This window comes from Sitophilus oryzae, unplaced genomic scaffold, assembly GCF_002938485.1.
Source record: "Sitophilus oryzae breed Bouriz unplaced genomic scaffold, Soryzae_2.0 scaffold_111_pilon_pilon, whole genome shotgun sequence".
NCBI classification, from domain to species: domain Eukaryota; kingdom Metazoa; phylum Arthropoda; class Insecta; order Coleoptera; family Curculionidae; genus Sitophilus; species Sitophilus oryzae.
This window is the reverse complement of record NW_022145749.1, coordinates 10,223,965-10,512,322: the sequence shown is the minus strand read 5'-3', so window position 1 is coordinate 10,512,322 and position 288,358 is coordinate 10,223,965. Positions and strand designations below refer to the sequence as shown.

The following is a 288,358-nucleotide window of genomic DNA, read 5'->3' as shown; positions in this document are numbered from 1 at the left end:
TCAATAATTATTTTTTGGCATATGCAGAATGTACAAAGCTTTTTGTACCATTTAGGGCCATACGTATGACTAAAAATGCATATATTTCGAAAAAAACGTCGTATTTTCCTTAAAACCAAAAAAAAATAAAAAACCGATCAAATTGTTTTTTCTAATTTCAATACAGATTTGTCGTACTTGGTAAAAATTTCGATTTTTTAAAAATTGTAAATTTGCGGTAAAAAAGATACTTGACCAAATTTTCACACTCTCATAAAACACCCTGTATACGAGAATTCGCTAAATATATTTTTGAAAACCACATAGCATCTTAATCACAATAGATGCATCTAAAACCTGGTCCAAACCGCATCTCAAAATCTTTTTTAGTCCAAGAGATATTCAACTTTAAATTTACCCTAAAATTGTGCTTGTCCCGATAATTATGTCAGGCAATTTATTTGACGAAAGTGTCCACAAGTACTAGTTAAACGCTTTTCTTCACTTACGCACATACGCCAGAAAGAAATCTAACAACTAACCTGTTTGTTTCACTTATTTTTAATGACCAAGTCGTAAGGGGAACCCCCCGGGTTCCGAGCGTCGACGCATCGGCCCGGAACGAAGCGGTTGGATCTTAATCGAGATTGATTCGGTTACCCAGTAATAATGTGTCGATGCCGCGGATCCCGCACGGTAAATCTCGCCACTTTGATCCCGCAGAACCTCAGAGGGATCCCGCATTTGCGGGATCCAGCATTTGCAGGATTGCATTCCCTACTTACAGCCCAGTGCATTCTAACATAGTGCTAAACAGAACCGACAGAACCAAAAAAACCATCATAGGATTAGTGTTTTGTATTTTAACCGTAATAAATTTAGTCAAAAACAAATAACGTATTAGTGAAATTTTAGTAGATTGCTATACTAAATTGCGCAAGGGTGATTTAAAAAAATCATAGATAGATTTTTAAAAAAATAAAGAAATTTTTGTTTATTTATCCCCCACACTATCTTCCAGCAAATAGTGATTTACAATAGCCGTGAACAATAAGTCATATTCGTATAAAAGCTTTTTTCTTGGTCTTGATTTGGCATTTGCTCATCATCAGAAGTGGGATATCTAGACACTAAGAAACGATTCGAACATTCGCTAAATTAGTAGGCTTGATATGGCTGAGAATCAATGTTCAGATTCGGCATAAACAAAATAGGTCCCGTCCAGCCTTTACGGAAAAATGGACATTAACCTGGCTAACGGATAACACAGTGAGGTGTATCAAAATGTTAGTATGTAGAAAAATTAGATGCAATTTTGCGAAATGTAAACATGCTTAAATGAAGAGATGAATCAGTAAACAAGCTATCGAGATAAGATGTAACTAGATGACAAAATAATTTTAAAATTACTTGCACTGGTAACAAATTCCACAAAGCGTTTCAAACTTTCAGCAAAATATCAACATTTTGTTTTCCCTCATATAATTGACAGAAGGAAACTTCAGTTTTAATTTAGAAAGAAACACTAAAAAGTTAAATAGCTTAGCTATAAATTGCTTAAAAACATCAAAATCGGCCAACTAGAACAAAATATATTAAACTTTGAAATATATCAAAATTTTAGGGTGCCTGTTTTTCGTACCAGTAAGTGTATATAAATCTAATATAAATAAACAAAAAAATTTCTATTTTTGTGGCATTCTCTGTTTCATTCTCCTTCTTTATATATCGTTCCACATCATAAAACACGATCGAAACACGATTTTAATTTCCTCGTGGACATCGGCCGCCGTCCTCACATACCGCTCCTCGAACGTATAAAACCGTTCGCCGGCAGCTCTTGTGAAAAGCCGGGAAAATGCGAAAAGTCGTAGTCGTTGCCTGGGAAAGGCCTCGCCACCCGGATAAGCCGCACATTCGCATGTATGAATTCAGCACATCAAACTTAAGAAGGTCCCCCCACGTTCTGGTGGTTATCGCCGTTGGAGAGGAGTAAGATGGCCCCCCTCCCCACAGACAGGAAGCGCGGCTGTTAAGGCCCCCTTCGACCAGATATAATGGAATATTTTATAGACTGAGAGGAAAACAGATGAAAAGAAGGAAAAGTTGTCCGGGATACGTATACAGAGTGAGTTAAGAAGAAGCTGGATCAAAATTTCGTCTGCGGCAAAAATTCACTTAAACTTTACAAATTATATTTCAATATTATTGGTTTGACGGAACGATGAACAACAAACCGACTCCGATGCGTATAAACTCGACTTAAGATTTTTAAGGTTTGTCAACTCTTGCCTAATTATAGGTTATAATTTTGTGTCAAATTATCTCAAATAGAAATGATAAATATTTTGCATTTTGGACTGTATTATTACGTGTGTTTCGTGTTTTTTAAAATTATGTGGAGGAAAACTCGAGTGAAAATTAAGTGTTGACCCAGACCATAGTTTACATTACAGTTAATATTCTGTACCCAGAAACCGCCAGAGATTCAGTTTGCCAGAGACTATGGTCAGAGATCAGAGACTTGTATTAGTCACAAATAAAGTTTGTATATGGTACCAAAAACTGGAGTATCTGTTATCTGTAAAATAACATCACACGATAGCTAAATAACAAATTTTAGTACTGCAGAGAGATAATAATGTCACAACGTACTGGTTTAAAAAAAATTAATATTAAAATTAATTAACCGACTTTTAAGGCATAAAGTTCAGTAAGTGTTATTACTAATAAAATAATTTATTTTTTTTATTTGTATTTTATTAGATAAGTTATATTGATAAAATAACAATAAATGCAGGAAGTTGCTTGAGCTTTAAAGTAAGATATCATTTTTATATTTTTTTTAGCATGTGGTGTTTTATTTAAAATACACCCTTGCTTGTTTTGTATTAACACATACTGTATTTTTTTCAATAAAATAACTGGATTAGGTTTTTTCAGTTTTATATAGTTTTTTTTCACAATATTTTGAAGTTAATCACTTGTCACTCAAATTTTAAATATATTATTTTCTGCTATGCATTCCAGTTGTACCAACTTATTTCTTTGTAATATAAAATAAATTACTTTGAAATTAGAATGACATATACATCTATCACTGTCAACGATTTTGTCGTTGGGCAGACTATAATTTATTTTAAGATTTTGATATAATTGTGGAATAATTATTGTCATTTTGTTATGTTCATTGTTACCTTATTGTAATATTCTTTATTATGCAATTGCTATTTTCTTTATATCTTTACATGCAATTATCTCATTCCGTGTTTGTAAAGAAGACGAAATACAATGACATGAAGAGAACAGTAAAATACCGGGTGTCCCAATATTCCGGAGACACAGTACTACTAAGTATTTTTGGAATCAAAATAAGTGCATTGGACACAATTTACCTCTATACGAAAGTGCTTCATTTAGCCACTAGAGGGCATCAAACTTTAAAAAATTGGCGCCGGGAGGCACGTATAGCCGCCCATACTAAAATAGAAAATAAAAGGTTTGTTTAAAATATATTTCCGTACATAAAAGTGAAAACCGCGTTTTGCTAGCTGGTTTGTTTCTGAGTTAAAATTTTTTAAACAATATTTCATACTTTTTTTTGTCTCAGAAACTGCGACTTTGACTGATTTTGATGTTATTACAAATTTTGTTGCAAATATTATTCCTAATCTTAAATTGAAAACCGCGTTTCGCTAGCTACTGTAATTTTGGAGTTACAGTTTTTTAAAATTTTTAACCCCCTCCCATACCCCCTTACCAACCCCCCAACCCCATCAAAAACTAATGGCCAAATTCTCGGGTGCCACAGTATTTTTGTGCCAAATTTGGTTAAAATCGGTTTAGCGGTTTTTGAGTTATCAACGTATAACAGACAGACGGACGGACAGACAGACAGACACCATGAAAATATTTTGTATTTAGGTCATTTATGACCCAAATAACTCATTTTGAGTGAAATTAAAAAAACTTTTTTTTGTCGATCTTAATAGCCTACATTTTTTCAATTATTTTAAGAACTGTTATTCCGATTTGTATGAGATTTTAGGTGTCTATGTTTTGCTTAAGTGCTTTAACATTTAACGTTCACAAAAATCAAGAAAAAAACGGGAAGGGTGAAAACGACCCCCACTCCTATATAAATTTTAGTATAAATATTTTCCAACTCGATCGACAACAGATTTTTTTTTCTTCATAAAATGGTCCCTCTAAAATGGTATTTACTACATTTTTTTCTCTTGTAAAAAAACGTCGCATCGCATAGTTTTAGTGTAAAAAATTTTAGAAAAATTTATTTTTCCGAAGCAGACATACAAAATATACAGGGAGTTTCAATATTTCGTGAACATAGAACAACTACGTATTTTTTAATCAAAATAAGTTAATTGCACATAATTTTCCTTTATACAAAAGTGCTTCGCTTGTCCGTTAGAGATAGGGAATGCAATCCCGCACCAAAATCTCAATCCCGCAAACCCGCGGGATTAAAGCAGTCAATCCCGCGGATCCGCAAAATTGCGGGACTGTAAACAATAGTCATACATTTGGTCCTAAATGGTATAAAAGGCATTGAACATTTTGCATAGGCCCACAATACATTGATATAGCGTGTATCTTAAACTGGCCGTACAGAAATTTGGACCGAAGTATACAGGGTGTTCAAAAAATATATTTAATATTAAATAAACTCAAATTTTATTATAATTTACCTACTTATTTTATAAATAAAAATATTATTCAGATTTTGAAGCTTTTTTAAACTTGTGTTAGTTATCTGCTTTTAGATACACTCTATATCAATATTTTTGGCACATGCACAATGTACAAAGCTTTTTGTACCATTTAGGGCCATACGCATGACTAAAAATTCATATTTTTCGAAAAAACGTGGTATTTTCCTTAAAACAAAAAAAAATTAAAAACCGATCAAATTGTTTCTTCTAATTTCAATACAGATTAGTCGTACTTGGTAAAAATTCGATTTTTTAAAAATTGTAAATTTGTGGTAAAAAGGATTCTTGACCAAATTTTCACACTCTCATAAAACACCCTGTATACGAGAATTCCAATGTACAAAGCTTTTTGTACCATTTAGGGCCATACGCATGACTAAAAATTCATATTTTTCGAAAAAACGTGGTATTTTCCTTAAAACAAAAAAAAAATTAAAAACCGATCAAATTGTTTCTTCTAATTTCAATACAGATTAGTCGTACTTGGTAAAAATTCGATTTTTTAAAAATTGTAAATTTGTGGTAAAAAGGATTCTTGACCAAATTTTCACACTCTCATAAAACACCCTGTATACGAGAATTCGCTAAATATTTTTTCGAAAACCACATAGCATTTTAATAACAATGGTCCAAACCGCATCCCAAAATCTTTTGTAGTTCAAGGGATGTTCATGCAACTTTAAATTTATCCTAAAATTTTGCTTGTCCCGATAATTATGTCCGGCAATTTATTTGACAAAATTGTCCACAAGTACTAGTTAAACGCTTTTCTTCACTTACGCACATACGCCAGAAAGAAATCTAACAACTAACCTGTTTATTTCACTTATTTTTAATGGCTAAGCCGTAAGGGGAATTCCCCGCGTTCCGAGCGTCCACGCATCGGCCCGGAACGAAGCGGTTTGAGCTTAATCGAGATCGGTTCGGTTACCCAGTAGTAATGTGTCGATCCCGCGGATCCCGCACGGTAAATCCCGCAACTTTGATCCCGCGGAATCTCAGAGGGATCCCGCATTTGCGGGATTGCATTCCCTAGTTAGAGAGCATCAATCAAAGATAAACCCGAACGTTAATTAATTTAAAAATTATTAATTTTTTAAGCTTTTTATGAAGCTTATCGTCAAATGTAATTTGTGATTAGATTATTATAGCATAATAGATTTTACGCGCCTCCGTAACTTAATGTGACAAAAAACATTTTCTTGGAAGTCAGCTTTGGAAAAATAATGTTTTTCTTCAAAAAGGATGCACGGTGGCGAGACAAAAAAATGTAGTAAATACTAGAGGGTTGGAAACTATTTATACTAAAATTTATGTAGGGGTGGGGGTAGTTTTCACCCTTCCCGTACTTTTTCTTAAATTTTGTAAAAATCAAATGATAGAACACTTAGCAAAACATAGACATCCAAAATTTCATTGTAATCGGGATAACGGTATTAAAATATCTATAAACAAACGTGTTTATTTTTTAAAGTTTCATGCCCTCTAGCGGACAAACGAGGCACAAGAAGCAGCAAGAGGCAAATTGTGTCCAATGAAATTATTTTGATTCCAAAAATACGCAGTAGTTCTATGTCCACGGAATATTGGAACACCCTGTATTTTAAAATTGTGTAGAATTATAAAGAGTGTCAATAAAAATGACAAAAAATACAATTTATCCCTAAATTAGAATGACAGACAACAACGATCATTGTATTCTCTCGTTCGACAGACTCTACTCTGTCCAACGGGAAGATCTCTGACAGTGACCGTTGTGTCCGTCATTTTAATTTACACATGCAAATGGTAATTTCTGTCATTTTTTGGATGCCGCCTGTCGAAATCCATCCCTGGCGCATCAACAGACTATATCATACGTATATGACGGATGAATATTTGAAATACTTAGTATAAAAAATGTTTCCTTCACATTTTCTGTAAAATTTAATAAAAAGCAGAAACAACTTTTCTACCAATAAAATAGGATTATTTGCTTTTGACTGTCTCTGATATATGTCTTTATATGAATGCACCCTCACTGTTTTGCCTTCCGGAGCGCTTAAGTCCCGAAAAAATCCTGGATAACATTGAGTCCTTTTTATATCGAATAAAAAAGCCTAATATTTTTCTCTCGTATTTTTCTACAGATTTTTCTTTTCTGAAGTAAGAAAATCTTCTGTTATAAACTCATATGTAATCGAATAAGATAAAAAGTAATCTTTTAAATTTAAAACTTCCCAAAGGAAACTTTCATATATTTTATTCTAATTCACTTATATAGGATGTATTCAATAAATCGAAATCAGTAATGTCTTTTTACATTATATATTTATATCAAAATATAAAATTAATATAACAAATTGAGGTTATTAATAGCTGTATGTCTTCATAAAACCAGGTTTAAACAAATCCTACGATGTACCACCTCCTTTAGTAAGGGTCGGGAGCTTTACCTGTCCACAACAGAGAAAACCAATGTCGTCCCATTTTCTTAAGCACTCACGAAACGTACGCACTTACTAACCGAAGAACGATGAGATATTCTTTAAGATATTGTACCTTTCTTATGCAGGTATATGATATGGGAAGGAATTTGCTTTTGTTGGCTTATTATTCTAAAGACACTTGACTCTTGATGATATATCTAATTGGGAAGCCAATCTTCATGTGCTGGGTGTTTTTTTTCTTTAAATTATAAGTAAAAATGAATTGTATCAACTTAAAAGCAGTTTGAAACTAGCAAACACATTCATTTCGAATTATAAAACTGTTTCAAATGTTTTATGGGTTTCACCTTTACTACGGTAGCAAGGCGTGCTTAATAGTTCTTTTCAACTAATTCGGACAAACTAGCTTCGGAGATAAACTCCTAGTTTATATCTGCTAGTTCATTTAGTTTTCACCAGAGACAATCCCACTAAATAATCGTTCTAATAGGTCATTCGCAAACTACATATCTCTACGCAATTAATATAGTCTTAAATAGCGATGGGAACTATCGAATGAATTAGACTATCGAATGGTTACGGAATGAATAATTTCAACTATCGAATGGTTTTATTCGAATAAAATCATTCATTCATTTGTATACTAAAGCATATGTGACAACCTCGCCGTGCAACTAAATGGTTATCGTTGAGCCACGACTATCGAATGCTTTTGATAAATGAAATTTAGTATTAGTTTGATTTTTGTGTGCGTCAGGCGACAGTGCATTATTAGTTCTTCCAAATTTTTATAACTTCACCTTATAAATACTGTGCTAGTTTTGCGTTTATTAAAATATTTAAAATACTAAAATAGTAGTTTTTTTAATTGGCGATTGTGTGCGTATGCAGGTGTCAAAATTTTCCCGAAAATTTGTATGATTTTCCGTAGCCCGATCTTTCAATTATTTTATTTTATATGGTATATATGGTCTATATTTTAATGGGAAATTTTGAGAAGTAGCAATTTTTAAGAGAGATGAGATGAACTTAGAATTAATTTTAAAAATACATATTTGTATTTTAGATGTTTTAATAATATGAATTAGTTGAACTTAATAATCATATTTAAGTAATGTGATTAAGTAAATGGTTATCGAACTCAAACTATGGGGTGAGAAAATTAAATTGAAAGTTTTACACGTGCCAATTTAAAAAAAAATTAACGATGTTCGTATTTTGTTTATGCTAATTCTCTTACATGTAGTTTTTTGCGAAGAAATATTTCATTTATTTTTTAAAGTAAATGCCAGTAAAAGTAAATATTATTTTTAAATAGTAATATAAAAGTACCTAAAATAAATAATTTTGATTTCTAATTTTTTATTTATATTTTCCTTCCATTACACTGCATGCTTAGAAAATTAATAAATGTTTATATTTCATGATTTTAAAGTTTGTTGTTAATATAACAAATTAGTTCTTTAATTATTATTATTTAATAAACCAACGTTGCCAAAAAATTTAAAGACTATATTATTTTTAAATAGGATCTAATATAAATAATTTTGACATCTAATTTGTTGTTTATATTTTGCTACTACGTAAAAAAAATATTTGTATTAAATTATTTTAAATTTTGTTGTTAATAGGTATAACAAATTATTACTGTTATTATTATTTTTATTAAACCAGTCTGCTTAAAAACATTAAAAATCAATCATTTTCCTACATCCAAAATAACAAGTATTATTGCAGTATAACAACAGAATATTAATAAAAAAATGCAAAATATATAGACATACTATCCCTAACTAACTAAAGCCAAACAATAATATTCTTTGCTAATATCAACTAATACCAATATATGGCAACAGCGCCCTTCATAATGTATTTTCTGTGTAAATACTAGCACCTCAAGAAAAAAAGTAATGTGTCCTTATCTTTATATGACTCCGCAAAAAATCAAAGATGCCGGCTTCTTTCATAGCATTGCCACGGGCCGCCGTCGGGTTTCTCGGAAAGAAACCTACGTCGCCGGGCGACAACTAAAATCCAGTTAATATTTTATTATAATCGATTCTGACGAATAAATGAATTTCATAAATGAATGAATTTTATAAATGAATGGTTTTTGCTGCCGAATTACTAGAATACAATATTTCAAGGCAGATGACGCATCTATTCGATAATTTTTATTCGAATAGTTTTCAACGAATGTTTTTTTACTAGCTATCGAATTATTCGAATGAATTGCAACTATTGAATGTTTCGATTGTATTCATTCGATAGTTCCCACTACTAGTCTTAAATGATCTTAAACGTTCGCCGCGAAATAGTTCATTTTATATCTGCATAAGGATGCCCCTCCCTAATAAGATTGTAACGTTTTTAGTTCGTTACATGTCTTTTTTATATATAATATATGATGTCTGGCCTATCATCACCGGATTCCCTCTCGTTCAGGCTTGATAATTTATTTGACGCGTAATTTTTACGTTCCCTAGTCGCCAACCCTGTTATCGTTCGACACAACCCTGTTATTGCTCTGAGGAGGCGTTGTCAACATCGCTTCTGTCAACTGTCTCCGTGCTTAACCTCACTTTGTTTTGACGCTCTGTTGTATCCCAGCTTTTGGAAATGGTGATTATTTAAGTCTTGCTGTATAATTTGAATCAGCTGCTATTTCGAGGCTACAGGTAAAGATGAGTTATTATCTTTTATAGATTCGATATTATTATTGAATATTTTTAGGGTAGAGTTACGGATGTCCCAACTTGTATTTGTGTTTTGCTGGCACGTTGGCGTCCCTTTTCTTTGGTCCTCCAGAATGTCACATGGAAGAAAGGACATGTTGTTTATTATTTATTGAGCCCTCGGAAGTATTTCGAGGTAGGTTTATTTTGTTTATTAGACCTTGTTTGGTTTTAAACAAGAGTTTCATATTTTTAGGGTCCAAGGTACGGACTGTGTCCAAGGTACGGACTGTGTCCAAGGTACGGACTGTGTCCAAGGTACGGACCGTGTCCAAGGTACGGACCGTGTCCAAGGTACGGACTGTGTCCAAGGTACGGACTGTGTCCAAGGTACGGGTAGTGTCTTATGTACGGACATTATTTTATGTACGGATGTCCTGTGGACGAGTGTCCCCAGTAAGAACGATTTTTTCTTACATATAAGTGCCACAGCGTGGATGTAGTTTGAGTCCCATGCTGCTTCGTTCCCAGCTGTAAGCTAGTTAGTTACGGCTGTACCAATTTATGGTGTCTCATTCTGGCCCCTTTGGTTGTGTTGGATGGCTGAGTACAGAGATGCGAGACCACCTCACGCTGCTACTGTTTGAAGCAAGATTACATAAAGAACAGCTAAGTGTAGATTTACGTTCTAGTTTTTATGTTTTAGATTTTCTATATTTTCAGTCTTAAACAGTAACGTACATTTTAAATAATATCATACAGACTATATTTAGTGGTTAGATTATTAAGAACATTTATGTCGATGCAGTAGTTACAATGTGATTTAGATTTTAGGTTTTATTATATTACGCCTTGTAATAGTATTACTTTCTATAGATATTATTATTGCGCTATATTAACAGATGAATAACGAGACATAGATTCTAGAATCTACAGGTTGCAACACATCAGATTTAACACCGCATAAAATTTAACAATTTAAATAAAGTAATGCTACTTTTCTTATATTTTCTATAACGTTACACGCATTGTATTTTTTCATAGTCTTTTCATAGAACATATTTAATATTATTTACATACATAGTTTTACTCAACAAATAACCACTATAATAATTATTAAAATTGTACACTGGCTATTTACCATCAGAGTTCATCATGAATAAATATAGTCATTAGTTTTAAGTATTATACAACTGTGTTTTCTTTCTCTGTACATGCCTGGCGCCCAATATCTATATATCTTTTGTTAATTATTACTGATTAATTTTCTCTAGTGAAATACCTTATCCACGACTGCTCTCCGATGAAAAGCTGCCGTTCGCAGTGGTAGTGGTTTAAAAAACGCTACAAGATATTACGCCAAAACTGTCAACGACACAGCAATGTTAACTATTTTAATTATAAAATGAACGAGGAATCGTTTTTAATTGTGTTAATTAAGCTCATTATTTTCTTATTTGAAAAATTGCAATGTCACAAAGAGATAGACAGAAAAAATGTTTTACGTGTAATTTGTATGAATTGGGAAAAAGTGTTTTGTATTTCAAATCAAATCATTTCATATTTATAAATTAGGAGTGCAAAGGTATAGTGGTTTGGTGTATTGTGGTAAATTAGTGTTTTCTTTTGCTGTTGTAAGACCAAAGGTTCCAACCCTCAACTGTAATATTAATTAGGTACAAAAGGTAAGACACTTAAAATCGAGTAAAAACATTTTATTACACTCAGAGCACACGCTTTATGTATTCGTTATTAGAGGTAGAGATGTAATAATGTATGCTAGTACCGAAAGGTGCAATTGTAAAAGATTTAGTTTTCGTAATTTCTAATTAAACTTAAAACGGTTAAAGGGGTGTGTTTTTATACTGAAATAGAAAAATTAATCATAATGGCGTAACTACTATCTCTGCACTTAACAATACAGGGTATTTTGTTGATACTTTTACTGAATTTTTCACCCTTTTTCAGCAATTTTTTACTTGTTAGTGGCAATTTCTCGTATGAATACTTAGAAATATAGGTCATGTAGGAAATGGCAATATTGCATTCCTTTTAGTGCTGTAAAAATTACATCGTGTGAAAATTTGCCGTAAACAGGCAGTCCTAAAAAGTTTTCTAAAAAAGGGAAATTTAAAAGTAAATGCACTTTTGCAATAAATTTAAAAATAAATGCAATTTTCAACATCTTTTTTTGCAAAAAAAACCTCATAGATGTGTTCCTGCGGTCGAAATATAACACCCCTGAAAATATTTGCACTTATTTAAGGCTCACCCTGTATATACGGGACAACACCGGTATCATGTCTAAGGAGAAACCAAAATGGAGACAGGTCCTCAAGCCTGCACCTCACTGGTTCCTCAGCCGGAGATCTTCCTCGACTGTGAAGGACACGGATGACTAAACTCCAACCATGGAAGGTACACCCTTCCATGGTCGTAGGAGGTAAGTAGATGTTGGCTCCTCGGAAAATGAACGTCTGTTGTCAGAGGAGGATGGAAAATATCCCGTCCCCTCTGCAACAGTAAGATCCCTATGTATGATGAGTTATAACTCAAGAAAGGGGGACACAATTGATCTTTAAGGTCGCGGTGAGTAACCCCCCTTCCACTCACTCTACATTCTAGTATAATACGGAAATACTTATTTAATATTTGCATTATTTCAGTATGTATCTGTTAAAATACCTCGACAACAAAGAAATATCGTTTCCTTAAAGCCGAACGGTTCGGTTGTCTCTCCGTGCTTTCGTGCTACACAGGCATAAATCAAACGATGGATTTCGGAAATGACTATAATTTTCATCTAAAAGTGGATTCACGATTTTCCGCCGACCCGGTAACTCTTAATACAGTCAGCCTGCTGATCATCTGCCCCCTTGTCGTGACGGTTTATCCACGGTAATTAGCTAGGAAGATGGTATCCTTTGGCCCGATAACCGCCGAATAATATGGGAAACAACAGAGCGAATCAGGTTTTTGTAAATTTAATTAGCAACAAGGGGTACTGTGTGTATTTTTGTATTCGTGCAGATAAGGTAACTGACCTAATTACTTCTATTGTCCTAATTATCGTCATATTTCTATATTTTTACAGAATTTGAGAAATTCTACAAAAGAATTCCATAATAGATATTTTAATATATTTTTTGTTTATCTGGACATGTTCTTATAAGGACAACTTTTTTCTAAATTACGCTCTAAATTTACATGGAATAACGACTCTTTTAGTTGGAAGTTAGATGCAGTCATAAGCGAGACTGGTCTTATAGAATGTAGAATGAGTGGAAGGGGGGCACGATAATCACCGCGACCTTTCAGACCTATTGTGTGCTGCTTTGTTGAGTTATAACTCATCATACAGTCTATAGCTCATCATACATGGAGATCTTCCTGAAAATACAGAAATTTAGGCAAAAAATTATTTTTTATTACTCATGCGGGGAAAGTAGTATCTTTTCGCATTTCTTGGAGTCGAAAAGACACTAATTGCCCACTTCACAATTACCACATTAGTTTTGAGCAAATTTAATGTCGATTTGAGTGCGACAAGTAAACTTCTCGCACCCAAATTTTCATTGTCACACCTAAATTAACAAGCAAAAAAGACAGTCTCGAAGTGTCAATATTAAAGAAGTGAGGTTGACATTTAAATATTTTTATCTCTTTTATTATATGTCTTTATTTCTTTATTTTGTCTCTTTTATTATATTTCATCATGTACACAAATTATTAAACACCATTATGAAGAAACAACGTTAAAATTCCTTCATTTTCTACTCTAAAATTCGATTTAAAAATTTGAAGTTTTTAATGTCATCTTTTGCATTCATCTATGGGGTGTTCCAAAGGCATTTTTTCCTTTTTAATAAGTCTCTTTTGTTTACATGATGAAATATATCAAAAGACACATTAAAAAGCAACGTAATAAAAATAGTACCTATGTGCAACTCGTACGAAGTTGTCGATTGCCCACTCGAGCGAATGAGCGCACTCGCTTCGCTTGTGCGCTCAACTTCGCTCTCATGGGCAATCGATACCATACATTACTTTCCCGTTTGCACCCGCCAATCAAATCGTTTCAGCACAAATGGGGCAGAGCAAATTTCCCGCGTTCTTTGAAAATGAGGAGATTATTTATATCATAGCTTTATACACTTTTGCGCAATTTAGAAAATAGATTCTGAAATTTAAAATGTATTTATTTTAATGTTAATTAAAAAAATGGACAAATTTCCCATGAAAATACGTTTGACGTAGAATTGTTGTTTTTCAAAAGATAACTATATATTTTATTTCATTAAAATACAGAAAAATGGGAGGGTGCAATTTAAAAAAGCTATACCTATAGGTAATCATTATTTTATTCGTTTACATATAATTAATATGTTGGTTTATGTAGAGATCAGGAGTGTGTTATATTTACTTTTAGATATACCCATAGGAGATACTACAGCCATTTTTCAAATAATTTGTGTCAATATTTGAGCTGCCTTTCTTTGATTCTGCAGTACCTTTATAATTTTTAAAACAAATTCCTGTAAATTTTAAGATCTATATTAGAAGTTTTTTCTTTCTAAATTTTAAAATATGTAGCAGAACCTAGATTAATAATGATACCGAACAGACTCTATTTACCTACATTTATTGCAAAATTTTTGTAATGTTTCATTTTGGTTAAAGAACTTTACATTATTTATTTTGTGGTCCATAATGTATTAACAAAAATGTTAACATACATAAATAGGCTTAGCATGAATGAGGGTGAAAAACATAAGATTAGAATTTGTTGATAAAATTTATTTCTGTTAGTAATAAAGACATGAATACAAACTACAGTGATATTTATACAACTAAATTATTTCAAACATATATTTATAAACCAAACCTTGTCAGCCCAAAATATAATAAGTACAGAGATATGACAAATAATATTTAAGAAAATATATTGAAGCAAAACCGTAACCAATAAAATATCAATATACCTAACACAGATAACAACAGTAGTGGTAGTTATATGAGAAAAGACTATTTTAAATACATAATTAAAAACTATATCAAATTTTAGTCATAATCTGTTTTTCCAAAATCCTAAAAACTTAACAAGCAGATTACCATCACCCATTCTAAAAATAATAAAAACTTATATGCATAAAAAACAATTAAAGAGTATAATAATAGTTACTCATAATAGTGAAAAATAATACATATATTTTCTTCTCTGAATAATATGTTTGCTTCTGATTGTTCCTCTCTATGCAGCGTTTACACTGATTAATGTTATTTTTAAATTTACTACATTCTGAGCCATGAACCTCTCAAAACAATTTTTTAATAATAATAACCACAACCATTTACTAATAATTATATAACCATCACCCGTTCTAAAAATAAAAACTTAATATATACATAAAAACAAAATTATATAAAACTTATTAAAAATGGTGAAGGTGAAACACAAAACATATATTTTCTCCCCTGGATAATGTTTGCCTCTGAATGTTCCTCTTTTTGCTCTGTCTACACTGATTAATGTTATTTTTAAATTTACTATATTACAACCTAACGTAACAACCATTTACTAATAATTATATAACCATCACCCCCATAATATTTCGGGTCATTGTCGCTCATAATATATTCTGCATCAATTGGTTTACCTAGGTTTGTTAAAAGAGCCCTAAAAAAAATTTCTTGAATTATCTGATCCAACCTGTTGGAAAGCAAAAACGCCATTGGAAATCCTAAATTATTTTCATCCTTAATTCAAATAACAGTTAAATTAAAATTTTTCCTGTTTGTTCCATGGGTGCCGTCAATACATATGATGCGACTAAAATCCAGCAGCTTTTTTTCCATAACAGCATTCATATTCCCCACTGCAAAATCTTCATCTTTTAAACCTGGATAATTTTCACCTGAAATTAAATAAACATCTTATAATAATATAACCTTCTTTTAAAACTTTTAGTTAACACTAATCAACATTTGATTTAATTACCAATTTTCTTAAATAAAAATACATGGTTATTTCCTTGTTTATTCCATTCTTCAATTTTTAGGGCTGGAGCTGTCATATCATCATTGTCTATCTTCTTATCAATGTTGTACTTGCGAATCAAATATGTCAAATCTCCTCTTGTTACTAAATTTATCCTCTCAACTTTATTATTTTGAATGTTTTTTCTCGCATCTAGAATTATTCTGTCATTTGATACCCCTGCTGATAATTGTCTCACAATAATACTTTGTTCCACCTTCGACAATTGCTTTGTTCTCAACTCATCTGTATGGCCCACATGTTTCAAAAAATTTGGCTTGAATTTGACCTGTATTTTTTAATCATTAGGTAGGTATTAGACACAAAAAATATCATGATTACCATCTGTAGTTATTTTCACTAAAATTCGTGAAGGGCAGGTCCCATTTATACGAATACTACCTCCAGTTTTCATATTACGTTTGCTGCATGAACTAACAAATCCTAAGAATGAATTTTATTAACAATGAAATATTTGTATAACATAAATAAGTCTACAACCTTTAGAATTGCTTCTGTTACAGTTATATAATATAGTCTCTTCTCCACTAGCATGTTTTTGTCTATCATGACGAGCATAGTTTACTTCTTTATTATCCAGCGACATCCAAGCTGTAAACTCTTCAAGATTTCTAAAATAAAAAACAGATTGTTGAATATTCAGATTATGTATGGTACTTAAATGTTTAATTAAACAATTATGGAACGAGAAATTCTCTTCATTTGGACATATAGGACATTTGATGTGCTTCTTCCTTGTTGTTGTTGTTTCTTCTTCTGGATGGAACTTACTTACATGTCTATTCTTTGTGAATGTATTGGCAAACACCATTTTGCATAAGGGCAAGTTAATTTGTTAATGCTACAAAATACAATAAATGTACTAATCCTAACCCTAACTGCACAAATAACATACCTTGGCGAATCCATATTTAATTAATCCCTTAAGGCAATATAGGTACTTTTTTGCTCAGTGATAAATTCTAATTCCAAGATAAATTCACAAACTATGTACCTACACTTATAATATGATAAAATAAAGATGAATAGCACCAAAATCACAACAAATTAGTTATTAAAAAGATATTAAACCACACTAATATCCTTGAATAAGTATAATAATATATAAAAACAAGACTAATATCTTTGAATGAAACACAAATTGACGGGAAAATAGTAGTGACCCTATATATAAAATCGTTCAAACACCCAGAAAGGCTAGCAAACGATTAAATATGGATTAAATATTAAATTAAACGAATTAACCAACTTGAACGGTAAAATTTCCCAGTCAGCTGATCGAAAACGGCGCGGACCTTTTCAAATACAATGTTACACGAAGGCTCTTTTCGGTCGAAATCGGGCACTGGAAATTAAACGGATTTTGATTGGCGGGTGCAAACGGGAAAGTAATGTATGGTGCAATCGACAACTTTTCGTACTAGTTGCACAATATACTATTTTCTACAAACGTTAAAAAATGGCAAGGTTCACGAATTGATAGCAATGTGCGAAGTGACACTTTTTTTAATTTTCCTACGTTACCATGACACGGTGCGCAAAGTAATGCGCGAAATGCCTATTTCGCACACTGCATGTAAATTATATGGGATTTTGGAATTTTGATTTTTGGAAAATGAAGAACTAAATCATAACTAATTATTTATTTGGAAATATTCAAGAATAAACAAATAACAAATATCAAACTTAACACTAATGCATATTCTAGTTATTATTTACAATATTAACGTTAATAGTACAACCAGTACACGAACCAATATTTAATCCCAAACTAGATAGTTCTGATTTTGCTTTAGATATGGGGGTTTTGGGACTTGAGACACTATCCAATTTTGATGTAGAGGTACTTGATCCCGATATTTGATACTCTAAAATTTTATTTGATATTTGAATTTTATTGTTGATAGAATCATCGACGTATCTCACTGTCGAAGATATCCATCCTCCGTGACGCTTCAAACTAAATATATCACCCCCTGCATTAAAAAGGAGTGTGACTGAAGTTCTCCGGAAACAGTGCCCAGTGTAGGCCTCATAATGACAGCTTCAAGTGTTTTGCTATCATGCTAGACATCTTACCAATAGAATTTATGCCGTCCTCTTGGTTAATACATCTTTTATTTTGATATTTTAGAAATAATCTGCGACTGGTAGCATTTCTTGGAGGAAGAGCTGCGTGTTTTCGATAAATCTCAATATAATTTTATTCAAATTTGACACTGTAAAGACTCGGTCTATGTTTGTTTTTGTATCGGGTACTTTAACAATCAAAATTGAATCTTTCTATGTTATCGACCGTCATTTTAGTAAGTTCCCCACGGCCCGCGGCGACAAACACCAGAGATACCAAGTATTAAAACAACCTAAAAGGAAATCGATGACGATGTTCAGTAATAAAAAAACATACCTACATACATGCCAAGCTCACGCATTTTTTTCGAAACAATAATATAATAATAATAATTTTTAGGGATATCCCGATTTTAATGTTTGTAGAAAAAATGTTGTTTGCAACTCGTGCGCGAACTACTTTGGTGATCTCGACTAATTTTTCAACTAGGCTACGCCTCGTTAAAAATTCAAGTATCAATCACCAAAATAGGCACTTCGCGCACTAGATACAAAAATAACTATTTTTTGGAAATTTTCAAAGCAAAATAACTCGGTTATTTTGAACTTATTTGATAAAGGGTAAAGAGAAAATATGTTTCATTTATCGAAATCTACCATCTGTGAAAATATATATTTGCACTTATTTACGTATTACGTTTGACATACGACAAACAGCCGAGGCACAAAAGGTCATTTTTCCTCCGAATAGAACGTGCTATTTTTTTTCAAACACCACAATTTCAAACGTTCCAAACAATATAAAAAGAGATAAAAGTCATACCTTGTATGTAATATGGAATACGTAATTAAATATCGAGAAACTATGGGTACGTTCATTGAATTTGAGACTTTATGTCAGTTTAATAGTATATTTTCGTACTTTTACGCTTAAGCGTAAAAGTGCTTCACTTTTACGCCTAGGCGTTAAAATGACTTTTCTATATTGCCAATCACGTCGCAAAAATTAATATTTTTGTGACGTTTGAAAAAAAATTATAGTTTCTTTTTTGCGACGCACGCGACTTTCGGATTTTGTCTGGATTTTAGAGTTAATTTATTCGGATATTGTCCGGTTTTCTGAGTTCACTTGTATTGTCCGGAATTTCCAAAAGCTTTTATGGAAACCCTAAACTTAGAGAAAATTATTTTTGGCTTTTGACACTGTTTCATTCAATGGTAACATAACATTTTGCTGAAATAGATAGTTTGAGTAGAAAAAATTACATTTTTAAAAATTAGATACAGACTATCCTCAACAATGAAAAACACGACGGCCCTTATGCACCCATCCATCCCCTATTTCACACCACCGCAAACAGAATTTCTCTCCGCTATCCATGATTTAGACGTAATCGTGGGCCGTCACCTCCACGCCACGATAAGATCGCGGATGGCGATCAGTCAGGCGAGAAATGACGGTGTCAAACGGGACAATGCGGCCGAGACGGCTTTCATACGCAAATCGGGGGTTTACCGCACTTCCAGCCCCTGCGAAGCTGTCGACTCTCCGGTGGAGTTGACGAGATAATTTCAAGAACAATGCGGGGCAGATCGTCGCGGTGCCGTGTGAGACAAAGCACCTGATGCGTTTATAATTTTCAATTACAGTCGTCCGTGGAAGAATTTTGATTGAAAGATTAGTCATTCTAGGAACAAATAAAGTGGCGAGGGATAAATCAACGCCATAAGTTTAGCATTAAAAAATATGTCTCCAACATCAAGACATGCCATTTTCAAACCTTCTTTATTGCACTGATGAAACGTTCAATAGGTTTGTTTTTCTCGAAGACCAATCCAAATTTATAGTATCTAAATCACAGGTAGATGAAGTATCCTCACATATAAGATATTTCTGTACTTTATTTTCTAATATGTTACTTTTTCGCGTTGTTACTGTTCTTTTTGTTGGTATGAGGGGTTCGGATGTTAATAGTTACCCCTTTAATAGACCATATCCATAAATTATTTTTTCCTTTTCTTGGGTATGAGGTTTTATAATAAATTGAAAGATGGAAACTTTTTTATGCGACGTTTCGCTCCAACATAGTGGACTTTTTCAGGCACAAGTGGTGTCTCATTTGACTGGAAGGTTCATCAATATCTAATAAAGAACACATTTTTTGAAATACAAATAATTTTGAGTTCTTGTCCTTATGATCAAGCCAAGTATTAACCAGATAGGCATTGCTTATCAATTTTACTCCATCTGAAAAGTATTATAAAATAAAGTTCGTCGCAAGCAGACGCAGGTGAACTATACAAAAATTAAAAGTGTATGAATATGACAACACAAATATTCAATAAATACGATATATTTTGATATGTTTTTTTTAAATGCCTTTTTGAAATTTGAAAAAATTTTTATACCCATTTAGAAATCATCTTAAAAAATAAATAAAAACTAAACAATCACGAACTTGTTTAGAAATAAATTTAAAGTACATACCTTGTTTAACAATATCCATAATGGCTTTCAATTATGTACGTACCGTTTAGCTCCATAATGTACAGAACTACTATGAATGTTATTCTTTTCACTGATAAGATAATGATCGCAAAATTTATTTTTAGTGAAAATATTTGCTAACAAAAATCGCTGTTTATGAAAAATATTATACAGGATGGTTGAACATTGCTATAAGTATAAAATTACATATTCAGATATTGCAAAAACATTCAAATTTTGTTATCACTGCTTTGGATGAACACATTTTTATCATTTCGATTTTTCCAATATTCATGATATTTTAGGAAACCTTTTAGACGGTGGGGATTATGCAGAAATAAATGGGGTATTAGTGAAGTTATTGAAATAAGAATTAATTTTGAAAGTCAGTTATTTCAATATTTCCTAAAACTTATTCAGGGTGCTACAAATTCGGGGTAGGAGCATTGGTATCTCGGAAACCGTGATAGATACGAAGATGGTTAATATGGGACAAAGTTGCGCCTTGAGAAGTTCACGAAAATGCCATCAAAAAAGTATTAAAAATTTCAAGGATTGCTGCCAAACCAAATCAATTTTATTTTTTCCTTCCGTTACTTTTTACAAAATCAAAAAAACTAATAGCACATTCTCATAGCCACTTTATTAGAGCTATCTGAGAGTATTTTTCGATTTTCAAATTAACTGATAATTTGTGAGATACAGAGGCCAACTTCATTTTTTAAATACGGACCAGCATTTTTTTTAGGTTTTGAAAGAACTCAGTCTCCTGAGTACAATGATACGTCACACTTTATACTTTTTTTTTGTTTTGGGTACCTTAACAACAACAAAACTATTTAATTATTATTTAAAATTATTTCAAGTCAGACTCTGTTTTTCTAAATTATTTAATCTGATTATATTCATCGCAAGAATATTGACCAGCGCTAATTAATATTGAATAAGGAAAATCGAGCCATTTGAAATAAACTGCCCGTCAAATTAAATACCACAGCGAATTTTTTACTCATTTTCAACGAGTTGCAACTTTGAAAAAAATGAACCAATTTTGTTGATTTTTTTAGCATATTAAAGATCGTTTTTCGTAGATTGATCTAATTTTTCTAAATTTTGTATGAGATTTAGTTTTCTATGATATACAGGGTGTAAAAAAAAGGAATGTAATTTTTGTGTTGCTATCATTTTGCTAAAAAACAAAATTTAACTAGAATTATTAGTTCTGGGTATAGCTAAGACTAATATCTCCGATAAGTTTGATTTCAAATCCTATAGAAGTAAAGCAATTATGTATCAATCACCATTATCGTTTTCTGCTTATTCAACCATTTCCAATTATGGTGTAGCCTCCCACACATATTTAGATATTCTCTTTGTAGTTGGGCCCATTGTTGTCTATTATTGGCAATGCGGGCCCAAGTTATCCCTGCGAATTTCCTTATGTCATGGTCCCATCTCAAGTTTGGTATTCCTCTAAGTCTCTTGATTCCTCGTGGGTACCATGCTGTAATTTTTGTGGTCCATCTGTTGTCTGTCCTTCTTGCCAGGTATCCTGCCCATTACCACTTAAGTGATTTGATTCTGTGGATTAATCTATTACCTGGGTCTTTTGTCGTATCCACTCTATTCTTTTACGGTCTCTCTTGGTTATTCCCAGCATAATTTTGTTCCATTAACCGTTGTGCGACCTGCAGTTTCCTTATCATGTCCGTTTAAAGAGTCTAGGTTTCGCATGCATAGGTTGTGACTGGTAGTACACATTGGTCGAATGTTCTCTTCTTTAGATAAAGTGGCATTCTAAAAATTTGAATATGATTGAGTTTCTTCCATAAGTACTCCAGTAGGTACTTAAATCTTCTGTTAATTTCTGGTAGAAGAGATCCCGAGCTGTGTATTAGTTGCCCCAAATATATATATTCTTCCACTATTTCTAGTGTTGTGTTATTTACTAGAATGTCTTTTTATTCCACTAGTTCGTGTTGTACATTACTTTAGTTTTTGCTAAATTCATTTTGAGACCCATTTTATTGCTGGCTGTATTTAGTTCGTTAATTTATGTTTGTAGTTCTTCAGGACTATTGGCTATTAGCACTATGTCATCAGCAAATGTATCAAAAAATATCCCCAAAAAGCGGTCATATGGTTACCTTATTATTTCCATCGTATCCCCTTTTTCTTATTTTCACACGTTCTAATACACCACGGTCACTAGCCGGCATCGACGGCGGCAGTTGCCAAAGAAAAAAGAGGAGGGTGTGGCCGTTCCGGAAATATGATGGATGGTCGTTTGGGCCCCACGGCCCGTCACCCTCCGACCTCTCGGGACCGCTAAATACACCCCCGGAGAAATGGGGGTGCAGGGGTCGCGACGGTCGTGTCATCAATACAATTAGCGAAAGTATTGAAAATGTATTGCCGGAGCTAATGGTAGGTCGTTAGCATAATTTGGTACAGTTGGTCTTTTGGAATTAATACTAGATATGTGTAAATGTAATGTTTAAAATTTGTTAAAACAGACCAATGCCAGAAGCCCATTTTGCTCACTTAAAAGATTCACTAAGCTTCGTCAAAAGCAGTAAATCCGAATGATAAATAGAGAACTAATAAGTAAACGATCCAGGATCCACAAAGAACAACAGATCTCTTGACAGGACATATCCAATCACGTGTTACCTAAGGAAACTCAGCCTATATCATAGAAGTATTTGCTTTTGACGCTGCGATGGCTAACTAAATGAATACCTACTTAATAGTCTATTACGCTGTACTTTCGGGTCGTTCTCAGGGGCCGGGTAAAGCGGGTGTGTGCGTGTGCATGGCCGAAAGAAATATACAAGGTGGTCCGAACTGTATTCCGGAAACTTCGGCAGCATGTTCTGTAGATAAAAATAAGTAAAAAAAATCCTATAAATGTATATCCTAAAATGCTTAGTTTCGGAAATACAGGGTGTAGAAGTTTCATTTTTATTTGGATTTTTTCCAAATAATTTCTGAAGTAACGTCAATATTCGGATGAAAATTGGCGTCTGGGAGTTTTTTGACATGAGAAATTTGATTTTGATGTCAATATGACTCCTATTTGTAGAGGGCGCCACCTACATATGTTTTAACTGTTTTGGAGAGTAATAACTTTTCCTCCGTACCTGTATAAAACTAATGAGTGAAAAAATATACATTTCCCTGATTTTTTAATTAAAAAATGTCTTGGTAAAAGTCGCTACGAACAACCGTCCACAAGATATTTAGAATGGAAATAGTCAATACATGTCATTATGGACAAAAAATAAGTACGTTGATAGAGAGATATTTGACTGAAGTGATAAATTTCGGAACTTTTTTTTTTTAAATTAATCTTAAATTTTTCTGAGAAAAAATGATGATAAGGAACTTTTAGCACAAAAACATTTCAAATTTATGATTTCAGCCTAATAACTATTTAGTCAACATGCTTAATTTATGACAAAGAAGACAGGTTTTGATAATTTTGATTCCAAATATCTCGAGAACCATTACTCGTAGCGATTTTTACTAAGAGACATTTTTTACGTAAAAAACGTTGTAAATGTATATTTTTTTACTCAGTAGTTTTATACAGGTACGGACGAAAAGTTATTACTCTTCGAACCAGTTAAAAAATATGTAGGTGGCGCCCTCTACAAGTAGGAGTCTTTGAATAAGAAGACTAAGGAAGGAGCATATCAAAAATCTTAGGTACACCGCGATGGGCCTCAAATATGGCCGACTTAAATTCCGGTTTATCAGTGTCGTTCTAATTTTATTTAAAAAATGTAAAACTATGATGTAGGGTAGACGTGGGGTAGACTCAATAATTTGTTGTTTTATTTTACGTTGTGAATAAATGTTGGTAGTTATTAAAATTGTTATAAAAATATATAATTCTAATAAAAATAGATAAGTTATAATAAGTATTTATTAACACAAACATCCGATACGCTACTGAAGCAGGTAAGTCAAATTAACGTATCTAAATTCTTTGACATCTAATCTTTGACAAGTAATAAATAAAAGCTAAAATGCAAGAAAAATATATAATTTAGTTAATTTAAGTGAATTTTATAAATGATCGGTTTACTAAACGTATGTATATTATATAGTCACTTACTAGCGAAAAGTTGTTCCATTATTTCACTCAATTTTTGCCGAGATCTACCGCACGCTACACAACCAACTATTTTAGAGTCTTTTTCGATAAATCGCGATAGTGTCACTGTTAATTTAAGTTCTGCCACAATTTCCATCTAGATTTACTACCTTTATACAACTATCAGTAATAGAATAAATAATAAATAACATAAAATCAGCTCCGTAAAGACTAACAAATCCACAAAATTTCAAATCAAATTCAAATGTGTCAAATGAATCGTCAAACAGAACTGTCAAGAATCCCCACCCTAGAGAGCTTTTATGGTGCCTTTTCCGCCCACTATGCATGAATACATGGATAGCATTATGCTCCTTCCTTAGTCTTCTTATTCAAAGGTAGGAGTCATATTGACATCAAAATCAAATTTCTCATGTCAAAAAACTCCCAGACACCAATTTTTATTCAAATATTGACGCTACTTCAGAAATTATTTGGAAAAAATTAAAATAAAAATGGAACTTCTACACCCTGTATCTCCGAAACTAAGCATTTTAGGACATACATTTATACGAACTTTTTTACTTATTTTTATCTGCAAAATATGCTGCCGAAGTTTCCGGAATACAATTCGGACCACCCTGTATATTGTATTTCAGAAATCTGCCTAAGGCTTAGCCTAATCCTGTAGTGTTGTCACACCAAAATTCCAAACACGCGTGCTTTGATTAAGGCTTGATTAATGTTTGCAGAGCTTCAGCATTTGATATAAAATAGCGAGTAATTTGTTACAGAACCATATAAATTATATATTCACTGGAATCACAAAACTTCAATCTATTTCCGTATTGAACCGGAATTTTAAATTATGTCTGTATTTTCGAGAAAATTTAGTCCAAACAATGAATATTTTGTTGATGTTTGGCCATCAAAATCTTAAAAATAAAGAAGTTGTCTAAAAATGTTTTACAATACGGATATATTTAGTATAATCATTTATCTTTATTTCCTTCTTCATTTGTGTAAAAATACCTAGCCAGTTTTACATAAAACGTTAAATGCCGAACGCTTATTTTGGTACTTTTTCGGACTAGTTAAATGGACTCTTAAGGTGAATTTGTGTATTCACTTTTACATCATAGATAAGTCAGATAATAATTAAGTTTCTTTTTTACTGAACAATTTCATTCGAATTGAGTGATCTAAGATAAGTTACGTATTAAGGCAATAAAAACGATAGAGTCAATTAAATGCCGACTGTCTATCTCCTGGCCGGCCTTCTAGCTTCAATTTCCGCAAATAAAAAGGACAAAAAGACAGGAAAAAAAACGAGAAAATCGTCCGCCGGACGAAAACCTCCTTCTGGGAGTGTCGCGAGGACGTCGCGCTCCAATGGCGCGTCCGCGACCGGAGCCCCATTGGCTTGGGGTCCAGCGCCGTCGTCGTCGTGGCTTACCGATACCGAGAGGAATCCGGACAGCGCTTTTTCCTTTTCTTCTTCTTGTTTTTCTTCGGACGGCGTGGAGGACGCTTCTGGACCGCTTGGAGAGGACGGGAATGCGAGATTGCGTTCGCTTTACGATCTTTCGGAGGAGCACTTTTTGTGAAATTAATAGAAAAAACTAACAGATTGAGAAACAATGCTTCAAGTACCATTGTCATTTATAAATAAATATAAATAGCTAGATAAGAATATTCTCCCATTTTATTCTCATAAATATAAAAAAACACTAATTCACCACAACCAAAACACTTTTGCACTGGACGCGCGTTTTACTAACCATGTTAGCATCATCAGCAGATGATCTATACAGGGTGAGTCTTGAATAAGTGCAAATATTTTTAGACATTGTATATTTCGATCCCAGAAACACGTCTAGATATGAGTTTTTTTTGAGAAATTTTTCTTTGGAAAATTTGACATTTTATACCAATTTAGTATATTAGTATTTTTGATATTATGGCAACATAGGTAGTAGATTAAATTTACTAAAAAGAAAACCCAGAAAAAGCCCAATGGTTCTCAAAATATGAGCAAACATTATTTATTTTTTAAATTTTCAAATTAAAATAACTCCTTTATTTTGGAGTTAATTCAAAAACGGTAAAAAAATATGTTTCTGTTATTTAGATCTACCAGCCCTGAAATAATTGCAAATATTTTATTACATTTTTTTTTAATTTTTAGATAAAAAACATAATATCTTGATATTATGGCAACATAGGTAGTAAATTAAATTTACAAAAAATAAACCCCAGAAAAAGCTGAATGGTCCTCAAAATATGTGTAAAGAATAATTATTTTTTTAAATTTTCAAATTAAAATATCTCGGATATTTTGAACTTATTTAAAAAACGTTAAAGAGAAAACATGTTTCTTTTATCGAGATCCCCCAGACCTGAAAATATTAGCACTTATTTAAGACACTCTGTATAATCTTAATCTTAATCATGTGCTGATGATGCTAACATGGTTAGCAAAACGCGCGTCCAGTGCAAAAGTAAAGTGTTTTGGTGTATTGTATTAAATTAGAGTTTTATTTTGCTAATACCAAAGGTTCCAAACACTTAAGTGTAATTGTCAAATATAATATAAAGCCTGTATAGCAATAATATTATTTTATTAACCTTTTCTAGAGTTCTTTTTTGTAAAATGAAATAAAAATTATATAAGAGTTTTTTTTCATACCCACTTCTAATTCAATGTAGAATATATTTTTTTCAAATTAATTAATTAATTATTTTATAGATTTACCTCTAGTGGCGGAAACCTTTGAATTTTTTTCAAGAGAGACTACTTTTCATCCTCAGTTCGTTAATAGTATACAGGGTGGCGCACCTCATTCGCCTCCGTTGATTATACGAAAACGGAAAGATGTAGAAACAAAATATTTCATGGGTATATGTGGGGAGGTAATGTGCACAATTTAAAATTATTTTGAAATGTACAGGGTGTTTCAGAACTAAGATCCATACCAAAGTTATATTTTTTCTTATGGAACACCCGGTATTTTATTTAATTTTTGGATTCTTCGGCCGAAATAAAGGTATTTATTATAAGGGTTAAATATGTTTAAAATCTTTGGTTTTTGAGATATTTAAAGATATTTAAATTGCTACAATAGAATAGATTATTAACACCCTGTACATTACTTTTCAGAATTAGTTCTTTATTGAGTTTAAAGGTAGAGAAATAAAATTTACAGAAAAGTGATATTCCTTCCTTAAATGTATACAGGGGTATCAAAAATTGCTGGTCTATTTTAAATATTTATTTTACATAAAAACTTACGTTATTTCAAATGCAACATTATGTATTTTTTTAAATAAGTGGAAGCAGATTTAAATGCTCTTTCAAACTATATTAGGGTTTCCTATACCTATCTGGCTCAGATTTTGAATAAAAAGCGATTTTTCAATAAAATCGTAATCAAGATGGCTAGTGTTGTCATGGCAAGTTTCTAGTGACAGTTTGTAGCTATTTTCAAAATCGAAATTAGTTTATGGACTTATTTAAATTTATACCAGTTGACTTTTATTTAATTTACCTACAATAGTTTAATAAATAATATTTTTTAAATATGTGTATATTATTCTATCAAGAAAAATGAAGAAGTAGTTCTTTGAATTATTTTACGATGACTTGTAGATATATGAATTTTCTATAAAACAGCCAATTACGGTAAATTCATTTTATTCACTTCTAACGACAGGTTTCTGCCTAATAGGTTTTTTATAAACCACACTACCAGCTCTGCGAAATAGGACAAGAAGTTTTTCAAAGAAACGCTTATCAGGAAGATTCCTATTTGGATATCTTTGAGGCCAAGAAGCAATTTTCCTCACAAAATAATATCACTAGTAACATATCTATTCGTTCCGCCAGCAGATACTGCTTTATTTTTCTTGATAAAATAATGAATACTTACTTATTAAACTATTGTAGGTAAATTTAAGTAAACTGTTATAAATTATAAATAATAATGTCCATAAACTAATGTCGACTTTGAAAATAGTTACTAACTGTCACTAGAAAATTGCCACTAGAAAATATATCCTTAAAATAGATCAGCAACTTTTGATAGCCCTGTATAAATTTAAGGAACCAATACCATTTTTCAGTAAAGTTTATTTCTCTACCTTTAAACTCTAAAAGAATTAATTCTGAAAAGTAATGTACAGGGTCTTAATAGTCGATTCTATTGTAGCAATTTAAATATCTTTAATTATCTCAAAAACTAAAGATTTTAAACATATTTAACCCTTATAATAAATGCCTTTTTTTGGGCCCAAGAATCCAAAAATGAAATAAAATACTTGGTGTTCCATAAGAAAAAATATAACCTTGGTATGGATCTTAGTTATAAAACACCCTGTATATTTTAAAATAATTTTACATTATTTTAAATTTCCCCACATATACCCATAAAATATTTTGTTTCTACATCTTTCCGTTTTCGTATAATCAAACGAGGCGAATGAGGTGCGCCACCCTGTATATAGTTTTATTAGGAGTAAAAATGACACTCTTCACGTTTCTCACGTTGCACGTTTGACGTGCTACAAAAAGTAATTTTTACTCCGAATAAAACATGCTATTTTTTTCAAACGCCACAAATAATTTTTTAAACAATTTCAACCTTCCAAATAATATAAAAATATTTAAAAGTAATACCTTTGTAATACTTTGTATGTAATTATACAGGGTGTCCGCAAATTAATGCAACAAAATTTGGTCATAGATTCTTGAAAAAAAAATATAGGTGACCCGTATTTTTTATTTTTGACCAGTGGCCCCCGTTTTCGGATTTACAGCACCCTGAATTTCGCCCCTAAAGAGAGTTTTTTTTTTAATATCTCAGGGCCCTGTTGGACGAAAATCACTAAATTTGGTAAGACACTTAACTAACGCTTTAATAAGACACTTTTTCGTGGGCCCCCTTGCCTTTGGAGCCCCAAAACTTCGGTCGCGTATTTAAATTTCTTAAAAATTATTAGCTTGTTAGAAAGCCCATTGAATTTAGAATTTTTTTGTTCCTCGGAATTTTTTCGTAAAACGCACAGTTTTCGAAAAAATGACAAAATGTCATTGAATGGCAGATCGAAATTCATATGAAATTTTATTCTACCACAATTAGGTTACAAACAACTTTAGACTTTGGGCTGTAAATCCGAAAAGGGGGGCCAATGGCCAAAAATAAAAAATACGGGTCACCTTTTTTTTCAAGAATCTATGACCAAATTTTGTTGCATTAATTTCCGGACACCCTGTATATCGAGAAACTATGGTTACGCTCGTTGAATTTGACACTTCATGTCAGTTAAAACGACTTTTTTCTACGATCGTGCAAAAGTAGCTATTTTTACACTATCTATTATATTAAAAGTCAAATTTTTTACACTAGTGCAAAAAGTAACTTATTTTTTAGCACTAGTGCAAAAAACACCTTGACATTATTAATGACGACTTTAAAGAGAAAAAATCTGTAAATTTTTGTAAAAATATGTCTAATCCTGGCAGATAAAACCAAGTACCAGTACTGGACACGTCGCAGCAACATTCCGGAAAAGAATTTTAAGTGAAAAACAGGAACCCGAGACCTCCACGAGCAGAAATGAAAATAAAATTAATATTCAGCATGATTAAACTCATACGTCGTGCAACAAATATGTCCTTTTTGCACTAGTTGCACAAATAATTATTTTATATTTTCAATCACGTCGCAAAAATTGATACTTTTGTGAAGTTTGAAAAAAAAATTTGACCAGCTAATTTTGTTAGAAAATCTTATTGGAATAGGTCCTAGAAATTAAGAAAAAAATACCTAATATTATTAGAAAGTGAGATAGGATGAAAAATATAAATAGATAAAACCTTGTCAAACTGTATTAATGTGCCTATTTAACATTTTTATAATCTATCTACTTAACTTTTTTAATGGAGGCACATAATAAGCTAATAGCACTTTCAATATCACACTCCTGTTAATAACTAATATCCCATTTTAAAAGAGCGCATTAATCTGTTATAAAAATTGACACTAATAACCTCTAATACGCAGCCAAAAAACCGTAATTCCAACTACCTACCGGAACTGCTAGTCCATATGGCGTCTTTTTTTCCAGCCGCACTTTGCGCTCTCGAAAATTAGGGCCTCCCGACGTGTGTTAATAGCTAAATGGCTTTAAATAAGAGTTATTCAGACCCTTCGGACACTCCGGGATTGATTTAATGTGACAGTATTTTACGGTAGCATGCACAGCATTAAGGGGAAACGCGAATAAATTAACTAGTAGTTCGAAAAATGTACGTTAGACACCTGTTTCATTTTGAGATATCGTTATTAGGGATCTTTACAGAGATCAAAATTATTAGTTTTATATTCTATGGTGCAACTGTAAAATAAATATAAATATTGTCCAACTTATTTCTTTGTAAAAGAAAATAAACTACTTTGAAATTAAAATGACAGACACATGTATCACTGTCAAGGATTTTGTCATTGCACAGACTATGTTATGTTGGCATTACATGAAGTCAAACTATAAATTAACAATTACTACCTGATCAAGACTCTCTAATGTTTTTCTTTAAGTTTCTGTATATGATTTTTTATTTTTTGTTTGCATTCAATTTTTAGTTCTTTTGTTTAGTTTTTAAATGCGGTGCTCTAGATAAATAAATAATGAAAGGAGCGATAGACATGCATTACTAACCTCTACAGATGCCTGAGCAATACATTTATTTATATTAAATTGGATTAAAACTGCTCCTTTTATTTTTCGTTTAGATACCATCGGTGTCCTGTGTCCCATGAATGCTGACAAATTTTAAATTTGCGAAAATCGCACTATTTTAAATAATCTTTATGTTCAAATTAAAGAAGTTTGAACATCTAACGGTTTAGATGTTTTACCAATATAAAGTTTTTCATATTGACAAGATTAAAAATAATTAAATATAATATAAGTAAAAATTAGAATCAAACAAAAAATCATATACTGCAGTAAATTTGAGCTTTTTGGTTTTATATCAATAGGAAACTTTAATCAGGTACTAATTGCTAATTTCAAGTTTAACTTCATTTAATGCAATTTTAACAGAACGTCAACGATTTATAATAGACACGTGTCTGTATAAACTAAAGTGTTCTCTGAATAGTTATATTTAGATTTTAAAGAGTTTCTTTTTTTGTTTTTTCTTTCTTTCTGACGACGTTAACGTTAACTATTTTTTCGGTTAGTTAAGTACTTTTTTCGGTTGTTTTACTAAAAAAAGACCACTGACAAGCTGGTTTCCGTGGTTTTTACAAAAAAAAACACGTTTTTATTTCGTAGATTTCTTTTCTAGTAGCGAAAAACCCCTGCCACAATGGTATAGACATTAAAAAAAGCTGGATTTCGTTTGGATTTTAATATAGTGGCAATTACAATTTTTTTTCCTTATTACATCTCTATTGTAATGGCGAAATAGAGGTACCCAGTTACTTTCCAGGAAAAAAGACGCCACAAACTTATAGCCATTATTTATAAATGAACTTATTGTTGAGAAGAATACACTAAAATCCTTATTATTTATTTGTATCGATATTCTATACCATTCCTATTACCACATTACTATAGAGAGTTGACAGATAGATTTTGTGACTGCATGTACGCTTCAAGTAATGCATAAATAAATAGTTAATAGTTGTTAAACCACTGCGTATTTCTTAAAAGGACAATTAAAGTCGGGTTAATCGAACGGAGCGAAAACCCCTTCGCACGAGAGCGGTCGGGGGTAGTTAGGGCTTCTTTATTGTCCTTTTTTTACTTTGCCAAAATCCACCAGCAGGGGCGTAGGTCGATTTCTCTTCCTATGAGAAAGACATGGAAAAATCCAGAACCGTCACAATTCCGCTACTCGCGTAGACATTATTTGGACATTTACATTGGTCTAGTTGAGAGATACTAGACCACAAAATAGCGTTAATTGATTTTTGAAGTCCGACAATCTGTCAACTCACTCTTAAAGTAAATTTTTGTTTCTGTATTTTCGGTTTTATTGGTTTTCAGTTAGGTAATTTGATAGGTTTAGTTAAATTAATACTTATATGTATATACAAAAGAGCAAGTAACATATTGAAGTAGTAATTCTGGATTCCTTCCCGTAACATTTAAAATAAGTGAGCCAGAAGAGCAATTGTAATGGAAAAACAGCACAGCGGTGTTGTTCCATTACAGTTGCTCTTCTGGTTGTGCAGAGTTTTCAGATGGATGTGCAGAGTTTCCAGATGTTCTACCGTTGCTTAACTTCTATGATCTACACCCTTGTTTTGACGTAGCTGGGCTATTGCCCATAGCTTCTTCTCTAAGAAAATAGAGACATACGGTAACGCTATTAGCGCATAAACGCTTATTATGTCACTTTAACTGTGAAAGTTGTCAAAATAAAGATTTCCTTAATACCGTACATCAATTGCCATATGCCTCGAATACCTGTTATCATTTTGTCTGTTCTATCATATTTAAACTCTATTTTGCATAATCTAATTTTTAATATCCAATTTTGTAAACTGTGTTAACAAGCAACCTTCCAAAATGGAAGCCAGTGGTAACTGACACTTATATGTTTCAGAAATTTACTACAATGAAATTCCATATTCGTCCATTCCATTCATCATCATTATTACCATCATATGCCATTAATTATCATGAGGACATTCGACCATATTATACCGTATGATCGAATAAAAACGTCGTGCAGCGTGCAGTTGGCTTGGAAATGAACATCGATGATATTTCCCATATAATTTTACATATGAAACGACAGCAATCTTCATTTCATAGCCCTCGCTGACGCCGTTTTTTTTCGATCATATTGTACTTTTATCGTATTTCTTATCTTTTTTGTATTTCAATCATTTGCGCTCATCGGTTTCATCATTATGCTGTTTGATACTACACTGACCAGCCACGAAAATTGAATACATCAAAATTTTCATGTAATTTAAAGTTTAATATATTTTGTTCTAGTTGCCTATTTTTACGACTTTTTAAGCAATTTCTCCCTAAATTATTTCAATTTTTAGGGTCTTTTCAAATTAAAAATTAAATTCCTCATCTCTCATAAAAAGGAATACAAAAGAAGAAGGTTTGATTTAAAAAACCAGTATACCATCAACATGCATCTTCTCTCGATAAGTCATGTTTGACTATAAAAATTAATAACAAATAAATTTGGCACTGAAATCGTGTCTTTGTATCGGTCCTCATCAACGCATCTATAAAATAGTGTTTTTTTACTTAAATCGTTTTAATGACTTAAACCATTTGATTTTAAGTCATATTTCGAAAGCTGACTTAAGTCTAACTATAGTCTTTTAAAATATTTAAGTCTTTTTAGAAGAGATTTTATTTTACAAAAGATTTAAGTCTGTTATGAGATTTGAGTCATTTTAGAAAATATTTAAGTCTTTTTTTAGAAAGATTTTAGAAATGACTTAAGACTTAAATCTTTTTAAAACTGACTTATTGCAGCTCTGCGTCACTGTCATTAACAAGTCATATGGTTGGCAGTTACTCTAGTCACAATCTTAAACTATGCTCTAGGTAGAGATGGTCTTCAATCCACGAGTTATATCGACTAATTTAGCCTTATTTGAATATGGTGGAGATCAAGTTCTGGAATTAAAACCATCTCTACTAGAGTAACTGCCAACAAACAATAATTATATGACTTTTAGATGATAGTAACCTTAGAAAAACAATAAACACTATTTCAAAAATGCGTTGATGAGGACCAAAACAAAGGCATGCTTAATGCTAATGCTAAAATAATATAATCAATACCGTCTTCTTCAAAAGTGAATATCTCCAATAAAAATAAAGTTATTGTCATGAACCAAAAACAAAATATCGAGAAAAATACACTTTGATGATTAAGTGGTTTATAAAATCCTTACTTTGTTAAACCATTCCACATTTTATACTTTCTAATAACCTTACTATATGCAACAGAGGCAACGTGCCAACGTTTGCAAATAAAATTAGGCAGGAAGTTTTAGATCTAACCTTGACCACGGAGGGACGGGGTTTGATAGTCGAGGATTGGAGGGTTGATCTGGAGAGATCCTTCTCCGACCATAGGAGAATACTCTTTAGGATTAAACGAGAAGTCCCGCTTGTTAAACCCTATAGGAATCCTAGAAAGACGGACTGGAGTAAATATGAAAAACTCGTGAATAGGTATTCTAGCGAAGGGGAACTAACCCATATGCCGGAGAAATCGAATCGCGACTATATAGACAATACGGTTGAGAATTAGGAGAAGTGCTTATTAGAGCTTTTAAAAAATTCATGCCCTGTTAGCCGACCCCGTAAAAACACCAAACCGTGGTGGAACGCGGAGTTACGGCAGACTAGGACAGGAATAAAGAAGTTATACAATAAAGCACAAAAGGAGAAAACGGAAGAAAGTTGGGACGTTTATAGAAAGTGTTTCAACGAATATAAAAAGAAAATAAGAGAGGCTAAATGGGTATCGGTAAAGGGAATTCAGTGAGTCCATCAGGGACACCAACGAGGCGGCCAGACTGAGGAAGGTACTGTCCAAAGAACCGATGGTACCAAGCAACATCAGGAGACCAGACGATTCGTGGACTGAATCCAACGCCGAGACCCTCAATCTTCTAATGGAGACCCACTTCCTGGCTGCAAGGACCCTGAACCAAACGAAATCGATCGGCAAGAGCCGAGAGACGACAATGGATCAGGGGACGAAGCAGAGAAGAGGGAGAAGATCAGCAGGACCATCACAGAGGAGAGGGTAGCATGGGCAATTCGTTCATTTAGCCCATACAAGTCGGCAGGAGTGGACGAAATAACACCAATCATGCTGCAAAAAGCTCCAAGGAGCATCAATACCCTACTAACCAGGATCTTCCGGGAATGCCTATATTTGGGGCATATTCCAAAGAAGTGGAGAGAGGTAAAAGTGGTCTTCATACCTAAGGCGGGTAAACCAAGCCACTCTTTACCCAAGGACTTCAGACCTATTAGCCTATCATCGTTTCTACTGAAAACACTAGAGAGGCTGATAGATCTACATATTAAGGAGACTACAGATATTGAGAAGCAATGTGCTGCGCAACACGCATACCTTAAAGGTAAGTCAGTCGAAAGTGCTCTGCATTCGGTAGTAGGTACAATTGAAAAATCCCTCAGGGATAAGGAATACACATTAGTGGCTTTCTTAGACATAGAGGGTGCTTTCAATAATGTAAAGACAGAGGCGATCAAAAAGCCATGGAGGAACTAAAGGTAGAGCAATTAACCATCAACTGGGTGTTAGAAATGCTAGAGAACAGGACTATCACATCGGAGATGGGAAACAGCTCAGCCAAAAAAGTGTGCAACAAGAGGCACGCCACAAGGAGGGGTATTATCACCTCTGCTGTGGCTGATTGTAATGAACCCGATCCTGACCTCTGACAATGAAGGGAATTAGGATAAAGGCATATGCAGACGACGTGGTAATATTGATCGTTGGCAAAGACTTGCAGACGATCAGTGACATCATGGAATCTGCTCTGAAGAAGTTAACGGAATGGGCAAAAAGGAATGGTTTGGGCATCAACCCAGACAAAAACCGAGCTCATTCTGTTTACAAGAAAATACAAGATACCCAAGTTCACGCTACCAAAGCTGGAAGGGAAGACACTTGTACTTGCTAAGGAGACAAAATATTTAGGAATCATTCTGGACTCGAAGCTTTCCTGGAAAAGGAACACGGAGGAAAGGATGATAAAGGGAATAAATGCATTCTATGCATGTAAAAACTATTTGGAAAGAGATGGGGTCTGCAACCGTACATTATACACTGGATGTACACTGCTATAGTTCGACCAATCATCACTTATGGAGCACTAGTATGGTGGGAAGCGGTACTTAAAGAGACTAATAGAAAAAGCCTCACAAAAGTACAGCGATTAGCAGCTCTAGGTACAACTGGAGCAAGGGAACAACACAGCGCAAGCTGCGCTAGAAGCAATTCTGGACTTGCAATCAATCGACTGGCTCGTAAAGGATCTGGCCGCTAAGGGTGCCCTAAGATTAAGGGAATCCAATCTGTGGAACCAGACCAACTACGGTCACTCGAGGATATTGCCAGTGATAGGGGAAAATCATGGTGAACCGAGTCCACATCTGCTAGACCAGAAAACGGACTATATGCTCACCAAACATGATTTTGGAGAAAAGATAAGAATTCGCATTCCGACAAGAGAAGAATGGGAAAGCAACCGAGTAATGAACACTCAAGAGATAGCAGTCTACACAGATGCTTCCGCAAATTCAGGGGGCACAGGTGTGGGCATCTTCTCAGAGAAACTAGACATCCGACGATCTTTGAGGCTATCGGATGGCTGTAATGTTCTACAAGCAGAGGTTTACGCCATAAAGGAAGCGGCTAGTTGTATACGAGAGAAAATTGCTGATAGACCAATAGGGGATATAGTGATATACTCTGACAGCTTGCCCGCATTAAGAAGCATCACCATGCAATCAGTGAGATCGAAAACTGTGATGGAATGCCGAGAAGCACTGTCCTGGCTGCGTCGGGGTGGGGCTACTCTGTGCTGGGTGCCAGGCCACAGCAATGTGGTGGGCAATCAGGAAGCAGACAGACTCGCCAAAGACGGGGCCAGGGGAGAGGCCGTGGCAGATGACCCACCACTTTTGACGATCAACACACTGAAGGAGGCTATAGGAACTGCCATCAAGGCCAAGCAGCAAGAGACGTGGCAACACCGTGAGGACTGTGCTACAGCTCGAAGACTATGGCCAGTGGTAGATAGCAAAAAGACAAAACAGCTACTAGAGCATAAAAAGGACCTAGTACGCATAATTGTAGGTGTCGTCACTGGAAACTGTTCCACGGGGGTAAACCTCGTAAGATGGAAAGTTTCCGACGACGACTACTGCAGAGAATGCGGAGAGGAAGAAGAAACCATAGAGCACCTGCTGTGCCACTGTCCGGCACTGGAATACCGACGCATTAAAACTTTAGGGCAAGGTTTTTTGGAGGGACTAGAGGAAGCAGCAGAAGCCAACATCAGCGACATCGGGAACTTTGCAAAGAGCTGGAAGTGCTTTAACGCAAAGAAAGAATGAGAGGAAGGTTTGGTAAAACAATACAGGGGTATCGCAATGGGCCCAAGGCCTCCGAGTGAGGGATCAAATATGATCCCAAACCCCAGCAACCTAACCTAACCTAACCTAACCTAAACCATTCCACAGAATGTTTTATAATTTCGGTATAACAACAACCTTTGGTTTTTCCTTGTATAATAGGCAAATTTGGAATTAATTAATATTTAAATAGTGATTTAATCATGTTTCCTTCCGTTAGTAATTTATATTAATTTTTTAATTAATTAATTAATTAATAAAAGGAAATGTTGATTTGTGTGGCCGACAAGATATATTATGATCGATTTCTTATACTAAATAACAAAATTATATTTCGTCGCCACTGTACCCTAATACCCCCCTAAAACCGGCACCGTAGCCCGTCGGCCTGACCGCCACGCTTTATTTTATTTTTAACCCCCGCACCCCATTGTTAGGTCCCCGCTAAATAGACAGCTTGGGGTGCGGGCCAAGCAACCCCTCTCGGCTCATTGTTGGCGGATTTGTTCCTTTTGTATGATTTATTTTTTCGAGCGTCATTGCCCGTCACGCCGAAAACACTATCGAATTGATGACGGTTTTTGGAGCGGGGACAAAAAATAACCAACTCCCAATTGTACTCTGGTCCAAAATATGTTCTGTAATGTTGATTTTTATCAGGCATTTTAGAGTTTAATATAAAACTTTGTATGAAATAAAATATCCTCTTTGACTTCCGCCCAATTTTTATTATTTCTTATTTATTTATTTATTTAGCGTATGGCTTTCAGAGATATAATTATAACCATCAAATTGTACATATTCACATACAATACAACATATAAACCGATTGTCACAAATTGTAAAAATGAAAATAGAAATTTATATATAAAACACATAACAAAAAGTACTGTAGCTTCATCACTCGTTTCTCCTCCATATGTATGCTGTAAGAAGGCATTGAGTTACATTGTGACGAACATTTTGGCGTGGTTCTCCTCAGGCATAAGTCAGTGATCAGTCAGTCCCCATTTATAAAAAGAATCACGACATATGCCATGAGACGTTCTTACCCTATTGGGTACCTTTCACTCGTCCATCCCTGGTAGAGCTGTTGTAGGATCGATGGCATAGGCTGCTTGATCTGATTTTGAAGAGTCTCAGTACTGCCTTCATTTATCATTTATATTGTTTAATATTTCTCCCAAAAGTCGTTCTGCAAACAGCAATGGGGGATCTAGACTTCAGTCTCCGCAGACAAGAATCTGACAAATTTTGTTGTAGAGTGGAAGATGGGGATTTGATAATATTTTGTAATATTCTCTGACTAGTCTTTCCTGTTTTCGGATAGTGGGTGGTGCAATATATATCCCATTGACTTTGCTTTCAATTATTTTTACGTGGCACCTGTTTAGCCAAACTGGAGCGCAATATTCAGCAACTGAAAAAGTTAGGCTGAGAACTGATGTTTTAAAGGTAGATGCATTATATTATTTCTAGAGTTTATTTTCTTTATTTCTTAATCTATGAAGGCTACAAAGCAACACAGTACAAAATCAAAACAGTTTTTATAGCTTGCACAACATTCTTACTTACTTACTGCCATTACTCGCTGACGAGTATTTGACACGCATCAAAAGATGGTTACGCAAGGCGTTTCCTTTTATGAGCTTTTCTGTGACTGAAAAACCCGATACGTGATGTTATCTCTATTCCGCACTTCGGGCATTCAAAAATATCATTACTTTGTTGCCTCTTTACTTTTTGGTTGTCGTTGTTACTGAGTTTACAATTCTCCTCCATTGCGTTCTATTGTGCGCTGTTTCCTCCCACTGATGCCGCATACTTATCCCCTTTAAGTTTTCATGGAAAACACCCTTGTATCTTTTGGTTGTCCCCCCGGTTTTCTCTTACCCTCTACAAGTTCACCGTAAAGAAGAGATTTCGGTAGGCGGTTTTCTTGCATCCTGCATACGTGGCCAGCCCATCTTAAGCGAGATTTAGTAATCATGACTTCAGCGCTCTCGCAACTTGCTTTTTCAAGGACTGATACGTTTGAGACATGGTGGTACCATTTGATTCTTAACAGTTGTCTAAGGTATCTCTCTTGCAACTTGTTTAATGCGCTCGTTTACCGGCTGTATGACACCCAGTAGTGTTTTAAGCAACAGTAGTAGCAACATCCAGTAGTGTCATCCAACTAAACATAAAAATACCACAAACAGAACAACTGCAACGACAAAATTTCATGTGAATATGAAACAGCCTATATCGGCAAAAAAATGACGGAACTGCATCAACAGGTGAAACTACAAAGTTCGATCAACACAAAATCAGTGGTCTGAAACCAGAATAATTATTATATAAAATTATATATAATTTTATATATAAAATTATTATAAATTTATATATAAAATTATATGGGAAATGGCATCGATGTTCATTTCCAAGGCAATTGGACGCCGTTTTTTTAGTTTATTAGGTTAGGTTATTAAACATTTAAATCTATCGTTTTTTGCAAAGTTTCAATGAAAAGTATTTTTACCATAAAGAACTTATCTGAATAAGCTCTTCTATTGTTTTCTTTCGAGCATTGTAGAATGGTGAAGATTTCCCAAGAAAAAGGATATGCTCGTCCTTGGTCTTTCCGCAGATACTTCAGCTCCTGTTCCGTGAGCAGTTTTTGACCCGTCTGTATACTTGGTTCCTGAAAGAATATTGTATCTGATTCTGTCCACATATCTTGGTCCATATTGGTCACTCCAATGGTTTGTGATAGTGATAAAGGAGGGGTCATTTGGTCTGATCTCTTTAGGAGTAGATGTTCCCCGATGAAATTCCCCTTTTGTGAGTGTCCTGTTTCCCCGAGACACTGCATTTTGTTGTCGATAGCGTCCTGTTATTGCCACCGCCTGGATCGCTTTTTTGAAGAGGCAGATTGCACTTTGCCGAAGCTGATCATTGTTGCTTTAAAAAATTAAATCAATAATTATTAATCAAATTAAATCAATATATATACTCGAAATAATATTAGGTATGTTATGCATTCCATTTACTGAGAATTGTGCTACGAAGAGAAAAGTTAAAATTTCATTACGCCCCTGACAAAGAAATAAAAATATTCAAATACGGGCGACCGGGAACTCCAGAGACGTAAAAATGCCGAATATCAACGGTTGATTGACTAACTTTCCGGGGGCATATAAAAATTAATGATATGCAAATGTGGCTCAAAGAAAACGAAACCTTCGTTTCGATTCGATCTCTAACTTTTTTATTGGGATTCGTTAGTGGAAAGATGAATCGAATGAAAGAAGTATCTACATAAATAAAATGCAGATTTTCTTATGATGTTTTTAAGTTAAGAGAAGCGTAATTGCTCGTTATATGTTATTTGGTTTAAGAAAAATATTAATTCAAACATAATTACTGAAACTCCAATTTCAAAAAGTCTACAAACACATACCATGATAGGTACGAAAAATGGACACCTTAAAATTCTCATGTATTTTAAAGTTCCGCAAAATAAAACACTAATTTACCACAATACTTTACTTTTGCGTTTGTTACTTTACGTTTCGCTAACCATGTTATCATCATTTTAGCAGATGATTGAAATTGTTTAAATTAGTTTTAATCATCTGCGGACGATGCTAACAAAAGTAAAGTGTTTTGGTGTATTATGGTGAATTAGTGTTTTGTTTTGATGTTGTAACACCAAAGGTTCCAACATAATGACAAACTGTAATTTTAAAGCTCAACATATTTTTTCCAGTAGGCCTGTTTTCATGATTTTTTAAGTAATATACTTTTTTTATAATTATGTTTGGACCGAAAAAAACTCAACAGAAGTCCTTTCTTTTAAATTTGTCAACGTTTCGCAAAATTTATTTGCATCATCAGAACAATTTAAAAATCGACTTTCTTTGTCATTGATATAATTATACGGGTGGTATAGAGGGGAGCGGATATTCCTCTTCTATTTGACACATAACACCAATTTGTACATCAAACTCGCAAAAAAATCAAATCAATGCAGCAATACAGATATGTCATACACTAACGGTATTCAAAGAGCAACTCAACAGATATTAAACATTGTTATTTTGACCAAATTTTGAAACATCCTGTGCAAAGGTTTGAGAAAGTAAGGAGTTTAGAATCCACTTTATTATCAAGGTGTGTCTTTTCTTGATAGTTTGTTTTCTCACTCATCTCGATAGATTTATTTTTATTAGAAATATTCACTTTTAAAGAAAACAGTAACGATTTACATCAACTTTAGCATTAAAACACTGTCTCTGCCTTTGATCCTCATCAACTGACAGTTTTTGTAATATCACTCTCATTAAAAAATAATATTATTGTTTATTGGCAGTTACTCTAGCAGAAATGGTTGTAAGTCCAGAAGTTGATCTCTACCATGTTCAATTAAAGCAACAATTGTCAATAAAACTTTTCAATACAAAACCCGGGTCATGGAGAATATGGAGTCAAAATTTTATTACTACCTTTCCATCGAGCTACAGTTGAGAATCTTGAAAATGGGAAATAAATGTACAATCTCTTAGAAGTATTATTATAAAAAAATAATAGTAATCTATATATTCACATTCTGATCATAATATTTAATGTTTGATATATATTATTTATAATAAATAAACATAAACCACAGTAGGTACAATGTATGACAAAAAGTTCGACACAAATATGAAAATGAAATAACTCAATAATGTTTTCCATTTATAGTAAACTTTTTGGTATACTCTGTATAAAAGACTATCCACAAAATATTTTTTTTCTAATCCAACTCCAAATTCTATTCCAAAACTTTTCTGTCGATTTGATTGTCTCAATTACAGCAAATTCTTCAGATGGTAAATGTACTTTTGTAACTATATCTAAAAAAATTGTGGATGCTTAACATGTAATAGCTGTTATTTTAATGATCTATTCCAATATAATACAAAGAAAAAGTAGCATACCTTCAATGTACACATGTTCCGTAGAAGATTGATCTGAGATCTTACTTTTTACGATTTTTGCAAACATATTGTGATACCCTTGAATTAGGTTTTGATTTTTTCCAGCTGATGAATATTCATCATCAACATCATCTTCAAACAATGAAACAGAAGGTGGCTGATCCAAAAAATCATTGTTAACATATAGGTATGTTACATCGCCTGCTTGAACAGATGTTAAGCTCAATATTCTAAGAAATCGACCCTACAAAACGTACTTCTCATAAATGCACTTGTCTGCAAACACACTGTCAAAAAAAAATATCGAGCCCTGGCACCATTTCTGCTGATATTTATGTAAAAAATGACCTCCCTACTAATCCAAATATAATTCCCGTTTTCTTCTACCACCTACCATTTTAGGGGGAACCCCATCTCTATTTTTATCACTTTTCAATAATAATAATAATTTTACGGGCATGAATTTAATTTGAAGAGGTGAAAAGAGAATTCCTTAACTGTAAACAATAATGAATAAAGAAATATCTACCTTTATTTGGTGCTTGGTTCCATTTCCCTGAAAATCTCTTTTGAGCTTAGCGATGTCTTGGTTGAAACATTGCTGGTGTTTATCCGAGACTGCTCCTATATTTTCAGAGAAAAAGTCCAGGTGCGAATGAAAGAAATACACAATTTTTGTTTGGTCACAAGATTGCCAAAATTCTTTTGAAAAGTTAAAAACTGCACTGATTCAACCTCAAATATTGCAATACCCAGATTTTAACAAACAGTTTATAATAACAACGGATGCATCAAAAGATGCGTGTGGAGCTGTGTTATCACAAGCCTTTAATGGTAAAGACTTACCTATAGCATTTGCATCAAAACCATTCACAAAAGGCGAATCCAATAAGGCAACCATTGAACAAGAATTGCTGACTATCCACTGGGCAATAAATTATTTTAGACCTTATTTGTATGGTGTAAAATTTTTGGTTAAATCTGATCATCAGCCGCTAGTATATTTATTTTTGATAAAAAATCCTTTATCGAAAAGTTAACTCGCATGAGACTCGACCTAGAGGAATATGATTTTGAAGTCGAGTATAGAGAAAAACAATGTAGGTGCGGACGCACTGTCAAGAATAACAACATCTGATTTAAAAGAAATTTCTAATGAATCGGCTAAAACACTAGCTGTAACAAAATCAATGACTAAAAAACAGGAAAATAAAAATTCTGACACATATGACTCTTCGCAAAATAAAATACTTATTCTAACTAAAATTTACGCAGTATACTTAATTTACCTTTAGTAAGTTTTGAAATTAAGTCATTATATCTTAGGATAATAATGAGATTAAAAGGAAGATTCAGCGCTGAATCAAACATTCCGATCATTAATGGTAATTTTTCTCTAGACGAAGTATTGCCTAAGCTTGAATCAATGGCTAATGATCATAATATTAAAAGTTTAAGGTTAAAATTAAATGGCCAAATTTTTCAAATGTGCACAATAAATGACTTAAAAGAAATTGGTCAAGATTATTATATATTGGAAAAATTAAAAAAGGTAAACATTTTGTTTTGTTTAAGGAACCACAAGTTATTAAAAATAAAGATGAGAAACTCGCTTTAATACAAAAATACCACGATGATCCATTAATTGGTGGACACTGTAGACAGAAAAAACTACTTAAAAAGTTAAGAGTCAATTATTGATGGAAAGGTATGTTGAAAGAAGTTGCTGTATACATTAAAAACTGCCATAAGTGCCAATTAAACAAAAGCAGAGTGAAAACCCAAGAGTCAATGGTAATAACCCCTACTCCTCAAAAAGCATTTGGCATCACATGGCAACTCAACCAAACCAAAACCAAAAAAACCTAACCAAAGTGACATGAGCCTTGATCATTGTCTGGAAACTTATATGGTGAAATTTTGACAAAATAATTTAGTACACACTGAAAACACGGTATGTCGCTAGTGGTAGGAAAAATAATTTTTAGAGGTTACTAGTTTATTTGGTTGCCTGTGATATGCATATACAGGATGTTTCCTAATTAATCTAGAAAATAAAAAATCGTTAGAGAACGAATTAAGGCGGGCTCTTAATAAGTATATTTATTTTAATTTTGTTGAAAAAGGATGGCCAGCCAAGAAAAAAATATATTTTCTTTAAAAAAGCAGTAGTGTACCATTTATGTTAAGCAAAAAAATCGATTTTTTTTAATTTTTAACACCCTGTAGATCAGAAAGGAAGTACTTTAGACCCAATGATTATAAAAAAATTGTTTTAAAAACACATGAGGAATCACACCATAATTTTTTTAGACTAATTCGAAAACACCCTTTATATTGTCAACTTGACAATGACTGCTGATAAATCAAAAAATACCTTTTCAGTGAAAAAAGCCTGATTTTCGCAAGAAAAATGTTGATTTTTATTGAATTTGGGCCTGCGTTTGCAAATACTCGTTTGTTTTTTAATTTTCTATCTATCTAAATTTTAAATATCATAGTCAGAAATAGTTTTATTATTTATTAACTGTAAAAATGGTATTTTCTTGTTGTGTTGCATCTTGCAAAGAAACTAACGAGACTGCAAAAATGTACGTGTTTCCAAAAGACGATAAGGTATGTATCTTAAAAGATAAATGATAAAAGAAAATATATGGTATGTATTCGTTGTTTGATTTTTTTTCGTTCGCTTTAAAATCTATAAATCCCAATCTATTCATTAGACAGCCAGTCGACTTACGATCATTTACATGAAACTCTGTAAAATAAATTGTAAAATATATATATTCTTATGTTTTATTAAAGTTACTCTGATATACTAATATATCAGTGTAGCTTTAAAAATAAATCCTTTGAATTCTAATATAAACATAAAAAACATTTACAGCAGAAAAGGCGAAGGCGCTGGGTTACACGTAGTCTCCACTAAAAACACGGAGGGGCGCTTTGACCCAAAATTTTACTATTAAGTTTCATATCTATCTTAATAGTAGATTATTTTCTTTTATCTATGGCCTTTATCCTAAGTGTTGCGCTAACAACAATTCCTCGACCTGGACGACATAATCATCACGAAAGTTAAAAAAAAGATCTTGGAGAAATTGGAGATCATATTTGGATTCAAGAGGTCCTTTTACATAAGAATCGGCCAAAATGGTATCAGGGCCGATTTCCATACAGACCCATTTGTCCTAATCACTTCTACCCTTTGAATAAGAAGACTAAGGAAGGAGCATATCAAAAATCTTAGGTACATCGCGATGGGCCTCAAATATGGCCGACTTAAATTCCGGTTTATCAGTCTCGTTCTAATTTTATTTAAAAAATGTAAAACTATGATATAGGGTAGACGTGGGGTAGACTCAATAATTTGTTGTTTTATTTTACGTTGTGAATAAATGTTGGTAGTTATTAAAATTGTTATAAAAATATATAATTCTAATAAAAATAGATAAGTTATAATAAGTATTTATTAACACAAACATCCGATACGTTACTGAAGCAGGTAAGTCAAATTAAAATGCAAGAAAAATATATACATAATTTAGTTAATTTAAGAGAATTTCATAAATGATCGGTTTACTACACGTATGTATATTATAGTCACTTACTAGCGAAAAGTTGTTCCATTATTCCACTCGATTTTTCCGAGATCTACCGCACGCTACACAACCAACTATTTTAGAGTCTTTTTCGATAAATCGCGATAGTGTCACTGTTAATTTAAGTTCTGCCACAATTTCTCTCTAGATTTACTACCTTTATACAACTATCAGTAGTAGAATAAATAATAAATAACATAAAATAAGCTCCGTAAAGACTGACAAATCCACAAAATTTCAAATCAAATTCAAATGTGTCAAATGAATCGTCAAACAGAACTGTCAAGGATCCCCACCCTAGAGTGCTTTTTCCGCCCACCATGCATGAATATATGGATAGCATTATGCTCCTTCCTTAGTCTTCTTATTCAAAGCTTTTACCTAATATATTAGTTAGTTATTAATTATTTAATTTTTAGTACCTATAATATTAGATACTAAAAATTAAATAAAGTGTTTTCATGTATTGTAGTGAATTAGCGTTTCATATTGCCGTCGTGACATCAAAGGTTCCAACTCGCAACTGTAATAACTAAAAATAGTTAGGTACTTGAATACCTGTAACTGTCTTTCTTCATGATTAGCATCGCCGATGGGTTCTAAATTAGTATTATTATTGTATTGCATCGTTATATCAGCAGTGCCCAATGTCTTGCGTAAAAGTAAAATTTGCGAGCCATTATTTGAAAATTCTTCGCTGTCTACACTTTTTTTCCTACAGCACATCACAAACCATAATCAGGACATATATCTTTGTCAAACAAATAATTGGATGTTATAAATAAAATTATATTGTCTTGAAAAATATAGTTAATAAAATTAGAAAAATTTTGTGACAATGACTGACAGTCAGAGTACAATAATCTTTCAGTTTTTGATATAGTATACAGGATATTTGAAGTGCACAGAATATGTAACGTCATGTCCCATATTGGTTGTAGTTATTTTGTTTTTCGCGATTTTTGCAAATCTGTCTATTTAGGGAAACCAAAGATACCGTAAACACAATTGTAATAACCGTCTTTGTTTGTTTGCTAATAGCAATAATAGGAATCAAAATTATAAAACGAAAATCTTATACCTCTTATGTCTCAAAAGTGGCTAACCCCTATAACTTTATTACTTTTTTAGTTAAAAAAAACGAGATTTGGTATGTTAGTAGGTATATGACATAAACTAGGATTAATTGACGTATTTAGTTGTTTTCGGTAACTTCCTGTTTCACCGGTAATGACTAAAATTTTTGATTTTTAAATAGCATCCTCGGTATTTTTTTACTTTATTCTATAAAAAATAATACTCTGAATAGAATGACATATCATATGTCAACTTTTGACATTTTTGCATATGTTTTATTTGAAATTATTGCGGTTCGTCACGAAAATTTGACTTGAAATACCAAGTATGTGGTATCAAATTATTCGTAAAAAAATTCTTTTTCCAAATATGCTAATGACCCACCCTAGTTCCATTTGAAAAAATTGAGATATGATTAAAAATACGATTTGGGCATTTTTAACCGGCTAGGACAAGAAACTAAAACATAAGACGATCAAATCTATTTTTCCAAGACTCCTTAATTAAGAATTAGTGTTTTTAACATAGCCATGGCACTCTAGAATGAAATTTAAAATACAATTTTTTATTAAGCGAGAATGTCAATAGTTGAATGTCATTTTATTCAGAATGTCATTTTCTATCGAATAAAGTAAAAAAATACCGAGGGTGCCATTTAAAAATCAAAAGTTGTAGTAATTTCCAGTGAAACAGGAAGTGACCAAAAACAATTAATTGAACACATCAATCAATCCGAATTTATGTCATATACTAACATACCAAATCTCGTTTATTTATCTGAGAAAGTAAAAAAGTTATAGGGGTGACCCACTTTTGGGACGCACCCGGTATATCGATCGATACAGTATCTGAATAAAAAGTTGTGACAGGGGATATTCATTATTCCCCATTTTCTTGTTAACTCTCACATAAATCCAACATTTCTCAAAAATCGCCTTATTGATCATCATCGTTTCACACACAAACACAGATTACACGTGCCGAGGACGAAACAAAAACGTAACGATAACAGTTGAAGGAAACGGTCAAACAAAAGAATGCCATTGGGCTATTGTTGACGCGATCTAGATTGCGATTTGAGTATGACGAATGACCCGGGCAGATCTCTTATTTATCGGCCGAATACGTCAACCCTTGAAGCCTGCACGTCAGATTTTTCCTATTAAATTGCTATTAAATCATCTATATTTTCGCGCAGTCCAATTGTTCATCGTTATATTTTTCTTTTCATTGAAATATATTAATGTGTTTGTTGTTTATTTTATTTGTGAAATAGTCTATTATTCAATGTAATTCAATGTACAGGGTGTATCTCGGAAACTAAAAGAGATACAAGGTTTGTTAAAATGTGGCCAAGATGCGTAAGATTACTGATCAAAATGCCACCTTAAAAGTTAAAAAATTACTTCCTTTTTGGAAAAAACGAATGATATTTGCAATTTTATTTTTATTTTTCTATGACTCTATTTATTAAACTTAACACAATAAATTTCACATTTTCATCGGTACATTTTTCGTTCTACAAGGTGGTGTTTTCAGATTTTCAAATCCACGTTTTGTCTTTGCTACCATCATCAACACAAATATTAGTTTTTTTTTCTATAAATCTTCGGAAACATTTTTGCTTCCTTCACAATTTTTGAACTTGTTAAGATAACATTTTGATCTTTGATCTGCATCAAATTGCTCAACTTGGTCTCCATTTACATGAAAAATAAATACTTTCATAATAATGGTTTATTTTCGGTCGGACATTCATTCATGGTTAGAAATTGAAAATAGTTGAGGGTTGGAACCTTTGGTGTTACAACAGCAAAATAAAACACTAATTAACCACAACATACCAAGCCAATTTTCTTTTACACTGGACGCGCGTTTTTCTAACTATGTTAGCATCATCAACAGATTATTAAAACGAATAAGTTACTTTTAATCATCTGCTGATGATACTAACATGGTTAGTGAGACGCGCTTCCAGTGCAGAAGAGAAGGGTTTTGGTGTATTATGGTGAAATTGAAAGTAATTGGCGAAATGAATTTAACCGTTAACCAGGAAATGACACAAGAGGATGGAAATTATGGAAAGTCCTGATAAAGATACATTTAGTTTTTTAAATTTATAAAGTAGGGACCTTTTTGCTACTAATTTTTAATGTATCAAATTGTATATTGGATACGTATTAACAAACATTTGTTGGAATAAAACTAGTTTAATATACGATCAATTATCAAAAATTATTTCGATCACAAAACCTATAGATCAAATCCAAACCAAATCTAACCTACAGAAAGTTTTATTTATTTTGAGATTATTACATATTCAATAAATAAACTAGAAAACTTTCGAAAAAAATTATTTAAAATTAAACGAATAACATCAACGGTTTATAATAGACTCATTTGCTAAAAAGTTGCTAAAGTGTTAAACATTTTTAAGTAAATATTCTAAATATTTTTTTTCAAACGTCACAAAAGTACCGGCTATGAAATGAAGATCGCTGTCATTTTATATGCAAAATTATATGGGAAATGTCATCGATCGTCATTTCATAGCCATCGCTGACGCCGTTTTTATTCGATCATACGGTATTAGTTTTTGCGACGTGATTGACAATATAAAAAGTCATTTTTTCCATAGCAACTGTTAAAATTGCCTTATAGGTATCTATCAAAAATAGTAGATACTTTAATCGCAAGGGTAGATTAAATAATACTTTAACAGCGAGGATACGTTAAAAACTTTATTTCTTTTCGCACGTTTTTTAATGGCTTCCATTTTTGAAAATTTTTGTATTCCTTTTCATAAGTTATTCGGGATTTAAATGGAAGTAATTAGTATATGGCGTTTGGCGCCTCAGCCTGAATATCTGTTGATAATTTACTTATTTCATTTTGAGCCATTTCTGGATCCAATTCAATCAGCAATCGACACGAAAGAGAATTATAAAATATTTACTCAAAACTGACAACTAAATAGACAGCTTTATGTATTTGTCAAATTACATAGAAACCAACGCGCAACGCCGCGCCGGTAGGCTATTAAGATCGGCAAAAAAAAGTTTTTTTTAATTTCACTCAAAATGAGTTATTTGGGTCATAAATGACCTAAATACAAAATATTTTCATGGTGTCTGTCTGTCTGCCCGTCTGTAACACGATAACTCAAAAACTGCTAAACCGATTTTAACCAAATTTAGCACAATAATACTGTGGCACTCGAGAATCTGGCCACTAATTTTTCGTGGGGGTAGGGGTTGGTAACGGGGTATGGGTGGGGGTTAAAAACTTTAAAAAATCGTAAATCCAAAATTACAGTAGCTAGCGAAACGTGGTTTTCATTTTAAGATTAGGAATAACATTCGCAACAAACTATTGTAATAACCATTCAAATAAAGCAATACAAAGTGCGCTCGTTTGAGATTAAAAAACCACACCTCAGATACCAACTTTTGAAATTACATATTTTAGTATGGGCGCGGCTATACGTGCTCCCGGCGCATTTTATCTCTACTAAATTAAAATTCCTTGAAATAAATAATTTTTTTTTCCTGAATATTTTATAAAAAAAAAAAAAAAAAAAATATTGTAATTTTTGCAAATTTTTTGTTAGGACAAAATGTAGTTTTACAAGTAAAAAAGCCAACTGAGCAACTTCGGGTTTCCGCTAGATTCAAAGCAGCGGTGTTTACAAAATATTACTATTTTGTAGAGTCATTTTATTTTTGTAAGATTTCTTTTTAACTAGTGGCAAAGACACAAACTTTTTCAAGATAATAGTTCGAAGTCATAAATAAATCAGTTCAGCCTAACAAGTTTCCTTGTCGATTTTAGCGAGGAGGGGTGTTGAGAAGAATACACTAAAATCCTTATTATTTATTTGTATCGATATTCTATACCATTCCTATTACCACATTACTATAGAGAGTTGACAGATAGATTTTGTGACTGCATGTACGCTTCAAGTAATGCATAAATAAATAGTTAATAGTTGTTAAACCACTGCGTATTTCTTAAAACTTATTGTATTTCTTCATATCAAATAGTCATATTAAACTATATTTAATAAAGAATACGAGGTTTTTTCAATCTCCCCCGGATTATTTCGGCGAGCAAACAGAGCCGGGCGACGAACAAAACGAAACCCAAACAGAGTCACGTGGCGTGGCGAAAGTGTGTACACTTCCCGACAATTAAAGTCGGGTTAATCGAACGGAGCGAAAACCCCTTCGCACGAGAGCGGTCGGGGGTAGTTAGGGCTTCTTTATTGTCCTTTTTTTACTTTGCCAAAATCCACCATCAGAGGCGTAGTTCGATTTCTCTCCTAATACCCATTTCCATTTTGTCTTATTTATCTGTCATAGAAAAAGTATAAACTGTATTTCATAGGTGTATTGATGAGGTCCAGAAGTAAATCGTTACTATAGTCTGTCCAACGATAAGATCCTTGACAGTGATAGATGTGTCTGTCATTTTAATTGTAATTAGTAGTAAGTTGTTCATTTTATTTTACAAAGAAATAAGTTGGTACAACTGGAACGCATAGCAGAAAATTAATATAATTAAAATATGAGTGACAAATGATTACTTTGTGTGTTAAAATATTGTGAAAAAACTGTATAAAACTGAAAAAATCTAATAGAGTCATTTTATTAAAAAAAAACGGTATATGTTAATACAAAACAAGCAAGGGTGTATTTTAAACAAAACACCACATACAAAAAAAATATTTCTTACTTTCAAGCTTAAGCAACTTCCTGCATTTATTATTACATTTATTAACATAACTTATGTACAAATAAAAAAATAATAATATTGCAAACGAATATATAAAACACAATATAAATAAATGAACATATTTTATTAAGAATAATACTTTCTGAATTTTATACTTTAAAAGTTGGATAATTAAATTTAGTCTTAATTTTTTAAACCAGTACCTTCTGACATTATCTCTCTGCAATAGGTACTAAAATTTATCGTGTGATGTTATTGGAAAATAATTTGAGTAATAATTGAGAAATAATTGGAGTATTGTAAAGATACTCCAATTTTTGGTACCATATACGAGATGGTATACAAATTTTACTTGTAGCTAATACAACTCTCTGGCATTCTGGCAAATTGTCTCTGAATGTCTCTGGGCACCGAATATTAACTGTAAACTATGGTCTGGGTCAACACTTAATTTTCCCTCGTGGTTTTCCTCCACTTAATTTTAAAAAACACGAAACACACGTAATAACACGAAAAAGAAAGAAAAATTAAAAGAATTTGACACACAATTATACTCTATTAAGCTTCGTTCAGAACCTTGCAATTAGTGGAATAAATTAGTGGTTTCAATTAGCGTAGAAGGTTGTTCCTTTAATTTCAATGTAAGCATTCAGAACGTCAAAATTAGTGGTAGACATTTCCAATTAGTAGAAAAAGTTATCAAAGTTATCCTTGAATATTTACGAGAAATGTCATTTTGGCCTTTGATTATCTTCCGTCAAGAGAAATTGTGGTTAGTAATTTAAAGTTGATTAGTGGAATAAATTAGTGGTTTCAATAGCTTAGAAATTTGTTCATCAAATTTGAATGTAAGCATTCAGAACGTAACAATTAGTGGTAGGAATTTTCAATTAGTGGAAAAAGTGGTAATTATGCAGTATAGGTGTTTTTCGTATTTTTAGAGGTTTCTTAAAAATTCTTTTTTTAAGTGATTCTAGACACCAAATACAACACAAATCCGGGTGCGCACGTTGAAAATTAGATAATTTATAATTTACATAATATTTATTATAAAAAAATTGATACTTACGGGACGGGGGAGAAAAAAGGGGTGTTTGGGCGAGGTACTGCAGAAGGCCACCAGGAGACACTGAAAAGAGGATTTCACTAAGGACACGACACATTAAAATATGGCATATTTGAAAGTAATAAACATAGATAAATGAAACAAGTTTAGATTGGAAAGTGCCCATAAGGACAATGTAAACACTATTTGGCGCTATTCTTGTAACGGTCGCGACCCAAAACTTTTGAAAATTTCGGATCGGTTCGGCTTTTTCCGGAATTATATCGCCAAATATTGTTTATTCAAATTTATTATTATTTTCTTTTAATTTTATAAATAAAATACAGTGTGTTGCATACAAGAAACTTTATTTTATATAAGGACATAAGGACATGTATGAAATACCTATGAAACATTGGAAACCGACGTTATGCCACAATCCACGATGGTTTTTGCAGTTCACAGTTCACAGCACAGCTTTTTAAATTTTTAATGCCACTTTTTCACAATTATCACCGGTTGGAGTAAATAAAACTTGAATTAAACTCACAAGATAGCAATCATTACTTTGAAAATGGACGCTATGAACACTTTTCGGAATTTCTTTAATGAGAGCGGTTTATATTTTGAAAGATTTTATGATTTTTGAAGACTCTGACTTTGACAAGGGAAAATTATTTCTGTTTTTGTTTGCCGTTGTTCTTAGCGACCGCTATAGCAGCGCCAGATCGCATATAACGGTCGCGACCCAAAATAATTTCGCGACCTAAAATTTTTACGGGCTGTCCAATCTAAACTTGTTGTATTTATCTATGGTAATAAATTCAAAACAACATTTCGTCCGCCATCAACAGTCAATTGACATTTGACTGTGACATTTGATACTTTGACACCGTCTCACAACTGAAAACCAATGTTGCCAAACGTTGATCTATCCCGTAAAATATAAAGAAGGGAGCATAAAAAAATATTATAATGCATTGGTTTCGCTCTTTGCTATTGACATGAACTAAGCTATTATGAACTTGCTATTTGCTATTTCATTCAAGCTATTGACATGAACCAAGAAACAAAAACTATTTAGAAAAGTGGCACCTTAATGTTTTAGTGGTTTATAAAATCCTTACTTTGTTAGACAATAATTCTACAGGATATTTCAAACTTTTGCTAAAATAAGAACATTTTTTTTCTAATATAATAGACAGATGATGATTCTAATATAATAGACTATAACTCATAATTTAGATGTGATTTTATCATGTTTCCTTTTACTAGAAATTTATATTAATTAATTAATTACACAAGAAAAGAAAATGTTGATTTCATGACTTTAGTTGTAAACCGACTAGTAAAAATATGACCGTATTCCTAAACTAGATCAGAAAACTATATTCGCCGCTACTGTACCCTAATACCCCCCTAAAACCGGCACCGTAGCCCGTCGGCCTGACCGCCACGCTTTATTTTATTTTTAACCCCCGCACCCCATTGTTAGGTCCCCGCTAAATAGACAGCTTAGGGTGCGGGCCAAGCAACCCCTCTCGGCTCATTGTTGGCGGATTTGCTCCTTTTGTATGATTTATTTTTTCGAGCGTCATTGCCCGTCACGCCGAAAACACTATCGAATTGATGACGGTTTTTGGAGCGGGGACAAAAAATAACCAACTTTCAATTGTACTCTAGTCCAAAGTATGCTCTGTAATATTATTTTTTATCAGGAATTTTATGGTTTGCAATATATAGGATCCGGCAATAGTGCGTCGGGCATCTGTAGCTCCTAGAATAAACAAAATGAAAATTTTGTTTAAGTGCAAACCTAAAGTATGTACAAGGGTGTATTTCCGGAAAATATTGTAACTTCTATAGGGTGGCTCAAAAAAGTGTGAGTGGATCTGGATAATTTTTTTTTAAATGGAACACCCTGTATATTATTGCATTTTTGGCTTCCTTTCAGATCACTTTACATAATTCTAAGATATGAGTAAATCTATTTCGAAAGTTTCAGAGATATTAAAAAATAAATCAAAAATTTATATTTTTCAACCCTTCTTAAAAAAAATATTAAAAATACAAGAATTGTTCTGAAATCAAAACTATATTAGATATTTACTTCAGATGGTCTGTTCTTACTTTGCTATAAATATGGCAATCGTAAATCATACAGGATGTTCAATATTTTACGCCAAACTTTCAAAAATATAAAATAATTTTTCTTCGTTTTTTTAAATGGAACACCCTGTATATTATTTTTTTAATAGATTGAGAATTAAAAAATTAACATTTTTTGTATTTTAAGTATTTCAAAATTTTTAATAGTTTTCCGGATACACGCAGTATTATTTCATATGGTGCTTCCAATGGTAAAATACGAGAGAAAAATCATTAGGTGGCTTGGGTGAAAATTTACTGTGGAAAATGCCATATGGAAATACAAAACCGGGAATATCTGCGAAACCGTTAAAATTTTTGAAATACTCTAAATATAAAAAATGTTCATTTTTTAATTCTTCATCTACTGAAAAAATAATATACAGGATGTTCCATTTAAAAAAACGAAAAAAAAATTATTTTATATTTTAGATAGTTTGGGGTAGAATTTTGAACATCCTGTATGATTCACAATTTCCATATTTATAACAAAGTAAGAACAGACCATCTGAAGTAAATATCTAATATAGTTTTGATTTCAGAACAGTTCTTGTATTATTAATAATTTTTTTAAGAAAGTCTGAAAAATATATAATTTTTAATTATTTATTAATATCTCTGAAATTATCGAAATATATTTACTCATGTCTTAGGATTACGTAAAGTGATCTGAAAGGAAGCCAAAAATGCAATAATATACAGGGTGTTCCATTTAAAAAAAACATCCCGATCCACTCCCACTTTTTTGAGCCACCCTATAAAAGTTAAAATATTTTCCTGAAATACATCCTAGTACATAATTTAGGTCTGCAGTTAAACAAAATTTCCAAGTTTTTTATTCTAGGAGCTACAGATGCCCGACGCACTATTGCCGGACCCTGTATAACTTTGTATGAAGTAAAATATCCTCTTTGACTTCCGCCCAATTTTTGTTATTTCTTATTTATCTATTTATTTAGCGTATAGTTACAATAAAAATAGAAATATAAAAATTTATATATAAAACACATTACAAAAAGTACTGTGGCTTCATCACTCGTTTCTCCTTCATATTTATGCTTTAATAAGGCATTGAGTTACAATGTCACGAACAGTTTGGCGTGATTTGGTGTTGAGATTTTCTGTGACTGAAAAGCCTGATACGTGATGTTATCTCTATTCCGCACTCCGGACATTGAAAAATCTCATTACTTTGTTGCCTCTTTACTTTTTGGTTGTCGTTGCTACTGAGTTTACAATTCTCCTCCATTGCGTTCTATTGTGCGCTGCTTCCTCCCACTGATGCTGCATACTTATCCCCTTTAAGTTTTCATGGAAAACACCCTTGTATCTTTTGAGTTGTTCACCCGGTTTCCTCTAACCCTCTACAAGTTCACCGTAAAGAAGAGATTTTGGTAGGCGGTTTTCTTGCATCCTGCATACGTGGCCAGCCCATCTTAAGCGAGATTTAGTAATCATGACTTCAGCGCTCTCGCAACTTGCTTTTTCAAGCACTGATACGTTTGAGACATGGTGGTTCCATTTGATTCATAACAGTTGTCTAAGGTGTCTCTGTTGCAACTTATTTAATGCGCTCGTGTGCCGGCGGTACGACACCCAGTAGTGTTTTAAGCAACAGTAGTAGCAACATCCAGTAGTGTCATCCAACCAAACCTAAATAGACCACAAACAGAACAACTGCATCGACAAAATTTCATGTGAGTATGAAGCAGCCTATATCGGCAAAATCAAGAGGTCCTCACCAATAAAGAGTTATCAATAAGAAAATGAAGGAAATGCATCAACAGGTGAAACTACAAAGTCCGATCAACACAAAATACAGTGGTCTGAAACCAGAATAATTAATAGGGGATTTATTCAATGTTGTTTTATATGTAAAATTATATTGGAAATGACATCGATGTTCATTTCCAACGCAATTGGACGCCGTTTTTTTTAGTTTATTAGGTTAGGTTATTAAACATCTATCGTTTTTTTTGCAAAGTTTCAATGAAAAGTATGTTTAGCTTAGAGAACTTATCTGAATAAGCTCTTCTATTGTTTTCTCTCGAGCATTGTAGAATGGTGAAGATTTCCACTTGGGATGCGGTTGAGTATGTAAGTATGTAGAAAAAGGATAGGCTCGTCCTTGGTCTTTCCGCAAATACTTCAGCTCCTGTTCCGTGAGCAGTTTTTGACCCGTCTGTATACTTGGTTAATCCATCGTGAAAGAATATTGTATCTGTCCACATATCTTGGTCCATATTGGTCACTCGAATGGTTTGTGATAGTGATAAAGGAGGGGTCATTTGGTCTGATCTCTTTAGTGGTAGATGTTCCCCGATGAAATTCCCCTTTTGTGAGTGTCCTGTTTCCCTGAGACAGTGCATTTTGTTGTCGATAGCGTCCTGTTATTGCCTCCGCCTGGATCGCTTTTTTGAAGAGACAGATTGCACTTTGCTGAGGCTGATCATTGTTGCTTGTTGTAGTACCTATAACGAAAATGTTAATATGCAAATTAAATCAATAATATAACGACGAAAATACTCGAAATAATATTAGGTATGTTATGCATTCCATTTACTGAGAATTGTGTTACGAAGAGAAAAGTTAAAATTTCATTACGCCCCTGACAAAGAAATAAAAATATTCAAAAACGGGCGACCGGGAACTCCAGAGACGTAAAAATGCCGAATATCAACGGTTGATTGACTAACTTTCCGGGGGCATATAAAAATTAATGATATGCAAATGTGGCTCAAAGAAAACGAAACCTTCGTTTCGATTCGATCTCTAACTTTTTTATTGGGATTCGTTAGTGGAAAGATGAATCGAATGAAAGAAGTATCTACATAAATAAAATGCAGATTTTCTTATGATGTTTTTAAGTTAAGAGAAGCGTATTTGCTCATTATATGTTATTTGGTTTTAGAAAAATATTAATTCAAACATAATTACTGAAACTCCAATTTCAAAAGATCTACATTAATATTAAATTTTAGAATAATAAAAACTAACACATACCATGACAGGTACGAAAAATGGACACCTTAAAATTCTCATGTATTTTAAAGTTCAGCAAAATAAAGCACCACAATACTTTACTTTTGCGTTTGTTATATACTTTACTGTTGCGTTATTTTAAAGTTCAGCAAAATAAGTACCACAATACTTTACTTTTGCGTTTGTTACTTTACGTTTCGCTAACCATGTTAGCATCATTTTAGCAGATGATTGAAATTGTTTAAATTAGTTTTAATCATCTGCTGACTATGCTAACAAAAGTAAAGTGTTTTGGTGTATTATGGTGAATTAGTGTTTTGTTTTGATGTTGTAACACTAAAGGTTCCAACATAATGACCAACTGTAATTTTAAAGCTAAACATATTTTTTCCAGTAGGCCTGTTTTCATGATTTTTTTAGTAATATACTTTTTTTATAATTATGTTAGGACCAAAAAAAAACTCAACAGAAGTCCTTTCTTTTAAATTTGTCAACGTTTCGCAAAATTTATTTGCATCAACAGAACAATTTAAATATCGACTTTCTTTGTCATTGATATAATTATACGGGTGGTATAGAGGGGAGTGGATATGCCTCTTTTATTTGACACATAACACCAATTTGTACATCGAACTTGCAAAAAAATCAAATCAATGCAGCAATACAGATATGTCATACACTGACGATTTTGAAAGAGCAACTCAACAGATATTAAACATTGTTATTTTGACCAAACTTTGAAACATCCTGTGCAAAGGTTTGAGAAAGTAAGGAGTTTAGAATCCACTTTGTTATCAAGGTGTGTCTTTTCTTGATAGTTTGTTCTCTCACTCATCTCGATAGATTTATTTTTGTTAGAGATATTCACTTTTAAAGAAGACAGTAACGATTTACAGCAACTTTATTATTAAAACACTGTCTCTGCTTTTGATCCTCATCAACCGACAGTTTTTATAATATCACTCTCATTAAAAAATAAAATTATTGTTTGTTGGCAGTTACTCTAGCAGAGATGGTTGTAAGTTCAGAAGTTGATCTCTGCCATATTCAATTAAAGCAACAATTGTCAATAAAACTTTTCAATACAAAACCCGGGTCATGGAGAATATGGAGACAAAATTTTATTACTACCTGATCATCAAGCTACAGTTGAGAATCTTAAAAATAAAAATACAATCTCTTAGAAGTATTATTAAAAAAGAATAGTAATCTATATATTTACGTTCTGATCATAATATTTAATGTTTGATATATATTATTTATAATAAATAAACATAAACCACAGTAGGTACAATGTATGACAAAAAGTTCGACACAAATATGAAAATGAAATAACTCAATAATGTTTTCCATTTATAGTAAACTTTTTGGTATACTCTGTATAAAAGACTATCCACAAAATATTTTTTTTCTAATCCAACTCCAAATTCTATTCCAAAACTTTTCTGTCGATTTGATTGTCTCAATTACAGCAAATTCTTCAGATGGTAAATGTACTTTTGTAACTATATCTAAAAAAATTGCGGATGCTTAACATGTAATAGCTGTTATTTTAATGATCTATTCCAATATATAATACAAAGAAAAAATAGCATACCTTCAATGTACACATGTTCCGTAGAAGATTGATCTGAGATCTTACTTTTTACGATTTTCGGAAACATATTGTGATACCCTTGAATTAGGTTTTGATTTTTTCCAGCTGATGAATATTCATCATCAACATCATCTTCAAACAATGAAACAGAAGGTGGCTGATCCGAAAAATCATTGTTAACATATAGGTATGTTACATCGCCTGCTTGAACAGATGTTAAGCTCAATATTCTAAGAAATCGACCCTACAAAACGTACTTCGCATAAATACACTTGTCTGGAAAAAAATGCTCGCTCTCTACGACTATTCCTGCTGATTCGTATGTATAATGACGTCCTGATGAATTCAAATATAACTCCCGTCTTCTTCAACTACCCACCATTTTCGAGGAAACCCCCGCCTTATCTATTTTTACCACTTTTCAATAATAGTAATTTTTTAGGCATAAAATTTAATTTGAATAGGTGAAAATAATTATTGAGTCTAAGTAACCTTTTGTATTTAACAGAAAAATTTTCTTATTACAATTGCTCATGTTTTCAGAACACTTAATATCTTTAGTACCCCAGAGAAGTAGGTACGAGCATTGGTATCTCGGAAACCGTAATAGATACGAACACGGTTAAATTGCGGGGTAAAGTTACTCCTTGGGGTGTTCACGAAGATGCCATCATTTTAAAAATTTCAAGGATTACTGAGTTTTTTGAAAAAAATGGATTTTTTTGAAAATCAATTTAATTTGTTTTTTTACACTTTCAAATTAGCAGATAATTTATGAAATACTGAGATCAAGATTTTTGATTAATTTAATCTGATTATATTTATCGCAACAATATTTAGTAATTTTAATATTTATCATTTAAAAATATTATTTTTAACTTTTTTTATTGTAAATTTAAAATGTCAGTGTACAATCTAATAATATGCATAATATTAATCGTAGTTATTATAAATAAATCAACTTTACAAACTAGTTTCTAATGTTCTACATGTTCGAAAGGGTTACCACCCTCCCTAATGCACAAATTTATTTTTCGTTCAATCTTATTTATAGCCCTTTGAACATATCTTCTCAATAAAGAGTTGTGTTCAAATGTCCGAAACAAAAAAAATAAAGTGTGGCATATCGTTTTACCCAGAGGACCAAGTTCTTTCAAAACCTGAAATAAAAAATGCAGGTCCGTATTTGAAAAAACTAAGTTGGTCTCTGTATCTCACAAATTATTAGCTAATTTGAAAATCTAAAAATACTATTAGATAGCCCTTATAAAGTGACTATGAGAATGGGCAATTAGTTTTTTGATTTCCTAAAAAGTAACGACAGGAAAAAATAAAATTGATTTTCAAAAAAATCTGTTTTTTCTAAAAAACTCAGTAATCCTTGAAATTTTTAAAACTTTTTTCTTGGCATCTTGGTGAACATCCTAAAGCCAACTTTGCCCCAATTTAACCATGTTCTAACTATTACGGTTACCGAGATACCAATGCTCGTACCTCGAATTTGTAGCACCCTGTATATTTCGCAGGCATATAGAACAATTCAGCATTTTCCAAAAAGACAAGTTTTCCAAAATGCCTAATAAGAATTAGACGTATTAAACAATGATAATATTTGCTGTACATTTCTGCAAAAAGACCGCTTGTTTTAGTCAATCTTCAAAATTACAGTTGAGGGTTGGAACCTTTGGTGTTACACAGCAAAATAAAACACTAAATTACCCTAAATCAATTATAAACTGATTTCAATTTATACATGGTCAGCGAAACTCGCGTCCAGTGTAAAAGTAAAAGTGTTTTGGTGTATTGTGGTGATTTAGTGTTTTATTTTGCAATCTTCAAAATACCTAATGAAGGCTATTCAGATTACATAAAACATTTTACGCGAGATTGGTAAACCTAGCCTAAATTTATCGAATGACATTTGATAAACTTCTCTCACAAAATTACGAAATAATAGCACAAAATAGTGGTGATTCTGTTAATGAGAATGTGGTCAAGGATGATTATTATAAAGAACGAAAATAATTTTATTCTAAAAGACAGCAACGTTCAACAAAGAAGCAACCCTGGACACAGAATCAAATTACAGAGTAACATACTTAAATTTGTATTTGATATATTTTGTATTTAAAATTATGTTACTTATATAACGATTATAATTTATGAAATATGGTGCAAGTTATTTTCGTCGAAACAAAATAAAATTTTGACATAAATTATTGTTTTTCTATCGTAAAAATGTAGTATTTTTATTAAACCGCAAATTATCCAATATGCTTATTACAGATCATAGCTGACTAAACTTTGATCATTTTTTAATCTGCCTGGCCTCCATTTGGCATTTTGTAACATGACTGAAAACAGGCAGTCTTTTTGCAGAAGTGAACAGAAAATATCGTCATTGTTTAATATGCGTAATTCTAATTAGGCTCTTTGCGAAGCGACTGAAAATAGGTAGGCTTTTTGTAAAAATATAATAATATATGTCTAGTCTTTTTGCAGAAAGCCGGATTATTCTATTCACCTGCGACATATACTCCAAAATAATCCTATTCGTACAAACAAACTATCCGAAAGCAGTAAAAATAGGTAGGGTCATCTCCCCCGAAAACGGGTGCTGCTGATAGAAATCGGAGGTCATATTTGGATTCAGGAGGTCATTTTGCATAAGAATCGGCTAGAATGGTGTCATGGTGGATTTTCGTGATGACCAGTGATATTAGGTAGGTACTAAATAGGTATAGGTACCCACACTAAAAATTGTTATTTGAACAAATCTACCTGTAACTGTCTTTCTTCATGATTAGCATCGCCGATGGGTTCTAAATTAGCATTATTATTGTATTGCATCGTTATATCAGCAGTGCCTAATGTCTTGCGTAAAAGTAAAATTTGCGAGCCATTATTTGAAAACTCTTCGCTGTCTAAACTTTTTTTCCTACAGCACATCACAAACCATAATCAGGACATATATCTTTGTCAAATAAATAATTGGATGTTATAAATAAAATTATATTGTCTTGAAAAATATAGTTAATAAAATTAGAAAAATTTTGTGACAATGACTGACAGTCAGAGTACAATAATCTTTCAGTTTTTGATATAGTATACTGGGTATTTGAAGTGCACAGAATATAAACGTCATGTCCCATATTGGTTGTAGTTATTTTGTTTTTCGCAATTTTTGCAGAACTGACTACCTATTTAATGAAACCAAAGATACCGTAAACACAATTGTAATAACCCTCTTTGTTTTTTTGCTAATAGCAGTAATAGGAATCAAAATTATAAAACGAAAATCTTATACCGCGTGCGTCTCAAAAGTGGCTCACCCCTATAACTTTATTATTTTTTCAGTTAAAAAAACGAGATTTAGTATGTTAGTATATGACATAAATTAGGATTAATTCACGTATTCGGTTGTTTTCGGTTACTTCCTGTTTCACCGGTAATGACTACAACTTTTGATTTTTAAATGGCATCCTCGGTATTTTTTTACTTTATTTTATAGAAAATAATACTCTGAATAGAATGACATATCATATGTCAACTTTTGACATTTTTGCATATGGTTTATTCAATTTGACTTGAAATACCAAGTATGTGGTATCAAATTATTCGTAAAAAAATTCTTTTTCCAAATATGCTAATGAGCCACCCTCGTTCCATTTGAAAAAATTGAGATATGATTAAAAATACGATTTGGGCATTTTTAACCGGCTAGGACAAGAAACTAAAACATTAGACGATCAAATCTATTTTTCCAAGACCCCTTGAATAAGAATTAATGTTTTTAGCATAGCCATGGCACTCTAGAATGAAATTTAAAATACAATTTTTTATTAAGCGAGAATGTCAATAGTTGAGTGTCATTTTATTCAGAATGTCATTTTCTATCGAATAAAGTAAAAAAATACCGATGGTGCCATTTAAAAATCAAAAGTTGTAGTAATTTCCAGTGAAACAGGAAGTGACCAAAAACAATTAATTGAACACGTCAATCAATCCTAATTTATGTCATATACTGACATACCAAATCTCGTTTATTTATCTGAAAAAGTAAAAAAGTTATAGGGGTGAGCCACTTTTGAGACGCACCCGGTATATCGATCGATACAGTACCTGAATAAAAACGTGATAAGAGATATTCATTATTTCCCATTTTCTTGTTAACTCTCACACAAATCCCACATTTCTCAAAAATCGCCTTATTGATCATCATCGTTTCACACACAAACACAGATTACACGTGCCGAGGACGAAACAAAAACGTAACGATAACAGTTGAAGGAAACGGTCAAACAAAAGAATGCCATTGGGCTATTGTTGACGCGATCTAGATTGCGATTTGAGTATGACGAATGACCCGGGCAGATCTCTTATTTATCGGCCGAATACGTCAACCCTTGAAGGCTGCACGTCAGATTTTTCCTATTAAATTGCTATTAAATCATCTATATTTTCGCGCAGTCCAATTGTTCATCGTTATATTTTTCTTTTCATTGAAATAGATTAATGTGTGCTTGTTTATTTTATTTGTGAAATAGTCTATTCTTCAATGTAATTCAATGTACAGGGTGTATCTCGGAAACTAAAAGAGATACAAGGTTTTTTAAAATGTGGCCAAGATGCGTAAGATTACTGATCAAAATGCCACCTTAAAAGTTAAAAAATTACTTCCTTTTTGGAAAAAACGAATGATATTCGCAATTTTATTTTTATTTTTCTATGACTCTATTTATTAAACTTAACACTATAAATTTCACATTTTCATCGGTACATTTTTCGTTCTACAAGGTGGTGTTTTCAGATTTTCAAATCCACGTTTTGTCTTTGCTACCATCATCAACAGAAATATTAGTTTTTTTTCTATAAATCTTCGGAAACATTCACAATTTTTGAACTTGTTAAGATAACATTTTGATCTGCATCAAATTGCTCAACTTGATCTCCATTTACATGGAAAATAAATACTTTCATAATAATGGTTTATTTTCCGTCGGACATTCAGAACAAGGTTAGAAATTGAAACTATTACAGTTGAGGGTTGGAATCTTTGATGTTACAACAGCAAAATAAAACACTAATTAACCACAACATACCAAGCCACTTTTCTTTTACACTGAACGCGCGTTTTTCTAACTATGTTAGCATCATCAACAGATTATTAAAACTAATAAGTTACTTTTAATCATCTGCTGATGATACTAACATGGTTAGTGAGACGCGCTTCCAGTGCAGAAGAGAAGGGTTTTGGTGTATTATGGTGAAATTGAAAGTAATTGGCGAAATGAATTTAACCGTTAACCAGGAAATGACACAAGAGGATGGAAAATATGGAAAGTCCTGATAAAGATACATTTAGTTTTTTAAATTTATAAAGTAGAGACCTTTTTGCTACTAATTTTAAATGTATCAAATTGTATATGGGATACGTATTAACAAACATTTGTTGGAATAAAACTAGTTTAATATACGATCCATTATCAAAATTTATTTCGATCACAAAACCTATAGATCAAATCCAAACCAAATCTAACCTACAGAAAGTTTTATTTATTTTGATATTATTACATATTCAATAAATAAACTAGAAAACCTTCTAAAAAAATTATTTCAAATTAAATCAATAACGTCAACGGTTTATAATAGACTCATTTGCTAAAATCTAAAGTGTTAGTGAACATTTTTAAGTAAATATTCTAAATATTTTTTTTCAAACGTCACAAAAGTACCGTATGATCGAATAAAAATGGCGTCAGCGATGGCTATGAAATGAAGATCGCTGTCATTTTATATGCAAAATTATATGGGAAATGTCATCGATCGTCATTTCATAGCCATCGCTGACGCCGTTTTTATTCGATCATTTAGAATTACAATAAGTGGGAGGGGGGTTAATCTCTGCGACCTTAGAGATCTATTGTGTCCCCCTTTCTTGAGTTATAACTCATCATACAGTCCCAGGACTTCCTACGGAGACCCGTGTCCCTCACAGTCGAGGAGCTACGACCCAGGCCGGGTAGACGAAACGGTAGCTTGTGTCGCCTGTTGGGTTTAGGGGTAGGAGGTAGGCTCCCGACCCTTGGAGGAAGTGGTAGCTTGTATGCCACTTGCGAAGGATGGTCTCACGCAAGTGTCAGCCACCTCTCCTGTAGTTCTCTTTGGTTTGGCCCCTTGGAACTTTCATTGTTACTGTTCCCAGTGTCGCTAGGGGGTTTCCCCACAGCTTCACCGGTGATGTTTTTATTACTATTATTACCAGATCTCATAGTGTTCCTATGAGTCGCTAGGGACAGTCGGTCCACTTCTACAGAGCCCCGCATGTAGAAGTAAGGGGTAAAATACAATGGGGTGCCCCCCGGTGCCCCAAGGTTGAGGCTGTCCGTAGCCCCGCCCGGTATCGTTATATGTCTTGGTGCAATTCCCTGGCCACGACACTACAGTCAGGGACAAGACGATGAGTGAGATGCTTCTTAGACCAAGCCAAGTGCTAGAGGGGATTCCCCCCAGCACCTGACCAGGAGCTTCCCCACCAACGACAAGGTCTTGCATCTCCTAGGGGAAGTTTATTCGATCATACGATATTAGTTTTTGCGACGTGATTGACAATATAAAAAGTCATTTTTTCCATAGCAACTGTTAAAATGGCCTTATAGATATCTATCAAAAATAGTAGATAAAATAGTACTTTAACCGCAAGGGTAGATTAAATAATACTTTAACAGCGAGGATACGTTAAAAACTTATTTCTTCTCGCACGTTTTTTAATGGCTTCCATTTTTGAAAATTTTTGTATTCCTTTTCATAAGTTATTCGGGATTTAAATGGAAGTAGTTAGGATATGGCGTTTGGCGCCTCAGCCTGAATATCTGTTGATAATTTACTTATTTCGTTTAGAGCGATTTCTGGCTCCAATTCAATCAGCAATCGACACAAAAGAGAATTAAAAAATATTGACTCAAAACTGACAACTAAAGAGACAGCTTTATTTATTTGTGAAATTACATAGAAACCAACGCCAACCCAGCACAATATTTTTAGCCGACCATACGAATAAGTATGGTAGCCTCTCGGGTAGGCTAACCGACATTTTCTTTTTTTTTAATTTCACTCAAAATGAGTTATTTGGGTCATAAATGACCTAAATACAAAATATTTTCTTCTGATTGGAGTCTGTCTGTCTGTTTGTCTGTCTACCCATCTGTCCGTCTGTCCGTCTGTCCGTCTGTAACACGATAACTCAAAAAACGCTAAACCGATTTTAACCAAATTTGGCATAAAAATACTGCGGCACCCGAGAATCTGGCTATTAGTTTTTGGTGGGGGTGGGGGGTTTTAAAGGGGGTATGGAAAGGGGTTAAAAATTTAAAAAAATTGTAACTCCAAAATTTCAGTAGCTAGCGAAACTCGGTTTTCAATTTAAGATTAGAAATAATATTTGCAACAAAATTTGTAATAACATCAAAAAATCATTATTAACATATTTTAGTATGGGCGGCTATTATACGTGCCTGCCGACGCCAATTTTTTCTTCTCCTAATAAATTCCTTGAAATAATAATTTCTGAATATTTTTTAAAACGTCTCGCTATGGAAAAAAATATTGTTTTTTTTTCAATTTTTGCCGATAAGGCAAATGTGTTTTACAAGTAAAAAGCCAATGAGAACTTGGTTTCCGCTAGATTCAACGTAGCGGTGTTTACAAAATATTACTATTTTGTAGAGTATTTTATTTTGTAGATTTCTTTTCCAGTGGCAAAAGACACAAACTTTTTCAAGATAATAGTTCGAAGTCATAAATAAATCAGTTCAGCCTAACAAGTTTCCTTGTCCTCGCCAAAGCAGTAGACAGTTCCTGTTTATTTATCTCGGCGTTGTTCTTAAATTAGATCTAATTATCGGCTAGCCTCACCGTCCGCACAATGGCTGGGGTCAATTCGGTAAACCTCAACGCACACACAGATGTCGATACCCGTGCCAAACGGGCCATATGGCATCCACCGCACCGTTTCATTTCGGAGATTGGACTTGACTTAGCGAACGTTCGATTTGTCACACTCACTTTTCCAATCTGTTGCCAAAGTGGATGCTATAGGGTTAGATACAGGACCGCACTATCAATATTTGGTGAACATATTTTTCTTCTTTACGTGCCGTCTCTTTCGTGGAGGTTGGGGATCACATTGGCAAATTCTTCGAGATTGTCGGCTTTTTTATGAGTACTTCAAAAGTAAGGTGAGTCCAATTTCTAATGTTTCTCAACCAAGATATTTTTTTTCCTACCGAGAGCTTTTTTTCCTTCAATTTTCCCCTAACTATTAATTATTATAGGACGTGATATTTTTGGTTTGTCAATAATATTATATGCTTGAAATACGATGTTTTTCTTATTTAGTTCCCTTCTCTACCTACTTTGTTGTGTAATCTTCGGTATTTGTGATATGGGCTGTCTATGGAGTCTTAAGTATTCTTCGATAATACCATGTATCCAACGATTCGAGGCGATTCAGCTCTTATACTTTCATCTTTATACTTTATACTGTATTATAGTATAAATTTCAGCCAAAACATCGTAAACAAACTTCCAATCAACTCTAAGCGGAAAAAATTAAAATGCCAGATCCATCGGCAGCTGACACACAGACTAATGAAGAGGACGCTGACGTGCATAAAAATATTCCGCAAAATTCTAAATTTAACAGAAATAATATCTATATATAGATAGAAACAATCAGATCTTTGTTTAGGAAGCCATGCTTTCTGCCTGGTTAGGACTGTTTTCAATTTTCCCGTTCACTGTCACCCCCTGTCTCTGCTCTGAACTTTTTCGCCAGTCTCTGTCCTTCTAAATGATCTCTACCATTCTAAAGATTTGTTGGCAACCCATCGTTTTGTGACCATTTTCGTGACTGCTTTTACACCGCCGCAGAAGGGTTCTGGGCCTATGAATGACATTGGTAAGTTTTGTTTGGCCATTTCATATACCTTTTCGTTACTCTTGTGACCCCCGTGTCCTGGTACTAAGGAACTAAGGAACCGAGTGTCTTAGCTATCTGTAAAGCGCTTAGCTATCTGTAAAGATGGCCACCGAATGATGTGCTCTTTGCCTTATTATTTCTTCTGGGACTGGTTGCAGTGAAAGGAGAAAACATTCCAAAGGGGGCGAACATTACGGTCTATCTACCGAGGATTAAGGAAAAAGACACCACCTATCTGCTAAGCCTTATCCAGGCTTTAAACTCCAATGTTGGGGTCAAGGAAGGGCCATGGTGAGGTCCTCACGATAGGAATTGACCTCAAATCAAAGGAGAAAATAGAGAAAGAGGGATAGGACTAAGGAGAGGCCAAGTTAAAGACGTGGAGAAAATGGAGACAGATCCCCCAGCCTCCACCTCACGGGAGCCTCAGCCGGAGACAAGCTCCTCGACTGTGAAGGGCACGAAAGGCCAAACCTCAACCGCGGAAGGGTGTATACCCTCGGAGGGAGACACTCATTATGAATATAATAATTGTCATTATTTCCGCTTGGAATTTCGTGATATGGTTGTAAGACCTCTATCACCTTACAAGTACAACTCGAGGGAACGGCGCTCATTTTTCACTGAGTACTGAGGTTTTCTACATCAATTTGCCATAATTAATCAACAACCATAAACTTACGCATTTACAAGTATCCAATGATTCCTCATCAACATCACCAGAACTCAAAATGCATGTAACCACAAAACACACTTCTCAAGTTTAAAAATATAAATCAAATATATATAATCAAAAATAATATATAAATCAAATATTTTTGAAAGCAATGAAAAATTTTACTATAATAATGGATAATAAAAGTAACACTCTAAGTATATTTGATATCAATTAAACTTTTAGTACGTAATCGAGTGCGCGCTTTTTAAATTCATTGTTGCCATCCATGAACATATTCTGCGCCGGGCTGACTAAAGGTGCGATTTCCTAGCGACGCGACGTTTGGCGTACTCGTATTATCGTATTATAAATTCGCTTAAAAATGTTTACTAGCAGACCTTGCAGTCGAACATTGTTCTTTTTAGAACCTCTTTTAGTGTACAAGATAGCTTAATAGCTGTAAAAACTCATCACAACTTTATTAGAATATTTTGAACGGGAAAGCGGTAATAATGACCCTTTATGTCCCTTAAGTGCTATTAAAAAGGTGAGTTTTGTTGATTGATGGTGTGATAACTGTTTATATATTTATAATTAATTTATTTTTGTTTCCTAAAATATTTGATTAAAAGAAAATACATAAAGTGGGCAACGCTGTGCCGGTCATGTGACAAAAATCACGTGACAGAAAGTTTATTTCATATGAAGTATAACTTATTATCCAGTGTGTTTTCCAATACTATTATGGTGTAGGTATTTGGATCATGCTTTTGAAACAAAATTTGATATTATATAGAGATAAGTTAATTTCTTTAGTATCTTTGAATATGGTAAACATATAAACAATGATCATGTGATTCAGAAGAGATACCAAAATACTTCAAAGTTCCATAGTCTTCAATTAATGTAATTTTTAGGTTTACTAATGCTATATTTTTAAGGCAAAAATTAAGTACGCAACCGAGTACGGTCCTGCAAAAATAGCTATATTTTCCGGGGGGTAGATTTTCCCGTGTGTGCATATAGACTAAACGGTGGTAATTTTGTAATTCGTTTAATGAAATTGAGTCTATTGTTGTTTCGGGGGAGATTTAAGACGCGCACAGAGGCTCCGGCCGAACAGACTCCAAATGGAAAACGGGAACAAGGGGTAATAATGATAAATAGCGGTTATGTGCGTTACATTGAAGAGGGTGGTATAGTGAATCGAACTTTGTTGAAGTTTATAATGTTTTAAACAATTTTTTTAGTCAAGTTAATTCTTTAAAAGAATTTTAGTAAAATCATAAAATTCTTATTATCTTTTCTCTGTTACTATCATGACATGAAAATTGTTTCCCCGTTACATAAGTGCACATTAAGTTTTGTTAAGCTTAAGTTCTATTTTTGAAGTGAAACTTCTTTAGTCGCGATGGGAGTAAGTAAATTGAAGATACCCTGTATATTAACCGGGCCCAGCTACGTCGAAATACCGGTTCCCATTAGAAAACCGAAGTTAAGCGACGTAAGGCGATACTAGTGGATAGACGGGTGACCGGTTCGAAACTCTGTATCGTGCTGTTGTCCAATAAAGGCAACAGTGTAAAATCTATTGACACACACTGCTCATTCACGCCGGTTCGAGGCCCGATGAGATCGGATATCTCGTGAGTAAGAGTTGATTTAGACACTTGCCAAGTCGGTAGGCCATTGACCATGATATGGCCGAGGACCGCGGTTCGGATTCCGCGTAATCAAAGTAGGCCCCGTCCAGATTAGCCCTGGCAGCAAAAAGGAGACGCTAACTGAAATCTATACTTTTTACTTTTTATATATTAACCAATATTATTATAATATTATTATATTGCCCAAAGCCACTTAATGATTTTTCTCTCGTATTTTACCGTTGAGAGAGCCATATGAGAGCCTTTTTTTCAAATATCAATATATTGAATGATGTAGATTTTTTGAGTTACCGATAGTTACCAAAACGTACTAAGCAATTTTGATACTAGAATGTTTGTAGTTTCCATCCCATATTTATTTTTACCGGCCATAGGCATCACCAGACCACTAAAAAAAGCATAATTTTTAGGAGTCTCGCACCGGTTCATCCGCCATGAATTTTTTGAAGCTTTTTGAAGAAAAAAGATGTTTTAAAACTAAAATCTAAGATCAGTTTGACCGTTTTGTGAGATGTTGTAATGCAATTCTTGGATCTCAACTGTTTTAGTGACGATGAAAAGAAAGGTGTTGAGACCCACCTGCGATCATTTTTTATTACTTTATATCGAAAGTGGAAAAAAGTTGCTTTTCCTTAAACAAGTTTGGCAAATATAATAAATTGTAGCTAGAAGGCATTTTATTAATCACAGGGAGTTCAAGTTTTACCACCAAAAGTTTCATTTCAATCAGCTAGTATTAAAAAAAACAAAGACTCGTTAAAGGGTTAATAGACGCTATAGAAGAGCATTCAAAAGAACAATTGGGTTTTGCAACTACTGTGAGCTTTAGGGCTAGTGGGAGTAAGGATGCTCTTGTAATCTTTGAAACCTTAACTGAGACTCTATCGAAAGGCAGTGAGTTCAAAAAATTAATGACACCAATATTCAATTCGGCAATTTTTATGAGGATGAATCTCTGGCTGTATTTACGGATTTGAAATTAGCGCAAGGTCAATACCAACTTCTTGAGAATTCGTTAAAATTGGGTCAAAAAAAATTATGTCAAATTAAGTCACACCTCAAGAAGATTGATAGAGTCTCAAAAATCTTCTTTTACATCAAATAGCGATGGTTCTCCTATCAAACTTAACCTGTATATTAAATGGGGTCCTGATGGTAGTGGTGGTAAAAATTATTTTAAGCAACATTCTGGAGTTTGAAGTTTTTGATCATAGATATAATATATTAATAACTTGCATTGTTCCATTACGTCTAACTCTTGATAAAAATCAACAAACAGTTTTCTGGAAAAATCCAAAAATGTAATCTACTAAATTAACTATATGGTTGCTATATATTAGACCATTTGCTACCTTCTTAGATTTTATTTAATCCAAGACATCGCTTCTGAGGTTTTGTCCCACTAGAATTACCATCCGCCGCACCGTGCGCCGCGCGCCGCCCTGAGGAAATTTTTACTCAAGAACAGTTAACCTAATAGGACTGCTTATTCAGCCAAAAGTGTCCGCCAGGTGCATGCGAAAAATACTCGCTTTGTGACGTCATTGTAGCCCTTGTCATGGTTATTAGTCCTTATCCGGCAACCAATAATACATACACGTGCATTATTGGTTACGGAATGCAAAACGTTCATTATTTAATTTATTTATTTAAACACCTTATATGAATGCAACGGAATATAGAAAATTAACTGTATAAATCCTATTTAATACTCGGATAATGCATTTTTAAGAACAGCAGTTCCCACCATCACCTTTTGCAAGCATTCTTTTTAGAGTACTTCCATATTTTGCTTTAAAATAATTAATAAACAAAATCGTGGGCACTTAGTATGCACTTTGTCACAATCCACAACACAAAATGAACGTATTTATACACTCTATAGCTCTAAAAACTTTAAAGACACCTTTTTCACATTTAAAATTGACAAAATAATTAACTCAAAATTTCTCAGCTGTCATTTTTCTAAGTTTACCATAGGCAACTAATAATACACACTATCATGACAAGGCCACGAAGGCGTTGACAAGGGCTACAATGACGTCACAACTGTCAGCTGAAGCGCGGGAAGAGGCGAACGTACGTCTTATGAGGATGAGCAATCCTATTAGTTTACCGTTCTTGCTTTTTACTAGTAAAAAGCCACTGACAAGCTAGCTTCCGTTTGGGTTCAAGGCACTAGTGTTTACAAAATATAACTTTTTATTTTGTTGATTTCTCTTTCATTGTCAAAAAAAATATTTAAGAAATACATACATTCTATGAACCCTACTAATTCCATTGAATTCTTAGTTTAGCTCTGTTTTCTCTTGCTTTCTTTTTGTCTTCTTCGAATAACATTGCATATTTTAGCTTAGAGTCCCCTTATTTCTCAATAATATTTAAATTCGTCCTCCTGCCGAGCATTTTCTGTTCTCGTTGGAAAAAGCTGCAAACAATCCGACTTTCCTCTAATCCCCCGACTCCCCGTTCATCCCTTCTTGGATCTTCCTTTCGGTTCTAGAAAGGACACGCTGGTGGAAGGGGGCAACATGCAAATCAACCGGGGGCGCCCTGGTTGTCTTTCGCACGGGGCTTTGCCAAAGTCCAATAAGTGTCTTCGTAACGGGGAAATGAGGTGCTTGTAATGTCGTGTTTCGAGGTGTACTGATTGGGGGAAGTCTTAATTCTAGAAAATTGTCTTTATTTTATAGAGATTTTAAAGTCTTTAAATAACGTGTAATACAAGCAAACTAACCAAGGTCAATTTTTTTAGCTCTTGTTTATCTACACTCACCGGCATGAAAAAAGGGCACCTTAAAATGTTGATGTATTTTAAAGATATTTTATTCTAGTGGGCCGATTTTCATGATTGTTTAAGCAATTTGTAGATAAGTTATTTGACCTTTTTCTATCTCTTTATAAATTAAAAATGAAACTTTCCATCTATCAATTTTGCGGGGGGAAACAAAATGTTGATATTTTGGTGAAAGTTCGAAACACCCTATGGAATATGTTAACAAAGCAATGAATTTAAAGTTCATTTGAATCGCTTATTTGTGAAGGGATATAAGTCACCATTTTTGGAAAAATTAATATACTATGAAATTTTGTTTTTTAAACAGCGATTAATCGTTCAATAATGATTTGATATAAGTCCCGGCTATCTATTAATAGCCTTCTATTAATATTTCAAAGAAGTAGACGGCAGAACTATGTTGAAAAGATGACACCGTGCTCGGAATTTGCTTTGATTATTATACAAAACATTTCTTTGACATCCATTCCCGTGCAAGACATTTTACTTACGCCAGTTTTCTGTATTTTCATTCAGTATTCACAATTTGAAGAATAAAACAGCACAGTTCTTTCTTTATCATGAGGGTATTGCTAAAAAGGGCCAAATGAAACACGCTCTTTCACCCTTAAGTACATAAAGCAAAATGTTCCGGCTACAGTGAAGGAACTTCATCTTTATAGCGACGCGCGACGGTTGCGAGGCCAGAACAAAAACAATGTAATGATCAGATTCTGCCTCGCCCTCACCGATACAGGCATGTTTGAAAAAATTGTTGTACAAATGTTTCCCATTCGTGGTCACTCATTTCTACCTTGTAACCGAGATTTTGGGTTGATCAAACGAAAAATGAAGCGTACAGACGTAATGGAAATTTGTGAAGTTATATGCAATTCCAAAACAGAGAGGAAATTTACTTGTGGAAATGTATTGTTTATCGTTGGAAAGTGGTGGAAAAACTACACCAAGGTCACAAAAAGAATCATGGTGTCATGAAGTTCCGATACGATCACACGAAAAAAAACAGTGTTGAGACCTTAAAATGCATCAATGGAATACAGAAAAGTACCTTTTTGCTTAGAATTACAAACAATCAAGTTGTGAGAATTCGGGATCAAAAAGCCTATGCAGAAAAAAAGGTCCCAATTAATATTAAAAAAATTAACGATCTTCGAAAAGCACTTAATAATTATATTTTATTAATATATTTCTAAAAGAAAGATTTCTACGACCAGATAATGGATTGGCCAACTACGGAAGGAAAAACTGAAATGATTAAATTTTTAGGTTCATATTTTATTGTAAATCATGCTTTTTTTCAAGTTTAAAGTTTCAGTTCTTTTGTTCTATATAGCTGTAAAATAGCTCTTATTTATTTGCTCAAGCTACTTAAATAAAAAAGGGAATTTCTACAGTTTAGTGTGTCTTCTCATCAATTCGTGAATGGATATAAGTCAGCAAAATTCAAATCGGAATTGAAGTATCGGCTATTGCTGCTTTAACTGATCATGGTAGAGATCAACTTTTGGACATAAAACCATATCGGCTAGAGTAACTTCCCAACAGACAATAATAATATGATTTTTCAAAGACAGTAACATTACATAAGTCATAAACACTATTTTTTGGCTGTGTTGACTAGAACCAAAAGCAAAGACATGTTTCAATGTAAAAAAATCTCAAAATTGGTCTACTAGATCATAATATATAAAACTTTAAGATACATGAAAATTTTAAGGTGCCCGTTTTTCGTGCCGCCGGTGTACTTGAAAATATACAAGTTTTGACTTTGTGATTTGTAAAATTGGCATATTTTTCAATGTAACCATTACTATTTTTCATTTGCATGCCGACAATTTTTTTTGCATTAAAATATGTCGCTCTTATTGTAACTTTTACCCTCAAAATTTCATTAGAATTGCTAAAAGGACTTGGAAGAAAATTATAATAAATCGAAAAAAATGGAGACTTTAACCCCCCCGTAGCCACGAAACAAAGCAGAATCGGACATACGTTGATATCAAAAATAAATCCTATTTTTACGTGAAGAATCTTCTCACGAGAGATGGCACATGTTTTTGAAACATCCTGTATATGACATAAGGAATACATTAACAATATACTAACAATATTGCCAACAAGAGAAAAAAAGTCAGTGGGGCACAAGTTTTTTAAAAAAAATATTCCAGTGATAACCCATATGCACATCCCTCATGAATATGTAGAGGCTTTTTTAGCATTAAAATTTGTCGCAATAGGCTTGATGCATTCTCCGCCGGTGCTGCCACCATCGGAGAAAATCGTAAACAACTACAAATATACTACAATAGACAAACTACTTAATATACTTACAAATATACGGAATTCAAATAGCGAGTATACGAAAAATGTATTATATAATTATTCTAAAAGTGTTAGGGTACACAAGTGTCTATTGATACACACTGCTCATTCACGCCGCACCGGTTCGAGGCCGGATGAGATCGGATATCTCGTGAGTAATAGTTGATTTAGACACTTCCTAAGTCGGTAGGCCATTGAGCATGATATGGCCGAGGACCGCGGTTCGGATTCCGCGTAAACAAAGTAGGCCCCGTCCAGATTAGCCCTGGCAGCAAAAAGGAGACGTTAACTGAAATCTTTACTTTACTTTACTTTATAAAATGTTGTTTCGGGAGAGTTGAATATCCTGGAAAGTTGAGTTATCGAATGATATTGCACCCATCGACGCCTAAATTACGCTTTCCTTTACGCGTTAACATTTTTTCGGTAATTTTATTAACATTTAAAATTGTCACGACATAACACGTTGTGACAATTTTAAATGTTACGTCTAGTTCGAATTCTTTTTCGCTTATATTTTACTACCCGAAACAGCGTTACATCACACAAACCTCGTACCGTTTTATAATCTCAATAACTGCACTAGCAAAAAACTAAAATTCTTAAATATTTTGAGAAAGCCAAGATTTCAATATTATTTTAATGCTATCACCATGAACTGTAATCGAGACGGCGCGGCGCGCGGCGGCGGCGGCGCGGCGTGATATACATAGCGACTATTTCTGATTTCTGCCCTATACAGCGCCGCCGTCGGAATTTTTTTAAATCAATTGAAATGTACCAAGCCTATAGTAACTTTTACCATCAAAATTTCATTCGAATCGCTACCCACTGAGCAAAGTTTTGTCACATTTAGTCACAAGGCCTGATGGTACATGGGGAATCTCCCCACAAGTGATAGCACATGTTTTTTGAAACACCCTATATAACTATTCATAGTCATTTTCAAAGGTGTTTAGCTATACTTAATAAATATAAGAATTTATGTATATATTATATCATAAAATATACCTCTCGGACCATATTTTCTCTCTATATTTTTAATTATTAAAAACAGTAAACTGAATCACTGAAAACTTTGCAGAACATAACGCCTGTCTTTTTCGAGGTGTCTACCCCAAAAATTACCCATTCTAAATAAGAGTTTTAATTAAAAACGGTCTTCCCGAGTTAATTAAGAACTTCATTAAGTTCTGGATAGCAATATGGCGCATAAAAACGATAAGGCCGAAGAGATTTAAGACGGAATGGGATAATTTTGAAATTTACACAATGAAAAGTAAAACTAATTACAATAATAAACATAATCATTTTTGTTAAACGACTTGGCGTGTACGAAAAATCTTCTACTTTAATCGTAGCTGTAATTTTATATTATATACAGGGTGAAAGGAATTATAATCATACACCAGGATTTTAATAGTTACTAAACTAGTAAAATTTAAAACTACGGTACCGGGTGCGTCTCAAAAGTGGCTCACCCCCATACTTTTTTTATTTTTTTAGATAAAAAGAAACGATATTTGGTATGACATACTATATGGCATAAATTAGGAATAATTGATGTATTCAAATGTTTTTTGTCACTTCCTGTTTCACCGGAAATGACTACAACTTTTGATTTTTAAATGACACCCTTGGTATATTTCTACTTTATTCGATAGAAAATGACACTCTGAATAGAATGACATATCATATGTCAACTTTTGACATTTTCTCATATGGTTTATTTGAAATTGTAACATGCGGTTCATAGCGCAATTTGACTCGAAATACCAGGTGTGGTACCAAATTATTTGTAAAAAAATACTTTTCCCAAATATACTAATGAGCCACCCTTGTTCCAATTGAAAAAAATTAAATATGATTAAACAAACGTTATTACGAAAAACATTAGACGATCAAATCAACAAGGTTCCTTGATTAAAAATTAGTGTTTTTAACACAGCCACGGCACTCTAGATTGAAATTTAAAATACGATTTTTTCTTAAGCAAAAATGTTAACAGTTGTCATTCTACTCAAATATATAAATAACTGATCAGCAGAATCAGTGGGAAGAAACAGCTCACAATAGAACGCAATGGAGAAGAATAGTAAAGAGGCAACAAAGCAATGAGATTTTTGAATATGCGGAGTGCGGTAGACAGATACATATCACATATCGGGCGTTTCAGTCGCAGGAAAGCTCACGTAAGAAAACGCCTGGCGTGACCATCTTCTAATGCGTGTCAAATACTCGTCAGCGTGTAATGGCAGTATGCATAAATAACTAATGAGTGTCATTTTCTATAGAATAAAGTGAAAATATACTAAGGGTGCCATTTAAAAATCAAAAGTTGTAGTTATTTCCGGTGAAACAGGAAGTGAACAAAGTCACTCCACTAACTGGGCCAAAACCGTTCTGCTTCCCAAGTGGAAACCAAGTTAAAGCGAAACTCAAGAATCTAAAACACTCCGTCATAACATAACGGCTTAAAATACTGAAAGAAATTTCTCAGAACTTAAGAACAAGTAAAATCAAAGAATTTTCTTGATTTAAAAAGAACAATCTTTGTATTGTGATGAGGTTTATAACAGAACACTCTCCCCCCCGATAAACCCCTTGCTAGATGCAAGCTAAGAAACAACGGAGAATGCAGATTCTGTATGGAAAATGGGGGAACACCAGAACACCCCATCACTGAGTGCGCTACCCGAGGCGACAACCATTCGTACCATAAACTTTGGTACGACTGATATTGGAAATGGACAACTAACCTCTGTAAAACCGTCTCAGGTACTGGCTTTTGTCAAAGCCCAGAGAATGTATCATGAGCTATAACTGAAGAAAGGGGGACACAATACATCTATAAGTTCATCTAGTCATCGCTGACAATCGGTAATTATGTAACAGTTTACAATATAATTCCATTACCGATGCCCGCGATCAACTTCGCCTTGAATTTCATCATATCGTCAATCATGTCGACTCGACTATTAGTTTTGTGAATTTTTCCACAGCAACTGTTAAAATTGCCTTATATCTATCAAAAATAGTAGATAAATTAGTACTTTAACCGCAAGGGTAGATTAAATGATACTTTAACAGCGAGGATAGGTTAAAAACTTTATTTCTTCCCGCACGTTTTTTAATTGCTTCCGTTTTTAAAAATTTTTGTATTCCTTTTCATAAGTTATTCGGGATTTAAATGGAAGTAGTTTGGATATGGCGTTTGTCGCCTCAGCCTGAATATCTGTTGGTAATTTACTTATTTCGTTTTGAGCCATTTCTGGCTCCAATTCAATCAGCAATCGACAAGAAAGAGAATTAAAAAACACTCTGAAACTGACAACTAAAGAGACAGCTTTATTTATTTGTCAAATTACATAGAAACCAACGCCAACCCAGCACAATATTTTTTCTACTCGTAATAAATTCCATGAAATAATAATATCTGAATATTTTTTAAAACGTAACTCGCTATGGAAAAAAATATTGTTTTATACACGACGATAAAATTGAATTATCGTCTCCCGAAATTAATTCACTCGCGATTTCATCGCTCTTGGGGGTTGATCTTTTCAGTCGACGATAAAATACCATTTCATCGTCTTGTATAAAAAATAGCTATTAATTAATAATGTTTATTTAACATTTAAGAACATGTCTCGGTCGACGTTAAGTGAGCAACTGATATTCTTTGGGGTTTATATCAAATTGGCGTGCTGAAAATATATTTTACATTATTTTTTCCCAAATTGATATAAAAGCAAAACGGCTTAAATAATAATCTTGAGAATATCACAATATTACTTTATTTACATTACTTAATATCAACCGAAATTTCATAATTGAAAAAAGGCGACTACTCGCCCCAAAGGAGGCATTTTTCAAGATCCTATTCAATTTGCGGCGTTTTTCAGCTTCCTCCCTTCACCAATTCCTTCGCTTATCTTTCGGTCAGTTGCTCCGCTCCATTTACATATCTCATAAGAGCTTTCAAATTGGTTTTGCGTTCGAACGGACGGCCACTATATTTTTATCGACGCAAATAACAATAAATATTTATCGCTCTATTTCTTTGTTATTTACAGAGCGAGGCTCCATTAAACTCTATTTGTTTGTATTTTATACAAATGGTGTCGAAGTGAACGGACACTTGCAAATAATGAACAGTTTTTATCAGCTATATCGCAGCGAATAAAAGCTGCGCAATTTTGTAATGATCAATTAGAAAAAAGTTAATAAGTACCATACGATAAAAAAAAAACGACGTCAAAGACGGCTGGGGAATGACAATCGATGATAATTTTGGCGAGATCAAGCCTTAAGGTAAGTGTCCATTTGAGAGTAATTCGTGCGAGTGGCTCTCGATGGTCACTCCAAAAAGAGTATCCATTTGAGAGCGATTTAAAGAATTTTTGCTATCGGCTAGATAACTAAAAACTCTCCAAATGCTTACTCTCATACATATCTGTCAGGAGGGTATCCATTTGAGATTTCTGTTTCATCAACTGCCTTTCTTTGTGTATTAACGTGTTTTGTGTTTTTTTTTTCATTTTCATCAATTTAGTTATTCCCTCATATAAAACATATATACAACACATAAATAATGTACAGTATATATATATCATAGAAGATCTTCTTCATCTGTCGCATCAGTGACCTGTTGGTACCAGATCCTGGCCAGATGGTATCGAAGGCATTCTTTTCATAATTATTTCTGTCGTCGATTTCTGGATTTAGTGTATGGTTCTATTTAATATTAACCATTTAATAAATAACCTCTTTTTGAATTGTATAAATTTCATTTTTTTTACCTTCTCTGCTAAACTATTGAATGTTTGAATTGTTTTTGCTGTTAGTCTCTGTGTTAATGTCTTATTTTTTACTTTTTGTCATCTAATATGTGACTTTTTCCTTGTTTGGTAATTCTGAACTTCCTTGTTTGTATTTAATTTAGTATTTAGCAAGCTATTAAAAAGTATTAACTGTTTTATATCTATAGTTCCTGCCTGTATCAAATAATATTTATGTGTGTTGGTGTTCTTTTGTGTAATTTATATATTAATTTTAAAATTTTATTTTGTTGACGTTGCAATGCATTTAAATTCTTTTCAGTCGTATTACTCCATATATTCATTAAATAGTTCATCCTGGAGTTAAACAGTGCATGATATAAGGTTTCCTCGTGTTATTTGGTATCAATTTTTGAATTTTTATTAAAGCTGCAATTGTGCGCATATTTTCATTTTTCAGCTTTACTACATGAACATCCCATTTCAAATTATTTTGTGTTTTTAACCCTAAATAGTTGATTGTTGATGTTTCTCGTAGAATATGGTTTTGTAGTTTTATTTGTAAGTTTAATTTTTGTTTTGTGGTTTTAAATATCATATATTCTGTTTTTAGCTCGTTTATGATTAGGAGATTGTTGTAGCACCATGTTTGCACTTTTTGCAGATCTTTGTTGATGTTTGTTTCAAGGATGTTCTGATCTGTTCCTGTATATACTAAACAACTGTATATACTAAACATCGCCATATCCATATATGATGCCATTTAATGATTTAATGCTAGTTCGCAGAGATCGTTTGTATAAAGGATATACAGGAGAGGTGGTAGACTTCCTCCTTGCGGTATCTCATATGGCGCCATTTGATGATTCAGTTTGTATATTCGTAATTTTTCATTTAATTTGTTAGTGAATGAATAAATGAATAAATAATATGTGTAGTGTGAAAGAAACATAGAAGTGCAGATAGTTAATCCTATGGTATCCCACAAAACTGTATTTTCCTCATATATACTTATTAAAGTTGACCACTCTTTGCGAGTAGCTGCCATTTTAAATTAATAATTCTCTGCTAGAACTATCACAATACGAAACGTAATCGTATTTCAGAAGTAACTATCCGCTATTAAAAATAATATGTATACACTTGAGAGCAAATCGTTGCTAGTAAACTATTGATAGTAAAATGAATTTTCTCCGATAGGTAGTCGCAGACGTGTATCGACATGCGAGAACTACTATCGAGAGTTTCTCGCGCGAGTAATACTCTCAAATGGACACTTACCTTTAGACGTCATATACTTGACTTGAACTCTTCTTTACGTTTCTTTCTTTTAATCTTCTCTATAGTTTTTATACGTTTTGTCATCGCTGGTCCATCGGCGGTTACATAATTATAAACAAAAAAAAAACGATAAAATTTGTACCCCCTTGGACATTGCGGGGGCGTTTGACAACATACCTCACAGGGTGGTCAAGCGATCTAAAGAAACAAGAGGGGTGAACAGAACAAAAATTACCGGTGGAGTAACCGTGGAGTACTGTGGAGCTTGCTAGTGGATGAACTACTAGAGAGATTAATTTTAGCGGTAATACAGTGCATAAACTAGAATACACTGCATAGACGTAGAATACACTGCAGAAGACATAGTCAAGATCGGAGGAAATATGAAGGTACCCTGTATGATATTTTCCAAAGAGGACTCTGTATCAGAGATGATGCAGTACTGTTGGGCTGTATGTTGGGGGGAGTATCAACTCAAAAAACTCACCAGAAAGCAAAGTCTGAAAAACTTTTAGATGGAATCCATCTAGATGGAAAAGAAATACTGCCATCACAATAAGTCAAATATTTGGTTACAACCGCGGACAATAAACTTCTATATAAGAGGCATATTAAGACAGCACATTACAAGCAAAGCCTCTAGGGCTCTTATAATATGCAGAAGACTGACAGGAAGTAGATGGGGCTCTGTCCCTAACAGTTTGCGCTGGAGCTGGAGCAACTACACTAGAGCAACGTAGAGCAAGGCAAAACCAGGGCAAAGTACAGAGACTGGCATGCATCTGCATCACAGGTGCCATGAAAACATGCCCAACAGCATCAATGGAGATCATTTTAGACGATAAATAATGATAATTGACGGAAAAAGTACTAGAAGAATTGTCAACTCAAGGCTTAGGCTTCCCTCAAAAGCAAAATTCCACTCCTCCAACTCCCAGTGGATGGCATACCAAGAATGTACACCTCACTGTAGTATTGAGCAATAAAAGGGATTGGAAAAGAGAAACGTTTGCTCAGCCCGTAAAAGACCATACCATAACGTGATATGGTGCAGCTTCTAAAACCAAAGCAGGGACAGGTATAGGAGTATTTGGGTCAAAAACTAAATATTCCGAACCAATGGACACCTACCCCAGCAGCCATCTGGCAGAAATCTACGCTATCGAAAGATGCATACAGGTTATCTTAACCATCTTATCCGATAGCAATGTAGCTCTAACAGCGACAATGCCTGATAGTTTTAGGAATTTTTGTTATCGCAATGAGCCTAAGGTCTCCGAGTGAGAGATCAAACAGGATCCCAAACCCCAGCAACCTAACCTAACCTTAACCTAGAAATTCTCTACAATGTCGGATTTCAAACTTTGCATTTATAATTAAAATGTTACGATTTTGCGATTATACGACTCCCGTTATTTATACGCAAAATTTGATCGACGTCAAGCGTAATTAAATTAATAAAATCAAAACCGTCGATATATACGTCGACGATTGAATATTTCATACAAATCAACCGGGTTTTCAACTGAAACGAGCTTCTGTCGTGTCGGCGTTGTGCGTATACATACCGGCATAACTTCGGGCCAAAATTTCGTTCGGTTTGGTTCAGCAACGGCCCCGCTATTTTTCCAATTCCGCACGACAAATCACGCCATCTGTCCGTTCTCAGCTCATCCGTTGGCCCGAATTAACGAGTCGCTTTTGTTTCGCCGCCGCCGCCAACTCGACCGAAAAATCACCGCCATCGCCGTCGATAATATTCTCTCCTCCTGTTTGTTTACGCAATAATAATATTATCCTGCGGTGGACTATCTGTTGTTGAATGGTAGGAGATATATGGGTGGCTGGCTATTTTTTTTATTTAAAAATTCAGGGATTATTCATATCTGTACATAATTTGTCTTTAAAAAACTAAAATACAATAAAATTATATGAGAGTTGTCTTTTACATTTTGAATTTACAAACATAGTAGGCACTTGTCAACATATATTAAATGTTATGTTTAGTTAACTGAACGTCAAAATTTTAGACCTCTTCGTTTAAAGCTTTTGAAATTAGCGAGTCAGTCGAAAAATAGAATTAAGCCGAGAAAATTTTCGCAAATAATTTTTTTAATCCAGGAAATTAGATAAAAAAATTAGAGACAAAAGTATTAACTATTGCGACATGATTAACAATATAAAAACGTCATTTTAACGCCTAGGCATAATAGTGAAGCGCTTTTACACCTAAACCCAAAAGTACTAAAATCGAGACTAAAATATATTTTTAAACTGACAAAAAGTGTCAAATTCAACGAGCGTAACCATAGTTTGTTGAAGAAGGGTTGTTTTTTACCTTAATTTTATAACACCCAATAACACAAATAATTTCGTGAGTAACTTTTCCTAAAGCATTATTTTTTGATCAGAACCATGTCTCTAGAGCATTTTGTTTTTTGACTCATGTCAACATATGCCTTGGGTAATTTTTAAGAATGAAATGAGGTTCCCACCAACAATTTGCAATTTTGTCAACTTTCAATACTTTAAGATGATGTTTTTCAATATCATGGAGTGGCTTTGATGACTATTGTCGTAATGTCATATCGATACTGATTAGAACTCTATATTAAGATTTAAAAAACGTTAAAAAGTAACGAGACAGGCTTGGTTTTAATAAATATTAGTAACACTAACAGAACTAAGGATATTTAATAAGTTACTGTAATAATTAAAAGTATACAAACAAGCAAAAAACTTAGTAAAATATACTCTAATACTTTGTCTTGCTTCCCCCAGCTGCTATAACTGTCTATAGACCATCTTCAACAAGATCAATGACTTTTGCACAAGCTTGGACACTAAAAACCATATTCAATCGTACACAACAATTATCACCAAAGCCACCTCGTCATTATGAAGAATAAGATCAAAACGATAAGGTAACAATAATTCAGAAAATTGCGAACTGTATGTGGCAAGTTCATTTTGCTCTTAAAAATTGACCAAGTCGTGTTGAAATGAGTCAAAAACAAAATATTCAGGAATCATGTTTCTAACCGAAAAATAATATTTTAGGAAAAGATAAAAACAGGTAAAAAACAACTCTTCGATTAACCCTGTATAATAAGTCAAATACTAAAGTTTATAATAAACTGAGTTTACGAATTAAAGTTGATATATTTATATACAGTTTGCTAAAAAAATCATGGAAATATTGCTAAAAATAAAAAAAATATATAAAATTAAAAAAAAACTTGACCAAAATTTTTTCCGTTGCGTTTTTTTGCAGCAGAATGTATAATATCTTACAAGGTATTACTTTTAAATATTTTTTTTTATATAATTTGCAACTTTTGAAATTGTTTATATTATAATTTGTGACTTTTGAAAAAAAAATTGCATGTTCTATTCAGCGTAAAAATAACTTTTTGTGCATCGCCTGTAATGTCAAGCGTACAGCCTCGCCACAGAAAGTATGATTTTTCACTCCTAATAAATTAATATACTATTTTATTTGGTAAATTTTCTTCCAGTCAAGTCCAGAATTTCTTTCAAGGCCCAAAAGATATAATTAGCATATTCTTTTTTGCGACTGGAACGCATACATCCTCATCTACTCACAGACCCAAGCTAAAGCAAACCAAATCAATCCATCCTACTCGTTTTAATTAAAACGGAACATAATTCGCAGCTCCTCACCCTCGATCATTTGCATATTTTTAATACACAACATACTTAATGCCAGCGACTATAGCCTCTCATCCTTTTGCCTTTTAATAAAAGCAAAAAGTAATATAATTACCTAGAAAGTTTTCGCTAAACTCGGAGAGCTTCGCCGGTCAGACCGGGGGCGGGTAATTCCCCGAATCCCAACGCGAAAAAGGGTTTGCGGAGAGTTTGGAAACGAACGAGAATGGCAAAAGCATGCAGATGTTGCTTGATGCTCGAAAGATCGCATAATTAAAATCGTCCCGTAAATTCTGAAGTTTGTTATTAACAGAATACTTTGCCTAGTATTGCCAATAAATACACTTTTAATAAAATGAGGGTATAGAGAAAACCGATAGTTTGTTCGGCTGACTTCCACTAGCCATAGCCTTTATACACTTTAAGAAGGCTTTCGACTCGATATATCCTAAGGCAATAACAGAAACCTAAGCGAATCAAGGTACTGACAGGCCTTACATAGAAAGGCTCGCCAATATATGCAAAGAAATCAAAGCAAGAGTAATAATATATAAAACAACCCCAGAGTTCCCAACTTGCAAAAGAGTACGACAGGGAGACTCGGTATCCCCAAAGCTGTTTACAGCAACACTAATAAAGAAGAAGTCTTCCGTCAACTAGACTGGGCCAACAAAGGATTACAAATAGATGGAGAATATCTTAACCATCTAAGATTCGCTAATCACATAGTCCTAAAGCCGGCTACAGACGGCATGGCAAGCCATGGCCAGCGTTTCAGCTTGCCAACGTGCTTGATATTCGCGCACCGACAACCGTACACACTACATGTTTTATCTTTGCCAGTCTTTTCGAGGCAAGTGAAGGCGAACGTTGTACAAGGGTACAAATAACACAAGAAATGGAGTTCGACTCCGATGATGAACTCCGACTGTACATGTAACGGACATTTCATCGGCAATTGCAGCCCATGCATCGGAAACCAAATTTCTGTTTTTATGGTTAACATGTTGCGGATCCCAAATAATGGAATACTTTTCATATAAATTAAGGAATTCCATAATGGTTTCATTGCTCCAGTTTTCAGTCATTTCTGCAAAGTTGACAACATAAAATTAAAACGAATTAGAATTTTATTGTCATTTAAACTTAAGCTCTCTTGGACTAACATATGTCGTGTGTACGGCGATCAAGCCCACTGGTGAGTTTCAACAAGTCCCTTTGATGTGTGTTGAAAATACCGCTTCATAGGCGAACCCTGGCCAGCGCCAACCTTGCCTTTGCTTTGCCATATGTTTTGCATACACACGATGCGCCAACGTTGAAACGAGCGGACACTGGCCAAGGCTTGCCATGCCGATGCCGTCTGTAGCCGCCTTAAGAGCCAATAGTCCTAAAGAACTGCAAACACAAATTCCCAAAATGAATTTAGCAAAAACTAAAGGAATGTACAACAGACTAGTAGACAGAAAAGACATTCTAATAAATAACACTGGAAATAATAGAAAACTGAAAATAATAGAAAAATACAAACTGGGAATAATAGAAAAATACATGTATTTGGGATAACTAATACACAGCTCGGTATATCTACTACCAGAATCAACCGAAGAATTAAGTTAGCATGGAGTACTTATGGAAGAAACTCAATCATATTCAAATCTAGAATGCCACTTTATCTAAAAAAGAAAACATTCGACCAATGGGTACTACCAGTCATGACCTATGCATGCCAAACCTGAACTCTTAAAACGGACATTATAAGGAAACTGCAGGTCGCACAACGAAAAAAGAGAAAATATGCTGGGAATAACTAAGAAAGACTCAAGTGGCAATGGACAGGACACCTGGCAGGAAGGTCAGAGACAAAAGATGGACCACAAAAATTACAGCATGGTACCCACAAGGAATTAAGAGACCTCAAAGAAGACCAAACCTGAGATCGGACCATGTTATTAGGAAATTAGCAGGGATAACTTGGGTCCGCATAGCCAACAATAGACAACAATTAACCCACCTACAAAAGCATATCTAAATATGTGAGGGAGACTACACCATAATTGGAAGCGGTTGAATAAGCTGAGAATGATGATGATGATGATGATGATGATGATAGAGAAAGCCACAAAATTTATATTCATGGTAAAAGTAAAACTGAGTTTTAGCATTACTCTTGTTTATATGATACGCATTTTCTTAATTTTCTATTATGTCGTCATAAATCTCAGCACTTATTAGGTACTCGTAATATATAGGGTATAGGGGATATAAAATGTGTCGTTTTTCTTCATATTGACAAAATCTGCACATGTCCGTCAATCCCATCTGACAATACCCTGTTAATAAACTCACAACTGTAGCTGTCTTTCTGTCTTTGCTTATCAGGTAGGCCGCGAATTTTGGCGAATATTCTACTATAAACTTTTCCGTCTGTTTCTGTCCTTGTAAATGTCTTTACAATTCTAGAGATTATCACTTACTATTTTATAGTCATTCTAGTGACTGTTTTTACAGCATTGCAGAAGGAATGGCATTGATGACCATGACTGGCATTGATGACCTTTGTTTGGCAATTTCATCTGCCTTTTCGTTACCCTTATGACTCTCGTACTTCTGTACCCAGATAACATTACTATGTTCACCCATTGTAGTTAAAGCACGTGTACAGTCCCTCACTAGTCTAATATTAGCCTCCGTGGAATGGAGGTCCTTTAGCACGTTATTAGTAGTAAGTTTTGCCTATATTATTAGTAATAAATTAGAAATAACGCTTGAATAAAAAAACAACATTAATGTCCCTAGAAATTTGTTTAGCTTATAATAAAAAATTATATAACAACAATGTACCGTAAGATTTTTCTACTACCTTAGATGCATCCATCATAATTATACTTCAATCCTAATCCTATCCACGGAGGGACCCGAGTTAAAGCAAACCAAACCAAATCGTCTCTCTTTAATTAAAACGGAACATAATTCGCAGCTTCTCGCCCTCGGTCATTTGCATATTTTTAATACACAACATACTTAGAGGTGGGACTGGCCTTCCATCCTTTCGGCTTTTAATAAAAGCAAAAAGTAATATGACTACCTAGAAAGTTTTCGTGAAATTCGGAAAGCTTCGACGGCCAGACCGAGAGCGTCTAATTCCATGGGAAAAAAGTTTACGGAAAGCTTGGAAAAAACTGGAACAGTAAGCATGGAGTGGTTGCCTGATGCTTCAAAGAGCATAATTACTTAAATTCTACATTACAGTTGAGGGTTGGAACCTTTGGTGTTACACAGCAAAATAAAATTACACTAAATCACCACAATACGCCAAAACACTTTTACTTTTACATTGGATGCGCGTTTCGCTAACAATGTTAGCATTATCAGCAGATGATTATAAACTTAAATTACACTAAATCACCACAATACACCAAAACACTTTTACTTTTACACTGGACGCGCGTTTCGCTAACAATGTTAGCATCATCAGCAGATGATTATAAACTAAAGTACAATCTACAAGTTGAGCGTTTATATACTCGTCCAGTAGGTACCGAGTGGGCGTGGCAAAATGTAGCCAACCGAGTCAGAGCCCACTGAGCGTAACAGTTAATTTCCGCCACTAGAGTAATAGGAACAAAGAACTTGAAGGAATTGGACCGTTGACTCTGTTCATAATATCTTTACATTTATTAATTCTGATGCTTTCATATGCATCTGATTGCCTGTAATTTGAGACTTGTTTAATTAATTTTAAATTATTAAGATCTATACAATGTTCTTTATCAACAATATGTTCGGCAACGCAAGATTTATCCGGTCTACCATATCTTATCTGAGCTAAATATTCTTTAAATCTAGTTAATATTGATCTTCTAGTTTGCCCAACATATTTCTAATTACAATCTTTACAAGAAATTTCATAAATACCTGACTTAGTTTATAATCATCTGCTGATGATGCTAACATTGTTAGCGAAACGCGCGTCCAGTGTAAAAGTAAAAGTGTTTTGGTGTATTGTGGTGATTTAGTGTAATTTTATTTTGTTTAAATTCTACAGTTTGTTATTAATAGGATTCTTTGCAAATTTTGACAATAATAAGCATAAAATAGTGTCGCAAACTAGATTTGGGATAGAAGGCAATGAAAAAGCAAACGGTCTAACTAGAAAAGGGGCGCAAAAACACTCCACAAACTGGACCAGAACCGTTCTGCTTTCCAAGTGAAAACCAACTGGAATGGGAATCCTCCAACGGTTTGGTTTGAACACTCGAAGAAATTTCTCAGAACTTACGACTGAGAAAAATGAAAAATTTCTTTGATTTAAGTAAGAACAATCTTTTGTTGTCACGGGGTTTTTAAAAGGACACTGTCTCCTCAACGAATACTTCAGTAGATTGAAGCTAAGAAATAACGGCAAATGGGGACTCAAGAAAGGGGGACACACAACAGATCTGTAAGGCTGCGGCGATTAATCCCCTTCTATCTAGACTTGAATATTTTTGGCTAAGGCCGCTATAGATGTTCTTTCGATTAAAACAGCATAAGTGTGCCCCAGAAGTGCTTGATAAATACTTCAATGCGGGAAAGTGTATTTTGGTTGGTGATGTGAATATTGACTTTGATAACGATGATGGTTTTTATACAATGAAAATTAAGAATATGTTAAATTCATTTGGTATTGATCAATTAGTAACAACTAAAACAAAACTAACAAAGGACTCAGGATCTTTAATTGATTATGTTATTAGTAATTATGAAAATATTAATGTAGGGGTAATTTTCCAAAAATTACGGATCACTTGATAATTTCGATAAATCTCTTTAATTGCTACAAACCTAGAATAGATAGGTATGCGTATGTCCGTCATTTGAATAATGATGTTTACCAAGATAATAATTTACTGTTACTTTCATTAAATTGGAATTTAAACACTATGGAGGTTAATATTATTGCTACTGAAATTTTGGAAAATTGTTCGTCTATTGTTGATCAAGTTGCACCACTTAAAAAAATTAAATGTAATTTAAATCAGGTACCTTATTATGATGATGTGTTAAAAAATTTGTCCAAAGAAAAAGATAAAGCTTATAAAGAATTTATAACTAGTAGTGTTCGGGAGAGGGATAAAAAATGGGAGCAATATAAGATCTGTCGTAACAGATATACAAATCTGCTTAAGAATAAAGAAAAGCTTTATTTTGAAAATAAAATCGACCAAAATAACCTAAATCCAAGAGAAATGTGGAAGTACTTAAAACAACTAATTAATCCAACTAGAAATAATTTATTTAGCAATATAGAATTTTGTATTGACAACCAGAAAAAAATTGAAACTGATCCAGTGAACATTGCTGACTCTTTCAATCGGTATTTTGTAAATAGTATTGTAGAAATTTGTATGGGTATTCCCACTGCCCCACAGTGGTCTTGCGCGGACTATCAACCGATTTTGTGTACCTTGGATAGGTTTAGAGAAATATAATTTTCTGATTTGAAGAGAATTGTTCTTTCTTTGGATAAAAATAATAGGTTTGAAGAAGTAAGCAGTGAGTTTCTAAAACAATCTTTATACTCCAGAGGTCATATTATTCTGAATTCCATTAATACTTTTATAAGTTCTGGTGTATGTCCTGATCAGCTGAAGATCAGTACGGTTACTCCCATACCTAAAGTTGCAAACACTGATAAAGCTGAAAATTTTAGACCAATAAACATGCTACCATGTCTGGAAAGAAAAAGTATTAGAATTGGTAATTTATGAGCAAATGGTTGACTATTTCAATGAAAATCATCTTTTTCTTGACTATCAATCCGGATTCCGCAAAAACCATTCATGTGAAACATCACTACAATTCATTGTCTCAGAATGGAAAAAGGCTTTAGATAACAATCAATATATTGTGGCTGTCTTTTTAGATTTCAAAAGAGCTTTCGAGACAATAAATAGAGAGACTTTAATGAATAGCATATATGGAGTGACCGGGCTGGCATTGAGCTGGTTAGGATCTTATTTATGTGATCGATCTCAAAGAACTAGTGTGCGATTCTGTATCAGATTCTTTGTTATATGATGAAGGTGTCCCACAGGGTAGTGTTTTGGGCCCTCTATTATTTATAATATATTTAAATGATATGAATTATATTCCCGGTACACATGCAATCAACTTGTTTGCGGATGATGCACTGATTTATATTGTAGATGGTGACTTAGGAAGTGCACAGGAAAGAACTAATGAATCCCTAAAAAATGTAGAAGCATACTTAAATATTAGTAAATTGAAACTGAACGCATCAAAAACTAAAGCTATGATTATTACAACTGAGGCTAAACATAGAAATATAAATATTGATTCAATAAATATTCAAATTGAAAATTGTAAGATCGAAATTGAAAGTCAAATTAAATATTTAGGATACATTCTGGATAACAAAATTAGACTAGATAAACATGCTGAGTATATTATTTCAAAACTTTCCAGGAAAATGTATTTTTTTATTAGAATCTCAAAGTCACTTTCTATAAACGCAAGAATCACATGTTATAACTGTATTGTCAGATCTCACTTTCACTATTGTGCTACACTTTTGTTCTTATTTAATCAAAACTTTACTTCACAATTGCAAAAATTGCAAAATAGGGGAATAAGATGTATTCTGAAATGTAATAGATACACGCCAATTAGCACTATGTTGAAAACAATGGCAATCAGTATGCGATAGGATTTTTTACCTGAGTATGTTATTTATATTTAAGGTTACAGGACAAAATAAAGAACCAATTTATTTTGAAAATTTTCTGATTCGTAATAATGCAGTACATAATTACGCTACTAGATCACGAAATCATTTTCACATTGCTAGAACAAATTTTAAAAGTAGTATGAACAGCTTATTTCAAATGAGAGTACTGTCAAAATTTAGTGCGTGTCAAAAATTGTTTGGAATTAAATGATAAGCCTAAATACAAAGTCACAGCCTTATGCAAAAATTAGGTGACGCGTCCCAACAATAAAAAATCGACAAATTTGCAAGTAGCCAATGAAATGAGTGGGCGGAGTGTTTTGCGGTGACATACTCGTCAATTGTACGTGGACTCTCTGCCGCTTCTGTATAGGTAGCAATTTAAAAAATATATTGCTGTTTATTTAAATGTTTTCTGTCCGCATTCTTCAAATTCCATGCATAGACACAGATCCAGTAGACGTTATTTACATCAAATTGGTTGACTGAAATTGTATTTTACATTTTTTTTTCTAAATTGATATAAACTCAAATCGGTCTAAATGTTGATCTTAATAATAGAATGGGGGTATAGATAAAGTGATGAAATTTATAATAATAATGAGTAATTTATACTACAAATGGTCTTACAAATGGTTGTAAAATACTCACTGGTACAGAATACACTCTAAGACATGACTTTGTTGCGCGTATTATACATCAAGAAATAGCAAAAACATATAAATTGATACAAGAAAAACAGCCCTATTACAAGTACACGCCACAATCTATCCTTGAAAACGACACTACAAAACTCTACTGGGACCGAGGAGTGTCTCACTGTTGGAATTACATGCACATTTTCTTGGCAGTGATTGGCAGTCTTATGGCAGTCGCCTATAATAATTACATGGCAGTCGTAGGCAGTCTTCTACGCAGTCATTGGCAGTCGCTTGGAAATAGAATGATATTTTGGCAGTACATGTACATTTTTTGCCCAAGTGAGACACCCCTCGACTGGGACAGAACGATCCATACTGACAAGACAGTAACATGCAATCGACCTGATGTAACGTTACAACACTAAAAAAAGAGAAAGTAACATATACCTAATAGAAATCAGTGTTCCGATAATGACAACAAGATAACAAAGAAATATGAAGAAAAAAGTAGCAAATATATTCAACTAACACAGGAAGTAGAACAAATATGGCAACAAAAAGAAGTTAAAATCCTACCATTTATTATATCAAGCATAGACTTCACACACAGAAAATTTAAAGAAAACCTCGATATTTTAAATTTAAAAGCACATATTCACACACTTGCTCAAAAAGCAGTAATTATTAAAACCACAAACATAACCCGCTTCTGCTTAAAACGATAGAAACAAAACAATAGAAACTCTGACAGTACTTGGTAATGAACACCCGTCTGTTAGAATATTCCACCTAGAGTAAAAAAAATGAATAATTAATTAAAAAATATATATTTTAGCATAACTAGGCTGTGTATGATACATCTTTGTTTTATTATTTAAATGTAATTTTGAGAAATTTAGCCCTGTTTTGGTACAGTAAAAATATTTAATTGTTGCTCTAATCAGCTGATGGAGATGACAACAAAAACCATTAGACGACCAACACTATTTCGCCATAGCTCAATGATAAAAAATTTATGTTTTTTAAAACAGCCGTCACACTAGATTGAAATTTAAATGCTATTTTTTTAATTGATAATGTCAAACTTGATGCCATATGTCATTCTATTGAGAATGTCATTTCCTATCACATAAATTAAAAAAATACCCAAGATATCATTAAAAATCAAAAGGTGATAAATACTTCAAGCAATCCTGATTTATATCTTATACTAATACACCAAATTTAGTAAGTACGAAATTACTTTAATTTCAGTATTGTAATATAAGAAAATCACCCCGTATAGTTTACTAAGTGACTCTAATATACATTTTTTGTATTGTTATTCCATATGTAAAAAAACGACACCCCCACAGCTCCAATAACAATATGAAAATAATTTAATAAAAAGGCCTTCGGGTCCTGGAGGAAAAATACCGTTTTCGGAAAAGCACCGGTCAGTGTAATAAAGCTGAATTTTTACGAGGGCTCTTTGCATTTTATTGCACCTTTGATCGCGGCAATTTTTCAGAAACGGTGCAATTGCACGCATATATTTCGGATGTTTGTTATTCAATTATTCAAATATCATTCGGGAACAGCTCAATTTCATCGAGTGAAAATAACGAGAGAATAACGCGCCATGTTTCTTACTTTATGTTATTTTTTTCTAAACGTCGACTGGTTTTTTCGTTTACTGTTTTTTTTTCACTACTACTTAAAATACATATTTCACAAACTACACATCCCTCGAATATTATCATTGGTCAAAAATTAAAACAACTGAGATTTCCGATTGTTTACAAAATGTTATTTGGATTGTGGTGTGTTCAACAGAAATAATGAACAAGTTTAGAGCGCAAATAATCCTGGACACTTTAGAAAAGTTCAGCCGAAATGTGTGGGAAGGCATTTACGGTGATCAATTATTAGGACCTCATTTCTTCAAGAAACATTTACCTGGAACACTGTTCTGTAGTTCTCTCTGGATCTGTAGTTTTTGGTAACCCAATTTAAAGAATACCTTGACGATTTCCTACTAGCTCATTTTAATAGGTACTGGTTCTAGCACGACTGTGCTCATCCACACAACACTGAATGTAGAATGTTTAGGAGGGGAGTTAATCACCGCGATCTTACAGATGTATTTGGTGTTTCCCTTTCTTGAGTTATAGCGGATTATAACTTATCATACAGTGTCAGGGCTTTGACAAAAGCCAATATCTGAGACGGCTCCACAGAGATCAGTTCTCGATCTTCGACATCAACCATACCAAAGTTTATGGCACGAACAGTTGTCGTCTCGGCGCACTCAGTGATAAAGTGTTCTGGTATTTTCTCACATAATCCGCATTTGCCGTTGTTTGTCAGCTTCAATCTACTGAGGTGTTCGTTGAAGTGACAGTGTCCTGTTAGAAATCCCATGACAATCCGAAGAGTGTTCTTACTTAAGTCAAAAAAAATATTTGATGATTTTTCTCGGTCGTTAAGTTCTGATAAACTTTTTCGAGTGTCTTAGACCGTTGGAGTATTTCCATTCCAGGTTACGGATGGAGTGCTCCAGGTTCTTCAGTTCCGCTTTAAGCTGGTTTTCGCTTGCAAAGCAGAACAGTTCTGGTCCAGTTAGTGGACTGTTCGCTTTTTTTTCTCGGTCGCAAGTCCTGAGAAATTTCTTCGAGTGTCTTAGACCGTTGGATGATTCGCATTCCAGGTTACGGATAGAGTCTTGCAGGTTCTTGGAGTTCCGCTTTAAGTTGGTTACCATTGGGGAAGCAGAACGGTTCTGGTCCAGTTAGTGGGGAGTCTTCGCTACTTTTTTAGCTAGACTGTTTGTTTTTTTTATTGCCTTCTATCTCTTGGTGGGCTGAACACAAAGTGGGGGGACTTTATTACGTTTGCCTAATTTTTTCAACTTCTTCAGGCATTCTTTGACGAAGTTCGAATTGATGGTTACTGAGTTGATGACTTTTAATTTAACTCTCTGTAAATTCTGATTTAAAGTAATTAAACAAATTTATTAGCCTCTTTTTAAACCTTCCTACCATGTCTTTAATAAAACCCATCAAGAAAAAAAAACAACGCTTCAACAACTCGCCCGAAATCATCGTCGCATTCATTTTTTTCATTTAATTACGATATTACCATATCAAAGTCGTGTTTCTTCGCCATCAACCCCCGCTATTAAAAAAGATTAAAAACAACGAAAAATTAAAAACTTACGGGATAAAAGCTTGGAACGAGTTTTTAAAAAGGCCCTTAACCGGCTTCGTCTCCCTTTCCTTAAGCGCCGGCCGTCCCTTTGATGGGGACCGGCGGAGCTCACGACTCCAGCGTGCCGCTATATAAACTATGCATGCAAATCCATGCAAATTGCGAGACGACGAGGGGACCGTGAATCAGCGTCCGCGGGTATTAGGACACCTTTAAAAGTGATTAAGACCCGGCCGTTTCTCCTAATGCTATTACGACTGGAAAAATTAGGTTTTGGACCTGAATTTTTTATGTGATGCCTTTCTGGGTATCCCTGTGAACAGACCTTGTAGATTGTAGATTGTATGAGAGGAAGCAAGTTAATCACCGCGACCTAATACAGGGTATTTTGAAAAACATGTGCCATCTCTCGTAGGGAGATTCCTCTTATAAAAATAAGATTTATTTTTCATATTAACATTGGCCCGATTCTGCTTTGTTTCGTAGCTACAGGGGGTTGAAGCCTTCATCTTCTTTTGATTTATTATAATTTTCTTCCAAGTACTTTTAGCAATTCGAATGAAATTTTGAGGGTAAAAGTTACTATAAGTGTAACATATTTTAATAGTAAAAAAGTGTCGACATATTCACCAGGGGCGTGCATATGGGTTATCACTTAAATACTTTTGTAAAATTGTGTGCAACTGATTTTTTTTCTTTTTTTGGCAAAATTGTGTAGACCGTTAAATGCTGATTAAAAGTTGTCTCATAATATTTTGTCAATTTCGGTCTCCTTAATGAGTTAAACGCAATTTAATTAATTTGCCTTAATCGAATTCTAATAGCAACCTTTAAAAAATGTTAATGTTATTAACTTGCCAAAGTATTAAATAATTATGCATTGATTCCTTATCAGAAAATATAAAAAAATGTTCCTATAAACATGGGTGCGGAAATGCATAATTTTAAAAAATTACAGGATATTAAAACTTTTATAAAGGAGACTTTTTGTAATTATCTTAAATACCATTATTTTTGGGGGGAATTTGATGTAGGTAGCAATGTACATTAGTGTTTTATATGTTGTACTGTACGTCAGTGTAAATTATATTAAATAAATAATTTATTAATTTTATTTTTATTTTAATTTTATTAATTATTGTCATTAATAAAATTGCGTTTATCTCGTCGAGGAGATCGAAATGGACAAAATATCAAGATACAACTTTCAATCGACATTAAATGGGCTATACACTTTTGCTAATAAGAGGAAAAAAGTCAGTGGCGCACATTGTTTTTTAGAAAAATATTCCAGTAATAACCCATATGCACGTCCCTGGTGAATCTGTCGACACTTTTTTAGCATTAAAATATGTCGCATTCATAGTAACTTTTTCCCTCCAAATTTCATTCGAATCGCTAAAAGCACTTGGAAGGAATTTATAATAAATCGAAAAAAATAAAGTTTTTAACCTCCTGTAGCTACAAAACAAGGCAAAATTGGACCCATATTGATATGAAAAATAAATCATATTTTTACGTGAGGAATCTCCCCACGAGAGATGGCACTTGTTTTATGAAACACCTATCAAGATCTATTGTGGAACTCTTTCTTCACATAGTCATCATCATAGCCCAACTAGCAAATATAGTTCCCAGTCAGTCCTTTTTAAAATGTCACTGCCCCTAAATTAAATTAAAATGTTACTCTATAAGGAATAGTCACTTTGAAGTATATTTCGAAAGTGACCGGTTAGTCCCTACCTACCATAAAAGTGGAAAATAAACACCCCGATTGCAAGTCGCAAACGTAATTTAAAGAAGTGGCTGGAACTACCCGAATCTTCGAATATGACACCATAAAAGACCAAAAACTTTGTAGTAACTTTTCAAAGTAGGGGTTACCAACAAGTGCTACCATAATGCCTCCATTAAGTTTTTGTTACTTTATAGTAACAATTTAAGTTACGGGGTAGTCGCAACACCTAGTTACTTCTAATTTATAGTAGCATTGAAAGTAGCAAAATGGTTACTGCTACCTTCCTAGGTCACTATAAAGTAGCCGTCGCTCATCCATTGCCACTAAAAAGTCACGGGGGTCAAAAACGGCTACTTTATAGTGACCGTAACTTAATATACCCTACCCAGGTTACGGATAGAGTCTTCCAGGTTGTTGAGTTCTGTTTTAAGTTGGTTACCACTTGGGAATCAGAACGGTTCTGGTCCAGTTAGTGGAGTGTTCGCTCCTTTTCTAGCTAGATTGTTTGCTTTTTCTTTACCTTCTATCCCTTGGGTGGCTGGTACTCAGAATGGGAAGACTTTATTTTCTTTCTCCTAATTTGTTCAGCTTCTCTAGGCGTTCTTTGACCAAGTGCAAATTAATGGCTACTGAGTAAATCAACTCTTAAGGCTACTTAACTATCTGATAAGATGGGTATTTATTGTTTCTGATAGTTCCTATCTAAAGATAAGTTGACATTGGACAGACCTTATACGAATTCCTGAAACTGGTAATCGAAGGCAAATTTGAAGGAAAAGGATCTATGGAGAAACGCCAAAACTCAGAAGATGGTTTGGATGCACATCAATAGATATCTTTAAAGCTGCAGAATCCGAAAGTGAAATTAGCTTTTGAACCTGCATGTTTTATATGATGCCATTTCGGTAATCCGGAGTGTGAACAGACCATGTATACCGGATGTTTTTCAAAACTGGCTCACCCCTATTGTTTCGAATAAAAAAAACGAAATTTGATATATTTAATATATGACATAAATCAGGATTGATTAACGTATTAATTTTTTATCACTTTGTAAAATCGCTATTTTTGGGGCTTACTCAACCGGGTCTCATAATGCAAATTCACCTCAAATATCAATTTAGTTGGTCATAGGCAAGCATTCTCTCATTGTACATGAAAATAACAAATCACACATTTACTGATCTGGATAAAATTGATAGTTAAATAGTAAGACGCACCCGGGGTACTCCGCCCCCTAGCCACTGACATCACTGATATTCTATTCAATATATCACATTTCATATCTTCCAACTAATTCAAATATTATTCGGATCTGTTGGTTAATAATCTTCAACAACTAGCTAGTGTCACCTGAAATAGTATAGGGGCTTCCCCCGAACGCAAATCTGCCGCTAAACAGATTCGCGTCCCAATCGAATAGGCTAATTGGGGTACCTCACTACCCCAACGCCGCATCGTGTCAATCGGGAAGACAAGGGAGACCTCAAACTCTCAAGACCAACCTCGAAGACAAGACGTCACAAGAGGTTTTCTTCTGGTCAAACGACCCGTTGCCTTACAGTACATGCAAGTTCGACGAAACAAATGAGTAAACAAAGTGCTCGTTACATAATAATTTGCAAAATTAATAGTATACTTTTTTTAATTAACTAGTGATTAAATGTTTTATGGACATCTACTAAAATTATAATTATATACCATTAAAAAAATTCGTTATTGCCGAAATAGCCCCAATAATGCCCCACTAGCAAAACCGGTGATTAAAACTATGCTCGCTATCGTAGTTGAACTCATCTAAAAAGTTTTTTTAACTGATATAATAAATTGTAATACAAATTAGACCGTTTGAAGATATCAAAATATTTATTCCCTAACACTTTTAGAATAATTAAATAATACATTTTTCGAATACTCGCTATTTAAACCGGTAAATTTGTATATACTAGTCGTTTACGATATTCTCCGATGGTGGCAGCACAGGCAAAGAATCCACCAAACCTATATTTGATAGAAAATCATACTTTTTTTCAAATCCTCTAATTTTCTTGTATATTAATTAAATTTGCTGACTAAACATTGTCTCCTGCCTATAAACAACACAATTATAGCAATACTAAAAGTTTCTTTTTATCTTCTACTTCGCCAAAAAGAATTGCATCGCGTCCGACACTAGTTCCGTTCGCCAAGTACACAGGGTCATCTTATAAATAATGCATGAACAAGAGGGACCTACGAGAGGAAAGAGGGAGAGCCTTCTTTTCCTCGGTCAAGCAAAAGCACGAGGCATAATTTTTAGCTAAAACCTAGTGGACCGGAAAGCAAGAAATATGTTAGTGTCTTTCGTTGACGACAAGCGAGTTGAGGGGGCGCTTGAGGGTGTCGATATTAATGCAAATGGTTTTTCCTTGCTCGGTGCTGGAGTGCAGACCACGCTTAGATTTGAAAGTCAACCGAAGGACTTGTTTAGTTTTCTGTGCTAAACGGTTCTACAGCTTTGTCCTAGTTTTTTTAATAGAACTCTTTGGTCAAGACTTCAAGACAATCAATACGGTTACACTAAAAATATAAAAATGTTTTTTAAAATATTTCTTTAATTTTTAAGTTTTGTTTCAGATTAAAATTTTGCATTTATTAGGATACCAGCAATAAAATGGCCAAATAAGGTTCATCAATGTCATTCATAGTAGTCACAAAAATGGCCTCAAAATGGTGGGTTGCCAACAAGGCGAAAAAGTTATAATAATAATAATAAATAAAATAACGCTTTATTGTACAAAAAGCCAAAATAGCTTCATCGACAAAGCATTTACAGAACAAACAAAAGCACAAAAAATATACAAATAATAAAAATATACAATACAAATCACAATTCAAAAAAATTTAAGTCATTAAAATCACAAATAGAACATACATGGAACACATTGAAGAACACAAAAAAAGCAGTATCAATAAAATTTTACAATAGGAAAATGGTAAATGGATATAATTTTAAGAGTTATGAAATATTAAATACTAGACTTTTAACCAGTGTGTGAGATGATCAAAATTTTAAAATTCAAAATTGTTTATGATTAAACATCAACAAAAAAGCCCTTTACCGCATATAGGGCTCTCTCCAGTAAGTATGATTTCAGAGCTTTATGAAACGCGGGAAAGAATGAAAGCGACTTGATATTCAAAGACAGATGATTGTACATGTTTTTGACATTGTACAGTATTGAGCATTTAACTAGTTCTGAGCTCGGGGTTGGCAGATAAAGATCGTGCTCCGCATTCCTAAGTGGATAGTTGTGAGATGACCTTGATTATGAAGAAGGAAGAGTCAGTATTTTGAAATTTTTAAAGAAATTCTGACAGTGAGTTCTACTGTTCAGCCCCAATAAATATCGAACTGCTCTCTTTTGAAGTTTGAAAATACGATCAAATTTTGTTGCGCAACAAGTACCCCGGAATGGAAGGGCATAACGAAGACGTGACCCAAAATGGGCATAATAGGCTATTCTAGAGGTTGATAAGTTAAGTTCCCTATAAGAAACTGATCTTAGCGCAAAACAGGCAGCGCTTAGTTTCTTTGATAAAGTTTCGATGTGCAAGTCCCATTTTGACGAGTTGTCTACAACAAGTCCTAAAAATTTCACAGAGTCCACGACGTCAATAGTGGTGTTATTAAGTACAAAAGGTTGTATAGACTTTTATTTTAGAACTTTAGTTTTTGATAGGTTGAGGCATAGGAGATTAGAATCGCACCAAGATTTAATGATGGATATAGTATAATAGAACGCCGTAACATCTGGGCCGCTCCAAGTGAAACTAGTATCGTCCGCAAAGCGGCAGATTTTACCGCTAATGTTTAGATTTACAATGTCGTTGATAAACACCAGAAACAAAATAGGGTCAAGTACTGAACCCTGAGGTACACCATATTCTATAGGCTTACAAGAAAACATAGACGTATCAGTCCTCACAAGCTGGCTTCTATTGCCAAGATATTGGCATAAGCCATTCGAGCGGCACTCCCCTGAATCCATAGTATTGTAATTTGCAAGTTCATAGTAGAGCATTCGCCAAAATTTACGGCAGGTTTGACGGTCGAAGTCATGTGCAGGTTTTGTCAATCTGAAGAAAAAACTACAGAACACACTTTATGTCGGTGCGACATCCTCGCAAATATGGGGTTCTTTGCTCTAGGCAATGATAGGCTATTGACAAAGAGCTGTATTAAGGGTTCAATCTCCGTCAGTCTCCAAGTTGCTAGACGCTTTGAAAAGATAGGACCGGAGAATGTTACCTAAGAATCATAAGATGACTAGAATAGAACTGAAAAGGTCGTAGTGCATAGATCCGAACACGCCAATAGCCACCTAAAATATCTAATCAAAAATACCAGCTTATATCTGCCCACTTCGCTGTACACAAACATTTGGAACAATATATTTCTTTTTATATTTTATAATATTGATATACAGTGCGAGTTTCTAAAGTGGAATGAATTTATTATTCCAAACACTGAAGCGACCCCGACTGAGCGACCCAAAAAAGGAAACGTAAGGTCATCGAAATTTTTTCCAAATGGCAATCCTAACTTTTTATTGGATGTTTTAAAGAACTTTAAATGTTTTATAGATTTATCGCTTTCCGTTTAACTATTCTTAACTGTTTTGAACATTACTTTAAAAATGATGAAATATATCTTAAATAACATCTTTTTTGTTAAAGTGTTGCTGATTTACCTGCTGGCAACCTTCTTGTTGGAATCAGATATTTTGATTCAAGATATCTGCTTCAAGAGGAGTGGGAAATAACATTTCCAGATTTGGTATAAGCTCTTAGATTATCGTTAAAGAATATTGGACCTATCACTTGGTCGCCAATAATATCGGCGTAAACGTTGTCTGGCCATTAAGCCAGATGGTCCTCCCTCATCCAGTGTGAGATTTCATCTACCCAGTAACGACAGTTCTGTCGATTTTTCTGGAGATTTAATGTGAAATTTGACTCGTCAGAAGTTTTTATTGGATGTTTTAAAGAACTTTAAATGTTTTATAGATTTATCGCTTTCCGCTTAACTATTCTTAACTGTTTTGAACATTACTTTAAAAATGATGAAATATATCTTAAATAACATCTTTTTTGTTAAAGTGTTGCTGATTGATCTGCTGGCAACCTTCTTGTTGGAATCAGATATTCTGATTCAAGATATCTGCTTCAAGAGGAGTGGGAAATAACATTTCCAGATTTGGTATAAGCTCTTAGATTATCGTTAAAGAATATTGGACCTATCACTTGGTCGCCAATAATATCGGCGTAAACGTTGTCTGGCCATTAAGCCAGATGGTCCTCCCTCATCCAGTGTGAGATTTCATCTACCCAGTAACAGCAGTTCTGTCGATTTTCCTTGAGATTTAATGTGAAATTTGACTCGTCAGAAAAATATATGTTCCTCAGGTTCATATTACTGTTATAGGTTGGTATATTGGTATTGGCTCAGGTTCATATTACTGTTGTTTTCAAGTAGATGCATCATTTATTCACAAAACTGCATTATCCTATAGGTATCACGTTCATTTAATTCCTGTAGAATTTATTGCTTATTGGGATGAAAATGTTGATGTTTAAGTATCCATGTTACCGAAGACTGTCTAGTTTTATTTTCTATTGCAATTTGTCGGTTCTGGAGATTCGGATTTTCCTGAACAACACATTAAATTTAACATCTTCGATTAATTCATTTGTTACTAGTTTTTGTACATGACTATTTTCTCGAAATTTCTATTTCGTTTTGCTGGGAGCTAAATCTAAATATTTCTCTTCATATCAAATGATCAACTTCATTTTGGGTTGTCTCTATCCCTGTATCCTAGCATAATTAAGATTCATTAGGGTTTCAAGCATCATTAGGATTTCAGGGTTTTGGTTAGGTAAGCCATTAGCCCCGCATACATCAGCAGATAAGTTGACCGATTTGGTTTCGCCGATTAAAACTCCCGTCATAAGGCCTAATCTGACTTGCTGATTTAGTATTGCGATTAGATTTGCTCTATTAAATCCTCACGTTTAAAACAAAACTGGACGTTTTACAGTAGTTTTTATATAGATAAATGTTTATCGGAATTAAAACTGCTGTATTTCTGCTTAGACAGAATGAGCGTTACAAATCCGCAGACTTTATCCTTCGATCGTTTTTAGGGTTCCGTACTTCACAAGGAAAAAACGTAACCTTTAGAGGATTACTATGTTCGCTGTACGTTCGTCCCGCGTTTCGCACATGAATGGCCACTGTACACACTCCTCTCCGCCATATACTACGCTACCCTCTACGCCACGAGCTTTATGTGAGGCTTCACACTCAGAATTGGCCCGCTACATAGACAAAACGTCGGCTTTATGACGAAAAGGCGTATCTCGATTTTTGCTACATTTTAATTACTTTTAATTTTTTAATAAAGAAAATTAAAGACTTTACATTTATTTACTAAATAAAGTAAGCGATTTTCTTTAAATTGCTCTCCTGAAAAGTAGCAAAAATCGAGATCGTGTTTTTGTATTAACATTTAAACGGAGACCTTTAGGAAACGTTCTGAAGATTAATTGAGCGTAAATTCTAATAAATACTTTATATTTAGTTGTTTAATAGAGATAGGCATTTTTGTTATAATAATAATAAATTTATTTCCGAATGAATAGTATACATACGCTGATGTAAAATAAATTTAAAAATGATGGTAAAGTGTTCTTAAAAGGAAAACAAATAATACAATATTCACATTATGGAATACATACAAGAAAATACAATACATACATACATACAAGGAAAAATCTGGAAATCACCAAAAAATCAGAAACAAATATTTTTAAATAGATTTATTCCCGTTGGATTAGATCAACTGAAAACAAAGAAAATGTTCATTCCAGAAGCAAAGACAATAATAAAATAAAATACTCTTATCTAGCTTATTTTAATAATATTGTTTTTTATACAAAAAATACATTTTTTAACTAATATATTCTTAGAAATTATTTAGTTAATTGAGTTGAATGACCAGTGCAAAGGGGTTGTAGATCTTGATATTTTCCTAATATTATTATAGGTTTTGGCCCTGAGTTTTGTTTAGAATGTTGAAAAAATTAGCTACAGTTTTAAGGTTACTGTTCTATAAATATCATGAATTACCGGTAACAGCTGGTTGGGCATAAATTCTTCGCCTGTTTTTTATTGCATGAGCAATCTTATATTGCTCATTGGATTTAGTTATCTTGCCCGAAAACACTTCATCGAAGGAGAATTTCCCGAGAACGATTGATCGAAAAGAAAGTTAACCAAAAAGATATTTTCCCGAACAGAAAAACCATCGAATTACAATATAACATATTTAATTAATAATAATGTTTATTTCTATTGTAATTATTAATAATTACAATACAACAGAAATAAAAATTACCCAAAATGTCAATTTTTTGTAAAAGATTGTTCTAATACAGGGCATTTAAACTAGTAGTGGGAACTATCGAATGAATACTATCGAAACATTCGATAGTTGCAATTCATTCGAATAATTCGATAGTTAGTAAGAAAACATTCGTTGAAAACTATTCGAATAAAAATTATCGAATAGATCCGTCATCTGCCTTGAAATATTGTATTCTAGTAATTCGGCAGCAAAAACCATTCATTTATAAAATTCATTCATTTATGAAATTCATTTATTCGTTAGGATCGATTATAATAAAATATTAACTGAATTTTAGTTGTCGCCCGGCGACGTAGGTTTTTTTCCGAGAAAGCGGTCGGTGGCAATGCTATGAAAGAAGCCGGCAACTTTGATTTTTTGCGGAGTCAGATATAGATAAGGACACATTATTTTTTTTATTGAGGTCCTAGTATTTACACAGAAAATACATTATGAAGGGCGCTGTTGCCATATTTTTGTATTAGTTGATATTAGCAAAGAATATTATTGTTTGGCTTTAGTTAGTTAGGGATAGTATGTCTATATATTCTGCATTTTTTTATTAATATTCTGTTGTTACACTGCAATAATACTTGTTATTTTGGATGTAGGAAAATTATTTTTCATGTTTTTAAGCAAAGACTGGTTTAATAAATAATAATAACAGTAATAATTTGTTATACCTATTAACAACAAAATTTAAAATCATTTAATATAAATATTTTTTTTTAAGTAGTAGCAAAATATAAACAACAAATTAGATGTCAAAATTATTTATATTAGATCCTATTTAAAAATAATATAGTCTCTAATTTTTTTGGCAACGTTGGTTTATTAAATAATAATAATTACAGAACTAATTTGTCATATTAACAACAAATTTTAAAATCATGAAATATAAACATTTATTAATTTTCTAAGCAAGCGGTATAATGGAAGGAAAATATAAATAAAAAATTAGAAATCAAAATTATTTATATTAGGTGCTTTATATTACTATTTAAAAATTATATTTACTTTTACTGGCATTTACTTTAAAAATAAATGAAATATTTCTTCGCAAAAAACTACATGTAAGAGAATTAGCATAAACAAAATACAAACATCGTTAACTTTTTTAAATTGGCACGTGTAAAATTTTCATTTTAATTTTCTCACCCCATAGTTTCAGTTCGATAACCATTTATTTAACCACATTACTTAAATATAATTATTAAGTTCCAACTAATTCATAGGTATTATTAAAACATCTAAAATACAAATATGTATTTTTAAAATTAATTTTAAAATTAAGTTCATCTCATCTCTCTTAAAAATTGCTACTTCTCAAAATTTCCCATTAAAAATAGACCATATACCATATAAAATGAAATAATTGAAAGATCGGACTACGGAAAACCACACAAATTATCGGAAAAATTTTGACCACCTGCACATGCACACAATCGTCAATAAATAAAATTAAAAAATAACTACTATTTTAGTATTTTAACAATTTTAATAAACGCAAAAATAGCACAGTATTTATACGGCGAAGTTATAAAAATTTGGAAGAACCAATAATGCACTGACGCATACAAAATTCAAACGAATACTAAATTTCATTTATCAAAAGCATTCGATAGTCGTGGCTCAACGATAACCATTTAGTCGCACGGCGAGGTTGTCACATATGCTTTAGTATACAAATGAATGAATGATTTTATTCGAATAAAACCATTCGATAGTTGAAATCATTCATTCATTAACCATTCGATAGTCTAATTCATTCGATAGTTCCCATCGCTAATTTAAACACACGGTCCATTTAATAAGAACCAAACTAAACAAAAACAAAATATGTTTCTTCGTCCGTGCCTTTTTGATACAAATAATAGAGTAAGAGTTTCTGTTTTCCCTGTTCACTGATAACAAATTCGACTTCCATTCTACGTGTTTATACTGGATGTTTGGAGATGAAAATTATTGTATTCTTCGGGCAACTTTTTGGTTCGCTAAAATGTTCTTAGGGAAATTATGATTTCGGGAAAATTTCCATATGGCAATTTTCGTTTTGTTTGTTTTGCTTTCGGTTTTTTTTGGAATTTTCCTTCGGCCATTTATTCTCGGACAATTTTTTGGATACCCAATACAGCTATGTGCAGAGTCTAGCTCATTCTAACAATGGATTTTGGCAAAAAAGCAGTCTCAAAATCACACTGTAAAAGAGAGCTGCTGCCATAATAGAAGTTTTATTTTGTCTCAAGCAACCATCAGAAAATAATTGGCAGAATGGTGTGATTTTCTCTCGCATGCATTTTCATAATTTAAAACAAAAGGCCCTATCTCAAATTCCATCTTTCTTGTAGTATAACAAATGGTATAACAATTGATATAACAAAGAGCCCTATCTCAACATACGTCTCTTCGTCATAACCAGGGCAAATTTTTAAACGAATATAAAATGAAAAGGGTATAATATTGAGATGCGCAAATTAGCTATGTTAAAATATGACCCAATGGGCATGTCATGACGTTCATATCTCAAAATCGCCAAAAATCGAGATACGCCTTTTCGTCATAAAGCCGACGACAAGGTTTTATCTGTGGATTTGGCTAGTGCCATATCGAGACTATACCTATACTAATGATAGTGTTACCGTATAATCGAAAAGAATCGGAGTCAAAATATCTTAATAATACGATGTATATTCTCCTAGAGATACTAACGTAACTACGTAATTTTATATCTTATTTTAAATATATACGTGTTATTATACCTTTTCTCGATAACGCACTTTATTAAAAACGACTTCGCACGAAATTAACATAAACTTAATTTCATATACACCTATCATCTATATACAGGCATTATAATTCACCGCTCGATCACGGCGCCTAATAAAATATTAAAATAAGATACTTTACATTCACAGCCACCAATTCCAATCGATAACTTCCTCATTTCTGCCCGCTAAATAAACAAACAACTTTTCGATTACCGTGGCTTTTGATCTTCTCTTCTTATACAAGACCGATTCTTGATTTTTATCGCTTTTTATTTTCGTACTTCCTTCAGTTCTTAGATAGGAAACTTGTTGGGGAAATTGAATAAAACTCTATTAAACCAGGAAAAATTGAACTAAAACTTATTATTTATTAACTTCTTATGTAATATTAACATTTACCATTTTGTAGTCTATTTTTTTAATTTCATCTTTTTATCCTTTATTTCATTTTATCCTTTATATTTCATTTTCTTGTTTCTATTTTTCTCTTATCTTATTTTGGTTACATTTACTTATTTATATCGTCATACAAGTATATATGTAGAATGTAGAATGTATAGGAGGGGGTTAATAACCGCTACCTTACAGACAGGGTTTTTAAGTAGTTTATGAAGCAAAAACTACGCCAAAAACTACGCGTAGTTTTTTGTATTAACTACGTTCTAAAATTTTAAAAACTACCTTCAAAAACTACACAAAAACTACACAAAAACTACGTTAAAAACTACCTACAAAAATATAGTAAAACATAAACAATTTAGACTTTAAACACAAATCAAGCCAAATTCTTATCATGGAAGTATGAAGTTATTGTATTTTTATATTGTATATTTGTATAAGTTAAACAACATCAGAAAAAAAGACAATTTTTTTTCAACAAAAGTGTATTTTCTACGAAATACAAAGTAACATTGAACACAAAATAAACTATAAATTCTTATGGAGAAATTCTCCATAGACATTCTCCAGGAGAATATTTGATTTTTTACATCTAAAGGCACAACTTCATAATTCCCCTCTTCCCAGAAGGTATGGAGCAAGGTATGGAGACATCCACGTCTTCCAAGCATTTTTAACTACTAAGTATCAAAAATATCATATAATAAGGAACAAATTCTCAAAATATAAGTTTTTTATTTCTTTAAATTGATCAACAAACAAAGTTTTTAGGTTATGTTTTCACTGTTATTTAAAAAAACTACATTAGTTACATAAACTACACATTTACTACTCGACATTTAAAAAACTACTTGCGACATGTAAACGTAGTAGCGACATGTAGACAGTAAATGTAGTTTATTAATTACTACGTGTAGTTTAACAACTCTGCTTACAGATCTATTGTGTCACCTTTTTCAACCCCAGAAACACGCCTATGAGTTTTTTTTTGAAAATTTGTAATTTTTTGAAAAAAAATTTGGATTTTTTTTGAGTTTTTAGTTAAAAAATATATTTTTTTTCATAATATGGCAACATAGGTAGTAGATTAAATTTACAAGAAAGAAAATCCAGAAAAGATCCAGTGGTTTTCAAAATTTGAGCAAAAAATCATTTTTTTTGGAAATTTTCAAAGTAAAATAACTCCGTTAGGTTGGATTTATTTGAAGAACGATGAAGAGAAAAAATGTTTCTTTTATCGAGATCTACCACCCCTTAAAATACTTGCACTTATTTCTGGGACACCCAAGGTTATAACATACAGTTTATTTTGAGTTATATCCAAAGACATTATAAAGATAGACCGAACATCTCATTCATTAATACTCGTTGGTAGTGTATCAAACATTCCAATGTGTCAAACAAAGACAGAAGAGACAGAAAAGTCTAAAATTTCCGACCCCGGCAACCGAGCCGGCAACTAGGCGCATTTGGATTGTTCTAATGGCCAGTGGCGTATCGTTTTTTGGAACGAATTTAATTAGTAAAGTAAAAGTAAAGTAATTAGTAAAATTTTTACTCCATATTAATATACTACATTAACACTTTTTCGTTAGATGAGTTTTGTTATAAGGTCTAATATAATAATATAATTAATATCCCACATATACTTATGTTGAAACGTTAGTAGGTAGTTTTCGAAAATCGCTCCAACGTCGATATTCAATTTAAACTTTCAGTTACTTCTATATTATGTTCTCAGGCTTCCGAAACAGTTCTATATTAGGTTTATGGTTGGTGACTTTTCTTTCAATTTTTTTTAGAATATGGAGGCGATGGTAAAGCACATTTTAGACATTTTTGTAATCATAGGTGGCCGGAACATATTTTCAAACTAAAGTTGTAGATTTGCCATTAAATTTCCATTCCAGAAATACCTAGGGTTCCACCTGTCCTTTTTTGAAAAGGACAGTCCTTTTTTGGAATAACTTGTCCTTTTGACTTTTTTTGACTTAAAAAATCATTTTTATTTACGTATTTTCCCTGGGAGAAGCAGAGAACTAAGAACTTCCCGTTTAATCTCTGAGAAAATTACCTACAGCAAACAGAAATATTCTTTTCGTCCAAATTTAATTAGAGGTGTTATAAAACTTATAAATAAATTTTTCTTGTTTAGAATAGGCAACATTATTTAGAACTTCCCGTTTAATCTCAAATGATAGTTTAGGTTTTAGTTTTACCTTTTTTTATCTTAAAAAGAACTTTTCAAAATTAGTAATTAGTAACGATTTAGTTAGTTCGCAATCGATAGCTTCCTGTGAAGTACTGTGTAATAGTTGTTTAATCTTGTATTATTAATAACTTCCTATACCTAAAATCAATATTTATTTTAATGAGAAAATTGTGTTTTTTTGAAAATATAAGACAAGATTTGACTTTCGGTCTTCTTCTCGTATTATGATGGTTCTGATACGAGGCAATTACCTTTTAGTCTCTCAATAGAGGGCATTTATCATTAAAAGTATCAAATCTGTGTGCTACAGTATGGGATTTCTGTCGCAGAATAATGAATATTACGTTTATTTACAAATCCATTACTTAGGTAGCTTAATCAGACAATAAAATTTTAGTTAAACGTCCCAATCTTCATGAACTGTATTAAGCATATGTATTGCGGTTTGAATCACCCTGTATGTTGACAAAAATATTTTGAAAATGTGCGTTACAATGGCCCCGATCTTATGTAAAGATTGAAATAAAAATCACAAACCAAAAACGTAATAAGTAAAAAGCTTTTTTGGAGGCCTGGGTTACTCTGTATATAGGTATGTATAAAACTGGTAGGTAGCCTAAAAATTATTTACAGTTCGTCTCATTCTAAAAAAAGATAAACACACCGTACAAATAACTCTAGGAAGAGGTATTTGTATTGTACGGTGGTAAAAACTTGTCTAAACAAGACCGAAGGGGGAGATATAAGATATAATGCAATAAAATGTAAAAAAGGACGGGTAAACGCCTTTGTTTATTTGTTGAGCAAAATCCTTTAGAATATCGTATATAATGACCAAAATTATGACGCAATTAAAAAAAAAATGTCACTTTCTGGCATATAACAAAGTTTCAAATATATGCAACGTTTATATTCAAATTTGTTATGATCTACAACAGTTAGGTAGTAATTGAGACGAATTATAATTCAATTACCGTCTACTACGTTCTTGTTTTAATAGATCAAAATTCAACAAATATAATTAGAAATTATTTTAATTGTGAGAGGCTCCCTTGTGGGACGCCTATGTACGATTACGGCGGTAACAATACCTACCTGTGAAAAGACAAATTCGGGTAATTTGAGCTTATTTTTCCACACATTTGACACTGTCCTACCATATTGAAAATTCGCAGATTCAAAAGTATGTTAAACAAAATCAAAAACTACTGAAAAGTTCACTTCGGACTTGATTCCGACTTCAAACACACCGTAAGCTAAACGTAGTACGCTATAAAGGACCAAGGGCCGTCGCGAGGGGTGGTGGGACGGACGGCTCATTTCATTCTGGAAGACTAGCAGCGACGTTGCCAATAGTTCTAGACGTTTCAGCACATTAAACAGTAAACACGTCTTTAATAGTAACGGATATATCCTCTGGTTAATAACATATTATTACGCATGCTTCTTTAAAAATAAAGTATTAATTTTATTAAGAAATTAAGATTTATTGATATCCGGTAAAGGTTTTCAAGTCACCTTTTCTGCAAATCAAACTAAGTAGATAGGCGCAAATTTGAGATGTGGCAATGTCGCCTTCTCTATCTCAGTTGGTTTTTACAGTACGTAGTCAACCTCCGATTGTTTGATCGGGTTCAAATGCACAATGTGATATCTGTTCTTATTAAATCTATGGTTATATCATACAGTTTCAGGGCCAAAGGCGTGAAAAACAAAGACCAGAATCTGAGGCGGTTTTACAGAGGTTAGTTCTCCATATCCGATATCAGTCGTACCAAAGTTCATGGCACGAATAGTTGCCGTCTCGGCACACTTAGTAATGAGGTGTTCAGATGTTTCTTCATTTATGTCTCCTGTTGCCCGTGATGAAAATCCGAAGATTATTGTTTCTTAAATCACGGAAAATATTTGATTTTTCTCGATCGTAAGTTTTGAGAAATTCCTTCGAGTGTCTTAGACCGTTGGACGATTCCCATTCCAGGTTACGAATGGAGCGAAGGGTGCCTCACTTGGGTAATAAATGTACATATTACATATACTGCCAAACGACTGCTAATGAATGCAAAAAGACTGCCTATTACTAATTATATAATTATAGTCGACTGATGCCAACGACTGCCAAGAAAATGTACATGTAATTCCAACAGTGAGACCCCCCTCAGCATGGAGTCTTCCAGGTCCTTGAGTTCCGCCCCAGTTAGTGGATTGTTAGCTCCTTTTCTAGCTAGATTGTTTTTTCAATACCTTGGTGGGCTGGCACTCAGAAAATTTTATTTTATTAGTCTAATTTGTTCAGCTTCTCCAGGTATTCTTTAACCAACTTCAAATTGATGGAACTGGATTGATCGACTTGGATCACTGAATTGATCGCTGTAAAAGCGCTGTTTCGCTGTTTAACTATCGGATAAGATGGCTACTTCTTGTTTACGATAGTTTCTATCTAAGAATTGTATAAATACTCCTATTCCTGTTCCTGTTTTGGTTTTGGAAGCATCAGTATATCACGTTATAGTATGTTTTTTACCTGCCGATTAAATATTTCTCTCATCAATCCTTTTTAATGCTTAATATCGAATGCTTTTGATAAATGAAATTTAGTATTCGTTTGATTTTTGTGTGCGTCAGTGCATTATTAGTTCTTCCAAATTTTTATAACTTCGCCTTGTAAATACTATGCTATTTTTGCGTTCATTAAAATATTTAAAATACTAAAATAGTAGTTTTTTAATTGACGATTGTGTGCGAAGTGGTCAAAATTTTTCCGAAAATTTGTGTGATTTTCCGTAGCCCTATCTTTCAATTATGGTATATTATGGTTAGGTTAGATTGCATTTTTTTAATGGGAAATTTTGAGAAGTAACAATTTTTAAGAGAGATGAAATGAACTTACAATTAATTTTAAAAATACATATTTGTATTTTAGATGTTTTAATAATATGAATTAGTTGAACTTAATAATCATATTTAAGTAATGTGGTTAAGTAAATGGTTATCGAACTCAAATTTTGGGGTGAGAAAATTAAATTGAAAGTTTTACACGTGCCAATTTAAAAAAAAAGTTAACAATGTTTGTATTTTGTTTATGCTAATTCTCTTACATGTAGTTTTTTGCGAAGAAATATTTCATTTATTTTTTAAAGTAAATGCCAGCAAAAGTAAATATTATTTTTAAATAGTAATATAAAGTAATAAAAAGTAATATAAATAATTTTGAAATTTTTTATTTATATTTTCCTTCCATTGCATGCCTAGAAAATTAATAAATGTTTATATTTCATGATTTTAAAATTTGTTGTTAATATAACAAATTAGTTCTGAAATTATTATTATTTAATAAACCAACGTTGCCACATTTAGAGACTATATTATTTTTAAATAGGATCTAATATAAATACTTTTGACTTCTATTTGTTGTTTATATTTTGCTACTACTTAAAAAAAATGTTTATATTATTAAATGATTGTAAATTTTGTTGTTAATAGGTATAACAAATTATTACTGTTATTATTATTTATTAAACCAGTCTTTGCTTAAAAACAATAAAACTAATTTTCCTACATCCAAAATAAAAAAGTATTATTACAGTGTAACAACAGAATATTAATAAAAAAATGCAAAACATATAGACATGCTATCCCTAACTAACTAATGCTAAAGAATAATATTCTATGCTAATACCAACTAATATGAATATATGGCAACAGCGCCCTTCATAATATATTTTCTGTGTAAATACTAGCACCCCAATAAAAAAAATAATGTGTCCTTATCTTTATTTGACTCCGCAAAAAATCAAAGATGCCGGCTTTTTTCATACCGACCGCTGTCGGGTTTCTCGGAAAGAAACCTACGTCGCCGGGCGACAACTAAAATCCAGTTAATATTTTATTATAATCGATCCTGACGAATAAATGAATTTGATAAATGAATGAATTTTATACATGAATGGTTTTTGCTGCCGAATTACTAGAATACAATATTTCAAGGCAGATGACGCATCTATTCGATAATTTTTATTCGAATAGTTTTCGACGAATGTTTTTTTACTAGCTATCGAATTATTCGATTGAATTGCAACTATCGAATGTTTCGATAGTATTCATTCGATAGTTCCCACTACTACTTAATACTACAGTGAGGTGTTTTTTAAACTTGTACATTCTTGGTATGTTTTTTAAACTTATACATTCACTGGGAGTTGGAGGAATGAAATTTTCCTTTTAGTGGTGTTCCAAGCCCCTGGCCTGACAATTCTCTCAGTACTGTTTCCGTTAGTGACTATGCTAATCATTGTCATATGCATTGGCATATCTATCGATGACATGTGCAGTGGTGTTAGGTCTAGAATGACCTCAATTGCTGCTCTTTTAATAGGAGTTAGTGTGGGTTTATATTTATCCGTATCGATCACAAAGAAATACGATAATTTAAACGAATCTAAGAATAGCATAAAAACGATGAGAAACAATACATGACATGTATTACACGTTATACATGTCAACATATAGTATACATGCGAACTCGACTTAAAACACTGTATTATTTATGTAATTAAAATAAGACTGGATGCCCATTTTACCAGGAACCGGAATAAGTTATTTAATGTCCAGTAATATTCCTAACTTAAAGAAATATCCATATAAAGAACAACATTATACGATAAAAGATTTGAAAAGTTCTCAGGTAAGTCATATATCACCCCACACCTCCTCCTCTACAGGATATACCTACACCGAAAGACACAAAGCTTTCCAGAAAAGAAAAAGAGGCAAAACAATTCGAGAATTTATTACGTTTTCCATAAAATACGTTCCTTTGTCAGCAGCAGCAGGCGGCGGAGTGTAATAAAACAGTGTTGCCACCCGCAGCGGATCTCCTTACATAAATCACTTCGCTTATTAAGTCAAGTGGTTGAGCTTGGTAAGACTGCCGGTAATGTAATGCCCGTTATGGAGTTTTACTCTATCTGATGGCTTTCGGAAATGACTGCGAGCTTTTTTGCCACGTATCTTCCAGATAATGGATGAGAGTGTGTGTGCGAGTGTAAATGTAAAGTGACGTTTCATAATTTCGGTTAGAAAGAAAGAACAAACAGAAATAATACGTAAGAGGAAAATATTTTTACACCCACTGTTTAGAATTTTCATGTGAATGAGGTTTGGGGTGTCTATGTTTTGCTAGACGCTTTAAATTTTGTCTTTCACAAAAAGAAACAGAAAAGTATGTTTGCTAACCGTCCTCTATCCCAGAGGACAGTCCTATTTTTGATATCACTGTCCTCTTTTCTCTCACATATTGAAAAAGTTCTCTTTTTTACATACTAAACTGAAAATCTAAAAAATATTCGTCTATCGCGACAATAATTTAAAAAATTGTTATCATTTGTGTTTTTCGCTAATCCCACTCGTTTATACGGAAAAGAAAATAAAGAAATATTTATGTCCAAGAAATATGTGTGGAAAAAGTTTTGTTGAAAATGGTTTGTTTTATTTTAACAAATTTGAAATGAGGCGTCAAGTTGCAAAACCAGACTTATCCATTTAAAAAAAAATGGCCTAATAACAGTGGCCCCTGAAATCTACATAAACATAGTCTAAAACTGCAGCAAAAGTCGCCTATCCGTCTTATCCACTTGTACTTTCTTTTTATTTTTATTATTGTTTCAAAACACTTGCTTATTGTACACACCAGTTTAATATTACTTACGTAAAAAGTCTACTTACTCTTATCCCTTTCAAATCCTTACCTAATTTTATTAAAATAGCATATCTAATAAATCCAATTTAGGATGCAAATATCTTGCTGTAGCAAAACCCTTAATATGCATCATACTGCAACAAAACCCTCTTTATCCGAAATATTTTTGTGTTTCTTATCTTTAAAAATTAAATATTAATTTTTATTTCTAGAAGAAACGCTACATTGCGTAGTTTTTAGTAAAAAAATTTTTGGAGAATTTAATTTTCCAAAGCAGACCTACAAAATCAACAGGGAGTTCCAATATTCCGTGAACATAGAACAATTTCGCATTTTTTGGATCAAAATAAATTAATTGCACATAATTTACCTTATGAAAGATCGGAGAAGATCGTTTTTGAGAAAAAAAATGTAGATTTTTTTTCTCCATAGCGGACCTACAAAATTTACAGAGTTCTAATATTAAACAAAATACGGTAATTGAAGGCAATATATCCATATATACAAGAGTGCTTTATTGTTGGTCCGTTAGAGGGAATAAACGAAAAATAAACACGAACGTTAATTAATTTAAATTTTATAGAGCTTATTGTCAAAGATCAATTGTGATACTAACATAACATTCCATATATTCGCCAATTAGATTATTAGCGCATAGTAATTTTGTAATAAATGCTTCTAGAATTTATGTACGGGTGTGGATAGTTTTCACACTTCCAGTATCTTGTGTGTAAACTAATTCCTTTTGTATAGAAGTAAATAGTATCCAATGCTCTTATTTTGATTTCAAAAATACCTAGTGCTTCTATGTCCATGAAATATAGGGACACTCTGCATAAATGTTTTAGAGGTATTTTAACCACGCAAGTATACTTAATCTTTAACGTTTTGTCAAGCAAAGACATATATCGTATAATCGAAAAAAAACGGCGTCCAGTTGGCTTGTAAATTAACATATCGATGACATTTCCTATATAATTTTACATATAAATTGACAGCGATCTTCATTTCATAGCTATCGCTGACGCCGTTTTTTTTATTATATATATTGTATGATCGATAGCGACTCCAATTTCTTTCAGTTCGCGCATATCACCTGTGACATCATTACGCCATACAAAAAATCCATATTGTTCAAATGCCACTAATAAAAAAATCTAAAATAGGGAAGTATTAAGACATAACCTAAAAGTTATGTCAAATCATTGAGTTTGGAACTCCATAGTCTAGACATTGGAAAAGTTTGGGAAAAGTAATTTTCACATTTTTTATTATATGTCATCAGTTTGACGATTTGAAATTGGCGCGCAGAGTGTGCCGACCAATGGTATCGATATCATCTGTGACGCTGTGACCAACCTACGCAATATCATACCTTGTTTTCTTTGTATCATTATTTAGTATTGATATAAACAAAAATTTGACAAAAGTAGAATTCGAAGTTAGTGTCAAAGAATTTGCAAAGGTTTTTTAAAAACCATGAAAAATGAAAGAAGATGATGATGGTATTATACCTGCAACAATTTTTGCGGAAGCTCAAGAAGCAATAGGTAACTCCCCATTTTACTGCCTGGAAAGTCTGCAGAAAAAATGTTAGTCGAATATAACGAATGAAGAGAAAAACGGAGCATGATATGTCGCCGTATTTTTTAAGCATGAAGTATGTAATTTCGTAATTTTTGAGATAAAATAAATAAAATAAAAATATAATATGTTGTATTTTTAATTTCAGTATAAATTGCATATTATGTTTTTTTTTATATGTGTATCCCAAACCTTCAATTTCTTCAGTTTTATTTATTCTATTCTTTTAGCTGACTTTTATTATAGATAGGTAAAGAAAATTTGATATCAAAACGTTTCAAATATTCCAGAAAAACCTATAATTTATAAGGGGGGAGCTATATGAAATATGAGAATTGTTGTCGACTTGGGTATTTTCTAAACTACCACCTACCCTTGAAAAAATAATCAAGAGATTTTGTTATGAGATATAAATGAGCAAAAAGCTATACTATAGACTATTACCGTTCTATTTCTATCCAAAGTCCTCTACTCATACTCCAAGATCAATACTCATACTCATACTCATGATAAAAAGCGGCGTCCGTAGTTAAAAAACATAGTTTCTTAATAATATGGCAAAATAGGTAGTAGATTAAAGAAAAGAACCAGTGGTTCTCAAAATTTAAGCAAAAATTTTTATTTTTTTATTTTAAAACAAAATAACTCGGTTATTTTGGACTTAATTGAAAAACCACAAAAAGAAAATATTTGTATTTTAACGAGATCTACCAGCCCTTATTTTAAATTCACTTTTTACAGGGTAGATGATATTCAAAATTAAGAAGTTGGTTGGGTAACGATAAGACGACAAATCATATTTCGATTTTCAGGGTACTTAATGGTAGCTCATTAGACACCTCCACAAAATCAAATTAAGTGGCACATCACTCTATAGAGTATGTAAACAATGTATTGTGGTGAATCTGTAATTTATCCAAAAGTAAACATGACTTGATGTTAAACAAAATGTTTAAAACATAACAACCTTGTTTAAAATAATTATCTTATTTTGAAATGGAATGTTTTGCATACATTACCTACCTCTGATTACTTTCTCAATTTCCCATAAATGTATATGTTTTTTTTTTTCTTATATATGTTCCAAAACCCTCCATCTCCTCAGTTTTATTTAAAAATAAATCGAAAGATTTATCTTTCCACATTGTTTCACGTTCATTATTTTCCTCTCTTTAATTCGATCTAAAACCCCGCTCGGCTACATCTCCAAACGATATTTCCAGAGGTTTTCCAGGCTTAATTTTTTATCTACCCTCCCCTCTTACCTCCCGCATCCTTTCCGACCGCTCCACTTTAACAACATACATTATTTATAAACAAAAATTTCTCGGTTGCGTCATTAAAAAATCGCCCCGCGATTGGTCAGCGTCTCGCAATTGACCCGGCGACGCGGCGACTCCATTGGCCCGATGCTGGAAAAGTCCGGGCGTGGGCGGGGCCTTTTTGCCAAGTTTTCTTACTCTTGGAATCGTATTGCTCCAGTTTTCTCCACTTAGGGATGAGGCTTTGCCACCGACCGGGCTGTCAAGGATCTGGAGCCGGTTTTTTTTTTTCCGGGTTTATTTCTATTCCGGACGGTCTGGAGAGTACCTGAGAGGAGGTCTGGAAGGAGCTGATCGTGAGATGACTTCGATTTATTGCCTTTGGAGTGTCCGGGAGGTTGGGGGAGAGAAAAAGATTTTAAGGATGATTGGAATTAAAACTAAGGCTAATATAGAAAAATGTTGTTCTGATTATGATCGTTTTGTTGGTAAGACATTTAAGAAATTTGAATACTTATCGGTTGTTATAACTCGCACCAAACAAATCAGAAATATATAATTATGTATATAAAAACTTAGAAGAAAATTCTTGGGGATAGCGGTCTGAAAGCAAAAATTAAACAATTTTTTTACATATGCCAAGGTTTCGGAAATTTTATTTCCTTTTTCAAGGGTGTAAATAGTTTAATTCGAAAAATAGACAAATATATCAATTTCCATTTCGAAGAAAGACATTAAAATTTTGTAAAAAAGTTAAAAAACCTTCTAAACCTTCATGATCATTGCCATTTCTAGAAAAAAAATATTAAATTAATTTATTGAGTAATTTAATAAATTACTAATTATTAATTTTCTTAATAAATTTTCTTATTTTTTTATTTTTTTTTCTAGAAATGTCAATAATCATGAAGGTTTAGGAGGTTTTTTAACTTTTTTACAAAATTTTAATGCCTTTCTTCGAAATGGAAATTGATATATTTGTCTATTTTTCGAATTAACCTATTTTATAAAATTGTTTAATTTTTGCCTTCAGACCGTTATCCCCAAGAATTTTTTTCTAAGTTTTGTTATAATTGATCTGTCAAAACACTTCCTCTTTGTATAATTATTATGCATATAGAAATTTATACGGGGTCAGGCAATAGTGCTTCGGACATCTGTAAATCCTAGAATAAAAAAACTTGAGAATTTTGTTTAAGTGCATATCTAAACTATGCACTAGGATGTATTTCGGGAAAATATTTTAACTTCTATAGGATGGCTCCAAAAAGTTTGAGTGGATCGGGATGATTTTTTTAATAGAACACCCTGTATATTATTGCACTTTTGGCTTCCTGTCTGATCACTTTACATAATCCTAAGATATGAGTAAATATTTTTAAATAGAGAGATATTAATAAATAAATAAAAATATACAGGGTGGCGCATCTCATTCGCCTTGGTTTATTGTACGAAAACAGAAAGATGTAGAAACAAAATATTTTACGGGTATATATGGGGAGGCATTGTGCACCATTTAAAATTATTTTAAAATATACAGGGTGTTTCAGAACTAAGATCCATACCAAAGTTATATTTTTTCTTATGGAACACCCGGTATTTTATTTAATTTTTAGATTCTTTGGCCATTAGCATTAATTATAAGGGTTAAATATGTTTAAAATCTTTGGTTTTTGAGATATTTAGAGATATTTAAATTTGCATGCTATAATAGTATAGATTATTAACACCCTGTACATTACTTTTCAGAATTAATTCTTGTGCTGAGTTTAAAGGTAGAGAAATAAACTTTACTGAAAAATGGTTTTGCCTTCTTACATTTATACAGGGGTATCAAAAATTGCTGATCTATTTTAAGGATTTATTTTATATAAAAACTTCGTTATTTCAAATGCAATACCTTGTATTTTTGAAAATCAATCGAAGCAGATTTAAATGCCCTTTTAAACTATATCAGGGTTTCCTATACCTATCTAGCTCAGATTTTGAATAAAAAGCGATTTTTAAATAAAATTGCAATCAAGGTGGCTGGTGGCGCCATGGCAATTTTCTAGTGACAGTTAGTAACTATTTTCAAAGTCGCCGTTGGTTTATGAATATTATTATTTATATTTATAACAGTTTACTTAAATTATAATAGTTTAATAAGTAAGTATTCACTATTCTATCAAGAAAAATAAAGCAGTATCTGCTGGCGGAACGAATGGATACGTTACTAGTGATTTTATTTTGTGAGGACAATTGCTGGTTGGCCTGAATTGTTTATGCTTAAAGATATCCGAATAGGAATTTTCTTGACAAGCGTTCCTTTAAAAAACTACTTTTCCTATTTCGCAGAGCTGATAGTGTGGTACATGAAAAACCTGTCAGTCAGAAATCTGTCGTTGGAAGTGACGGAAATGAATTTGCCGTAATTAGCAAAAAATCCATATAAATCTACAAGTCATTGTAAAATAAATCAAAAACTTCTACTTCTTCGTTTTCTTGGTAGAATAATAAATACATACTTAACAAATATTATTAACTAAATTAAACTATTGTAGGTAAATTAAATAAAAGTAAACTGCTATAAATTTAAATAATAAATTCCATAAACTAATGTCGACTTTGAAAATAGTTAACTGTCACTAGAAAATTACCATGGCGACACCAGCCACCTTGATTGCAATTTTATTTAAAAATCGCTTTTTATTCAAAATCTGAGCTAGATAGGTATAGGAAACCCTAATATAGTTTGAAAGAGCATTTGAATCTGCTTCGATTTGTTTTAAAAAATACAGGGTGTTGTATTTGAAATAACGAAGTTTTTATGTAAAATAAATCCTTAAAATAGATCAGCAATTTTTGATACCCCTGTATAAATTTAAAGAAACAATAACAATTTTCGGTAAAGTTTATTTCTCTACCTTTAAACTTAGCACAAGAATTAATTCTGAAATGCAATGTACAGGGTGTTAATAATCTATTCTATTGTAGCATGCAAATTTAAATATCCTTAAATATCTCAAAAACCAAAGATTTTAAACATATTTAACTCTTATAATAAATGTCTTTTTTTGGGCCCAAAAATCCAAAAATGAAATAAAATACCGGGTGTTCCATAAGAAAAAATATAACTTTGGTATGGATCTTAGTTCTGAAACACCCTGTACATTTCAAAATAATTTTAAATTATGCACATTGCCTCTCTACATATACCCATAAATAATTTGTTTCTACATCTTTTCGTTTTCGTATAATCAACCGAGGCGAATGAGGTGCGCCACCCTGTATATATTTTTCGGCCTTTCTTATTAAAAATTATTAAAAAAAAATTGTCCTGAAATCAAAACTATATTAGGTATTTACTTTAGATGGTCTGTACTTACTTTGCTATAAATATCGTAATCTTAAATCATACAGGCTGGTCAAAATTCTACACCAAACTTTCTAAAATATAAAATAAATTTTCTTTACTTTTTTAAATAGAACACCCTGTATATTATTTTTTTATTAGATGTAGAGTTAAAAAATGAACATTTTTGAATTTAAAGTATTTCAAGTTTTTAAGGGTTTAGCAGGTACATGCAGTATTATTTCATATGGCGCTTTCAACGGTAAAATACGAGAGAAAAATCAATGAGTGGTTTTGATAAATATGAGATATAAAACCATAATTATCTGCGAAACCATTAACAATTTTGAATTACTCTAAATACAAAAAATGTTTATTTTTTAATGCTCCATCTAATAAAAAAATATACAGGTTGTTCCCATGAAAAACGAAGAAAAATTATTTTATATTTTAGAAAGTTTGGCGTATAGAATTTTGAACATCCTGTATGATTTACGATTATCATATTTATAGCAAAGTAAATACAGACTATCTAAAGTAAATACCAAATATAGTTTTGATTTCACGACAGTTCTTGTATTTTTAATAATTTTTTTAAGAAAGGCTGAAAAAAATTTTTTTTTTTATTTATTTATTGATATCTGTGAAACTATCGATATATATTTACTCATATCATAGGATTATGTAAAGTGATCTGAAAGGAAACCAAAAATGAATAATACACAGGGTGTTCCATTTTAAAAAAATTATCCCGATCCATTCAGACTTTTTTGAATCACCATGTAGAAGTTAAAATATTTTTCTGAAATACATCCTAGTACATTATTTAGGTTTGCACTTAAACAAAATTTCTAAGTTTTTTATTCTAGGACCTACAGATACCCGACGCACTATTGCCGGACCTTGTATAACCTATGTATCAGGACGGGGCTGGCTGTGTCTCTGGTGAGAATTTTTTCAATACAATTTAATAGCTGTGGTATTTAGCGCTTTATATATGTTATTGTTTATGGAAGTTTACAATAAAACATGAAAAACCGATTTGGCACTTAGAACATTATTTACTTCAAGTCTTCATATGTTGATTTCAAAAATAACAAGATCGAAACTTGTAGATTTTCAAGAAGATAAAAAAAAGCCAAAAAAATTGACGGCGATGAATTGACATAACTTGCTAAAAATTATAAAATGTAATTTAATATATTTTTAAGTTATTCTAGCCCACAAACATTTATTTATTTTATCACTGTAAAAAAAAATTTTTCCTATGAAAAAATTTTAATTCGCCATTTTGTCAAGTAATAAAATACATTGAATTCAATTTTGTAACTTGGCAATGCAGTAGGCAGTAGTACAATACGATCGAAAAAAAAACACGGCGCGGCGTCAAATATGGTTTTGAAATAAACATCGTATAATATTATACAGGGTGTTAAAAAACATGTGCCATCTCTCGGAGATTCCTCACTTAAAAATAAGATTTATCTTAAATCTCTCTCTCTCTCTCTCCCTCTCTCTCTCTCCCTCTCTCCCTCTCTCCCTCTCTCTCCCTCCCTCCCTCCCTCCCTCCCTCTCTCCCTCCCTAAGAAATTTCAAGATTTCTTGAATCAAGACAAGAAATCAACTCTCAAGAAATGGTCAAGACAAGGTTGTTTTTAATTCTTGAAAATATTTCAAGACAAGGCAAGAAATTGCTTGTCAAGACAAGATTTCTTGTCTTGCCGATCCCTAATTTCGTATATTTTTCATTTTATTGATTTTATGGAAAGCACTGTTCATTAAAATGTTGCATCCTATGTTATAGGGCTTGTTTCTCTCTACAATTTTCTGTCTCACAATGTACCGTTTGTGTCCAGGAAGAGTTCATAGTTTCATAGTTGTCGATTTTCGAAAGAAATCAGTACATGCATATTATTTCGTATATTTTTCATTTTATTGATTTTATGGAAAGCACTGTTCATTAAAATGTTGTATCCTATGTTATAGGGCTTGTTTCTCTCTACAATTTCCTGTCTCACAGTGTACCGTTTGTATCCAGGAAGAGTTCATAGTTTCATAGTTGTCGATTTTCGAAAGAAATCAGTACATGCATATTATTTCGTATATTTTTCATTTTATTGATTTTATGGAAAGCACTGTTCATTAAAATGTTGTATCCTATGTTATAGGGCTTGTTTCTCTCTACAAGTTCCTGTCTCACAGTGTGCCGTTTGTATCCAGGAAGAGTTCATAGTTTCATAGTTGTCGATTTTCGAAAGAAATCAGTACATGCATATTATTTCGTATATTTTTCATTTTATTGATTTATTATTATTCCATTAATTAATATTATATTATAACCGGGGTATGTGAGCAAATAGTACAGAAATTAACAAAAACACAGTTGAAACACGCATATTCCAACATAAAAATCATTCCTAATGCAAAACTTTCTTTCAAATCTTGAGACCGATTTCCGAAACACCACCAATCAACAACGGCCCCATGATTAATATCGAATTATATCTTAATCCAAGGAAAACTTGTTCGATTTGCATTTTAATAACGGCGCCGTTTTGTTATCTCACTCTCACCCCAACAACCTCCCCATCTCACCGGCACTCTCCATCCTCGTCTCCGTTATTCGTCGGGGGGTGATTATCAATTTTCCACCAATTTGGATGGGATTGTGGCCCGTGTTTTCATACACAGCCATTAAAGCGGATAACAAGCCATCATCGTCGGTGTGTCTGTCAGGCGTCGAGCTACCGCCGCTCGCATGTCGCTTTCGGGATGCAAATCGAAGAGGAGGATTGATTGTGCGACGACGTGTCGACAAGTCTGCATGTGATCTGTCGGATTGTAAGGAGAGATGACCGGATATCATAAATATATATTACAATATGTGTTTGGCAATATAGACAGAAAAAAACAAGAATTGGTTCATAATTATAATGATGTAAACTAAGAATTATAACTTTTGATATAAAATAAAACCAAAATTTAAAAGTCAAATATTTATAACGTGAATATACAGGGTGGTCCGAATTTTATTCCGGAAATTTCGGCAGCATATTCTGCAGATAAAAATAAGTAAAAATGTTCATATAAATGTTTTAGTTCGTATATAAATGTTAAATGCTTAGTTTCGGAGATACAGGGTGTAGAAGTTTCATTTTTATTTCGATTTTTTATCCGACCATATCAACAGGTATGATAGGCTATTAAGATCGTCTAAAAAAAGTTTTTTTTCACTCAAAATGAGTTATTTGGGTCACAAATGACCTAAATACAAAATATTTTCATGGTGTCTGTCCGTCCGTCTGTCGGTCTGTCTGTAACACGATAACTCAAAAACCGGTAAACCGATTTTAACCAAATTTGGCACAAAAATACTGTTGCACCCGAGAATCTGGCCATTAGTTTTTGGTGGAGGTGGGGGTATGGGGGTGGTTAAAAATTTAAAAAAATCCTCCAAAATTACAGTAGCTAGGGAAACGCGGTTTTCAATTTAAGATTGGGAATAATATTTGCAACAAAATTTGTAATAACATCAAAATCAGTGAAAGTCGCAGTTTTTGAGATAAAAAAAATTGGAAAAGTTCCTTTACTTTGAAACTAAAAGAACTGCCTACCAACTTTTTAGTAACATATTATTTTAGTATGGGCGGCTATACGTGCCTCCCTGCGCCAATTTTTTCAAATAATTTCTGAAGTAGCGTTAATATTTGGATGAAATTTGATTTGGAGTTTTTTGACATGAGAAATTTTATTTTAATGTCAATATAACTCTTATTTGTAGGGGGCGTCATCTACATGTGTTTTAACTTTTTTGAAGATTAATAACTTTTTGTCCGTACCTGTATAAAACAACTGAGTGAAAAAATATACATTTCCGTGATTTTTTACGTAAAAAATGCCTCTTGCTCAAAATCTCTACGAGAAACCGTTCTCAAGATATTTAGAATGGAAATAGTCAATGCAAGTCATTATTGACAAAAAATAAATATGTCGAGTAGATAGTTATTTGATTGAGTTACTGAACTGATAAATTTGGGGACTTTCTATTTTCTTAAATTAAATATAATTTTTTTTCGAAAAAATGATGATAAAACAGTTTCTGCTGAACTTTTAGCACTAAAACATTACAAATTTATGATTTCAGTCTAATAACTATTTAGTCAACATATTTAATTTATGTCAATACAACAGGTATTGATAATTTCGATTCCAAATATACCGAGAACGATTACTCGTAGCGATTTTTACTAAGATACCTTTTTTAAAAAAAAATTAAAGACAAAAATTTATTTCACCAAAAAAAAGTTACTAATCTTCAAAACAGTTAAAACACATGTAGGTGGCGCCCCTACAAATAAGAGTCAAATTTCTGAAGTCAAAAAACTCCCAGACACCAATTTTCATCCAAATATTGACGTTACTTCAGAAATTATTTGAGAAAAATCGAAATATAAATAAAAATTCTACACCCTGAATATCTCCGAAACTAAACATTTTAGGACATTTTTACTTGTTTTTATCTGCAGAATATGCGGCCGAAGTTTCCGGAATACAGTTCGGACCACCCTGTATATCGGAACGCGGGACAGAAATTCCCATGTAAATTTTGAAAAGCTCAAATATTATCTCCCCAGATGATTTTATGCATATATACCACATGCATCCACAATAATTTAACAAATAAAATAAATATTTGTAACTAAAGGAACTTGATTAAACTAGACTAATTAAAGATATGTTTACATATTCTCTTATTCACAGATCACACAGCCTCACAATATAATAGAAAAATGTTAAGGTCTAAAGAATCTTTAGAACTCCACGGTGTCGTTTTCAGTCTATCTAGATTTCTGTATTTAATACAACCATAAAAACGGTTTTTGGAGTGCGCTCCACAGGAAGTCGTTCGGCGAAAGATCCTGTGGTCTTTTCAAGTCATTGTTGCTTTCTTCCTGTTCAATTATTTGTGTCTTCACACTTCCATGTGCTTAATACCTTAGTGCCTCTAGTTTCAAACCTCTGGTTTATTCCGAGGTTTATTCTTTAAAGTGTTGACTTATTTGGCATAGGCTTTCCAGAGACTAAGCTGCGAACATATCTAATATAGCGGGAATACTATTTCCAGCCGTTTAACCACCGTAACTTTTGCAGAAGTTGCAAAAATCTTAATTATTTAAATATACCTTCAAATTTTTGAAATATAATAATATATATAATATAAACCTTCAAATTTTTGAAAACAAAATGTGACATCAAATTTGGCAATGACATAATCACATTTTTGCTGGTATTTTAATAATTGTAGCTTTCTCTGGGCCGTATTATAAATTTTACTAAAGAAAAAGAAGGTAGATTTTCGTAATAATAACTTTTAAATTACTACTTCAAATGTAACGAAATTCTAGACAACAGTACAACTTTAACCCCTCTTCAAAAAAGTCTAATACAACTTTTGCATAAAATATTTTGCGTAAAATTTTCTGGGGAGATATTTGACTTTTTCAAAATTTACATGGGATTTCCTATGTCCCGTGTTCCGATGCACCACATGGTATACTTCTCTAAAAGTAATTAGGAGAAATTTTTTGTTTAGCCAGAAATTAGAATCCAAAATAATTTTTTGGGGGTTTTCGTTTGAAAACGCTACCTTCAACGTCTAAAAAAACTCAAAACAATCAGGGAATGTTATAACGATCCTCAGTTCGAATGAATATCGTAATCCGCAAAGGTCACTTGCAGTACCCTAACGACCGTCATTGATTTCATGAAGGTTGCATACACATTGTGGGAATGAATGCAATTTATCTCGTAAACAGTAAAACGCAAAAAAAATTACACATCAATTTGATAGGTTTTTTGATAGATGACAGAAAAAAAAACGGTTTCACCCGGAAAATACAAAAACTGCTTTTGAGTGACTTTGGCGCCCTCTAACTTTATCCCAGTAGGTTTTTGAGGTTTGTTACTTGAAAATGTAGAGAATTTAATTCTCTTCATTTTTCGTTCAGTAAAATTTTCTGTAGTATTTACGGTTCAGTCAGAAAATCGAATCCAATTTTTTTAAGTTTCTCTAAAACGGTGGGGTGGGGGGATACGAATTGTCGAATTTAAGCTGTTCCAGTGGGCCGCTTACGATTGGCAAAGTATGAGAACGGGGGTAATTTGATGGGAGTCTAGACATTTTTTGATGCCAGATTGACTGTACTAAAATATGTTAAGTGCATTTAGATAATTTAACTATTCAATAAAATATTTTTCCATCATAACAGTGAAAAAAATCAGTAGTTAGTGTTAATAGTGTAAATTTTAATACTTCCCAAGTAAGAGCATAATTTGGTATATCGTAAAACAACACATTACTTTTTCTAATTGCATGTTCTTTGTCAACTTTAAATCTCAGACGACAGAAACAACCTGACCTACTCCCGTCGACAAGTTCAATCTTAACTCCACATCGTCTTACCCCCTATCCCTCCCGTATCGTGCCACGAGGCAAAATATTTCTTTAATTAGTTTCGACACGCCAAATTAATAGCGTAAAATTGTTCGGCACGAAACGCTCGCCTATACGTGGCACGAACGTTCCGGGATCCGGGCCCCGGAAAGGAAGGAACCGTAAAGTGGCCAGCCGGGCCGGAAGGTCGGTCACGGTTGCCAACTTGGACTGGAGGATTTACGAGGGTGGTGCGGGGGTATATGCACGCATGCAACTGTCGTTAATAAGGGAAAGGTGACTTGGAATTTGTGACGCAATCAATGCGAAGGTTTTTGCTGTGATTAAATTTGTTGAGGATTTTGCTCTTTAAATGTTTAGATTCTGATTGGTGCATCCGTTGCGGCAATGATGTATATAAGGAATTTACGATAATACCTGGATAAATACCCAATTTTATTGGATAATATCGTTATAGTCCTGACATACAAAAATGTCTATGAATACACTTTACATAAAATCAATTAAGAAATAAAAAAAAATATAATAACAAACTCAACACAGAAATTTCAAACCCAAAAGTTCAAATTTTTTAGGAACTGTCAAAAAAGGTCAAACAAAACTGTCAAAAAAGGTGTTGCTCTGAGTAACTTCAGTCTCTAAGAATAAATATAAAAATAATATTTGACTTCTTTCTTATTCTCTCTATTTTCCGAAGACGACTACTGCAGAGAATGCGGAGAGGAAGAAGAAACCATAGAGCACCTGCTGTACCACTGTCCGGCACTGAAATACCGACGCTTTAAAACTTTAGAGCAAGGTTTTTTGGAGGGACTAGAGGAAGCAGCAGAACTTATTCTCTCTATTTAATGTTTTTAAATGAATGTCTATGTTTTAAATGTACAATAAAATTGTTACGCTTATTAACAGAATGAATTAATAAAATTTCACTTTATATGCAGTGTACCTATTAAACAAGTTGTTTATTGTAAACTCAAAAGCTTTTATACTTCGCACAACTTAACAGTCTATGACACACCGTCGCGTCGGCGTCGTTACAAATTCAAGTTTAAAACTATAATTCGCGTCCGATTTGTATATCAAAGAAAGTCTCTATCCTAAAATTAAAACGCTTGGCGTTTGAGCACAAGCACTCTCATACAACACTCTTCAGAGAAAAAAAGTTTCGTCTCCACACTTCGACGCTTTTCCCCTTGATTTAATGTATGCCATCGGAGTTTTCCATTTTCCATCCGAAAGTAAGCATGTTTCGTCTCGTAACGAACCCACTTTTTAATTAAAGAAAGCATTGAATAATTCATTTTTGCGGTGCGGCTGGGCACAAAAGCAACTTTGGCGCCTCCTAATGAACCGGGAAAAAACCTCGGAAAAAACTTAACGCATATCCCGATGAACAGAATTTAATTACTCGACCGAAATCCTTAATTAAATGAAAACTTTACGACGTTTTTTCCGCCTATTTATAATGGATAAATCTGATTTTTTTTCACTCTCCTATTGACTAAATTAGGTACTCTAAAACTTTTTCCCCTCTAATTACAATATAATTAATGTTCAATCGCTACTGTGTAAATTTTGAGTCGACAAATTTCTTAACCAACAATGTAATACACTTATATTTAAAAAAAAATCTTGGATACTTCGCCACTAAAAGAGAGAAATCTAAAAAACAAAAAAGGTATTTTTTACATATCACTGCGTAAAGTTCTAGCCGAAGCTAGCTTGTCAGTCGTTTTTTACTAGTAAAACAAACTTGCTTATCCGACAAAATTCTTAACATTTCAGGGGGTGTATGTCCTTGCAGGGTTAGAAACAAAAAACCAATAGAAAACATTAAACACTCTGTTGAAGATATCGAAATGTAACTACTCAGAGAACACTAGTTTTTTAGCAGAGCTATCTGTTAACAATTGTTGGCGTTCTGTTAAAATTACATTTTACAAAATAAAAATATTTTTAATACATTTTAGATTCCGTTTTATTTGTAAAATACCCATCCTTTTTTTTCAAGAGATAAAAATAGTATTTGGTTCCTTTCTTAGTTTTTTTTGAATATTTTAGATTAACGTCTATGTTTTAATGTACCTACAATAAAATTGTTACGCTTATCAACAGAATGAATTAATAAAATTTCACTTTATATGTAGTGTACTTATTAAAGAAGTTGTTTAGTATAAACACAAAAGCTTTTATACTTCGCATAACTTAACAGTCTATGACACACCGTCGGCGTCGTTACAAATTCAAGTTTAAAACTATAATTCGCGTCCCATTTGTATATCAAAGAAATTCTCTGTCCTACAATTAAAACGTTTGGCGTTTGTGCACAAGCACTCTCATAAAACACTCTTCAGAGAAAAAAAGTCTCGTCTTCACACTTCCACGCTTTTCCCCTTTCCTTAATGTATGCCATCGGAGTTTTCCATTTTCCGGCCGAAAGTAAGCATGTTTCGTTCCGTAACGAACCCACTTTTTAATTAAAGAAAGCACTGAATAATTCATTTTTGCGGTGCGGCCGGGCACAAAAGCAAATTTGGCGGCTCCTAATGAACCGGGAAAAAACTTAACGCATATCCCGATGAACAGAATTTAATTATTCGACCGAAATTCTTAATTAAATGAAAACTTTACGACGTTTTTTCCGTCTATTTTTAATGGATAAATCTGATTTTTTTTTCACTCTCCGATTGATTAAAATAGGCACTCTAAAACTTTTACCCCTCTGATTAAATATAATTAATTTTCAATCGCTACTGTGTAAATTTTGAGTTGCCAAATTTCTTTCTTCGCAACCAACAATGTAATACACTTATATATTTTTTTTTAAAGTTTGGACACTTCGCCACTGGAAGAGAGAAATCTAAAAAACAAAAAGGGTTTTTTTTTACATATCACTGCGTAGAGTTCTAGCCGAAACTAGCTTGTCAGTCGCTAGTAAAACAAACTTGCTTATCCGACAAAATTCTTAACATTTTAGGGAGTATATGTCCTTGCAGCGTAAGAAACAAAAAACCAATAGAAAACATTAAACACTCTGTTGAAGATATCTAAATGTAACTACTCAGAGAACACAGGATTCCGTTTTAATTGTAAAATACCCATCCTTTTTTTTTTCAAGAGATAAAAATAGTATTTGGTTCCTTTCTTAGTTTTTTTTTTTAATATTTTAGTTTCGTTCCGTAACGAACCCACTTTTTAATTAAAGAAAGCATTGAATAATTCATTTTTGCGGTGCGGCCGGGCACAAAAGCAACTTTGGCGGCTCCTAATGAACCGGGAAAAAACAAAATTCTTAACATTTTATGGAGTATATGTTCTTGCAGCGTAAGAAACAAAAAACCAATAGAAAACATTAAACACTCTGTTGAAGATATCTAAATGCAACTACTGAGGGAACACTAGTTTTTTTTAGCAGAGACATCTGTTAACAATTGTTGGCGTTCTGTTAAAATTACACTTTACAAAAAAAAATTAATACATTTTAGATTTCGTTTTAATTGTAAAATACCCATCCTTTTTTTTCAAGAGATAAAAATAGTATTTGGTTCCTTTCTTAGTTTTTTTGAATATTTTAGATTAACGTCTATGTTTTAATGTACCTACAATAAAATTGTTACGCTTATCAACAAAACGAATTAATAAAATTTTACTTTATATGCAGTGTACCTATTAAACAAGTTGTTTAGTATAAACTGAAAAGCTTTTATACTTCGCATAACTTAACAGTCTATGATACACCGTCGCATCGTTGCAAATTCAAGTTTAAAACTATAATTCGCGTCTGATTTGTATATCAAAGAAACTCTCTGTCCTACAATTAAAACGTTTGGCGTTTGTGCACAAGCACTATCATACAACACTCTTCACAGAAAAAAAGTCTCGTCTCCACACTTCCACGCTTTTCCCCTTACCTTAATGTATGCCATCGGAGTTTTCCATTTTCCATCCGAAAGTAAGCATGTTTCGTCTCGTAACAAACCCACTTTTTAATTAAAGAAAGCATTGAATAATTCATTTTTGCGGTGCGGTCGGGCACAAAAGCAACTTTGGCGGCTCCTAATGAACCGGGAAAAAACTTAACGCATATCCCGATGAACAGAATTTAATTACTCGACCGAAATCCTTAATTAAATGAAAACTTTACCGCTTTTTTTCCGTCTGTTTAATGGATAAATCTGATTTTTTTTCACTTTCCGATTGACTAAATTAGGCACTCTAAAACTTTTCCCCCTCTGATTGCAAAATAATTTATTTTCTATCTCTACTTGAATTCTGTGTGGAGATTTCATTGAATAATGAAAAAAAATACATTAGCTAAGATTGTTATAGTAATGGTTGCATTCCAATGTAACTGACCTGAATATATTTTGAATATATTGGATTCTAATTTCATATTCAAATATTTTTTTTTGGAAGACAATATCCAAAAACGACAAAAATTAAATTTGCCTGCGAATTAAAATGACAGACAAGTGCCAACAGACTATAGTTTTACATGATTGTTAAAATATTTCAAATATACAGGTCGCAAATAAGTGTACATATTTTTAGGAGTGGCATATTTCGATCCCAAGAACACTATGTCTATAGTGTTCTTATCTAGTAGAGTGGGTATCATGTGTTTGAGTATAAAGACAAAGAATAAAAATTAGTACCTAGTTGTATATATATAAAAGACACGCAATAACTAATAGATTAGATCTATTTAACAATAATTACAGAGAGATATAAATCAATCATTACCATTTAAAACTGATAGTCCGGTCAATTTAACTATAAAAATAGTGATCAAATGATCAAAATTTTGACAAAACTGAATTTTGGTAGGGACCTTGGGTTTACTATTATAAAGAAGTAAAAATTACCCATCAATCCCACGTCTGCTAAAAAAGTTATTCAGAGTCAAAGTCAAAAAGTTTTCGGTTTTTTGGATTTTTCTCGTAAACGGTAAGTTTTTTCAAAAAATAGCTCAGACCCCCAAAATTATAGTTTATAAAATTATCTACACAATCTCCTTGATAATATAAACGCAATTTTATTAATCACAATTAATAAAATTAAAATAAAATTAATAAATTATATATTTTACCTAATTTATTATTAAATATTATTACTGTTAGTCCAACCTACAGCAATTTCAAATAAAAAATAATGGTATTTAAAATAATTTCAAAAAACCTAATTTTAATAAGTTACTCTGATTTGCATTCTGTAACTCTACTACAGTACTCTTAAACTATGCATTTCCATACCCATGATATTGCGATTGAAAACAGCCGATCGAGTTATGTTTTATACATTATACACACATTTCCACGCCACCCATGAGGTAGTGTACTCGGCACGTTTTTTTAACGTGGTTTCTTGGGTACGCCTATTCCACTAACATTATTGACGGAGTTTTTTGAGACTATCTTCTTATTAATTATTTGATTCTAGTTATTGATTTTTCTTGATATTTTAGTCTGGTTCATAACTTTCGAATTCAACTTCAACAGTCATATCTTTTTCGATTTCTTGTTCTTCTTTGTTTTCCTGCATGTTATCCGATAGTTAAGCAGCACTAAACGCGATCAATTCAGTAACCATCAATTCGAAGTTGGTCAAAGAATGCCTAGAGAAGCTCAACAAATTAGGCAAATAAAATAAAGTCCTCCTACTGTAGATGCCTGCTCACCAAGGGATAGAAGGCAATGAAACCTAATATCTCAGAAGTAGTAATTCTTAAGAAAAAAAGTGTAAGGATCATTATTGTGTGTAGATAATATTAAAATCTACAATTTTGGTTTGGTTTGGTAATACAGAGAGACATAAATCAATCAAAACCATTTAAAACTGATTCAATTTAGCTATAAAAATAGTGATCAAATTATCAAAATTTTGACAAAGCTGAATTTTGGTAGAGACCTTGGGTTTATCATTATAAAGACGTAAAAAAAGTCCCCATCAATCCAACGTCTGCTAAAAAAGTTATTCAAAGTCAAAAGTAAAAAAGTTTCCGGTTTTTTCGATTTTTCTCGTTAACACAATATCTCTCTAACAAATTAGACAAAGAAAAAAAGTCCTCCTACTCTGGATACCTGCTCACCAAGGGATAGAAAGAAGAAGACAAGGCAATGAAACGCAATATCTCAGTAATGGTAATTCTTAAGAAAAAAAGTGTAAGGATCATTATTGTGTGTAGATAATTTTAAAATCTACAATTTTGGTCTGAGCTATTTTTTTTGAAAAACACTTAACGTGACATTTGACCTTGAATAACTTTTTTAGCAGATGTGGGATCGATGGAGACTTTCTGCTTCTTCTTTATAATGGTAACCCAGTGAGCATGTTAATCCTTTAAGGGAAATGTGTCCTAGGTGACGTCGTTGTTACGTTACCAGGCCCTTCTTTTGCCTGATAAAAATGAATAAAACGCAGATACGTAACTGTTCCCTAAATGTGACAAAACTTTGCTCACTGGAAACCCAAGGTTTCTACGAAAATTCAGCTGTCGGAATTTTGGTAGATTGAAATGTTTAAATTGGCCGACTATCATAGAGAAGCTGAGCTTGTTAGAAATTCTTTATTTATTATTACAACTAAATTACAAATAATTATATTATTAAGTTCAAAAAGGGAGCTATCTTCTGAGACAACAATCCGACCCCCCAACTCATAACTACGTCTCCATTTCCGCATATATGCTGGTTTCCGGTCCCGCTCCGGGTCCATTGTCCCGTTTCCGGAGTTTGGCCGGAGGAGCGGCCCCTCGCAAGATATATTGCGCGGCCACCGTCCGAATTCTTTTGCATAGGGAATTCGGCGGCGGCGACGGCGGTCTTGCGAGATATATGGACCGATCTGCCCCGGTTAACCTCTTGATTGGGGAATTTATGGCGGGTCCAAACGTCGACCCTTAGTTGCCGGATGTGGTAAACACATGAGTTTTTTTGTTTGCTTTTAACTAAATTGTGTGTCTTCAAACGCAACTTTGTGAATAATACATTCAATTTGTTGTCGTTGAAAAGAGGAAGAAGAGGAACGCCAGTGCCATTTGTTCTAGTTGTATACTGGAAATGCTCAGTATTTTTCATAACTTAAAAGTGAATGATATACCAGTCTTTGAATCACTAAGTGGTTGGAAACAAAAAAACTTAAAAAAAAGCGTACCTTAGGACCACAGAAGACCGAAGCAGTGTTGGCGATAGCCGGAAAGAAAACAATGCATGTAAAAATCACCCTTCAAAACATAGAAATAATAAGCCAAGAATCAGTAAAATACTTAGGAGTACATATAAATAAAAATATGACTATAAAGTTTCATATTTCGAAGACTGTAGAAGGAGTCCTAAATACCATCTCAAGAATAATGCCTTTTATAAACGGCCCTAAAGAAAATAACAGACGACTTCTTTCATCATATGATCATATGAGAACATGATGAAGACATGTCAAGAAGACTGGTCTAATGAAGAAGCCACAGCAAGCTGGACGAGACGTCTTATATGCAATATAGAGCCCTGGATCTCCAGAAGTCATGGCGAACTTGACTTCTACCTAACACAAGTATTATCCGGACATGGATACTTTGAAGCTTATTTTAAACGCTTCCACCTTAGGGATACGGATATTTGTCTTTACTACGAACTGGTTGACAATGTCGAACACACATTTTTCCATTGCGCAAGATGGAGCTTTATTAGACATGCTGTAGAAGAGAAAGTGGGTAAACTAATACCAGATAACCTAATCCACACCATGCTGAAGAACGAAATATTTTGGTTTGGTTTGCAAAATCAGCAAAATGGCTAAGGAAATCCTTATGGAAAAAAGAAGAGGGAGAGAGAACGTATGATCCGATAGGTTCAAACCAGCTACATAGAACAGAACATCTACATAGAACCCTCCTTTTGAAGTAATTCCCCTGTGCAATTTACTACCAGCCGCAACTGTTCAAATTAACGTATAATATCAATGTTGGAAAACATTCTATATATCCTTTATAATCGACAGAGGCGTATGGTTTTTAAACTTTGCATTGTATAAATTTTAATATTAATTTTGTTAAAATGTCGTTTTAAAACAACCGAGAGCAAAAAACCTCCCCGCGTCATCGACGAAGACAAAATGAAAATATTCCGATGTGCCCTAATGTTGGAAAAACAGCCGGTGTACTTTGGCTCATGCATATTCATCGGCCAAATATTTGCCACTGCTTCTTCTTATACGGCCGATGCCCGGTGATACCGTGATTCCCCGATCCATAATATCCCTCTTTCGGTCGGATGGTTCGCAGGAGGGTCATCCCGCGCCCAATTTTTAGCACAAAGTTAAGGGATTAATTTTAACTATTGCGAAAGTTAAATCGGGTTTGGATTAGGCAGAAATTTTCTATATTACACGACAATCATGAAAGATTTTTGTTTCAAACTTCACAAAAGTATTAATTTTTGCAACGTGATTGACAATACAGGGTGGTCCGAACTGTATTCCGGAAACTTCGACAGCATATTCTGCAAAGAAAAATAAGTAAAAAAGTTCCTATAATAATTATAGGAAGTAAGGATCATATGAGCAAGTAGCACCAAAACTACGCATTTTAGGACATACAATTATTGTATGTTCTAAAACATGTTTCCAAATAATTTCTGAAGTGACTTCAATATTTGGATGAAAATTGGTGTCTGTGAGTTTTTTGGCATGAGAAATTTGATTTTGATGTCAATATGACTCCTACTTGTAGAGGGCGCCACCTACATATTTTTTAACGGGTTTGAAGAGTAATAATTTTTCGTCCGTACCAGTATAAAACTACTGAGTAAAGATATATACATTTATGACGTTTTTTACGTAAAAAAGGTCTCTTGGTAAAAATCGCTACGAGTAATGGTTCTCGAGATATTTGGAATCGAAATTATACGTCGTCATTGACATAAATTAGACATGTTGACTAAATAGTTATTAGACTGAAATCAAAAAGAAAATATTCAAATGTTTTAGTAGCAAAAGTTCAACAGAAACTGTTTTCTCATCATTTTTTCTAAGAAAAAGTTATGATTAATTTAAAAATATAAAAAGTATCCAAATTTATCATTTCACTCAAATAACTATCTACTCGACATGTTTATTTTTTGTCAATAATGACATGTATTAACTATTTACATTCTAAATATCTTGAGAGAGAGACAAACCATATTTTGGTAAAATGTTTTTTGGTAAAGATTTCGCAGCAAAGATTTTGTTACGACTTTGTGTCTAAAAATGCTTTACCTGGGTACACAACACAAATGTTAAATTCAACTACATTATTTAAACCTAAGAATTTTAATCAATGTTTAAATCAACACACTTTTCATAAAATTCTTCTTCCACTATGATTAAAACAATCCCCAACTATTTCTCCATTTGCACTTCTCCATTCTCTTCTCCATCCATTGTTTTCCGTTTCTTTAATCCAATCTCGTAACCCCGCCGCTCGCCTCCGTCGACTTTCTGATTTTCCAAAGCGGCGCAATACAAAAACACGCCATTTGCATAACGCAATTAGAAGTGCTTCCAATCAAGCCAAGGAAAAGTTGATTTGGTGTTTTTGCAATCAGGTCAAATCTTTATCTTTGCTCAAAACAAACTCTCGATGAATATTTTCGCCGCTTCTCAGTCGGATATTCCCGCTCTTAATCAGACTTCTTTGAGGTTTTCCAGTTGTTAATTTTATTAATTAAATTGAAGGTGGGGTTAGTATGAGAAAAATAAAAATAGGGATTAGTGGCATTAATCTGATTATGTAGGATTTATTGAATCGGTTATAAATAACTGAGAAACCTTCCTTGTTTTATTTTCTTCGACATTTTGGCCACATCAGCTTAATGTACGAAATACACTTTATTCTTTAAAAATTGTAGATTGTAGATTGTAAACTATTTCCTGTTCATCCAAATGTGATATCTAACTGTGATATTAGAAATAGTTTTATAGATGTTAGTGTAGATGAATTGAAACAAGCCTGTGATAAATTAAAAAACGGAGAAGCCCCTGGACCTGGTAACGTGCCTGTCGAAATAATCAAGCAATTAATAGACAAAAAAAACAGAGTATATTTTGAAGATCCATAATCGCCTAGCAAGAGAGTTGCTCTTTCCTCCTAAGTGGAAAAAAGTCATACTGATTCTGATTGCTAAAAATTCTAAATCAGAAGATGGATCAGCGGCTTACCGACCAATATGTCTTTCAAATATAGAAAGAAAACTATATGAACACCTATATTATTTACTAACTTAACACCATTATATTACTATATTATCGTACTTCTTATTGTCAGACAAGCAGCAGATTATACTCCAAATAATAAAAAATTATTCGCTGTAATTACCCTAGATTTGCTAAATGCGTTCAACAGTGCTTCGTGGCAGATCATTCTGAACGAAATGCACAAATGGGATATAAGTTCGTCCCTGACAAACATGGTGGCATCTTACCTCTGTGAGAGAACAATTCTAATTGAAGATGATACTGGTACAAGACAGATTCAGGGGTCAGTACTTGAGCCAAACTATGGAATATTCAGTACAACGACCTACTAGAAACAGTTATGCCCGAAGGAGTAACACTAATCGGCTTTGCGTATGGTGGATGACGTAGCGATGGTGGTAATAAAACGAAAATACACTTATGAGTGTTGCTAATGCAGGACTACAAAGAGTGGCCAACTGAATCGAGCGCCAAAGTTTAAAACTAGCACCAAGCAAAACGAAGCGGTTTTATTAACCCCCAAGAGGAAAGTCTTTCACATTTCAGAACGCATTTTATGTCAGTGCGACAGCCTGGCAAATATGCCGTTTATAGTATTAGGCAATAATAATCCATTGACAAAGAGCTATATGGAGGGTTCAATCTTCAAGTTTGTAGCGTTTTTTTAAAAACATTACCACTGCGAACGGCAGCTTTTCATCGGAGAGCAGTCGTGGGTAAGGTATTTCACTAGAGAGAAAACTAATCAATAACAATAAACAAAAAAATACAGATATTGGGCGCCAGGCATGTACAGAGAAAGAAAACACAGTTGTATATTACTTAAAACTAATGACTATATTTATTCATGATGTTCTTTGCTGGTACAAGACATTGTAGAGTTCTAATAAATATATAATGGTTATATGTCAAAAAAATGGTGTTAAGAGTTGTACTAAATATCTATGAAAGTAATACCATTACAAGAAGTAATGTAATGAAACCTAAGATCTAAATCATATTTTAAATATTAAGTCGACATTAATGTTCTTAACAATCTAACCACTAAACATAGTCTGTACGATATTACTTAAGATGTACATTATTGTTTAAGACTGAAAATGTTTTAACTTAAATCTACACTTAGCTGTTCTTTATGTAACCTTGCTTCAAACAGTAGCAGCGTGAGGTGGTCTCGCATCTCTGTACTCGGCCATCCAATACAACAAAAGGGGGCCAGAATGAGGACACCATGAATTGGAACAGCCGTAACTACTAACTAGCTTATGGATGGGAACGAAGCAGCATGGGGCTTACGCTACATCCATACTGTGGCAACATGGGGACACCACCCGTACCTTGGAACACTACTAGGACCTTGGATAATGCCCGAACCTTGGAATCAATACATAGATATGGGACACCTGCCCATACCTTGGACACAGTCCGTCCATAAGATAACGGTACAGGGGAACACTACCCGTACCTTGGATACTACTAGGACCTTGGATAATGCCCGTCCATAAGTTAATGTACATCCATAAGATAATAGCAAGATAATGTACGTCCATAAGACCCTCGAAACACTTCCGAGGGCTCAAAAATAAACAAAAGAAATCCTTTCTTCCATTTAACATTCTGGAGGACAACAGCAAAAGTACACCAACGTATCAGCAAAATACAAATACGAGTTAAGGTGGGTCAATCCAAAACTCTACCCTGTAGCTTCGAAATGGCAGCTGATTCAGATTTTGCAGGAAGATTTAAATTGCCATTTCTAAAAGCAGGATTTGCAACCGTGGCCAAAAACAAAGCCAGGTTAAAACGCAGAGAGGCGCCTTGACATATAACAAGGATCTTGACAGCGCGCGCCTCCACAGAACAGTGAAACGATAGCAGGGTTGGCGACTAGGGAACGTAAAAATTACTCCAAGCGTGCCAAATAAATTATCAGGCCTGAACGATACGGAATCCGGTGATGATAGGCCAGACATCATATAATATATATAAAAAAAGACATGTAACGAACTAAAAACGTTACAAGTTATTAGATTTTTCGAAAAGGACAACACTGAAAAATGTAACATAGAGATTAGCAAAAAAAAAACTATAAATTTGAAAAGGTTGCATTTAGCCACCTCAAAAATCTAATCTAGTCTGTATTCGTGGGTGAATATAATTACTGACTATTTTACTAACATTTGTAATTTTTTAATTCTAATATTTAAATGACTGTAAGACAGTTTAAGTTTTTTAAGTAATTAAACTTTTAGTTAAGCAATCGAAGGCGCGATTTTTAAATTCATTGTTGCCAACCATGGACCTATTCGGCGCCGTGCTGACTAAATGGAATTTAAATTTCTCGCTGCGGATTCAGGTTGTAGCCTGGCTGTAAAAACTGTCAAGTTGCCGCATTTATTTATTTATTTCCTGACATTGTCATTCGTTTTGACACATTAGTTTTGTATTACGAGAATTGGTTTAAATAAATAGTGTTATGATACTTTAAGCTTAAAAATGTTTCTAGCAGACCTTGCAGTAAAAAAAAATATTCTTTTAGAACCTCTTTTAGTGCTTAGTGCTTAAGTGTACAAGATAGCTTAATAGCCATGAAAAAATCATCACAACTTTATCAGAATATTTTGAACGGGAAAGCGGTAGTAATTATCCTTTATGTCCCTTAAGTCCTGTAAGAAAGTGAGTTTTGTTGATGTAAATAATAACTGTTTATTAATTTATAATTAATTTATTTTTGTTTTCTAAAATATTTTGATTAGAAGAAAATATATAAACGCTGTGTAAGTCAAGCTTAATCACGTGACTAAAAGTTTATTTGGTATAAACTGATTACTGAATTTATTACAGATTCCATTCAGGATATACGCCGTTTTTTTGCCATCTTTAAAGAAAACTTTCATACAATTTAACAGTCAAAACGACTAAAATTGGAAGTAGATAAGTAAAGACTCCATTTCACCAAACAAACAACAGCATCTCTTCTATCCAATGAATTCGTAGAGACCATCCTCCACCCTTAATCCCTATTTACTTTTATTTGATCGAATGAAGTTCGAAATTGGTCGGCGGCAGAGAGAGTATCAAAGCGAGTCCCTGGAAGGGCGCTGGCTCCGAAATGGAGTTTACAAACACACCTTCCCGCTTTGATGTGCCTGCCAGTTGATTGCTCCTTGGAAAAGGGCGGCATGTGTGGGCGCGCGTGTTTAAAGCCGACGACGAGGATATTGGAGAGAAATTGCCTGGAAAAGAAGGTAAACTTTTTCCTTTCAAAGGATTCGAGGCGATGTGTCAAATTTTAAAGTCTAATTCGAATGGATTCGATACCCCTGTTTACTAACTTACTTTGCACCCTCTCTCTATTTTTATTTTCAGTCTGGTTTTTAATGGCTTTTTGTTTTGTACAAGTATAATGTAATAAAATACAATGAAACTAAACGAATTTTGGATGTCCATTGTCTGTATTAATTAACACAACCTTTCGGTCAGAAGGATTGCTGGCCATATTATCAAGTTTAAACTAATCTAATCCCTAAAACTACTGAGCTTTTATACTACAGCCAAGCATAGTCAAGAGAGAGAAAGCATCTTGCTCAGGAACAACTCTTGCTGTAAAAGGAACATCAGAAAAGATCAGGCAAATAGCCAAAAAGTATAAAATTAAAACTGTCTTCAAATCTGGATCGACTCTAAGAAATGTCCTGACAAAAACGAGACTGGAGACATCGAAACAAGAGAAAGAGCATATTCGGTGTGTCATATATTGGAGAGACAAAACGTCCTCTAAATGTACAACTTAGCGAGCACACAACACATGTACAAAAAGTAAAACATTGAAGTCGGGTATTGCGGACCATATGTTTGGTCAAAACAGTAACAATATAAAGTGGTCAGAAGCTCGGATTGTCCACAGGGAAACTCATTTGAAAAAGCGTAAATTTAAGAAAGCCGTTTTTATTGCAAACAATAACAACATTTTTAGCAATCCTAGTAGGTACAGAAATATCTACGATATGGCAACCACTGATAAAATGCATCAATGCAGGTCAAGGGTCAACTTCTTGGAGAGTGAATGACTGGCTGTAGTATAAAAACTCAATAGTTTTGGGAATTAGATTATTTTACACTTGATAACAGTCAATGACCCTTATTCTGACCGAAACGTTGTGTTAATCAAGAAATAAATAAAGACAATAGAAGTCTGAAATTCTTTTAGTTTCAATACTGAATCATTTTCTACCACATTCAAAATACTGTGAATTTTACATTCATTATATGTTTGTAACAGGATTATTTTTCTAACAAAATATTAAAATGCTTCAAATTATTGTCGTCGCGCGTCGCGTCGCTCGGAACTGCTTCCTATTAACGATTCGCTAGCACGAATGTCTAGCAGCTTCAGAGGTGTGTTTGCTTCACACTAAACTGTATACAAGGCACCATATACGCAATAGGACATAACATTAGTCAATGCTGCAACCTCTCGCATCACCTAACACCATATCAGACGATGCGTTAGTAAGACCCGTAAAACTATTGAATGCCTAATGGTAATATTCATACGCTTGTTCAATACTTTTTTTTGTCTATTGTGAAACTTACTTGCTGTTCGATCAACCATTTTGTTTTATTTTAGTTTATGTTCAATCTTACCATTTTTGCTTCTTTGTTGAGTTATGTTACCATTCTCTTTGTCTTCCTGGTCTTTGTCATGATCAGATATAATATCAGAAATAACAAAGTAGCTTAAATCTAATCAGAGTCCCTGGACAAGGATATGTCCATTTGCAAGGCAGACTCATTGGTGCCCCAGCCTAAAAAAATGCTCTCTCCCACTTACTGATCCCATATTTGAAAGGAATATCAGAAAAGATCAGACTACTAACCAAAAAACAAAACCGGAATCTACAAAACAAGAGAAAAAGTACATCTACCTAAGTCGTATAATTAAGAAAGAAAACTTCTTTTTTAAGAAAACAGTTATTCAGTAGAAATAACTGTAAGAGATGTATTCCAGTGGGAATATAGATATTCAACAAAATTCCAGTGAAATTGTGAACATTTTATTTTAAGAAAACAGTTATTCAGTAGAAATAACTGTAAAAGATATATTCCAGTAGGAATATAGATATTCCACAAAATTCCAGTGGGAATTGTGAACATTAAGTATTCTACAGAAATTCAGTGGAAAATCTGTAATGTCAAACAGGCTATAATTTCCGGTGGTTTAAGTACAGAACAACTCTGTAGAAGCGGGTATGCTTGCAGCTCAAGCTTTCCGACAAAAGTTCGGTAACATCTTTATGCACCTCAAGACCAGTAGATTTAGCAACGCTAAGAGCCCATTAACCTCTAAATGTACTACTTAACAAACAAAAAACACATACGCAAAGAGGTAAACAACCTAAGTCAGATATAGACAGACCATGTGTTGTCCAAACACTACAACATAAAGTGGTTGGAAGCGCTACAACATAAAGTGGTTTTCCACAAGCAACCTCACAGGAAAAAGCGTAAACTTTAGTAAGCTGTTGTCATATCTAGCAATAACATCCTTAGCTATATATTAAGTATAAAAATATCCACAATATAACAATCAATATAAAATACACCAATGCTGGCGTACTAACAATATACCGGATGCGCCTCAAAAGTGGCTCACGCCTATAACTTTTTTATTTTTTAAGATAAAACAACGAAATTTGGTATGTTAGTATAGAACATAAATTAGGAGTTCTGAAAAGAATGATATATCATTTGTCAACTTTTGACATTTTCGGTTAGAAAATATTGTACTTTAAATTTCAATCTAGAATGCCATGGCTGTGTTAAAAACACTAATTTTTATTCAAGGAGCATTGGAAAAATAGATTTGATCGTTTAATGTTTTAGGTGTCTTGTCCTGGCCGGTTAAAAGATGCTCAAATCGTATTTTTAATCATATCTCAATTTTTTCAAATGGAACGAGGGTAGCTCATTAGCATATTTGGAAAAAGTATTTTTTTACAAATAACTTGGTACCACACACTTCGTATTTCGAGTCAAATTGTCGTTGTGAATCGCATATTGCAATTTTAAATCAACCATATTCGAAAATGTCAAAAGTTGACATATTATATGTAATTTTATTCAGAGTGTCATTTTCTATCGAATAAAGTAACAAAATATCGAGGGGGCTATTTAAAAATCAAAAGTTGTAGTCATTTCCGGTGAAACAGGAGTGACCGAAAACAATTGAATACGTCAATCAATTTTGATTTATGTCATATAATAACATAACAAAACTCGATTTTTATCTGAAAAAAATAAAAAAAGTTATAGGGGTGAGCCGCTTTTGAGACGCACCCGGCATAAAATTCACTACAAATTACGTTACTACAGCAAAACCCGTCTTATCCACTTATATTTGCTTTTTATTGACATTATTGTTGCAATTCCCCCTTTTTTTCATAGGCTTTTTACACAAGTATAATATTACTACTTACGTTTTGGGAATCGCAATATGCATCATGCATCATACAACAAAATCCGCCTTATTCGAATTATTTTTGTGTTTTTTCTCTTTAAAAATTAAATATTAAATGTATTTCTGAAATTATCCATTTCTAGAAAAACGAGATACAAAACAATGACTCCACTCAATGGACACGTTTTTTTTGTAAAATAAAGCTTCAAACATTCATTTTATTAGAATATATAGTTTGTTAACGAATCATCTAGTTTGTAAGCAAGCCGCTAGATACCCGCTATTTTGCAAAAACAAGCCGATTCTTTTAAAACAACAGCGTATTTAGTTTGCTTAATACCTGGTTATATACCAAAAAGTAAGACGCGAAACTTGAATAAGACTCTATTCAATATGAGCATATAGAGACATTTAAAACGCCAATAAAAACATCGTCGTCGCATTAAAGGATCGTGTCTGAGTCTCCAAATTAAGCGATAATGGCGGTAGGCAAATCGTCGACAATAAAATGCCCATTTCGAACACCCTTTTCCTCCTTCGGCCGGGCCCGGCCGCCGGAAATAAAAACCGCCTGCTCGCCGCTTTAATCTAAAAGAGTAAATACGGTAATAAAGCAAATCCCCAAGTTAAAAAGGGCCACCAGACGACATAAATAACCGGGCACGGGATGTTAATGTGTATAAATGTTTCGCGGATTCCAACAAATTTCTCGGTCGGAAAGAAAAACTTATCTCTTCCGGAAAATTTGACCGGATTTCGCGGGAGCGGACAACGGAAATGCCCGATTTACGGGGGAAATTCAATTGGTACTGTAAAGCTTCGTACAGACCTGAACTGTATCGAACAACAAACGGAATGGCAAATGAAGACGAAAAATTGAAAACTTATTTTCAGCAAACCGAACAGCAAACGAAACATATTTTTGCATTCCCAGTAATTTTTCAAATATCGGTGCTGCACCAGTTAATGCACCTACCCGATCTCGTTCCTCAGCTCTTTTTCATTTTAGCATTTTTACGCCGAAAGAATGATAGTAACGAACTCATTTTCTTTTTACTCTCTTCTGGATCTATATTAATTTGTTGAGCAATGTCCTTCCATGCATCTTGTTATATAATATAATAACTTTTGTTTTTGGTACAATCTAACTAAATCAAAACAGTTCTCTTCCTACTACTCGACTATGTGTGGCGAAATTCTAAATAGTTTTACTAAATAAGCCTTTGCTGCATTCGCCGTTTTGTTTTTGTTCCTGTCCTAACCTACAAACGCATTCGCACGCATTTCCTTTGATGTCAGACTATAAACCGACAACAGATGGATCGACGGCGAAGCGAACGAGAACGTAAATGCGAACAGACAAAATTTGCGATCCAGTTTACAAACAGGTTCGTAGCCCGTCCAAACTAGCGTTTCATTTGCCGATCGGTTCGTTCCTCCGTTTGTTGTTCGGCGCAACGTTCAGGTCTGTATGAGGCTTAAAATGTTTCTACCAGCCATCAAAAATTTGGATCTGTTCGGCCCATAACCAGGAAAAACTCATACTTCGATCATGCTTCATTTAGAACCTCGTGGAGTAAATTAGTAATTTCAATTGTACTTTAAATTTAAGAGTTTATGATCATTCAAAATATCTAAAAAATACAATTCAAATAAATAGTATATCGTTTAATAGAAAGCTCGTTTGACAAATTTATGTACGAAATTTGTTGCCGCTTTTTCAGTCAACTTTTGCAAAAAAATTATATTTTGGGTTTCCTTTCATAGAAATTAGACCTACTACTAGAGATGAGCAATAAATCGCAAACTGCAAATCAATCGTAGCTATTTTAAAATGGTAATCGCAACCTGTGATTGGCTCTCATAGGAAACTGCGACTGCGATTTCTTCTATTTGCGAGTTTCAATTTAGGCAACCAATATTAGGTACTATATTTGCGATTTTGCTGCGATTTGCGATTTCTTCTATTTTCGTTTCAATTTAGGCAACCAATATTACTATAGTTGCGAGTTGTGATTTTGTTGCTATGTGTGATAACCTTCAGGGCAACGGCCCAGCTACGTCGAAACACCGGTTCCCATTAGAACACCGAAGTTAAGCGACGTAAGGCGATACTAGTGGATGGACGGGTGACCGGTTCGAAACTCTGTATCATGCTGTTGTCCAAAAAAAAAGCAAAAGTGTAAAATCTATTGACACACACTGCTCATTCACGCCGGTTTGAGGCCGGATGAGATCGGATATCTCGTGAGTAAGAGTCGATTTAGACACTTGCCAAGTCGGTAGGCCATTAACCATGATATGGCCGAGGACAGCGGTTCGGATTCCGCGTAAACAAAGTAGGCCCCGTCCAGATTAGCCCTGGCGGCAAAAAGGAGACGTTAACTGAACTCTTTACTTTACATGATAACCTTCTATCTGCGAGTTTGAATTTTTAGAAGTTGCGATTTGCGATTTTGTTGCGAATGAAATTTTGTGGTCCATTGAACTTGAAGCATTTTATAGTAAATTGCGATCATTTATTATATTAATTTTAATTTTTTAAATGTTTTTTCTGGTTTTATTTATTTATAAATAAATTAGGGATGGGTTGTTATTTAACTATCTGTTATTTTATAACAATTATTTATAAATAACATAACGCAACCGTTACTACTTTTAAAAAATAACAGATATAAAATAACGACACGTAGAGATCGGCCGCTCGTGAAAGGAAAAACGAAGTCGGCGCTCTGCATCACAACGAAATTCTATGCTGCTCGAAGTCAATTCGTTTCGATCACTTCCTGTTTCATCGGAGATCACTAGAATTTTGATTTTTAAATGGCAACCTCGCATTTTTTTTACTTTATTCGATAGAAAATGATACTCTGAATAGAATGGCATATCATATGTCAACTTTTGATATTTACGCTTAAAAATCGTATTTTAAATTTCAATCTAGAGTGCCATGGCTGTGTTAAAAACACTAATTTTTAATCATGTATCCTTGGATAAAATATGTTTGTGTGTTGTTCTGACCGATTAAAAGATGCCCAAACGAGTGCCCAAATAGTATTTTCAATCATATCTCAATTTTTCCAAACGGAACTATGGTGGCTCATTAGCATATTTAGAAAAGCATTTTCTTACCAATAATTAGGTACCACAAATTTGGTATTTCGAGTAAAATTTTCGTTATTAACCGCATGTTATAATTTCCAGTTAAACCATACCCGAAAATGTCAAAAGTTGATATATGATATGTCATACTATTCAGTGTCATTTTCTATGGAATAACGTAATAAAAATACAGAGGGTGTCATTAAAAAAAACCAAAAGTTGAAGTTATTTACGGTGAAACAGGATTTAATACAAATCAATTGAATACGTACACGTCTATCAATCCTGATTTATGTTATATACTAACGTACCAAATATTATGGTCTTTATTTGAAAAATAAAAAGTTATAGAGGCGAGCCAATATGTGTGGTATGTGTAGTTGCATATTATAAAAGTTTTAATACCTGTTGTTATGTGTTGCAGATGTTAAAAAACTTAAAAACTAAACAACTGATTTTTATTAACTTTACTAACTGTTAAGCTATAAGTACGTACACAGACAACTATATACCTAGTACAATATTTAAATATTAAAATCGCAATCGCAGGTTACAGTGGCAACGCTCTAACAACCGCAATCGCAGTTTCAATTGCGATTCTGCGATTGGAGAATCGCAGTTTTACTCATCTCTGCCTGCTACTGCTAGCAAGTTCCCTTTCTCAAATCCATCGTTCTTCCATCCTCTCAATAAACTGGACAAAATGAGATAGTGTGCGCACGATTTTAATTGCAAGGTCAAAACCGAACAAAATAACCGAAATGTATGGGTGCCTTTAGAGTCGTTTCAGATTTGATTAGTTTTAATGACATATTGTTTCTTGATTTTCTTCTTACTTATGAAGTAGTAGAGAGAGAGAGAGAGGGAGAGAGAGATATCTTCCTTAGGCTAATATGCATCAATGAGTCATATTTCCAAAACGGAAAGTGATTTGCATTGGATTTTACTCGTTAAACGAAATTGACTAACCATCAAGAAATGCTTAACGTGTCAAGAGGTATATAGTTCATATCAAATAAACTTTTAGTCACGTGATTAAGCTAGACCGGCACGGCGTTGCCCTTTTTTACATATTTTCTTTTAATCAAAATATTTTAGGAAACAGAAATAACTTAATTATAAATATAAAAACAATTATTATTTACATCAATAAAACTCACCTTCTTAACAGCACTTAAGGGTAGGGTTGCCAACCGTCCTCTATTCCATAGGACAGTCCTTTTTTTATCGCACTGTCCTCTTTTCTCTCGCGTATTGAAAAAGTCCTCTTTTTTACATAGCAAACTCAAAGTCTAAAAAATGTTTGTATATCGCCACAATGCTTTAAAAAATTGTTAATCATGTGTCTTTCGCTACTGCCACTCGTTTGTACCGAAAAGAAGTCGAAGAAATACATAAATATTTCTTCGATACAAAACAGATATTTGTGGAAGCGATAAACATGTTGAACTATTGTATGTTTACTGTTGGCTCATATTTTGAAAAAAAAAGTTTTTGTTGAAAATGTTTTGTTTTATTTTAACAAGTTTTGAGTATCAATATTGTTAAGAAAGTAAAAAAGACCATCAATTGAATATCATTGACGTAACTTTTTGGCAAATTCTAGACATTTGGGCGAGGTTTCAAAAAATGTTTCACCTATGCCTCTTTCGTCCTCTATTTTTTATTTTGAAAGTTGGCAACCCTACTTAAGGGACATAAAGGGCCATTACTACTGCTTTCCCGTTCAAAATATTCTAATAAAGTTGCGATGAGTTTTTATGGCTATTAAGCTATTTTGTGTGTACACTTTGCACTAGTTAACGCTCTGTTAAAATGACATTTCAACATCAAACTTCAAATTAACAAATCGCTACCTAATTAATAACCATTTTACGAATTTCTAGAAATATTTTTAGATTAAAAAAAAAGGTATTTAAATTTTTGTCTGCCTACCTAAGGTATCACAAAGATATAACAATCTAAGGATATAGCCCTGGTATATTCCGTCCCCGAGCCGCTACTTCGACGCCCTGCACCGAACTAACTCGGGTAATAAATAAAAAGACGGTTTTTCACCGAGCCAGAAGGTGTACATTTTTATTGCCCGAAAAGTGCCCGTTTAAATTAAACTGGAAGATAGTGGTACACAAGGCGGACGAGCCGCAATAAGCATAATTTACCGTTATTTTATTCGAAACTTTATACTCTTTTTATACGTACGTTAAACACTGGTCGCCGATCCGGCCCTGGTTTAGAGTTAGTGTTGTTCTGTGCCGTTTCGTGTGTTCTACCTCGTGTAAAGTTTTATGGCTTTCGCTAAATTCTGCGGTCGGATTACTCTAGCGTTTAAATTCGCACAAAAATGAAAAGCTAAAATTGTTCTCTATGGAAATACCTACAAACTGTTTCCAAAACATGTATCATCTCTCGTGGAAGATTCTCACGTAAAATAAGTTTTATTTTTTTCATATCAAGATAGGTCCGATTCTGCTTTGCTCAGAAGAGGTTAAAGTCTTCATTTTTTTTTTCGATTTATTTTAATTTTTGTCAAGGTGCTTTTAGTGATTCCAATTAAATTTTGGGGGTAAAAGTTACCAGGCGCACAACATATTCCTAATGCCAAAAGTGTCAACAGATTTATCAGGGATGTGCATATGAGTTATCATTAGAATATTTTTCTATAAAAAGTATGTGCGCCACTGACATTTTTCTGTTCTGCAAAATGTGTGGGCCATTTAATGCCGATTAAACGTTGTATCTTGGATATTTTGTCCACCTCCTCGATGAGACAAACGCAATTTTATTAATCACTATTAATTCAATCAAAATGAAATTAAATTTATTAGTATAATTGCCTGGAAAAGAAGGTAAACTTTTTCCTTTCAAAGGATTCGAGGCGATGTGTCAAATTTTAAAGTCTAATTCGAATGGATTCGATACCCCTGTTTACTAACTTACTTTGCACCCTCTCTCTATTTTTATTTTCAGTCTGGTTTTTAATGGCTTTTTGTTTTATACTCGTATAATGTAATAAAATACAATGAAACTAAACGAATTTCGAACTTCCATTGTCTTTTTTGATTAACACAACGTTTCCGTCAGAAGGATCACTGTCCGTTATCAAGTGTAAACTAATCTAATTCCTAAAATTACTAAGCTTTTATAATATAGCCAGGCATAGTCAAGAGAGAGGAAGCATCTTGCTCAGGTCGATGAACCAACAAGTCATTTTTATAATTTGATATAATTTTGTTTTAAACATTAAAGTAAACAAATTGTTTACGGACTTCTCAGAGGAACCATTCTGAAGCAAAATGCTCTCTCTCTCTCTCTCTCTCTCTCTCTTGACTATTCGACATGTAAAAGGAACGTCAGAAAAGATCAGGCGAATAGCCAAAAAATATAAAATTAAAACTCAAATATGGATCGACTAAAAAGCGTCCAAATAAAAACAAGGCGGGAATCATTGAAACAAGAGAAAGAGTGCGCCTACCAGATACCTTGTGAATGCAGTGAGTCATATATTGGAGAGACTAAACGTCTTCTAAATGTACAACTTAGCGAGCACAAAACACATGTACAAAAAGGTGAAACAATGAAGTCAGGTATTGCGCACCATGTTTGGTCAAAACAGTAACAAATTAAAGTGGTCAGAAGCTCGGATTGTCCATAAAGAAACTCACTGAAAAATGCGTAAATTTAAGAAAGCCGTTTTTATTGCAAACAATAACAACATTTTTAGCAATCCTAGTACAGAAATATCTATGGCAACCACGGATAAAACGCACCTATGCAGGTATTCCTCAAGGTTGACTGTAGCCAACTTTTTCAAGGACGAATGCCTGGCTGTAGTATAAAAGCTCAGTAGTTTTAGGAATTCCATTATTTTACACTTAATAACAGTCAATGATCCTTGTGACCGAGAAACGTTGTGTTAATCAAAAAATGAATAAAGACAATGGAAGTCTGAAATTCTTTTAGTTTCAATACTGTATTGTCTACCACATTCAAAATACAATGAATTTTACATATATTATATCTTTGTAAAAAAGTTAATTTTTCTAATAAAATATTGAATTGTTTCAAATTATTGGGCCGACGCGGCATCGCTCGGAACTGCTTCCTAACGTTTCGCTAGCACGAATGGCTAGCAGCTTCAGAGGTGTGTTTGCTTATTCACACTAAACTGTGTACAAGGCGCTATATATACAATAGGATATATTAGGTAATGCTGGAACCTTTCGTACCACCTAAAACCATATCAGACGATGCACTCGTAAGACTCGTAAGACTACTGAATGCCTAATGGTAATATTCATGCGCTTGTTCAATACTTTTTTTGCCTATTGTGAAACTTACTTGCTGTTCGAGCATCCATTGTGTTTTATTTTAGTTTATGTTTAATCTTGCCATTTTTGCTTCTTTTTCCAGTTTTATTACCAATTCTTCCTAGTCTTTGTGATGATCAGATATATCAGAAATAACAAAGTAACTTAAATCTAATCAGAGTCCCTCGACAAGGATATGTCCATTTGTAAGGCAGACTCATTGGTGCCACAGCCTACAGAAGATGCTCTCTCCCACTTACCGATCTCATATTTGAAAGGAATACAAAAAACCGGAAACCGGAATCTAAAAACAAGAGAGAAAGTACATCTACCACGTACCTTGTAAGTACCGATGGTCGTATAATGAAGAAAGAAAACTTCCTCTAAATGTACTTTTAACTAACAAAAAACGCATACGCTCCAATGAAGTCAGGTATAGCAGACTTTGTGTGGTCCAAACACTACAACATAGTAAGTAGTCGGAAGCGAAAACTCTAAAAAGCTGTTGTCATCTAGTAATAATAACGTCTCTAGCTATCTAAGTATAAAAATATCCACAATATAACAATCAATATAAAATACCAATGCTGGCGTACGTAGTGAACAATATACCGGATGCGTCTCAAAAGTTCACCCTACATTTTTTTTTATTTTATAAGATAAAACAACGAAATTTGGTATGTTAGTATAGGACATAAGTTAGGAGTCATTGACGTATTTCATTCTTTTCGGTCACTTCCTGTTTCACCGGAAATTACTCCAACTTTTGATTTTTAAATAGCACCCTCGGTATTTTTTTACTTTATTCGTTAGAAAATGACACTCTGAAGAGAATGACATATCATTTGTCAACTTTTGACATTTTTGCTCAGAAAAAATCATATTTTAAATTTCAATCTAGAGTGCCATGATAAGTTAAAACACTAATTTTTCAAGGAGCCTTGGAAAAATAGGTTTGATCGTCTAACGTTTTTAGTATCTATTCCTGGCCGGTTAAAAGATACCCAAATCGTATTTTTAATCATGTCTCAAATTTTTCAAATGGAACGAGGGTGGCTCATTGGTATATTTTGAAAAATAATTTCTTTACAAATAATTTGATACCACAAACTTGGCATTTCGAATCAAATTGTTGTTATGAACCGCATGTTACAATTTCAAATAAACCATATGCGAAAATGTCAAAAGTTGACATATGATATGTCATTCTATTCAGTGTCATTTTCTATCGAATAAAGTAAAAAAAATGCCGATGGTGTCATTTAAAGATCAAAAGGTCATTTCCGGTGAAGTAGGAAGCGACCGAAAACAATTGAATAAGTCAATCGATCTTAATTTATGTCATAGGTATACTAACATACCAAATTTCATTTTTTTAACTGAAAACATAAAGAAATTATAGGGGTCAGCCACTTTTGAGACACACCCGGTATTGTTTGAATATATAGTTTGTTAACGAATCATCTACAATAGTTTGTAAGCAAGCTGCTGGATACCCGCTATTTTGAAAAAATAAGCGGATTCTTTTAAAACAACAGCGTTTTTAATTTTCTTAATACCTACCTGGTTAGTTTTAAATATCTAGCCAAGTATCAATTTTACCCGTAACATATACAGGGTGGTCCGAACTGTATTCCGGAAACTTCAGCAGCATATTCTGCAGATAAAAATAAGTAAAAAAGTTCTTATAAATGTATGTCCTAAAATGCTTACTTTCGGAGATACAGGGTGTAGAAGTTTCATTTTTATTTCGATTTTTTCCAAATAATTTCTGAAGTAACGTCAATATTTGGATGAAATTTGGTGTCTGGGAGTTTTTTTGATATGAGAATTTCGATTTTGATGTCAATGTGACTCCTACTTTGTAGAGGGCGCCACCTACATATTTTAACTGGTTTGAAGAGTAATAACTTTTCGTCCGTACCTGTATAAAACTACTAAGTAAAAATAGACATTTACGACGTTTATAACGTAAAAAAGATCTCTTAATAAAAATCGCTACGAGTAATAGTTCTCGAAATATTTGAAATCGAAGTTATCAATACCTGTCATCATTGACATAAATTAAACATGTTGACTAAATAGTTAATAGACGGAAATCATAAATTTTAAACGTTTTTGTGCCAAATCATCATCAATCATCATTTTTTCGAAGAAAACATATTAATTATTAATTAATTATTATTATGATTAATTTAAAAATAAAAATTTCCCAAATTTATCATTTTAGTCATAACCTCGGTCATAACTATCTACTGAACTTATGTTTATTTTTTGTCAATAATGCCATGTATTGACTATTCCCATTGTAAATATCTCGAGAAGGGTTGCTCGTAACGATTTCTACCAAGAGACATTTTTGACGTAAAAAATACGAAAATTTATATTTTTTTACTCGGCAGTTCTATACAGGTACGGACAAAAAGTTATTACTCTTCAAAACAGTTAAAACACATGTAGATGGCGCCCTCTACAAATAGGAGTCACAATGACATCAAAATCAAATTCCTCATGTCAAAAAACTATCAGATACTAATTTCCATCTAAATATTGACGTAATTTCAGAAATTATTTGGAAAAAATCGGAATAAAAATGAAACTTCTACACCCTGTATCTCCGAAACTAAGCATTTTAGGACATACATTTATAAGAAGTTTTTTACTACTTTTTATCTTCAGAATACAGTTTCCGGAATACAGTTCGGACCACACTGTATACCAAAAAGTAAGACGCGACTGTAGTAAGACTCTATTCAATACAAACACAGAAAGATTTAATACGCCAATAAAAACATCGTCGTCGCATTAAAGGATCGTGTCTGAGTCTCCAAATTAAGCGATAATGGCGGTAGGCAAATCGTCGACAATAAAATGCCCATTTCGAACACCCTTTCCTCCTTCGGCCGGGCCCGGCCGCCGGAAATAAAACCTCGCCTGCTCGCCGCTTTAATCTAAAAGAGTAAATAATGGTAATAAAGCAACCTCAAGCTAAAAAGGCCACCAGACGACATAAATAACTGGGGCACGGGATGTTAATGTGTATAAATGTTTCAGGATTCCAACAAATTTCTCGGTCGGAAAGAAAACTTATCTCTTCCGGAAAATTTGACCGATTTTCGCGGGAGCGGACAACGGAAATGTCCGATTTACGGGGAAATTCAATTGGTACTGTAAAGCTTCGTACAGACCTGAACTGTATCGAACAACAAACGGAATGGCAAACGAAGACGAAAAATTGAAAAACTTATTTTCAGCAAACCGAACAGCAAACGAAACATATTTTTGCATTCCCAGTAATTTTTTCAAATATCGGTGCTGCACCAGTTAATGCACCTACCCGATCTCGTTCCTCAGCTCTTTTTCATTTTAGCATTTTTACGCCGAAAGAATGATAGTAACGAACTCATTTTCTTTTTACACTCTCTGGATCTATATTAATTTGTTGAGCAATGTCCTTCCATGCATCTTGTTATATAATATAATAACTTTTGTTTTTGGTACAATCTAACTAAATCAAAACAGTTCTCTTCCTACTACTCGATTATGTGTGGCGAAATTCTAAATAGTTTTATTAAATAAGCCTTTGCTGCATTCGCCGTTTTGTTTTTGTTCCTGTCCTAACCTACAAACGCATTCGCACGCATTTCCTTTGATGTCAGACTAAAAACCGACAACAGATGGATCGACGGCGAAGCGAACGAGAACGTAAATGCGAACAGCCAAAATTTGCGATTCAGTTTACAAACAGGTTCGTAGCCCGTCCAAACTAGCGTTTCATTTACCGATCGGTTCGTTGTTCCGTTTGTTGTTCGGTGCAACGTTCAGGTCTGTATGAGGCTTAAAATTTTTCTACCAGCCATCAAAAATTTCGATCTGTTCGGCCCATAACCAGGAAAAACTCATACTTCGATCATGCTTCATTTAGAACCTCGAAATTATTGGAGTAAATTAGTAATTTCAATTGTACTTTAAACTTAAGAGTTTATGATCATTCAAAATATCTAAAAAATACAATTCAAATAAATAGTATATCGTTTAATAGAAAGCTCGTTTGACAAATTTATGTACGAAATTTGTTGCCGCTTTTTAGTCAACTTTGCAAAAAAAAATTATATTTTGGGTTTCCTTTCATAGAAATTAGACCTACTACTAGAGATGAGCAACAAATCGCAAACTGCTAATCAATCGCAGCTATTTTAAAATGGTAATCGCAACCTGTGACTGGCTCTCATAGGAAACTGCGACTGCGATTTCTTCTCTATTTGCGAGTTTCAATTTAGGCAACCAATATTAGGTAGTATATTTGCGATTTTGCTGCGATTTATGATTTCTTCTATTTTCGTTTCAATTTAGGCAACCAATATTACTATAGTTGCGAGTTGCGATTTGCTTGCTATGTGTGATAACCTTTCAGGGCAATACAGCCCAGCTACGTCGAAACACCGGTTCCCATTAGAACACCGAAGTTAAGCGACGTAAGGCGATACTAGTGGATGGACGGGTGACCGGTCTGAAAGTCTGTATCATGCTGTTGTCCAAAAAAGGCAAAAGTGTAAAACTATTGACACACACTGCTCATTCACGCCGGTTTGAGGCCGGATGAGATCGGATATCTCGTGAGTAAGAGTCGATTTAGACACTTGCCAAGTCGGTAGGCCATTAACCATGATATGGCCGAGGACCGCGATTCGGATTCCGCGTAAACAAAGTAGGCCCCTTGTCCAGATTAGACCTGGCGGCAAAAGGGAGACGTTAACTGAACTCTTTACTTTACATGATAACCTTCTATCTGCGAGTTTGAATTTTAGAAGTTGCGATTTGCGATTATTGTTGCAACTTGCAACTGCGTTAATACGCCTGGCGATGACCGTCTCATACTCTTTCAGATATTTAGCAGTAAAATAAAGAAACCTGTTATTTTTAAGCTGTTATTTTAAGCTGTTTTTTATAAATAACTATAACAGTTTCAACTGTTATCTAAAAATAACAGTTTTGCCCATCACTAAAATAAATTATTATTTTCTAGGGCCAAGATCATAATATACCGGGTGTCTCTCAAGAGTGCGTCGCCCCTATAACTTTTTTATTTTTTCTGATAAAAAAAACGAGATTTGGTATGTTATGTACATGACATAAATCAGGATATGACATAAATTAGGATTGATTGACGTATTCAATTCGTTTCGATCACTTCCTGTTTCATCGGAAATCACTAGAATTTTGATTTTTAAATGGCAACCTCGCATTTTTTTTAGTTTATTCGATAGAAAATGATACTCTGAATAGAATGGCATATCATATGTCAACTTTTGATATTTACGCTTAAAAAATCGTATTTTAAATTTCAATCTAGAGTGCCATGGCTGTGTTAAAAACACTAATTTTTAATCATGTATCCTTGGATAAAATATGTTTGTGTGTTGTCCTGACCGATTAAAAGATGCCCAAACGAGTGCCCAAATAGTATTTTCAATCATATCTCAATTTTTCCAAACGGAACTATGGTGGCTCATTAGCATATTTAGAAAAAGCATTTTCTTACCAATAATTAGGTACCACAAATTTGGTATTTCGAGTAAAATTTTCGTTATTAACCGCATGTTATAATTTCCAGTTAAACCATACCCGAAAATGTCAAAAGTTGATATATGATATTTCATACTATTCAGTGTCATTTTCTATGGAATAACGTAATAAAAATACAGAGGGTGTCATTAAAAAAACCAAAAGTTGAAGTTATTTACGGTGAAACAGGATTTAATACAAATCAATTGAATACGTACACGTCTATCAATCCTGATTTATGTTATATACTAACGTACCAAATATTATGGTCTTTATTTGAAAAAATAAAAAAGTTATAGAGGCGAGCCCATATGTGTGGTATGTGTAGTTGCAGCAGTTGCAGCAACTGCAGCATATTATAAAGTTTTAATACCTATACTATGTGTTGCAGATGTTAAAAAACTTAAAAACTAAACAACTGATTTTTATTAACTTTACTAACTGTTAAGCTATAAGTACGTACACAGACAACTATATACCTAGTACAATATTTAAATATTAAAATCGCAATCGCAGGTTACAGTGGCAAAGCTCTAACAACCGCAATCGCAGTTTGAATTGCGATACTGCGATTGGAGAATCGAAGTTTTACTCATCTCTGCCTGCTACTGCTAGCAAGTTCCCTTTCTCAAATCCATCGTTCTTCCATCCTCTCAATAAACTGGACAAAATGAGACAGTGTGCCCACGATTTTAATTGCAAGGTCAAAACCGAACAAAATAACCGAAATGTATGGGTGCCTTTAGAGTCGTTTCAGATTTGATTAGTTTTAATGACATATTGTTTCTTGATTTTCCTCTTACATATGAAGTAGGAGAGAGAGATCTTCCTTAGGCTATTATGCATCAATGAGTCATATTTCCAAAACGGAAAGTGATTTGCATTGGATTTTACTCGTTAAACAAAACTGACTAACCAACAAAAAATGCTTAACGTGTCAAGGGGTATATAGTTCATATAAAATAAACTTTTAGTCACGTGACTAAGCTTGACCGGCACAGCGTTGTCCTCTTTTACAGATTTTCTTTTAGTCAAAATATTTTAGGAAACAGAAATAACTTAATTATAAATATAAAAACAATTATTATTTACATCAACAAAACTCACCTTCTTAACAGCACTTAAGGGTAGGGTTGCCAACCGTCCTCTATTCCATAGGACAGTCCTTTTTTTATCGCACTGTCCTCTTTTCTCTCGCGTATTGAAAAAGTCCTCTTTTTTACATAGCAAACTCAAAATCTAAAAAATGTTTGTATATCGCCACAATGCTTTAAAAAATTCACAGATTTTGCAACATGCGCAACCATCATAGGCGTACTGAAAATACCAGACACAAGTCGGCGGTTGTCGAAAAAAAAACTTTTTTTTACACACCCCTTAATTTTAAATGAATTTATTCGATACTTTACGGTCACCCTTATAATGTTTACTACTGAACTGTGATATTTATTTCTAAAAAAGTTTTTGTTGAAAATGTTTTGTTTTATTTTAACAAGTTTTGAGTATCAATATTGTTAAGAAAGTAAGAAAGACCATCAATTGAATATCATTGACGTAATTTTTGGCAAATTCTAGACATTTGGGCGAGGTTTCAAAAAATGTTTCACCTATGCCTCTTTCGTCCTCTATTTTTTATTTTTGAAAGTTGGCAACCCTACTTAAGGGACATAAAGGGCCATTACTACTGCTTTCCCGTTCAAAATATTCTAATAAAGTTGCGATGAGTTTTTATGGCTATTAAGCTGTTTTGTGTGTACACTTTGCACTAGTTAACGCTCTGTTAAAATGACATTTCAACATCAAACTTCAAATTAACAAATCGCTACCTAATTAATAACTATTTTACGAATTTCTAGAAATATTTTTAGATTAAAAAAAGGTATTTAAATTTTTGTCTGCCTACCTAAGGTATCACAAAGATATAACAATCTAAGGATATAGCCCTGGTATATTCCGTCCCCGAGCCGCTACTTCGACGCCCTGCACCGAACTAACTCGGGTAATAAATAAAAAGACGGTTTTTCACCGAGCCAGAAGGCGTACATTTTATTGCCCGAAAAGTGCCCGTTTAAATTAAACTGAAGATAGTGGTACACAAGGCGGACGAGCCGCAATAAGCATAATTTACCGTTATTTTATTCGAAACTTTATACTCTTTTTATACGTACGTTAAACACTGGTCGCCGATCCGGCCCTGGTTTAGAGTTAGTGTTGTTCTGTGCCGTTTCGTGTGTTCTACCTCGTGTAAAGTTTTATGGCTTTCGCTAAATTTTGCGGTCGGATTACTCTAGCGTTTAAATTCGCAATAAAAAATGAAAAGCTAAAAATTGTTCTCTATGGAAATACCTACAAACTGTTTCAAAAAACATGTATCATCTCTCGTGGGAAGATTCCTCACGTAAAAATAAGTTTTATTTTTTCATATCAAGATAGGTCCGATTCTGCTTTGTTTCGTAGCTACAGAGGTTAAAGTCTTCATTTTTTTTCGATTTATTTTAATTTTTGTCAAGGTGCTTTTAGTGATTCCAATTAAATTTTGGGGGTAAAAGTTACTATAAGTACAACATATTCTAATGCCAAAAAATGTCAACAGATTTACCAGGGAGGTGCATATGAGTTATCATTAGAATATTTTTCTATAAAAAAGTATATGCGCCACTGACATTTTTCTCTTGTCTGCAAAATTATGTAGGCCGTTTAATGCCGATTAAACGTTGTACCTTGATATTTTGTCCATCTCCTCGACGAGACAAACGCAATTTTATTAATCACTATTAATACAATTAAAATGAAATTAAATTTATTAGTATTTATAACACTGATATGTCTGTCCAACCAAATGTCCAACGACAAGATCCTTGACAGTGATAGATGTGTCTGTCCTTTAATTTCAAAGTAGTTTATTTTATTTTACAAAGGAATAAGTTGGTACAACTGGAACACATAGCAGGAAATTAAGATATTTAAAATTTGACTGATAAGTGATTACTTCAAAATATTGTGAAAAAAAAACTGTACAAAACTGAAAAAATGTAATCGAGTTATTTTATTTAAAAAACGTGTTAATACAAAACAAACAAGAACAAAACACCACTTACCAAAAAAATATAAAAAAGAACTATTAAATTTCTTACTTTCAAACTTCAAGAAACTTCCCTCATTTATTATTATATTTCTCAATATAACTTATGTACAAATACAAATTTGTAATATTCCACAGAAATAAATAAAAAAACATAAATAAAACATTTATTTATAATAAGACTTACCAAATTTTATACCTTAAAGGTTGATCAATTAACTTTAATCTTAATTTTTTTAAGCCAGTGCCTTTTGGCATTATTTTTCTGCAGTACTAAAATCCATTATTTACCTATCGTGTGATGTCGATATTTTACAGCTACTCCAGTAGTATATGTTTAGTACGATCCTTTGTAGCATATACGAGATGCACTTCTCTACGACGAGATGGTATACAAACTTTATTGATGGTAACTTTATTGGTGTATACTTTCTGTCTGGGCAACGAGTATTAACTATAAACTGTGCTCTGGGTCTACAGTTAATTTTCCCTCGATTTTTCATCCACTTGACTTCAAAAGACACAAAACACACGTATAACACGAATCAAAATGCATCATCTTCCAAAACGCAGATATTTGACATAAGTTGACACAAAACTATAACCTATAATTTGGCAAGACTTTGACAAGTCTCAAAAGTCTAAAAGCGAGTTCATACGTATCGGCGTCCGTTTGTCGTTCATCGTTCCGTCAAACCAATAAAATTGAAATATGATCTGTCATTTTTGAAATAAACCAATAAAACTGGTTAAAAACAACAAGAGACGACGCAAGACGGATTTATATTTAAATCCATCCATAGTTAACTTAAAAAATATTAGAAACTTTTTTTAGTAAAATAAATAGATTGGTATGCGACTCGGTATGCGACGTCATCTGCTTTTTTTCTGTCATCGTCTGTCGAAATCTTACCTGAGGAAAAAAACAGAGTTATATACAGTGCTCAATGCTACCTAAAGCAAATTCAAATAAAATAATGGTATTTAAGATAATTACAAAATACCTATTTTTTAATAGTTTTAACATTCTGTAACTTTAAAATTATGCATTTCCGAACCCATGTTTACAGGAACTTTTTTTCGCGTTTTTTGATAAATTAATGAGGAATCAATGAGTATTTATTTAATATTTTTTGGCCAGTTAAATGATATTAAATTTCTTTAAAGGTTGCTATTAGAATTGGATTAAGGCAAATTACTTAAATTGCGTTTTTCTCATCAAAGACACCGAAATCGACAAAATATCAAGAGACAACTTTTAATCGGCATTTAACGGTCTACACAGTTTTGATAACAAGAGAAAAAAATCAGTGGCGCACATATTTCTTTAGAAAATTATTCCAGTGATAACTTATATGCACGTCCCTGATTAAAGCTTCATTCAGAACCAGAGATATAAGAAAATAATCTACTATTAAGATAGATATGGAACTTAATAGTAAAATTTTGGGTCAAAGCGCCCCTCCGTGTTTTTAGTGGAGACTACGTTTAACCCAGCGCCTTCGCCTTTTCTGCTGTAAATGTTTTTTATGTTTATATTTGAATTCAAAGGATTTATTTTTAAAGTTACACTGATATATTAGTATATCAGAGTAACTTTAATAAAACATAAGAATATATATATATATATTTTACAGGTTATTAAATATAAATTTTGACTACAAGGTAGAAATAAATCACAATATTTGATAAAACTTATAAGTATACCATTTTTACAGTTAATAAATAATAAAACTATTTCTGACTATGATATTTAAAATTTAGATAGATAGAATATTAAAAAACATACCGGGTATTTGCAGACGCAGGCCCAAATTCAATAAAAATCAAAATTTTTCCTGCGAAAATCGGGCTTCTTTCACAGAAAAGGTATTTTTTGATTTATCAACAATCATTGTCAAGTTGACAATATACAGGGTGTTTCTAATTAGTCTAAAAAATTGTGGTGTGATTCCTCATGTGTTCTTAAAACAATTTTTATATAACCATTAGGTCTAAAGTACTTCCTTTATGATAAAAAAAAGTGCTTCCTTTCTGAGACAGGGTGTTAAAAATTAAAAAAAAAATCGATATTTTGCTTAACATAAATGGTACACTACTGCTTTTTTAAAGAAAATATATTTTTTTCTTGACTGGCCATCCTTTTTCAACAAAATTTAACCATATAAGTTTCCAGACAATGTTCAGAACCTCGAGATTAGTAGATTAAATTAGTGGTTTGAATAAGGGTAAAAGTTTGTTCATCTAATTTCAGTGTAAGCATTTAGAACTTCAAAATTAGTGGTAGTAATTTTCAATCAGTAAAAAAGTTAAGCTTCATTCAGAACCTCGTAATTAGTGGAATAAATTAGTGGTTTCATTTATACTTTATACTTTTTAGTTTACGACCATTCACAATGTTTAAAAAACACAATTAAAATTAATAGAATATCCTAACAAGTTAGTTAGTAGTTATTTGGTAGTCAGTTGTAAATAAACCAATAAACTTTTAATTTCTAACCGCAATTTCTCATGGAGCATGATAATCAAATGCCAAAATGACATTCCTCGCAATTATCGATTTGTCGCAATTATCGATTTATCATATTATTATATTACTAACTTCCGCAAGCTATTGCTAGGATATTCTATTAATTTCAATTTTTTTAGACTGTGAATGATCGTAAACTCAAAAGTATAAAATATAATTGAAATCACTAATTTATTTCACTAACTTCGAGATTTTGAATGAGGATTAAGTTTAAAAGGAATCAAATAAAATAACCCAACTATTAGAAACCATCTATGTGATATATTATGGTTTCTCAATAAGATAAAATCAAAACAAATAGTCGGAAAAATCAAACAGACTAAACTTCTATTTATGAGCGTAAATAATTGCATAGTCCCCTTGCGTTTGTCAAGGCGACATTGCGATTCATTTCTATCAAGATAAATGGACAAACACGATAGTTTAGTTAGATCCACACCATCGACTCCGAAATTGATGGAAGGGATGCGATATGCTGTGACACATATTTAGTGTTGACTAGAGGGATATAAGGACACAAAACTTCAAAAATTAAAATCATACAAAAGTAATTTACGAATGAATCTAATTATAACAACAAGTCGAAATCGAAGGACGAAAGCAGTTTGGAAATACCATACGATCGAAAAAATACGACGTCAAAGACTGCTGCATGAGATATGATAATCGAGCATAATTTTGGCGAGGTCAAGCTCTAAACTTAAGTAAAAATGATTTTAAAATGGTATAGTTTAAAATTCGAAAGAAATATATTTTTTTTGGAAATAGATTCGTGTGTCTGGAAACGTTCTTTCCTTTTTGTAATCTTTCTATAATTAATGCTATTTTTTGTCAAAGTTATAAAACTTTGCCAAGGAATAGTATTTAGAAGGATATTAGTTACATTGAAATGAATGAAATGAATGAAATGAATGAAATGAATGAAATGAATGAAATGAATGAAATGAATGAAATGAATGAAATGAATGAAATGAATGAAATGAATGAAATGAATGAAATGAATGAAATGAATGAAATGAATGAAATGAATGAAATGAATGAAATGAATGAAATGAATGAAATGAATGAAATGAATGAAATGAATGAAATGAATGAAATGAATGAAATGAATGAAATGAATGAAATGAATGAAATGAAGGAATGAAGGAATGAAATGAATGAAATGAATGAATGAATGAAATGAATGAAATGAATGAAATGAATGAAATGAATGAAATGAATGAAATGAATGAAATGAATGAAATGAATGAAAATGAATGAAATGAATGAAATGAATGAAATGAATGAAATGAATGAAATGAATGAAATGAATGAAATGAATGAAATGAATGAATGAATGAAATGAATGAAATGAATGAAATGAATGAATGAATGAAATGAATGAAAATGAATCAAACCAAACCAAATCAAACCAAATCAAACTCCAAAGATAAAATATAATTGAAATCACTAATTTATTTCACTAACTTCGAGGTTTTGAATGAGGATTAAGTTTAAAAGGAATCAAATAAAAGAATTCCAACTATTAGAAACCATCTATGTATATATTATGGTTTCTCAATAAGATAAAATCAAAATAGTCGGAAAATCAAACAGACTAAACTTCTATTTATGAGCGTAATACTGCATAGTCCCCTGCGCTTGTCAAGGACATTGCGATTCATTTCTATCAAGATAATGGACAAACATAGTTTAGTTAGATCCACACCACGACCTGAAATTGATGGAAGGGATGCGATATGCCAGACAATATTTAGTGTTGACTAGAGGGATATATGACACAAACTTCAAAAATTAAAATCATAATTTACGAATGAATCTAATTACAACAACAAGTCGAAATCGAAGCTGACGAAAGCAGCTTGGAAATACCATACGATCGAAAAATACGACGTCAAAGACTGCTGCATGAGATATGATAATCGAGCATAATTTTGGCGAGGTCAAGCTCTAAACTTATAAAATGATTTTAAAATGGTATAGTTTAAAATTCGAAAGAAATATATTTTTTGAACACTGTGTGTCTGGAAACGTTCTTTCCTTTTTGTAATCTTTCTATAATTAATGTTATTTTTGTCAAAGTTATAAAACTTTGTCAAGGAATAGTATTTAGAAGGATATTAGTTACATTGAAATGAAATGAAAATGAATGAAATGAATGAAATGAATGTTGAATGAAAATGAATGAAATGAATGAAATGAATGAAATGAATGAAATGAATGAAATGAATGAAATGAATGAAATGAATGAAATGAATGAATGAATGAAATGAATGAAATGAATGAAATGAATGAAATGAATGAAATGAATGAAATGAATGAAATGAATGAAATGAATGAAATGAATGGAAATGAATGAAATGAATGAAATGAATGAAATGAATGAAATGAATGAAATGAATGAAATGAATGAAATGAATGAAATGAATGAAATGAATGAAATGAATGAAATGAATGAAATGAATGAAATGAATGAAATGAATGAAATGAATGAAATGAATGAAATGAATGAAATGAATGAAATGAATGAAATGAATGAAATGAATGAAATGAATGAAATGAATGAAATGAATGAAAATGAATGAAATACCAAATGAAATGAATGAAATGAATGAAATGAATGAAATGAATGAAATGAATGAAATGAATGAAATGAATGAAATGAATGAAATGAATGAAAATGAATGAAATGAATGAAATGAATGAAATGAATGAAATGAAATGAAATGAATGAAATGAATGAAATGAATGAAATGAATGAAAATGAATGAATGAAATTGAAATGAATGAAATGAATGAAATGAATGAAATGAATGAAATGAATGAAATGAATGAAATGAATGAAATGAATGAAATGAATGAAATGAATGAAATGAATGAAATGAATGAAATGAATGAAATGAATGAAATGAATGAAATGAATGAAATGAATGAAATGAATGAAATGATTGAAATGATTGAAATGATTGAAATGAATGAAATGAATGAAATGAATGAAATGAATGAAATGAATGAAATGAATGAAATGAATGAAATGAATGAAGTGAATGAAATGAATGAAATGAATGAAGTGAATGAAATGAATGAAGTGAATGAAATGAATGAAGTGAATGAAATGAATGAAATGAATGAAATGAATGAAATGAATGAAATGAATGAAGTGAATGAAATGAATGAAATGAATGAAATGAATGAAATGAATGAAATGAATGAATGAATGAAAATGAATGAAATGAATGAAATGAATGAAATGAATGAAATGAATGAAATGAATGAAATGAATGAAATGAATGAAATGAATGAAATGAATGAAATGAATGAAATGAATGAAATGAATGAAATGAATGAAATGAATGAAATGAATGAAATGAATGAAATGAATGAAATGAATGAAATGAATGAAATGAATGAAATGAGTTTCTTTTCACGCAATTAAAGCTTACCACCTAAAGCTATTTAGATACATCTCTCAGTGTTTTCACGCAATTACAGCGCCAATGGCATTATTTGAGTAAGTTTATAATCTGCACTCCACCCCTATATCAAAAAGAACAGGACTCTTTGCCGAATGCACTGTCCTGTATGATCCCAACTGAATTTACCCACCAGTAGACCCGGTACAGCTATTTTGTATTATTTTAAGAGCCAGTGGCGTGTATCAAAACCATCAACAATGTGATTTTGATATTATGAATTTTTATATTATGTATTTCTGTTCTTACAGACTCTATATATTAATGAAGTACGGAGTCAGTTTAAAACAGGCTTTAATAAACTCGAACTGAGATTTCCAATTTAAAACAGAACTCATGAACCGGGAAGACTCCATCCGGAACATGGAATAGAAATCCTCCAACGGTCTACGACACTCGAAAAAATATCTCAGGACTTAGACCCGAGAAACATGTGATTTCTCCTTGATTTAAATAAGAAAACAATTCGGACAGTCACGGTAATTTTAACAAGACACTGTCTCCTCAATGGACACCTCAGTAGAGTTGCGACCGAGAAAAATCAGATTTTCTTTGATTTAGTAAGAACAATCTTCGAATTTTCACGGATTTTTAAAGAAGATACCGTCTTCTCAATGATCATCTCATTACATTAAGAAGCTAAGAAACAACGGGAAATGCAGATTCTGTGGGGAAAATGGGGAAACACCAGAACACCTCATCACAGAGTGCGCCGAGACGACAACCATTCGTGCCATAAACTTAGGTACGACTGATATCGGAGATGGACTAACCTCTATAAAACCATCTCAGATACAGGCTTTTGGCAAAGCCCTGAGACTTTATGATGGGTTAATAACTCGAGAAAAGGGGACATAATAGATCTATAAAGTCGCGGTGATCAAATTTCCCCCGTCCGTAAAATATTAAATTTACAAATGCTAGAAAATTTGGGCCAATAAAAGCGGTGTTTCTTGATTTTTGAAAGATGATTTGCAATACGCTTTAAATGTCTTTTCTCCTTTACACAGTTACGCCACTGGTAAGAGCGTAGCCGAAGACACGGTCCAGCGGATCGGTCGTCCGACGGCATCAGCATCGCCGCATCTCGGCTCTCCGTGTGTTGATATTTCCCTGTTTGTTTGCGGCCGAGCATCGGTTTGCGTAAACATTGCCGTCGCCGTAGCAGGAATTGCAAACGGCCGTTTTGCTCACGGCCCGATGCACCTGATTTGGTTCCGCTGCCGGCGAACAAATAGACCACAGGCACCGCGCCACGGAGAAAAAACAACGGGACGGTCTGTGGAAAAAAATGGACAATATACGCAGCAAGGAAAATATTGTTGACGTTAGTATCGGAATATTTGCGAAGAATTTAAAAAAAAAATGTTTTCTTGAATTAATAGAAAATGGGGAATGTTTGTTTAAAATGTGTATATCGTGCTGGCAACTGTTACTTTTGGGTCGGTATTTACATGTGTGGAAGTAAGTCGCATAGGGATCTTATTAAGTCGGAATGGGAGAAATGCGACGGTGTGCTATTGGAATAATTTAAAAACTCAACTTTTTAACACATAACACGCCATAACTTAAGAACCACTTTAGATATTGAAACTTTCTTTATTTTGAAGCTAGGACCTTTTACAATAAATTTAAATAAGAAAAATTTGATAAGGTTGTTTTTTTTTCATTCAAAAGTTTTAAACAACCCATCCATTTACTTTTAGTGTATAGCAATTTTCAACAATCGTGTAGATTTTTTTATTTATAAAGGTTTTCACATACTGTATGCAAAGAAAATATAACCAGAAATGTTAAGAAAGTTTTTGAAAAAAACACAATCAATTATTTTTAATAGATTTCGAGATATCGATTTTTTAATTCAGAGTTCTAATAGCGCGACCACTGTCGAACACGACTCAATTCCACTTATTTTTATCAAAAATGCAAGTGGTTCTAACTTGCACTTAAAAATTTTCAAGCTATAGGGAAAATTACAACGACTCGTTAATAAATAAACAAATAAAGTATCTCGAGACGTAATTAAATCGTGAACCTGAACGCATGATGAACACCTTTCCCTAGAACTTTAAGTACTGACAGAGGTACTGATTGGGTCGACCGGTCGACCGGTCGACTGCGACAAATCTGCTATAATATTCCCTTCCACGTTTCTTAGCAATGAGCACAGTTTCTCGGTTTATTTCATACGTTTGACAACGTGTTTACGGTTCTCTCTTTGTTCAGTACATTATAAACGCATTGTGCTCTTCTTACATACGGAAATCTGGACCTTTGCCAGCCCTTAGTATGTTCTTAAACATATACAGGGCAAGTCCTAAATAAGTACAGAAATTTGCAGGGCTGGTAGATCTCAATAACAGAAATATATTTTCTCTTTACCGTTTTTCAAATTAGTTCAAAATAGCTGAGTTATTTTACTTAGAAAATTTAAAAAAAATGATTTTTTTCTTAAATTTTGTGATCCACTGGATTTTTCCTGGGATTTTGTTCATCTAAATTCAATCTACTACCTATACTGAATAAAAGAATGGAGGTTTTTTATTTACTTGTTCTTAAACATATTCAGAGCCGGCTCCAGACCGCGTATAAAAGGAACGATTAATTAAAAAAAAAACAAATACACCAGAAGGTACACATTCAGCATTCACAAAGACACCGGGACGGTTGAAAAAAGTGGACAGAACGCAACAAGAAATGATGTTTCTGATGAAATATGTGTAAAAATATTTTATTGAAAGAAAAAAAAATTGAAAAAGTATAAACAGTTTTATTATATATTTTTTTCTTAACCATAAGCATGTAAATGGGGATCTTCATAGTAAAAGAAAAAGGAAAGCGTGAAAATAATCCTAAAAAAATGTCAATTTAGTTTTAAGAAACATTTTAAATAGAGAACTGAGAAAGAAAGAAAAACCCACAGAAGAAAGAAAAAATAAGAAGCATAGGAATAAACAATGGAAGAAAATAAGAAAAAACAGATATTTAAAATGATTCTTTTTGATTTTCATCCGAATATATCAATATTTTTCTACTTTTGTCCTTTTTTATTTTAATTTCTTTATTTCAACCAGAGAAAACTTTTTATATTTTGTCTCTGCTTTTTTTCTTTAAATTTTTTTTAAAGTCATACTTAGTAGAATGAGGTGTGTCTCCGGACAGGAATGCACCTGGCTGACATTTACTAGTCATACTCATCTCTTCCTAAGTTAGGCAACTGTCTCGACAAATATCTAGCCGCTACCGTTAACCAAGTATCCTGAAATTCCTACCAGAGCTAATCGAAACAGCAAATAACTGCAAAACAGTTTATCATTTTTAAATACTTTAAATACAAAAAATATTCATTTGTTAATTCTACTTCTTCTTTCAGTGCCTATCCTCTATAGATATGTTGGCAATCATGTTGGTCCATAAAATCCTGTTGACAGCCGCCCTGAAGAATTTTAATTTTCCACCCACCAAAGAAATAATATACAGTACACAGTGTTCCATTTAAAAAACCAACGAGAAAGTTTGGCGTAGAATTTTGAACACCCTCGCATTATTTAAGATTGCGATATTTATAGCACATTAATATACAGACTAACTGTAGTAAATAACCTAGGATAGTTTGATTTCAGGACATTTCTTGTATTTTTAATAATTATTTTAAAAAAGACTGAAAAAATATATTTTTTATTTATTTATTAATATCTCTGAAACTATCAAAACATATTTAATAACCCCTTAAGAGTATGTAAAGTGATCAGAAATAAAGATCTAAAAATGCAACAATATACAAGGTGTTTCATTAAAAAAATAATTCCGATCCACTCACACTTTTTAGATGAGCCACCCTGTTGAAGTTAAAATATTTTCCTGGGATACATCTTAATACATACTGTTGATTTGGACTTAAACAAAATTATAAAGTTTGTTATTATACAAAAAAAACGAAATAAAGCAAGAAGCCATAACTAATAACCAAATAAAATAAGCTCTTTAACAGAATGAAAATGAAAGACTGAAAGATTTTAATATAGTACCTAAATACGTTACAGACATAGAAAATTGTCACAGTATATTATTAACCAGTTCAAATAACTTGAAATAACTTTTATTCCTATACCTTCATCCGTTTGTCAAGAAAAAGCAGACTTTTAGAGCAAACCCTTTATTTGTTTCCGTTTCATTTCTTTGATTCGTTCATTATCCCCATTTCCAAACTTGGAAACAATTCGATTCGGAGAATGGTTGGTAGGTATTTAAAATTCCGTCCTGTAATTTATTACCCGCTAATAGATATTTAAAAACCCTATATAACTTTCGTATTTAACTTTTTGCGGTGCCTCCTATATTTTACCTAATAATCGACCGTTTCCATACATAACAGCCACCCTGTATACTATTTAACAGAATGAAAATGAAAGAATGAAATATTTTAATATAGTAGGTACCTAAATACGTTACAGAAATAGAAAATTGTCACAGTATATTAACCAGTTCAAATAATTTGAAATAACTTTTATATTTATAACTTCATCAGTTTGTCAAGAAAAAGCAGACTTTTACAGCAAACCCTTTATTTGTTTCCGTTTCTTTTCTTTGATTCTATCATTATCCCCATTTCCAGACTTGGAAACAATTCGATTCGTGGAATGGTTGGTAGGTATTTAAAATTCCGTCGGCAGTTCTCTATAATCCCGGTTCTTTGGAAAATAATCCTCGGTATTTTCGGGCTTGCTATTTCGAAATTTACATTCCTAGAGGCTTAAACGGATTTTCCAGGTGTTTACTGCTTTCAATTCTATTGTAAAATGTCAAAATATTTTCTAAAAGGATTTTTTCTTCCCGAATTTAAATCTGTACCTACTTATAATTTTGAATTTTAAAACAGTAAAAAATAATTACAAGGGAGTTTTCTAATGAATAACGATGTGTATAGTTCTTCTCTCGTAACATTTCACGATATGACGGAACATGGTTCCTGAAATAAATGTAAATTGGGAGGTTTGTAATAAAATAATGAATAAAAACAGTGCCATACTAAATTGTTATCAATCTAATATATAAAATTCTCGTGTCACAGTTTTAGTTACCGTACTCCTCCGAAAAGGCTTAACCGATTTTGATTATTTTTTATATGTAAATTCAGTACGTTTGAGAATAGGTTGTTATATTTTTTTATAGCCCTAAGGGTGGTTCACCCCAATTTTTTTTTTTTACTTTTTGGACAAAATCTTTTATTTTTTTATAACGTAGCAATTAAAAATACATTCAACCCTAAATTTACACGCTTCTACCATCAACCCCTATTTTTTAATAGGGATTGTGTTTTTAATAGCTTTAGTTACCATACTCCTCCGAAAGGGATTCACCGATTTTAATAAAATTTTATATGTATATTCAGTAGGTCTGAGAATAGGTTATCTATTTTTATACCCCTAAGTGATAAGGGTAATTTTTAAACTTTACCTAGATAATTTTAAACGAATATAATACACAACTGTCACCGCTATTATTCTATCGTTAGACAGATTTTCTATACTTAATTTTATCTTAGACTTTCTATAAGTTTATCAACAAGCTATACTTACCAAACCAAACCAAACACCTTCTTCTTACCCTAACAAAGGCATTTTCACCAGGCCCTTCACCAGCAAATAAACTACAGGTAAAAATAAACCGGAAAAAAATGTAAATCTCTTTGTTCTTTTTTAAATTTAACCGCGGAGAATAAAAGTCCAATTACTCGCCCTTAATCTCACCAACCCCCTCCCCCTCTCACAAACCCTCTTTCGTCTGGGTCTCCCCGGCACATGAAAGTATGCATGAGGCTGCCAGAGCGGAGTTAAAACAATGCGGTCTCGGCTGCAGGATCGGCCTTTTTCAAACAGACAAGAATAAGAGAGGATTTCAATCAAACGAAATGAACTCATGACTTTATGCAAGAGACGGTTTTGTGGACCAAATTCGGGGTTGCGGGGAGCGAAGGAGGAAAGCGCCTCTGATGCCCTTACTGGCGAAAGTGAGGTTAAGGGGTTTAGCAGAGCCGGACTTTAAAATTCTCAAAGTAACAATAAATATCTGAGAGATGTGAATTGGAGCATGAAATCTATGTATAATGTTTGTGTAAGCACAGTAAATTTTGATCAAAGCCACCCAATGATTTTTCTGTTGTATTTTACCATTGAAAGCGTCATATGAAATAATACTGCGTGTATCCGGAAAACTATTAAAAATTTTGAAATACTTTAAATACAAAAAATGTTCATTTTTTAATTCTCCATCAAATAAAAAATACAGGGTGTCCCATTTAAAAAAACGAAGTAAAATTATTTTATATTTTTGAAAGTTTGGTGTAAAATATTGAACATCCTGTATGATTTACGATTACCATATTTATAACAAAGTAAGAACAAACCATCTAAAGTAATAATATAGTTTTGATTTCAGAACAGTTCTTGTATTTTTAAATATTTTTTTAAGAAGGGTTGAAAAATATATATTTTTGATTTATTTTTTAATATCTCTGAAACTATTGAAATAGATTTACTCATATCTTAGGTTGCGGTTCTTAATATAGAGGGTGTTCCATTTAAAAAAAGTCATCCAGATCCACTCACACTTTTTTGAGCCACCCTGTAGAAGTTAAAATACATCCTGGTACATACTTTAGGTTTGCACTTAAACAAAATTCTCAAGTTTTTATTCTAGGAGCTACAGATGCCCGATGCACTATTGCCGGACCCTGTAGACTTGGTGCATTTCAGATAAATTGATTTCAAAAATTTCCGACCGCGGCACTGTGTACGGCAGAAATCAGAAATGTTCGCTATGTATTTCACGCCTTCCCGGTTACAGTTCATGTTAATCGCATTAAAATAATATTGAAATTGTGGCTTTGTTACGTCAATATTTAAGGATTTTAGTTTTTTTACTAGTGCAGTTATTGAGACTATAAAACACTCAGGTACGAGGTTTGTGTGATGTAACGCTGTTTCGAGTAGTAATAAATAAGTGATAAAATGAATCCGAACTAGGCATCGTGCTATGGTTGTGACAATTTTAAGTTAATAAAATTTCCGAAAAAATGTTAAGGCGTAAAAAAGAGCGTAATTAGGGCGTTGTTAGGCTCAATAACATTCAATAACTCAACTTTCCCGAATATTCAACTCTCCCGAAACAACATTTTATAGCTTCATAGTTTCTCACGCCGATTTGATCAAACGCAAAAATGGATTCAAACAGTTCGACGAAATAAGTGAGTAAAAAATAAAGTGCTCGTTACATAATCAAAAAATTAAATAGACATAATATAATATATTATACAGGGTCCGGCAATAGTGCGTCGGGCATCTGTAGCTCCTAGAATAAAAAACTTGAGAATTTTGTTTAAGTGCGAACCTAAAGTATGTGCCAGGATGTATTTCAAGAAAATATTTTAACTTCTATTGGGTGGCTCAAAAAAGTGTGAGTGGACCTTGATAATTTTTTTTAAATGGAACACCCTGTATATTATTGCATTTTTGGCTTCCTTTCAGATCACTTTACATAATCTTAAGATATGAATAAATATATTTTGATAGTTTCAGAGATATTAAAAAATAAATCAAAACTATATATTTATCAGCCCTTCTTAAAAAAATTATTAAAAATACAAGAACTGTCCTGAAATCAAAACTATATTAGGTATTTACTTTAGATGGTATGTACTTACTTTGCTATAAATATGAAAATCGTAAATTATACAGAATGTTCAAAATTCTGCGCCCAACTTTCTAAAATAAAAAATAATTTTTCCTCGTTTTTTTAAATGAAACACCCTGTATATTATTTTTTCAATAGACGGAGAATTAAAAAATGAACATTTTTTGTATTTAGAGTATTTCAAAATTTTTAACGGTTTCGCAGATATTTGCGGTTTTATATTTCATATGGAATTTTCCACAGTAAATTTTTATGAAAGCCACCCAATGATTTTTCTCTCGTATTTTACCATTGAAAGCGCCGTATGAAATAATACTGCGCGTATCTGCGAAACCGTTCAAAATTTTGAAATACTCTAAATACAAAAAGTGTTCATTTTTTAACTCTCCATCTAATAAAAAAATAATATACAGGGTGTTCCATTTAAAATAACAAAGAAAAATTATTTTATATTTTAGAAAGTTTGGCGTAGAATATTGAACATCCTGTATGATATACGATTACCATATTTATAAAAAACCTAATATAGTTTTGATTTCAGAACAGTTCTTGTATTTTTAATAATTTTTTTAAGAAGGGCTGAAAAATACATATTTTTTATTTATTTTTTAATATCTCTGAAACTATCGAAATATATTTATTCATATTTTAGGGTTATGTAAAGTGATCTGAAAGGAAGCCAGAAATGCAATTATATACAGGGTGTTTTACCATTTAAAAAAAATCATCCAGGTCCACTCACACTTTTTTGAGCCACCCTATAGAAGTTCAGAAATATTTTCCTGAAATACATCCTGGTACATACTTTAGGTTAGCACTTAAGCAAAATTCTCAAGTTTTTTATTCTAGGAGCTACAGATGCCTGACGCACTATTGCCGGACCCTGTACATATGTTAAGGTTAAAGTCCGATGTCCAGTTAATGTCGACATTAACATGTTAATGTTTGGGTTAGGTTATGTTTTTGGTTGTTTTGTTGTGTGTTATTCTCGAGATTAACCGGGTAATGTTGACATTAACCGGACATCGGACCTTAACCGTAACGTACATATATACTATGAGAGGATAAAATATTATTTGCAATATTATGGTATACTTTTTTAATCAACTAATGATTAAATATTTTATAAACATCTTCTAAAATTATAATTAGGTACCTTTTTAAAAAATCAAATGACCCCACTAGCAAAGCCGGTGATTAAAACTATGCTCGCTACCGAATAATAAATTATAATACAAGTTAGACCTTCTGAAGATATCAAAATATTTACTTTTTTATTTTTATTTTTAGAATTTTCACAATTTATACTTCCTAACACTTTTAAAATAATTTTGATATAATAATAAATAAGAATATTTTTTTAATATGATAAATTTTTCGTATACTCGCTATAAACTCATGTATTTGTATATACAGTTGTTTACGATATTCTCCGATAGTGGCAGCACCGGTGGAGAATGCACCAAGCCTATTACTTCAATGCGATCAACATGAATGATAAAACAGGACTGCCGGTGAAATACAAAACCAGAAATTTATAAATTCTGCCGTACCGAGCGCTACTGTAAAAATTTTAAAAATTGACTGAAATACACTAAGCCTATAACTTTTCTACAATACAAAACACATACAGAACCTAGAAAATATATTTTTGTTATATCGGGATATAAGATATATTGTAAAAACTACTAAATAATATCATTTAATATTACAATTTTTATTATGAAACCTTAAGAAGCTATACGACTGTTATAGAATAATTCAATACTTTTAGAATTTCATTTTGGTGGTTGGAATATTATCAACATTTTTAATAAAATTAAAACACTAAAACTATATTATATATCAATTTTTATTTCAATTTTAAAGAACAAACGTAAAATGATGTCAACTTAAAGGTAAACATCTTCTATCTACACAGCTCTTTTATTTTATCTATATAAAACAATAGAACGAATTTTACTTATTTCTTGAAATTAATAAACTATTTTACATATTGTCCAATAACAACACCTCTTCTGACTAGTATAATAACAAAATAGTCTATTTGAAAATAAAATAAATGAAAATAAAATCTGTTAAGTAACAAAATAAAATCTCAAATATCTTTATAGTACAGAATAAGCACATAAAAAGAACAAAAAAATATAACAAAAGCTACTTTCTATTATATTGGTTATCCATTTTAGATGTTTTAAGATCGAAGATTAAATTTTTTAGACCATTTAAATAGAAAGAAGCTTAAATAAAAAATGATTAACAAACACAAATCACAAAAATTTGCCTTTTGGCACGTTTAGTTTAAGGCACATAGGCGATATAACAAATTAAAAAATAAAAATCAGTTAATATTTTAAGTATTATCTTGTATGGCCTCTATATTTATATGCTAGCAATATATGGCTTGCTTTATTTTCAACCGCAAATTCAATTTAGATGATCAAAAATGCTGAAATACAAAATAATAGATTAATTTAAAACAATCCAAAGAAACCTAAATTTAACTAAAAATTACTATATTTTATTTTATGACATATATTCTATATTTTATTAAGTATTAGTTAACACAAAAATTAGTTCAAAAAATTACGTTCAAACTTGCACGCATTCAAATTGAAACACATTTCAATCACAATAAAGATAATCTACAAATTAAACTAAAATATTTAAATTCATATGTATATATTAGATACTCTACAATAAATAACGTTTGAATGATATTTTTCATTTAAGTGATGTTATTAATTTTTCTTTTTCAATATACAGGGTACTCCGAATTATTATTGGGAAATTTCACCAACATATTCTGCAGATAAAAATAAGTAAAAAAAGTTCGTATAAATTTACCAGCAAATCAATATATGTCATCATTGACAAAAAATAAATATGTTGACTAGATATTTATTTCACTGAAATGATAAATTTGGAAACATTTTATTTTTAAATTAATCATAACTTTTTATAGAAAAAAATATGATAAAACAGTTTGGCACTAAAAAGATGTTGAAATTTATTATTTCAGTCTAGTAACTATCTAGTCAACATGATTATTTCAATTTCAAATATCTTGATCCCCATAGCGATTTTGCCCTTAGCTATTTTTACCAAGATTCCCCTTTATAACGTAAAAAACGGCGGAAATGTATATTTTTTCTCTCAGGAATGTAATACAAATAATAGTCGAAAACTTAATTACTCTTCAAAAAAACAGTTAGTAGCGCCCCCTACAATTATACTAATAATGAAATCAAATTTCTGATATCGAAGAATACCCAGACACTAATTTTTATACATACCTATATAGACGTTAGTTCAGAAATTATTTGAAAAAAAAACGAAATAAAAATTAAATTTTTACACCCAGTATCTCTGAAATGAAGCTAGGGCATACATTTATATGAACTTTTTTGTTTATTTTTATCTGCAGAATATGTTACCAAAGTTTCCCAGTTACAATTCGGACCACCCTGTATATAACATAGTAACTCTGACATTAAGCAAATTATTAGGAAAATAAAAAAGTCAAATTATTTCATATAAAAAAGATAACATACAACTCGGCAAATATAGGATGATATACTTAGCTAATTAGAAAATTTTTCGTTTTAAATGTGTTCAGATAATATATTTCTTTACTTTATTTTAAAGATTATTTTGCAAAAATATTTTTTTCAGAACCTAAAAATACCCAATTTAAGAGTTTTTCGAGACAATACCATCTTGAAATTACAACAAAAATGAGCATTATTTTTTAATGCCAGCCATTTCTGACACTTTAATTATTTAGAATGACTTACTTAATATAAAATACTTGTATTTTTGAGTTATACGTGTTTCATTGCAGTTTTAGAAATATAAACGCCGTGTTCTACCGTGTGATCGAAAAAAACGGCGTCCAGTTGGCTTGGAAACAACGATCGATGACATTCCCTATATAATTTTACATATAAGATAACAGCGATCTTCATTTCATAGCCATCGCTGACCCCGTTTTTTCGATCGTATTGTACTTGTTACTGGGCCTAGCTAGTGCAATATACACTACTAGGCCATGTGTTTATGCGATTTTATCTACAATGTGCTCTTATATCATCCTAAATTTGACGAGATCTATTTAAGACGGATTTCATATTGACATCTATTAAAAGTCATTTAACGGTTAATTGCACATCAATCGTGTTATACAGTCAAACTTGTTAATTTAACGTTCCTTCTGTCTGATATATTTATAAGTACATAATATTATTATCACTATCTAAATATCCAGGTAATATTGTAGATATGTATAGCAATTGAACACATACTAATATCAGCCAATATAAAATTATGTACTTCCAAAGTAGTGGTCAATATATAATATGTAACCTTTCATCCTTTTATATATCCTTTTTTATAACTTTTAAAAGAAAAATGATATGCATATGTCAAATACAATACGATCGAAAAAAAAACGGCATCAGCGATGGCTATGAATTAAAGATCGCTGACATTTTATATGTAAAATTATGAGGAATGTCATCGATCATTTCCAAGCCAACTGAACGCAGTTTTTTTTCAGTCATACGGTACCTTGATCAGTATGAGATATATAATATTTTGACGGATTATTCAACTAAATGAACATGAATGAACAAACTAAATCTAGATTTAAATATTTTTTAAATTAACATTTTGTTAAAAATTATGTTAACGAAACTAAATAATCGAATCCTATAATTTTTCAAATTTACTAGATTTTAAAATTTTTAAATTAGGTATTAATATAGGAACAATTTTTAAAAATTTTAATATTTTAAAATCAATAGTGAAACGCACAATAGAGTGAATATGAGAAAATAAACCTTCAAAAAATAAAATAAATCTTCCTTAGTTAGGGTCATCAATACTGCTCAAATTAGGTAATATTTTTTTGATTTTTTTAATGTAAATATGTTTTATATTCGACTGTATTTAATTTATTCTGAGCAGATAGTAAGAAATATTCTTCTACAAGAGCGCAAAAGATAAAATTTAGCAAAATAGTAAATGTATGCAGTACTGATAAACTTCAGAGGCCTTATGACGGATTTTCATGGCGTCCGATATAAGACGATATGATATTAATTTTATTGTGGTTGAATTTAAAGGTTTGAATTTATACCTACTAAAGGTGGTTGAATTTAAAGGTTACTTTGATTGGTTAGAAAATTCCATCGTTTTTAAATTTATTGCATATAATTCCAATAGTCATTTCTTGTTTTCATTTCCATGTCTTTTACTTATCAGTCATTGTTAATTTCTTACCACTCTTTGTAAAATGTAAAATTACTGGAAAGAGAATTATCATTTCCTGATAGCGATCGGCACTTCAAATTTGTCAAGAAAAAGTAAAGTTACATTACAGATGTCGAAACATCAGTAGTGGGATTCTGTAAGGTCCGTAGCAAGAAATTTCCTGTCTAGCCTAAAAATGCAACATTTTGAAATTCGCCTTGTATTTCAGGAACTATGAGGGCTAGAACAAATCTGTGTGTAGCATCTTTAGTTTCATAAAAAAATAGCACAGTGATTTGAAAAACGCATCTTTGTATCTTTCCTGATAAACGAAAAATCTTATAAAACACTCGAAAATGAGACACCCTGTATAGATTATTAACTCGATAATAAAAAAAATCCACTAAAATCTTCATCCAAGATTCTCCACTAACTAAAGAGAGGGTAGTTTTAGACACAAGGAAAACTGAAAAACAAAAAGAACTTTTAACCTAAAAATAAGGATTCAATATCAAAATAGAACTTTGATGTCTTTCAAGCAGAGGAAATACATTTCCATAGTAGCAAAGTAATGATAAAGCAATCCCACATTTTGTAAAAATCCGCAAAAAGGAATCAATTTCAAATTTTCGAAATAATTTAGAATTCGGGATCAGATCCTACAATAACAATGCAGACTTTTGCCAAAAGAATAATAATTGTACTTTTGATCAACTTAAAAATGTATTTGTATCGTTGCATTTAGTTGACCCACAAACCTAGTTACAAGAATCAAACTGCGATTTCTTAATACAGCCTAAAGTAAACTCCTTAAATCCCTTGCAACCGGTAGCGAACCTCAACATCTGCCTCAACTGCTCCATAGTTTTGAGGCACAGCACCACGCAGCAATCTTCACCTTTCTCCTTACATCCGTCGGTTTTCTGAACGATACCCAACAAAGCCTGCTTGAAATAGTTCTCGTTGCACGAATTCTGAGCGATTTTCGCACAAGAAGAAGATCGGTCCGCCTGGACTGGCTCACACTTAATTTTAGAAGCGTCGCAACACTGTTGATTATTTGAAGCTACCGGAGTATTAGTTTGGCAGTTAGTGCTTGGTTCCAAAGAGGATGGTACCGGAGCCGGGCTTGACTCATTGATTGTTAATGCGGAAGCGGTAGGAGCGGCTGCAGCGTCTTCGTTGGAAGCGGCATTACAAGTCTCGCAGCTAGCATAAGAATCGCACTTACAATTTTCGCATTTGCAGATTTCTGCTTCGGTGGCCAAGTTCCTCAAAGCGTCGGAATTTTTGTTCTGGTGATGCTGGTTCAAGGACGATAGAAAACGATCGACGTTTTCGATGTCTTCTACCACAGAAACCCTGCTGTAATCGCTGGACGCGTTAGTTTGGACTGGAGGTAAGTTTAAGTACGATTGCACGGCGGTTGATATAGCCGTAAGAGGGTTTTCGTTTAGATTTTCTTGAAATATGTTCAATTGACCCATGTTAGAGAAATTACCGACATCCCAAGAATTCGAAATCTCCTCGTGGCTAGGCATGGACATCTGTAAAACTTCAGACGACGGAGAACTCACCACAGGCTTCTGCTTAGTCACAAATTGAGGTGTGACGTCGTTGGGAGCCACTATAGTCTTCACGCTTAAAATTCGTACGTTCGTGTTATTGTTATTCACGCCTGAATTATTAATTTCAAACATATTCTCGTTAAAAGTATCGGCGAAATCTAACAAGTTAATACCGGCGTTCTCAAATTCAGTAATCAAAGAGTTTTCCTCCAATTCTGGCTGAGGTTCGTTGATCAACGTGCCTTCGTCTTTCACCACGCTTTCAACGTTCTCAGTTCCGATGTTGAACGGTAGCTGAATATCCAGCGGTTCGGCTGTATTAACGGTAGCGTAGTTCTTCAAGCCGTTGGCCATTTCGAATTGGGAACTCATGTCGTTTTCGATGACGTTGGCGTATTTGGCCTTGTTTTCGATGTGCAGCTGGTTCACTCGGTCGGTGATGGGTTCGACGGGCTGCTGGAAACCGGTGTCCATTGATGAGTTGTCCGAACTGAAGTTGAACGAGTTGTAGAAGTTGTTGAAACCGAGGGAATCGACGTTCTGGTCGGAGAATGTTGGGGACTGGTTGATTGGAATGATATTATTGGAACCTGCAATAGAAATAAGTATGTATAGTACTTCCAAAATCAGTTGGAACGGTTTGAGGCTCTTAATTTCCGTGTTCCAAATAACCACACTATAATAAAGATTTTCTATTATTTCCTGACTCAGTATAATCATTAAAGCTTCATTCAGAACCTCGCAATTCGTGGAATAAATTAGTGGTTTCAATTAGCGTATAAGCTTGTTCCTTTAATTTCAATGTAAGCATTCAAAACGTCAAAATTAGTGGTAGGCATTCTCAATTAATGTAAAAAGTTATCACTCTTTTAACTTTTCCACTAATTATACTTCAAAATTGACGAGAAATCTCATTTTGGCCTTTTATTATCATCCGTCAAGAGAAATTGTAGTTAGAAATCAAAAGTTTTTTATGAGCTAAATATTAGGCTTTCTCTATGGATACAACTGACTAACGCAAACTGTTGCTAGGATATTTTATTAATTTTAAGAACTAATTAAGACTTATTAATTACCCAATTCAGAGAACCATACAAATCAAAACCTTATTGATTTACTTTTAGGAAACATATTTATTATAAGAGTAGTATTCTCGATATAAATAAGAAGATGAGGTGAGATCTTTTTCACACTCCCTGGTATTATGTTTATTTATGCTTGAACTGCATATTATTAAAGATGTTTTCGAATTAATCACGAAAAGTGTAAAGTGCAAATAGTTTGACCATTTCAGATATATAGAGCGTGTTAATAGATCAGATTACTAAAATATAAATACAATTCCAATTATTTTGACTCAGTCTGTGAATAATATAATTGATTCTAAATTTTAATACATGAAGCGTTTTTTTAGCTTTTACATATGAGAGAGAGTAGCATTTTTATCAGTGATAACTATACCTATATCTTTAAAATAATTTTATTATTTTCCATATAGGTATAATATTTATTTTTTTAAAAGTCTAGTTTAAAGTAACTTAATAATCTTAAATCGGTAACCCATTGACATATTTTAAAAGATCTACGTTCTTATTTACTTTTCTTAAACGTGTGCAATGTTTTACGGTTATCAAGATAAAAGATATTTTAAAGACTGATTTAGAGAATGTAAAACATTTTTCAACGAATTCTATAAAGATTTTTTTTTTAAATTTAGTTAAAATAATGTATCGTATATTTTTTTTATATTAACGATAGACGCATTATAATAAAGACGTATTTTGACGCATTTTATTAAATATGAACATAAAAAATCGTCAAAATTTAATATTGAACACACAAAAAAATAAAAAAGGTTCCAAATTAAGTGTTCAATCTTGGAGTACTAGGGAGCAACCCCATGTATTCTCGTCTCCCTTACTACATGCGGAGCTCTGTAGAAGTGGACCGACTAACCCTTGCGGTGTAATTGACCTCAAATCCAAGGAGGCAATAGAGAAAGAGGGATATATCCTGTATTATGGATACGGGACAACACCAGTATCACGTCTAAGAAAAAACCAAGTTAAAGAATTGGAGAAAATGAAGACAGATCCTCCAGCCTCCCCCTCACGGGCACCTCAGTCGAAGACAAGCTCCTCGACTGTGAAGGACACGGAGGACTAAACCCCAACTTTGGAGGGTGTATACTCTCGTAGGAGGTAGATACCCACTCCTCGGAGGATGAGCATCTGTTGTCAGAGTAGGATGGGAAATACCGTGTCCCCTCTACAACAGGAAGATCCCCATGTATAACGAGTTATAACCTGTATGATGAGCTATAACTCAAAAAAGGGGGACACAAGACACAATAGATTTTTAGGTCGCGGTGATAACCCCCCTCTTACTCATGCTACATTCTACAAGTGTTCAGACAAAAAATATATTTTCAAAAAATAATTTTTACTGCCAACTTTGAATCACACACCATTCCAACCCGATATTTTTTTTCTGTATCGTTCTTAAAATATTTTCTGTGGAAGAATGTGAATAAAAACATTTACAGAAAATATCCGGTAAATGATGAAGATAAGATATAATATACATATATAGATAATTCATTCTACATCAATTAAATTTTGTCTTAGACAACAAAGGCATTTTATTCATACAGTAGGTATAACTCTGCCTAATGAGGGAATATAATATATTATTATGTATATTATATTCCCTAATATAATAATATATAGAGTGGTCCAAATTATATTCGGGAAACTTCGGTAGCATATTCTGCAGATAAACTAATTTTAAATTATTAAAAGTTTGCATAAATATATGTCCTAAAATGCTTCGTTTCGGAGATCAAGGTGTACAAGTTTATGTTTCGATTTTTTCAAAATAATTTCTAACCTAGCGTCGATATTTGGATGAAAATTTTTACAATTTGATTTCAATGTCAGTATGGCTCCTACTTGCTAGAGGGCGCCATCTACATGTTTGTTAACTGTAATATATTAAAGTAATATATTTTCGTCCGTACCTGTATTAAACACTACTGAGTGAAAAAATATACATTTCCGCCGTTTTCTACATAAGAAAGGTTCTCAGAATATTTGGAATGGAAATTATCAATACATGTCATGATTAACAAAAATAAACATATTGACTAGATAATTATTTGACTGAAATTATATATTTAGGAACTTTTCTTTTCAACTAATTATTAAAATTATGATAAAACAATTTCTATTGAACTTTTGGCACAAAAAGATTTCCAACTTAATATTTTTAGCTTGATAACTATCTAGTTAACATGTTGAATTTTTGTCAATGATGGCATGTATTGATTATTTCGATTCCAAATATCTTGAGAACAATTACTCGTACCAATTTTATGTGGCGCCCCCTAGGCATGCTGGCATTCAATCGAATGTGTCATGTCAAAAAATAACCAGACACCAATTTTCATCCATATATGGAAGTTAATACAGAAGTTATTTAGAAAAAAAAACAAATAAAAATGAAACTTTAACACCCTGTATCTCCAAAAACGAAGAATTAATTAAAGTTCGTAAAAGTTCGTAAAAAATAATTAAGACATTATTTTTTAGGAACTTTTTTACTTATTTTTATCTGCAGAATATTTTCCAAATACAATTCGGACCACCCTATATATCAGTGATAGTTGTCTGACTGTCTGAAATCTCTTTACTTTACAGACTTTACAACTTCAATACATTTAAATCTAAATTTATAATTAAAATTGCAACACAAATTTTGCTATTTAAATTGTCGAACAGACCTTATAAAACAGTTCTACATTGAAAAATAGCGCAAATACCAGCGATAAGATAATAATGTGTTTATATTCAAGTAGCTTTATAAATAAAGTTTTAAGAATGGTAATGATCACTATTTTATAGCATTTACAATGTCACGCATGTCAAAACTCTACAGGGTAAATCAACGAATGTGCAGTAAAATGCATAAAATTCTAGTTTAAGATTTAAAGACTTGGCTAGATGACTACGACATGTATCAAGAATAATTTTACATTTACATTAGTAATAAGTATTAATTATACTTTATTAAAGTTTTAGATGTTGTTGTCTAAAGACCCTTCTAAAAAATGTCAATACCTATGTGGCGGATTCATCTCTCCAAAAAAATCCATTATGGGTATTTCGCCACTGCACTGCAAGAAAATACTGCTTGTCAGAAATTATGTTTACAATTATACAAATTTGCTTAACAAAGAAAAAAATGCTTAACGTTTCGGAAAGTTTATCTCTTTCCGTCGTCGGAAGCAAAAAAAATACAAAGAGTATAGAAAAAAACTATTTAAAATATTTAAATTCAACTAATCGAGAACACTTTACTTTTTTAAAACAGATACGTCTACAAGAAACCGTTGAATTTGTTGATGTTCTGTTAAAATGACATTATATCAAGTTAAACTTCAAAATTAACAGAGAGAAACAAGTAGAGTTAACAAGTACCAGAGAGAAACTAATAACTAAAGTGAGAGGGCTTGTGGAATAGGGCATTTCGTAGACAAATTTATTTTGTCACCGCGCATCCCAGACGCGCATAGCGTTTAGGCGGTCAAAAAAGGACGTTTTCAACTTTGCAAGTTAAACATTTGACATGATTAATTAGATTGTCAGTAGCTTTTTCTATTTCTTAGTTCTAGAAGGAGATAACTAAAATCTGTTGATATTCGGAGCAAATCGGAGTAATAAATTGTTTTTAACTGAATGTGCCTGTTCTTTTAGCTTGTCAGAAGAGAAGATTATTGTCATTATTGATTATTTCAGATTCCACGATTATTCCAAAAATGGCATTTTTGTATTTTTTTTTTGTGGTTGAGACCCAGACAAAACGTTTCCTTTAAAGGTAAGTTTTATCTCGGTAATTATTTTAAGATACCTAATAGTAATAGTGAGTGCACATAATAATCGTACATTGCTAATTTAACTTTTTTAATTTAAAACATCACATTCTTTTCTGATACCTATGAAACGACTAGGTATTATACCTGGTATTATTTCCAGTAATACAAATTATTTTCTTCAACTGCTAGGTTCTTTTTAGAGAATAAAGACTATCAAAAACATTGAATACCTACGGGATACCTACTGATACTCTGTGCGAGATCCCAACCGTGCTTCCCTGTTCACTCCCAACCAAGTTAGATAAAAAAGATACTGAAGATTGCAGCCTTGAGTTGGAGTATGGCAAGGAGTATGGAGTTAAATAAATTATTATATTCCTACACAGTATTTTATTTATAGGCTTTAATGCTTTAAAGTCTAATAATAAATTTTCGTTGTCAACAAAATAATCTAAAAAAACTACGAAGATTTCTTATTATAAACTTAAAAGATTAAGATTCGGTTCAAATACACAAATTTTAAATTTTTGGCGCCAGAATATAGGTATGAATGCTACTATATCGATAATGCGCTCATAGTTCGGGTTAGACACCAAAGGCCGCGCCCCTAACAGAGTCTTCAAAAATTAACGTTGATCGGTCTCTCTCACTTTAGTTATTAATGTTCTCTCTGACAAGTACTACCTGATAACAATTACTTAATAACGTAAAACCAAAAAGCCCAAAATTTTACGTATGTTATGTTTATTTATGTTGTTCTTTAAAATCAAAGAAGCGATTGCCATACATTACTAACACCTACAGATGCATGAGCAATACACATTTATTTTTATTAGATTGAATTAAAAAGCCTCTTTTATTTTTCTGTTAGAGGCTATCGCTTCTTTCATTATAATTTTGGCGGTATTAAAATTTATTCTGTGCCCTGTGTCCCATGAATGCTGACAAATCTTAGATTTGTGAAAATCTCCCTTTCTTAAATAATCTTTATGTTCTTTAATTCTAACATTTAAGGGTCTAGATGTTTCACCAATGTAAAATTTATCGCATTCACGGGGTATTTGGTATATTACATTTTTTGTTTGTTGTTCTGTATTCATTGGTGTAGTATAAAAGGTGATAAAATGGACCTAAGTGTATTTTGTGTTTTGAAAGATGTTCGTATGTTATATTATTGTTTTCCTATCCTTCTTATCTTTTCCGAAACGCCTCGTATGTATGGATTTTTTTTACAGTGCAGTGGCGAAATACCCATAAAGGATTTTTTTGGAAAGACCCTTCTACACATAACGTTTTACCGGTCAGTCAAAACATATCAAGCAAAAACTTGTATGTAGGCGAAAAAAATAAGATTCTGACTTTGACAAGAGAAAATGCTTTCTGTCCTTTGGTGTTGTTCTTAGTAAGAGGTGGCAGCGCTACAACGGTCGCGATATAAAACAATTTCAAGTTCAGGGGTTTTCATTTTAATTTCAAGTTCTGGCGGGAAGCCGACCATTCCAATCTATATTTATTTCCTTTACCTATGGGCGGGGCTAATATGAACAACCGGCTACGTCGCTTCACATCGCGTGGCCGTGGTGTGGCTCCAAATTCGTTCGTTTTAAAAATATTATTAGATTTGGCTATAGGCGCCCTCTGTGTCATTAATAGGGAACTGTCTCATCGAAAACATGCTGTTCCGTAAGCAATGGCCATCTGGATTATGTGTTATCTGTGGTATAAATGACAATGTTTAACATATCGTAAACAGTAAAAAAGAAATAAAAAATACTTCCAGAATTCTTGACATAGACGGTAAAAAATTCGTATTAAAAAATATACTAATAATTCATTAAAAACTATCGACGCCAACTAAAAGAGAATTAAGCTACATTAAATTCAGTAATAAACTAAGTAAAATAATAATTTATATATTAAAGTTCTCCTCAGTTTACTGACACACTCAGTATAGTTGGGAATAATTTTATTGTTAAGTAATTACATACAAATATCCGCAAACATTTTTATCAGAAATGTCAATATTACAATGTAAATCTTATTTACACAATATCGTTGACTCACCCTGTACGTGTAAGATAGTTTTACATAAATAATAAAATTGTTCATTGTTTATAATTTGTGTAAATTTGTTAATTATAGAACTATCATAATTAATAACACCAGAAAAGGTTATGAAAACAATGTTATATACTATTTATTACGAGAGAAGAAAATTTTTGGAACCTAACTATAACAGCACTGTCTCAAATGAATAAAGTAAACAAATTAAAAGATAACAACCACAATTGATATCTTAAGAAGCGGTATAGATAACTAAAATGATAAATATAAATCTGTTTATAGAATGATTTAATGAATATTTTCCATGTACTTAAAATAATTTAGGGGTAACTCTAAAAGTAATAAAAATACGAAACATATTTTTATTTAATAAATTAAATTTAGAGTTTATGTTAAAATTGAACATCAGTGAGATCAAAAGTAGGGTTGGGCGATTTTACCTATCGATAAAAGTTATCGCAATTCACTTATCGATAACTATCGAATTACCGAGAGTTATCGGTTTATATTATCGATAGGTATTGATATATCCATGTATCGAAAATTTTTAAGTCACCTAGGCCCGGTTGTACATACTCGGTTCAGGATGAGATCAGAGTTCAGACAAACCCTTACAATCCTAAATGGGAATGGGGGTCAAGTGGCATATGGTTTCAAACGGCGTTTAATTAACTTTTCAGTGGTATCCTACTTTGTTGCTTTTTGTCCAGAGGTTTCCGAATAATCGCGTTTCAAAGTTGCAGCAAAAATTAAACATGCCTCCATTGAGATTTTGGTTTTCAGGCTAGTGTTTGCACAAAAATTATTGCAATGGGTCTCTTTGTAGTACAAATGATTAGACGATTAGCTCTTGAGGCATATTAAGATACAGATCACCCCTGTCAAGTTTCCTTCAATAAATAAAGGACTAATAATAGCATTTCCAAGAATACCAGCCCAAACATTAACTTTTTGAGTAAATTGTGTATGTCCTTCTCAAAAAATATGTGGGTTTTCATCACTCCAATATCGACAATTTTGTTTGTTAACATTTCCATTTAGAAAAAATGAACATCCATCGAAAAAACAGATATTAGGCAGAATGTTAGGGTTGACTGAATGTTAGGGTTAGTGACACTGAACAGCCCAACCATGAAAACCGAATTAACAATAGTAATATTCGTGTTTTGGCTACATCTTTTAAAATGGTTGTTTTTTTTTGTCGAGACAACAACGTATTTTTAGAATTTGTTGATAGAATTGCAAGGCTTTTTGTGGAATTTCAGTGATAAGACATCGAATAAACGCAAATTAACTAGGTAGGTACTCTTAATTTTTTAGATTACTTTTTGATGTAAATTTTTTGAGGTTACTTGCTAATCCCGGAAACAAAATTTCAAACGGTGCTACACATGGCCGTACCGAAGAGGAGGCCGTACCGAAGAGGAAACTTCCCCCCATGGAAGTTGCCAACTCATTCGAATATGAGAAAAGAAACGTTAATATTCATGACATTTTCTGTATATTAGTATTTCGACACCCCTAGAAAAAGGTAATGGCTACGTCCATGTTGCCACCTAATCTAATCATTTGTACTACAAGGAAAACCCTTGCAATAATTTTTATGTAAACACTAGCCTGAAATCAAAATCTCAATGCAGGCATGTTTAATTGTTTCTGCAACTTTGAAACGCGATTATTCGGAAACCTCTGAACAAAAAGCAACAAAGTAGGATACCACTGAAAAGAGAATTTAAAACGATGTGCCCCTTGACCCCCCATTCCCATTTAAGATTGTAAGGGTGACATCTACCCCTCCTAGGGGGTTGAAGAAAAAGGCTAAAAATATTCATTTAAACTGCCCCCCTTACAAATAAAATTGACGTTTCTTTCCGATTTTTCATATTTTTAACTGCAAGAAGATAGTAAGGGTGGAAAATTTTAAAATTGCCACAGTGTATATCGATATGTTATCAATACATCGATAGGTGACGATATAGTTATAATTTTAATTCAGTTACATATTGTTATTGGATACATCGATAACTATCGACAGCTATCGATATATCGAGAAGAACCCCATCCATAATCAAAAGAAGTAAATACCATTACCATCGAGAAAGCTAAAAGCTTAATCCTTCCGAGTCACATCATCACAAGGAGGCAATAAACGGAACTTTTTGTAGCTACACACTGTACACTTTCCCGCGTTTTCATCTAGATATTGTACTATTCCAGATTATATTATCCTTGGGAAAGTGATTAATTTAAGAAAATTACTTAGTAAGAATAAAAAAAATACTTTTTAAATATCAAAAACAAATCTTGAGACACTTGTTTCAAAATTATATATAGAATATTTGTATTATATAATATGCCCCCCCAGATTGTCTTTACAAGAGGAAAAACTTTTTTGTTATTGACATTTGGAGAAAAATGCATACATCATAAAAATGTTTGCTTGTTTAAAATGGTTAATCATACTTTTCCAAATTACCATACCGTTTCAGAGAAAATTAAGAAAAACATGAAAATATGGTGGAATTTTTCAAGAATTTTTGGAAAGTCCTAAAAAGGTTTCTATCCTAAAACAATTCGATTTCATTCTTTGATAAATGGTTATTATTAATTTATATTAACGTCACATTCTTTGCTGTTGTTAAAGTATCACAATTATTAACAATTTATTTTTTCAGATAAAACAACGAGATTTGGTATGTTAGTATATGACATAAATTGGGATTGATTGACGTATTCAATTGTTTTCGGTCACTTTCGGTTTCACCGGAAATGACTACAACTTTTGATTTTTAAATGACACCCTCGGTATTTTTTTACTTTATTCGATAGAAAATGACACTCTGAATCGAATGACATATCGTATGTCAATTTTTGATACAGTCACTCAAAAACAAATTCTATTTTAAATTTCAATCTAGAGTGCCATGGCTGTGTTAAAAACACTAATTTTTAATCAAGGAGCCTTGGAAAAATAGATTTGATCGTCTAATGTTTTTAGTGTCTTGTCCTGGCCGGTTAAAAGATGCCCAAATCGTATTTTTAATCATATCTCAATTTTTTCAAATGGAACGAGGGTGGTTCATTAGCATATTTGGAAAAATAACTTTTTTACGAATAATTTGATACCACACACTTGGTATTTTGAGTCAAATAGTCGTTATGAACCGCATGTTACAATTTTAAATAAACCATATGCCAAAATGTCAAAAGTTGACGTATGATATGTCATTCGATTCAGAGTGTCATTTTCTATTGAATAAAGTAAAAAAATACCGATGGTGCCATTTAAAAATCAAAAGCTGTAGTCATTTCCGATGAAACCGGAAGTGACCGAAAATAATTGAATACGTCAATCAATCCCAATTTATGTCATATACTAACATACCAAATATCATTTTTTTATCTGAAAAAATAAAAAAGTTATAGGGGGTGGGCCACTTTTGAGACGCACCAGGTATACGAGATTCACCTTTTCTTTTCTTGTAAAGACAATCCGGGGACATACTGTATTAAATATCATTAACGAGGTATTCTATCGTGATTTCTGCAATCTTTACTTACTTGTATCTATGTTTCCATCATTTCCCTCAATACTGCCCCAATCCAAATCCCTCTGGATGCTATCAAAATTGATATTTCCTTCGAAATCAAACGTCGTGGAAGCCTCATGTTTTATCGTCAATTCAGGATGTTTGAGCGCCTCGTATTTAACCATATCAAAATCGCTTTTTATCGGTTCCGATTCATCGGTATTCGAAGGTTTAATGCTGATTTGTTGTACTGTATTTATGCTCTGGTTAGATGGTTGTCTCAGGTGGGTTTTGATGTGCGACTTGAGACTATGTGACGTGGCAAAAGCCCGACTGCAATCCGGAGTTTCCTTGCAAGCATATGGCTTTTCCCCACTGTGAATTCTGTGATGCGTTTTCAAGTGATGGGAAGCTGAAAAGGATTTGCCACAACCAGTTTCTTCGCATCTAAAAATATAAATATTTAAGATAATCAAAATAAATAAAACTATGGCGTTTACAATCTACGAAGCTATCAATAATGACTGAAATTGTTGGCAATACTGTGTTGGAGGGTTTTAGGATTGGTACTAATGCTAAAACAAATTATCGTTCGAAAAATTTTAAGAAATTATGCCAATTTTTTTGGTTTCATTTTCTTCATCTTCTTGAAAATTTACAAGTTTTGACTTTTGTATTTGTAAAATCAACATATTTTTCAATGTAAAAAAAATACTATTTTTCAATACAACTATAATGTTCAACTTAGAAAATAAATACTTAAGAATCACAGCTTATTTTCAACCCATTATTTAAAACAAGGATATAAATTGAAAGTAATCGGCGAAGTAACTTTAAATCAATACAGACTTAAAAATTTTGAGCATCCTTTAATTATTTATTAAATGTCAGAAACGTGTAGACAATTTCAAAATACTTTTTAACAAGGATGTAACAAAAGAAGATGGATCAATATGATAAGCTCATGTAAAGGTACATTTTGTCTTTTAAAGCACAGATAACATAGTGTTATCAGTGTTAAAAGCATGTATAACTTTTTACTTTTTACTACTAGTTTCAGATTCATCATATTGTTATATTGGATACTGTTTAACAAACATTTGTTTGGAATAAAACCAGTTTATGATACATTAATATGCGTTTTATTATCAAAATTTATTACGAGCACATAGCCTATAGGCTAACTTATATTTTTTATTATCTACACTTATGCAGTAATTAAATTAGGAAACCTTCAGATTAAATTCATTTCATTCTGATCTTGTTTTGATTAGTCTCGCATTATTATCGAAAAGGAATTTAAATATCGTCAAAAAATTAATCATATTATTCAATTTTTATTATTTTTTTTTTTTGATAAATATTCGAATTTCTAAAATTTATTGCCAACCAAATGAGCAAAATCAGAATAGCCAACTATTTAAATCGTCATGGATTGCTCCGTATGCGAGGGTTGTCTTTTATATTTTGCATATATAGAAACATAGTAGGCGCCTATCAACATACAGAGTGGCGTCTCTCATACGACGCGGAGGCTCCAATAAGGAGAATGACAGTTTGTATTGAAATTAAATTTTGTGAGCATATGTAGGTTAACTGAAAGCATTTTATACAAATATATAGTTACACAGGGTGCCTGATTCTAGGAAGAAAATAAAGGTGAATTTTATTAAAGAAGCATATACCTAAAATGTAAGGATTTTGACATATTTCACATTTTGTGGAAATGAAGAGTAAATTTTAAATTTCAATAACAGCTACCTAAATTTTAGTTAACCTGGTATAGTCTGATATTTAATTACAGTAACCATTGTATGGTAAACCAGCCCGATTCTAGGAAGAAAATAAAGGTGAATTTTATTAAAGAATCATATACCTAAAATGTAAGGATTTTGACATATTTCACATTTTGTGGAAATGAAGAGTAAATTTTAGATTTCAATAACAGCTACCTAAATTTTAGTTGACCTGATATAGCCTGATATTTAATTACAGTAACCATTGTAGTGATTGTATGGTAAACCAAATTTAAATTTGACCCGAAAAGTTATACAGGGTGAGACAAAATTAATATGGAACATTATATAGTCACTTTTAAAAGCAAGTTACTCCTTTATTTTAAATGGAACACCCAGTATATTTTTCCGGTGTTCAATGGGGAATTTATATATCTTCAAAATATTATTAAGGTTGCCTACCCCTCAGACAAATATTTTCCTAGATATTTTATTTTTTATGATTTTGCGTCAGTAGATCTTTATTATTTGAAAAAATCTAGGTAGCTGTGATATACTTTTTGTAAATTTAACAAAAATTATACGGATTAATAACAAAAATAACAATACGGATACCATGTCTAATCCCATACAAGTTAAAAGGGGGGTGCGACAGGGTTGCGTGCTGTCTCCACACCTATTTAATTTATACTCAGAAGCTATTTTCCAAGAGGCTCTGGAGGACGTGGAAATGGGGGTCAAAGTTAATGGAGTGTGGATTAATAATATCCGCTATGCCGACGATACGGTCTTAATTGCAGACAATATACACGACCTACAACAACTCGTCAACAAGGTAGGAGAACAGAGCAAAGCAATGGGTTTAAACATCAACATCAAGAAAACCAAATTTATGATTATATCCAGAAACCCAGATGTGTTTATAAACTCCATTCTAACATTTAACTCATGGCCCATAGAAAGTGTAGATAAATTTAAGTACTTGGGCATCTGGCTCTCCGAAGATTGGACATCAGACAAGGAAATTAAATGTCGCATCGATCAAGCTCGACAGGCATTCTTGAGGTTTCAAAAAGTACTTGTCTATGCTGATTTTGACCTTAGCCTTAGATTAAGATTCGTAAAGTGTTGTATGTGGTCGGTGCTCCTTTATAGCATAGAAGGTTGGACATTGAAAGCAGCTACCATCAACAAATTGGAGGCTTTTGAGATGTGGTTATATCGCAGAATCCTGAATATACCTTGGACGGCTAGATTGACAAATGAGGAAGTTCTCAGACGCGTTGACAAAGAGCGTGAATTATTTGAATTGAAGGCAAGATCGAAGACCGGAGGGGTATCGGAAGGAAGAAAATGTCTTGGCTGAGGAATATTAGACAGTGGACAGGGCTACTCGATGTTCAGTCGTTAATACACACCGCCCGGAACAGAGAAGCAATGGAAAATGTTATTCCAAACATCCATTAATGGATCTGCACTAGAAGAAGAAGAAGAAGAAGAAGAAGTAAAACTACTGAGCACTGAATACTGAAGAAGTTGGGAGCAACCTTGAGGTTGTCCAATTAGAATTCCTGCATTTTAACTGTGGTTGCCATATCGTAGGTATTTCCGTACTAGGATTGCTAAAGATTTTATTATTGTTTGCTATAAAAACGGCTTTTTTAAATTTACACTTTTTTCAGTGAGGTTCCATGTGGCCAACCCGAGCTTCCGACCACTTTACATTGTGCTGTTTTGACCAAACATGGTCCGCAATACCTGACTGGTTTCACCTTTTGTACAGGTTTTTTGTGCTCATTAAGTCGTACATTTAGAGGACGTTTAGTCCTCCAATATACGACTGAGTGCATTCACATGCGTATGTTTTTTATGTTCGTCAAGTCGTACATGTAGAGGATGTTTTATCTCTCCAATATACGACTCACCGCACTCGCAAGGTACCTGGTAGATGCACCCTTTCTCTTGTTTGTGTGGATCACAACATACTTTTGCAGAAAATTTCATATTATGGAGTAAATAATTTGAGTTCGAAATTATTGGCCGATTATCTTGTAAACCGATCTCAACAAACATTAGCCAACGGTACGCTCTCTGATGTGAGTGTTGTAAAATATGGGGTTCCGCAAGGCTCAGTATTAGGACCTTTATTGTTTTTAATTTACATTAATGATTTACCTGTGGCTACACTTCAGAATAATTTGATTTTGTTTGCCGATGACACTACTATCTTAACTTTATTAGCGAAACGCGCGTCCAGTGTTTAAAAGTAAAGTGTTTTATTTTGCTAGTAATATAGTACTGACAAATTGATTCTTTTCCAGTGGCGAAAAACTAAAGGAATATTTTTATTGTCTGATGTGTCAGTATAATGAAAAATGCATGAAGGTTATTGTTTTGTAATATACTTAATTGTTTATTTATTGCCTTATTTTATACAACTTAAGTACCTATTACTCATTGATCTGCTAAAGGTGCGATTTCCTAGCGATGTCTGCCGTCCACGTCTCGCCGTACACTGGTTCTTTTTTGAACGTACGTGGCTAAACCTGTATATCAGTGTATATCTGGGTGCATTTCAGTTGATTTCAACAAATTCCGACCGCAGCGCACTCTACGGCAAAAATCAGAAATTATCAACACATAGTTCACGCCGCCGCACAGAGGGGATTTTTTCCAAATTCGTGGACAAAATTTAAAATTCTGAAATGAGCAATATTCTCATAATTAATATATGAAATGAAAGGCAACCTATCTATCTATAAGCTAAAAAAAAAATTATTATAAGTTTTCACCGTATTCTCTAGTTACGTTGATCCAAAGTTAACCTTGGCAAGACAAAATGTTATGCTGGCTGTCATTACTTAAATTTTCGCTACTAATGACGTTTGGTTTTATTGTGTTTCCAATAATTTTTTGCGAAAAGTGAAACATGGATTGTGTACCTTCATGTATGTAGAATAATATAATATTTTACTTAGTAGTATTTTAAAAATGCATATATAAACTTTTATTGGTTCTGTTTTCTATTGTTCAAAATGAAAAAAGAAAAATTTAAGCGTTCATTCGGTTAAGCATTTGGTACCCTATTAATGCGTATTAAGCTCAATGCTTTTCACTGTCTTATTTATCAATGCTTAATCTTATTAACTGTGAAATAACTCTCGAACACTCAGAAATGCTTTTTTAAAAATTTATTTATTACAAAAAAAAATTGGTTTTAGTACATGTGTATGCTATGATGGTTGACAATCAACTGCCTAATTAAAATGAATTAGAATAAAAAGTAAAAAGTATATGTCAGCTTAATTGTCTTGGTGGGAACGGCTGTCTTATACAAAGTAGGCGAGCAATAAGAAAGAATTTTATAAAACTTGAATTTAAAGGGGTTGTAACCACCCTTTCAATATTGAAATAATTTTTATTTAAGAAACCACTGGTTTCGCGACAAAATGCTTGAACACGTATTTTTTATTTTTGTTTTTGACATACGAAGAATTTTTTTCCACAACGATTGTCCCATAGGGGGTGAATATAACCCCCTTCTCATCAAGCTGAAACCAATGGGAGTAAAAAGCTGAATTTTGGCTTACGTATAGATTGTTAGGTGTAGAGGTTCAATAAGTAGGGATTTTTCGAAACCCAAATTTTAAGGGATGAACACCCCCTTAAATATTTTTTATTAAAAAAAAAACATTGATTTTGGTGAAAAGCGATAGAAAATACGCGTTCAACCATTTTTCTGCAAAATTAACCATTTTTTAAAATAAAACATTTTAGGGGTTGTATCACACCCTTAAAATTCATATGTAATGAAAACGAAAAACATAAGAACAATTTGCCCAAAAAATACATGTTTAAAGATGAAAACTACTGAATATTTTCTTCTAATAATTAATATTACCTCTGTTTCGAACTTTGCAATTTTTTTCACCCTGTATAGCATCAAAGTGTATAATAAACATTTTCTTAGTAAATATGACTCACTTTTAATGTAAATACTCGTTTCGAAAAGAAATAGTAAGTTTATCCTACAAAAATCATTTTGGCCACGAATTTGAAAAAAATCCCCTCTGTGCGCCGCCGCCGTCATGTCGATCGCGTTAAAATAATATTGAAATCGGGATTTTGTCGTAATATTTAAGTATTTTAGTTTTTTACTAGTACAGTTATTGAGACTATAAAACACTCAGGTACAAGGTTTGTATGATTTTGTTGTTTCGGGTAGTAAAAAATAAGTGAAAAAGAATTGGAACTAGGCGTCTTGTTGTGTTGTGACAATCATTCAAATGTTAATAAAATTGCCCAAAAAAATGTTAACGCGTAAAGGAGAGCGTAATTAGGGCGTTGTTGGGTGTAATAACATTCAATAACTCAACTTTCCCGGATAATTCAACTCTCCCGAAACAACATTTTATAGCCTCATAATTTCTTACACCGATTTGATCAATAGTCAATAGATAAAATGGATTCAAGCAGTTCGACGAAACAAGTGAGAAAACAAAGTGCTCCTTACATAATCAAAAAATTAAATAGACATATACTATGAGAGGATGAAATATAATTTGCAATATTAATGGTATACTTTTTTAATCAACTAGTGATTAAATATTTTATGAACATCTTCTAAAATTATAATTATGTACCTTTAAAAAATTTCGTTATAGCCGAAATAGCTCTAATTATGCCCCACTAGCAAAACCGGTGATAAAACTATGCTCGCTACCGTAGTTGAACTCATCTAAAAAAAATTAACTGGAATAATAATAAATTATAATGCAAGTTAGACCTTCTGAAGATAAAATATTTACCTTTTTATTTTTTTGTTTAGAATTTCCACAAATTATACTTTCTAACACTTTCAGAACAATTATATACTAATTTTTTCGTTTACTCGCCATTTAAACCCGTATATTTGTATGTGTTCGTTATTTACGATATTCTCGGGCGATGGCAGATGGCAGCACCGGCGGAGAATGCGTCAAGCCTATAGGAGAACAAACAAATGCGCGGCGCCGCGCCGCCGCCGTCCGTAGACATCGCTAACAAATCCGATAATACATACATCCGTTTGATAGATGATAAGAATTTTGTTAAGTTTTAGACATTTTTTTTCATTTATTATAATATAGTAATTAATATTACTAGATAATAGTTAAAACTAGAATGTGCGTTGTATGTCCAAATCTCGAAAAAAATAACTTATATTCCTCTGAGATGTAAAGAGATTCTTCCCAAGTTCGTTGGTCGTTTTTATCTCACTACAAACCAATAGTCATTTATATTATATGTTATGGTGCCTCTAAGATTACATATTTCTCTGAGGTCAATAATTATACGCATATTACCTTTATGCGTTTTAATATGGGTTCTAAGGTTGCCAACAGTACTATACGTTCTATTGCAACCATCGTATTCACAGTAATAGCGGTTAATATTATTATTATCTTTGGTTTCTTGCGCCCGGGAAATTACAGTCTTTTTTGGTAACACAATTCTATTTTCGTTCAAATCGATGTTTCGCATTTCGGGAATAGTAGGTGAAATTGAGGTAGTATACCTGAAATGGTATCCTTTTATTAATAAATATTAAATTTCATAAAATTTTATTTATAAATAGAAATCAGGTTTAATAACAAATGCCTCTAGCTACAACGCTAACTTCCGAATATGAATAATCAGCAACTAAATATGCATATAAATATTGCCCGCACGTAATTTATAAACTTCAACTTTTTAGATTTTTTCCAATAGCATGGTTAAATAGCTATAAGTTATCTATAATAATAAAACTATCTATAAGGACTATAAGTAGGTACTCTAAATAGTGTCAGTGTAGTCAAAATTTATTTAATTTAAACTATTTACTAAAAAATACTAAAATTGCAGGAAAAATTAATTTAATATTTACCTACAATTTAATAACAATTTGTAAATTTTATAGGTAATTTTATTATTTTTTAATATTATAATTTCCCTTTCAAAGACTCTAAAAAAAAGATCTAAATCAGAAAACCGTCTGGTTGATTAACAACTGATTCCTTGTTCACTCAAGGTTCACTCAATCATTTTGCTATCAAAATAAACAGGAAGTAGTTTTTGATAACCCCCCCTAACATTAGATTCGGGATTTTATAAATCAATGTTGCCAAGTTATTAACTTTTCCTCAAATTCCTCAAATAATTATGAAAATATATAAACAAATTTGAAGCTTTTTAGGCAAATTTAGAATTAATTTTATCTCTCTAATTACTGTTTTATAGAGTATCTAGATCAGAAAACCGCCCTGTTGATTAACAACTGATTCAATCATTTTGCTTATTGCTATCAAAATAAACAGGGAGTAGGTAGTTTCCGATAGCCCCCCGTAACATTAGATTTCGAATTTTATAGATCAATGTTGCCAAGCTCATAATAAAATAGAACAATTTAAAAACTTTTCCACAAATTAAAAATCAAAATATAATATAAACACTGCAATAGTATTTCATAATTTACAGCATGTTATTCATATTCAGTTTTAAAATAAAGAAACTAGAAGTTCTTGAATTAGCAAACTTGGCAACTTTTCAAAAACTGATTTGCAGTTTGCAGTATTAAATGCAGTTAAAAAATGTTTACCCCTCATCGGAATCGGTGTGATCTTGTGATGTTACGTTCTGGATGAGATATTTGTCGGTAACAGTATTTGTTGGAGGATCATCAGGAAACAGAAATTCTAGATCTTCATTTATACAATCCTGTAGGGTCATCATATCCGCTCTAGCTTTGTTCTCATGTTTTTGAGTAAAAAATGTCGCGCACATGATTTCGATTGTTTTTCGCGCAGCGAAACTAAACACATCACAATTATATTATAATCAAAACAATTATGGACAAAAAAACCATATTTTCCGGAAAGCAAGATATGACTTAAGACTTAAGTCAAATTATTAATGAACACCAGATGGTGCTTAATTACTTTAATAGCCCCGCCCACTTTACTTAAAAATAAACAAAAATTTACAATGGAAAATATCTAAACGAAACAGAAATGCATTTTATAAATATTAATCAATATTAATCATACATAATTTAAAAGTAGAATAGTCAAATTCCCCGCTAAAATTAATTCAAATATGAAAAATATTCTTTAAAAAGTTTGTAGGTTGGTGTCCCTGATAGCGATATTTGAACTACTGTCGCGCTCTGTGGTTCCGCTAACGTCAACCATATGTCAACGTCAAAAGTCAAAACAGAATTTCTTCTCCCTCTTTTTCGCCTTTAAAGTGGCAAGATGGTGAGTGGTTTGTTAAATTTCACAATTTCTGCAATCATCTCAAAACTTCCAATATTAATTTAGTTTATTTTTTCAAAATAACATACATAATACATAGCTGTTTTAATTGTTGTAAGTATTCTTTGTCATATAAGTGAATAATACACAAATTTTTAAAAGAAAGTTGTTGCATTTTCTAAATCTTTTTGACTCATGTTTATGTAAATTTTCAATTGTATTAGCAATATTTGTTAGTTTTTATGGTGTTTGCAGAAATTCCTTTATTTATTCCGGCATATATTCTCGTCAGTATACTTATCTAAACATAAAATTTTAGGCAAGAGGTCCCAAAAAACATTTGAAGCGTTTAAACGCACCGAAGGCATGGATGTTAGACAAATTGGGTGGTGTATTTGCACCTCGTCCATCTACCGGACCTCACAAACTAAGGGAATCACTACCATTAGTGATTTTCCTCCGTAATAGATTGAAGTATGCCCTGACAAATTGTGAAGTTACGAAAATTGTAATGCAAAGGTTAATTAAGGTTGACGGAAAAGTGAGGACTGATCCCAATTATCCAGCTGGATTTATGGGTATGTATATGCATATATGTCTATACATAGAATGATTTCGTGGCCCTATCGAAGCTATGTTTTGTTGATCAATAATAATACATAGTCAAAGTGAGGCCTATAGAATATTTCTGTAATTGGTCACTAGATAACTCTTAAATAGTTAATTTAGTATTACCCAAGCAGAAAACAATTACATTTACTTTTTATAAATTTGAAATTACTTTATTGATGTTGTTTTTAGATGTCATTACTATTGAAAAAACTGGAGAATTCTTCCGCTTGATCTATGATGTTAAAGGTAGATTTGCTATCCATCGTATCACAGCAGAAGAAGCAAAAGTAAGTAAAGTTGAATATTTTAATCTTTGGCAAACTATTAGAGGTATTTTTGTTATACTATAAACATTGGTAATATTATGTTTTAAATTTTAAACTATGAATTACTTTTTTTTTCAAAATTTCTATTCTGTTTCTTAACACTTTATAGAAAATGATGAAAACTAATTTTAGGCATTTAGAATGGTTGAGGACTTTGTTCTCCTATTCTAAATTATGATCTATAATGATTTAATTACTTACTCATCTGATATTTAACATGATGCTTTATATTATACAGAGCCTTCTATGAAGACTACATTTTACCACTACCCATTTACTGATATTAAATTTATAAGCATCTGTTTTTGAATGAAATACTGCTGGAGATTGTTAATAGTTCTTGTTTTAGTATAAACTTTGCAAAGTACGTAAAGTACAAACTGGTCCTAAAGGAATCCCCTTTTTGGTTACACACGATGGAAGGACAATCCGTTATCCTGACCCTATGATTAAGGTAAGTGAATTATATTTAAAAATAGTTTAAAAAACATTTTTGAAATGATGTCTTTCTTTTTACTGAGCCTATTATGATGACTCTATTTTACCACTACCCATTTACTGATCCAAAAATGATAAAACTTTATTTACATCTTAAACTATAACACACACAGTCAGATAAAGTTAGTTTCCTTTTATTCTAGGTTAATGACACAATTCAGCTGGAAATTGCTACATCCAAAATATTGGATTTCATTAAGTTTGAATCTGGAAACTTGTGTATGATTACTGGAGGTCGTAACTTGGGACGTGTCGGTACTGTAGTGAACAGAGAAAGGCACCCCGGGTCCTTTGATATTGTGCACATTAAGGATGCCAATGATCATACATTTGCAACTAGGTAATATGTTCTGTGTTTATTTTTACAATTACTTGAAAATATCTAATATGGCCAAGCCAGGGAGAAAAGAGACAAATGTTTTAAGGACTTTTTGAAGAATAATTTTTGTGTTTCTAATTTACATTTTTTTCTAGGTTAAACAATGTGTTTGTAATTGGTAAAGGAAACAAAGCCTTTGTATCTCTCCCAAGAGGAAAGGGTGTCAAACTGACTATTGCTGAAGAGAGAGACAAGAGGTTGGCGTCAAAGTCGCACTAATTATTTTAGTGTATATTTTTAATTAAATAAAAAAAAAGAAAATTTAACTTGGTTTTATTTTTCTTTCTCAATACAAAATTTCGAACACAAATCTATTGGAAGATATCCTGAAAGAAATGAACATTATGATACTGAGATGCTCAGAATAGGCAAAAAAAGAATTCAAACAAAACATACCTATTTGTAAAATAGTTCCTTAAAGGTGGCTGTAACGACGTCCTGTAATCCTGTTGTTAAAATATAACGGCTGGTTTCTCAATTGTTTTAACAGCAGTATTATGGAACGTCGCAGCTATCCTAAATAATAAGGTAAAGATTTCACTTTCCTGCTGCTAAATTACATATATTATTTTATTTAGTAATATATTGTCAACATAAATACCCTACAAATAATTATAAAATGGCGTAAAGTTAGCCTCTGTTGTAACAATTGTTGATAATATATTTCTCTATTACATACTTATGTATACAACTTTTGCCTATTGTATCGTCTTTGTAAATCATAAAAAAACTGATATATGTATAAAATTAATGTTTTTGACAACCTAAAAGAAAGCAGCATTATAGTAGGCTTTGAAATGACAATCGCTGATAATTTCAGTATCATCTACCCATTTGTATATTTTTATCAAAGATTATTGCTTTTGTATTATCTTGTACAAGAAAGAAACTACAAGATATCATAATTTAAGGGGATAATTTCTGTATTGATTATTTACTTATTCAAATTATTTATTGTTGGGAATTATGGAAAAAGAAAAATATGTCGGTGATTTAAAATTGATGTTTTATGACTATTCAATTATTAATTAATAGATTGATATCATACGATGGAAAGAAATCACTGATACCTAGTTCCTGTCGGGTCATAAGACGGTATAAAACCTATCAAAAATGAATATTTAAAAGGCAAAAAATACAAAATTTCACAGTTAAGGATTTATTTAGTAGAAATTATTTGTTTTGAAATAGATGCAGGGCCGGCGGAAGAGCCGGACGACCGCCCGGGGCGCCGAATGTGTGGGGCGCACGCCAGCAACTAAAATATTTAAAAAAAATTGTTCGTGGTATTTTACTTATAACTGAAAAGCTATCAACTTTTTGTAAATAACCCTTCCTTTCTATAATTCTTGTTTTTATAAGTTTTCTCTAAACAAACTGTTTTGGGTCAAGAGCCAGGAAAATTGAGTTTTAGACTGCTTGTTGCTCAAAATTGCACTTTGTCTACTAACCACACCCTTTATTTGTTAATGGCTGATCTGCCCTAAAATTATGTGAGACAAATATTCATTCGCAAGAAGCTAAATAGGATCCCGATATCCTTATTATCAAAAAAAAGCTTGTAAGTTTGCCTCATTAATTTATTAACAGTAGTGGGAAAAATATCAATCTTCTGGTGATTTTGATTGTTCTGGATTGAATATGTAGTAATACATGGTAAATGGTAGCAGAATCGTAGAAATTTCTCATTAAAGCAAGACAAATGAATGCATCTCAAACACTGACTGATCCTCATTTTGAAGCCGACAAAACTGTATCTGATCATACATATACTGATTCTGCACGAAATAATTGATTGTGAAAAAGAAAAAACATTTTTCTAAATGAATTCTAATTCTTAATCTGATTTTTTCACAATTTAATATAATGCCGAACTCCCCTACCGAATTCGGCTTGGCTCCTTATCCCCCCCTGATCCCTTCACGTAATTAATGGCCTTAATTAATTTTTAATAAATTACATATAAATGTTAACGGCTATATTGACGCCGATATTTTTTTTCGACCATGCTAACCGCTATGGACATGTAAATAAATTAACAAGGTGTCGCCTGATCGAGAAAATATATAAATATATTTAGGTCACATCCGCCCACGCTGTGTATATTCATTTACAACAAACAACATGCCTTTGTAGAAATTGTAAACAAATTTAATGCGCGTTTTTTGAACAAATAAGAAAATTCACCTATTAAAATAAGGAATAACACATTTAATGGGGAAAATAAAAAATTAACATAATTTTGAAAAATTACCTTTATTATACCTTAGCAACAAACTTAACAGAAATTAAATAACTAGAGTAGGACAGGGTGGTTAAAAAAAGTCTCTAGAAGTGACCCTGATTATTCGTTTTCCAAAAAATAATATTTTCAAACAATTTATAAAGATATTTAGTTTCTACAATTTGATCCGAGTTGCAGTTCAGCTTTACTCATTTTGAGAATGAATCTATATCGAATTTTAAAAATATAGCTTTAAAATTTTAAGTGTGGGTTTACAGGCATCCGTCATTGTTTTTACCGCCGTGTTGTTTTTATACAATTTAGTCAACATGATTGGAGTGGGGGATGCATATAAACTCATCTTAAGATGGCAAAACACTCTTTATTATGCAGGATGTCTTAAATAAGTGCACACATATTTTTAGGGGTGGTATATTTCGATTCCAGGAATACGTCTATTACGGATTTTCGCGAAAAGAAATTAAAAATGTATTTTTGAAAGATTTCTGGAGAATCTTTTAATTTTCAAGTAAAAATGATATCTTGATAATATGGCAACATAGGTAGTAGATTACGGACAGTAAATATGTAAAATTTTCTATAGATTCAGTAAAAACGTCAGATATTAATACTTTATTATATAGATGTGGATTGACCTAATTTAAGCACAAAAATTTAATAAAACTTCTTTGTAAGCATAAAAATTAAGAAAATATATGTATTTACATCCAAGCCAGCTGCCATTGACTTTTTCGATTGACAGTTGATCGACGGCCATGCGAAGGCAATTGAACAAATTGAAGGGTCCAGGGAAAAAACTTAATAAGCGCCAATTTCTTAATTTTAGGATTTTATCAATATTATAGTAGGTCTAACTGGTCCGTACAAAATGTGTAAACTCTGCAGGGCCAATTAAGTTGTTAAATCCTATGACATATGCCTAGTAAAAATATAGAATATACGGAAAGAACCTAATGAGCCGCGAGCCGTCCAGTCACAAAATATACACCATATAGAAGCGACAAAGAGATTTTCTTCAAAATTTTTAGGAGGGGGCAATGCTGGTTAACTGTCAAACGTGACGTCAAAGAATTATACACCAAAAAAAATTCACGACCGCAGGTATAATTATTTCTAGATATTATGCATAAAAGACTAAAAAATATATTTCATAATTATTTATTTATTTTTAACTCTAAATAAAAATACTGATTTAAATCCCTCTAGTTTTTAAAAATTAAATAAACCTGCTTTTCATCATTTTCTATTAAAATCTAACAATTTTCTTTCAGTGTGAAATGCTGTTCAAGGCGCACGGATGTCAAACGTGACGTCACGCAATTAGTTCCCATTTGACCAATGCTATTCAAAGCTCTTTGTCGCTTCTGTATGGTGTATATTCTGTGGTCCAGTGCTCTCCTGTAAAATTGGTAAAATGACGCTTATCATATGGTTTTCCCCTGGACCCTTCAATTTGTTTTAAGTAATAAAATTAATTTTTATTGTTTATTTTGAAATAAACATCCTAAAAGATTGTGAGTTTCTTGAGTCCCCTACCCCTCGTCAGAGGTTTTATATTAAAATTATTTTATATGATTTTCTTCTGAAATAAGGTTGAGGTTCTCATAATATAGTTCTAACAAAGCTTACAGCGTGTTTTGATTGCTTTGGTTTCACTGTTTTGAACGGTAAACGTTTTAAAATGGTAAAAATAAAATGTTATATTATATGATTCGGGAAGTACCAGCCCTGAAAATATGCGCACTTATTTCAGACTCATCCTGTATAATACAGTAGGACTAAATGGACCACACAGTCGATTATGTAACATTTGAATTCGAGTTTTACTATGCCTACTATTGAGGTTCTTGCCAGTTATAGCTTGCAAGTGTATTAGCCAGTGTATTAGTGTATTACTTACAAATAGCTTGCCAGTGTATTACTTGAAGTATTTGCAATATAATAAATATAAACAGTTAACAAGGAATTGGACTACAATAGATCTGAGAAGGTCGCAGTGGATCAGGCCGATAGCCACCTCTAGGAACCTAACAAGGAATTACCTCACAATTAGCTATCAGTCTCAAGAACTCCAGAGATAACACAAAAAAATGGAGAACTCAAATGTTACTTTCATGCCTGTTTTGACCTTGTTTTCATTCTATCATAGGTTATATATAGTCTGTCCAACGAGAAGATGCATAACGATGACAGTTGTGTCTATCATTTTAATGCACATGTAAATTGTATTTTCCGCCATTTTTTGGATGTCGTCTGCCGATATCTTCCCTGGCTGGTTGGACAGACTTTAGTAATAAATATTGTTACTTTTTTCTAAGAAAAAAATATTTTAACAAATAAAGTAAATAAGAAAAAAAAATGAAAACCTACCTAACCTAAACTAAAAAATAATCTGATTTGAGTCAAGGTTTTTATATTCTACATCATTCTAATTTTAGCTGCAACAGGGCAACCTAACGAAGAAACCTACTTTTTTATTCTAATATCACTTGGTTAATTTTTCATAATATTTATAAGAAACTCAAAAATAAAAACTGAAGAAAGTCGTCAGTTCTCAACGTAAATCCTATTATTGGAACATTTGTGTATGGCTAGATAAGAACTTTACAAATATAGTCTTAGATTTTAATTTGTACAAGGTGTTCGAAAAATATTCAAATGGTTTAGTTAACTAGATTCGCCTTTATTAAGTAGTATGTGAACTTTTTTCGACGGACTATATTTTTTGACCACCCTGTAATAATATTTTAAACTTTTGTGAAAGATAATATACACCATAAGCTAAAGCCCATTATTGCTTATTACTAACAGCGAGTTTTTATAGGCAACTCTGAAAATCAAAATTCTGTTGAACTATGATTTTTTTGGAGAAGATACTGGATACCAGAAATTGTACACAGAAAATGTACATTCTCTATGAACATATAGAAAATATAATTCTATTAAAAAAATACAAGCGTTTTAAGTTTCCTTCCAATTTTTAAAGTGAATTTTAGCGTCAAGGTAGCGCAAAAAATGCAATTTTACTGCCTACTTCACTCAGTATCTTAGCAACTTAAATTCAGTATTTTTGATAAAAAAGAACAAATATTATTATTATTATTTTGTAATATAATATTTTTTACCTAATTTAAGTCCTACATGAATATTTTTTGTTGCTAAGGATTAGAGTAAAAAAGTAAAAAAACAAAATTTGGAAAAGTTCTAAATAATACTGAGAAAACATCCAGAAAACTTTAACAAACACCAGTTCAACATTTATATAATATAGCTACATAACCAGACGCATATAAAATTGAATTACATAGTCTACATAATCAAGCTTCTTTTTGTGTTTTCATATTCGATGAGCAAACTTAAAACGGTTCTGATTTTCAAAGTTACTTTATTTTCTTAAAATACTGTGAATTAATCTAGGCATTTCTTTTAAAACATTTTGTGTTCTCTCTTTAAAGACACAGAAGAAGAAAAATACCGAGAATATACAGACAGATCGAGTTTTTATACCAAAATTTTGGATTTTATACCATGCGATTGAAAAAGAACAGGGTCACAATGACTTTTCGCAATAATTGCTGATAATTTGCAGGGCCTACCTCTAGTATCTATCGTTTTTTAAAAATTGACATCAAAAACTAATATTTATGTGGAAAATTATAAAAATGTTCAACACATGCCAAAAATATTTTTAGACAATTGTTTTTTGTCAATTTTTAATAAAGATTTATAGACGCAAGCTCGATAGAAATTATCAGCTTGTCATTCTAAAGGTCACTTTGACGCCCTTTTTTTCGGTCATATGGTAGATTTCAAATAAATGACCTGAATGTTGTCATTAAAACAGAAGAAAAATATATGTACTGTGTATTGTTTAAAAATTTTGGAATTAAAAACTAGAGCAGTCTGTACAGGGTGTCCCCTTTTCGCCATTTTTGCCTATTTAGCAAGCATATCGAAAATGAGACATTCTGTACAATTAATGGACATTAAAAGTTTAATAGAAAATACACTATATATAATCGTTTACAAGTTTCATACGCCCACTATTTTCATTGTTTTATAATTTTAAATATCACAAAAAGAGTGTAAACTTGGCAATGAAAAAGCGACTTCTTTGAAGTCGCTCGTTAGTTTTTTTTAATTCAATTATTACATCACAATATTTAAACGTTCGTAAGCACTCACAGTAGAAATAAAGATAATATTAAATGAAAACTTTCTAAAAAAAAATCTAAAATCGTGTACAGTAACTAACTCTGGTCACTGTATTTTCGTGGTCTGTATTTTAATGCATACGACAAAGACAAAATATATACGACCAGTCGACAGACAGAGAGACAAAATAAAAAACGACATACAGTGTTGCCAGTTCGTACGTGAAATAACATAATAAACGAAGATACTATATTTAAGCTACGTATTTAATGTTCATTTCTCTTAAACATTTACTTAACAACATGGCAAATTTTTTAGGGTAAATTTAGAAAAAATATTTAAGGCAAAACTTAAAAAATATTTAACTAATAGAAATCGGTACTCTCTAAACAACTTCTGACCTTTTTCTGTGTGTATTGTTCTATTTCTTTTACCTCAACGTTTTGCCAATTAGTGTTTTGTATAGATACAACATTTTTCGTGACGCTAAATCCGGCAATACCGCATAAAAGAAAATGTATCAACCCAAATGTTTTCTCTTTTTAATACATTTGATTTTTCATTACGCTGTCTCCATCACTGTCTTACACGTTAAAATCCAGGCCACGCTTCTACGATGACCAAATAAATCTGTATAGGAATTTCCCACTAAAAAAACATAATGTCAATGTTCATGCGCTCGTAAAAGTCGAATTGTTTTTAAAAAAAATGTTCAAGCAAGTCTACATATAAGTACAATACAGGATATATTATTTTCCGATACAGCAACAAGCATCAAATCGATAAAAATATACGATGTATCAAAACGTTCGGCTTTTGTAGCTGAAAACTCGTTTTTATGATTTTCAGTTGTTATGTTAATTAGATGTTACAAAACGCATTGTTAATATTCAACATATAACTAATAATGTAGGAGATTGTGTCAAAGCCATATCCTGAAAATAAAAAAAATGTTTAAAAAAAAGAACCATAAACAGATACATATTGTAATCGCAAAACATTTTCCGATGCACGTCATCAATCATATCGACATTGACACTAAAGTCTACTACACCTGACTAAATGAAATTTTGGCAAAAATGTTTAAATTTGTAGTAATTTAAGATACCGAGCAGCTCTTTATTTTACTTTATAGAGCAAATGATTGTAACATTATTTTAAAAAATGATATTATAAATGTGTTTGGTTTGGTTTGGTTTGTTAATTTTAAATTAAGATTCATCTCATAAATCCATCACAATCTGGCAGCGCTGTCGCCATCGCTTGTCACTCAAAGTTGATCACGTGCATCGGAAATTGTTTTGCGATTACCATACAGTACATATATATATATCCATTCTGTGGCTACGGGACATCCGTAAGGGGGAAAACGAAGTTCTCTGTTACCGTTTAATCGATGTTTCTCGTAAAAAATTAGACGACGCGTTCCATCAATAAAAATTCGACAAACTTGCAAGTAGCCAATGGAATGAGTGGGAGGAGTGTTTCGACATACTCGTCAAGTCCACGTGGACTCTCTGCCGCTTCTATATAGGTAGCGATTTATAAAATATATTGCTGTTTATTTAAATGTTTTTTGTTTGCATTCTTTTCATAGACACAGACCCAGTAGATGTACTTTACATAGTAGTAGGATTTCCAAACCGGGATCCCGATGTATGTTTATCCCCAAAAATTCTATTTTTGAAAAGAGCTTATGATACTTAGATTCAAAAATAAAGAATCGCTTTAAGAATGTATTTTTTATTAAAAACGTTCTCGTTTGTACTTAATAAAAAAATTAATGAATAGTCAGCAACGTTTTTGTTAATCAAACGTCAAATGACATACCCGGACACATAGACTTAAAATAAAATATAGACTGAGCATCTCATTCATAAATAGCTGGAAAATGCGGTCAGACAATGTCTTGTTATTGTTTTAGGCTCTAACGAGTGCGACACGAACGATAAATAGGTTGTCTCCGTCGTAACGGTCGTTCCCTGACGACTCTGACGAGGAATGCAACACTGTCTTTCGTTCCTCAGTACACCTGAACTATCCGTACCATAGCCGGGTAATTTTTTTATTTTAATGAAGCTATAATTCAATTAAAAATATATCGTATTTAACTTTTTTATATTTTATTAAGATTTAGGAGAGGTTTTTTAAATAAAAGTTTAGAAAAAAAACGTCCAAAAGCGATAAAAATAACTAAAATACACGTTATAGAAAAAATTTTAATAATCGAAATTACGTATTTAATTTTTGAAATTAATAAATTAATTACTAATTTTAGTCAAACATTTACAACCCTAATATTAATCAAAACAGGATCTATTCTATAGATATAATAGAATCAGCAACATGGAAAGAGAAAAAACTTCATGATTGTTATAATTTTGCAGCTGTAAATTAGAGAAAACAGAGATCTGTTTCATTAAAGCAAGCTTTTAGGAAGTGGATAAAATGAAAACTACATTTATTTAACCCGGTACTGTCTTTATTATACCGGCTGCGTCCCAAAAGTGGCTCACCCCCATAATTTGTTTATTTTTTCAAATAAAAAAACAATTCAATTATAATATTCAATTAAAATTCAATAATAAAATTCAATTATTTTTAGTCACTTCCTGTTTCACCGGAAATGACTATAACTTCTGATTTTTAAATGGCACCCTAGGTATATCTCTACTTTATTCGATAGAAAATGACACTCTGAATAGAATGACATATCATATGTCAACTTTTGACATTTTCGCATATGGTTTAATTGAAATTGTAACACGCGGTTCATAACGACAATTTGACTCGAAATACGAAGTATCAATATATTCATAAAAAATGCTTTTTCGAAATATGCTAATGTCACCCTTGTTCCATTTGAAAAAATTGACATATTCATATTATGATTAAAAATACGATTTGTGCATCTTTTAACCGGCCTAGACAAGACACGAAAAACATTAGACAATCAAAACTATTTTTCCAATGCTCCTTGATTAAAACTTAGTGTTTTTAACACCGCCGTGGCACTCTGGATTGAAATTTATAATAATACGATTTGTTTTTAAGCGACAGTGTCAAAAGTTGACATATGATATGTCATTATATTCAGAGTGTAATTTTCTATCGAATAAAGTAGCAATATACCGAGGGTGCCATTTAAAAATCAAAAGTTCTAGTCATTTCCGGTGAAACAGGAAAAGACCAAAAACAATTGAATACCGTCAATCTATCCTAATTTATGTCATATACTAACATACAAATCTGTTTTTTTATCTCAAAAAAGAATAGAAAGTCATAAGCCGGAGTCTCATGCATCCGAAATCCGATGGTACGACATCCGAAATTTGAAGTTATCGTGTGAAATAAAAAAAGCCTGTCACATACATCCGAAAGTTCGTTCCGAAATTTGACAGTTTTAACATTTTTCTGCTGCGCTGAATAGAGATTCATGTCATGTTTTATTGGAGAAACACTTATAAAAATAACTTCCTCGCCAAATATCCCGAAATTGCCCACTTCCCACTAAACTTGTTTTTAAAAACAAATGTTTTCAAAAAAAGTGAGGTTAAAAAACACACGATATCATACAAAAGTTAAACAAAATTTAACTTTATACGACGTTGGATGATTAGTTAAAATTATCGGATAAAAATTGTTGTCAAAATATTCCGACCAATAGGAGCACCGTCGGATCGTCGTGTCATCGGATTTCGGATGCATGAGACTCCGGCTATAAGGGTGAGCCACTTTTGAGACGCACCCGGTATATTAAAAAATATTGTTTCATAATTTACATTAGAATTTTAAAATGATATTACTATCATTTTAAAATTCTTGGATAAACTGGAATATATTTTTAATATAAACATGATTATTTTTTTAACCGATGCCTAATATAATTTATCTTGTATAATAACAGGGTTATAATTATCATTTTGTCACAAAAACTTTTATATAAATGATTATGTAATAGAAAAAATTCAGATTTTCCATTTTACTAAAATATCTGAATAAGCGCCTTTCTACAACAACGCCACTGACTCCCAATTGGTAAATTGAGAGTTGCCTACCGGTCGAAAGTCGTTTCAAGACCAATGGATTATTTAAGTCAAATTTCTTGCAAATTTGGCACTGGCGAACCATATTTCTTGAATAGAAAAAGTAAATAAAATAAACATTTAAGGACTACAAACTAAGAAAATGCAATAATACAGCCAGAGAGTAGTAGCGGCAACAATGCTTTACTACACACATGCGACGCGTACTACAAGATATAGAAGAATGAATAGGCGACCTCGCCTCTAATCGGTGTTGCCATATTGTAAAGGATTTATCCTTTTTACATAGTATTCGACTTATAATGAAGTAGTATAAGGACTATTTAATACATCTATGGAATATTAAAACGTACTTTATTAAAATGCAGTATTAATATCTCAATATATGTGTATAATAAGTAAAAAAATATTGATAATATTAAAGGCGTGACAACATAGGCTGGAAGAGGAAGGTTTGGTCGGCTGCGGTCGAGTGTACCCACAAGTAAACTAAAAAGTCTATGCCCGAACATAACTATCTCGGCAGCAGAGTATGAGTATGCTTGATAAAAGGTTCCTACCAGCAGGGGGTAAAGTTTCATTGGGATCCGTGTGGTACCACCACGCCAAGAATGTTCATTATTAGGATGGTGGGTAGTCCAAAAAGTCTGCGTGACGGGAACGCTAATTTTGAGAAAACATTAATTGAGTGGTTTGATGAACTTAAAGGGACTTTTCTCCGAAGAGTAACCATAACTACGATTCTGAATCTTGTTGTAAAGGCAATAAAATTAAATAATCAATACCAGAAACGAAAGAGATGTGGTATATGTCAACGGAGAAATGTCAAAAAATAAAAATCTCATGTATCAAATGTGTACGATCCATGTGCGGCAACTGCAGATGCGATGTTAGCATAAGTTGTATTTGAAAAAGTTATGTACCTTCAAAGTTTGCAGTTTTGTTGAAAATAATTTATGTTTATTACTTTAGCTACACATTTCAGTTGTTTGGACTTTAGTAATACAGGAAAATCATAAAATATACATATATGTTTTTAATTTCTATGGGTTTCTTAGCCAAGTTATATTTCTGTTGTCAAAAATTTCTAAAAAATGCGTTTTACTTTAATTTTGTGTCCGTTTTTATTAATTTATTGAAAATGAATGAAATTGTTTGTTCACAAGTTTGAATATATTGTAAACAGTGTTAAAATAACAAACATTTTATAAAATCTCTTCCTCATTTAAAGAAGGCGCCCATTTTTCTCAAGAGACCTGGTTCAAATTAAAAAAGTAGAAAAATTCAGAGACTTTGAGTTTTTTTTTCTACTTCTTCATCATTTATTTTTAACTGAAAAAAAATTGGAAAAAAGACCCCAGAACGCAATAAGCGGTAGAAAAATTCACCACGCTAGTTGAGGATTAAAATGGAATGCAAACATTGATTGGTGAAACATCTGGACCCTTAAATGTTCGAATTTAAGAACAAAGATTATTCAAGAACGGGAGATTTTCACAAATCTAAGATTTGTCAGCATTCATGGGACACGGCACAGAATAAATTTTAATAACGCCAAAACTATAATGAAAGAAGCGATAGCCTCTAAAAGAAAAATAAAAGAGGCTTTTTTTAATACAATCTAATAAAAATAAATGTATTGCTCATGCATCTGTAGATGTTAGTAATGTATGGCAATCGCTTCTTTGATTTTAAGAACATAACATAAATACACATAACATACATACGTGTTGAAGTGAAAATTAAAAATAATCATACAGAAAGTTTGGGGCTTTTTTTGTTTTATCTTATTAAGTAATTGTTATCAGGTAGTAATTGTTAATCTTGAAGTTTAACTTGATATAATGTCATTTTAACAGAACGTCAACGGTTTTTGTATACGTATCTGTTTTAAAAAAAAATAAAGTGTTTTCGAATAGTTGAATTTAAATATTTTAAATAGTTTTTTTTCTTTATTCTTTGTATTTTTTTGCTTCCGACGACGGAAAGAGATAAACTTTCCGAAACGTTAAGCATTTTTTTGTTCGTTAGACAAAATGTATAACTGTAAACCTAACTTCTGACAAGTAGTTTCCGTTTGGTATTAACCCAAAAGTTTTACAAAAAATAACTATTTTATTTTGTAGATTTTCTTGCAGTGGCGAAATACCCACAGAGGATTTTTTGGAGAGATGAATCCGCCACATAGGTATAGACATTTTTTACAACCGAAACGTGTTTCAAAACGTCAAAGGATCATGAAAAGCGTCACTTGTCAAAATTTCAAAATCATACCATATTAATCTTTGCTCACGCTAGTGTCCATAGGACTGGCCGGCTGCGCCACCACAGTAGCGACGGGAGGTGGAGGAACCGCGACGCCACCGGGCAGAGAATTCACGCTCAGCGCCGGCACGGCCGGCTTCACGAACCGCTCCGAGGGCCTACGATGTGGCGGAGCTGGGGGGCTGCCGGAGGGCATCTGACCGCAGGCGGGGCATCGTGGGGGCGGAACGCCGGACACAGCGCCCAGCAGAGCATCAGAAAGACGGGACGAGGTGGTTTGTATGTGAGAAGCCAGTCCTGAAAAACAATATTTTATTATGGTCCGTGCACCTTATCATACGCGTATCGTTTCCGGTACGTAGCGTATCTTTTCTAGCAACCACTGTATATTTGCATCAGAGCTGCAACAAGTCAGTTTTAAAAAGACTTAAGTAATTTCTAAAAATCAAAATGATTTAACTCTTAAGTCATTGACTTAAGTCATTTTATTTCAAGTCAAGTTATTTTTGTAAAGACTTAAATCAATATAATGTTATTTAACTCGTTTTTATGACTTAAAGCTTCGTTTAGAACGTCCCAATTAGTGGAATAAATTAGTGGTTTCAATTACACTTTATACTTTTTAGTTTACGATCATTCACAATGTCTAAAAAACACAATTAAAATTAATAAAATATTCTAGCAACAGCTTGCGGTAGTCTGTTGTATTCATAGAGAAAGCATAATATTTAGCTTATAAAACATTTTTCTTGACGGGTGATAATCAAAGGCCAAAATGGCATTCCTCGCAAATTTTGAAGTATAATTAGTAGAAAAGTCAAAAGTTTGTTAGGTTAGGTTTACTTTTTCGAATAATTGAAAAGTACTACCACTAATTATGACGTTCTGAATGCTTACCTACATTAAAATTAGGTGAACAAACTTCTACGGCTAATTGAAATTACTAATTTATTCCACTGATTTTGAGGTTCTAAATGAAGCTTAAGTCTATATTTTTGACTTACATCATGACGATCTGCAAGTTAAGTCAGTAAAATTACGTAAATCATACCCTCAAGTCAAGACAACCAGAATTCAACCAAGTACCTTTTTTTTAAGTTAATATTAATTTTCTTGTATTACCAAGTTTTTTTTACATTTTTTCAAAAAAAAGTGTTTGGTTTTAAAAAAGACAACTGTACTATATACAGGTTGTTAACTGGACAGTTACTTATAGGGGACCAGAATGGCAACACTGCCATTGAGAACGCATGCACTTATAGGGTCTTCTGCCGACTCATCCCGTCGCGTCGTCTATCGACGAGCGGGTCGAGGTTGCCATATTTCAACCATAAAGCTCTTGCCGCGAGTAATAAACAAATTAACAACCTGTATAACTTTTTAGGTATACACTGTGGAGTTCGAAATAATTTTAAAATGTACTATTTATTTACCTGGGCTTAATGGCCGGCTCTGACTTGGAGACGGATTATAAGGAATTGGAGACACAGTATGCTGCCTAAGCGCTAATACTTGTTCATTGAAATGCCTCTCTTCCTCCATCTCTAAAGAACTCTCGCTTTCTGAAAGGTGTCTACATAAAGCCTCTCTGCGCTCAACTTCGAGCTGAAGTTTCCTCTGTAATCTAAAATATGACACAGAAAAATTAAAAAGTTTAAAAAAATATATAAAAGCCTTATTTACCTCATGTTCTCCTCTTTGATATTCCTTTCTTCTTGAGCATATTTCTGCATCTTCTGAGTATGCTCTTGTTGACTAATAGCCAAAGTCTGCCTTAGTCTCGCCACTTCTTGTCTTAAAGTTTGAATATGTGCGCTAAGGTTAGTTGCAGTATCTCCATTGCTAAAAATGACCCGTATAAGTAAAAGAAAGACCATTAAAATTGAAAAAAAACCTAATATCTCTAGGACTAGCTGGATCAGAAACCGGTTGATCAAGCTTAATTTGTAACATTCTTTTTTCTGCTTCAAGTTTGTCCATGCGCTTCCACAGCTTGTTTACTAAGGCTTCTTGTTCTTGTTCCAGAGTATTCTCAAGCTCCACCTTTACGATTTAAGACAGAAGCAAACTCTTTAAAATATGTAAAGTAACTTCTAAAATATTTTGATTGAAATATTGTAACATATAGGAAAATCAAAGAAAGTTGGTGTGCACGTCATCCAGATATTTGACAAATACATGTCTCAATGTTAACACAGCTACTTTTTAACTTTGACTTTTGACAAGTATCAAATAAAATTCGTATTTTGTCACCGATTGTTCACTTCAATTTTAGGTGCAATACATACTGTATGATAAAAAAAACGGCGTCCAGTTGGCTTGGAAATGACGATCGATAACATTCTCCACATAATTTTACATATAAAATGACAGCGATCTTCATTTCATAGCCATCGCTGACGCCGTTTTTATTAGATCATACGGTATATATTTCATATATATAAACGACGTCCAGATGACTTGGAAATGACGATCGATAACATTCTCCACATAATTTTACATATAAAATGACAGCGCTCTTCATTTCATAGCCATCGCGGACGCCGTTTTTATTAGATCATACGGTATATAATTCATATCAATTAAACTTTTAGTTACATAATCAAGGGCGCGATTTTTAAATTCATTGTTGCCAACCATGGTCATATTCGGCGTCGTGCTGACTAACTGGAATTTAAATTTCGCGTTGGGGATTCAGGTGGTAGCTCTGCTGTAAAAAATGTCAAGTTGCCGTATATTTATTTATTTATTTCCTGACATTGAGTACGTTCCACTAAGCACTCATAACGTTCACGCTCAAAATCGCGATTTTTCCCGTTCCACTTGCTTGCGAGCATTACAATCATAAACTCAAGTGGAATGGGTTATGGAGCATTTTAAGCGTCAATCCTGTCAATATATGTAAATAGTAGATATATGAGTAAATAATACTCAAAATCACAGAAGAGAATTCAAAAAATCTGTCTCAAAAAAAAAAGAAATCAAAATGTCTTTGGCGACAGTTGGATATTTTGTGCATCGGAATGTGTCTGAAATTTCTTCATCTAGTTCAGACGAATAGTGGAATGCAATTTTCCAAAATCGCGATCGTAAAAAGCGAAAACTTAGGTCACGTATTATTGGCTATGAGAATTCTATGAAAATTCTTATCGTAAGTCGGTAATCTTTTGTCAAAGTTTTAAAAATTGCGCCAAAATTCCTCAACGTCCACTTCGATCCCAATATTCAGATGGGTCGTTGTGAGCTCGGCGTGAGCGAAAATAATGACGTCATTAGTGACGTTTTCGCCGCGACCACAACGTCCGCGATCGTCATGTGGAACGACCGAAGGCATATTTTGAGCATTATGAGCGCTTAGTGGAACGCACTCATTGTCATTCGTTTTGACACTTTTAGTTGTGTATTAAGAGTGTGTTCCACTAAGCGCTCATAATGCTCTAAATATGCCTTCGGTCGTTCCACATGACGATCGCGGACGTTGTGGTCGCGGCGAAAACGTCACTAATGACGTCATTATTTTCGCTCACGCCGAGCTCACAACGACCCATCTGAATATTGGGATCGAAGTGGACGTTGAGGAATTTTGGCGCAATTTTTAAAACTTAGACTAAACTTATATTTTTACAAAAATGTAACCTATAAGAATTGATGACGAGAAGGAATTGTAGGACATCCTGGAACACACGTCGAACTGAATCTTCTTGTATTAACTCATGCAAATAATTGAATGTGTTTCTTGAAATTCTTACATAACAATTACCTACATAACTCCCTTAATTATTATATATGACAAAATCATTTATCTACCTGAAATGACTTTTAAACTCTTCACCTGAATAATGATTAATTACATTCTCATAGCCAATAATACGTGGTTTAAGCAACCAAAGGTTTAAGTTTTCGCTTTTTACGATTGCGATTTTGTAAAATTGCATTCCACTCTTCGTCTGAACAATAATTCCGATGCACCAAATATCCAACTGTCGCCAAAGACATTTTGATTTCTTTTTTTTTGAGACAGACTTTTTGATTTCTTTTTTTTTTCAGACAGATTTTTTGAATTCTCTTCTGTGATTTTGACTATTATTTACTATTTACATGACTACATTATTTACATTTATACAATGACAGGATTGACGCTTAAAACGCCCCATAACCATCCCATAACCCATTCCACTTGAGTTTATGATCGTAACGCTCGCAAGCAAGTGGAACGGGATAAATCGCGATCTTGAACGTGAACGTTATGAGTGCTTAGTGGAACATACTCTAAGAGTTTTTGGTTTAAATAATTAGTGTTCTGATACTTTAAGCTTGAAAATGTTTACTAGCAGACCTGGCTGTCGAACACTGTTCTTTTTAGAACCTCTTTTAGTGCAAAGTGTACAAGATATAGCTTAATAGCCATAAAAAACTCATCACAACTTTAGTAGAATATTTTGAACGGGAAAGCGGTAGTAATGGCTCTTTATGTCCCTTAAGTGCTGTTAAGAAGGTGAATTTTGTTGATGTAAATAACTGTTTCTATGTTTATGGCTCTTTATGTCCCTTAAGTGCTGTTAAGAAGGTGAGATTTGTTGATGTAAATAATAACTGTTTATATATTTATAATTAGTTTATTTTTGTTTCTTAAAATATTTTGATTAAAAGAAAATATATAAATGAGGACAACCCTGTGGCGGTCAAGCTTAATCACGTGACTAAAAGTTTATTTGGTATGAACTGTATAAATATTTTTTTATATCAACATTATTACTCTACGATTATTACACAAACTCTGATTAAATGAAATTATTAGTAAGTTTTCTGAATGAAAGCTGCAAAATGTCAATTCCTAATTGGGTAACATTAGTATTCAAATTTTGTCAGATTTTACTCACAGTCTGTAAACTGATATTGAGCGCAGCTGAAACACGCTGAAATATCTATGTATTGTTACGGATTCCGTGGGTCCACTATTTAAACTCACGATAAAATACTTAACGAATTTATTTGTTTCACTCTGTACACACAACTTATACTATTTACAACACAACTTATGCAACTACTATTACTCTAACGGTATTTCGCGGTATTTTCAAACTTCAGACTTTCTTCAAACTGCAAACTTCAAACTTAACTTTAAACTTTTTAAACTTGTCCAACTGTCAAAGCGCGGGCCTTATATACCCCCTGGCGGTTGTTTCTAGATTTTTCTAAAGAATTCTATAATTTTCTTTACTTTCTGGCGAATGCGCCAGGTTCCTCAATGCACTTTGCGATTTTAGCAGTATGCAGTTATGCAACCAGTAATTTTTAAAATTTGAGAAGGGGGCAATGTCAAGGTGCATTGCCCCCTTCTCAAATTTGATCGTCCCGATCAAGGTTTCCTGTCTGGTATCTCTTCAATCGATCCAGATGAACTACTTTCATCTTACTTCTAGGGCTGCGTTGAATCCGGTACACAACATCATTTATCCTCTTGATGACTGTATAAGGACCTTCCCATGCTGGAGTTAACTTTGGGGACCTCCCTTTCTTGCGCTGTGGGTTATATAACCATACCATATCGTCCTGTTGAAATCCCGTAGAATTGGCTCTGAGGTCGTAACGAGCTTTCATCCGGTCACTGGCTAGCGTAATCTTACTTCTTACGGCCTTATGAATTTCCATTAACCTTTCCTTCAGTTCATCCGCGTAGTCCTCTACATTTGTGGTGCCGTCGTCTGGTGATCCGAACACCAAGTCACAAGGCAACCGTAATTCTCGACCAAATAAAATCTTCGATGGTGAAAGTCCGGTGGTGTTGTGAACTGCACTTCTATACGCCATTAGGAACAGCGGTATGTGTTGATCCCAATCTCTTTGATGTTCGGCCACCATTTTCGAGAGGTGTTCTTCAATGGTCTTATTGAATCTTTCGACCATCCCATCAGACTGCGGATGTAAAGCTGTTGTCCTAGTCTTGTGAATACCAAGCAGATCACACATCTTCTGGAACAGTCTTGACTCGAAGTTCCTTCCTTGGTCAGTGTGAAGCTCTAAGGGAATTCCAAATCTACTGAAGACATTATTGACCAATACTTCAGCTACAGTCGATGCTTCTTGGTTTGGAATGGCAAAAACTTCTGGCCATTTACTGAAATAATCCATCGCTACTAAAACGTACTTGTTGCCCTTGTGCGTTTCAGGGAATGGGCCTGCAATGTCAACAGCGATTCTTTCGAATGGCAGTCCAACGTTATATTGTTTCATTTTTCCCCTAGAGCGAGTGCTTGGTCCTTGGCTGGCTGCACAAGTTTTACATTGTCGACACCATTTCTTGACATCTTCGCAATAATCCACCCAGTAAAAACGATCTCTCAGCTTGCTCAAGGTCTTGTTTACCCCAAGATGGGCTCCAGTTTTACCACCGTGAATTTCTTCCAATACCTGGGTAACTTTCTTCCTTGGTACCAGTAACTGAGTTGTTACTGTCCTGCCATCCGCACTTTCCCACATGCGCTTTAACAATCCATTCTCAATAACCAGTGAATTCCACTGAGCCCAGAGAGCTTTGAAAACGAGCCCTCTGTCCGCAATATCCTGCCACGGTGGTCTCTCGCCGTTACCTTCCTTGAGCCGTAGTATTGCTCCGATGTCTGGATCTTCCATTTGATCTTTCCTCAATTGTGTCGTCGTCCACTGTTCATCGGTTCCAAGTTTAAAACTCCTTATCATGACAGTGCCTTCACGTTGTTCCGTTTTACAGCAGTGCTTACAATCGGTTTGACAGGGTCTTCTGGATAAACCGTCTGCGTTACCATGCATTTTTCCAGCACGATGTTGGATGGTAAAGTGATACTGTTGGAGCTTCTCGAGCCATCGTGCTATTTGACCTTCAGGTTGTTTCATCTCCATAAGCCACTTGAGAGCCGCATGATCTGTCCTAATTAAAAATTCTTGGCCGTACAGATATTTATGAAAATGATCAACTGCCTTCACAATTGCTAGCAGCTCCTTCCGGGTAACGCAGTAATTCCTTTCTGGTTTGGATAGAACTCGACTGTAATATTCTATCACTCGTTCTTCGCCATCTTGCACTTGTGATAGCACTGCACCTATGCCGATATTGCTGGCGTCGGTATCCAGGATATACCTCCCTTGTTGTTGCGGGTAGGCTAGAATAGGACTTGAACATAAAGCCGCCTTAAGTCTTCCAAAGGCTACATCACAATCGGTGTTCCATTCGTAGCCGACTTCATCACCTGTAAGTCTATGTAAGGGTGCAGCTATATTGGCAAATCCCTTGACAAATCTTCTGTAATAGGTGCATAAACCCAGAAAACTTCTAAGTTCATGTTTGTCGCGAGTTTAGGCCAATCCTTGATTGCAGCGATTTTCTTCTGGTCAGTGTAAATTCCGTCTGCTGAGACTACATGGCCCAAAAATTCCACTTGTCGCTGGAATAAGCTACACTTCTTCGGGTTCAAGTACAGGTGAGCATTCCGTATGCGGCCGAAGACTTCTTCTAGATTTCGCAAATGCTCCTCAAAAGTTCTTCCCATAACCAATACATCGTCGAGGTAAACCAAGCACGTTTTCCAAGTTAATCCTCTTAACACCACCTCCATGAGACGTTCGAAAGTGGCTGGAGCATTGCATAATCCAAACGGCATGACCTTGAATTGGTATAGTCCGTTTCCTGTAGAAAAAGCCTCTTTTCTTTGTCTTCCTCGTCCAGACCAACTTGCCAGTATCCACTCTTTAAGTCGAGAGTGGAGAACCAGCACGAACCTGCCAGAGTGGTTAACGTGTCGTCTATACGTGGCAGTGGGTAGCTGTCCTTCTTAGTGACGTCATTGAGCTTCCGATAGTCCACGCAGAATCGTGTACTACCATCTTTCTTCGTCACCAAAACAACAGGAGATGACCATGGACTCGATGATTCTTCGATAACTCCATCTTCTAGCATCTTATATAGTCCATTGCGACAATGGTCATACCAGTCCAACACAGCACCCAGCGATTTTCTCCACTTTACCGAATACGATCTTCTCGGTATTACCAGGTATCACCACAGTTTCCGCTGATCTTACATCCATTCTTCCTGGTCCCTCGTCTGGAGATAACATAAACTCTTCATTTCCGATATTCAGGATATTTCTCTGGTGATCGAACGAAAATCCATGTTGACGAATCACATCCATGCCCAAGATGAAGTCATCTTCAATATCTGCCACTAAAACGCTATGCTGGAACTTCAAATTTCCTAACTTCAGTTCGACGATAGCCTCTCCCCGTACAACGGCCATTTCCCCCGTAACTGTACGTAAACACACTCTTCTTCTCAGAGGCATCAGCTTCAATCCTTGCACTGAGTTAGCCCGCACCAACGATACCATAGCGCCAGTGTCCACTGTCATTCGGATTCCCTTTCCATTGACTTTCCCGTCGATCACCAAACTGTCAGCGGTTCTTCCTAGACTTCTAATGGAAAAAATCCTGGGGGCTCTGTTCTCCCCAGTCAATACTCGCCCCTTAGTATTGACTGATTTTAGTTTTCCTGGTGCCTACGTTCTCTGGATGGTGAACGGGATCGCATTTGAACGCGGAATCCCGTTTGATGTGGCCATTCCTGCCACATCTATAGCACCTTATGTCCTGGGATCTTCTCTGGTTCTCTGTCTGGTTATTGTTGACTCCCTTGTTTATTAGTAGCTCACATAGTTTGTCGAATTTTCTACACATCTCCTCCAAACTTCTGTGGGTACTCTCGGGCTGTTCCTCTACCGTTACCGATCTTATCTTCGGTCTAGGGATGGCGCTAAAAGCAGCTTCGATTTCCAGCGCCCTGACCAGTGCTTCGCTGCTGGTAGAAAATCGGGATATTTGCAGCGCCCTCTGTAATTCGTTGTCCCTCAGTCCGCTGATAAAGCACTGAGCAGCGAGTTCCTCCCTAAATCCTTCCGGTGCTTCAGGATACGCTAGGTGTACCAGCCGACGTAAGTCTGCTTCAAATCCTGCAGACTCTCTCCGGACCTCTGCAGGCGTGTCTTGATCTGGGCCTGGTAAAGTTGGCGTCGATGTTGGTCGCCATATCTTCTGTCCAGTGCAGCGACCAAAGTTTGGTATTCCTGCTGTTGGGCTGCAGGAATAGTTTGCAACAGTTCAGGGCAGGGCCACGCAGCGCGATGACAAGTGCTGCTGCTTTCTCTTGGTCAGTCCATCCATTGGCAGCAGCCGCTGCTTCAAACTGGCGGTGGTACATCGTCCAGGTGGTTTGTCCATCGTAGGTCGGGGCCTTGAGGTTCGCAGTTCCATGAACGCCAGGTGTCCTTACTTGTACCTTGGTCTTCTGTAGGTCCATCTCTAATTTTTCCATTTTCTGCTGAAGGCGTTCTTCCAGATCTTCTACGACTTCTTGGAAATGGTTCTCCTGTCGTTTTTCCAGGTCTTCAAAATTCTTCTGTAGTCGAAATTCCTGATTTTCCAAAGTTTTCTTAAGACGGTCCTGATCTTCTTGTCTTTCCCTGTGACGTCTCTCCTCCACACGAATTTCCAAGTTTCCTAATATTTTCTCAAGCCGGTCCTGTTCTTCTTGTTTGTCTTGTTGTCGTTGTATTTTTAAATCTTCGAAAATTTTCTCAAGCCGGTCCTGTTCTTCTTGTTTGTCTTGTTGTCGTTGAATTTTTAAATCTTCGAAAATTTTCTCAAGCCGGTCCTGTTCTTCTTGTTTTTCTTGTTGTCGTTGAACTTTCAAATCTCCGAAAATTTTCTCAAGCCGGTCCTGTTCTTCTTTTTTTTCTTTCTGGCGACGCACTTCTAGGTTTTCTACAATTTTCTCCAACCGTTCTTGTCTAATTTCTTGATTTTCCATAAGCATTTTCTGCAGTTTTTCTTGTTCTTCTGCTTTCTCTCTTCGCATATTCTCCATAAAATCGCCCAATAATTTGCTTACTTCCTCCATTTTCCTCGCTTGTTCTCTCGTACCAACCATAAAAATACTCTAATTCGGTCTAAAAATCTTCCAATCCACTTAATTTCTTCTTAAAATCCTCTTGAATCGCACTTCCGACACCAATTGTTACGGATTCCGTGGGTCCACTATTTAAACTCACGATAAAATACTTAACGAATTTATTTGTTTCACTCTGTACACACAACTTATACTATTTACAACACAACTTATGCAACTACTATTACTCTAACGGTATTTCGCGGTATTTTCAAACTTCAGACTTTCTTCAGACTGCAAACTTCAAACTTAACTTTAAACTTTTTAAACTTGTCCAACTGTCAAAGCGCGGGCCTTATATACCCCCTGGCGGTTGTTTCTAGATTTTTCTAAAGAATTCTATAATTTTCTTTACTTTCTGGCGAATGCGCCAGGTTCCTCAATGCACTTTGCGATTTTAGCAGTATGCAGTTATGCAACCAGTAATACACCTTGACAGTATTTTCAATCAAAGTTTCAAAAAAACCGCTAAACTAAAACGCAATATCAATTTGTACCTCTCTAACGCAGTTTAACAACAAAAGTGATTCGCCATGATCTCTCTTCCCTGTTCAGAATAATTGTGTAGAGACGAGGCAAATTGATGATTCCAGCTATTTAGTGGTTTTCTCATTTTAAATGCAATGAAAAAATCGCAGTTTTAACTAAATAAAATTCAATTTCAAATTTGTTTGAGAAAAAAAATTGGCCACATTTACCATGCCTACCAACATAAATCCTTTCGGCCAATTAGTTTAAGCATGCTGTCTGTTTTTAACCAGGATAAAAGATTATAAAAAAAAAGAGAAAGTGTGCTCCAAGTTTTAAATTAATTTTTATTTATTAGGAATTCAATTTGTAATAGTTTCGACGTCTTTAATGACATACACGTCAACTTTTATTGATTTCTGTATATTTGTGTATCACCACAGAACATTAAATGATAGAAATTATTATTCCCCAAGAACACTTTACCTTCTCTCTGCGCAGCTGTTCAAGATTGCTTTGTTTAGCTAAAGTCTCAGCCTCTAACTTCTCAATTTTTCTCATTAACCTATTTACTAAACACTCCTGCTCCTGCTCCAAAGTTTGCTCTAATCTAAAAAACAAAATGCATGTAATAGAAAGTTAGAAAAAAAAGTTACACTTAAAATTATACCTGCATTTTTCTTGTCTGAGCTGTGTCAGTTTTCTGGACAGATCATTAGTAAGACACTCTTCCTCTCGTTCATAGTGATGTGCTAATGTTTCTTTTTCCTTTTTAAGTGCTTGAATCTTCTTTAACAAGGTGTTACTTATATATTCTTCTTCCTGTTCTGCCTTTGCTTGCTATTTAGAAAGAGAATATTAAAATATTCCTTTTAGATCCCTTTTTTTATTAATTTACTTACAATAATTACTGAGGCTTTCTTCAAATCCCTGTTTTCCTCCTGTAACCCTTTAACTCGTAATTTATATGTTTCCAATTCAACCTATAATAAAGTATTCCACATAAATCTTCTCAAACTCTTCTCATTCTTCTCAATAGAATGATTTACCTTTAACACCCTATTTTGTTGCTGCAGACTCTCAATTCTTTTTTGCAATTGTTCCCTTGTAATGGGACTAGGTGGCATCATTATAGGACCACCGTCAATGCTGCTTGAATCGGATTCGCTTGCAGAGTCAGCCATAGCACAAAGAATGTTTTTTTTTTCTGTTAAGAGCAATGAAATATAAGATTATTAATAAAAATCCTTCTTTAGTAAATTTTATATACAATTCAACAAAAAAGACAGGTTGATATGTAATGATCAAAATTTATTGCCACATATTCATTTCTACTGTGTATTCTGTGGATAACTAATGTGTGTAAGAGGATAAGTGTATATTTTTTTTATCTAGGAACAGGATATTTAAATACAAATGTAAACAATGTCAAGCTCTAAAAATCATCGAATTCAGTGCAATCCTAACAAAAAGGTAATTTACTATTCATGGAAGTTTTAAACACTTAAAAATTACTTTAATGGGAAAAGGTGAAGCCAAAGTTAATATCTTTGTTCAGATCAGATTATCTTATAAAAAAGATAACACATTAGGTATGAATAAACAATAGGGATTTAAAACAAAAAAGTATTTACTTACTTTTTATTATTGATATTATTATAGAAAAAAAAATAATTTAATGATTATGATTCTGACAAGTAAATACAATCTAATAACAACAAAATATAAAACAACTGTAAACTGTAAACGCTTAAAGTTAAACGTCGTAAAAATAACATAAAAATAAAGACAATAATAACTTTATGGATTAAAAATAGTATTATAAACTATAAACTGTTTTGAAAGGCAATATGTATTATTATTTACTGTTAAATGTCAGATATATTTACAGAAACAAGATATACAGAGATGAACAAAAACTGAGATTACTACTAATAAAATACATTGATTTCAACAAATTGTAAAACAATGAAGAATGATACAGGTCAAAGCAAAATGTATGGTTCATGTTCATAACCATCAGGTACTTATAGAAAATCATAGTGGATATATAATATTTAACTTACCTTTTGAAACTTTTTTGAGATCGAATTAAATCCACTCACACTAACGAGGGTGACTAATAACTTTTCGCTGAGGAAAAAAATTTCAAAATAGATGAGGGGGGTATAAAATGCCGGAATGTACGCGATATATAGAATAGTATACACGACTGGGAAATATGAGAAAGATAGGTTACTGTTTGGATTGCACTATAAATATGTTATACAAAGATTAATCAACAATACGGCATGCTATAAGGCTTCGAAAAATTATAAAATAAACGGGCTATCAACATGGGCACATACTTTTTGATAGTATTTTTTGTACAACGATTAAATTTGACAGTACTAAATACTGTCAACGGTCTGTCAACTCGTATGTACCAACGCGAGGAAAAAAGAAATTCTAGTTCACTTCTAGTTTTAAGCGCCCATCCCTGTTTTTAGATATCTTAAGTTGGCGGCATTTGATATCAAATATATTTTTTCTTTTGCCATTTACCAAAATTACTTCTGTTTAATTGCGTCAGAGACAAATTACGTATAATTCTAATATCCATAATAATACAATTTATGTTTGAGTAAATTTCTCATGATATTTTTAGTCTAATTATTTCAAGGATGGGTATACCCAAGGATGGCCATACGATTTTCTTCAGATTTCTTACATACCTACTGGTAAAAATTACGTAAAAATCTAATAAAATAAGGAAGGTTGGTATTTCTTTTTTCATCATTAACATACATTACATCGTAAGTGTGGATTTACAAATGATTTACATGCATGCGTAACGCGTCGTTGATTATATGCAATTTTATTGATTTATTACAAAAATGACAGCTCATACTCTTAACTGCTCAAATTGTTAACAGTGTTTTTAGAGAAGCATTAGCAGAAGGGGTTTAATTAGGGTTTTGCGTTTTCATAAAAAAAAACATTTTTTACACGTTAAAAACAATTACTTCTTTTATTTTTTTTACCTGGCCGTCCCTGGTTTAATTATCATATATAATTAACCATAAATTGAAATTTCACGAGTGGCAACATTGAATAATTTTATAACATTGGCAATGCTGGATCATTACCTATTGGCAAAACTGGGATTGTTGCACTGACTGAATCATTTTTAAACTATACTATTGGGAACACTGGGTGAGGTTATTAAAAATTGAAAATAATCGATTTCGATAATTTTTATCGACTTTATTAGTACACCATTTTTATACAATCGAGGGAAAAAAAACAAATCAAGTCTATACAAATAAAATTATCCAAAAACCAGCGTTTCTGGAAATAATTATATAATGGGTAGGTACTCCAAAAAAGATTTATATGCTAATCTGATAATTAGCCATATACATTATCATAAAGAAATATCGAAAAAATTAAAAACATCTAAAAAGCTAAACTAAAATAACTAAACTTTATATCAAAATGGCGCGACCGTTTATTCAACCATGTCATATAATATTCACCAAATATATATTTAATAATTTATCTCCAGTTAATATTAACTTTCAGAGAATAAAAACCAATATTAACAAATTAACAAAAATAACAGCACTTTTATTAAAACTAGTCCAGTTGATTTCTATGATCTCAAATACAGTTAATAAAAGGACCTTTTTTACTTAATAAATATTAAAATATCACTTTCACTGTGTGTCAATAGTTTAATTATCCAATTTAGCCTTTTTGGATTCGGACATATCAGAAGTTGGTTTATGTCTATTTATACGTTTGGCCTTTAAGTAGCTTAACGTGTCCTTATTTGACGGTCTAGGAATTTCACTCACAGACGGTCTTAACTGCATCACTGTTGAAGTAATTTCACTTTTGTCACTAACACTCTCTCTTGAAGGTTTTTCTTCTTGCGGCGGCATGTCTTCTTTGCAATTCTCATCGGAAGCACAATTCTGTTCATTGTCTGAACTGGCATCTCCATTTTCAGCTGACACTACACTATTATTCAGGATTTCTGAGTCATCAATGTCAGTAAACATATCTTCTTGTGCTTCATCTCCAGTTTCATGATCTTCACTGTCAGGTAATTTTTCAATTATTTTTCCTGAAAACAATAAAAATAAAATATCCCTTAATATTTTGTTTTTCCATCTTACCATTTAATGTGGGCAATGCAATCTCTGGTAAAATTTTAGCTATTTTAACTTTGCTTATTCCATCTTCTTCCATTAACGATTTGATCAGGTTACAAATATCTTCTCTTTTCTTGGTTACTATAATCTCTTCAAACCAATTTTCAACTCCTTTGATAGGAATATAAAAATTCTTGATTGGGTCCTAAAGTAAATTAATTACTCAATATGGTTATTCGTTATTTAAAAATTGTCCAACAAAATAATACATGACACGTAGGAATGACAGTTACGCTACTTTAATTTAAAGGTATAAAGTCTATCCAAAGAATCAGGAAAGATTTCAACAGACAACATCCAAACAATTATTGGATAAAAATTGACAGACCCAATTCACTTTCATGTATCCTCTTGTTGGACAGACTATATAGCCGCTTCAGAAGAATACCGACGCATCTGTTAAATAATTCTATTTTACATGAGGCGAAAATCTAAATTTTAAAATTGAAAAAAAAAACGTAATACCGTAAAATAAAGTTCAATTGTTAGGGAAATAGTCATGTTTCCTTAATTATTGCACTTTGTTTTAGATTATTATGGCCAATTTTAATTTTAGTTTTTTGGCCTTTCTTGTAACATTTTACAGCTGTCTTTGTTCTTCCAGAGAGTCTGTCCAACAATAGAATCCTGAAAAGTGACAGTTATTGTCTGTCACTTAATTGAAAGGTACACAGTTTTATTTTCTGTCTTTGTATTCTTGGATATCGTCTGTCGACAGACATAGATTTTGTGGCTGTCATAAGCTCAAATCATGTATTATCTGGCTGGACACATCCTAGTCAAACTACCTTGAAAAACTGTTCGACATATTGCAAAAGATACAATCCGCAGTCGGTAAAATTGGTCTGCTGAGGAACTTTAACCGATGCTCCTTTAATGACGTCCCTATTATATATCCGTTCCGTTTCCATTTTGTTTTTGTATTCCACAGTAAGATAATCTCGCAGGGTGGCGACGACTCGAGAACGGCTCGGACCGGCGAGAGAGTCAAATATTAGTATACAGGGTCTGCAAAAAAGTAATTTAGTGGATTAAAAGACATATATGAATCTTATAACATTCAATATTATATAGATAACCATATAACGGAAAGAGTATTGCCTTTTACGCCGTTTTTTACATACAGTACTCATATTTCTAAGAAAAAATTATAAAAAATATCCTCCAACTAATTTTATTAATGTTGGCCAAATTGATATATTAACTATTAGGCAAGTGGCAACACTGACCTTCAAGGCCATGACTGCTTTTTAAAATATACAGTGGGATCAATTATAAAAGATATTCAACATGAAAAAATAACTGACAATTTGTATATTATAAAATCTCAAATACAAAAATTCTCAATCAATTTCAGACTTTTAATGCTAGTGTAGGTTTTTATTGTTAAAATCATGTAGCTAAAAAATAAAATTAAAAAATTGTTCCGTTATCTTTTAGATAAGTGGCAACACTGATAATCAAGGTCATAGTTGTTTTCACAAATCTAAACTGAAATAAACATAAAAAATATGCGACTTTAAAATAACCGAGTTATTTTCATAAATTATATTAAAAACAATAAACAATACAAAAGAAACTCATAGTTTATACAATGTTAAATATTCTAGTTATTTTAAAAGTGTGACTGAATCTGAATAATATCAAATGCTTCTTTATTAATCTGAAATATTTTAGTAATCACTCTTTAAATTCATGATGTTAAAAAACAGAATAAAACAAATGACTATCGATTATTAAAGTAATGTTGGTCAAACTGCTGCATTAACTTTCGTACGAGTGGCAACACTGGTATTCAAGGTCATCGCTACGCAAAAAAATATATAGTGGGATCAATTAAAAAGACATGTGACCTTGAAAACTAAATTATGTAATATAAAATTCACAGCCGATTTGAACTGGTGTGAACAAAAATTCAAAAGTCTTTGATACATTATACACTAAAAAGTACTACAGGGCACATGTCTTTTGAAATTGATCCCACAAAAATTTACTGAATTTAAAATGTTGGCCAAACTGCTGTATTCATTAACTTTCGAAAAAGTGGCAACACTGGCATTCAAGGTCACTGCTGCTTCAATAAAATATACAGTGGGATCAATTCGAAAAAACATGTGACTTTCCATATGAAATTTTTATACAATATAAAATTCATAGTAAAAAGCTAATTTTGATAAGTACTATGAACAAAAATTCAAAAGTGATCAATACATCACATCAAAAAGTACTTTAGAGTCACATGTCTTTTGTTGAAATTGATCCCACTAGATTTACTTAATGTAAAATATTTCTGTTATTAATCTAGAATATTTTAAAGTTTATTTTTTAAATTTATGTTAAAAAATAAAATAAAACAATGATTCATAAAATTGTTGGCGAAACTGCTGCATTAAGTTTTGAAAATGTGGCAACACTGACGTTGAAGGTCATCGCTGCATTCAAGAAATAAAAAAGGCACGTGACATAATAAAAAGCTAATTTTGATAAGGACTGTGTGAACAAAAATGCAAAAATACACTACATTATACACTAAAAAGTACTTCAAGGTCACATGTATTTTGAAACTGATCCCACGTGTTCTATTGATCAGTAAGTTACTAAATATGACGTATAATCAGCAAAATTTTTATCTTGGTGTATCCAATTCTACAAACAGTTGCTATATTTAGTTCTATTGTCAGGGGATTGTATGAAAAAAGTCACAGTATATTTAAATTCTCCTAAACACTAATTTTAAGTAAAAATCCCAATGTTTACTTAAAATAATGAGAATTTTGTTCTAGGAAAATCTGACTGACAAAAATAAATTTGAATTTTTGGATTCAAAAATGATTTTAATAACTTTTTCACTTCATGATTAATAATTTGAACATACTAAATTCTATATGAAACTCATTTCCCATGATTCTGACAATAAAAACAGCAAATACCAAGTAGCAAACTCGGGCAATTTTAAATGTTGTCTATTTTGAGAATAAATAAATAAGTAGTATCCTTAGCTATTTTCATATATTTATCAATCCTGCACCAAAGATGCTGTTTGTAGATTGATTTTAATGCAAGCTGCAGTGAAATATGGTAATATTACACAAGAATTAAACTTACTGTTTAATAGGGGGCCTAGACTCCTTTTTTGATCTAGGTGTTGATACCACTGGTGCAATAACAGGTGGAGTTATGGCAGACTCCTCAGAATCATCTGATTCTAAATCCGAGTCTTCACTTTCAGCCTCATCTTTATCACTTAACATAAGTTCGTCGCACGGAGCAGGCTTCTCCTTCTTAACTTCTGCAAGGTACAGAATGATGGTAAAACGAAAATAAAATATTAAAATAGACAATATATTGTGAGGATCCTCCCTAGAATTACTTACTTTTTACTCTTTTAGGTTTTGGTTCAGGATTATATGGTTTTCCATCGAATGTTTGAGGTCCATTCTGTCCTGGAAAGCATATGATTGCCAGGAACCAATGAGCATTTTCGTTAATAGGGACTACAATGTAGTCTTTCTCAAAGAGGTTTATTTTCTTTGTCCAATTTTTAACCCTACAATGTCTTTTTTCTGCTGCTGATAAAGTGGGATCGACTTCATAAGGATGTGATTTCCTGAAAACATATATTCAATTTAGTTTGTTGGTTTTCAACATTAATGTAGAATGAAATGAATTTCTTACGTACCTGGCAGCTTTTGTAGGTTTTGTTGTCAATCTCTTATAGAAGAAAGTCGAGAATATGTGAACTTTTTCTTGTTCTTCGCTAGGCAGGTTTTCCCATAAATATTTCAAATAAAAATCTATTATTTTGTCGTTAAGAAATTGGTCTACAGCCAGGCACACATAATCTTCCGTATTGATACTTAATCTTCCCTGACCTTCTTTTGGGTAGAGCAGTATTTGTTTTATTTCGCTAAATGACCTTAAAACAAATGTTTATGTAAAAATGATAAACAAAAACAATTTTCAATATAAAAAACTTACTGATGCCCATTTTTATGGGCATAGACAACGCGCATTTTAGAAAAATCACATAAAATTTCAAACACATTTCCATAACCTCTAAAACTTGTTTGAAAAATTTGAAAGCGTCTGTCAATAGCGTTTATTTTGGTAACAGTGCGCGCTTCCGCCAACGTGCCTGCGTCAGTGTTACCAATTGTTAAAATTGAAATTATATGATCCAAAATTTCATATACTTCGATATATTTTTGGTTAATAAATGAAAAAGAATCATATTTGGTTAATATTTAAGATTCATATACCTTATCTCATACGCCTTATCTATACATAAGCGTCGGCTCTTTTTTAACCTTCATTTTTTTACTTTAATATACACTGAGAAAAATTATCTCTTATATTATTTCTTTTTGTATGGCTCTTATTTTCTTGTAAACTTTTATTTTCTACTAAATTTAGAAAATACAAGTTCAAAAAATTAAAAATATTTTAAAGCATTTTTAAGAGGCTGTAGTTATTGGCGACTTTTACGATTTGATTTAAAATACAAATAAAAAATGTAAAAATAATAAATAAAATGAAGAGAAGGCATTTTTCTTCCTTCCCAACCTACAATTTCAATTATTTAGGTAGGTATACATTTTGATTTGTACACAAAAAAATGTATATCAATCAAACGTTAAGTAGGTATAAGGATATAAATTAAATTTTTACAATAATCTTAAACATAAAACGAAGTTTTTAGGAGCTTTGCTAATTCAGAAATCTTGTTATTTATTGCTTTTCAAGAAATGATTTTTACACGTTCATCTCGTATCAACTAATAAAAATTTTACAATTATTGATGTCGTAAAAAATATTATAGCCTAAAATTAGAAACTTGTATCGCTTCTGTATAGTTAGGCAACAGGAAAACGTTCCTCATTCGACGCTACGTTACAGACCAGTAAACAGGGCAAATTTTCGGCCGGCTATAAACATGTTATACGGTATGATCCATGGCACAAAATAGAAATCAACCAGAAGGTTGACTCCCAAAATGCGCGCGAAACGGTGGCTAACCTAAAAATTCCATTATGAGCGGGTAACATCTGTCAATGTAGCGGCGTTATCGGTTTAGTCAGGGCAGGTCAGGATTTAGTTGAATTCTGACTATCGCAGAAGACAGCAGCTGTTCGTAGCGTCGAGTCCATTGAGTTATCTATACAAACTTTACCTTTCGAAATAACGTATTACGCTCAGTCTGTAATCACATATCAGATAATAAAAATACTTATTCAATATAACTCTGACAACAGCCTGTGAAAGCGTTTTAATCCGGCCCTGAGAGTTACCCGCTGCTAATATGGCGTCGCGATTCGTGAAACGTCATCAAATTCGGCTGAGTCGGCGTTCTGGTTGATTTCTATTTTGTGATCCATGGTACAAAGAATACAAGGTATGATCGATAGCGGCTCCAATTTCGTTCAGTTCGCGCATACCACCTGTGACATCACCAGGAAAATAATGAATAAATAAAAAATAAAGAAAGTTGACAGGAGATCTGCATTTTTTGGGGTTATGGTTAAGAATTGTTTATTTTTCAGTTCCAAAAATATATTTAAAAATAATTATCTATTAACATGGATTTGGACGATAATAATAGGTAAGAATACTAAATTTATTTCTATATTTGGTATGAAATTGTTTATTAGGTTTTTAGTTTGCGATGTTTATGGTAAATAATTTTCATGTTCATTGCCTCTGAATTCACATGAGGACAGAGATGAGGATATCTATGGAAAAGTAACCACAAGAGGAATTGTTACATCATTTAAATAATGTTGGGAAGTTGAAGTTTCCCATCGAAAAGTAGAAAATGCCAATGCAGATGAATGTATTGTAATTGTGATAGAGGTAATTCCAAGGGTGAAGTCTATTATAATTAGTGACCTGTGCTTTTCTTTTTATATGCAGATGTTTCAGGTTTTGAGAATAAATCGGTTGAACGAAACCCAAAATTTAGAGGAAGTATTTGCATACCCAGAATATGACCATCAAGGATTATATAGCTCAAATTTCCTTTAATGGTAGGCAATTATTCAATGCAAATTAACTTTTTAAGTGACTGAAATATTAAATAGTTTACAATATGGTATATCACTAAAAATATATTACTTTTAGGTACAATTAGTGCCCGATACATTTCAAAAAGTAGAATATTATTTTATATTAAATGAAGTGTTGTACCAACAATCAATTTATATTAATACCGGAGATTAAAAAATAACAGAATAAATAGTTCTTTTTTTATACTACAAAAATAAACTATAGAATACAACAGTATTTAAAAAATAAATAAAAAGTTATGTCCCGGCCGAGATTCGAACTCAAGTCTCTCGCTTCCTATCCCGACTACGCACTGCTCCACAGTAACTTGCTTAGCGATAATTCAATGACGGTATATAAACAAAAAAACAGGTTTATAACAATATCTTGACGATTCGAACTGAAGAGTGCTGACCAATAGCGCCAGTTATCACCTGTGACGTAGCGACCAACCTGCGCAATATCATACCTTGTATTCTTTGTACCATGGGTATGATCGAGAAAAAAACGGCGTCCAGTTGGCTTATAAGTGACGATCGATGACGTCCTATATACATTTACACATCATTTACATACAAAATGACAGCGATCTTCATTTCCAAGCCTTCTGCGACACCATTTTTTTCGATTGCCGCATTTATTCATTAGGCCGTTTTAATTTGCAAATTACAGTATGTAGTGTTAACAGTTACTTTGCAATATGTATAAGTGTGACCAGAAAGAAAAATTACGTGTTCTGAATATTTATTTGTTCTCAATTTTTTTCTTCATGTTGTTCCAAATGTTCACCTGACTCATATAAGGACGCAAATCTACTACACTAGTAATAACGTAACAGGAGAAATAATTTTTCTATAAACAACTCACTGTATGTAAATATCAAAAGATTTAAAATGGTACTTACATAAATCCGCCCGAGGATCCATCCTTGGGGCACGTTTTAATTAGAATGTCGTTAGCTTCCTTCGCATTTATATCCTCCATCAGACTATTCGGTGCGGCACTGTATATTTCCTGAAACGCAAACCGGTGCTCGTCGCTTAAATCTTCCGGTAACAAAGTCACTTTCCTGAAAAATATATATTTAACATCGCAAAAAGGTATAAAAAGTTGATCGGTAAGAGTTCTTTCACATAAAAGCCACTTGTGTCCGACACAAGTGTCCACTACCGGTGTTCAGATTTAGCAAAGCATTGTTTAAAATCTACATATACACATGAACTACTTTGCGGACCACGCTGCTTTTAGTGGCATATCAGTTACTGTCTAGTGTCTCGCCCTCGCTACAGGCACAACCACAGGACGCTGTTTTAGTTTTAGCAGTACATTATAGTGATGGGAATACCGGTTCCACATTAGTCCCGTTAAAATAGCGACCGTTCCAGAGAAATACCGCGATTTTGTAACCGAGGCCGGCTTCCAGTGTCGCTGTTCCCGCTTATACGGTATTTCTGGTTACTGTACCTATTTACTCCTCTCCCTGCCGTTATCTCTGTGTCCGTGCAAATTCATAAACAATAACAATTCACAAACCCCCCAAATTTGTAAACAATAAACAACATGCAGATGGCTAAAAGAATTTCGTTATGTTAGCTTTTAATTCTGAAAATAAAACTATTACATAAAAAATGTAAAATAATATAATTTATTGGTATTCAATACTTTTTGTTCGCCATCTTTTCTAATTTAGATTTATATTCTTCTGATACACGTTTATAACCGTTAGAATTTAAATTAAAATACACACATTTGTAAGATATTCCAGCAGTTGCGCGACCACTCGCACTGGAGCGAAATACGTCGCGGTATAGGTCGGTTCCAGTTACATCTCTTCGCAACAGACGAAGCGGTCGAGATCGCGCGACACTACGTACTTACCAGTTCCAGTTACTACTGTTCGCGACCGACGAAATCGCGACCCTAGAAGCGCGACGGCTGCAGCGAAATACGGCCATATGCGGTTACTGCGGTTCGAGCTAACTCCAAGAGCAATTATAAATAATTTATAGTTTTGTCGTTATTATGATCGTCATTCTTCAGTAACAGGTTCGTGATTCGTTGTGGAGCGTGACATGACCAGGGGGGTGACAGTGAAATAGGAAAATTGGAAACAGTCATTAGTCTGATTTGGATCTTTTTATTTTTTTTTGAAGAGAAATGACTACTAAGTATTTAATTTTAGTCCCAAATTTAATTTTTCCAAGAATTCAAGATGGCGGCTTATATATAATACTAAATACAGTATTTCCAAAAAAGTATTTCCTAATTACATGGACGATTTTTACCAACTTACTTGTGAGATATTTCTTATACTTTTAACTTTGACCACTAACTAATTAGATTTCATTCGTCATATTTATTTTTTAGTAGAAAAATTGCCTGACATTAGCTATCAGTTAAAAAACATACAAGGTTGTTCACGCTATTCGACACAGAGTGTTGTAGCCAAATGATTAGATTTGTGGAAATTATGAGTGATGGGATTGTAGATGGACCACTAAAGCTACACTTTAAAATGATTTACAAAACGTACAGAGTATCCTAAATAAATAAAAATATCAAAGTTGTATTTTTTTAAATGGAACACCATGTTTATTATTTATTTAAGTATTACATTTTTAGTTTTTACGATTAAAATAAACGTAATTTAATTAAAGTTTACCGCACTTTAATCTTTCCGTTTTTGAAATATTTATGATTTTGTGAAAAAACACTAACAATTTTAATGCTTTATTTCTCTAGGGATATTTCCGTTTTTAAAACCAAATATTATACCGAAGTATTTGTATTTACTAGATTTCGTGTTGCAATAATAAAAATAACACTACCTCATACAAAGTGTCTATAAATTTATTTAAATAATTATTAGCTTTAAACGGCACAATAACTGGTTTAATTTAAATGGACCTGTACATACCCTGTATATTTTAAGTGAACCAGATGAAGATACTATATGCAAAATCTTATGCTATATCCAATTATGTACAGAAAAATTGGGGGTGCAATTTAAAAAAAAACTTAAAGCTTTATCATAACTTTTTTGGGACACCCTGTATACAACAAAATATTTTTTCGGAGTAAGTTAGAAATTTTGCATAATTGCTGAATGTCCAGCAGATTGCATTGGGTCGATCCACTGTGCGACGTTACAAAAAAATACCGCTCCAAAATCGCGTTACTCAAATACCGACACATCACTAGACCATTGCTTTAATTTGAGACATACACATCGGCCATATTTTGTGTCGTGTCGTTGGTTTGGTATCAATTATTTTCAAGGAAAGTTAGTTTATTATTTAACTATTAATTATGGAAAGAATTCTAGTGCCCGATGGCGTAGAGGTACAGGCTCTCGTCTATCAATCTCAAGGTAGTGGGTTCGAATCCTACACCCGGCATTTCATCAGCCGACTATTTTTATTAAAATAAAAATAGTTAGGGTACCTAGGTCGACTCAGCCTTAAATGAGTACTTGGGATTCACAATCCTGAGGTAATAATAGGCGGTTGAAGCGTAGTGCTAGCTACATTACCTTCCTTGCATACTGAACGGCTCTAGCATGGCAAGCTGTACCTTGCTACTCCCAAGGCGTTAAACGCTATATACGGGAGCTATTATTCTTATTATTATTATAAGAATTCTTGATCGTAATATTGAGTATTTTATAACTGCCATTGAAGGAGAACCAAATATTTGAAACATTAAATTAGAAGATTATAGCAACAAAATTATAAAATAGGCTTTTTTGATATCTCTCGGCTAATAATGGGTGTATCTAATATAATTGATTGTCTCCTTTTCGTTACCGTTGAATCATTAACAATACAATCAGTAACGTCACTTCACACCCATTTATAAACTATAGGTGGGTGGTTAGGTTGTAGATATTGACAGAGTAAGTAGATCGCCGAGTAGTGACAGAAACCGTCGGCTCTTTTGATGTGGTGGGACCAAATTTTCTTTCTCTCTCTTTTGTCGTGTTTAACAGATAGACTACGTATTTAACTGTTCAACTTATGAAGTGGTCCTATAAACATGGTATACACTGCTCATAATTTGAAGTGGAATTAATTATAAAGTTTTATACATATTTTTTTTGTTTTATTTTATCCTTATTTCTAAATTTGGATGTATAAAATATCTTACAGCTAATAAATAATTAAAAAAACGATTCGTTGCCTGAGGCATACTTGAAATAAAGTATATAGAGATATTTGATAAATGGCAACAGTGGCAACTTCGCTTCTTCATATGACAGATACAGTACATCTGCTGGATCTGTGTCTATGAAAGGAATGCGGACAAAAAACATTTAAATAAACAGCAATATATTTTATACGTCGATTTGACGAGTGCGTCACCGCAAATCGCTCCACCCACTCATTTTATTGGCTACTTGCAAATTTGTTGAATTTTTATTGATGGGACGCGTCGTCTATTTTTTTACAAAAAACATCGAGAGAATATCGTTTCCCCTCTCACGGATACCTCGTAGCTACAGAACGGACAGACGTACTGTAAACTATCTGATTCTTATTTCGCAGAAGAAAATTGAAAACGGGACTGTCGCTACTCGTCGGTTTACTTACTCTGATATTGACATCAAATTTCTCATGTCAAAAAACTCCCATAAACCAATTTTCATCCAAATATTGGCGTTACTTTATAAATTATTTGGAAAAAATCGAAATAAAAATAAAACTTCTACACCCTGTATATCCGAAACTAAGCATTTTAGGATATACATTTATACAAACTTTTTTACTTATTTTTATCTCCAGAATATGCTGCTGAAGTTTCCAGAATACAGTTCGGACCACCCTGTATACGCAATTTTCTCGATTTAATTTAGTGTTCTGATTTGTGTTAACCATCGGTGATCAATGAGCGCAACTAATAAGCCACCGGTAGGGGACACTGGTGTCGGACATAAGTAGCTGTGAAAGATCCCTAAGACATACCGATATGAATCTTCTTTTTCCTCGATAGGATCGTAATAGATGCCTGACTCCTTTGTTAAATTTAGCGCTTCGCAAATATCGGGTGCCACGTGGGCATTCAAATAATAGAAAACTACCGGTAGGGCCTTATTGAAACAGACTAATACTTTAACCACGTCTCCTCGATCAATCCGAATCGCTTTAATTTCAGTCTTGCTGTCAAAGACAGGTGCTTTAATTATGATACATTTGGAGTCGATAATAACCTGGAAATAATAATTATAAATTTGATTAGTTTGAATTATTGTTATACAATGGACGTAATGATTTAGTCAGGTTTAAACACAGCTAAGATTTCACTTTTAAAACATTTCATAATTATAAATTGTACATTATCACAATATTTTCTTGATCTGTAAATATCATACTTTTAAAATGTATTGTCAGTGTCAGTTTAAAATGTATTGTCATTCAAGTGTCATGGTAATAATTGTAGGTATTTTGAAATTATTTTTCATTAAGAGTTTTTTAGGATATAATAAAATTTAGATACAAATCTCAATGTTTTATGTTAACAAGAGTTCGAAGTGTATATTCTTTTCAAAATACACTTCTCTTTGACACCCTGCATCTCTCATTCTCTAGATACGAATGCTGAGTGAAATTTATAAAATAAGCGTTATAGTTTATACAATATATAAAATACAGCTTATTTGATTTCAATTACGATATTGAAGAATTGAAAGAAATATATACCGGGTGCGTCTCAAAAATGGCTCACCCGTATAACTTTTTTTTTCAGATAAAAAAAACGAGATTTGGTATGTTAATATATGACATAAATTAGGATTGATTGACGTATTCAATTGTGACCGAAAACAACTGAATACATCAATCAATCCTAATTTATATCATATACTAACATACCAAATCTCGTTTTTTTTAACTGAAAAAATAAAAAAGTTATAGGAGTGAGCCACTTTTGAGACGCACCCGGTGTACAAAGCTTGAGAAGAATATTCTTATAAATATCTATAATTAATTAGTATACAACTACGTACACTATTATGTTATCGATCACTGTTTTTGCTATATTAATCTGATCATCGAAACTGCGTGGTTTGGATTTCAACGTGTAAAACAGTGATGTAGACAGCTCAATGGAAAACAAAATGTATTAAAAAGAGATAAAAGTTGGATTGATACATTTCTTCTATGCGGTATTGCCGGATTTTGCATCAAAATTTCAAACCACACAAGTAGGTGTTTATGAAAAATGTTGCATCTAGAGTTGGAACTTTATTTTTAACAATTAGTTAGTCACTTTACTACAGCTGTAATAGATTATATTTAGTTTAGAGATAATATATTATCTTCATTTAAGTAGTGACAGTAGTATACATGAAAGTTTTTAAAATAGTTTATTTTTTTCTATACACATTTTCTTACAAACGTAAAAACTGGCAACACTGTATGCCGCTTTTTATTTTGTCTCTCTGTCTTTTAACTGGTCATTTAGATTTATCTCTGTTGCATGCATTAAAAATTAAAATACAGGCCACGCAGATGAAATGACCAGACCTAATATGTTAATTAAATACTAAAATAAACTTACGTCTTCAGCTGGATAAAAACGATATGATCCAATCCTAACAGTACGACATTTCAGCGTCATTCTGATTATTTTGGAAGGTTCAGCAATAACTACGAAGTAAGAGAATACTCAATTGAATTAAATATAATTTATCAATTTTTAGTTTATAGTATTAAATAATAAAATAGGGCAAATTTAAAATTGAAACTATAAGTTAGTATCTCATATTCTGAACATCGTTCAATTTCCTACAAAAATATGTATTGACGTGTAAAACGACACGCTGATTTGTTAGAAAGCAATAAAATCCAAAAAAAAATTCCCGTTTTATAAATGGGAAATAGAAAATTACAATGAGACACCTCTTAAGAGTCCATTTCACTAGTCCGGACAAGTAGCAAAATAAGCTTTCAGCATTTAACGTTTTATGTAAAACTGGCTAGGTATTTTTACACAAATGAAGATGGAAATCTACATATATAAAATGCTAATGTTTATCTGTGTCGTCTCTACTGAAGTAACGACTTCCTCTAAAAAGTTGCCTTTTTTACTAAAAGATAGCTAATTGGCTCTTCTAAAAACTGTCGTCGCCGGATTTTTTGTTTTTCATTTAATTAAAAAAAAATAAAAAGTATTTTTCCCTGATATCGTGGCGCATGCGCCAGGCTTCAACTAGTTAAAGATAAAGGATTATACTATATCCGTATTGTAGCACATTTTTAGACAACTTCTTTATTTTTTAAGATTTTGATGGTCAAACATCAACTAAATATTCCTTATGTTTGGACTAAATTTTCTCGAAAATAAAGACATAAAAATAAAATTCCGTTACAATACGGAAATAAATTGAAGTTTTGTGATTACAGTGATATATAATTTATATGGTTTTGTAATTTGAAGCTCTGCAAAACTTAATTAAAGCACGTTTGTTTGTAATGTTGGATGTGGCTTAACACGACAGGATCGGGCTAAGCCTTAAGCAGATTTCTGAAATATAATATTATATTTCCTTCGGCCACACACCCGCTTTACTCGATCCCTGAGAGCGATCCGAACAGTACAGCGATTAGACTCTTAATTTTAATATTAAGAGCTCAAATTTTACCAGAATGTTTTTCATCGTGAACGATATTTTCCCGGTAAATAAAGTAAAAACAGTTTTTTTGGTGCACCCTATTGCAGCCCTAGCTTTATAAACCCTTACCTTTCCTGACGTGTTTCTTAACTTCGTTCAAAGACGGTTCTTTTGTAACTGGGCTAATGGTAACAGATGCTCCAAGGCTTTTCAGTAACTGTTCGCTAACCTAAAATAAATATTTATTAAAAAAAAATCTTTCTGTCCCCTGTCTCACGTAAAAGCTTAAGTAACAAATCTAAATAACGAGTTACGCAACTTGAGACTACCTTACAGGCACAACTTTTATCTCCCCAACTATTGTAAAGTACGTCTACTGAATCTGTGTCTATGAAAGAAATTTTAAGAATGCAGACGCAATATTGGAGTATGATCAATTTACTACAAAACACATTTAAATAAAAAGCAATATTTCTTAGATAGCTGCCAATATACACGCGGCAAAGAGACCACGTGGCCTTGACGAGTATGTCACCACGAAACACACTCATTATACTAGTTACTTGCAAATTTGTTGTTTTTTACTGACGGGACGCCTCGTCCAATTTTTTACAAGAATAATCGATTAAAACGGTAGTAGACCGAGCTTGGAGAACAGTGCAGTCGTTATCGGTAAAACAGTTGCGTTATTTTAGTAACTTTTTATCGTTTTTCTCCTTATTTTTTAATTTCTATAAAGATTATGTCTCATTTACGTGGAAGAACGTTGAAAAAAAAATGATTTGGTATTTTTAAAATTTTTATATAAGATTTAATGTTATTTAAAATATTTAGAGCACGCCCATGAATAGCTTGCTAACAGAGAAGTTAGCTACAGAACGGATCGACGTACTGTACGTGTATCTCTCAAGATACCACGGGAGTGATACGGCAAGATACCATGGCAGTGAATTTGGATTCGTCATATCTTACAAAAGTTACAAGTTTAATACAGATAATTTTTAGTAGTAAGTAATTTTTTAATTGTAAGTGAGATAGGGGACAATTTATTTATTTCATTAGATCGTACCGATTTGGGACTTTTCTTTTCATCGTCTTCTTCATCAGAACTAATAACAACAGATTCTTCCATGGACTGCTTGGATTTGGTAACTTTTCTCTTCAACCCTGCAAGTATTTCTGTTAGAAATTTTGTGCTTTGCGCATTTCAGAAATTCGTATTATTACTTTTACCTGTGATTTGAGAACTGCTCGAACTTTTAGGTAACTCTTTAGTACTGTCGGGACTAGACATTTTGGATTTAATCGGGGCGTCGATTGATCTTACATTGTCAGGAAGCTTTCTAGAGCACCTAAAAAAATAAGAAGTGTTTACTAAAGTATTGCTGCTTTGTTATTCTGAAATGACTAAAAAACTTTTAAAAATTGTGTGTGTGCCCTATGTGCACATATTTGAAGTGAAACAGCTATTAAATTGGGGGATTTTAAGGATATGTTCGAAAAACTATTGTTTGAAAAAGTAATAATTTAAAAAAAAATATTTTTTACGTGTAACAAATAGTTTTTTACAGGTAAAAAATGTTTTTTTTGCGTGTAAAAATAGTTTTTTACATGTACACATATCATGCACAATCATACCGAAAAGTATTTAAATAAGCGTCTTTTTTTAAGTAATTATTATATTTAAATTTTATTTACACAAGTCGTGATAATTGCGGAGAAGTGGCATTTCGACATAATTCCGGAAAAAACCGAACCGCTCCAAAATTATCAAAAAATTTTTGATCGCGCCCGCTGCAAAAACAACGCCAAAGAGTATTTACATTGTCCTTATGGACACTTTCAAATCTAAACATACTTTTTTTATAGTTGAAATCTTCCTTGGCTTGTTGGACAGACGTTAGACAATATAGTTTGTGTGGTCAGCAAGAATATTTACCTTCTGCATCTGTTAAAGTCTTCACCAGTGTATCCACAATAGGAACACACAGCTAGCTTGCCAGGAATCAACTTAGGCAACTCTTTTGGAGGTTCGGGCGTCGGCGGTTTCGGTGGTTCTTGTGAACTTTGGGATTCATTATTGATATTCAAACCCGTTTGATTCGATGAATGCGGAGGTGTTTGCTGTGTAGAATCTGGTTCACAAGTGTCCGTCGAATCATCCTAATAAAAATCAATGTTGATTCAATCAATATTTATCCTTGTACAAAATAAATAACGTACTTCGTTGGATGTCTGTGGAAAATTGGCTATGTTTCCCACGGTAACGATATAGTTGATTCCGTTGGTATTTGCCTCTGTAACTTGAATGTTGGTGTCTGAAGTGAAGGGTACGCTGACTTGCTCCAACACTTCCTGTATAGTACAAGCTTCCCTTGGTAAAGTAAAAGTGATGAGTCGCTGCTCGCCGTTTTCGAGAAGTATTAACATTCTAATGGAATCGGAAAACTCTTCAGCGATAGGTGTCTTATCTGTAACAAAACATTACAATTTTAATTATCAGTAAATAGAAAACGTAAAAGTTTATAAATATTGTAAGGATTATTTATATTTTACAGCTGTTATTCACACTCCCGAAGCGCTAAAGGTGATTTGAATATTAATAAAATTTGCTACATCCACTGATGGGCATAATTTGTACGTAGTCTCTTTATATTGTTCAATAGATATTTTATTGAGTATCTTTAATTTTAAGTGTATATACTCTACAGTCAAATGTTTAATTGATTTCTTTATTTTTACTTTTCGAGGAGTATGCGCGGTAACGATTCCCTTCTTTTAAATTTTCCTTTTGCCCTTCAGAAACATTCGTGTACTGAAATGAGCGCCACATTGCGGACAAATCCGGTCTACCGCAAGTCTTAAGCCATACTTTTGCTCTGAAAGATGAATTCAATTGATTTACTACATATGTTTAAGAATTTCTAATATATGTATTTGTATAGACGAGCATTTTTGTGTGGGACAGGCCTTTATATTTTAACATAACTATAGCAAGTTAATACCTTAACTTTACACAACACTATAGAAATTAAAAATTATAATTAAACTAAATTTTAATACATATTACGATTACGGCAGAGCGAAATAAAACAGTTTTCAGTACAAGAGCCCGATTTATTCTGTCTCTTACTCTAAATTATTTAGTTAAGATCCAAACGGCTAACAGATTTCTTATTTACCGGATCGAAGACTAAACATATTAAGGGTTTAATCATGATGGGTTTAATAATGTAAGACCTAATACAATGAAATGTTATATTTTATAGGCTTAACCAAAACCCAGTATTTTTTTCAGAAGTATAAAAATGAGTTAAGAATATTATTTACTGAATAATCGAAATACCAGCATAACAGTACAGTAACTTTTTTTAATACGACCCAATTGATTATTTTCTGGGAAATTTTTTTGATACATTTTAATCCGGCCCTGACTTGGACACTCGAATGGCGTCGTCAAGGTCAAATTTTATAGAAATTTTAAACAATAGAATCTAGGCAGAGTTAGCCTGCCGATTGTTTTATATGCCGTGATATAGTGTATCCCCTATAATGTCGCCAACTGTTCGAAAACTTTCCCCCTAAATTCAAACCAAAATTGTCCAAAATCCCCCAACTGTAATACAAGTATTTATCTCTTTCAAAAAGTATACCGCCTAAAAACCCTGTATAGATTTTTCCTCTAAATTAAGGGGAAAATCCCTTGGAAAAAACAGTTCGCAACACTGATTCCCTAATTGGAAAACTACATAGCGGAAAACAAGTAACATTATGTATAACTAGAAAAATTATGAAAAAGACATAATATCCACGCCGTAATATTTCTTATTATAATTATTATTTTGTTATTAGAGAATTACTATTGTTGAAATGGCTACACAACAATACCAATTTCATAAATAACCAAAAATATTTAAATTTGGGTAGTTTGGCAACATTGATATATTTCAGTCAATGTTGCCAACCGAAATATATTTTTACTGTTGTCAACACTGATTAAGCTAAATCAATTTTGTTTACTTAAGTTTCCGCCATTTCTCTTTGAATAAGAAGACTAAGGAAGGAGCATAATGCTATCATAATGCTATCCATGTATTCATGCATGGTGGACGGAAAAGCCACCATAAAAGCTCTCTAGGGTGGGGATCCTTGACAGTTCTGTTTGACGATTTATTTGACACATTTGAATTTGATTTGAAATTTTGTGAATTTGTCAGTCTTTACGGAGCTTATTTTATGTTATTTATTATTTATTCTACTACTGATAGTTGTATAAAGGTAGTAAATCTAGTTGGAAATTGTGGCAGAACTTAAATTAACAGTGACACTATCGCGATTTATCGAAAAAGACTCTAAAATAGTTGGTTGTGTACGTGCGGTAGATCTCGGCAAAAATTGAGTGAAATAATGGAACAACTTTTCGCTAGTAAGTGTCTATATAATATAGATACGTGTAGTAAACCGATCATTTATGAAATTCACTTAAATTAACTAAATTATATATTTTTGTTGCATTTTAGCTTTTATTTATTACTTGTCAAAGATTAGATGTCAAAGAATTTAGATACGTTAATTTGACTTGCTTCAGTAGCGTATCGGATGTTTGTGTTAATAAATACTTATTATAACATCTATTTTTATTAGAATTATGTATTTTTATAACAATTTTAATAACTACCAACATTTATTCACAACGTAAAATAAAACAACAAATTATTGAGTCTACCCCACGTCTACCCTACATCATAGTTTTACATTTTTTAAATAAAATTAGAACGACACTGATAAACCGGAATTTAAGTCGGCCATATTTGAGGCCCATCGCGGTGTACCTAAGATTTTTGATATGCTCCTTCCTTAGTCTTCTTATTCAAAGCCATTTCTGGAAAGCAGGATTTGTAAGGCAACGTAACGTAACAATATAGTTATTAATTTAATATATTTCCATTTATTATTACGATAATATCAATATGGCTAGTTTACACGCTTTTCAATGAATGAATGTTTTGGAGATATTTTTTTTATTCACGAAATATTAATTTTTTATTACTGGCGACACTGATGAAGTTGAATCGATGTTGGTAACACTTATCAGTGTTGCGAACGCTAAAGGTGGGTTCATACAGCCAAATAAAATAAAATAAGAATAAAATAAAATAAGAAATAAGGAATTCTTATTTGTGTGCGTTCATACAGTCAAATAAAATAAAATAAGAAATATATATTTGCTCATGCGCAGTACGATGAGGCTGGATAAAAGTTAACTTTTATGATTGTTTATAGTAATTTTACTATTTATAATATATTTATTTATTCGTTGCCTACTATATTATACATTTTACTTATGTGAAATTATAAAATAAATTAAATCCAAACTGAAAATATTTGTAGGTTAGAATTAAGCGTGCGCAAAGCCGTTTTCACATAAAATAAAACAAGAAGTTAAAAGATAAGACTTCTTATTTTATTTGTTATTTTATTTGGCTGTATGAACGCATGTACGGTATCCCATATAACCAACTTTCTTATTTTATTTTATTTTATTCTTATTTTATTTTATTTGGCTGTATGAACCCACCATAAATATTTTATTAATTCATGTAATTTCAATTAGTGGCCACACTGATGAGTTGATAAAACGTTGGTAACACTAATCAGTGTTGCCAATCCTAAGACATTTTAATTCACGGTTATTCAGTTTTTTATTGTTGGCGACACTGGTTAACTTGGTATTTGAATTCACGGTTATTCAGTTTTTCGTTGTTGGCGACACTGGTTAACTTGGTATTTTAATTCACGGTTATTCTGGTTTGCGTTGTTGGCGACACTGATTAACTTGGTAACAACATTCACCAAGGGTGCCAATATATTTTTAACTTGGCAAATTTAAGTTTCTTAGTTGGTGACACCGATTGAGTTAAGTCAATGTTGGCAAAATGCAGTTTTGTCAATAGACATTTTGTTCATCTAAATTTCAGCAAATTTAACGATCATTGATAATATGTTATGGGATCAATATTAACAATTCACTTTCTCGATTTGTATAATTTAATTTGTTCATTATTAGCACTGAATTTGGGTAAATACCCAAGGGCTTGCACCCGGTATATACCAAATGGGTAAATAGAGGGTATACTGAATTTGAGTAAATACCATTATACCTTGTATATACCCAAGTATATTTACTTTGTTAATTTAAGATACTCTTACAAATTTTAAGAATAATTTGTTGTTAATTTCGACATTAAAGAATCATATAAGAATAAAAGATAAGAAAACTACTAGTTAGTAAAAGAGTGCACAAAGCCGACGGTGCATATACAATTTAGGTGAATACCCTAAAACATTGGCCGACACTGATTGTGTAAAAAAGAATGTTGGTAACATGCATCATTGTTAAAAACTCTTAAATATTTTTAATTGTCGCAAGCTGAATTGGCGACACTGATTAGGTCGGGATATTGGTAATACGCATAAGTGTTGCCAATAGGTTTCTAATTCGTCAAATTCGTTGACCAAAGATTACAAGAACAAAAGTGTTGTTAGACGACATTTAATTGAAGACCTATATGTATGGCACCAGCAACAATTTTAGCGATTTTTAATAGTTTGTTGTGTGTTGTGAACTTTGTATAAACTTTATTACAATGGTGATTTGTTCAGTTTTCAAGTGTAAACGCCGCAACGATAAGAAAGAGCCAGGAGTTACGTTTCATAGATAAATAAACAATCCATTCTATCTTTTTAGCGATCTCTTATTGAATTTGATAATTATTATTCTGATATTATATGTACTTGATATGTGCTATACGTCGATACTAATTTTGTTCATTTTGTTAACATTTTAATACGTTTTTTTTTATAATTAATTAGTATGATACCGCCTAAATAAGTAGCATACACCATAGGCGTAGTCAAATCATACCATGCAAAATAACTTTATGAAAAACCATTTCCTAAAAATCATACTGAATATTTTAATTCTATTATTCCTTACATATTCACACCATGTAACTGATATAACACTCAATTTGGTAAAGTTCTAAATACTTTTAAATAAAAATCAAACACTTTCCAAAACATGTTTACTAGTATAAACAGATAAAAACCTACCAATTAACTCCTGTATATGACTGCTAGGTATATAAGAAGGCAGAGGTCGCTGTTGTCTCGGTCTGTTAGGTGTAGGTGGCGTGATGACATAATTCATTTGAGATTCTCCAGAACCATTTTGATGGCGGTGGTTGGCTTGTTGTTGTGGTTGCTGTGGCACAGGCTGCATCAGGGCCTGCTGATTTTGCTGGACAGCTTGAGGCTGTTGAGCAACTTGAGGACGCTGTTGCACAGGTTGCATTTGGTGTTGCTGAACCACTTGTTGAGGCTGTTGAACAGCAGGTGGTTGATGTGGGATTGCTGGTTGTGTTTGTTGCTGAACTGCTGGCTGTTGGGCGACTCTCTGAGGTATGCCTTGCTGCTGAAATGTAACATTCAATATTAATACAAAATTGATATCCCTGCTTTTTCCCCTGACCCTTCAAGTAATAATGTAGATATCAAAAAATACTTATGTATTGTGCCTAATTTTGAAATGAAAAATCGGTGACAAAACTATGAATTTTATTTGAGACTTGTCAAAAGTCAAAGTAAAAAAGTAGGCGTGGCAACATTGCGACATGAATTCATATACATACATATAATACATAACAGCATTCACATAATCTCTGATTAGAGATTTTATTTAAATACAAAATTGCAAACTTGTTATCACATGCTGTACTATCTAGGCCTATAAACAGAAGAAAAATGTAAGCAAAATTAATATTTACCTGATTGGGAAATCTCGGCTGTTGATTCAATGGAAATTTAGGAGGGCTCTGTCGCTGAATATGAGGTGGTGCCATTCTGGGGTTGAAATTAATTGGAATTCTTTGAACTCGTGCTCTATTTGCAGTGTTAGCTGCTTTAGGGGATCTGAAAATTCAAAATAAGTATATGGAATTTAATATACCAACTATAATAACTAACGAACTAACAAAGGAGAGTAATAATGCTTCTTAAAATATTTTTTTTTTACACAAAGTTTTTAAAAAATGTCTATACCTATGTGGCAAAAATAAAAGAAAAATAAAAGAGGCTTTTTTAATTCAATCTAATAAAAATAAATGTATTGCTCATGCATCTGTAGATGTTAGAACATAACATAAATAAACATAACATACGTAAAATTTAAAAATAATCAAACAGAAAGTTTTGGGGCTTTTTGGTTTTACCTTATTAAGTAATTGTTATCAGGTAGTAATTGTTAATTTTGAAGTTTAACTTGATATAAAATGTCATTTTAACAGAACGTTAACGGTTTCTTGTAGACGTATCTGTTTTAAAAAAGTAAAGTGTTCTCGAATAGTTGAATTTAAATATTTAAAATAGTTTTTTCTTTATTCTTTGTATTTTTTTTTGCTTCCGACGATGGAAAGAGGTAAACTTTCCGAAACGTTAAACATTTTTTCTTTGTTAGGCAAATTTGTATAACTGTAAACATAACTTCTGACAAGCAGTTTCCGTTTAGGTTTAACGCAGAAGTGTTTACTACAGGTACGGACGAAAAGTTATTACTCTGAAACCAGTTAAAAAATATGTAGGTGGCGCCCTCTACAAGTAGGAATCATTTCACATCAAAATCAAATTTCTCATGTCAAAAATCCCCTAGACAACAATTTTCATCCAAATATCGACGTTACTTATATTATAATACCGACGGAAATTATTTGGAAAAAATCGAAACAAAATTGAAACTTCTATAGCCTTTATCTCCAAAAATAAGTATTTTAGAACATACATTTATACGAACTTTTATACTTATTTTTATCTGCAGAATATGCCGCCAAAGTTTCCGGAATACAGTTCGAACAACCCTGTATAACCGCTAACGCGAGGTCTCAGAGGCCGTATTATCCTGCGTTGTCGCGTGGTAAGATAAAATATAGTCACCGAAGTCCCACAGGCTGCACATTAGCTCTTAAAGATTAATAATAAATATGTTTCAGTCAAAGTTCATGTACTAAAAACATACCTACGACACAGTCTAACCGTTTTGAAACCCGATTCTAAACTATGTTTTCCATCAACCTTAGTATCAAAAAAAAGTTTCGTCCAAAGTTAAATTTGGTTATAAAGTACCACTTAATAGATCAAAAACTCGATACTCTATAAGCGGAGATACGCTATAAGAAATTATAATAAAATCTGTACGTATACGTGTATTTTTATTGTACTTGGCGCATTATACCAAAAATAGTATCACACAAAACTGATAAACTATACATAGTACATTTTTTTTGAGAAAAAAACTTGTTAATTTAGTTTTTTTTTCATTGATAAATTCAACTTTATATTATCGATGCTATATTTGATTTCTTGATTTTTTTCGCAATTATTCTAAATTCTAGATGCCGTTGTTTTTGCTAAATTGTTTTTCTCTAGGAATTTCCGTTTTGTCGATGCCACTCTTAATACTTTTGATATCCACCATTTCTTTCACAGTAATCGACGTGCGTCCATAGGGCATTTTACCTAATAGTCTAGTCAAATTGAATTTTTTGGGGGAAAGTTTTGGGGTAGTTCTGATTTTTTTGTTCTTTATGTTTTTTGGGGCGCTAAATTCGAATCTGATGTTTGCTAACAAAATTTCGCGACGGAACATTGAAAAAAATTGCAATTTTTGCGGTTTTTTGCTTATAAAACCAAAAATGTAATTTTTTCAGAAATAATACCTCTATACAAAAAAAATAAAAGTAGACAAAATTCCCTACAAATTCAGTTATATTTTTGTCCTCGGACAATCCGATTAGGGTCTAGCTCTGTTTCAATATTAGCGTATTTTGAGTTATTCCTTCAAAATCGATATTTTTCATTGAAGACCGTATGTATACAAATTTCTTTATAAAAAACTTAGGTTGCAATGCTTCCCCTAGATGATGCAAGACCTTGTTGTTGGTGGGGAAGCTCCTGGTCAGGTGCTGGGGGGAATCCCCCATAGCGCTTGGCTTGGTCTAACAAGCATCTCACTCATCTTCTTGTCCCTGGCTGTAGTGTCGTGGCCAGGGAATTGCACCAAGACATATAACGATGCCGGACGGGGCTATCCCTGTCCGTCTTACCAGGCATCCTCTACTGACTGTGGTCATGTCTCGCGGGTAGAGGGTGTGAGGCTGTCTTGGCTTAACCACCTGGACCAAGAGGAGACAACCTCACCAAAAACCTAAATCCTACGATGGCAGGACCATGCCAAAGGGATGCGTGGCTAGATAGAAGACTATAGCCATTACTGGCCTCAACCTTGGGGCATCAGGGGGCACCCCATTGTATTTACCCCTTACTTCTGCATGCGGGGCTCTGTATAAGTGGACCGACTATCCCTAGCGACTCGTAGGAACACTATGAGATCTAGTATTACAAATACCACCGGTGAAACTGTGGGGAAGCCCCCTAGCGACACTGCGAACATTACAAATGAAAGTTCCAAGGGGCCAAATCCAAAGGAAACTACAGGAAAAACTTGGGTTGCAATGCTTCCCCTAGGAGATGCAAGACCTTGTCGTTGGTGGGGAAGCTTTTCGGCTGACGCTTGCTTGGGATCATCCTCCACAAGTGGCACACAAGCTACCACCTTCTCCAGCAAGGGTCGGGAGCCTACCTCTAGACCCAATAAGCGACATAAGCTACCGTTTCGTCTACCCGGCCTGGGTCAACCAGGCGGGCTGGACGATCCTCTGAGAGTAGGTCCTAGCGGAGCAGAAGCACGGAGATACCTCCGGCTGCTCCACGAAGGACTTGCTCCAGAGGAAGCAAAAACGAAAACACTCCTCCGAAAAGGGGAGAGTAAAGAAACCGAGAAACAACCTGACTCATCTCCATCAATCATCGGTTCGTAGTCGGAAACTACACGCTGCGCTATGGAGACTTGTTCGATTTATATTCAATACTAGAATTTAACGGACTAAATAAAAAAAAGTATCTTCTTCCCAAGCGCAGTAGTGAACGCAACGGGTATCGGCAGCCAGATTGCTATTGGCAGCATGCTATTCCACAGAGCATAGTAAAAGATATTTATTTATTTATGTAGTAGTAGTTTACATTTATATTGAACAGAATATAATTAATTCTATAGGTACATTAAATAAAAATAAAAACTTCTACTTTAGTGCACGATGATACTTAAAGTACTGTGTGTGCACTCTTTTTCTTATCCATGTATCACAGAGGTTTTACCATTTTGGTTTTTTTTAAAAAGTAACAAAAAATGTATTCAATGTATTCTAATATTTCCATCTAAGTATAACAATTTTAGTACAATAATTAGTAAAAATGTGGTAACATTAATTTGATAAGAGATATTAATTGTGTGATATAATATTTCAAATTAGACCACATAATTAACTACACAATTGCTTTGAAGTATCCATTGCCTTATCTCTTTTTTGCACTTAGAGTATGGTTTTACTTTAATATTGTTTGGAAGGCAGTTAATGGCACAAAAACTTTTGGACCAAGACAATAAATATGACTCTGGCATATGGTATGCTTGGGGTTTTGACGTGTGACGTTGTTTTGAGCTGCATTTCTTGTGTTACGACCATGGCTTATATCAAAGAGCCAGCTTTCTTAACATACTTTCTCGAAAACTAGCTCCTTAGACTATTATATTTATACATAATTTAGATATAATATTAATTTGATTTTTGTATTATCGGAGGTGGTACAATTGTTGTAATCACTGTCTATATGATAATATTTAACTTAGAACTAAAAAACTACACATACAGTACAGTTCATACCAAATAAACTTTTAGTCACGTGATTAAGCTTGACCGACACAGCGTTGTCCACTTTTATATATTTTCTTTTAATCAAAATGTTTTAGGAAACAATAAAATAATTATAAATATATAAACAGTTATTATTTACATCAACAAAATTAACCTTAACAGCACTTAAGGGACATAGGGCCATTACTACCGCGTTCCCGTTCAAAATATTCTAATAAGTTACGATAAGTTTTTACGGCTATTAAGCTATCTTGTACACTTCTGTACACTGAGGTTCTAAAAAGAACAATGAAAACTACTAAAAGTTTAATTGACATCAAATATACTAGACTTTAATAATAAATTAAGAGTTTTGGAGTACAAAAAGTAGGTATTTGAGGAGACAACCAAAAAACGCTAATTTTCAACTGGTTTTTGAGCCCGAACAGTTCTTCAGAGAAAAAGAACTTAATTAACAAAAATTATAGGAAATTATATTTACTTTAATTTTGAATAGAAAGATTATTTACGAAAAGTTGATAATATATTATATTTTTAAAGTTATAAACAAAATACCGGTTATAAACAAAAAAACAAAGGGGGATCAAAAAATGCAACATTTTTAAACTCGCCTTGTATTTCAAGAACTGAGAGAGACGGGATAAATATATGGTACCTCTACTCATAAACAAGAAACGCTGTAAAACAAACGAAAATGGGACACCCTGTACACTGTATTATCAGATCCATAAATAAATTATTTACATACCTTGGCGGCGCCCTTCCTTTTTTGGGTGGACTATTATTTGCACCATTCCCCTGACCGGCTTTAGCGGCTTGTTGTGACACCACTTGGTGCAGCACCTGACTGATGGTTTGATTCAGCGAAGATTGTTGTTGGCTGTTCGTTTTTGGAGTGATTTTTATGCCTGCTGGCAAACTACAACACAGAATTGAAAATGTTACCGCAGACAAAAAATAAAGATACAAATATTACTTTGGAATAATTGGATTTTTGGGTGGTAATCTTTGATCGACCGTTTTTCTAAATGGTGTAATGGGATTGGAAGTGTCCATGGCTTCCTCCATATCACTCTGTAAACAAGAATATACAAGATGTGGAGTTGCCCTATTAATTATGTATCTACTATCTACAGTATATGTCCCCGGATTGTCTTTACTAAAGAAAAAACTTTTTTATTATTGACATTTTGAGAAAAATGAATTCTTAATAGAAATATTTGGCTTGTTCTAAAATGGTAATCCCGTTTATACTTTTCAAAATTTCCATACCGTTTCAGAGAAAATTTAAAAAAAATGAAAATACAGTTGAATTTTTCCCTAAAGTCCTAAAAATCAAAGGGCGTTTCTATGGTAATATAATTTCGATTTCATTCTTTGATATAGAAATTTTAAAACATTTTCCGATGCACGTCATCAATCACATCGAAATTGACACTAAAGCCTGTAAACCTGAGTAAATGAAATTTTAGCAAAAATGTTTAAATTTGTTGACTAAATTAAAATACCAAGCAGCTCTTCATTATACTTTATAGAGCAAATGATTTAACAGATATTTTATTTAAATTAAAGCTGCAAAAATTAGTTTAAACCGATTTTTATTATCGCCTTGTTGGTCACATTGCGCCATGTTCAGCAATGTTGTCTTGTATTATTTGACAATTATTCTAGTGTCAGTCATTATTTTGTATAATATCGTGTTGTTGAATTTTTGGGAGTAATTCTCGTTTTTTGCCGTTTTTCATAGTTTTTTTTTCTTAAAAGGTACTTCTAAGCACAAAAAGTTCTTTTAAGAACTAAATTTTCAAGATTTTTTACTGCATTTTTTGAAATTGTTGATTGAAAATATGCGGAAGCGTATAAACAGTCGAAGCAAAGCGCTTGTAGCTTCCCTGATAGAATATTTTGAGTGCGAACGTGACAATAAAGGTAATTTATTACCCTTGAATGCAGTCAGAGAAGTAAGATTGATTGGTAAGCACATTATACCACTTTCAAGAGTTATTTCTACTTATCTCAATTTATAGCGGGTAGCTGCTGCCTTAAAAAAAATATATAAAAATTATATACTAAATATATATTGTTTGTCACATTTAAATTAAGATTCATCTCATAAATCCATCACAATCTGGCAGCGCTGTCGCCATCGCTGTGTTGATGTTGATGAAGTTGATGACGTGCATCGGAAAATGTTTAAAAATTTCTATAGATGCATATTTTTAGATGGTTATTATTAATTTTGATCAAAGTCATATTTTTTGCTACGTACAGGGTGTCCAATTTTGGTTGAAATCATAGAGTATCTCTGTTATTAGTGAAGTTAGAAGGGTGCGATTTGCACAAACCTGTCCCACTTTTTTGTTAAACGGAAGATGCCGTAAACAAAATTTTCATAGAGCTCTTCGTTTCTGAGCTACAGGGTCTTTTTGAAAATGTTGGAATTTGGGACAGCCCCCCTATCTCAGTTATTGTGGATAATATTCAGAAGGTGAAAACTAATTCTTGTAGAACTTTTTACGTAAAATACAGTGGCGTAGTCTGTTTTTCTACGGAAAAACATTTTTGAAAATATTAACTAAAGTTATGTTTTTTCAAATGGAACACCCCGTATCATATATGATCGGTCCTGCTATGAGCTTCTCAAAAATATATATCACTCTATATTTATTTTCACTTTTTACTTCAATATTTAAAATATATAATTTTTTTATTACTAGGCCGTGATAAATAACATGAAAATCAAAATAGTATCTCTGATGGTATTTACTAAAATAGTCATAAACACATTAAAATTTTATTTGTGATTAATATATTTTACTTTTGAACTGTTACCACTGAATCTCTGAACATATTTTTCATTCTTTATAGCGGAATTTATTTTAACAGGATGGGTTTGCAAATACATATCTAAAAGCTTGCATTATTAAAGCATTTTCCAGGTATTCGACATTGTTGAAGTCACGATATATGTCATATTTTAAAAATCCCCAAAATCAGAAATCGAGAACGGACAAATCCGGGAATCAGGGAGGCCATCATATGGCTCAACTGGTTCCAATTCATTGATTTGAGAAATAATAATTTAACAAAAATTGTAATATTTGCAAAGTTGTTAGGGAAAGCCCCATCTTGCTGAAAGTATATTTCAGGTAAATTAGCTAAAGGAATATCTAAAAGCTCCGGTACAATAACTTCCAAAATTTACAAATAGCGGTAGAGAGTTAAGTTTTCCTAATATATAAAAAAAATTATTAATAGCCCCTAAAATAAAACAAGAGACAGATATCAGTATACTTTTAACAATTCTTTATTTTCTTTTATTAACAATCATGGCCTACTAATAAATATGATCTTTTAATAAAACCTTTTAAATATTGCAGTAAATAGTGACAATAAATATAGAGTGATATATATTTTTGAGAAGATTATGGCAAGCCAATTCATATAATTTATAAATATACAGGGTGTTCCGTTAAAAAAAACATAACTTTAGTTCATATCTTCGAAAATATTATTTTCGTAGAATAACAGACTACGCCACTGTATTCTCCATAAAAAGTTCTACAATAAACAGTCTTCACCTTCTCGACACCTTTCGCAATAACAGAGATACGGGGGGTGACCTAAATTGCAAAATATTCAAAAAGACCCTGTAGCTCAGAAACAACGAGGGCTATGGAAATTTTGTTTACAGCATCTTTCGTTTGACAAAAAAGTGGGACAGGTTTGTGCAAACCGCATCCTCTAATCCTCACTAATAATGGAGATACTGTATGATTTCAACCAAAATGGGACATCCTGTAGTATTGAACTAAATAAATTTTGTGCCTTTTATTAACACTTTAAACAGCAAAAAATATGACTAACTAAAATTTATCAATAACAATCTATAAAAAATAAATAATTAATTAAATAAAACGGTATGGAAATTTAGAACAGTATAAATGAGATTAACCATTTTAGAACAATCAAACATTTTTATGAAGAATGCATTTTTCTCAAAATGTCAATAATAAGAAAGTTTTTTTTTCCTCTTGTAAACACAATCCGGGGACATACTGTAGAATAAAATAATTTAATAGTCTTCAGATCGATTAGTGTCTCTTTTTTTCCAGTTAATACCGTCACAGAATAGCTAGCGCGCACATATAACAGTTTTAACAGTTATAGAATTTAAAGAAAATATCCATAAAAATATTGTATATGTACTAGGATTTTATACATTTTCTACTTAATATTCTACATATTCTACTCATTTTTCTACATACATGTAGAAAATTAATTTTTTATGTGTCGTTATCCAACCCTGGTGGTACAAAGTTAGCCAGGTCAGTATATTATTTAATAATGAATTGAATAGATGTCTTACATGTTCAGCTGCACTGGTCCTTAGAAGATTCTTTTGAAAACCAGGCTGGGACTCTGATTGGAGATGTACATCTTGCTGTGACTGCATTACTTGAGGTTGTTGCACAGTTTGTGCTGGTTGATTTTGTTGTTTCTGTTGTTGTAGGGCACTCAGCTGCCTATTGATCATAGAAACAACTTGTGTTTTTTGTTGGGAATTGATTGGAGGTGTCATTTGTTGAACCTATAAATTATAATTCACAATTCAATTCAATTCAATTCATTAAGGACAACTTTTTTTATTCAAAATATAAAGTAGGGTAGACTTAATAAAGAGGAGGGAGAGTCAAAAAATCCTTAAAAATGCTTCACGTAATTAATAGACGCCCCCTTATGTGCTACTAACCTGTGTATTTCGAACTTGTTGAATAGGAGTTCTTAACCTCACTTGAGATTGGGATGCAAGAGTTCTAACTTGTTGTATGGCTTGCTGTGCCCTAACATTAGCTCCTCCAGGCCTAATCCCCAAATAAGTAACAGTGCAAACCTCATTTGGAAGCTGTAAATATTAAAAAAATTTAAATAATAAATAATTGTAACAGAATGTCATTAAAATATGTTAATTCTTATTAATAAAACCTCAAGATGCCTTACAGAAATATTTGGCCTCATTCCAGTTCTAATTTGTAAAACACGTCTTTGATTTGATTGATTTGCTCCATTATCATCCAAATTATGATTTGGTGCACTAACCTGTTGGTTAATAACCAGAGGGTGAACTGGAGTTGATCCTAGGTTTTGCTCAATTGCTGGAGTCTGGAAGTTTACAAATTCATAGAATATATAAAAATATGCATAAAAGAAATGATTAGTAGGTATTTAATGCTTTATGATTTATACTTTCATAATTAATTTTTTGATATTATACATGTAAGTTAATACTAACTATAATAGAGCAAAATAAAAATGAAGCCAAATAAAAATAATTAAATTCTAAATAATTACTTGATCTACAACTGCCTGAACAGCTTGGACACTGTCGGCTGATCCGCTAGTTGGCTCCATGTAATAAATCGGTTGTGTATTCATATGACCAGTTGCATTTTGAACTACAGCACTAAATTGTGGTTGAGGAGCTGCCTGATAAGCTATTTGACCCTTATCAATTAAAACACCTTGACTTTGTTGTTGGGATTCATCTACTACCATAACCTGATCAGAAGATAAATGAACTAACTAAAATGAAAGTACATGGCATGCAATAAATCTACTTTTTATTGTAAATGTCAATATAAAATATACCTGCTGTGTTGGAAATTGTTGGGCATCATCAGCAAGAATATATCGGATTTGAGTTGGTTCAGTTTCTGGATTCCTGTTGAATATCTGCCCAGCTTGTTCTGCATTAGCATCAGTTCGACTCAATACTTCGAAGTACTGGGCCATTATTTAAACCGTTTATTATGCAAACATTTTCTGTCTACAGAAAGTTAAACTAGCATACTTATAACAATCACTTTAAGAATAAACGTAAGGTTTTTGTAGACGATAACTGAACAAACAGCAACTCACTGATATTTAAGTAGAGCTTTCCAACATTCAGGAATATAATAATAGAGTTAGATTAAATATATTTACCTTTAAATGTCACCCCGAAAATATACTCTTGATTCCTACACTATTTAAACGTCTGCTATACAATTATAGAAGAAATAGTTTAAAACTTCCAGATTAAAAGCACAATCCAATACTAAAATGGCGTATCACCGTCAATTGACTTGACTTAACTACAACAGCGCCAGTCTAATGATGAAATGTGTTGAAAACGTATATTTCTCTTTTATAGTGCAATGATTTCAATTACTAATTTCTGTCTTATTAAAATTATGTTATAGAATCGTAGTTAAATCAAAATACAATTTTTATTTCACTGACTTCATCCACCACATTATTTTGATGACACTGTTGCCAAGTTAACAAACCCAATCAAAGTCCCCTATAAATATACGCGGTAAATTCAAACAGATATCTGTAACCAATGACAATTTTACTTCGAATCACATGACCGAAACGGGGTAATTTCATTGGATAATTCTTATATCGTTGTTACCATGGTAATATTTTGTATAATTTTCTGGATTGGCTGATCATTTGAAAAGTTTCCCGGGGAAATACTTAAAATATATTAAAACTATAGATAAATAATGATAATTTCGATTGTTTTATACATAGTTTAATCCTATCTTTAAGATTTTAGGTGTTAATAATGATTAGTTATAGAAAAATTGTTTAATTTGTAAAAAAATAAAACCACTATTTTTGTTGTCAAAAATCCAACCTCAAAATTTGCATGTGCTCTTTAACAAAGTCGCAAATATGCGATTAACAGCGGCAACACCGCCTTACGCTCTTTAGGAAAATTACTCCTGTTTATATTTTCGTGTTACTTTTAATTTACTTTTTAAAGGGTACAAAATGAAACAAAATCTGTCCACAAATTTCTTATATATGTATATTTTATTCACAAATTAAATAGTAATACACTTTTCACAAAACAACTTAAAAATAGGTTTCTTATAAATCTATATAAAATCTTAGCATAAATTACATAAAAAGCTGTGTTAATACATATTTTAACTAGTTTGTGGGTATTCTTACTTATTATTTTACACTAATATTTCTTTTAAAAATATGAAATAAAACAAACTATAAAAATAGCTTTTTTTGGAAAAAAATGAGATATCACAAGTAATTTTATAGTTGACCTTTTTTTTAATTATTAACAAGTTAAATCTTGCTGTTATGGATATAAGACTATATTTTTACAGCTGATAAAATGCATTATTTTAAATAATTTCTAAGATTAATGTAGGAATAATTTGTATTTTTCCTAAATATGTCCTATATCAATAACAGCCCATCTCAATCTAACTGGTCTAGCAGTTTTCTATTCGGTTTGTCTTAATTTTGCAAGCCTCTGAGTAAGTTCATCTTGTTCTTGGGAAACTTGGGTCGATGCGATACTGGTACCCTGGGGACCTTCTGGTAGTTCCATATTAAGTTCCAAACTAAAAAAAAATATATATGTATTTATATAAGTACTTCAAACATTTTGTAACAAAAATAACTTACCCTGCCTCATCAGCTACCTGCTGCATCAAAGAATCAACATCATTCTGTGGTATCAATGTGGTGGTTGTCTGTGCCATTGTATTTTCCAAAACATCCGTTTGTACACCTAGATCTTCAAACTGTTGCTCAAATTTATCCATAACATTTGATATCTTCTCTAAGTTCATGCTCTTCATAGCTGCATCCATTGCTTTTACAACACCTGTCATACAGAAACATTTTTTACAGTATGATTGTTTAAAAGTAAAAACAATTATTGTTACATTTAAACTAAGTAATGTAATGGACCAATATGAAATATAAACCTACACATAATGGCAATAAAAATATAAGATAATCTTTCATTTTTCATGAATGACAAGCAAGATCACCAAAAGTACCAAACCCTTTCAGACGTTTTTTTAAAGATTTGTGTTTATAAAGACCTGTGGATATTGTTATAATTCATGTAAAATAAAGAAAGGTGATTAAAATTTGTAGTTAATAGTTTATGGTGACTCATAATATAATTCCCATATAAGTTACCCTTGAAGGTGTTTAAAAAGTACTATAACATACCTGCCATAGAGTTTGTAACTTTCCTGGTTGTAACAGCAGATTGCACTTTGCTAGCCACTGCATCAACTCGAGCAGACATTCTTAAATAATTTAAAGACTGGTTCTTCTGTCTTATTGCATTTTCTGCATGTATTCGAGCCACTTCCATATTACCTTTTTGAATTGCTTGTTTAGTTTTAGCTTTTTCCTGTTTCTCTTCTTTTTCGCATCTTTTCGAGTTCCTCTCTAATTCTTTTACGGCAAATTTAAGATTAAATAGATGCTCTGAAAGATTGGTTAAGAAAAATATGTGTGCACAAATGTATTTTTGCAAAAATTGTTGAACACTATATAAAAAGGATACTTTCCATTGCAGATTGCGACATTTCATTGCCCATGATTAATGAATAATTAAATATATGTATTAAAGGAATTAAAGATAAAAAATATTATTGTTTTACAGTCAGATATGACGTCAACTTCGAGATTCGAGAATTCTTATGACTCATTTGTCAATTGTCAGTGAGAACAACAGTGAAATACGAAAAATGGTTAATTTTATGGTTAATTCCAATGTTAATTCACATAATTCAAATATCTGCAATCTGCAATGTGCAATAAATCATCTATTATTTCAGTTATTCAATGAATCTATTTATTTTAATTTAGTTGCTTTGAACAAATATCTAAGAACAATATTCATTTATATAAAAATCAAACAATACATAAAAAAATATTTGTGGAATAGTATAATATTGGCAGCAATGTTACCAAAAAGAAAAGAAAGGTAAATTTTTTAATCTAGTTTTTTTAAGTTTTAACTCAAAATACACTATAAAAAATTGTTGCCAATGGACAATACCCAAAAGTGATGAATTTTAAAAAGTAATATTGGCATGTTTACGATATTTGTTGTTTGGTTTCGTTTATTTATTTTAATCTAATTTAAATTTAACATATATTGGCAACCATAGAATAACGTTGGCAACTCTGTTATTGGCAGCACTTCATGGCAGCACTGTTCAGTTAACAGTTGACATGTTGACATTATAAATAAAAGAAAGCGGTTAAAAAATTTCCATTCTTTCTGAATATTGGCTGCAATGTTACCAAAAAGAAAAGAAAGGTAAATTTTTTAATCTAGTTTTTTTAAGTTTTAACTCAAAATACACTATAAAAAATTGTTGCCAATGGCCAATACCTAAAAGGTTATTGAACTTGTGTTATAAATTTAACTGTGCGTATGCAATAAACGGATAAGAAGACTAATCTTTTTGGTTAATAAATGTAATAGTTGATAAACTATTTATTTTAATTATAAAATGTGTGATGAATTTTAAAAAGTAATATTGGCATGTTTACGATATTTGTTGTTTGGTTTCGTTTATTTATTTTAATCTAATTTAAATTTAAAATATATTGGCAACCGTAGAATAACGTTGGCAACTCTGTTATTGGCAGCACTTCATGGCAGCACTGTTCAGTTAACAGTTAACATGTTGACATTATAAATAAAAGAAAGCGGTTAAAAAATTTCCATTCTTTCTGAATATTTTAAATTTATTAAGGTACTGATATTAATTTATGTTAACTACGTATCCAATATATATTTCAGTAGTACGTTTTACACTGTGGTTTTTTGGTTTTACATCATTTTACATTTTCTACAGTAGTCGAGTGGGTGCATTTTTATAATCTTTTGTGTAATGGCGGCTGTTGTAAAAATCAAACGTTGTTTAGATGAAGATCCTTTGGAAACACTTATACTTAATTGTAAAAGACGGAAAACTAATGGGTCGGAAAATAACACAAATGAAGAGTTATCAGCAGTACTTCAATTAGCAGGAACATCAAAAGAAGTACCTTACAATTTATCTTAACCTAATTCTATTGTACAATGATAATTATCTTTTCAGGACGAAAGTATCGAACATGTTATAAGAAAACGTCGTCTAGCAAACGCTTCTGATCTAAAGCGACAATTTAAAAAGCATGATGTTGATATTAGTAAAAAAATACGTTCGGAAATACAGGATCACTCAAAAAATACTAGGTATCGAGTTGTAAACTGCTTTCGAAAAAACTTTAATGATGAGCTGCATGAAGAACCCGGTAAATCGAATAATGAAGAAGTAACAGTTTTTGAATTAGAGACCGATTATAATAAAAACAGTACATCTACAGAAAATAAAAATAAGGAAACCGATCAGTCAAAGTATGTTTATGATTTTTATTATACAAGTTCGGATGATTTTGGTGAAGCCGATATAGAGGATTATGTTAGGTTAGTATATAATTTTAATGTATTGGATTTTTTATATTTCTGAAGAGCTTTGATGTAAGAGTTTAGTTAGTTTATTTTCTTAATGTAAAAATTATATAAATTAGTTATCATTCTAAAGTAGTTAAGCTTTTTCTGTATATAAATAAACATTGATTTTTTCAAATATATACTAGATAACTAATCAAAATTGCTGTTTCTTCTGACATCCTATTTTCTGATATTTGATATTTTTACTAAATTAGTAACAGTTATTTTAATAGATTACAAGATATACAGTATATTATTGAGAGAGTATATATAAAATTACAGAAATATTAGTGTGTTTATTTTGATACTACTATCAAAAATTCAAATTGAAAAAGGAAGTGGTTTGTTTAATGGTGATACCTAAAAAATATTTCATTTGAAATAAAACTTGTGATACACTCCTTGTGTTTTTCTGGTTTACACATTACTGCATTGGAAAAGATGAAATCCGACATATTTTGAGAACAGTAGGAAAATTTTCTACTGTAAATTTTCTTCTAAAGAGAACCAAGGCAGGACTCTTATGGTACATACTGTGTTACTGGTGAACGATTCTGTACAACTGAATGTATAAATTGTGAAGCTTAGTGTATTCAGTTTTAGCATCTGTTCGATAATGAAGAGTAATTTAACTCTCCTAAACATTGTAGTAGTGTAAATTAGAAAATAGACACATTGTAAGTTTGACATTTGACATACGTCTTATTTCATGAATATATTTGTTGGAAGCTTTATGTAAGTATATATTTCATTAAATCTTGGAATATTAATTTTTTGTACCTATCTAAAGTGTGTCCCAATATTTCGTGGACATAGAACTACTATGTATTTTTTGAATCAAAGTAAGTTCATTGGACACAATTTACATATATACAAAAGTGATTCGTTTGTCTGTTAGAGGGCTTCAAACTTAAAAAAATAAACACATTTTTTCAGATGTTTTAAGAACCGTTATTCCGATTTGAATGAGACTTTGGGTTTGGGTGTCTATGTTATGTAAGTGCTTTAACATTTGACTTTCACAAAAATCAAGAAAATGTACGGGAAAGGTAAAAACTACCCACACCCCTACATAAATTTTAGTATAACTATTTTCCAGCTCAGCTGAAGACCAATTTTTTTTTTCGTAAATTGGTCCTTCTAGTATTTACTACATTTTCTGTCTCTTGAAAAAAAAAACGCCACCGCGGATTCTTTTTGCGGAACAAATTATTTTCTGAAGATGACTTCCAAAAAATATTTTTTTGTCACATCAAGCTATGAAGGCACATAACATCTGTTATGCTCTAATAATCTAATAAAATCTAAATAATAATAAAATAATATGTTAGTATCACAAATTATATTTGACAATGGGTCATAAAAAGCTTAATTAACGAATAAATTAAAATTAAATAAATTGTTGGGTTTATTTTTGATTGATGCCCTCTAACGGACAAACGAAGCACTTTTGTATAAAGGTAAATTATATGCAACTAACTTATTTTGATTAAAAAAATACGTAGTTGTTCTGTGTCCGCGGAACACCGGAACTCCCTGTATATTTTGTAGGTCTGTAATCTGAAAAATAAATTCTCCAAAATTTTTTTTCTCAAAAACTAAGCAATGTGGCGTTTTTTTACAAGAGACAAAAAATGTAGTAAATACTAGAGGGACCATTTTAAAAAAAGAAAATCTGTTGTCGGTGGAGTTGGAAAATATTTATACTAAAATTTATGTAGAGGTGGGGGTAGTTTTCACCTTTCCCGTACTTGTCAATGGTAAAGTACTTAGCAAAACATAGACACCCAAACTCTCATTCAAATCGCAATAACGGTTCTTAAAATATCTGAAAAAATGTGTTTATTTTTTAAAGTTTGCTGCCCTCTAGCGGACAAACTAAGCACTTTTGTATAGAGGTAAATTGTGTCCAATGAACTTATTTTGGTTCCAAAAATACGTAGTAGTTCTATGTCCACGGAATATTGGGACACACTGTAGATAGGTACACAAAGTTAATATTCCGAGATTTAGTCAAATATATACTTACATAGATAAATAAAATATAGATAAATGTCTATCGGAACAAAAACTACCGTATTTTCGCTTAGAGAGAAAAAGTCCGAAAAGGAAAGTCCGCGGATCTTTCTGTCGTTTTTTTAAGATGCGTTCACACCGGCTGCGCCGCTCCGCGCAAATCATTTTTTTAACATACCTGGTGCGTCTCAAAAGTGGCTCACCCCTATAACTTTTTTATTTTATTAGATAAAAAAACGAGATTTGGTATGTTAGTATATGACATAAATTAGGATTGATTGACGTATTTAATTCTTTTTGGCCACTTCCTGTTTTACCGGAAATGGCTACAACTTTAGATTTTTAAATGGCACCCTCGGTATCTTTTTACTTTATTCGGTAGAAAATGACATTCTAAATCAAACGATATATCATGTCAATTTTTGACATTCTTGCTTAAAACAAAATTGAATTTTAAATTTCAATCTAGAGTGCCATGGCTGTGTTAAAAACACTAATTTTTAATCAAGGAACCTTGGAAAAATATATTTGATCATCTAATATTTTTCGTGTCTTGTCCTGGCCAGTTAAAAGATGCCCAAATCGTATTTTTAATCATCTCAATTTTTTCAAATGGAACGAGGGTGGCTCATTAGCATATTTCGAAAAAGCATTTTTTTACGAATAATTTGATACCACACACTTGGTATTTCGAGTCAAATTGTCGTAATGAATCGCATGTTGCAATTTCAAATAAACCATATTCGAAAATGTCAAAAGTTGACATACGATATGTCATTCTATTCAGAGTGTCATTTTCTATCGAACAAAGCAACAAAACACCGAGGGTGCCATTTAAAAATCAAAAGTTGTAGTCATTTCCGGTGAAACAGGAAATGACAGAAAACAATTGAATACGTTAATCAATCCTAATTTATTTCATATACTAACATACCAAATCTCGTTTTATTATCTGAAAAAATAAAAAAGTTATTGGGGTGAGCCACTTTTGAGACGCACCCGGTATACTTTTGTGCGAGCTAAAAAAATACACTTCAAAAGTACATGTTAAAAAAATGTTTTGCGCGGCGCGGAGCAACGCAGCCGGTGTGAACGCACCTTTAAACAAATCTAATCTCACAGGCTTACAGCGCTTTCAGATGGAGCGGACCGTCCGCGCAGATGTTTTTTCAAGATAGCTCATCCGGACGGAGCATACGCGACCCATGTGAAATTGTTCATTTAAACTAATGGAACTCGCGGACGGTACACGCGGACGCGCGGACGCTCCGCTCATCTGAAAGTGCTGTTAGTTCGTAGACTTGGTCTGTGACAGACATAATCATACCGCGCACTTATGAGCAGTGCGTGGTGGCGAAGCGCGTAGAAAAACCGTGCATTGGATTAATTAATTGTATGTAATATAAGGTCCGCGGACTAAAGCGAAGCAACGTTGCTTGGTTTTGCATTGTTTTGTTTTTTGTTTTTGTCTTTAGTCCGCAATTGCCTGCCAAAGATTTGGTCTGGCCCACAAACGCAAAGATTTCATCCGAATGCCGGATCTTCTGGTGTATGGGGGACTTTTGTTTTTGTTACTACTAAAATATAGTATAAATAGGTATGTCAGACATTTTATGCAAATTATTTATTATTTTAGTGTGTATCCTTTAAATGATCCACTATTATTTGGATCTGTAAGAGACAATGGTCTAAACGAATCAGACTCCGAATATGAAAGTGAAGATTCAAATGCAGAAAATAATTGGAAGAATGATTACCCTGATGAAGAAGATCTTGAAAGTATTAATGAAAATGATATGGTAAGTAGTTTATTATTTTTAAATGTTAGTAGGTAGTAAAATCTAGTAGTGATCTATTCGATAGTTGCAATTCATTTGAATAATTCGATAGCTAGTAAGAAAACATTCGTTGAAAACTATTTGAATAAAAATTATCGAATAGATGCGTCATCTGCCTTGTAATATTGTATTCTAGTAATTCGGCAGCAAAAACCATTCCATTATAAAACCATTATAAAATTCATTCATTTATGAAATTCATTTATTCGTCAGGATCGGTTATAATAAAATATTAACTGGATTTTAGTTGTCGCCCGGCGACGTAGGTTTCTTTCCGAGAAACCCGACAGCGGTCGGTGGCAATGCTATAAAAGAAGCCGGCATCTTTGATTTTTTGCGGAGTCATATAAAGATAAGGACACATTATTTTTTTTATTGAGGTGCTAGTATTTACACAGAAAATATATTATGAAGGGCGCTATTACCATATATTGGTATTAGTTGATATTAGCAAAGAATATTATTGTTTGGCTTTAGTTAGTTAGGGATAGTATGTCTATATATTTTGTATTTTTTTTATTAATATTTTGTTGTTACACTGCAATAATACTTGTTATTTTGGATGTAGGAAAATGATTTTTAATGTTTTTAAGCAAAGACTGGTTTAATAAAATAAAATAATAACAGTAATAATTTGTTATACCTATTAACAACAAAATTTAAAATAATTTAATATAAACATTTTTTTACGTAGTAGCAAAATATAAACAACAAATTAGATGTCAAAATTATTTATATTAGCTCCTATTTAAAAATAATACAGTCTTTAAATTTTTTGACAACGTTGGTTTATTAAATAATAATAATTACAGAACTAATTTGTTATATTAACAACAAACTTTAAAATCATGAAATATTAACATTTATTAATTTTCTAAGCATGCAGTGTAATGGAAGGAAAATATAAATAAAAAATTAGAAATCAAAATTATTTATATTAGGTACTTTATATTATTATTTAAAAATAATATTTACTTTTACTGGCATTTACTTTAAAAAATAAATAAAATATTTCTTCGCAAAAAACTACATGTAAGAGAATTAGCATAAACAAAATACAAACATCGTTAACTTTTTTTTTTAAATTGGCACGTGTAAAACTTTCAATTTAATTTTCTCATCCCATAGTTTGAGTTCGATAACCCCATTTACTTAACCACATTACTTAAATATGATTATTAAGTTCAACTAATTCATATTATTAAAACATCTAAAATACAAATATGTATTTATAAAAATTAATTCTAAGTTCATTTCATCTCTCTTAAAAATTGCTACTTCTCAAAATTTCCCATTAAAAAATAGACCATATACCATATAAAATAAAATAATTGAAAGATCGGGCTACGGAAAATCACACAAATTTTCGGAAAAATTTTGACCACCTGCATACGCACACAATCGTCAATTAAATAAACTACTATTTTAAATATTTTAATAAACGCAAAAATAGCACAGTAATTATAAGGCGAAGTTATAAATATTTAGAAGAACTAATAACTCTCAACACTCACGCACACAAAAATCAAATGAATACTAAATTTCATTTATCAAAAGCATTCGATAGTCGTGGCTCAACGATAACCATTTAGTCGCACGGCGAGGTTGTCACATATGCTTTAGTATACAAATGAATGAATGATTTTATTCGAATAAAACCATTCGATAGTTGAAATCATTCATTCAGTAACCATTCGATAGTCTAATTCATTCGATAGTTCCCATCGCTAATAAAATGTAAGTGTGCTCCTAGAATAAAAAAAAATGTGTGTGCATTATGTGTGCATATTTGAAGTGAAACTTCTTACTTCCGTCTGTCTGTCCGTCTGAGTACCCCATTCGGGTACCTCTATCCACGTGCCTAGTTTAGTTCCAATCGGTCCATAATTAAGAGAAAAATCATGATAATTTCGTCCATTTAGAGGCATCGGTTCGAAATGTCGAGGGCGTCATCCTATAGCCCTTCCCCAATTATGCCGAAATCGACTCACATTATTTTTCTTCAATATCAAATTCAGTGGCGGACTAAGCTTGTCGGGGGCCCGGGGCCCGGGCGCCGAAGCTAAATTTTGTGAGGTTCCCTTCCTTTTTGAGAACGCTTACAGACGCCGAGTTGCCTTGGTTCGGTACTCGGGCGCCACCCTCAAAGTTTATAGTGTGAGAGACCACGAGTGCCAGTACGGGTAGCTTTTATACAGTGGAGATACCAGGGAGTGATGAGATGAAAAGAAAATAAAACACACAATTAACTATAACGTAACACTAGGTTTTTATTTAACAAATTAATTATGTACAAAAGTAATCAAAGAAAGTTTACGTTCTCGAATTGTAACAATAGTAAAATAAAATGAATGTTTAGAACCTCGTAAAGCAAAATTTACAATAACAACCGTGTACCTCTAGAGTTCTGATCGATTATTCCCAATACGCAACTCTCTGACTGACTCTATCACTCGAACACAAGACGCGTTCCCGAAGTGACGTTCCGTTATACACAAAGACGCGGTTCCCGGATCGGCGGCGATGTTAACAGCATCCCGTTAGACAAGACGACGCGAGTTCCAGATCGGCGTCGAAGTTAGCGACGTCCCAGTGGACACAGACACTTAGGTACCGGAGCAACACACTCTACAGCGACGCGACTCTCTGAACGGCGGCGACGTGGTTACAGCAATGTATTTATCGGAGCGGCGTCCTTTTTACAGTGAAACACGGTCCCCGGATCGGCGTCGGAGATAAAAGCGTCCAGTTGGACACAGATGCGAGTCCCGGATCGATCTCGAAATTAACAGCGTCCCGTGGCACACAGACGCGAGTCCTGGATCGACGGCCAAGTTAGCGACGCGCCGTTGGACACGGACGCGAGTCCCGGATCCGCGTCGAAGTTAGCGACGCCTCGGCGAGTTGTACACCGTTCGCATTAGCGCAGAACGCACACACCGCCCGGTCAGGATAACCTCGAGATTTCGGCGAGATCCCGTCCAGCGTCACTGTTGCAGGGTGCCGTCCGGACGACACACCTAGAGAAACCAGTAGAGATAATGACAGTCAATGTATTTTATTGTTAATTATTAAATCATTATTATAATGAACTTCATTAGTGTTCCGATTGTTAAATTAAATAAGTTAAATATTTAATTGCCATATTGTAAGAGAGTTTTGATCGGTTTTGGTCGCTATAGTTTAATGCGAGAAAACGAACCGTTCGCGCCGCTCGCCCTACTCTGCTAGTGCAGGCTGAGTGGAGGGGCGCACCAGTCGAGTACCTTGGCTGCAGCAGTTCAAAACGACAGTTTGTGGTCGCACGCGAAGCAGTGAATAGTGAGTTTGAGCCCGGAGTGCCCCGCCGAGTAACCAGCTGCCAGCCGCCGATCGCCGCTGTACTGTGCAAGGTAAGCACCAAACGTCGAAGTGATCGAGGGTAGGTCGTATTCTTTTTATTGTTATTAGCGTTTACTCTACTACCTGGGCGCGTTATAGGGATATGGGAGTTAGTCGCCGGGATTGTTAGGATATTAAAAGCGCGGGAGAGCAACAATTGCCGACCAGGCAAAAGAGGGACTACGCGGTGCTAGGGCAGGTCGCCAGGAATTGTGGCCCTTAGAGGTTCTGTCTGACATCTGCTCCGGTAAAACGTACCTCTCGGGAAAAGCTAGTTAAGGGTTAATGATTAATTGTTTTCTTAAAGGACAGCCAGGGTAGTTCAGTAAACGCACGGGTCGCGAATATTTATGGTGCTTGAACAGGATCTCGCCCAACTCCCGAGGCTGGTTCTGTCGCGCCCGCTTTTGTCTAGGTGTGTCGTCCAGACGGCACCCTGCAAGTGACGCTGGACGGGATCTTGCCGAAATCCCGAGGCTGTCCTGACCGGGCGGTGTGTGTGCGTGCTGCGCTAATGCGAACGGTGTACAAGTCGCCGAGGCGTCGCTAACTTCGACGCGGATCCGGGACTCGCGTCCGTGTCCAACGGCGCGTCGCTAACTTCGCCGTCGATCGAGGACTAGCGTCTGTGTGCCACGGGACGATGTTAATTTCGAGATCGATCCGGGACTCGCATTCGTGTCCAACTGGACGCTTTTAACTCCGACGCCGACCCGGGGTCCGTGTTTCACTGTAAAAAGGACGCCGCGCCGATAAATACGTTGCTGTGACCATCGGAACGCCTGTAACGACGTCGCCGCCGTTAAGAGAGTCGCGTCGCGGTAGAGTGTGTTGCTCCGGTACCTACGTGTCTGTGTCCAATGAGACGCCGCTAAATCCGACGCCGATCTGGAACTCGCGTCGTCGTGTCTAACGGGATGCTGTTAATATCGCCGCCGATACGGGAACCTCGTCTCTGTGTATAACGGAACGTCACTTCGGGAACACGTTTTGTGTTCGAGTGATAGAGTCAGTCAGAGAGTTGCGTGTTGGGAGTAAATGATCAGAACTCTAGAGGTACACGGTTGTTAATGTAAATTTTGCTTTACTAAGTTCTAAACATTAATTTTATTTTACTATTGTTACAATTCGAGAACGTAAACTTTCTTTGATTACTTTTGTACATAATTAATTTGTTAAATAAAAACCTAGTGTTACGTTATAGTTTTTGTTTTCTTTTCTTTTCATCACTCCCTGGTATCTCCACTGTATAAAAGCTACCCGTACTGGCACTAGTGGTCTCTCAAACACTATAAACTTTGAGGTTGGCGCCCGAGTACCGAACCAAGGCAACTCGGCGTCCGTGAGCGTTCTCAAAAAGGGAGAGAATCTCAAAAAATTGGCGCCCGAGCAGGGACCGCTCACTAAAAAAAATGCACGCGTAACCATAAGTAAACGTCTATGTACATTCCAGATATACCCCGTAAGTCTCTCGGAAACCCCCCCAAGGAAGCCCGACCAGTGGGTCCGTTGTTTGTGATGAAGGAGGAGGCCAGGAAGAGTAAGGAAAACCAGGAGGCCCGAAGAGAGAGAATCAGGAGTTTGGTGGAGGCGTTCAATAAAGTGCCCACCAGGTCCGACAACCCCTCGACGTCTGGGCAAAAGATAATTCTCTCTAATATTCAAGTCCGTCCTCCTGGACCTTACTTCACAGCTACACCACCGACGCCGTCTATAAGCAGAACAGAAATAGCGGACAAGATCGCCGCTACGACCGGGCCCTGGGACGCTAAACTCTTGGAGGAAGTGCGTTCCCTGAGACCGCCCGGCGTCCTAGAAAATGAGAACACGCGGATTCGGTTACGAACCAGTAAGAGACGCCGGATCTGGGTGACCATTCCGAAAAATGCGTAGAAGTATGAAAATCATTCTAACGGGTAGCCTGGGGATCCTAATGAACCGTTAAAAAGTTCCGTCCGGAAAGAGCTCTGGATCTCGAGGTTCTCTTCCTTTTTGAGAACGCTTACAGACACCGGGTTGCTTTGGTTCGGTACTCGGGCGCCACCCTCAAAGTTTGTAGTGTTTGAGAGACCACTAATGCCAGTACGGGTAGCTTTTATACAGTGGAGATACCAGGGAGTTATGAGATGAAAAGAAAATAAAACACACAATTAACTGTAACATAACACTAGGTTTAACAAATTAATTATGTACAAAAGTAATCAAAGAAAGTTTACGTTCCCGAATTGTAACAATAGTAAAATAAAGTGAATGTTTAGAACTTTGTAAAGCAAAATTTACATTAACAACCGTGTACCTCTAGAGTTCTGAGCGATTACTCCCAACACGCAACTCTCTGACTGACTCTATATCACTCGAGCACAAGACGCGTTCCCGAAGTTACGTTCCGATATACACAGAGACGAGGTTCCCGGATCGGCGGCGATATTAACAGCATCCCGTTAGATACGACGACGCGAGTTCCAGATCGGCGTCGGATTTAGCGGCGTCTCATTGGACACAGACACGTAGGTACCGGAGCAACACACTCTACCGCGACGCGACTCTCTAAACGGCGGCGACGTCGTTACAGGCGTCCCGACACATCTAGAGAAAAGCGGGCGCGACAGAAACAGCTTCGGGAGTTGGGCGAGATCCTGTTCAAGCACCATAAATATTCGCGTCCCGTGCGTTTACTGAACTACCCTGGCTGTCCCTTAAGAAAACAATTAATCATTAACCCTTAACTAGCTTTTCCCGAGAGGTACGTTTTACCAGAGCAGATGTCAGACAGAACCTCTAAGGGCCACGATTCCTGGCGACCTGCCCTATCACCGCGTAGTCCCTCTTTTGCCTGGTCGGCAACCCTGGTAATTTTAATTAATAATTTAACTAACTATTCACTGCTTCGCGTGCGACCACAAACTGTCGTTTTGAACTGCTGCAGCCAAGGTACTCGACTGGCGTTCCCCTCCACTCAGCCTACACTAGCAGAGTAGGGCGATCGGCGCGAACTGTTCGTTTTCTCGCATTAAAACTATAGCGACCAAAACCGATCAAAACTCTCTTATAATATGGCAATTAAATATTTAACTTATTTAATTTAACAATCGGAACACTAATGAAGTTCATAACAATAGTGATTTAATAATTATCAATAAAATATACATTTACTGTCATTATTAAATGAAAATGAAGTCCCTTTTATTCTAGTATAATATTAATTAACACAATATACAGGGTCTCCCAGGAATAAGTGCAGAAATTTTTATAAACTTCATTACAGTGGCCCCCGGTCTATTTAGATAATGATATACTTCTAATGCACAATTTGTAAAAATTGAATGCCGTATGTATAAAGGATGACAAAATTCAAGTATTTATACAGCGTATCCCAGGCTGAGCCTGCATTAGAAGTACTACAATATCTAGATACGAGATTTTGTGCATACCATTGTTTCACAATGAGATCTATCGATTAAAAATATTTTCAATATGGCGGCACTTTTGGAAGTACCGTAAGCAACTGTCTTATTTTAAATGGGTGACCCCATTTTTTATTACATACTTAAATTCTCTGTAATATTTTATGATTTTTGATATTAAACACTCTATACCTAACGTTAACCGTTTTTGAGAAAAACAAATATTTATAATTTTTGGAGGAAAGAAACTGCCTGTCAAAAATATGTATAACCTAAACGTCAAATTTAGTGATTGCTACAGCCACTGTACCATATGTGGCTATCTATGTCATAAACTAGATTGTCCGAATGTCATATAATAATGGCCGCAGCTGTCATGGAATTGAGCGATTAAAAAATTATCATAAATCATTTTTTTTGAAATGGAACTCCAATTTCTTTATTTCACCCGTGAAAAGGCTTTCGTTACTTTTGTTTTTAAAATGTGTTACTGTTAGACTATACATGTTCCTCTACCTAAAATAAATCGTTTTTAAGTTATTTAAGATTTAGCTTTAAAGCGTATATTTTTCTTGATTTTAACCAGTAGCCTATGACAGTATATTATCGATCATCATTTCCAAGCTAACTGCGCTGTTTTTTTTCGATCGTACGGTATATTATTAAAATATCAACTATTAGATATTACTAAAGAACGAAAATACGAGATGTATTTATATAAATACACTTTTTAAACTTTTAAGGCAGCAGTAGTTATAATATAGGAAATTCAAATAATTCGTTTTCTGACAGATGGAAATAAATTGTCTGACTGTTTGACACTTAATGCCAAAGGAAGCTAGATAAAATCAAGAAAAATATACGTTTTCAAACTAAATCTTAAATAACTTAAAAACGATTTATTTTAGGTATAGGAATATGTCTAGTTAAAACGTAACTAATTGGAAAACCGTTTCACTAGTGAAATAAAAAAGTGGGTTTCCATTTGGAAAAAAATTATTTATGATAATTTTTTAATCGCTCAATTCCACGACAGCTTCCGCCATTATTATATGGCATTTGTACAATTTAATTTTTGAAATAGATAGCCACATATGTCTTTTCTTTATGTCACAGAGGCTGTGATAATCACTAAATTTGACTTTTAGGCTGTACAAATTTTTTTACAGGAAGTTTTTTTCGTCCAAAAATTTTAAATATTTTTTTCTTAAACATGCTTCCAGGGAAATACCGCGACAAAATATCGCGATTTTGTAAGTCCTCCAAGATCCGAGTGGCCCCTTCGCTGTCTCAGGCCCGTGGCCCCCGTTATACCTACTGAAGACTTCACTGCACATCATCAGTAATGAAGCTAGAATACAAGTTATGCTGTGCATTGGTTGTAATTTAAAATGTTTATTCATTAAAAATAAATAATGAAACCATTGAAAAATAACTTAAAAGCTAAAATAAATAAATTATGTCTCAAATTATATAAAAAATAATTATTCGATATTTTAAACAAAGAAAATTACCCCTTGATTTAATTTTCTAAATAGAAAATGCCATTGACAATTACTGGGGCCTGATATTTGATAATTAAGTAAATATCTTCCATTTATACTGTTTATAGTTGGCGTATACGTATGGGTTGCATACTCCACCTACAAACTGCTTTATAACTACTGAACAGGGGTGGATGGGCCATATGGGAAAACGGAAAAATAGTGACTCCATAACTAACTAATCAGTTTCTTCTTCTTCTTCAAATGCCTTCTTCGTTGCGAAGGTTGGCAATCATCAGTGCTATACGTATTCGTGACACAGCCGACCGAAATAGTTGGTTTGTGGTGCACCCGAACCAGTCACGGAAGTTTCTCATCTATGAGTGGCGCCTTCTTCCCACACTTCTCTTTCCTTGAATTTTGCCTTGTAATATCAGTTGGAGTAGGTGGTACTTTTCTCCTCTCATGACGTGTCCAAGGTACTGAAGTTTACGCTTTTTTACCGTTATGATAATTTCTTTTTCCTTTTTTATTCTTTTCAGGATTTCCATGTTGGTCACTTTATCGGTCCATTTTACCCTAAGTATTCTACGGTACAACCATATTTCGAATGCCTCTAGTTTCCTTATGTCAAGTTTCTTCAGAGTCCAAGCCTCTACACCATAATACAGCACCGACAAAACGTAGCATCGCACCATTCTGATTTTTAAATTCAAGCTGAGATCGCTGCCACAGAGCACTCTTTTCATTTTCACAAATGTTGTTCTCGCCTGTCCTATTCTAGTTTTAATTTCTTCCGAACAGTCGTTATTTTTATTTACAATTGTACCTAAGTATTTATAACTGTCAACTTTTTCTATGGTGTGGTTATTTATATGAATTTGTGAATTGTTCTGTGTTGTTTTGGATATTATCATAAATTTTGTCTTTTTTACATTTAGTGACAGTCCGAGCTCTTCACTCGATGTATTAACTTTATCTACTAATATCTGTAAATCGTTTAGGTTGGCAGCCATCAGGATCCACATATCTTATATTGTTGATAGTCACTCCGTTAATTTTTAGTCCTTTCGTTTCATCGTCCAATGCTCGTTTCATTATTTCCTCTGAATAGAGGTTAAATAACATCGGTGATAGCACGCACCCCTGCCTAACGCCTCGACGGATTTCTATTTCTTCGGTGTTATTCCCTTCTATTTTTACCACTGCTTTTTGATTAAAATAAAGATTCGTAATAATTTTTATATCTCTGGTGTCTAAGTTCTTTTCTTTCAGAAGCTGGATAAGTTCTTCGTGTCGGACCCTATCGAAGGCTTTGTTGTAATCAATGAAACATATATAGAGATCCTGATTCATATCCATACATCGTTAGGCGAGAACGTTCAAAGCAAATAGTGCTTCTCTTGTGCCTAAGCCATCTCGGAAACCGAATTGAGTCTCGCTGATATCCTGTTCTAATGTTTTGTAAATCCTGTGATGTATCACCTTCAGAAGTATTTTTAGCGTATGACTCATTAGACTGATTGTTCGAAAGTCTGTGCGTTGCCTTGCATTATGTTTTTTCGGGATAGTGACGAACGCTGATAGCAACCATTCCCTGGGTATAATACCTGTTCTGTATATGGTGTTGAACAGATCTGTTAGACTGTGTAGGTTTTCCTCTGCTATCAACTTGAGAATTTCAGAGGGTAACTCATCAGGCTCTGCGGCTTTTCCTTCTTTTTTGATTTTTATAGCATGGATGACCTCTTCTTTAGTTATTTCCGGTCCGCTGTTTTCTTGTTCTGTTACTATTCTGTTTATATCTCTCTCATCATCGAACAATTCTATTATGTAATTCTTCCGCGTTCTTAGTTTTTCTTCCATTTCCATAATGATTTTGCCATTCTGGTCAGTGAGTATTGACGGTTGTCTTTTTTTTCTGTAATCCTGCCAGTTCTTTTACTTTCTTGTGGACATTGAAGCTGTCATGCTTTTCTTGAAGGGCTTCTATTTCGTCGCATTTTCTTTTGTAGAACACCTCTTTTGCTTCTCTTATTTTTGATCGGATTTCTTTCTGAATATTCTTATATGCGTCGTTGTTGTCTTTTACACCACGTCGTTCGTTCATCAATTTCAAAATTTCTGGAGTCATCCATTCCTGTTTTTTCCCTATTTTCTGTTTTGTCAGAATGGTCTTGCTCGGCTCAATGCTTTTTCCGTTGTTATTTGATTGTTTTTGAGGGTTCTGAGGTTATCGTTGATCTTATTTTGTAGCCTTTGCCTTGTTTCTTGGATTTTTAGACCCGATACGTCTATACGATTTGCTGTTGGTATTACTCGTTGATTTTTAAGTGTTATTAAAAACCGGGCTACTAAGGGATTATGGTCCGATGAGACATCTGCCCCTGGGTAGGTTTTTACTGATTTGATTACATTTTTATATCTGTGGTTTATCAGGATGTAATCAATTTGGTTCCTGACTATATTTTGTTTGTTGTCTTGCGCAGATTTCCAGGTGTACAAACGACGGTTTGGAAGTTTGAAGAACGTGTTCGATATAATAAAATCGTTCTCTTGGCAAAATTGCAACAGTTTGTCGCCTCTTTCGTTTCTCCTACCAAGTCCATATTCTCCCACACAATTATCAAATCTCCCCCTGCCAATCTTGGCATTGAAGTCTCCTAATACTAGTGTTATGTCCCTTGATTTTAGAGATTGCATGATGTTATTGATTTCGTTGTAGAATTCCTCAATGTCTTCGTCAGATTTATCTGCTGTAGGGGCGTATGTTTGAATTATGTTTAATTTACAATGATTCGTTTGAAGTTGGAGTAACATGGCTCGGTCTGATATAGGGGTAAAGTTTATTACTGATTTATTGATTTCACTGGATACCACGATCGCAACTCCATATCTATGGTGGCTGTCATCATTTTCTGAATAATAAATGGTGCCGTTGGCTATTGATTGTTGTCCAGAATTCAGCCATCTAGTGTCACTGATTCCTAGGATGCTTAGATCTAACCTTTGCATCTCCTGGATAACATTATGTATTTTTCCAGGTTCATATAAACTGCGTACCTTCCATGTACCAATTCTCATAGCTGACCCGGGGATTCTTCGCACCCTCTGATCATTTAAGATCTGCCGGGGACTGAGGGCCGTTTGTTTGTTGTTTTCAGCCATGATGATTTGTACTAGGGAGAATCGATATGATCTTTAATGCAGTGGTTTCCCCTTATCTTCTGCATTCTCATGCCGTTGACCGTGTTGGTTCATCCGCCTTTTGGACCGATTTCTCAATTCATGGACCAGAGACGGCCCTACCTCTTGATAGCTCCTCCACCCGAAGCTGTTGGCTATCAAAAGGGGGACTGCTTATACCGACAGTCACTCGGTCGACAGAGCCTCATTAGTTACTGGCAGGGTGCACCGCGTGCAGGTGAGGTTGTCATTTGGATCAACTTAATCTTGTGTTGTGATCCCTTACACCCCTTATTAATCAGTTTGCATCAGTATAATTTACACCTGTTTGTAAAATCTATTGTTACTATTAACAAGTATAGTAGTAGCAAACAATTGTCTTAGTATTAGTAGCAAACAATTGTCTTTCTCTGGGACATTTATAATTTTAATAATCATCTGTTGTTTGTTCGGTTTGAAAATTTTATTATACAAGGTGAGTTTATAAGTGCAAATATTTTCAGGGCTGGTAGATCTCAATAATATAAACATAATATATATTTTCTTTATGGAGTTTCAAATAAGTCCAATCGAATTATTAAGGTTTGGAAATTAAAAAAAAAAAAATAGATTTATTTTTAAAAAAATTGAAGCCATCTGAATTTTTCGGTATTAGTGCCGTAATATCAGAGATTAAGAAACTATACCGTGGGAAAATTGGCGGTGAACAAGAAGTTCTAAAAAGTTTTCTAAACTATACAGGAAAATTTAAAAGAAAATGCTCGATTTTTAACATCTTTTTTTGCAAAAAAACCTCATAGACGTGTTCCTGTGGTCGAAATATACCACCCCTGAAAATATTTGCACTTATTTAAGACTCACCCTGTATAGTTTTACCCACTATTCTTTTATTAATAACTCATAAATATGACTGACTGGCAACAAAAAAAAAAAGAATGAATAGCATTAGGTAAATTTAAATAGTCTTATTATGGACTGTAATATAGCATTACATCAGAACACATTTGTATTGCCTAGGTTTTTTTCGGTTGAGTCATGGCATTATCATACAAGATGCCAAATGTAGAAAAGTATAGAGGAAAAGTTTCGTGATAAGAACTATATAATAACCTAAAAAATGCTGTAGTTTTAATGGCGACCGCGGTTCATTCAGTTAAAAACACGTGTACTTGAGGAGGCTGCTGCTTTACCAGAAAAGAGAGAATTTCTTTCTACAATGTGTAAGAAAGTATATACCCGAAAAACTAAAGGTAATGTATTTCACAGAGGATTGGATGTCAGCCGAACTGAATGAATCAGGAAGTCTTAAAGTTTCTCAAAATCGTGACCCAGAATCGTAGCCTATTCAAGATCAAATTACCGTTATCGATAATGGAAATGAAGCAGTAGAACCCATAAAACTGAGCCATTTTGTAATAAAACTTCAGATGTCGGACCCAATATTGGTCCCGAAAATTTTACCCTTTCCACCCCCCTAGTCCGCCCCTGATCAAATTGTAACTGAAGAAGAGCAATGTAATTGATGAAGATATCAAACCACCCTGATGAAGATGTAAACGAAAGGTTGTATCCAACTTTGCTGGGTGGGACCGTGTGCACCGCCGCTCACATAGCCTACCCACCAAATTTGGTCACGATCGGACGACATCACATCATTCTTACGTCAAAACTAAAGGTCAAACTACACGGCCATGTTGGCCTTGGTCCAATCTATCGACATACCAAATTTCATTTAAATTGGACGATTTTTTGATTTGATTCATTGATGACGGGGTTTCGTAGTATGTACAAGAAAAGATGGGGATCTTCGTGCCCCATCTACATTCCGAGTTTCAGTCCGCTAGCTCTCATAGAGCCCGAGTGACGACGCTCCAAAGACCCATTAAATCGGACGATTTTTTCGCCATTGATGCCAAGCGATGGCTATGAAATAAATGAAGATCGTTGTCATTTTATATGTAAAATTATATGAGGTCATCGATCGTCATTTCCAAGCTAACTGAACGCCGTTTTTTTGTCGATTATACGGTATTACATACAAATATGGCTTTTTCAACAGTAAATTTTTATCAAAGCAACCTAATTAATTTTTGTCTGGTATTTGCGAGGCCGTAAAAAATTTAAAATTACTTCAAATGCCAAAAATGTTCATTTTTTAATTTTTTTAATAAAAAATAATAGGGTGTATTAAATTAAAAGAAAGGAGAAAACTTTTGAACACCCTGTATGATTTAAAATTACGAAATTTATAATAAAGTTAGTACAGACCTATAGTAGCAACTATTATGTAGTTGATTTCAGGACACATATTTTATTTTTAATATTTTTTTTTAAAGGCTGAAAAATATATATTTTTATTTGTTTATTGATTTCTTTGAAGATATAAAACAAATTTAATACTATCTTAGGGCTATGTAAAGTGTTCAGAGAGAAAGACAAAAATGTAATGATATACAGAGTGTTCCATTAAAAAATATCAACCCGATCTATTTACACTTTTTGACCCACCCTGTATAAGTTAAAATACTTTCCTGATATACTTCGTAGATGCTTCGTAGTACACACTTAAACAAAATTCCCAAGTTTTTTTTTATTCTAGGAGCTACAGATGCCCTGTTGCAGGACCCTGTATAAATAAAACAGAGTTTAATTTATAGAGCAGTTTTCATATTTTAGCTTGAAGCTGTTAAAAATCTAGACATAAGTGAAGACCTGTTGTCATCAGATTCGGGCGAGGAAGATTTTGTCTATAGTAAAGATGAAGAAGATTTTCAAGATTGTGAACAAGATATCGATAAAGAAGATGAGCTGAGATATGGGAAGCTTTACGCGAAATTTAAAGCAAAGAATAAAAACATAGAAACTGCCGGTGTCAGTAATGACTTGTATTGTGGAGATATTGATGAAAATGAATATTATTATTAGGTTTTTAATTTTAGGATCTTAGTGTTTTTCATTTGTACCATATAAAACTTAATTTTGTCTTATTTTTGTTAAGTATGTTCTTACAAGCTACAAGTACAGACTATTAGTTTGTGCAAGAATTTTTTTCTAAAAACAAAAAAGTCCTCTGTTACTTATTTTTTATACATTATAATGTTGAAATTCTACCTTATATGCATTTTGAAAAAGCTTTTGGTATTGTAATTTATAAACAATCTATGCAACTGTAAACAAAAATCGTTGTTGGACATAAGTTCAGTTAAGGTTGTTTTGTAAAACTCATAATTTAAAAAATAGAAAATATTTAAAATGCTAGAAGAAAATAACCAAATATGGAATACCATTTAATTTAAACTAATCAAAATTAACGTATATCAGATTTTTTCACACATTCAACACATTCAAACAATAAAAGACGCCTAAAACAATCAAACAAACATGTAATCAAAGCATTGTGATATAATATACAACATTATTTGCAATCACGTATCCAGGAATACTTACTTTCTGAGTAACCTTAAAAACCGTTTGAACGACAAGGCAAAACCTGCTCGCGAGTATAATGATGGGAAGAGATTAAAAATCACTTTTTCATGTCTTTTGTGATTAGGCGTATTCGTTTCCGAGAAATGGCGGTATTCCATATTAAGGATACTATTCCATATCTGGATACTTTCCTCTACTTAATGTTTAAGTATATAATTATTTTATGAAAATATATTTTTGATTATTTCTTTATTATCTTTTATATTTTTATTACTCTATAGTTAATATTATATACCGGGTGCGTCTCAAAAGTGGCTCACTCCTATAACTTTTTTATTTTTTCAGATAAAAAAATGAGATTTGGTATGTTAGTATATGACATATATTAGGATTGATAGACGTATTCACTTCCTGATCCACCGGAAATGACTACAAATTTTGATTTTTAAATGGCACCCTCGGTATATTTTTACTTTATTCGATAGAAAATGACACTCTGAATAAAATGACATATCATATGCCAACTTTTGACATTTTCGCATACGGTTTATTTGAAATTGTAACATGCGGTTCATAACGATAATTTGACTTGAAAATACCAAATGTGTGGTATGAAATTATTCGTAAAAAAATGTTTTTTTCTAAATATGCTAATGAGCCATCCTTGTTCCATTTGAAAAAATTGAGATATGAGTAAAAATACGACTTGGGCATCTTTTAACCGGCCAGATTAAGACACGAAAAACCTTGGCTCCTTGATTAACGATTAGTGTTTTTAACACAGCCAAGGCTTTCAGCCACTCAAGGCTGAAATTTAAAATACTATTTTTTTAAAGCGAAAATGTCAAAAATTGACATATGATATGTCATTCTATTCAGAGTGTCATTTTCTATCGAATAAAGTAAAAATATACCGAGGGTGCCATTTAAAAATCAAAAGTTGTAGTCAGTTCTGGTGAAACGGAAAGTGACCAAAAACAACTGAATACGTCAATCAATCCTAATTTGTGTCATATACTAACATACCAAATCTCGTTTTTTTATCTGAAAAAATAAAAAAGTTATAGGGATGGGCCACTTTTGTGACGCACTCGGTATATACAGTCTGTCTAGCAAAAGAAAGAAGGATTTTGACAGAGGATATTCAAAAATTGACAGGAGTAACAATTTAAGCCTAGTTTTTATGTATACGAGAGCCAAGAAAATGACGCCACAGATTTAAGAAAAATCGGAATTTATCGTTTTCATCCATCTGAATATTTTCTACGAATTTCTTGCTTAATTTTATGTTGGTTGCTGTCAGAATAAGGCGCGATTCTCACTGTAACGTCCCGTCAGCGTCACGTCGAGCCGCCGCGCCGGCGCCGTCTCGACAGAAGTCATGAAGTAAATGGGAGATGGACGTTGCCACGACGCGACGCAACGACGAAGTTATGGGTAGTGTGAATATGTTTATTATTGACGATTTAAGAATATTTATCGTGCTGGCTGGCAGCAAGCCGGCGCGATGACTCGACGTGACGGTGACGGGACGTTATAGTGAGAATCGCGCCTCTTTATAATATGTACTTTCTTTTACTTATTACGAATTTTGTCCCGTCATATTGTTTTTCGCAGAAAACGTCCTAGTCCCAGGACCGCCAGACCTTACTTTTTTTCTCCCAAATAAAATGTGTGGGATAATGTATTAGTATGTCCATTGATAGTGTATGCATTCCTACTGGAACCGACTCACAGACCAATTCGCAGGGTGATTAAGGTAGGTACAAACAGAACTCACTATTCTTAAAGTCTCAGTGCTGAATTTTACTTATGTTTTAGAGAATAATGTTAAAACTTAATATAATCAATATTGGCAGACACTTTCCGTCGATGCTAACTTTTATCAGACGCTGTAAAACTCCCCAAGAAATAAGGCAACCTTATAAAATCACAGTCTTGATTTTTAAGTGCAAATATTTTCTAGGTGATAGAAAATATTGATAGATCTCGAAAAAAGAAACATATTTGTACCATAAACCGTCCAAAACAATCGAGATATTTTACTTTGAAAATTACAAAAAAAAATAGATTTTCTCTTAAATTTTGGGAACCGCTCGATCTTTCTGGGGTTTCTTTCTTGTAAATTTAATCTACTACCTATGTTGCCATATTATGAAGTCGTTAAGCGTCAGATCATTATTTGCCCACTTCAGCGTAAGAGAGATGAGAAAAGAATCAACAAAAATATGGAAAAACAGTAAATTTAGAAAAGATCGAATAATTCAAACTTTTATATTCCTAAAAAATCGTCATTTATGTTTTTTTTTTCAAAAAATCATGATATTTTCTTAATCATACAACAACCTAAAGCCGATCTAGGTGCGCCTGTGGGGTCCACACCTTCACTTTTTTTACCAACAACCCTTTTTTGTTTTTATCGCATCTAGGTAATC

At 33.0% G+C, this 288,358-nt stretch overlaps 8 protein-coding genes and 1 long non-coding RNA gene across 19 annotated transcripts; 2 read left to right on the top strand and 7 right to left on the bottom strand.

Moving 5' to 3' along the window:
• Positions 1-16,050: 16,050 nt before the first annotated feature.
• LOC115882973 lies at positions 16,051-16,514 on the bottom strand. The gene is made up of 3 exons (XR_004050302.1): positions 16,355-16,514; positions 16,196-16,297; positions 16,051-16,142 (listed from the first exon to the last, which is right to left on the bottom strand). It is a non-coding gene; the product is annotated as an uncharacterized LOC115882973 (long non-coding RNA).
• A 25,796-nt stretch (positions 16,515-42,310) lies between these two features.
• Positions 42,311-47,102, bottom strand: LOC115882965. Its single transcript, XM_030901235.1, has 3 exons — positions 46,829-47,102; positions 42,669-42,912; positions 42,311-42,584 (listed from the first exon to the last, which is right to left on the bottom strand). The coding sequence occupies exons 1-3, from the start codon at positions 46,994-46,996 to the stop codon at positions 42,463-42,465; spliced, it is 534 nt and encodes a 177-aa protein (XP_030757095.1). The 5' UTR covers positions 46,997-47,102; the 3' UTR covers positions 42,311-42,462.
• Positions 47,103-59,493: 12,391 nt separating this feature from the next.
• LOC115882956 lies at positions 59,494-62,925 on the bottom strand. The gene is made up of 3 exons (XM_030901227.1): positions 62,635-62,925; positions 59,854-60,097; positions 59,494-59,767 (listed from the first exon to the last, which is right to left on the bottom strand). The coding sequence occupies exons 1-3, from the start codon at positions 62,800-62,802 to the stop codon at positions 59,646-59,648; spliced, it is 534 nt and encodes a 177-aa protein (XP_030757087.1). The 5' UTR covers positions 62,803-62,925; the 3' UTR covers positions 59,494-59,645.
• A 114,824-nt stretch (positions 62,926-177,749) lies between these two features.
• Positions 177,750-201,880, bottom strand: LOC115885919 (zinc finger and BTB domain-containing protein 24-like). 2 transcript variants are annotated; one of them, XM_030904952.1, is made up of 4 exons: positions 201,559-201,879; positions 193,235-193,650; positions 182,400-183,326; positions 177,750-178,364 (listed from the first exon to the last, which is right to left on the bottom strand). In XM_030904952.1, the coding sequence occupies exons 1-4, from the start codon at positions 201,741-201,743 to the stop codon at positions 178,348-178,350; spliced, it is 1,545 nt and encodes a 514-aa protein (XP_030760812.1). In that variant the 5' UTR covers positions 201,744-201,879; the 3' UTR covers positions 177,750-178,347. The 2 variants fall into 2 exon arrangements, with proteins under 2 accessions (XP_030760812.1, XP_030760809.1); XM_030904949.1 differs by having other exon boundaries at positions 177,750-183,326; positions 201,559-201,880.
• A 199-nt stretch (positions 201,881-202,079) lies between these two features.
• LOC115885927 (40S ribosomal protein S4) lies at positions 202,080-204,294 on the top strand. The gene is made up of 6 exons (XM_030904960.1): positions 202,080-202,216; positions 202,533-202,791; positions 203,015-203,112; positions 203,501-203,605; positions 203,793-203,989; positions 204,124-204,294. The coding sequence occupies exons 1-6, from the start codon at positions 202,214-202,216 to the stop codon at positions 204,245-204,247; spliced, it is 786 nt and encodes a 261-aa protein (XP_030760820.1). The 5' UTR covers positions 202,080-202,213; the 3' UTR covers positions 204,248-204,294.
• A 1,971-nt stretch (positions 204,295-206,265) lies between these two features.
• On the bottom strand, positions 206,266-229,584 carry LOC115885906 (coiled-coil domain-containing protein 6). 3 transcript variants are annotated; one of them, XR_004050810.1, is made up of 11 exons: positions 229,250-229,584; positions 228,233-228,390; positions 228,086-228,166; positions 227,854-228,023; positions 227,670-227,793; positions 218,634-218,782; positions 218,423-218,581; positions 218,173-218,363; positions 216,749-217,036; positions 215,035-215,137; positions 206,266-211,363 (listed from the first exon to the last, which is right to left on the bottom strand). XR_004050810.1 is itself a non-coding variant. In XM_030904936.1 (10 exons), the coding sequence occupies exons 2-9, from the start codon at positions 228,365-228,367 to the stop codon at positions 216,753-216,755; spliced, it is 1,293 nt and encodes a 430-aa protein (XP_030760796.1). In that variant the 5' UTR covers positions 228,368-228,390; positions 229,250-229,584; the 3' UTR covers positions 206,266-211,363; positions 216,749-216,752. The 3 variants fall into 3 exon arrangements, 2 of the variants coding, with proteins under 2 accessions (XP_030760796.1, XP_030760800.1); XM_030904936.1 differs by lacking the exon at positions 215,035-215,137; XM_030904940.1 differs by lacking the exon at positions 206,266-211,363 and having other exon boundaries at positions 214,853-215,137.
• A 1,069-nt stretch (positions 229,585-230,653) lies between these two features.
• On the bottom strand, positions 230,654-263,165 carry LOC115885866. 7 transcript variants are annotated; one of them, XM_030904899.1, is made up of 24 exons: positions 262,844-263,165; positions 262,508-262,685; positions 262,211-262,441; positions 261,860-262,021; positions 261,612-261,764; positions 261,228-261,449; positions 257,835-257,932; positions 257,607-257,777; positions 252,860-253,004; positions 252,147-252,507; positions 247,257-247,504; positions 246,973-247,196; positions 246,261-246,385; positions 246,103-246,200; positions 245,163-245,262; positions 243,980-244,068; positions 242,386-242,630; positions 238,329-238,493; positions 235,062-235,298; positions 234,757-234,989; positions 234,488-234,671; positions 232,171-232,390; positions 231,347-231,527; positions 230,654-231,294 (listed from the first exon to the last, which is right to left on the bottom strand). In XM_030904899.1, exons 2-24 carry the CDS (start codon positions 262,649-262,651, stop codon positions 230,900-230,902), a joined length of 4,431 nt encoding a protein of 1,476 aa, XP_030760759.1. In that variant the 5' UTR covers positions 262,652-262,685; positions 262,844-263,165; the 3' UTR covers positions 230,654-230,899. The 7 variants fall into 7 exon arrangements, with proteins under 7 accessions (XP_030760759.1, XP_030760766.1, XP_030760781.1 ...); XM_030904906.1 differs by having other exon boundaries at positions 246,267-246,385; XM_030904921.1 differs by having other exon boundaries at positions 261,959-262,021.
• A 768-nt stretch (positions 263,166-263,933) lies between these two features.
• LOC115885859 (charged multivesicular body protein 1b) lies at positions 263,934-265,394 on the bottom strand. Its single transcript, XM_030904885.1, has 4 exons — positions 265,239-265,394; positions 264,896-265,159; positions 264,338-264,539; positions 263,934-264,273 (listed from the first exon to the last, which is right to left on the bottom strand). The coding sequence occupies exons 1-4, from the start codon at positions 265,270-265,272 to the stop codon at positions 264,153-264,155; spliced, it is 621 nt and encodes a 206-aa protein (XP_030760745.1). The 5' UTR covers positions 265,273-265,394; the 3' UTR covers positions 263,934-264,152.
• Positions 265,395-266,302: 908 nt separating this feature from the next.
• LOC115885847 (probable RNA polymerase II nuclear localization protein SLC7A6OS) lies at positions 266,303-286,175 on the top strand. Of its 2 annotated transcripts, XM_030904872.1 has the most exons (5): positions 266,303-266,442; positions 266,545-266,733; positions 266,791-267,158; positions 270,838-271,000; positions 285,171-286,175. In XM_030904872.1, the coding sequence occupies exons 2-5, from the start codon at positions 266,581-266,583 to the stop codon at positions 285,417-285,419; spliced, it is 933 nt and encodes a 310-aa protein (XP_030760732.1). In that variant the 5' UTR covers positions 266,303-266,442; positions 266,545-266,580; the 3' UTR covers positions 285,420-286,175. The 2 variants fall into 2 exon arrangements, with proteins under 2 accessions (XP_030760732.1, XP_030760736.1); XM_030904876.1 differs by lacking the exon at positions 285,171-286,175 and adding an exon at positions 275,874-277,188 and having other exon boundaries at positions 266,346-266,733.
• Positions 286,176-288,358: the final 2,183 nt, after the last annotated feature.

Coding starts and splice junctions, on each gene's coding strand:
- LOC115882965 (XM_030901235.1), bottom strand. CDS start 46,996: ATGTGCTGTAGGAAAAAAAGTGTAGACAGCGAAGAATTTTCAAATAAT. Junction 42,913..46,828: donor ATGAAGAAAGACAGTTACAG/GTATTCAAGTAC, acceptor TACGTTTTGTAG/GGTCGATTTCTTAGAATATT. Junction 42,585..42,668: donor GGAACATGTGTACATTGAAG/GTATGCTACTTT, acceptor CAATTTTTTTAG/ATATAGTTACAAAAGTACAT.
- LOC115885906 (XM_030904936.1), bottom strand. CDS start 228,367: ATGGCTGACTCTGCAAGCGAATCCGATTCAAGCAGCATTGACGGTGGT. Junction 228,167..228,232: donor AACAAAATAGGGTGTTAAAG/GTAAATCATTCT, acceptor ACTTTATTATAG/GTTGAATTGGAAACATATAA. Junction 218,364..218,422: donor ATCAAAGAGGAGAACATGAG/GTAAATAAGGCT, acceptor GTCATATTTTAG/ATTACAGAGGAAACTTCAGC.
- LOC115885927 (XM_030904960.1), top strand. Junction 202,792..203,014: donor TTATCCAGCTGGATTTATGG/GTATGTATATGC, acceptor TGTTGTTTTTAG/ATGTCATTACTATTGAAAAA. Junction 203,113..203,500: donor TCACAGCAGAAGAAGCAAAA/GTAAGTAAAGTT, acceptor TTCTTGTTTTAG/TATAAACTTTGCAAAGTACG.
- LOC115885866 (XM_030904899.1), bottom strand. CDS start 262,651: ATGGCCCAGTACTTCGAAGTATTGAGTCGAACTGATGCTAATGCAGAA. Junction 262,022..262,210: donor TTCAGGCAGTTGTAGATCAA/GTAATTATTTAG, acceptor GTAAACTTCCAG/ACTCCAGCAATTGAGCAAAA. Junction 247,505..252,146: donor TCATATACAGGAGTTAATTG/GTAGGTTTTTAT, acceptor GTTTTGTTACAG/ATAAGACACCTATCGCTGAA.
- LOC115885859 (XM_030904885.1), bottom strand. CDS start 265,272: ATGGGCAATGAAATGTCGCAATCTGCAATGGAAA. Junction 265,160..265,238: donor GTCGCAATCTGCAATGGAAA/GTATCCTTTTTA, acceptor CCAATCTTTCAG/AGCATCTATTTAATCTTAAA. Junction 264,540..264,895: donor AGTTACAAACTCTATGGCAG/GTATGTTATAGT, acceptor TCTGTATGACAG/GTGTTGTAAAAGCAATGGAT.
- LOC115882956 (XM_030901227.1), bottom strand. CDS start 62,802: ATGTGCTGTAGGAAAAAAAGTTTAGACAGCGAAGAGTTTTCAAATAAT. Junction 60,098..62,634: donor ATGAAGAAAGACAGTTACAG/GTAGATTTGTTC, acceptor TACGTTTTGTAG/GGTCGATTTCTTAGAATATT. Junction 59,768..59,853: donor GGAACATGTGTACATTGAAG/GTATGCTATTTT, acceptor CAATTTTTTTAG/ATATAGTTACAAAAGTACAT.
- LOC115885847 (XM_030904872.1), top strand. CDS start 266,581: ATGGCGGCTGTTGTAAAAATCAAACGTTGTTTAGATGAAGATCCTTTG. Junction 266,734..266,790: donor TAGCAGGAACATCAAAAGAA/GTACCTTACAAT, acceptor TTATCTTTTCAG/GACGAAAGTATCGAACATGT. Junction 271,001..285,170: donor GTATTAATGAAAATGATATG/GTAAGTAGTTTA, acceptor TTCATATTTTAG/CTTGAAGCTGTTAAAAATCT.
- LOC115885919 (XM_030904949.1), bottom strand. CDS start 201,743: ATGTGCGCGACATTTTTTACTCAAAAACATGAGAACAAAGCTAGAGCG. Junction 193,651..201,558: donor CACACCGATTCCGATGAGGG/GTAAACATTTTT, acceptor TTATATTTTTAG/ATGCGAAGAAACTGGTTGTG. Junction 183,327..193,234: donor TGATGGAAACATAGATACAA/GTAAGTAAAGAT, acceptor TTTCTATTGCAG/GTTCCAATAATATCATTCCA.